General features: G+C 44.4%; 4 protein-coding genes across 11 annotated transcripts; 3 read left to right on the plus strand and 1 right to left on the minus strand.

The window, feature by feature from the left end:
• The first annotated feature begins 21,523 nt into the window (after window positions 1-21,523).
• On the plus strand, window positions 21,524-173,229 carry PLA2G4C (phospholipase A2 group IVC). Of its 8 annotated transcripts, none has more exons than XR_008845643.1 (18): window positions 21,524-21,658; window positions 42,348-42,417; window positions 44,511-44,551; window positions 52,244-52,358; window positions 60,340-60,485; window positions 63,309-63,507; window positions 74,579-74,687; window positions 92,837-92,977; window positions 98,566-98,619; window positions 99,846-99,884; window positions 100,187-100,237; window positions 101,740-101,862; window positions 108,811-108,858; window positions 150,086-150,181; window positions 157,758-157,909; window positions 159,327-159,501; window positions 170,473-171,915; window positions 171,982-173,229. XR_008845643.1 is itself a non-coding variant. In XM_056528570.1 (17 exons), the coding sequence occupies exons 2-17, from the start codon at window positions 42,403-42,405 to the stop codon at window positions 170,634-170,636; spliced, it is 1,668 nt and encodes a 555-aa protein (XP_056384545.1). In that variant the 5' UTR covers window positions 21,524-21,658; window positions 42,348-42,402; the 3' UTR covers window positions 170,637-173,229. The 8 variants fall into 8 exon arrangements, 6 of the variants coding, with proteins under 6 accessions (XP_056384545.1, XP_056384548.1, XP_056384546.1 ...); XR_008845633.1 differs by having other exon boundaries at window positions 170,473-171,112; window positions 171,248-173,229; XM_056528570.1 differs by having other exon boundaries at window positions 170,473-173,229.
• Window positions 173,230-195,397: 22,168 nt separating this feature from the next.
• LOC130267521 (olfactory receptor 6F1-like) lies at window positions 195,398-198,652 on the plus strand. Its single transcript, XM_056517503.1, has 2 exons — window positions 195,398-195,478; window positions 197,642-198,652. The coding sequence occupies exons 1-2, from the start codon at window positions 195,398-195,400 to the stop codon at window positions 198,650-198,652; spliced, it is 1,092 nt and encodes a 363-aa protein (XP_056373478.1).
• A 36,700-nt stretch (window positions 198,653-235,352) lies between these two features.
• LOC130267576 (olfactory receptor 5V1-like) lies at window positions 235,353-236,303 on the plus strand. The gene has a single exon (XM_056517611.1). The coding sequence runs from the start codon at window positions 235,353-235,355 to the stop codon at window positions 236,301-236,303; it is 951 nt and encodes a 316-aa protein (XP_056373586.1).
• A 31,960-nt stretch (window positions 236,304-268,263) lies between these two features.
• Window positions 268,264-287,461, minus strand: SLC39A2 (solute carrier family 39 member 2). The gene is made up of 3 exons (XM_056552262.1): window positions 287,347-287,461; window positions 286,301-286,419; window positions 268,264-268,955 (listed from the first exon to the last, which is right to left on the minus strand). The coding sequence occupies exons 1-3, from the start codon at window positions 287,459-287,461 to the stop codon at window positions 268,269-268,271; spliced, it is 921 nt and encodes a 306-aa protein (XP_056408237.1). The 3' UTR covers window positions 268,264-268,268.
• Window positions 287,462-288,358: the final 897 nt, after the last annotated feature.

Genomic DNA, 288,358 nt, shown 5'->3' on the forward strand with positions numbered 1-288,358 from the left:
TTACATAAAATGCTTGTTTTCCCCAAAATTTTACATTTTTACAAAGGGTTAAAGCAGAAAATACCCCCCCAAAATTTGAAGCCCAATTTCTCCCGATTCAGAAAACACCCCATGTGGGGGTGAAAAGTGCTCTGCTGGCGCACTACAGGTCTTAGAAGAGGAGTAGTCACATTTGGCTTTTTGGAAGCAAATTTTGCTCTGGGGGCATGCCGCATTTAGGAAGCCCCTATGGTGCCAGGAAAGCAAAAAAAACCCACATGGCATTATATTTTGGAAACTAGACCCCTTGGGGAACGTAACAAGGGGTAAAGTGAACCTTAATACCCCACAGGGGTTTCACGACTTTTGCATATGTAAAAAAAAATAAAAAATTTACGAAAATGCTTGGTTTCCCAAAAATTTTACATTTTTACAAAGGGTTAAAGCAGAAAATACCCCCCAAAATTTGAAGCCCAATTTCTCCCGATTCAGAAAACACCCCATGTGGGGGTGAAAAGTGCTCTGCTGGCGCACTTCAGGTCTCAGAAGAGGAGTAGTCACATTTGGCTTTTTGGAAGCAAATTTTGCTCTGGGGGCATGCCGCATTTAGGAAGCCCCTATGGTGCCAGGACAGCAAAAAAAAAACACATGGCATTATATTTTGAAAACTAGACCCCTTGGGGAACATAACAAGGGGTAAAGGGAACCTTAATACCCCACAGGGGTTTCACGACTTTTGCATATGTAAAAAAAAAAAAATTTACAAAAATGCTTGGTTTCCCAAAAATTTTACGTTTTTACAAAGGGTTAAAGCAGAACATACCCCTCCCAAAATTTTAAGCCCAATTTCTCCCGATTCAGAAAACACCCCATGTGGGGGTGAAAAGTTCTCTGCTGGCGCACTACAGGTCTCAGAAAAGGAGTAGTCACATTTGGCTTTTTGGAAGCAAATTTTGCTCTGGGGGCATGCCGCATTTAGAAAGCCCCTATGGTGCCAGGACAGCAAAAAAAAAACCACATGGCATTATATCAAAAATGTGTTTCCCCCCAAATTTTTCATTTTTACAAGGGTTAATAGCAGAAAAGACCCCCCACAATTTGTAAATACATTTCTTTGGAGTAAGGACATACCTTATTTTTTGATGATTTTGGCTTGGCGGGTGCACAGCAGGTCTTGCTTGAGTGGGAGCGCAGTCAGGGACCTTGAGCCTGATATGGAGCCAGGATGTGGGACCCCCCCTCAAGGAGCGCTAATGGGGCGAGCACTGAGCCCTAAAATAGGGGAACACTATGGGGGACAACGGGCCGTAACTGGGTTAGACAGGTGGGGTACAGAGGCCCGTAATATGGGGTACAGTGGGCCAGAAAATTTATAAATTATAATAAAAAAGGATATATTCCCAGAATGATGACCCAGAGCATAGACAAAACTAAAAAATATGCCCGCCCCAAACCCTATGCTCTGAATCATCATTCTGGGAATGTGATGTGTGTGGCCGTCCCTAACCTGTTGCCTCAAATGCGCACCCGCTCAGGTGGAGAGAGAGCGCTGCGCATTTCAGGCAACATAAAAAGTTCCCGATGATAGTGACTCAGTGACCCATGACCCATTTTTGAAAAAACACCCCCAGAGGTCTTATCAGGTTTTTTTTTACAGGTTTTTTTGGGCAATTTAGTGATTTATGGGGGTTATATTTTGGAATGTACTCTGGACTTGGTACATTGGTCAAATTATGGAAAATCCAAATAAAAAGGGAAAATTTAGGGCTCCATGGAAGTGTGATACTCCCTGAAGCAGCCTATGCAGAGGCCCGGATTATCTGGGCAAGTGTCACATTGGTACCTGGTGTCCCTCCGAATCCCCCTCCTGTAACACACTCTGCATCTTTTCTGAGATCGTCCCTTCTTTCCACTCTGGGGGACCTCACCTGGAAAGTGTTGGCCTGGGACGATCCTGGCGCCTATAACTCCAGACCCTTGGGAAGTCCGGCCTTATCTTTCCCGGTCAGCAAAGATCAGGAACCTTAGGACTTCTTCTTGGTACTGGAGGAATGTCCCTGTGTTGCCAGCGTACTGGGATAGTACAAAAGCGTTGTACATGGCAACCTTTACCAAGTAGACCGCAACTTTTTTGTACCATGCCCATGTTTTCCGCATGGCGTTGTATGGCTTGAGGACTTGATCTGAGAGATCAACTCCCCCCATATACCGATTGTAGTCCAGAATACAATCGGGCTTGAGGACCAGTCCCACGGTACCTCGCACAGGGACAGGGGTGCTGTCGTTCCCATGAATAGTGGTGAGTATAAGGACATCCCTCTTATCCTTATACTTCACCAACAACAGGTTATCATGGGCAAGGGCACGGGACTCACCCTTGGGGATAGGCGTCTGGACCAAATTTAGAGGGAGGCCTCTCTGGTTCTTCCGCACGGTCCAACAAGCGGACGTGGATCTGGCGGAAAGGGATGTGAAGAGAGGGATGCTGGTATAAAAGTTGTCCACGTACACGTGGTAACCCTTATCCAGCAATGGGTGCATAAGGTCCCAAACGATTTTCCCGCTAACACCCAGAGTGGGGGAACAATCTGGGGGTTCAATACGGGAATCTCGTCCCTCATAAACTCTAAACTTGCAAGTGTACCCGGAGGTACTCTCGCAAAGTTTAAAGAGCTTCACGCCATACCGCGCCCGCTTTGAGGGAATATACTGGCGGAAGATGAGTCTCCCCTTAAAACTGATGAGAGACTCATCTACCGAGAGGTCCCTGAGGGGTATGTAGGCCTCCAAAAATTTGGCCCCAAAGCGATCGATGACCGGCCTCACTTTGTAAAGCCGGTCATGGGCGGGATCACCTCAGGGCGGACATGCCGCATTATCTGCATAATGCAGGCATTTCCGAATGGCCTCGAACCGCCTCCGTGTCATCGCCATACTGTAAAGTGGGGTCAGGTAGAGGACGTCCCCGCTCCAGTACTGACGAGCACTTGGTTTTTTGACCAGGCCCATATGCAGCGAGAGGCCCCAAAATGTCCTCATTTCCGCTGCATCAACAGCGCGCCATTCATTGGGCCTGGCCAAAAGCGAATCTGGGTGGTGGGCAATGAACTGCTGGGCATACAAGTTCGTTTGCTCCACCATTAGATTGACCAGGCTGTCACTGAAAAAAAACTTTAAAAAGTCCAGATCAGTGAAGCCAGCCATGTCAATCTGGATTCCTGAGTCGCCAACAAACTCAGTAACCCGTGGCTGATAACCCTCTGGGGTGCTCCAGACAGGTTCATCGGAAGGGGGCTCCGGTGCACTTGTCTGGGAAGCCGGACTCCTATTACGAGCGGCATTGCCACTCGTACTAGTGTCGGCCACTGGGTCACTTTCATGGGGGGTGCGTGGCCTCGCCTGGCGGCGTCTCCGCCGCCGTACAGGGGACTCATCATCACTACTGGATGATGAGGAGGACGATGAAGAACACAAAAATGTAGGATCTTCATCGTCCTCACTGACAGATTCGGAGTCGGAGGCTAAAAAAGCCAAAGCCTCCGCTGCCGAAAATGTCCGGCGGGCCATCGCCTTTTTTCTACTGTGACGGGGGGGGGCAGTGGCGGGGGGGGCGGTGAAGTATGTACTGTGTGGTGCTTGGTGTAAAAAGTGTACAACAGTAAAAGAAAAGAAAAAAAGCTGCGGCCAAAAAAAAAAGGGGTGGCAAACGCAGCTCCCTGAACCCCTAATAGGACCCGGGGTAAGGGATCAGACCCTAATAGGACCCTGGGGGACCTATTAGGGGGTCAGGGGGGATTTTTTTTTATAAATAAAAAATAAAAAAAGCTGCGGCCAAAAAAAAAAAAGAGGATGGCACACGCAGCTCTCGAACCCCTAATAGGTACCGGGGTCAGGGATCAGACCCTAATAGGACCCTGGGGACCTATTAGGGGGTCAGAGTGGGGGGGCCCTTTTTTTTTTTTTACTTTTTTTTTTTACTTTTATATAACTTTTTGAAACCTATTAGACTCCTACCTGTCCCTGCACTCAGCTTTCCCTATTCTAAAGGCTCCTGAGGGGGCTCTGGCTCCGAGGGGGGATCAACGTCTTCTTCTCACTGCTGCACCCGCTGACTGAATGAAAGCAGCAGGTCCAGCAGCGGGAAGGAGCCGTTAACCCTGCCTCTGCCGCTCTGCTATTGGCCGGACGATCGCCGGCCAATAACAGCGTTGCTAGGTAGGTGATTGGCGGTGAATTGTACACCACCGATCACCATTTATTACCGGGTCATCGGGTCACAAGTGACCCGAATGACCCGAATCGCCGAAGATCGCTTACGTGATTTCGCAAGCGATCTCCGGCGATCGCCAACATGCGGGGGTCCCGGGACCCCCCTCGGCATTTGCACGGCATGCCTGCTGAAGGATTTCAGCAGGCATGCCGTTCCAATCTCTGCCCGGCGAGCGGCAGGGACCGGAAAAAGCCATGACGTTGTGGAACGTCATTGGTCCTTAAAGCCCAGAGTGCCATAACGTTCCACAACGTCATTGGTCCTTAAGAGGTTAAAGGGGTATTCCAGGCCAAAACTTTTTTATATATATCAACTGGCTCCGGAAAGTTAAACAGATTTGTAAATTACTTCTATTAAAAAATCTTAATCCTTCCAATAGTTATTAGCTTCTGAAGTTGAGTTGCTGTTTTCTGTCTAACTGCTCTCTGATGACTCACGTCCCGGGAGCTGTGCAGTTCCTATGGGGATATTCTCCCATCATGCACAGCTCCCGGGACGTGACATCATCATTGAGCAGTTAGACAGAAAACTTCAGAAGCTAATAACTATTGGAATGATTAAGATTTTTTATTAGAAGTAATTTACAAATCTATTTGACTTTCCGGAGCCAGTTGATATATAAAAAAAAGTTTTTGCCTGGAATACCCCTTTAAAAAAAGTCCCTTATTTCCCCATTTTATAAATAGATCAATAAAACTAATGAGTTTTGAGATGATTTGCTTCTCTTCTTTAAGAACTACAATAATTGGAAATAACATTTAGTGAAATACAAACTAATGTTGTCTGGTTTTCAGCCCCGACAGAATACACTGCAATCTTTAAAAAAGCTGTGGACATTTTACTGCAGTGCTTCACCTTGTATCGTAGTAAGCACGCCTTCTCGTGCCTTGGCAACATTAAAAACAAACTGCCCTGATATTACACTAAAAAGGTAAGCCTTTTTTTCCTATTTTAAATTACAACTGACATACTGTGATGTATTGTGATACTAATAGCTAGAACAACTGGGGAGAAAAGCATGCGGCTGAACGCTTCCCTAACCATTCTCTGGGCACGTGGCCAAGACGATACCGTAGACCTACATTAGGAGTCTTTCTTGGTCATGTGGCAAGAGAACGTGATTATCTGCCACTTAAAGTGATAGTTCCCATTCAAAATAAAAGGAGGAGGAGGAGGAGGAGTTGAAGGCAGAGAGGGACACAGACTTTTTTCAAACCAACCCTGGGGGAGGAGGGTGACACTCCTTTGGCCTGATAACATGATAAAGGTGACGATGATGATGCCAATGACAAACATGATGCTGGCCATGAGGAAGTGTCACAGCAAAGGCTAACTGGGTCCTTAGGCCTTCTTGCGGACATGGGAGGAGATTTTTCTTATGTGTGACATATTTATCATACTATCACATGGGGTTGATAAATTTGGCCCAATTAAGCAAAATACAAAAAAATCACATCAGAACACCACTTTTTTCATCTGAGTTTGTATTTTATTGGTAAATGCATGTATTACTGTATATGTATATATTTTTGAAAATCAATATAAATTGTTATTATAAAAAAACAATAACACCATTTTTTAACACGCAAAAAAACAATAAATGACTTCAGAACACCAACAGGCCCGGAGTATCAAAAAAGGTGCTCCAGGGTCTAGGCAGTAACAGGCTTGCATTATTTAGACCATGAAGGGCCAGTAACAATAATCCTTGCTGTCGGGGATAATAACTCCTTTATGAATGATTAATTATGGTCAACAAAAATATGACAAATATTATGACTTGCCAAAAATATACAAACAATGTAATTCACCATATCTGGGCCTGACTATTTTCCAAGATATGAGTTCTATGAAGTAGTGGTAGAAGTAACTTTTGCTAAATAATAACGCAGTTATTATTAAAAATGATATGTACATTTATTGGTTACAATTGATCAACATTAAAGAGTAATAAACAGACCGGGATAGTAAATGAAATTATAGAAAGAATATCAATGACATAATGTCAGATATAAATCAATGATACATTAGTAATTTATTTAACAATATTAAACTTAGTCACAGAAGTGGGTTAATTCAGATATCAGTTATATTACTTTGCATAGAGATCATCAGATTACATGATATCTAATGGGCATTTTACGTGTATAAAATGGGAGTAAACCCCACCCAGTTCTAACCACAACTATCTCTGGTAAGATTAATTAGGAAGACTTAAATTTAGTTTCCTTATGGAAATTAGCATCTCATGTGTTGGAGCAGAGGAAGATCCCAACAGACTATGCTAATATGCAATATGATCATTGCATTGATCCCCATAAGATACGCCCTGTTCATCTGCAGTAGAAGGGTGTGTGGCTTATAACTGCCCGGAGTCCATGGAAACGCCTGTAGTCATAATTGGTTATCAGAGAAGAAATTACTTATAGACTTAAATTTTCTTCCTGGCTCTTCATGGCTCCGCCCCTTCAGGTAGCCTCTAGGAGCTTCTGTGATGAGCTTCTGAGGATTGGGGTCCTTCCTTGGTATCATTTTCAGTTCCCTTTGCTATCTTTTACCCAAGTTTTAACCTCTTTTCTATACTAAGGATCCACCCATACAAATATTATGTCATCCAATATGACTGGTGGGTGTTAGCTATGTAGGTTCAAAGTCTAGTTACATGACATAACAGCTAAACATTAATTTACTATAATTTTGTTATAGATGCAAAAGATTATTGTGGCCACCTTATCACCTGTATACACATAATCCAAGACAAGACAATGCCATTGATACATCTCAGGCATCTCTAGTAGATGGCCAGAGATATAGAGAAATAGAATGCAAATACAACCCATTGTTAAACACACACACACCTGTACCTAGGTGTACCGAGCAGACCCCCATTGGAGTCAAAAAATGACAGACAATGAGTTTCAATCTTCAGGACTTTTGTTGGAGACTTGTCAAACATCATGGTTATTGTCTCGTCTAATCCACTTTGGTTACTTCACACATTCCACTCTGTCTTTCTCAAACTTCCTGACTTGGTTAAAATTAATTAAATTGAATCATTTTGATTCAATATGGACGCTTTTCCATGTTGAATCTTTCATATATCTTTCATATCATAACATCTGATTATATTGGTACCAAATAGCCTGACATCGCCCACCCTGGTAAGGTCAGGCTGTTGCTGCTTGGTTGGTACCTAATGATGAGCGGCATTGGCCATATTTAAATTTGCGATATTTTGCGAATATATAGATGAATATACGTCCTATATTCACGAATTTTGAGTGCTCGTTATATTAGCATATTTGCATTTGTGAATATTCGCATATTCGCGTATTCGAGGAAGAAAACAGTGAGGGGGTGGGCAACTTTACTATTGGTTGCTAAGGATGTTGTTGATAACCTCTGACAAGTGTATTTGCATCATTCTAATTGGCCCACAAGTGAAAAGAAGGAATATGCGAATATTCACATATGCAAATATGCACATATGCGAATATTCACAAATGCGAATATGCGCATATGCGGAAAAAAGTGAATATTCGTAATTTCGAACATATAGCAATATTCGCAAATTTGCTAATTTGCGATATTCGAGGTAAAAATTTGAAATGCTAATATTCGCGCCCAACACTAACTGACATCAAGAGAAGATACCAATTCATATGGACCTTCTGTTCTTGTGACCTTTATCAACAGGTATTACATGATGGTATTGAAAGAGAGTAGAAAGAAAGGTGACCCCAGTGTCCAAATCATGAGAAGAGTCTGTATTGGAGAGCCATTGCATGTGGCAACTTTCCTATTAAGGGGGTTTTGGCAGCATAGAATGTCTTCTCCTTTTCTTTTCAACAGAATTTTATTAAGGTATTTCAACATGCAGAGAACAGTTTGGCACTTTTATAGGTAACATTGATAGAAAAGGAAGTACATGGGATGGAAAAGCAATTCTAGAAGCTGGTTAATGTGTTGAAATCACATTTCAAAATACAGTATACTCCTTATATCTTATGTTACAAACAATTAAAAGTTATGTCTACAAGATGATGCCTTAAAACAGTATGAATATTCAGGGTAGTTAACTGCTAAAAAGATAGAGGTTATTTCTAAAGTAATTCCTTCTTGAAGTATATCCGAAAGTAGATAGAGCTTCTAGAGTAAATTACAATATAAAAGTGATAAATGAGAAAAAAGGAACATAATTGAACATAAGTAAATTGAGCAAATTGAACATAAGTAAACATTGCCACTTTAGAACATGTGAGAGTAGTGAAAAGGCAAATAAACATTCTCATGTAAGGATTCAGGAGAAGGCATACAAATCAAGAGAAAAAAAAGACAAAAAAATAAGTAAAAATAATGCGTTACTTACGTATAGTACATACCTTTTCCCGAAATGATGAACTCCTCGGACCTCGCCAATCTCCTTCTCAATGCGCAGTGTGGCCAATATTCAGAAAAACAAACAAACAAGGAAAGTATTTGAAGAAGGCTTATGAAGGTAATGAGCTAAAAGAGTATTGAAGGAAAATGGGGGGGGGGAGGGGGGGGGGGGTAGTTAAAATGACAGATCCAAATCTCCCACAACCCCAGAAATGTGTCTGAATTGTGATCTTGTCTAGCAATAACTTCCTCATAATGGAGGTTATAGTTTACCATATGTATTATTTTGGCTATTGATGGAGTATCACAGGATTTCCATATCCTAGCAATGAGAAAGTCTAAAGTTATTGTGATAGCCTGGGGGGAGTAGGGTATATGGGGGTGTAGCTGTGCGGTGACTAAAGGGTGCTTGTTAACCCTTGCTATTCGTGACGCCAGGGTGAGGGCTCCTCAGTAATGCTTGCCCTACCGCCACCCTTCCCAAGAGCGATAGGGAGGTAGATAATAATGGAATGTCCACAACCGGAGAGTTTTCTGAAACAGGTGTAACTTTTACTGAAGATTTTATGCAAACTTCATAACAGGAACATGCAAGCTTTCTTTGGAGATTGACAAAGGTTGGGACTTTAGCAATTTAGAGTCTTTAGAATATTATGCGCTGTTCCACTGGACTTAGGGGATTTAGTTGCGGTCCAGTAGTCACGCTAGCTTTAGCGGGGATTAGTTTAGAACTCACGGTTTAGTTCAGCTGAGGCTGGTAGTGTCTTTGCAAGTTGCGCAGATCCATCCTGCTAGTCTGGCATCCACGAGAGCAGCAACCCAAGAGAGCGATAATCGTCTACAGCTCCCTTATATGTGTGGTGTCACGGTACCGTATTATATACCGTACCTAGTGTAGAGGTCCCCAAAGTCAGAGTAACTACATTCAGGTAGGGTTTCTCAGGTGGGATAGCCCCTAGTCGCCTCTCCTCAAGTCTAATTCTCTAATGTTAATACGTGCATATATTTAATAATAATATATATTTTATAATAATGTATAGTACTTACCTTGTTCAGCGTCGCAGGACCTTCAGTCTTGTGACCATGTTAATAACCTCTATGGTATGTTGGAGGACCTTTGGAGGTCCTTGGGTCACGTGTTACCCACAAACCTTTGTAATGGTGATTGACATCAGTATGGACCTATTAGCACTAGTCCACCCCCTGCCCATATAAGGGAGCTGTGTCCAATTATCGCTTTCTTGAGTTGCTGCTCTCGTGGATGCCGGACTAGCAGGACGGTTCTGAGCAGCTTTCAACCTACCGGCCTCAGCTGAACCAAAACCGTGAGTTCTAATCTAAACCCCCGCTAATGCTAGCGTGACTACTGGACCGCAACTAAATCCCCTAAATCCAGTGGAACAGCGCACAATACTTAAAGACTCTAAATGCTAAAGTCCCAACCTTTGTCAATCTCCAAGGAAAGCAGTTGTTATGCATAGAGACTGTTCTGTTATTGAAGCTTGCAGAAAATCTTCAGTAAAAGTTAATCCTGTTTCAGAAAACTCTCCGGTTGTGGACAATTTATTATTATATACCTCCCTATCGCTCCTGGGAAGGGTGGCGGTAGGACAAGCATTACTGAGGACCCCTCACCCTGGCGTCAGGAATAGCAAGGGTTAACAAGCACCCTTTAATTACCCCACAGCTATGCTCCCCATACCCTACATACCCCAGGCTATCACATATGGGCAGGGGCTGTCCTCCAACATACCATAGAGGATATTAACATGGTCACATGACTGAGGGTCCTTCGACGCTAACCAAGGTTAGTATACTATACATTATATTAAATAGACATTATTACTAAATATATACTTATATCAAAATTATAGAATTTGAGTAGAGGAGAGGCGACTAGGGGCTGTCCAACCTGAGGGACCCTACCTGAGCGTAGTTACTCTGACTTTGGGGACCACCACACTAGATACGGTATGCAGTACGGTACCGGGACACCATATTATGAAATGCCTTCTCCTTTTCACTATGCCATATGATCAATACTTGGCCAAATGTCACCCTCTGCATTAATCCACACTTATTAGAAGCTCTGTGTTTATCAGGCTTTTATTGATAAGTTGGTTGGCCGGTCTATTGAGCTCATCATTGCCTTTACTTATGCTTTCCAAGTTAGTATTGGTCCTAATGAAATCCACCATTTTTCTGTGAGTTTTTGTAGCTTTTTACATTCTGCACAGACACCTCAACACTGTTTACAGACACCTCAATATTTTCTCTTGTTAGTTTAATCCTGTCTGGATATTGTGAGCTACCATGTCTAATACAGTATATGCAGTATTGCATTATACTGAGGTACAAAGTTGTTTAATTGTTATTTTTTTCTGTGCGGCCACCACTGGAGGAATAACTCTGTAAATTTGTATAAGAACTGGCTTACATGACCTTCCCTCAGACAGACTTATGCCTAGAAGCCCCAAGAAAGTTCTGTGGAAGGGGTCCAAAATCCAACCTCCTTTCCCCAGGGGAGTTTGAACAAAGCGGTCTAGTCCTTGCCTACCCAGCAAAAGAGCTCCTGAGAGTTCCTTAGCAAAGCCTGTTTAGCAATAAGCTAATAAACCCTGGCCCTGCCAGTGAATGCTTCATTTGAACTCAAGTCAGGTCATTCATGGCATACAATGGCATCATGTAGAGTTAATAGACACAAGCTGCATCCAGTCCATGCTAAAGGAGTATTAAAGGGGTATTCTGGCCCTAAGACATCTTATCCCCTATCAAAAGGATAGGATTCCTGTACGCGGGGGTCCCGCCGCTGGGGACTCCCACAATCTTTCATGCAGCAACCCGCTATCGTCAGCCTCCGGAGCGAACATCACTCTGGGTCTGATGAATCATGATGATCCCTATCACATTGGAAAGAGCGCCCATAGTGCAATGTCTTCCCAAACAGAGAGCCTACAATTGTTGCAAAACTACAACTCTCAGCATGCCCAGACAGGCTTTGGCACTGGCAGAAGGGTCTGTTCCCATTAAACAAAACATACAATGTAAACAGAACCTCACACTTACCACTCCTGTCTGTAGCTCCGCCCCCTAATAACGTCATCATTAGGGTCGTAGCTACACTGGCCCAGCCAGGACTGGAGCAAGGGAGGTAAGTGGACCTCACTTTCTGTATACAGTATATACAGCTATCTATAGATAGTTGTATATCCTGAATACCGCCCAAAGGGGCTATAGGAGCAGGGAGTCCTGTCAGTCTGGTGACGGGATTCCCGGCTCCTGTATAGTATATACGGGTACACTATGCCCCCTGTATACTATATGGCCGGGGGAGGTAAGTAGTGATGCTGTACATCACTCCTCATCTCCTTACACTCTGTGGACCGGGCGCCCTGCATCCGACAGAGTGGTACCTGAAGACAGTGAAAAAACTTCCACAGGGTACAAAATTGGCTGTTTCCACACACCTGAGAAAAATCCAGAAAAACTGCCAAAACGCAGGAAAAAGCTGTGGCAGTTTTTCTGGCAGTTTTTTTTAGGTGTAAAAAAAAAAAAAAAAAAAGTGGAAACTTAGCCTTAATCCCATCTGGACTGTGTATTCTAAAACATCACTCAAAAGTGCTTCTAGTGTTCCTATAACATACTAGACTAATTACTCCTAATAGGAAAGTTACTAGCGGGATTATACCCACTTCTTATACACTGAAGTCAAAGCTGTGTAAATTTCTTCTGTGATAGACTGTATTCCTGTATTGACTTGCACAGAAGTATTCCGTGAAGTCATGTTCTTGTTTCTTCTCAAGTTTACACCTGTGTGTGGTATAATTCATTTGCACTCAACGCCATGGCTACAACTGCACTCAGATACTGAAACCACTGTGTGTCCCTGGGTTTTGAATAATACCACCACATTTAGACCCTGATTTACAAAGGTTGCCAAGTCCCTCAGGAAGAGTTTCAGGTTTTAGCCAAGGCCCCTAAGGCTAGGTTCACATTGTGGAATCTCCGGGCAGAAAATTTCTGTCCGGAGATTCCGAGTGCGTCCAGCGACGACTGAATCAATCGGCGCTAGGACCGCGCGGACACTGCAGTCTCCAATAGAAATTTCCAAGCGGATTTTCCGTTCACAAATTCCACTTCACAAAATCCGAAGTGTGAATTTGTGAACAGAAACCCATTCACTACACTATACATTTTAGTAAGCGGAATTTCTTCCTGCAATTTCAAGGCCGAATTGCAGGTGGAAATTCCGTAGTGTCAACCAAGCCTAATACTCCCAGCTGGCCCTACACTACAACTGTTATCTTGCCACAGGGAAACCAAAAACATATTAGTGCAAGGAGAGAAATAAATGGGGAAAAACAAAATGTTGTGGTAGTTTTGTCATAAAAATGAAGAAGAGCAGATACTCACCACCACACCTGTTGGTGTCGTACTGACCTTGAGCAACTAATGCAAATGAGGGAACAAAATGTGAGTAAAGCTCACGAGTAGGTGGTAGGCGTAGTGCAGTTTGCAGCTCGATTTCCACAACCCAAAGGTGGCGGAATATAATAACTTGAACAAGTGAAAGAGCAAAAACAGGAAGGGTTCTTCGAAGGCTACTGTAATACGGTTCGATAAAGAAGACTTTGATCAGCCAGCAAATGCACGGGATATTCTTTATTCAGATAAGTTTTGCAAAAGGACAACGTGTTTCACCACGCACTCGCGCCTTCCTCAGGTCCAAAATAACAGTAATTTATGGGGTCCTGTGGAGTAATCCTATTCTTCGGCTGTCAGCTGTCACCGGGCGGTCAGCTGTCATTTGCTGGCTGATCGAAGTCTTCTTTATCAAACCGTATTACAGTAGCGCTCGAAGAACATACCCTTCCTGTTTTTGCTCTTTCACTTGTTCAAGATATTAGTACAAGGAAACACCTGCTACCTTTCATATTCAGTGGTCCCTCAACATACGATGGTAATCCGTTCCAAATGGACCATCGATTGATGAAACCATCGTATGTTGAGGGATCCGTGCAATGTAAAGTATAGGACAGTGGTCTACAACCTGCGGACCTCCAGATGTTGCAAAACTACAACACCCAGCCAATGGCTGTCCGGGCATGCTGGGAGTTGTAGTTTTGCAACATCTGGAGGTCCGCAGGTTGAAGACCACTGGTATTGGAGCTTATACTCACGTGTCCCCGCCGCTCCGGACCGTCACCGCTGCCCTGGATGTCGCCTTCCATCGCTGTTGCCGCGTCCCCTGGGTGTCCCCGACGCTCCGGCAAGGCCTCTGCTTCATCGCCACCATCACGTCGCCACCATCACGTCGCTACGCACGCCGCTCCTATTGGATGACGGGACGGCGTGCACAGCGACGTGATGACGACGATGGAGAGCGCCGACGATGCAGGGGATCCCGAAGAGGACGTGCCGGAGCCCCGAGGACAGGTAAGTGATAGTCAGCGGACCACACGGGGCACCGTAAACGGCTATCCGGTGGCAGCTGAAGCAGTCAGCGCTGCCGGATAGCCGTTTATGCGATGGCCCCGACATACAAAAACATCGTATGTTGATTCTGCCTTCAACATGCGATGGCCTCTGAGAGGCCATCGTATGTTGAAATGATCGTATGTTGGGGCCATCGTAGGTCAGGGGGTCACTGTATCTGTCAGTGCTTCCATAATGTAGGAGAATGCTTTTATTCTCTGGTTCATGTAGGTGTTCCCAAGCCCCTGAAGTGGTGAGAGCAGGAACAACTTCTCGTTCCCTTTCCAATCCAGAAAGCCCTGGACAGGAAAGCATTGTATGGGAGGGGCACATGACAAGGGGGGTCTGTGCAGGGCATGAGGGGTTAAGGTCAGGATCAGATAATGGTCAATGGGAGGAGTTGAGTGGGGGGTATAAAAGAAGGGTCTGAGGGGAGGGCTATCAGTCTGCGGGAAAGAGCCACGGAGAAAGGTTGTCACTTACCTGTGATGAAGAGCTCCATCATGTCGGCGGCGATAGAAGAGGTCTTGGCATGGATGCGGGATGAGGCGGAGCGCCGGGGCCCTGGTTGGCTGGAGGAGCAGTGGAGGAGCCTCATGGGGACAACGGTGGTGGAGCCTGCGGTGGTCCGGCCGGGTGTGGAGAGGGAGTCTACGGTGAGCGGTCGGCGCTCCCGTCTTCCGACCCGGCTGAGTCCAAGCCCTGTCCCGAGGTCCCGACGCCGCTAGCGCAGCCCCAGTGTTCGCCCCTCGGCCTCCGCTGCTGTTGTGGCCAGCGGTAAGCGGTTGGGGAGGTCCGGGGGGTCAGCGAGGGGGCGCGCTGGTGAGGCGGCAAGGGGAAGTGCAGGCGAGGCTTCCTCTGCAGTACGGCGGCCTGGCGTGCTGGAGCGAGCGATGGCCCGTCCCCGGGAGATGACGTCAGGAGGGGGCAGGCCCGGCAGGTGAGGAAGGCGGCCGCAGCGATCCTTGTCTCGAGGAGTGGAGGGCAGCTGCCTGCAGGCTCGGTGGTGGTCACCAGGGCATTGGTCCACAGAAGTGAGGCGGCTGGTGAGGGGAGCCGGGCCTTGCTTGGGGACGGAGCGGAGGGCAGGGAGGTCACCGGAAGTCCCGCCCCTAGGTCGAAGAGCAGTGGTGGTGAGGAAGAAATGGCAGGGGATGCGCTGCCCCTGAGCCCTGCAGACTTGTCAGAGGAGGAGGAGGTCGGAGGGGGTTCCGGGCCCCACAGCACTGTCGGGAGAGATGACGGCCCTTATGCTGCCGGGTCTGCTGATGGTGGAAGGAGGAGCTGTGGCCGGGGGGGCGCTGCCCGCTCCACTACAGAAAGAGCTGTAGAACTGGTGGCTGCTGTGAGAGCTGTGCACCCTGAGGCTGCTGATGCTGCTGCTTCTGTTCGTGATGGCAGGGGGGACCCTGGCCGGAGGCGTGTGGATCAAAGTCGGGCGGTGGACGGAGGAGCTTCTGCGGGAGAGACGGCCGCTGGTCAGGACGGACCAGAGAAGTTGGGTGAGTCTACCACCGTCTCCTGTGCTGTAGGGGGGGGTGGGAATGTACATAATATGCCGGGGTTGCAAATGTTTTTACAAGGTATGCAGGCGTTGCTTTTAGGGGGTGATTTTGGGGCAGGCGGGTCTCCTGTTAATGTATTGGGGGGGTCAAGGTGGGGGACCTGGGCCGGTGAAGGTTGCTGCGGTTGGGGGTAGTGGAGCTGCTGCAGGGGGGCTGTTGGGTGTAGGGCAGGGGTCTGCGGAGGTGGTAGCTGGTCCTGAGGTGGGACAGGTTAGTGGTAGTGGGGTTCCTGTGGCTGGTTCGGGGGTGCTTACTGGCGGGTCCAGTGTGGGAGGAGAGGTGAGATTGGCAGATGCCGCAAAAGGGGAGGTTTATGTGTGTTTTGAGGGGCCATTGGGTGCACACTTGAAGCCGGAGGTGCGGGAGAAGATTTGGAAGGCGGAGTATGTGGAAATATTAACTCTCTTGCCCCTTGAGAAGTTTAATTTAGATAGGGTTAAACCGGAGGATACAAGGAGGAAGGAGGAGGAGCATCGGCGGTATTGCTTGATACTGTGGCCTTTTCTAATTGGCTGCAGGCATTTGCTATCCTTGCAAGTGTGATTGGGGAGAGGGCGCCGGAACATTGTTCTGGGCTATTCTGTTATTTAGATTCGGTAGGGGAGGCATATATGGTGTGTACGGGGGTACTGCTTGGCTGCTCTATGATGAGCAGTTTAGGCAGCGCACGGCAGTCAGGCCGTCATTGAGGTGGGACCACAAGGATATTGGTCTTTGGATGAGGCTCATGGCGGCACCGCGAGGGGGACAGCAGTCCTTTCGGGAGGCTGCCGGCGGGTCCGGATCGGGAGCAGGGAAGTCAGGGACAGCAGCGAAGGGACTGTGTTGGCAGTTTAATGAGGTCACCTGTAAATTTGGGGCGGACTGCCACTTCAAACATGAGTGTTCGGGTTGCGGGGGGTCGCATAGCTTTGCCCGTTGCTTTGAGCGCAGTCGGGGAAAAGGAGGGGAGGCTGAACAGAAGGGGGGCGACGCCGGTCTTGGTGGGAAGGATGGCGCCTTTTCTAGACAGATATCCAAATAGAGGGGCAGCTGCCTTGTTAAGGGACGGGTTTACGGATGGGTTTCGGATTCCGAGTGTTACAGCGGGGCCTGTGGAAGGGGGGGAGCGCAATTTGTCTTCGGCTTTGGCCCAGCCGGGGTTGGTTCTGGAGAAGTTGCTGAAGGAAGTGGCACTGGGTAGGATGGCAGGGCCTTTTAGTTCTCCTCCTTTGCCGGACTTGCGCGTTTCCCCTTTGGGCCTTGTGCCAAAGAAGGAGCCGAACAAGTTTCGCCTCATTCATCACCTTTCTCACCCTGAGGGGGGGTCGGTGAATGACGGAAGTGACCCTGCGCTTTGCGCGGTGTCATACACGTCTTTTGATAGAGCATTGGTTTGAGTTAGGAGATATGGGAGGGGTGCGTTGTTGGCCAAGACGGATGTTGAGGCTGCGTTTAGGCTGTTGCCGGTTCATCCAGAAAGTTTTCCGTTGTTGGGGTGTTGTTGTGGGGGCAGTTTTTTGTGGATTTGTGCCTACCTATGGGGTGTTCCATTTCCTGTGCCTATTTTGAACAGTTTAGCACATTCCTTGAGTGGGTGGTGAGACAGGAGGGCTGGGGTTGCTTCGGTTTTACATTTACCTGGATGACTTTTTATTTTTGTGCCCGACTGGGTCAAGGGTGTGTGCCATACTGCTTCAGGTAATGGAACGGGTGGCTAGCTGGTTTGGGGTTCCTTTAGCGCCGGATAAGAAAGACGGGCCGGGTACGACAGTGCAGTTTTTAGGGATTGTAATTGACACTGTTGCTATGGAATATGCCTGCTGACAAGTTGGGGTTGCTGCGCAGTGAGGTGGAGTGGGCATGTGGAGTGCGGAAGCATAGGTTACGGGAGGTCCAGTCCTTGTTAGGCCGTCTCAATTTCGATTGCCGCATTATACCTATGGGGCGGGTATTTTGTCGCCGGCTGGTGGCTGCTACAGGTGGGGTGCGCAGGTCACACCATTTTGTGAGGCTGACGGGGGAACTGTGAGAGGACTTGAAGGTGTGGAGGGGCTTTCTGGGGCAGTACAATGGGAGGTTGGTGGTGTTGGAGCGGCCGGTGACTTGTCAGGATTTGAATTTGTATACGGATGCGGCTGGTAGCGCGGGTTTTGGATGTTTCTTTCGGGGGCAGTGGTGTGCGGAGGCTTGGCCAGTGGAGTGGACGGCGTTGGGGTTAGTGAGGAATTTGGCGTTGCTGGAGCTGTTTCCCATTTTAGTGGCGGTGGAAATTTGGGGGGTGGAGTTGGGTAATAGGCGAGTTTGTTTCCACTGTGACAACTTGTGGGTGGTTCAGGCCATTAATGCTCAGTCAGCTAGCTCCCCTCCGGTAGTTAAGTTGTTGCGCTGGTTGGTTTTGAAGGGGCTAGAGTTGAATGCGCATTTTGTGGCCCAGGTGTTCAGAACTCCACTGCTGACGCTCTTTCTCGTTTCCAGTGGGACAGGTTTCGGGAACTGGCACCAGAAGCGGAGGAGCGGAGTCTTCCTTGTCCAGACGGGATGTGGCGGCTGGTGTGAACTTGGCTATGGGCTTGGTGCAGAGGTCCGTGAGTGGGGCTACATGGGCGGCTTACAGCCGGTGGTGGGCTGCTTGGGAGGCGTTGCTGAATGGTTTGGTGGGTATTCGGGAGAGTGATGACTGGGTGGCTGCTTTGTTGTATTATGTGGGGTCGGCTTTTGGGGCAGGGGTGTCTCCGTCTGGCATGGGCAGGCGCATGTCTGCCTTGGCCTTTTGGTTTAAGTTCAGGGGTTTGGGAGATTTTACTAAGTCTTTTTTGGTGAAGCAGGCGTTGAAGGGTTTTCGGCGGGGGGCGTCTAGCCGGGATAAGGGTTCAGGTGGGGGTGTTATGTGTTTCTGAGTGTGAGATTGCTTTGTTTCGTGTGGCTTTTTTTCTGGCGTTTTTTGGGGCGTTCAGGATTTCTGAGCTGGTGGCGCCTAGCCGGGTGGTGGCCGGGGGCTTGCGGAGAGCGGATGTGAGAATGGCTGATGGGTGGTTGAATGTTGCATTCGCAGGTCAAAAACGGATCAACTTGGTAGGGGGGTGTTGGTTCGATTGGCTGCACATGGGGTGTCTCTGATGTGTCCGGTGGCGTGTGTTGGTAGTTTCTTATTGGTGCACACGTTGGGGGATGGGCTGTTCCTGGTGCATGCGGATGGCAGTTTTCTCTCGATTTCAGTTTGTTGCGGTGTTTCAGAAGTGCTTGCGGGAGATTGGTTACGAGGGGTCGAAGTATAGTTCCCATTCGTTTAGGATAGGGGCTGCGACGGAGGCGGCTTCGTTGGCGGTTGTCCCCGGATGTTATCAGGCATATTGGGAGGTGGGAATCTGAGCGGTTTAATTTGTATATTCGCCCTCAGTTGTTGTAATTTGTATTGTGCTATTTGTCTGTTTTTCTTTTGCAGGTGCTGGAGTATGCCTGGTGTGGATTTGTGGGCATTCTTTTGTAGCTCGAGGGAGGGCCAGAGCTGCAGTGCGACCGGAGGGTCGACAGTTAGGTTTCCCGCGTGAGGAGGTACAGGTGCGGTGGTTGGGAATAGGGGGGCTTATGTGGGCGGGTTTGTTGCCTCATATCCAGTATTTTGTGGATATGGATCGGGCCCCAGATATCCTAGTTATCCACACGGGGGGAATGACCTTAGTCTGCGGAGGTCTAGGGATGTCACTAGGGATATTAAATTGGACATGTTGAGGTTGTGGGCTACTTTTCCGGGCATCATCCTTGTTTGGTCTGACATGGTGGCGCCGTAAGTGGCAGCAGGCCAGGTCGGTGGCCTCGGTGAACCGGGCACGGGCCAAGACGAATAAGGTTGTCACAAAATTTGTGCAACGGAATGGGGGCCTGGTGGTACGCCACCATGAGTTGGAGGCTGGGGCGCCGGAGTTCATGGATCCTGACGGCATACACTTGAATGCCATGGGTATGGATCTGTGGACTCTGGCAATTAAGGAGGAGGTAGAGCAGGCTGTGGTGTTGTGGCGGACCGGCGGGAAGTGAGGGGGTCACTTCCGCCGTCTTGGCATGTGTGGGGGGGGGGGGGGAAGACTTGGAGGCACTTTTGGATTCAGAGATGATGGAAATTAGGGTGTGGCTGGGTGAGGGTACCCATATTGATGAGGACCTGGCGGGCATGGGGCCCACAGGTATAGTTAGGGGACTCCGAAAAGGGTGCCCCGGGGTCCGGTGACCTACGGCCAGGGGTAAAAGTAGGAGGACCCGTTACAGGTGGAGAAAAGATTTGACATGGAGTGTGGAGAGGTGCCTTCAGGTTTTCCCCCCACTTGATAATGGGGGTTTTGGCGCAGGAAGTTTATATATAATTTTATATATCATGTTCATGTATGATGTTCATACGGTTTTATTTTGGTATTTATAATGTTAGTGTTTAATAAAAGTTGGTCTGCTGTGGTCGTTTTACACCAACAGGTATCCGTGTATTATTTAAGGTAAAAGGTGGGGTGTAATAGGCCAAGCAACTAGACTATCCCTTATTCATGTCCTAGCACCTGTAATGTTGCAGTGCTCTGGACGGTAATATGAAAGAAATCCAGCACTTACTATTGCAGATAAACGTAGGTTGTTTTAATCACATATCCAGAGATAATACAAGCAGCTCTGGACGCAGCATTGCTAGGTTTTGATTGACAGTTAGCAGGAAGCCGAGTCCAATTTCTAAACATCACACCTGAACCCAATTTGTATGCACTATGCAGGAGCGTGATTCAGATTCCAGCGCTCAGATACCAGCTGACTGTATTACAGGGATGTTAGGGGTAGAAGGAGGTGTTCCAGTCCTCAGCACTTCAGGGACCTGGAAAAGCCTCTTGAACTCTTTACACCAGAAAAATTTAAGCATTTTTCTACGTTATGGAACCATGGTACCACATGTCTCCTTGTCCTAACAGATATCTAGCAGTGTCAGCAGTTTGGAACATGAATTACGGCTGACAGATTCCTTATAAAAAGTTTAAAATAAAGGAATTATGGTTTTATTCCCAAAGCTGAACCAAGGCAATGTTTGTACAATACTGGGGACTTAAAGGGGTACTCAACCCCTAGACATCTTATCCCCTATCCAAAGGATAGGGGATAAGATGTCTGATCGCTGGGGACCCCCGCAATATAGCATGCGGCACCCACCTTTTTCTGCTCCGGAAGCGCTGGAGGGTCTGGGTCCCGACCACCGAAACGGTGACTTCACGACTCCGCCCCCGTCTGACGTTACGCCCCATCCCCTCAATACAAGTCTATGGGAGGGGCGGAGTCGGGATGTCACAGACTTCCGTTCCGGTGGTCGGGACCCAGACCCTCCAGCGCTTCCGGAGCAGGAACAGGTGGGTACCTCATGCTATATTGTGGGCGTCACCAGCGGTGGGACCCCCGCGATCAGACATCTTATCCCCTATCCTTTGGATAGGGGATAAGATGTCTAGGGGTGGAGTACCCCTTTAACTATCTTGTACCGGAGCACATCTCTGCCCCTGGCATGGATATGATCAGGTAATATGTTTCTGGTTACATGAAGTGTATTAGATCCCTACATTACAAATGATTGAATTGTGAATGTTACACCCTAATCATACATAAACAACTAGTGAGAAGCAGGATGACCACTCACCCATATTTCAGGACTAAATATGTTGTGCTTTTTCAGTATAGTAAACACCTTATCACAGGATAGATACTGTAACTAAACATAGTCAGGATGCCGCACTTATCCACTAGGAGGCTCCCTTTACACACAGTTAACACTTTCAAATGCCATCATGTTGCCAACAGTCTGCCCAGATATTCAGTTTAGACCATTATTATCAAATTTGGTCACGTGACAGACCACCTGACATCCGAAACAGGAAGTTACATAGACCCACATGGTATTAGCCTTCTGACCGGAGTCATTACCATTGCAGGGGTTGTTGTCATTCCATTGTGTTCCGTTCCACCTGTTTCTCTACAAGATTGCATTCTGGTAAGATTGACCTTTTATTCCAGCATCTAAAATCTGTTAGTCCTTTGGGCCTCGCCTCGCTAACCTCTAGTATTGATCAGACAATTCATTTTATACCTTGGCCTATTTTTCTTTTATCACAAGCAAAATCTTTTACATTTCAGAAGGCATATGTTGTCATGCAATATAGTTTATATGTATAACACCCTTCCGGTGATCCGTAATATACTGGCAATTTTTATATGCTACGCTATTAGTAATACAGATTCAATTACTCTAAAAGCCCACTAGATGGCATTATAATTCAGCATATGCTACATAACTAACACACTGCACATTGTGGTAAGCATAATTTTATACATAAGTGCAGTACATATAGGGATTATTACATGTTGCCATCTCCACATTGGAGATATGTTATATATACTGCTCAAAAAAATAAAGGGTACACTAAGATAACATCCTAGATCTCAATAATTGAACTAATCGTACAAAATACTTTCGTATTTACATAGTTGAATGTGCTGTGGTGTCCCGGTACAGAACACGGTTCTGTACAGTCCTTAAGTCCCCTCAGGTAGAGTTCCTCAGGTCCACAGGGCTCTCCTACAGGGCTCCCCCTTAAGTCATTATGGTATTATATTGTATTCTGTTGTATATTAAGTATGTACATTTCATCTAAGTATTGTACAGTGAATGTAAAATGTATTTGAAGGTTGTTAGGATATTTACCCTGAATAGGACCTTCCTAAGGTCATGTGATAAGTCATGTGATGTGTGATCACATGATATACCCAGACTTCCATGGGTACAGGTAACCACAGGCAACCAGCTACCAATGGGCTTTAGTCCAGCCCCCTGATATATAAAGGGCTGTAGTCTCCACACTACCTCCCTTCTTCTCTCTTGATTCCTGGACACCATAGGCGTGCGCACGGGGTGTGCCGGGTGTGCACAGGCACACCCTAATCACCGTGGCCGCGGCCCGCTGCTGCAGGACTCTTTTTTTTTCGCCGACATCAACAGCCCGACCCCCCACCCACACACCACCCCCCGCACACATTATCCCTACACTGACTGACCTTACATGCCGCCCGGGGCCGCTTTAAGAGCGCGGGGGCTGATGGGTCAGGCGTCAGTGCGCACGGCTGCACATTACGTCATGACGCACGCGCGCACTGTTTCTGGAGAGCCCGCACAGGAGAGGCCCGCTGCCAGGGCAAGGACAGGAGAAGCCCGGGCCCCCAGCTCTGGAGTCTGGGCTGCTGGAGAGGGCAGCTAAGGAGAGAGAGGCCTGCAGCAGCAGCAAGTGCCGGTAAGTGGCTGCTGGCCTGCTGCCATACATGATGGGGATGTAGTCCTGAACTGTGAGCCTACATTATGTAGGCTCACAGCTCAGGACTACATCCCCATCATGTATGATTATGACTGTCTATTATATGTAGGCTCACAGCTCAGGACTATATCCCCATCATGTATGATTGTGACTGTCTATTATATGTAGGCTCACAGCTCAGGACTATATCCCCATCATGTATGATTGTGACTGTCTATTATATGTAGGCTCACAGCTCAGGACTACATCCCCATCATGTGTGATTGTCTATTATATGTAGGCTACATATAATAGACAGTCACAATCATAAATGATGGGAATGTAGTCCTGAGCTGTGAGCCTGGGCATGTGTGGTGTGGTCAGGGCATACTGGGAGTTGCATGCTGGGAGTTGCAGTTACTACTGTAACGCCCAGCATGCCCTGATAGTATCAGGGTATGCTGGGCATTACAGTTAGTATTAACTGCAACTCCCAGCATGCCCTGATACAATCTCGGTCTGCTCTGCAGCTGTCCCAAAATTAGTTTTGGGTCAGCGGCAAAACCATAGGCTGTATCAGCCTGATACAGTCTATGGTTTTGTAGCTGACCCAAAACTACAACTCCCATTATGTTGCACTATACTCCTGAGTCCTGGGGAAGCAATGCATTAATTTTGGGAAAGCTGCAGAGCAGACCAAGATTGTATCAGGGCATGCTGGGAGTTGCAGTTACTATTTGTAATGCCCAGCATGCCCTGATGCAGCTTATGTTTTGCAGCTGACCCAAAACTACAACTCCCATTATGTTGCACTATAGTATAGGTTATATGGTGCTACATGCTGGGGGGAGCTGTAGTTTCAGTTCAGCTGCAGAAATATAGGCTGGAATCTGGATCAAGAAATTTCCGTGATCCAGATTCCAGCCTATATCTCGGCAGCTGAACCGAAACTACAGCTCCCCCCAGCATGTAGCACCATATAACCTATACTATAGTGCAACATAATGGGAGTTGTAGTTTTGGTCACCATATATTGTATCAGGGCATGCTGGGAATTGTAGTTGGTAACTGCAAATCCCAGCATTGCATTCCTTGAAGGAATGCAATGTTGGGAGGTGCAGTTACCAACTACAATTCCCAGCATGCCCTGATACAATCTATGATGACCAAAACTACAACTCCACACATCTAGCACTATATAGTTGTACAATTTAGATTATGGTGCAACATGCTGGGAGTCCTAGTTTTGGGTCAGCTGCAGACCCAAAACTACAACGTGCATGCTGCTCCAAGCTTGCTGGGTGCCGCATCACTTTTTCAACCAATCTGGTGCAAAAAAAAATTCTATTTGGAATATTCCCCCCTCTGTGCCCCCATCTTATAGTAAAATCGTTCTTCTGTTTGCCAAGTAAAGAAAAACATGAGTTTTACCATTCAACTTACAATTTTTTTTTCAAATCCACATCAAATGCCTCCCTATAAACACCAGCAAACATACACACAAGTGGGAGGTCTAGTCAGGGCTGGTGCATGGATTTTTGACACTCTAGGCAAAACCTAATTTTGACAACCCTTTGGCTCCGCCCATTGAACCCCTTGGCAAATATAAGATCAGGGGTAGAATTAGTCCCGTAAGCCTCATGGTAAATTCTAGACTTGTCCTCCTCCCTACAATTATAACTATACTGCACCTAATGTGGGGGAACTATACTGCACCTAATGTGGGGGAACTATACTGCACCTAATGTGGGGGAACTGTACTGCACCTAATGTGGGGGAACTGTACTGCACCTAATGTGGGGAACGGTACTGCACCTAATGTGGAGGAACTATACTGCACCTAATGTGGGGGAACTGTACTGCACCTAATGTGGGGAACTGTACTGCACCTAATGTGGAGGAACTATACTGTACCTAATGTGGGGGAACTATACTGCCAACCTAATGTGGAGGAACTATACTGCCAACCTAATGTGGAGGAACTATACTGCCAACCTAATGTGGGGGGAACTATACTGTACCTAATGTGGGGGAACTATACTGCACCTAATGTGGGGAACTATACTGCACCTAATGGGGGGAACTATATTGCACCTAATGTGGGGGAACTGTACTGCACCTAATGTGGGGGAACTGTACTGCACCTAATGTGGGGGAACTGTACTGCACCTAATGTGGGGGAACTGTACTGCACCTAATGTGGGGGAACTATACTGCACCTAATGTGGGGGAACTATACTGCACCTAATGTGGGGGAACTATACTGCACCTAATGTGGGGGAACTATACTGCACCTAATGTGGGGGAACTATACTGCACCTAATGTGGGGGAACTATACTGCACCTAATGTGGGGGAACTATACTGCACCTAATGTGGGGGAACTATACTGCACCTAATGTGGGGGAACTATACTGCACCTAATGTGGGGGAACTATACTGCACCTAATGTGGGGGAACTATACTGCACCTAATGTGGGGGAACTATACTGCACCTAATGTGGGGGAACTATACAGCACCTAATGTGGGGGAACTGTACTGCACCTAATGTGGGGGAACTGTACTACTAACCTAATGTGGGGGAACTGTACTACGCACCTAATGTGGGGGAACTGTACTACGCACCTAATGTGGGGGAACTGTACTACGCACCTAATGTGGGGGAACTGTACTACGCACCTAATGTGGGGGAACTGTACTACGCACCTAATGTGGGGGAACTGTACTGCACCTAATGTGGGGGAACTATACTGCCAAATTAATGTGGGGGAACTATACTGCCAACCTAATGTGGGGGAACTGTACTACTAACCTAATGTGGGGGAACTATACTGCACCTAATGTGGGGGAACTGTACTGCACCTAATGTGGAGGAACTGTACTACTAACCTAATGTGGGGGAACTATACTGCCAACCTAATGTGGGGGAAATATATTTCCATCCTAATGTGGGAGATTTATACTGCCAACCTAATGTGGGGGAACTATGCTGCCAACCTAATGTGAATACAAAAATATAAAATTGTACAATTCTGATCCCTATAGCACTTTATTTTTCTGTATATGGGGATGTATGAGGGTAATTTTTAGCGCTGTGATTTGTAGTTTTTATCGGTACCATTTTTTTTTTTTTGCTTTTTAGATATTTTTTATGATATTTGAAGTGACCAAAAATGTGCTAATCTGATTAGTGCACTATTACGACATTTGGGACCCCACTTCTGATTTTGCCCAGGGCCACGCTAAGCCTAAAACTGGCCCTGGATCCAATCCTCCTACACTATGCAAGCAGGAGTGTGTGTGTGTGTGTATATGTATGTATGTATACACACACACACACACACGCGTGCGCAGAGTGAGTTTGTGCTTTAGGGTGCACACCCTAATGCAATAGGCTGCGCACGCCTATGCTGGACACTAAAGCACAAGTCCTGTACAAGTCAAGTCCAGCATATCTAGTCCCAAGCCTATAAAGCCTATAAACCACATCAAATCTGTGAGTACAAGTCAAGTCCCTACTGTCCCTACAAAGTGATAACAGTAGGGGCCTGCATTAGCATTATAATAACTACAAGTCCAAGCAAGCCTGGGAGGTTCCATGTGTCCCGGTCATCTCTGTGGAAGTTGGCTTTTTCTAAAGCAAGTTGTCTGCCTTCTTCAAGTAAAAGTTCAAGTTGCATCAAATCTCTGCTTTGGACTCTCATTCATCACATGCCGTTTTGGGTTGGTTGTCGGCGGTACCTTACACCAAAACAATCACATCCTGGCGTCACAAACATTAGGGGTTAACAACATCTTGCCCCAGGGTAACCATCCGACCCCACCACTCACTGGAACACCCCGTGGTCACCACATACTATTTTGGTCCCCTACGAACAGGATACGGGTGTGTGCCTTTAACTATTCAACCACCAGGCCACCCGCAACATGAAAACGGGCGTATAACATTGCTGCAAAAAGCCACTAGTCCTCCCCCTATTCAGAAATGTGCTTAGAAAACTGTGCGGAATTGTCGCAAACTGTGACTGAAATTGCGCCCAAAAGTGTACAGGACATTGTCTGTGAAATTGTGCTTTGCTGGGGTGCTGGAAAAAGTAAGGGGGGAGGTGAAGAATATTGTATTGCTGCCATGTGTAAAATTTGGCCCAAAGCCATGCTACGTGATCCATTACAGATTGTACCTGAAGGGGTTAAGGAGGAACCCAAGAAGCGCACCAAAATGTACCGCGCTGGTCTGCGGCCCGCCCCTGGGCATGGACATCACGTAGCCATCTCTATGCCGAAGTGGAACTGTTGTGATCTGCTTGTTGTTGCCGTGGGACAGGAAGTCAGCGCTGCACCAATGAAGTCCTTCTGGTCGGCCGCTATTTTGTCGAAGCTTCTTATAAAAGAGACCATGCGGCCAGTGCTCTTCAGTCCGGAAAGAGCAGAGAGGAGTACAGAGATGGCGGAGCACACTGGAGCACATGGAGAGAGCACCAAGATGGCGCTGGCAGAACGGAAAGTTGCCGCAGCGCAACTTTTTCAAGACTTGGCTGATCGTTTGCAGCAGTTGTCCCTTGGGGCTGAGGAGGCTTGCAACCTGCTCCCGCTTCCAGAGGACGACGAATGGCCAGCCACCCTGGGAGGGGAATCATCACATTCTTCTGCAGCATCGCAGGTGAGGTTGTCCCCTCACCATAGGACCTGGGGATCCTGGGCAGAAATTGCAACAGAAGAGTCAGAAGTAAGTACCCCGGCCGAGGCCGCATTTTCTACACCCTCTCCTACTTCCAGCCCAGACAGAGAGCCCAAGCCCAGAAGCCTAACGAAGTTAGGGCACGCCCACAGTCACCCCCTTTCCAGGGGTCACATCCCCAAGTCCCTACAGCTCAGGCCGAAAGTGCCCGCAGAGAGGCAGAGGTTGCAGCCATAATAGAGGGACTGAGGGAACAGAAGAAACAGATGTATGGGCCTAAACTGCTGCCATATGAGGTGCATCAAGAACAGCAGCAAGATACAAAACAGCTAGAGGCCCCCTATATCAGGAAGCTGGAGCATCCTCAGGATGGTTAGCCACCCCTGGAGCGCCGCTGCCCTACTGTTGTTAAATTTCCTCGAGTAAGGGGGTTTTGCACCCTTCAAGACTGCCGGCATGGGGGCACCATCCTTGTTAATAGGAGAGCTGTTCAAAGTGACTATCCTCCTCCAGCACTGCATTCCCTGGAAAAGGAAGAGATAGTTGAGTATACGCCGGTGAGGAGCCTGCGAGGAGAATGGGCAGCAGCCATCACAATGCCAAAGAACCCCACTCGGCCCTTCATCTACTTTTCTTGAGACGACTGGGACGCAGATCCTTTTGGGCTGAGACCAATGAAGATCTCAGACAACCCACTTGAGGAGGACACCTAAATGTCAGAGGTGCCTGCTATGGCTCCCAAGTACCTCAAGAGATCCAGCTCTTCATATTCTATCACAGAAAAGGTGCCCAGGCCTATTCCCCCTGAGGAGGTGTGGCCTGATCAGCGGGCATCAACTAATGTGCCTAGGCCTACTCCAGTCACGGAGATGTGGCCTGATCCAGAGGTACCAACAAATGTGCCTCGGCCTACTCAAAATGTCAAAGAGGTTTGGCCAGACCAACAAGCACCTACAATTTCCCCAGTGGCGCAAGTGTAGTAGTCACTGTCAGTCCAACCATTGCTCAGTCAAGCTTGTCTCACGTTGCATGGAACACGCATGTTCACCCCATGGAAGGGGTCCAGTCTTGCGCTCCTAGATTTGTATCACAACCTAGGACGCATACAGATAGGCGAGACTGGGAGAGAAGGTTTCCAGAAGAGAAGGAACCTGTTTAAATTGTGTACAATAAGACACCAAAATTGGTCGTGAGACTAACTGTTTGTTGTGCAGTAGCACTCTTGTTTTTCAGGTTTCCAGCAATGGTTTAACTCATGTACCTGACAAGACTTTGTCAAGAAGTTCTAACATTGGTAACACAACCAATTTCGTAAGTATTGCGCCCGGCTTCGGCCATGAGACTCCTTGCTGTAGGAGATCCTATTAAGAAATGTGCTCGGCTACGGCCGTGATTCTAACTAGAGACTCCATAATGTATTGGGACTACTGAGCCATGCGTGAACTTTATTGTATATGTGGTAAAAGTAATATATTTTGTGCACCAATTTTGCACTCCAGAATACCAGGTGGACCTAACCTGATCATCTCAGTTATCTTGCTGGTAGTAAGATCCCTTATGTCTCTAGGCAATAAAAGTTATGCTTAATAAAATGTAATAAAGTATAAATGGTTTACTGTACACAAGTACAGAGTTGTATAAAGGTGTTCTAGTGACACCACATAGGTGTTGTCCCAGTTCCTCTGGGAGAGATGAGAAAAACCACCTTCACACTAACACCTCACACCTCAAGGTATCAAGACTGACTTAAATAGTGCACACACATACATTCAGTACACATAAACTTAAATAGTGTACACACATAAATCCAGTACACAGAAGTATAAAACCACAATGATGACAATAAAATCACACGTGCTTGTATGAACTCCCTACAATGCCTGGGCTTGCTCCTGTAGATGTGGCGGATGGTCTCCTGAGGGATGTCCTCCCAGATCTGGACTATAGCATCCGCAAACTCCTGGACAGTCTGTGGTGCAACGTGGCGTTGGTGGATGGAGCGAGACATGATGTCCCAGATGTGCTCAATCGGATTCAGGTCTGAGGAACGGGTGGGCCAGTCCATAGCATCAATGTCTTCCTCTTGCAGGAACTTCTGACCCATTCCAGCCACATGAGGTCTAGCATTGTCTTACATTGGGAGGAACACAGGGCCAACCGCACCAGCATATGGTCTCACAAGGGGTCTGAGGATCTCATCTCGGTACCTAATGGCAGTCAGGCTACCTCTGGCAAGCACAGGGAGGGCTGTACGGCCCCCCAAAGAAATGCAACCTCACACCATCACTGACCCACCGCCAAACCGGTCATGCTGGAGAATGTTTCAGGCAGCAGAACGTTCTCCACAGCATCTCCAGACTCTGTCACGTCTGTCACATGTGCTCAGTGTGAACCTGCTTTCATCTGTGAAGAGCACAGGGCGATAGTGGCAAATTTAAGACAGTGGACACATGCACATTTGTGGCCTTCTGGAGGTCATTTTGCAGGGCTCTGGCAGTGCTCCTCCTTGCACAAAGGAGGAGGTAACGGTCCTGCTGCTTGGTTGTTGCCCTCCTACAGCCTCCTCCATGTCTGATGTACTGGCCTGTCTCCTGATAGCGCCTCCATGCTCTGGACACTACGCTGACAAACACAGCAAACCTTCTTGCCACAGCTCGCATTCATTTGCCATCCTGGATGAGCTGCACTACCTGAGCCACTTGTGTGGGTTATAGACTCTGTCTCATGCTACCACTAGAGTGAAAGCACTGTCAGCATTTAAAAGTGACCAAAACATCAACCAGGAAGCATAGGAACTGAAAAGTGGTCTGTGGTCACCACCTGCAGAACCACTCCTTTATTGGGGGTGTCTTGCTAATTGCCTTGTTTGTTCCATTTGCACAACATCATGTGAAATTGATTGTCAATCAGTGTTGCTTCCTGAGTGGACAGTGTGATTTCACAGAAGTGTGATTGACTTGGAGTTACACCGTGTTGTTTTAGTGTAAGGCTGGGCTCCCATTACGTTTTCCCCCATACGGGAGCGTGTACAGCAGGGGAGAGCTAGAAACTTGCGCTCCCGTATGCCTTTCTATGCGCTACCGTATGTAATTAATTTCAATAAGCCGACCGCAGTGAAAAGTTCGGTCCGGTCGGCTCATTTTTGCCCCATATGCGCTTTTTCCCCTCACCTAAAACCGCGGTCGAATACGGTTTTAGGTCCGGTTGTAAAAACGCATACGGACCAAAAATGAGCCGACCGGACCGAATGTTTCACAATGTTTCACATTGATATGAATTACATACGGGAGCACATAGAAAGGCATACGGGAGCACAAGTTTTTAGCTCTCCCCTGCCGTATACGCCCCCGTATGGGGGAAAACGTAATGGGAACCCAGCCTTACCTTGAATTTTTGGAACAGTGTATATTGATACGTATGCTATTCTATCAGAGAAATAATATTTATGGGTTACCATAAGCTAATACATAATAATAGTTTGTGTTCTTCTGTGCCGTTCACTGGATAACAACAAATTTTGAGGTAGACAGTACTTAGGTAGATTGGAGGTGGGGCAACATATACGCATATTTTTGGAAGGTCTTACTGGTCGGCTGCAGTCATAAAGTGGCATCAGGTGAGGTGTTCTGTAAAAATTTATATTAGTTCAAGTTGCTCTGTGTTGCTACTAGACATGTGCACGATGGAAACATTTGGTTCTGTTCGATTTGTTATGTTAAGCGCATGGTTTGGTTGTTTTCGTTTTGTTTTTGTTTTTTACCTCATTTGGTATTCTAAACTTTTCTGTAGTCACACTACGGAAAACGCCCACTCAGCGTGATTGACAACCTGGCCATGGCCCGCATCATTGCTCTGCTCCGTCAGCTTAGGGAGCAGAACAGTGACACAGGTTGTCTATCACACTAAGGGGGCGTGATTACAGCCAGAGCAGTGGGGTACACTTTCAAACTTAATATCCATCACCATCTCTGCGGGCAGGAACGTATCCTGGGGATAGTGAGGAAGAAGAATTTACCTGATGACAGGTTCTCTTTATGTGACACCATATGTGTTCGAACCTATCAAAACGTCATTCCCTTTAATCCCTTTATGACCACGGACGTAAATGTACATCCTGGTTTGGTGTTACTTCGCGCACCAGGACGTACATTTATGTCCTGTGTATGACCGCGAGCATCGGAGCGCATCATACATGGCAAGTTCCCGGCTGCTATCAGCAGCCGGGGACCTGCCGGTAATGGTCGACATCCGCGATCGTGCGGATGTCCGCCATTAACCCCTCAGATGCCATAATCTGTACAGATCACGGCATTTGCGGCAATGCACATGATAAAGTAGATGATCGGATCCCCCGCAGCGCTGCCGCGGCGATCCGATCATCTGTAATGGAGGACGGAGGTCCCCTCACCTGCCTCCGTCCGTCTACCGGCTTCTCCTGCCCTGGTCTGAGATCGAGCAGACCAGAGCAGGAGATAGCCGATAATACTGATCAGTGCTATGTCCTATGTATAGCACTGAACAGTATTAGCAATCAAATGATTGCTACAAATAGTGCCCTATGGGGACCTAAAAAGTGTTTAAAAAAAGTTGAAAAATTGAAAAATAAAAAGTAAAAAAAAAAGTGAAAAATCCCCTCCCCAATAAAAAGGAAAATTCAGTTTTTCCCATTTTACCCCCAAAAAGCTTAGAATTTTTTTTAAATAAACATATTTGGTATCGCCGTGTGCATAAATGTCCGAACTATCAAAATATAATGTTAATGATCCCGTACGGTGAACGGTGTAAGCGTAAAAGTTTTTTTTAAAGTCCAAAAATGCTGCTTTTTTGTCACATTTTATTCCCAAAAAAATTCTAAAAATGATATAAAAGTTTTATATATGCAAATGTGGTATCAATAAAAAGTACAGATGACTGCGCAAAAAATTAGCCCTCATTCCACCCTATATACGGAAAAATTAAAAAGTTATAGGTGGTCAAAATAGATTGTTGATTTTGTACAAAAAGTTTTAGATTTTTTTTAAGTGGTACAAAAATATAAAAGTATCTAGCCATGGCAATCATTTTAATCGTACTGACCCACAGAATAACACATGTCATTTTTACCGTCAATTGTACAGTGTGAAAACGAAACCCTCCAAAATGTGCAAAATTGTGGTTTTCATTTAAATTTCCTCCCTAAAAAAATATTTTTTAGGTTCGCCGTACATTTTATGGTAAAATGAGAGGTGAGGTTTCATTACAAAGTACAATTGTGTATGCAAAAAACAAGCCCTTATATGGGTCTGTAGATGGAAATATAAAAGAGTTATGGATTTTAGAAGGCGAGGAGGAAAAAACGAAAATGCCAAAATAAAATTGGCCTGGTCCTTAAGGTGAAAATGGGCTTGGTCCATAAGGGCTTAAAGGGGTACTCCGGCAAAAACAACTAATCTCCTATCCACAGGATAGGGAATAAGTGTCCGATTGCAGGGGGTCCGACCACTGAGACCTCCCTGTGATTTCCTGTACTGGGCCCAACAACTCACATGTCTTTGGAGTGACAGCCTTCTCAGCAAATCAACGCCTCAAATGGGACCCCTGTCTACTGAGAATCTGAATGGGACAACTTAAGTATAATGTTGTCTAGATCCATGGGTCCTGTTGCTAGTATAAACTCACATATCTCGAAAACAGGAGGGCATATGAAGTAACTGTATAAAAAAAAGTGTTTTATCAGGGCACCATGACCATTTTATTGATAATGCAATCTAATTTTTGGGGATAACAGAGGAGCAGCAAAAAAGTTCTCCTAAATTCTTATTTCATGGGAAATAGAATTATTTAGTAAAACAAGCATCCCAGGATAGGTCACAGGTGCTCATGGACATGGATACTTACAGTTCTCCTTCATCTGCCTATTTTTACCAGGCAGTGTAATAAAGAGTGCACTTGATTTATTTCAGTCTTCTCGGACTGAGTCCTGACCAGGCCGACAAGTTTTGAGAATTCGACGAGGTTCAGATCATGAGACAATGAGCAAACTAGGCAAGCCATTATTGTTATGCTGAGTCTTGCTAGGTGTGTGGAAGTTTGGGATAATTTATGTCAATGACTAATACATTGGTACTTAGAAGCGTCCCTATAATTGCTATGTGCAGCTTGTAAACATTACTGAGTGTATTAACTACAGACCACAGATATCCCAGATATATCCCATGACAGAAGACAGAAATAGCAACTCAGATCCTCCAGCCTTTATATACTGCTCCTAAATATCACTAATTGAATCCCTAAGGTACATCGATATGTTTTGACTATTTACTAAGGTAGTTTGATATGTTTTGACTATTTACTACGGTAGTTTGATATGTTTTGACTATTTACTATGGTAGTTTGTTATGTTTTGACTATTTACTAAGGTAGTTTGATATGTTTTGACTATTTACTATGGTAGTTTGATATATTTTGACTATTTACTATGGTAGTTTGATATATTTTGACTATTTACTAAGGTAGTTTCATATGTTTTACTATTTACCATTTCTTATGTTAGGTTCACATGATGTGGTTTCTTAATTTTTTTTATCTATTACGCTGGGTTCACAGTCAGTGTGCTACATGGTCATTTACCATGTGCCAAAACCATGTACATTTTACCAGGAATTGCCACTGTGTTACAATGTGGTTACGGACCATCTGCTTTTTCACAGGTGAAACATGTTTAAAAGCATTACTGTCACTAAAAAACTATTCGACCTGTCACGCAGACATGTCAAAAGTTTTGCTTGGTTAAGCCCTTTATTTCCTGGTTTGTTGCTGGATTTGACTTGTTGCATGAGACTGGCTCCATTGTAAGGCTATGTTAAAGGGGTACTTTTTTTTTTTATTTTTTTTTTATTTTTTTTATTCAACTGGTGCCAGAAAGTTAAACAGATTTGTAAATTACTTCTATTTAAAAATCTTAATCCTTCCAGTACTTATCAGCTGCTGTATGTTCCAGAGGAAGTTCTTTTCGTTTTAAATTTCCTTTCCTTCTGACCACAGTGCTCTCTGCTGACACCTCTGTCCATTTTAGGATCTGTCCAGTGTAGAAGCAAATCCCCATAGCAAACCTATCCTGTTTCAGACAGTTCCTAAAATAGACAGAGGTGTCAGCAGAGAGTACTGTGGTCAGACAGAAAAAGAAATTCAAAAAGAAAAGAACTTCCTGTGGAGCATTCATCAGCTGATAAATACTGGAAGGATTAAGATTTTTAAATAGAAGTAATTTACAAATCTGTTTAACTTCCTGGCAACAGTTGATTTAAAAACAAATGTTTTCCACATGGCAGAATTTCCACAATTCCGCACAAATTACATACAGCAAGGGTTGCTGAACGACATTGCGTTGCTCTTCTGGAATTTTGCAGGAATTGCATTGGAAGTTTGGCAGAATTCTGTGTTCTCAAAACACAGAATTTCACTGAAATTCAAAGCCTCATTGACTTCAATGGGATTCTGCCACAAACATTCAGCAAAATTAGAGTGTAGCTTCTATCCTTTTTTTTTCTGTCCCTGCCTATTGCCCATCTATCCCTAACCCCCTCCCTGGTTTAAAATTTTTTTTTTACTATATTAAAAATGCTTTTTTGTCTGCCTGGTAGTGTGCTCACTACCAGGCAGACTTCCCCAGCAGGCACGACGTCACTGATGCCTGTTGGGGCCAACTTCCGCCCTTAGTTCATCTACACAGGGTGCCTCCAGTTGTTTCACCACTACAACTCCCAGCTTGCCCTGACATCTATTGGCTGTCAGGGCATGCTGGGAGTTGTAGTAGTGAAACAGCTGGAGGCACCCTGTGTTGAAAACAATAAGTTAGGGCCATGGTCCCGCACCGCCCCCCCCCCCCCCCCCCCTGTTAAAACCCTGAACCCTGCTCTCCCCCAACCCCTGTGTTAAAACCCTGATCCCCCCCTAAACATATCTCCCCTAAACATACTTACATGTCGCAGAGTCCTGCAGCAGCAGCGGCGACATGTGCGGGAGGAGTAGCCTCCCGGCCAGTGGCCAGGGAGCCAATGCGCTCGCTCCAGCCTGTCTGATTGACAGGCAGGAAGTGAGCGCAGGCTGAATCAATTCGGACCGATTGCCCAGCCGGCATCGGTCCGAATTCAGGCGTGACATCACGCCAGCCTGCAGCCGGCCACTAGGAGGGAGACCCCTAGTGGCCAGTTTTCAAACATAAATTAAAAGGTTTTAATAAATAAAAAATAATGAAAATATATTAGAGATATGTTGTAGTACATATGTACTACAACATATTAAAAAAAAAATGTTGATAACAGTGCCCATTTAAAGATCGGTCTATATATCTTGCGAAATTTTCAAGGTGTATTTTCGCCTCGGAAATTCCGCTGTGTGAATGGGACAGTGGAATTCCTGTAATGTCAAAGGCCAGAAAATTTTGGCAGAATTTCCAACTAAATTCTTCTGCACGGAAATTCTGCCATTTGAACATGGCCTAAGTCTATAGAACCTTCTCCAGAAAAAAGTGTGATTAGACAGCGCTGAGCAAGCCAGTTCTGTGTAAGAATCTGTGGGGGTCTCAGTACTGATACTCTGACTGATGACTTTTGGCATGCCTGTGTGTTAAAAAAAAAAAAAAAAAAAAAAGGGTGTATCATATGTAGAAATTGTGTAGCCAAAAAACACCCCAATCCACTGTAAAATGTGTGCAGTTTGTAATGGCTACACTAGCTATCTGTAAGCTCAGCCTTAAAGGGGTACTCCGCCCCTAGACATCTTATCCCCTATCCAAAGGATAGTGGATAAGATGTCAGATCGCCGGGGTCCCGCTGCTGGGGACCCCGGGGATCGCAGCTGCAGCAACCCACTATCATTACTGCGCAGAGCGAGATCGCTCTGCACGTAATGACGGGCAATACAGGGGCTGGAGCATCGTTACGTCACGGCTCCACCCCTCGTGATGTCACGGCCTGCCCCCGTCAATACAAGTCTATGGGAAGGGGGCGTGGCGGTCGTCACGCCCCCTGCCATAGACTTGCATTAAGGGGACAGGCCGTGATGTCACGAGGGGCGGAGCCATGACGCCATGCTGCTCCGGCCCCTTTATCGCCCGTCATTACGCACAGAGCGAACTCACTCTGTGCAGTAATGATGGCGGGGTGCGGCAGCGGGGATCCCCGGGGTCCCCAGCAGCAGGACCGCGGCGATCTGACATCTTATCCCCTATCTTTTGGATAGGGGATAAGATGCCAGGGGCGGAGTACCCCTTTAAAGGGGTACTCCAGTGGTGCCAACTGGTGCCAAAAAGTTAAACAGATTTGTAAATTTCTTCTTTAAAAAATCTTTTTTCAGCTGCTGTTATGATGCACATTTCTTTTTGAATTTCCTTTCTGCCTGACCACAGTGCTCTCTGCTGACACTTCTGTCCATTTTAGGAACTGTCCAGAGCAGGAGAGGTTTTCTATGGGGATTTGCTCCTATTCCGGACAGTTCCTAAAATGGACAAAGGTGTCCACGTAGAGCACTGTGGTCAGGCAGAAAGGAAATTCAAAAAGAAAAGAACTTCCTGTGGATCATATCAGCAGCTGATAAGTACTGGAAGGATTGATATTTTTTAATAGAAGTAATTTACAAATCTGTTTAACTTTCTGGCACCAGTTGAAAAAAATAAATAAAAAAAAATGTTTTCTAGTGGAGTAACCCTTGGATCAAATCACTCAATAAAAGGCATAGGGTGGATTTATAACAATCATATGCCACTGTTCTGATGTGAAAAAGTAACACATTTCTGTAAAAGACTTTTCCACCACCTACATGACCTTTAAAAGTGGGAAAGGCTTAACCCCTTAAGGACCAGAGGGTTTTCCGTTCTTGCACTTTCGTTTTTTCCTCCTTACGTTTAAAAAATCATAACCCTTTCAATTTTGCAGCTAAAATCCATATCATGGCTTATTTTTTGCACCACCAATTCTACTTTGTAATGACATCAGTCATTTTACCCAAAAATCTATGGCGAAACGGAAAAAAAAATCATTGTGAGACAAAAAAAAAAAAAACATTTGGGGGCTTCTGTTTCTACGTAGTAAATTTTTCAGTAAAAATGATACCTTATCTTTATTCTGTAGGTCCATACGATTAAAATGATAGCCTACTTATGTAGGTTGGATTTTGTCGTACTTCTGAAAAAAATCATAACTACATGCAGAAAAATGTTTACGTTTAAAATTGTCATCTTCTGACCCCTATAACTTTTTTTTATTTTACTGCATATGGTGCAGTATGAGGACAAATTTTTTGCGCCGTTATCTGAGGTTTTCAGCTGTACCCTTTTTGTATTAATCGGACTTGTTGATCGCTTTTTATTCATTTTTTCATGATATAAAAAGTGACCAAAAATATGCTATTTTGGACTTTGGAATTTTTTTGCACATACGCCATTGACCGTGCAGTTTAATTAACGATATTTTTTTATAATTTGGACATTTTGCACGCGGCGATACCACATATGTTTATTTTTATTTACACAGTTTTTTTTTTTAAATGGGAAAAGGGGGGTGATTCAAACTTTTATTAGGGGAGGTGTTAAATAATCTTTTTTCACTTTTTTTTTTTGCAGTGTTATAGCTCCCATAGGGACCTATAACACTGCACACACTGATCTTTTACATTGATCAGTGGTTTCTCATAGGAACTCACTGATCAATGATTTTGCCGCTTGACTGCTCATGCCTGGATCTCAGGCACACAGGCACTGAGCAGTCATTCGGCGATCAGACACCAGGAGGCAAGGTAGGAGACCCTCCTCGTGTCCCACAGCTGTTCGGGATCCCGTGATTTCGCCTCGGACATCCCGAACAGACCCCTGAGCTAACCGGCAATGTTTTACTTTCACTTTAGACGCGGCGTTCAACTTTGAACGCCGCGTCTAAAGGATTAATAGCACCGCGATCATTGCCGCACGCTATTAGCCACGGGTCCTGGCCGTTGTGGCCCCGCGTTATAGAAAGGGAAAGGACTCAGGACGTACGGTACATCCTTGGTCCTTAACAGGTTAATGGAAGGGAGTTCCCCCAGTCCAACGAATTTCCCATAATCACTCCAGAAATAGACATAAAGGGGGAGATTTATCAAAACCTGTCCAGAGGAAAAGTTGCCCAGTTGCCAATAGCAACCAATCAGATTGCTTCTTTCATGTTTCAGAGGCCTTGTTAAAGATAAAATAGGCAATCTTATTTGTTGCTATGGGCAACTTTTCATCTGCACTGCTTTGATAAATCTCCCCCAAACTGCTCCATAAATGTAATGCAGCTTTTAAGGGGTTTAGGAGACCCTTACTAAAATGGTCATTGTTGCTGCACGTCTTGTAATTCGAGCCCTCGGGTTATGCTACCTTCTATGACCTGGATTTATCTTTAGAGGCATGTTGCCAAGTGCAACGCAAGCATTATGCACTCTTATAGATGACAGATTTGTGTGTATTGTAGCAAAGTGTGGTCATCGGGGAGAGTTGCACTTCATATCATCCTTCAGTAATGTATATAGTGATAAGGTAGCTTTTGCATTTATATAGCACTGTTTAGCAACGTGTCTTGACAAGCTTTATTTGTAGAACATTGGCACTTTAAATGTAAATGTATATGCTGGGCAGAAAGTGTCTGCAATATGCCAGAAATTCTATTAAAGCTGCAAGTTCATTGGCTGTAAGCTACTGTTCTGCTCCTGTCAGCACTAGTCATGGCACTGGATGAGTTCCTTCCAGGTCATGATCCTGCCTGACCAAGGGGACTCTCTGCTTGGTAAGATGCTAGTGTGCTTGTCTTTTGCCAGGGGAAGGTGCCTTAATATCAGGGCCGGCCCAAGACATTGTGCTGCCTTGGTCCAAGAGTGAAATGCTACCCCCATTAGTAGTTTCCCCACATTAGGTAGCATAGTTTCCCCACATTAGTTAGCATAGTTTCCCCCCATTAGGTAGCAGTTTCCCCACATTGGGTAGCATAGATTCCCCACATTAATTAGCATAGATTCCCCACATTAGGTGGCATAGTTTCCCCACATTAGGTAGCCTAGTTTTCCCACATTAGGTAGCAGTTTCCACACATTAGGAAGCATATTCCACCTTCCACACACACAGACACACTTACCTGTCTTGCGCAGCGCTTCTCCAGTGGCGGCCTGACGAGTGACGTCACTGACGTCCTCCTGCGCGGGTCTGCGGAGGGATGTCACTTGCGCAACTGGCCACAGACTCACTATCTAAAGTGCGTTCTGCACTATTATGCACCACGGCCGCTTTAGAACAGTGAGCAGCAGTGGCAGGGCCAGCCCGACCATGAACCTAGGAGGCAAAGAAAAAAAAAAGGTGCAGCAAAGTGCCGTCCCTGAAAAGTGCCGCATGGGACCAATGGTCCCACTTGATCCCATGGTAGGGCCTGCCCTGCTTAATATAGATTGGTTCAGAACTTAGTAAGAGAGGTTAGTATACTACTAAAATAGAGACAGACTAGGTACATAGTGTGCCACCTTACATGCTCTGTCATGATTATGAGTCTTTATCCAGCTCTCTTAATGTAGCCAGTAGTGTTGGCAATGAGTTATTCTGCTCTGCTTAGGCCTTGTTCACATTATGTTTTGCCTCTACATTTAGTCTGTACATCAGGAAATATCCTGATGTAAATATCAGAAGTGTTCATATGGGTCCATTGTCAGATGGAGGACAAAAGAGTTTGTATCTGGAAGTATCTGGAAGGTACATCTTAGTATATAACAAAAAGCGAAATATGAAATAGCATTGTAAAATGGATACCATATTGGCCCACATTGGTAACAGATGATTATATGTTGCTTAATGAATACCTAGGAAAACTCCTGTGAATTCACCATCCATTAATGCTACTAGGGGGAAAAGACACCAAGGAAACATGCGCACACACCCTAGAATTGGTCATGGCAAAAAAAAAAAAAAATTATACTCATGGTAAATAACACAAAGAAAACAGCACATATATACATACGTAATAGCCCGATATGCTGCAAACCATCCATTGATCGACACTGTTACTGGAGCTATTAGTGGAAAAGACATGAAGGGTCCTACTCATCCTAAGCTGATACTGCAGACAACCACCTGACACATATTTTGTATAAAAATGTGTACCAATTGGCAATACCACCATTCTGGAGAAAGAATTGAGGGTACGCACTCATAGGTATAACCCATACCCCTTACAACTTAATTTTTTTCTACTGACAGGTCCAATTTAAGACCAGTGTGTAAAAGGCTGGTGTTAGTTAATTTTTCCCATGGTGTACATTTTTACAGTACAGTCAATATAGTACCGTTTTTCAGAAGAAAAGGAGATTTACATGTATAGATACACTATAGATTACCATAGGGTAAGGCCTTTCCAGCAGCTAGTCCCTAATGTGTATTGTTCATGCAGATACAGGGGGTATCTATAAGGTGTGCAGAGGTGGCCTGAGGGGCTCAAACTACTATCTAGCCACATAAGAAGACACCAGTATTATACATAATATTTTTTTTTTTTGGGGGGGGGGCTTTGTTAAAGATTTTGGGGGCAACCGACCTTCAAGTTACACCACTGTGTAGGTATTGAAAATTAAGAATATATTACAATTTAAATGGGTACTCATTAAAACTAATTTCCTTAATTAAATAGTTTATGCCTAAATAAATATCTTTGTAATATATGTTAATTTAAAAAAATCTTGTTTTCACTGTTTATTTTACTTTTGAAAACCTGGCCACTAGGTGTCACCCTATGTGGTCCAGGAATCATTTCCTCCCCCCTCACGTTGAGCACGTTCGGACCACTGCTGGCCGGGCAGCGCGGTCCGAAATGCTCGTCCTCAGCTCACTCTCTGCCTGTATATGAAACAGGCAGAGAGCAAGCACAGTGCTCATGCGCGCGCTGTGCACATTATTTAAATATCCCCGCCCCCTGCATCTCCCTCTTCTCCATTGAGCTTGTGCACGCGCGGCGCCTGTAATTTAAATTTCCATGCCCCCTGCATCTCCCTCTTCTCAGTGCAGGAAGACGGGCGGAAGCCGGCCAGCCAGGCTTCAGATGACGTTGCGGCGGCTGGCCACACCCACTTCCTGCCCTCCGGAGAGAGCTCAACTCTGAGCTACCGAAGATGTTATTATAAAGGTATTTTAATGGGGATTTAAATAAAAATGAATACAGGGATAGATCTAGTTAGTGTCAGGGACAGATGGGGAGGGGATTAGGGAAAGTTTAGTTAATGATAGCTACTCTTTAAACCATACAATCTAGACCATATAGCGCGAACAGTATCACAGTAGTAGTATCAATGCTTTATAACAATAATCGTTTATGCTAGTGTTAAACCATGTATAATGTACAGTAATACCTAAGATATCAATGTCATTTCAAGTCTAGGTGTTGCTTCTTTCCACTGAATTTCATAAACAAAACAAAAAATGTTATCACGCCCTCAGATAACTTGAAAGAATTCCATGCTCATAAAGTGAAAGGCAAAACAGGGAGAGGGTGGCAATAAGGAAGACTCGTCTTCTGGAATGGGCTTATAAAAATGAACACCTGTATCACTAGCTACGGAATAAGAAAAGACAAGCATGAGCTGATCAGTTGACATTCATACAGCTCTCCATCATACTCTTGGACATTGAGAATTATCCTACATCAATCTGATCTAATTTTTGTGTCTTTTTTGCCCCATTTCTTCTATAGTTATCTACATTTTTTTTTTACTATTAATTCAAACCTATCTCCAATAAACACCATAATGGACATCAATGAGGTAAGTGACCACTTTATTTATGTAAGTCAAACTTGACATATTGTACGACACAGTGTCTCCTGCCTGCATGTGATTGTGGAAACCGCTATAGTAGGATATGTTCTGTAATCCATAAGAAAATAGTTGTGTGTTTAGAATTTTTATAACATAGAACAGTCTGTTGAGGTTAGTTTACTACAGTCGACAAGACATTTTGTGTGTGTGACACCTAGTGAGTTGGAAAAAGAGCATGTACAGTGACCCCTCGACCTACGATGGCCCCCACATACGATAATTTCAACATGCGATGGCCTCTCAGAGGCCATCGCATGTTGAAGGCAGCATTAGCATACGATGCTTTTGTATGTCGGGGCCATCGCATAAACGGCTATCCGGCAGCGCAGACTGCTTCATCTGCCGCCAGATAGCCGTTTACGGTGCCCCGTGCCCTGTGCTGACGATCACTTACCTGTCCTCGGGGCTCCGGCGCGTCCTCTTTGGGATTCCCTGCATCGTCGGCGCTCTCCATCGTCGTCATCATCACGTCGCGGCACACGCCGTCCCGTCATCCAATAGGAGCGGCGTGCGTAGCGACATGATGGCAGCGACCGAGAGCAAGGATGCCGGAGAAGAAGAGGCCTTGCCGGAGCGTCGGTGACACCTCGGGGACGCGGCGACAGCAATGGACGGCGACATCCCAGGCAGCGGTGACGGTCCGGAGCGGCGGGGACAGGTGAGTACAACTTCCTCTAACAGTGGTCTTCAACCTGGGGACCTCCAGATGTTGCAAAACTACAACACCCAGCATGCCCGGACAGCCAACGGCTGTCCGGGCATGCTGGGTGTTGTAGTTTTGCAACATCTGGAGGTTCGCAGGTTGTAGACCACTGTCCTATACTTTACATTGCACGGATCCCTCAACATGCGATGGTTTCAACAAATGATGGTCCATTTGGAACGGATTGCCATCGTATGTTGAGGGACCACTGTACATATCATTGAGCAGTCAGGTAAGATTATGTTGACATTGCGGTTTACATTAGTAATGGAAACTATGATGTAGTGCCTTACGTGTGGATAGACACCACCACTGCATACAGCGCCATTTTTCCTGTCAAAGGCAAACACATCTGTGACAGCCTGCAATGCAAGTGTGCACTGAGCCTTTCTATTTAGAGAGAGAGAGAGAGAGAGACAGATACCGTACATAGATAGGTACAGAGATAGGTAGGTTAATCAATAGACCTGCCAAACATTTAAACTACTGACAAGTGATGTAAATAATATTAAATATATTGTGTCAATGGCACCTGTCAATGGTTATTTATATATATATATATATATATATATATATATATATATATATATATATATAATCAATTTATGATTGTAAAAAAATTACAAACTTAAAGGGGTACTCTGGTGGCAAACATTATTTTTTTTAATCAACGGGTTCTAGAAAGCTAAACAGATTTGTAAATTACTTCTATTTAAAAATCTTAATCCTTCCAGTAATTATCAGCTGCTGTATGCTCCACGAGAAGTTCTTTTTTAAATTTCCCTTTTTTTAAATTTCTTTTCAGTCTGACCACAGTGCTCTCTGCTGACACCTCTGTCTGTGTCAGGAACTGTCCAGAGCAGGATAGGTTTTCTATGGGGATTTGCTCCCTCTCTGGATAGTTCCTCACATGGACAGAGGTGTCAGCAGAGAGAACTGTGGCCAGACAGAAAAGAACTTCCTGTGGAGCATACAGCAGTTTACTGGAAGGATTAAGATTTTTAAATATAAATAATTTGCAAATCTGTTTAACTTTCTGTCACCAGTTGATCTAAAAAAAAAAAAACATTTCCACCAAAGTACCCCTTTAACTCCTTGTGCTGTGGTGTGAGTCCATATGAAGTGTTGGTTAATAATCAGAAACCGTTTCTTCTTATCAGCATATTTGTTTGCTGTGTCGGGATAACATACATCTTGCAAACATACATCTTGCGTTTATGCACACAGCACAATAAATGCCCCAGATAACATTTACCATCATTTTTTACACATGAACCCCAGTGTCTATACCTATATATACAGTAATTTTGTTCTTTTTTTTTTTTTTTTTATATAGAAAAAAATTGACATTGTCCATTATAGATGTGGTCCTTCAACGTAAGTATTCCATAACTTTCATTATTTATTGGGAAAAATAGTTAACACAGTTTGGATATATGATATAAATTATCCTTGGCAACTCAACATATTTTAAGACTTTAACCCCTTAAGGACGCAGGGTTTTTCAGTTTTTGCGCTTTCGTTTTTTCCTCCTTACCTTTAAAAAATCATACCCCTTTCAATTTTCCACAAAAAAATCCATATTATGGCTTATTTTTTGCATCACCAATTCTACTTTGCAGGGATATTAGTCATTTTACCCAAAAATTCACGGCGAAACGGAAAAAAAATTATTGTGCGACAAAATCAAAGAAAACATGCCATTTTGTAACTTTTGGGGGCTTCCGTTTCTACGCAGTGCATATTTCGGTAAAAATTACACCTTATCATTATTCTGTAGGTCCATATGGTTAAAATGATACCCTACTTATATAGGTTTGATTTTGTCGTACTTCTGGAAAAAATCATAACTACATGCAGGAAAATGTATACGTTTAAAAATTTCCTCTTCTGACCCCTATAACTTTTTTATTTTTCCACGTACAGGGCGGTATGAGGACTAATTTTTTGCGCTGTAATCTGAAGTTTTTATCGGTACCATTTTTGTTTTGATTGGACTTTTTGATCAGTTTTTATTCATTTTTTAATGGTATAAAAAATAAGCCTTTTTGGACTTTGGAATTTTTTTACTTGTACGCCATTGACCGTGCGGTTTAATTAATGATATATTTTTATAGTTCGGACATTTACGCACGCGGCAATACTACATATGTTTATTTTTATTTAAACTGTTATTTTTTTAATGGGAAAAGGGGGGTGATTCAAACTTTTATTAGGGAAGGGGTTAAATGACCTTTATTACCTATTACTTATTTTTTTGCAATGTTATAGCTCCCATAGGGACCTATAACATTACATACACTGATCTTTTACACAGATCACTGGCTTGTATTAACACGCCTGTGATCAGTGTTATCGGCGCTTGACTGCTCCTGCCTGGATCTCGGGCACGGAGCAGTCATTCGTCGATCGGACACCGAGGAGGCAGATAGGGTCCCTCCCGGTGACCTGTAAGCTGTTCGGGATGCCGCGATTTCACCGCGGCAGTCCCGAACAGCCCGACTGAGCAGCCGGGTCACTTTCACTTCAAAAGCGGCGGTCAGCTTTGATCGCCGCGTCTGAAGGGTTAATACAGGGCATCACCGCGACCGGTGATGTCCTGTATTAGCCGCGGGTCCCGGCCGTTGATAGCCACCGTGACCGACCCAATATGCCGTGGGGACACCGCATGACCCCACGGCATATCGCTGGAGCCGGCGCAGGACGTAAATATACGTCCTTTGTCGTTAAGGGGTTAAAGAAGCATCTATTTCGATCTGTCGGTACAGAAATTTTTTCATTTAGTTCAGATTTTTACAAATGTGCTAATGCAATTCTTAAAATGTTTGCGTTTTCAAAATAATAGCACTGTATTAAAAGCGTATTCCCGTAGTTTTTTTTTTTTTTGACTATGCTACAGGGGCTGTAAAGTTAGTGTAGTTCATGATATAGTGTCTGTACCTGTGTGTGATGGTGATTTCGCAATTCTTCTGTGATCTTTGCCACAATGTTTATTTTTAACAGCATACAAAATGAGTGTTCCCAGGTTGCAGTAACATTAGATCACTAGACAGGTGATGACAGGGAGCCTGTCTGCTTCAATGGATGGAGCGACAGCTGGGTGGGGGTGGGGGGGGGGTTGATCGGGATCATTCTGCAGTGAATTTTAGTTTTGCAACAACTGAAGGCACCCTGGATAGAAAACACTGGTCTATTGTTCACAGCAAAGCATGGAAGGCTTCAAATGGGGGGAGTGGCTGATGAGTGCGAGGGAGAAAAATGACCTCACACTTACAAATAAGGTATTATGGGACTTGCAGTTTAAATGAGGGATTTCCAACAGGAAATAGCCATTTCACAAAAGCCACAATATTATGGTAAGCTCACAACATACCCATTTAGCCCCAAGAAAAGCTTGGATCTGTCCTAAGCATGTTCATTACTGTCTGGCAGGTAACTCCTAAATTCACCTTATGGTGGATAACCCCTTAAACATTAAGAAAACCATACATTTTTATTGCCCTTTGTCCATTTTTAGTATTTGGCCATACTTTTCATTGCCATAGTATTTAGGTACATAGAACTTTTCACCTACATCTACAGCTGTGTTTTATATAGTAACAACAAGTCACCGAATTGGACAGATAGTGAGGAAGGATGTTCAATTCTTACTCTATATCCGTCAAGAGATCTACCATAATAAAATCACTGACTTTTAACCTTTGATCAAATGCAAATGACAGAGAGCATAAAACTTTACTTTTATTATGCTTTTAGATACAATGCTAATTCAGTGCCAGACAAAAAACAGAGATTAATAACCCCAAACTGTGTATTAAAACGTATCTTTGGAGTACAATATATCCCCCACCTAAATGTACACAAGGCAAGATGTAATGGGGACTATACAGAGAACGAGAAAAATGGAGAGGGGGGTTAGAGTGCACTCTATGCACCAACTGCCACATCCTTCTGTCCCTATGGACTTTGCAACCGATTAAAGGGGTACTCCATTGTAAAAAAAAAAAAAATAATTTAAATCAACTGGTTCCAGAAAATTAAACAGATTTGTAAATAACATATATTAAAAAAAATCTTAATCCTTCCAGTACTTATCAACTGCTGTATGCTCCACAGGAAGTTGAATTGTTCTTTTCAGTCTGACCACTGTGCTATCTGCTGACACCTCTCTCCATGTTAGGAACTTTCCAGAGAAGGAGCAAATCCACATAGCAAACCTCTCCTGCTCTGGACAGTTCCTGACATGGACAGAGCTGTCAGCAGAGAGCACTGTGGTCAGACTGAAAAGAACTACTCAACTTCCTCTGGAGCATACAACAGCTGACAAATACTGGAAGGTTTAAGATTTTATAGTAGACGTAATTTACAAATCTGTTTAACTTTTTGCCACCAGTTGATTTGAAAAAAAAAAATTTGTTTTCCACTGGAGTACCCCTTCAAGAACATGTGCACTTTAGACATAAGCATGCGAATGTCTGGGTGCACATTTGCAATGTTTTTTTAAGTAGTTTACATGACATATGTGCAGAAAGCTCCTATCTACTCTATCCTGGAAATTTGTTATTTTACCCCTCAATTTATCACAGGTTAGGAATGGGGGCCACCATATTAAAGAGGTGGCACCCCAAAAGGTAGGGTCAGAGGCTTAAGGTAGTCAAAGTATGGAGTGCACCCTAACCACTCTCTTTATTTTTCTCATTCGGTCTTTCTCCATATAGACCCCATTACATCTTGCCTTGTGTACATCTAGGCAGGGCCGTTTGAAGGAATTTGGGGGCCCCAAGCAAAATGAACATGGAGGGCCCCCCCCCTTGATGTTCATGCACGTCACGCTCTAGGGCCGGCGTCAGGACGTAGTAACGTCGGCCCTTGAATTCTGGGAGCGTGATGTGAGCGAACGTTGATACGAGGCCCCCACATTAGGTGCAGCAGAGTTCCCCCCACATTAGGTGCAGCAGAGTACCCCCCACATTAGGTGCAGCAGAGTTTAGGGTCAGCGTCAGAACATAGTAACGCCAGCCCTTGAATTCTGGGAGCGCAACATGAGCGGACGTCGATACGAGGCCCCCACACCGATATGAGGTGCAGCAGAGTTCCCCCCACATTAGGTGCAGCAGAGTTCCCCCCACATTAGGTGCAGCAGAGTTACCCCCACATTAGGTGCAGAAGAGTTCCCCCCACTTTAGGTAGGCAGTGTTCCCCCCACATCAGGTGCAGCATAGTTCTCCCCACATTAGGCTGGCAGTGTTCCCCCCACATTGCTGCACCTAATGTGGGGGGAACTCTGCTGCACCTAGAGGTCCCCCCACATTAGGTTGGCAGTGTTCCCCCCACATTAGGTGCAGCATAGTTCTCCCCACATTAGGTAGGCAGTGTTCCCCCCACATTAGGTGCAGCATAGTTCTCCCCACATTAGGTTAGCAGTGTTCCACCCACATTAGGTGCAGAATAGTTCTCCCCACATTAGGTTGGCAGTGTTCCCCCCACATTAGGTGCAGGATAGTTCTCCCCACATTAGGCTGGCAGTGTCCCCCCCACATTAGGTGCAGCATAGTTCTCCCCACATTAGGTTGGCAGTGTTCCCCCCCACATTAGGTGCAGCATAGTTCTCCCCACATTAGGTTGGAAGTGTTCCCCCCACATTAGGTGCAGCATAGTTCTCCCCACATTAGGTTGGCAGTATTCCCCCCACATTAGGTGCAGCATAGTTCTCCCCACATCAGGCTGGCAGTGTTCCCCCACATTAGGTGCACCATAGTTCTCCCCACATTAGGCTGGCAGTGTCCCCCCCCCCCCCACATTAGGTGCAGCATAGTTCTCCCCACATTAGGCTGGCAGTGTTCCCCCCACATTAGGTGCAGCATAGTTCTCCCCACATTAGGGTTGGCAGTGTTCCCCCCACATTAGGTGCAGCATAGTTCTCCCCACATTAGGCTGGCAGTGTTCCCCCCACACTAGGTGCAGCATAGTTCTCCCCACATTAGGCTGGCAGTGTCCCCCCCACATTAGGTGCAGCATAGTTCTCCCCACATTAGGTGCAGCAGAGTTCCCCCCACATTAGGTGCAGCAGAGTTTTCCCCACATTTGGCTGGCAGTGTTCCCCCCACATTAGGTGCAGCATAGTTCTCCCTCCCCACATTAGGTTGGCAGTGTTCCCCCCACATTAGGTAGGCAGTGTTCCCCACATTAGGCTGGCAGTGTTCCCCCACATTAGGCTGGCAGTGTTCCCCCACATTAGGCTGGCAGTGTTCCCCTACATTAGGCTGGCAGTGTTCCCCCACATTAGGCTGGCAGTGTTCCACTACATTAGGTAGGCAGTGTTCCCCCACATTAGGCTGGCAGTGTTCCCCACAGACATACAGCCTCCAGCCATATACAGTGTATGGCTGGAGGCTGTATGCCAGTGTACTGCCCCACTTCACTGCTCCGACCTTCGCTCCTCCGGTCTGGCCATAGCATTAGTTCCGGGACTGGAGAAGCGGTGGTCGGAACACCGAAGATGACGTGTCGCTGGTCACTTACCAAGCTGGTCAGCGCACGTCTTCCTCCTCCTCGATGCTCCGGTCTTCTGCGCCTCCGTTGCTATGGGCGCATGCATGGGACCTCAGTGACGTCCCGGCGGCCCCTGCGTATTTAAACTTAACGCGGGGCCGCAGAGAGTTAGCGGGGGCATCCCTGTGTCCCGAAAACATCTTTCGGGACACAGGGATGTCCTTAATAGTGATGGGGGGAATTGCCCCGTCGCTACAGGACGGGCAAGCACCGACTCTGCTCGGGGCCCCTGGCCAGCTCGGGGCCCCAAGCAATTGCTTGGTTTGCCTGTCCTATAGCGACAGGCCTGCATCTAGGTACACAGATTGGAGTTATTAGTCTATGTTGTTTGTCTATTCGGCATAATAAGCATAATAAACGTAGCGTTTTGTGCTCTCATTTATATTTAGTGAGAGGTTTAAAGTCAGTGATTTTTGCATGGTAACAAGCAACAAATAAAGATGTGTAGTCTGATCCTGTAGTGATATTTCTTTCCATCTCTCCATTACCACTTGCTTTTCTACATTCAGTAGGTTAGCAAAAAGTAGGAGACAGCATCTATTCCTTCTCTAGGCTAGTGTTTCCCAACCAGAGTGCCTCCAGCTGTTGCAAAACTACAACTCCCAGCATGCCCGGACAGCCAACGGTACAATAGCAAGTGGTAGTGGACAGATGGACCAAAATATTTCTGGACATTTCTGCACAATTTTTTTTATTATTGAGTTTGGAAGAGATAATGAGGTGGCCCAGTACAGGATGGTGTTTCCCCGTACCCTTCTCCTGCCCTGTCAGGCAGTTCCTTTATGTCCCCAGGGCCCCCTGCAGGGTTATCCCCTATGTACATATGTTATATGTTAAAAGTGTACCATGTGCTTGTTACCCAGGAGGCACTAGAGACCAGGTGACCCCTCAAATGACCTATGGGATCCTTGCTAGACACCCCTATAAAAACCAGGGGTGGAGCTACAATCTCTTCTTCCAGCATTCTTGCTCCTGCTGAGGTCCAGTGCAGTCGTCTCAGTGTGTGTATCCAGAGCATTGGAGGCTTCAAGCCTAAAGTCTGCAGCCACAAAGTCTGCTCAAATAAGCTCAAAGTTATCTCCATGTCAATTGTCAAGTCAGTCAATTCAAGTCTTCTATTTAGTCACTGTGGCCTGCACTAAAGTGTCTCTACATACTTCAAGTCCCAGCAAGCCTGCGTGGTCCCCCTGTGTCACTGCATTGTCTGTATCACCTGTCTACCCTCAGTAAAGCTATCGTTGTCCGTAACTTGGCGACGGTATCTTCATGGCCCCGTGCCTAGCCCATAACCAGCGTTATTACCTTCGAGTGGTTAAAGGGGTACTCCGGTGAAAACCTTTTTTCTTTTAAATCAACTGGTGACAGAAAGTTAAACATATTTGTGAATTACTTCTATTAAAAAATCTTAATCCTTCCTGTACTTATTAGCTGCTGAATACTACACAGGAAATTATTTTCTTTTTGGAATGCTCTCTGATGACATCACGAGCACAGTTCTCTCTGCTGACGTTATTATAATAATAATGACGCTTTATTTATTGTTTCCCTTAGTGGGATTTGAACCCAAGGGAAAGGTGTGGGCCCTGCTTGCAGTAGTTCTGTTTTTTTTCAAAATTTAAAGGAAACCAATGAGGGCTTAAAGGGGTTATCCAGCATAAGGTGATTTTAGTACGTACCTGGCAGACAGTAATGGACATGCTTAGGAAGGCTATGTTGTGAGATTACCATAACACTGTGGCTAGCTTTTTGTGAACTAGTATTTTATGCTTGACTTTTCTTTTTTTGACTACAAATCCAACAATTCCACCTTCCTCCCTCCCACACATCAGCCACCCCACCCATTGAAACATAAATGAGCTGCATCCATTCAAATCAGTGTGGTTTTCAATCAGGGTGCCTACAGCTGTTGCAGATTGATCTCTCTCCCACCAAGTGATCGCTCCACCCATTGAAGCAGACAGGCTCCCTGTCATCAGCTGACTAGTGAGTCAGGTCTCAGCCGCATTGCAAGCTGGGAAAATTCTGAGACAACAGTCATTTTGTATGCTGGTAAAAATAAATATTGGAGTGAAAATCCCAGAAGAATTGTGAGAAAACCGTCACACACAGGTACAGACACTATATTATGAACTAGTCAAATAAAAAAAACTCCTGGAATACCCCTTTAAGTCCTGCAGGAATGCATGGGAACGGAGTTCCTTCACATTTCCCACTGCAGAAACACTGTTCCCATTAGTAGGACCAGCACTTGATGGACTTTCATGGGTCAGTTCCCCCATTTTTTTTCCCAGGACTTGACCCCTAGAACCAATCATGAGATTTTGCCATATATAACACATGGCAACACATTATATATAGTGAGGAAGAAGATTTAACCATATAAAATGTCTTGCCACGCATTATATTATTGGTTCCTATAAAAATGGACATTTACACATGTGATATATCTTTTTACTAACTGCAAATTTGTTGGGCTATTCAATTCATGTTTTTTTTTTTTTTTATATTTATTTTTAGCACTACACAAGTTCCTGATGCTCTTATCAGGTCAGAAGGGGAATCCTTATCCATTAAAGCTAGGCAGAAAAAAGTGCGGGAAACCCTTCAAAAATTAAATATTAGTATCCAAAAGGTAAATATGTTTTTTTATATTTATATGAAACTTTTTGTACAGGTGATTTTACATGTGCGTTAGCTGGTGTGGGTAGATTGTAAGCCCCCCACTGGCAGAGTCCTCTCTCCCTTTATATAATTCTGTCATTTACTGTTTCACACTTACTTTTGTTTGTTTAATGATATGTATTTTAACCCCTTACAACACGTACAGCGTCCTGGAACCAAGAACTCTATAAAAATAAACAATTTTAATAACAAATTAAATAATAAATACCCACAGCTTCTAATGCACATGTAAAAGCACGCACATTTTTCTAAATTACCTTAAGCACTGTGTGATTTATGTTGATTTTTTTATAGTATACATTTTGTTTTTTGTTTTCAATCTACTTTAAAAATCAAAAAGAAATTGCAACAACCCAGGGGACATTGGGATTGCAACAACCCATTAAAGAGGTTCACTAACAGAATTTATCACCTAGTCACAGAATTGGCAATAAATGAACAATCACTGAGGAACCATCCGCTGGGATCCCCAGGATCAACAGAACGTTGGTCCCTGAATGCCACCTGAGAATGGAGCGATTTATAAGAGGCTCTTGAGGACCACCGTTCCCTCCATCGCTATGGGTCCCGGTGGACAGACTTTCCCTTATATATCATACATCCATCACCTTTCTTGTGAAGAGACCACGAATGCTGCCAGTTTGCCAACTTTTTTTTTGTTAGACAAGCTCTTTAAGATGCAGTAGATTCATGGAGCAGAACTGAGCAATCTGAGATACATAACAGAATCAGGTTTTAGTATTCTACATACAAGCATAATTAACCAGAAAGGAGATTTTAACACTTACCGTAAAATCTCTTTCTCGAAGGATCCATTGGGGGACACAGACAGTGGGTGTATCTTGCTGTCTCTAGGAGGTATGACACTATGGTGATAAAAAAAAGTCAGCTCCTCCCAGCAGGATACACCCGCCTTCAGGCTCTGAGCTAGTCAGTTTAAGTTCCAGAGCAATAGGAGGAGACCAATAGGTCAAGAAAAAAACCAAAACTGTCCGAGAACCAGAAGAAAAAACATAACTGAACACACCCTCGGACAGAGAACCAAGGAAAAAACCCAAAAGGGCAGGAGCTGTGTCCCCCAATGGATCCTTCGAGAAAGAGATTTTACGGTAAGTGTTAAAAAATCTCCTTTTCTCTATTGGGGGACACAGACAGTGGGACGTACCAAAGCCGTCCCTTGGGTGGGCAGATAAGTAATCAGGCAGACGGCTGATCCACTGCCGCCTGCAACACCCTATGCCCCAGGTTAGCATCAGCCGATGCAAAAGTATGAACCCGGTAAAACCTCGAGAAAGTGTGCAAAGACAACCAGGTAGCTGCCTTGCAAATCTGCAAGGCCGAGGCTCTATTCTGGAGAGCCCAGGATGCCCCAACAGAAGGTGTGGAATGAGCCACAACCCTGAAAGGAGGAATCTTCCCCTTACAGCGATAGGCCTCCGAAATGGCGGACCGAATCCACCTAGAAATGGTGGCCTAGGAAGCAGGTTGTCCCTTGCGATGACCTTCCGTGAGGACGAAAAAGGAATCACACTGATGAAACAAAGAAGTGATGGAGAGATAAGACCGAACAGCCCGAACCACGTCCAGCTTGTGCAGTAAGTGCTCCCTAGGATGAGAAGGAGCCGGGCAAAATGATGGGAGGACAATGTCCTCATTGAGATGAAAGGCCGAAACCACCTTAGGTAAAAAGGAAGGGTCTGGCCGGAAAACAACCTTGTCCTGGTGGATCACCAGAAACGGAGAACGGCAGGAAAGGCTGCCAATTCAGACACCCTCCGGATGGAGGTGATAGCCACCAGAAACGCCACTTTCCAAGAAAGGAGGCAGAGAGACACCTCTCTAAGGGGCTCAAAGGGTGTACCCTGGAGGGCACTCAGAACCAAATTCAAGTCCCAAGGGGGAGAAGGTGACCGATAAGGAGGAACAGCGTGCACCACTCCTTGCAGGAAGGTCCGGACATGAGCATTAGAAGCCAGGGGCTGCTGGAAAAGAACAGTAAGGGCCGAAACCTGACCCTTAAGGGAACTGAGAGACAACCCCAGTTCCAACCCCGACTGCAAAAAGGAGAGAAGACGGGGAAAAGAGAAGGTCACCGGGGAGAAGTCCTGTGCTTCATACCAACGAAAATAAGATCTCCAAGTACGCTGGTAAATTCTTACAGAGGAGGGCTTGTGAGCCTTGAGCATGGTGCGAATGACTTGAGAAGAGAACCAGCGGGCCCTCAAGACCGCGGTCTCAACCGCCACGCTGTCAAATGCAGCGACTGTAAATTGGGGTGGCAAAGAGGACCCTGAGAGAGCAGGTCCGGACAGAGCGGAAGGCGCAGTGGAGCGTCGTCCAGGAGCCTGAATCACTAAGGCGTCCACGGCCAGAGCCTGAGGGTCCCAAGACTTGGACACAAACGGAAGGATCTTCCGATTGTGCCGGGACGCGAAGAGGTCCACGTCCGGAATGCCCCAGAGGTCCCAGAGTTGCACAAAGACCTCTGGATGTAGGGACCACTCGCCGGGGTCGGGTGATTACCGACTGGGGAAGTCTGCTTCCCAGTTGAGCACCCCCGGGATGTGAATCGCCGAAATGGCCGGAACCTTGCTCTCTGCCCAGGAGAGAATCTTGGTCACCTCGGCCATGGGTGCCGAGCTGCGAGTGCCACCCTGACGATTTATGTATGCCACGGCCGTGGCATTGTCCGACTGAACGCGGACAGGACGGGACTGAAGATGGGACTCCCAATGAAGAAGACAAAGAAGAATCGCCCGTAATTCCAATATGTTTATTGGAAGAAGGGTCTCCTGGGGAGACCAGAGTCCCTGAACTGTCCAATCCCTGAACACGCCGCCCCAGCCCGACAGGCTGGCATCCGTTGTAACAACCTGCCAGTGAAGGGGAAGAAACGACCGCCCTTGGAGAAGGGGGGAGCGGAGCCACCAGAGCAGAGACTGATGGACCCTACGAGGGAGAACAATCTGACGATCGAGGGACAGAGGAGACCTGTTCCATCGGGAGAGAATCGCGGTAATGAACCTGGGCAAAAGGTACGGCCTCCATAGTTGCCACCATCCGACCCAGGACTTCCATACAAGTCCGGATGGAGACCGATACCTGGGTCCGAAGGGAGCGGACCCCCAACCGGAGCGCCAGACTTTTGTCCGGCGGAAGACAAATTCGGGCAGAGGCCGTGTCGAAGTGAAGTCCCAGAAAGGTTAGAGACTGGGTAGGACGGAGGACTGACTTGTCCTGGTTGATCATCCACCCGAAGCGAGTCAGAGTGTGGAGAGTGACGTCCAGATTCTCCAGAGTCTGGGTCCTGGTTGGAGCCTTGATGAGAAGGTCGTCCAGATAGGGTATCACCGAGATTCCCCTCGACCGTAGCAGGCCCATCACCGGCGCAGGGACCTTTGTAAAGACCCGAGGAGCCGTGGCTAGACCGAAGTGGAGGGCTACAAATTGAAAGTGCCCCTCCGGGACCGCAAAGCGGAGGTACCAATGATGGCCCGGAAATATTGGCACATGGAGGTTGGCATCCTTGATGTCCACCGATGAAAGGAACTCCCCTTGTTCCAGGGACGCCACCACCGAATGGAGAGATTCCATTTGGAAGTGGTGGATGAGAAGATGATGGTTGAGACGCTTGAGGTCCAAAATTGGACGCACAGAACTGTCCTTCTTGGGGACCACAAAAAGATTTTAATAGAAAACCCGAAACCGTTACCCTGGAGGAACAGGAACAATGACCCCCTGGAGAAGCAGAGACTGGAGAGCCACTCGAAACTGCTTCGCCAGAGGAGGAGACCAGGGGGCCCGGGAGCGAAAAAAGCGATCCCTCGGAAGGGATGCAAATTCGATCCGATAACCATTGGGCACCACGTCCCTGACCCAAGAGTCTTGAATGTGAGAGGTCCAAATGTCTCGAAAAAGCAAGAGACTACCTCCCACCCGAGAAGAAACCGCGGGTGGTGGCCTCACTTCATGCAGAAGTGGGCTTGCAGTTGCCTGATTTGGGCGCAAAACGGCCGGACCGGTTGGAGTCCGGCTTCCAAGACGGGCGAGCCCGGAACGAGGGAGCCTTCTTATCCCGCAAGGGCACCTGCCTGGACCCCCTGTTGGAGCCGGAGGTCCGAAAGGACTGAAAGGAAAAGGACTTCCTATGGGAAGTAGGGCGAGCCTTATTTTGAGGTAACAAGGAACTCTTACCTCCCGTTGCCTCGGAGATAATCTCATCAAGGCGTTTGTCAAAAAGACGGCCACCCGTAAAGGGAAGCTCAGTGAGAGATCTTTTGGAAGCGGCATCTGCATTCCAAGCCTTAAGCCACATAAAGCGGCGGAGAGCCGCTAGATGACCCACAGCATAAGCAGAACAACCGGCTGCCTGCATGGAAGCTGCGCACAGAAAATCCCCTGCTTTAGAGCATTGGAGAGCCAAAGCAGATAGATCCTCCGGGGGGATCCCGCTAAGATATCCTGACGGAGCTTTTGGCACCACTCCGACAGGCGCTTGGACACCCATGTGGAGGCGAAAATGGGAAGAAAAGAAGTGCCAGCAGTTTCAGTTGCAAACTTCGCTAAGCATTCTACCTTCTTGTCTGTGGGATCCTTGAAGGCAGCGGCATCTGCCAGAGGCAGTGTAGTCGCCTTATTGATCCGGGAAACTGGTGGGTCGACTGAGGGAGGAGAAACCACCTTAGTGACAAAGACCTTGTCAAATGGATAACGATCTTGAATTGTCTTGATTCCCGGGAACCTCTTGTCTGGATGTTTCCATGCAGTTTCCAGAATGTCGTCAAAGTCAGCGTGAGAGCTGAACTTCTGAGGTTCTGGCTTAGCACGATGAAAGGATACTCCTGGATTGACATCCGAAGATCCTGGGTCCTCTAAGTGAAAAGTGTCTCTTAGGGCTGTAACCAAAGAGTTCACCATTGCAACTGAGTCCGGGCAGTCCTCTGAGTCAGATGCCAGCTCGGAAGCCTCGTCCACCAGTTCACCAGGGGAATGAGAATGAGTAGAGACAGCCCTGGAGCGGGGCGACTCTGACTGAGTACGCAGCTCTGGCATGGCAGAGCGGCGACTCCGAGAACGTCCTCTGGAGGAGCGACGTTTGTGCCCAGATGACAGGGGGGGGCGGGACCCACGAGGGGAACGCTCGCGTCTACCTGAAGACTCAATGGAAGAGTCAGACGAGGCACCCCTAGGACACTTGTGAGAGTGTGAAGTATGTGGAGACGAGGAGCGTGCCCTTCCAGAGGTCCTGCGCCGGAAAGACCCCTTCAAGGCAGACACCACTTCTCGGGAGGCCTTGGGTCAAGAAACTTGGGTCAAGTCAGCCATATACTGGGTCAGGGAAGAAACCCAGGCTGGGGAAGCGGCTGGATCCACCGGGATCGAAGGGGCATCAGGGGGTACCAGGGGGCCTGGAGGAGCAGTGGAGCAGGCAGGACAAGTGGGCTTGGCAGAGCCAGACATCTTGGTATTAAAGTCTTTACAGAGATAGTAAGTCACTGAAGTTCCAGGTCTCTGTTTAGAGGGAGGAACAGCTCTGGGTACGGACATAATACGGAACTTTCTCACCCTAGTCTTTGTCCCCTGTCAGCTGCAGTGAGGAGACTCGCTCTGTGCAGCTAGAGAGAGAAACAGGCCAGCCAATAGGAAGAGAGGGGCGTGCCTGAGCAAGGCATGAAGTAACTGACCCCTTCCTACTGAAAATAACTCCCACGGAGCTGATTGGAGGCTGCTTCGCGCCTCTGAGCGCTCCCAGCCCTGTGGGCGGAGCTACAGACCGGCCAAAGTGAACTGTCATGCGCCCTTGTCGTGAGCGCATCTGTCGGCCGTTTGTGCGCTCGGGGGAATAGAGCGGGCGGCCAACGCCGGCAGAGACTGCCAGAGAAAAGAAGAAGCGCCCTGCTCATAGCAGCGCCGCGGCTGTCAGCCGCGTATAAGGCGCTGCCGACAAAGTGAAAGTAAGGCGGTGCTGAGAGCGCCCGGCCCGGGACAGCGCCGCGGCTGACAGCCGCATATAAGGCGCTGTGTACAAGTAACACGAATCACACACACAAAGTGAAGTGCCGGAATAAGGCGCTGTAGACGTAGACACCCAAGCACACACACACACACAAGTGAAGTGCCCCATATATGATGTCCCTTCAGGTGCCACTGCTCCCCCAAAAATAAAGTGCAGCCCCTGTAAGCTAGCCCCAAATACTGAAGGTGGGCCAAAACAGGGGGTCTCCAGCTGCTGCGAGTCCGTACCTATGGAGAAAAAAGGGGGAAAGTACTTACCTCAGTCAGAAGAACTTATCTAATGGAGTCTTCAGTGAAGTCTTCGGTCAGCTTTAGTTACCTGCATCATGCCTGGCTGCTATGCACGAGCGAGGCGAGCAGGGAAATAGGCGGACCTGGACCCGTGAGGTACCAACCAAGCGCTGACCGTTGGCGAGGGGGGGTTAACAGCGCATATACGCAATGTCTGCGCCCCCTCACTCGCAATGGGGAAATGGGGGAACCGCAGTCCCTGAGTCCCCACCTGAAAACAGAAAAGAAAAGGAATAAAAAACTAACACGTCCCTAACTAGGAAAACAAAAAAAATCAGAAGACCTGGTCTGGAGCAAACCAGACCACGTCCACCTCCTTTAGACACTAAGCTTAAACTGTCTAGCTCAGAGCCTGAAGGCGGGTGTATCCTGCTGGGAGGAGCTGACTTTTTTTTATCACCATAGTGTCACACCTCCTAGAGACAGCAAGATACACCCACTGTCTGTGTCCCCCAATGGAGCCGATAGAGAAATAGGAATTTTTGAGGATAACCTTCTGGAGGAACCAATAAAACTACCAGAACCTGTCTTCCTCAAGCTAAATGCCCGTGCACTTACCTATGCCAACATTGAGTTAGCACTGTAATTAAGAACATTGGGGGAGATTTATCAAAACCTGTCCAGAGAAGAAGTTGCTAAGTTGCCCATAGCAACCAATCAGATCACTTCTTTCATTTCTGAAAAGTCCTGTGAAAAATGAAAGAAGCAATCTGATTGGTTGCTATGGGAAACTCAGCAACTTTTCCTCTGGACAGGTTTTGATAAATCTCCCCATTAATCTCTGACACTTGAGGCACCATCTTCATCTACCTTTTTTTGGTGACCCAAATTGGCCCCATCTTGCTGAGTTGACTAATTTGCATTATGACGTGCGGAGCTAATGTCCTAAGACATTTACATTATTCTACCTGGAGGGGTACTCCACTGGAAAACATTTTTTTTTAAATCAACTGGTGCCAGAAAGTTAAACAGATTTGTAAATTACTTCTATTTAAAAATCTTAAAGGGGTACTCCCCTGGAAAACATTTGTTTTTATTCAACTGGTGTTAGAAAGTTAAACAGATTTGTAAATTATTCTATTTAAAAATCTTAATCCTTCCAGTACTTAGGATCTGTCCAGAGTAGGAGCAAATCCCCATAGCAAACCTATCCTGCTCTGGACAGTTCCTGACATGGACAGAGGGGTCAGCAGAGAGCACTGTGGTCAGACAGAATGGAAAGAAAAGATCTTCCTCTGTAGGATAAAGCGAAAGGATTAAGATTTTTTTTTATTACAGAAGTAATTTACAAATCTGTTTAACTTTCTGGCACCAGTTGATTTAAAAAAATGTTTTCCAGGGGAGTACCCCTTCAACTTTCACTCCCATCTACGTGAGTCCAACACAGATAATGGTTCACATGAACATTCAGCAGATTAAGAGCATCCTGGGAATGATGAACTTTCTCGGTCAGTGTGCTGCTGACACAATTACGGTTGTGACATCTTTCAGAGAGGCGCAAATTGCCAAAAGTGAATTTACCTGTTGACTAAAGTCACATATCTTAACCAAAACATCAGACCATTTAGATGTCGTCTTTCTCTCTCTTTTTGTGCCATAATCTAAAATTCCTTTTTTTGATTCAGGATGAAGAGCCTCCTGTAATTGCCATTTTAGGATCTGGTGGTGGACTTCGTGCTATGGTTGGTTTTCTTGGTGTGCTTGCTGAACTGGCCAAAGAAGATATTTTAGATGCTATTACATATATTTGTGGCACCTCTGGAGCAACCTGGTAAATCATTTTATATATCTCAGCCTAGGCTTGTGTGAGACTGAGTAGTGCACACTTGTGGACACAGTTTGTTCATGTTTAGGACATTTTAAAGGGAGGTAGAAGATGCCATTCCTTCTCTCCTTTACTGTCTCTTCCTCTCTTTCTTTATGATTTTATGGAACCTGACTTGGTGGTCTCTATACATATTTACTCACTGGAGGTCCCTATGACGTAGCATTAACAATAAAACACACACGCACATGGAGATAGGATTTTAATGGCACTCCCTGTTCTCTTATTTTTTCTTTTTTATAACCTTTGGTATTATTATTTGAGCAACTAGGAAATAGGTTCTTCTTTTTGCCTTTTGGCAATTTTTTTTGTATATGTGTTGTTTATGAACCTTCTTGGTGCTTCTTGTTCAAAAACCTTTTTGATTTACAATATGTATTATGTAGTGACAACTTGGGGTATCAGCTAGCTCCTAGTATCACCATCTGGTTCAAGGTGGTTGGTACAAATAGAAATTCCAGTCTAACACAGTGGATTGAGGCTTTATACTAAACCTCAGCCAGCTGTATTCTTCATACATATTATAACAATGTCACAGTTTAATGTAGAACAGTCTAAAATATACCTTAGGCCATCTAGCCTCTAAGGCTACTTTAACACAAAGCATATGATGCATCCACTTTACATATTTTGCATCCATACATAAAATACAGAGTTAGGCCTTGTTCACACATCCCAAATTTCCGTGCGGAATTCCGCATTGGAATTCCACCAGAGATTCCGCAGCTGCAGAGTCCGATTGTATTAAATGGTATTCTGATGCGCTGTACGTGCCAGATGTTTCTGGGCAGGAAATTTTGATTTCCGTGTCCGCGAAAGAATGAACCTGTCTTTTTGCAGCATCTGCACAGAATGCATAGCCGTCTATGAGATGGCGCATTCCCATGCAGTCCTAGCATGCTATGCCGACACCTGTAGTCTGATTCCGGATGTGTGAACAGGGCCCTAATATTCATTTATGAGCTTATTTGCATTGTATTGTAAAATACACTCATATTTTAAAACACAGCATACGCTACTCTCATAGACACCACCCATTTAACCACTTAAGGACCAAGGATGTCTCCTACCTTGCCTCCTGGTGTCCGATCCCTTTTTATAACGTGGGGCCAATAGCGGGTTGGGCCCGGCCTCTAACAACAGCCGGGACCCGTGGCTTATAGCGCGCGGCAATGATCGCGGTGCTGCGCGCTAATAACCCTTTAGACGCGGCGTTCAAAGTTGAACTCTGCATCTAAAGTGAAAGTAAATCACTGCCGGTTAGCTCAGGGGGCTGTTCTGGATGTTCGCGGCGAAATCGCAACATCCCGAACAGCTGTGGGACACGAGGAGGGTCTCCTACCTTGCCTCCTGGTGTCCGATCGCCGAACAGCCCCCTGAGCTAACCGGCAGTGATTTACTTTCACTTTAGACGCAGCTTTCAACTTTGAGCTATCCCGAACAGCCCTCTGAGCTAACCGGTAGGGATTTACTTTCACTTTAGACGCAGCGTTCAACTTTGAACGCCGCGTCTAAAGTGAAAGTAAATCACTGCCGGTTAGCTCAGGGGGCTGTTCGGGATGTCCGCGGCGAAATCGCAGCATCCCGAACAGCTGTGGGACACGAGGAGGGTCTCCTACCTTGCCTCCTGGTGTCCGATCGCCGAATGACTGCTCAGTGCCTAAGATCCAGGCATGAGCAGTCAAGCGGCAGAATCATCGATCACTGGTTTCCTATGAGAAACCAGTGATCAATTTAAAAGATCAGTGTGTGCAGTGTTATAGGTCCCTATGGGAGCTATAACACTGCAAAAAAAAAAAAGTGAATAAAGATCATTTAACACCTCCCCTAATAAAAGTTCACCCCCCTTTTCCCATTTAAAAAAAAAAAAACTGTGTAAAAAAAAAATAAAATAAACATATGTGGTATCACCACGTGCGGAAAAATATATCATTGATTAAACCGCACATTCAATGGCGTACAGGCAAAAAAAATTCCAAAAAGTCCAAAATAGTGTATTTTTGGTCACTTTTTATATAATGAAAAAATGAATAAAAAGCGATCAACAAGTCCGATCAATACAAAAATGGTACCCTCAATAAAAAATGAGCCCTCATACCGCCCCATATGCAGAAAAATAAAAAAAAGTTATAGGGGTCAGAAAATGACAATTTTAAACGTATACATTTTCCTGCATGTAGTTATGATTTTTTTCAGAAGTACGACAAAATCAAACCTATATAAGTAGGGTAACATTTTAATTGTATGGACCTACAGAATAAAGAGAATGTGTAATTTTTACCAAAAAATTTACTGCGTAGAAACAGAAGCCCCTAAAAGTTACAAAATAGGGTTTTGTTTTTCAATTTTGTCTCACAATGATTTTTTTTTCCGTTTCGCCCTAGATTTTTGGGTAAAATGACTGATGTCATTACAAAGTAGAATTGGTGGCGCAAAAAATAAGCACTGTGGTCATGACATCAGAGGAAATGCATTTCTTTTTTGGATTTCTCTTTAGTATACAACCCCTAAAAAGTACTGGAAGGATTAAGATTTTTTAATAGAAGTGATTTACAAATCTGTTTAACTTTCTGGCACCAGTTGATTTAAAAATAAGTGTTTTCCACGGGAGTACCCCTTTAAGTACTCCGATCCTTCTTCTGAGTCATAGTTACAGTAAAAAGCAAGAGTGTCACAATTTTTTGTATTCAGAAAATATATTTTATATTTACAAAAAGCAATATAACAATATAATACATTAACAATTTCTTCCCTTTATTTTATATTTAGGTGCATGTCATCCCTCTATAATAATGACAAGTGGTCATCATGCATGGAAGAGATGGAGTCTCAGATAGCTGATCGTCTCTTAAATCCCGCAAGGAACTGGAAGAAAGCATGGGAGAAACTAAAACAGACTTTCTCTACTGAAATGTATTCACTGACGAATTTTTGGGCATATGTGTTTATTCATAAAGTCATAAATGAAGTAAGTAACATTGACATTATGCATATTCTACATATATAAAACTCAATGGGGTTTATTTACTAAGTGTGAAGTGTAGTTTTCTTTGTGGGTTTTGATTCCCTATGTATTTTTCCAAAGTATTTACTAATGTTTTCCTACATTTTGCACTTTCCCCTACGTTTTGCTTTTTTTTTACACATGCTCTGTTCTGTCGGGTTTTTCAGAGCTCAAATCTACCACATGTTTCTGTGGGAACATTAGTAAATATGTTGGGATATTTCAAAACTGTTGAGACCACATCTCTCTTGTCGGGGCTGCACCCCCTTTTCCGGATTTTCCATGTATAAAATGTAGAGGATTTTTTTTGTCACAAATTCTGGCGCATAAAAAGTGTGACACAATTTAGGCACAAAACCTGAGAAAAAAGAGTTGGGATCATGTTAGTAAATAACCCCCAATGTGTATGTGTGTGTGTATGTTCCAGCACCACTTCCATAAGGCTGGAGACATTTCAATGAAACTTGGTACACATACTACTGATATGTAAAATAAAAATATCGGATAGTTAAATTAACCCTATCCTACCCCCTTACATGAGAGTGAGTTTCATTGTCTTACGTCCCATGCAAGTCCATGGGACTTCTATTACCTCATGGCCTAAGCTTGGCTCTGCATCTTCGGGTAAGTGCATCAGTTTTGCTTGCAACCACACCCCTCATGTAAGCCATACCATATTGAAAAGCCACACCCCCTTCTGTTTTGTGCATTGGTCCGGCTTGCAAGTCACCCCCACATACAATATGGGACAGGATATGAGAATGTTGTTTTTCCTCCCTCTCTCTAATGGTTCTCACTTTGTCAGTAGATCCTCATCCTCTGTATGAAGAAAATAATCATTATAATTCTGCTAAATACTTTACCCCCTGAATATAAAACTACCATCAACTGTACCCCCTGAATATAATACTGCCATCCACTGTACCCCCTGAATATAATACTGCCACCCACTGTACCCCCTGAATATAATACTGCCACCCACTGTACCCCCTGAATATAATACTGCCACCCACTGTACCTCCTGAATATAATACTGTCTCCTACTGTACCCCCTGAATATAATCCTGTCACCCACTGTATCCCCTGAATATAATCCTGCCACCCACTGTACCTCCTGAATATAAAAATATCATCCACTGTACCTCCTGCATATAATACTGCCACCCACTGTACCCCCTGAATATAATATTGCCACCTACTGTACCCCCTGAATATAATCCTGCAACCCACTGTACCTCCTGAATATAATACTGCCACATACAGTACATACAAACACACCATTCATACATACAGTACATACACACATCATAGACACGCCGCCTCCGCCCCCCATGCATAATACATACATACATACACACACATCATGCATACACATTTCATACATACACCCGCCGACGACAGATCCCCCCCCCCCCGCATAATACATCTCCACACATCATACATACATATTGTTTACACACATCTATCATTCATACATACAGTACATACACATCATACACACACACCATACATACACACGCTTCCTCCGGACCCCAAATTCTATGATCACCTCCCGAACAAGCAGATACTATTATTCAGGATGGCTGAGCATGTGCAGCCCACAAATCCCCCCCCCCCCCTCCCATCCCCCACCCCACAGATTCAATACATTTTCTGCTGCAGATTTGCTATGGTAGATTTTGCTACCAATTGAAGTCAATGGGCAGCAAAGTCTGCTGAAGCAAATCTGCAGCAAAAATACACCAATGCGCCCTTAGGGTAGGGTCACATGTAACAGATCAGTAGTGTATGTTACTCTGCTGATCCGTCAATGACCTGACTCTATAGTGTGCCTCCAGCTGTTTTCCCCCGTGTCCTGCTTATAGCAGCAATCTGCCGTTACACGATGTCTCAGAGTACACTGCATGTGCCCATGTGACTCGCAGGTCCCTGTGTGGCTGCTGGTTAGTGGCAGATTGCTGCTGTGAGCAGCACACAGGGGGGAAAACAGCAGGAGGCACTCTATAGAGTCAAGTCATCGGCGGATCCGCAGCGTAAAATACGCTGCAGATCTGTTACATGTAACCCTACCCTAATGTTAATCTATTCAGGATGATTTATGATAAGAGAGGTTTCCACAATATATTTTTTTCTCTAACTTAAAGAGTACTCCAGGATGCAAAAATTGTCATTCAGACTGCCGGCAGTAAAATAATAAATATACATACCTGCTGTCGCTCCCCAGGTGCCTCCAGTAACCCGCTCTGGTCTCCGCCGCGATACTCTTCCTGGTTGCCGGTGGTCAATGAGTCACATTGCCGCTCAGCCTATCACCGGCCGAGGTTGGACTTTTCTGCAGCCGGTAATTGGCTAAGTGCAGTATTACTCACCGACAACCAGGAAAAGGATCGCGGCGGAGGCTGGAGTGGGTTACTGGAAGCACCTGGGGAGCGACAGCAGGTATGTATATTTATTATTTTACTGCCGGCAGTCTGAATGACAATGTTTGCATCCTGGAGTACTTCTTTAAGACATTTACTGTAAGCCAGTGTTTTCCAAGCATGGCACCTCCAGCTGTTGCAAAACTACAACTCCCAGCATGCCCAGACAGCCTTTGGCTTTCCGGGCATGCTGGGAGTTTTAGTTTTGCAACAGCAGGAGACACAAAACTACAAATCCCAGCATGCCCAAACAACCTTTGGCTGTCCAGGCAAGCTGAGAGTTGTAGTTTTACAACAGCTGAAGGCACCATGGTTGGAAAACACTGGCTTCTGACATCAGAGGATGTCACTATGCGCAACTACTATGAAGTGAGCGCAGGAGTTCCTGCGCTAACTTCATAGCCATGCCATAAATGAACGGCACTGCACGCTGCAGCGCCGTACATTTATAATGCGCAGGGTTTACTCATACCGGGCAGGATAGCGGGGTCCGCTAGCGGGAGGGAAGGGAAGCGTCGTGAGGGCAGCCATGCATAAGGGTCCTGCGGCAGCTGTGCATAAGGGTCCTGCGGCAGTTGTGCATAAGGGTCCTGCGGGCGGGCAGCCGAACATATGGATGATCGGGCAGTCACTGAGGAAGGAGAGAGGCAGGGCTTCCTGTTGGCGCAGTACGTGCCCTGCCCCTCCTCCTCCACTCACTCAATGCGGCAGAAAGGCAGGGGTGGGATAGTCGCTCAGGTCCCACCCCAGGTCCTCCTCATGTTGACTCCGCTGCTGCCAGACGGACAGGTCTGGTAGCAGCGGCTGTCATACTGATTAATTAACATGATGGCAGTGCCGGCCAACATGTGATTGCGGGCCCCCCTGGCTAACGGGCCCGGTCGCCATGGCGACCGTTGCGACCTCTATAGCTACGCACTGGTCCTGGGCCTCCTAACCCCCCCCCCCCCTCCTCCTCCTCCTCCCAGTGGCCTGGCCATAAATCTGCCACTGGAGTGCCCCCCCCCCCCCCTCCATTTATTTTTCAAATTATATATTTCTAATTAGATTACAGCAGAGGGTAGTCGGTAGAACACTGTGCTGTAAAGTATTTTACTGCACCGCACTCTGCAATAATCTAATATCCTCTATTCTGGTTACTGTAAAACTGCCCTAAAAATTTGTGAATATTCCCACATACTGGGGGAGATTTATGAAAACCTGTGAGAGGAAAAGTGGAGACGTTGTCCATAGCAACCAGATCGCTTCTTTCATTTTTAAGAAAGCCTTCACTCCCCCCCACTCTGCAATCCCTGCCCGGCACTGCAGCGTTCATGATGAACATGGAAGCCTGGGGCCACACCCCCTCTATTCATGTCTATGGGAGGAGGCGTGACGGCTAGTTCCCTCCATATACACATACAGCCCCCATACACACATACACTGCCCTTATACTCGCGTAAACAGCCCCCATACACACACAGCCCCCATACACACACAGCCCCCATACACACACAGCCCCTACATACACAGCCCCCATACACACTTACACACACACAGCCCCCAATACACACACACAGCCGCTACATAAACACATACACAGCCCTAGGGGCGTACCTAGAGCATTTGGCACCCGGGGCGGACCCTTTGTTTGGCAGGTTACGGACAAGTTACGGACAATGGTAGCTTTACTGAGGGTAGACAGTTGGTAAAGTCTATACAGTTCAGCCAGGGCCCAAGGAGGTAGGGTTGCCACCCTACCGGTATTTTACCGGCACAGCCGGTATTTTCATTCAGATTCCGGGCTCTGCCGGTAAGTTTGGATGAAAAATACCGGCCATGCAATGGCCGGTATTTTTCATTCACTGTCATCACACACTAACCTAAAAAAGCGGTGCCGCTGAGCGGGGGTGCGGGCCGCACGCCCGCACCAAGCCGCTCAGCACAGAGCACCCTGTCTGACTCTGAGGCTGTCCCAGTCTAAAACCTTACCTGCACTGTGCAATGCTGGGCGGCTGGATCTGCGGAGGTACGTTGCGGAAGTGACGTCACTCCGCAGACCCGCACAGGATGTCACTTCACTCGCCGGCCCGAGACTGAGAGGAGACAGGAGAGGTGCTGCGGTAGTAGGTAAGTGTGTCTGTGTGTGTCTGTTACTATGTGTGTGTCAGTGTTTGTGTGTCTGTCAATCAGTGTTTGTGTGTCTGTCAGTCAGTGTTTGTGTGTCTCTGAATACCTATGGGGAAAAGAGAGAGGGGGGGGGGGGTAACTGCCTATATCTCTGGGGAAGAGGGAGGGGGGGGGTAACTGCCTATACCTATGGGGAAGAGAGAGGAGGGGGGGTAACTGCCTATACCTATGGGGAAGAGAGGGGGGGGGGGTAACTGCCTATACCTATGGGGAAGAGAGAGGGGGGGTAACTGCCTATACCTATGGGGAATAGAGGGGGGGGGGGTAACTGCTTATACCTATGGGGAAGAGAGAGGGGGGGTAACTGCTTATACCTATGGGGAAGAGAGAGGGGGGGTAACTGCCTATACCTATGGGGAAGAGAGAGGGGGGGGGTAACTGCCTATACCTATGGGGAAGAGAGAGGAGGGGGGTAACTGCCTATACCTATGGGGAAGAGAGGGGGGTAACTGCCTATACCTATGGGGAAGAGAGAGAGGGGGGTTAACTGCCTATACCTATGGGGAAGAGAGGGGGGGGTAACTGCCTATACCTATGGGGAAGAGAGGGGGGGTAACTGCCTATACCTATGGGGAAGAGAGAGGGGGGGAACTGCCTATACCTATGGGGAAGAGAGAGAGGGGGGGTAACTGCCTATACCTATGGGGAAGAGAGGGGGGGTAACTGCCTATACCTATGGGGAAGAGAGGGGAGGTAACTGGCTATACCTATGGGGAAGAGAGGGGGTGACTCTGCCTATACCTATGGGGAAGAGAGGGGGTGACTCTGCCTATAGGGAACGGGGGAGGGGGTGTAACTGCCTATACTTATTGGGGGGGCTACTTAACTTATACCTGGATGCCTAACTACTTACCTACATACCAGGCTATCTAACTATGTACCTGGCCTTCATACATGGCTGTCTAACTACCTAGCTAGCCCCCTACCTACCTGGCTTGTCACCTACCTACATATCCGGCTTCCTGATCTACCTACCTGGTTACCTATTTACCTGGCTACCTACCTATCTTCCCTTTTACTGTGCAGGACACCAAGGAGGGCATTATTACAGTTTGTGGGCCTATAGATGGAAAGATTGTGTAGAGGAGGGCACTGAATATATGCAGAGTCTGACATGTTTTTCCTGCAGATGTTAAGAGATCCACATGGCGGTCTTATCCGGACGGAGAAGAAAAGGAAAGAGGACACCGCTGATCAGAAAAGATGTAATTGTGAGTCCCAAAATGTAACTGTAATCACTTATATAGTAAACAGATCCTGTGTACAGCTGTTATCTACCGCCATATGGTCCTGTATATAATCACTTATATTGTGTACAGATCCTTTATAGTATACTGCTCTGTATATAGTGATTTTATTCAGTACAACATTTTCAGTTTTTCACCTACAGAGCTATATGAGGGCTTTATCGGTATCAATTTGGTTTTGATTATTTTTTCATCCTATTTTTTGTTGTTGGTAGTGTGTATACAGAGGAGCTGTTAAAATGTTTGCATTTGCACTATTTGGTGAGGTTGTCAAATGTATTTATATTATATTTGTATTTGCTGGGTAACCCCTTAAATTCATTGCCTGTTCTTAAATAAATGTTATTTACAATTGTAAGTTTTATTCTCTAAATGTTATTTTTTTGTGCGATATAGGAAAGTTCCCCTCGCATATATATTGTATCCATCCCATCCCCTATGCCATTTCTTTACCCCCCCATCCCCCATGCCATTTCTTTACCCCCTCCCATCCCCCATGCCATTTCTTTACCCCCCTCCCATCCCCCATGCCATTTCTTTACCCCCCTCCCATCCCCCATGCCATTTCTTAAACCCCTGATCCCTCGTCCTCTGTGCAATCGGGCCCCTCCCCTTTTTAGCTCCACCCCCACATAGCCACACCCACGACCGGTATTTTTCTGAGGGAAAGGTGGCAACCCTACAAGGAGGTGACCAGTGACGCAGAGACCTTGAGGGCTTCCTGGGACTTGTAGTAGGACTGGACAATTGAATGCAGACCATGCTGACTTGACAGATGAGAGTGACTTGACTTGGCTCATAAAGCTGTGACTTTAGCTCACTTGAATTGATGGTGGCTGCAGGACTTGACTTTGAGATCTCCAACACTCTGGACACACACGCACACTAGGCACGACTGCACTGGACATCAGCAGGAAGCAAGAGCTCAAAGAGAGAGAAGCTAGCTCCACCCAGGGCTTATATGGGGGACTAGCAGGAAGATCATAGGTCACTCTTGGGATCACCTGGTCACTGGTACCTCCTGGGTAACAATCACATGACATAACTCTTAAAGATACAACACATTTTATAATACCATACTCTACATAATACCATACACTGCAGAACATATATACAGGGGGGAAACAGGTGAAAGGGGCCCTGGGGACACTGAAGGAGGCGGCCTGACAGGGCAGCTAGGGTACAAGATAACATCTCCCGTTCGGGGCCACCACACAGACATATATATCCACACACACTCACATATATATATATATATATATATATATATATATGTATATATAGAGAAAAAACAGGGTGGGCTGCACCTCAAAGATGTGTGGAGGTAGGTGCACGCAGCGGCTGGTCCCAGGTCCCAGGTCCGTATCGCTAGAAGAACAAATTTGCTGCAGCACACAGAGTAGTGACATGTGGTTTATTTCATTCCAACTGCTACATTTCAACCGCACTCTTGAAAAAGCTAGATCCAACTAGCGAAACGTTGAGCCAGAGGAGGAGATTTTAGCTCAGTCCCATTGTTATAAAATGGATGGATCACGGTGCGCAGTGACACTATGTCTGTAGACGGTGTCAGAGCAGAGCGCTGCAAACTGAGCTCCGTGATCAAGATCATCCTGCATAAAATGCACTAAAAAAACATTATTAATGGGGACTGTAATTTTAAGCACATATTGCCACCTAGTGGAAATTTTTGAGCACCCTTAATATTAATTTGGAATTATTAAAAGCTAAGTTTTAGACCGTAGAGGGTCTCTATTCAGGGTTTCCCTGAGGGGACATATATCCCTAAGTTCTTAAAATGGACAGCAGAGGTCAGTAGAGAGTACTGTGGTCATGACATCAGAGAAATCTAAAAAGATAAGCATTTCCTCTGTAGTATATAGCCCCTAAAAAGTACTGGAAGGATTAAGATTTTTAAATAGAAGTAATTTACAAATCTGTTTAACTTTCTGGCAGCAGTTGATTTAAAAAAAAAAAAGTTTTCCACGGTAGTACCCCTTTAAGGTTAAAATGGGCTTGGTCCTTAAGGGGTTAAAGAGCATTAAAACAATAAAAGTAAGGAGCATGGCAAGGGCCCCCTAATCTTAGTTTTTAGTGTCAACAAATCAAGTTTACTAAAAAAGGTCAGTTAGCAGTACAAAAACAGGAGTTATCATCAGGATGCAACCCGAGTATAGAAAATGCAAACAACAATAACAACTGAGTAACCAGGCGTGAATTAGAGCAGTACAGTGGCCTTGACAGGAATAAGGGTACTGTATACCAAGTAATAGGTTATGATATAGACAAGGAATATCGAATCTCCCGGCAATATGACGAAGAAAACCATGGAGACCATATCTTGTGAAAACTATCCAACGTGTCAGTGCGCATAGCATTAATCCGTTCAAAAAGCATAATTTGATTAATCCTATCCAAGACTTTGTCTACAGAAAGGGTAGGAGATTTCCAGCTACCTGCTATATGAATCCTGGCCGCCAGCAAGATGAATTGAGCCAGTCTAAACTGACTGTTGGGCATCCTGCACAGTCGCCTGCTAAAGAGACAAAAGGTAGGGAGAAAAGGACAGCGATACCAAAGGACAGAGCGAAGGATAGCAAGAATTGAGGTCCAGTAGGATCTGACCACATCGCATGTCCACCACGTGTGGAGCATGGTACCCATTGAATTGCATCCCCTGAAACAGGTCAGAGGGGAAGAAGGAAACATAGAATGAAGGCTGGTCGGTACATAGTAGGCCCTATGTAGAATTTTCAGTGAGGTCTCGGTGAGGGACACCTGCCAGCTACCCCTACTTAAAGTGTCGCAACAATCCTGCCACACCTCTAGGGGCATTTCAATTTGCAAGTCTGCTTCCCACTGTCTCATAAAAGCCAGTTTGGTGTCGGGCAGGGGCGAGTTCAGAAGACTATATATGATAGCTAATATCCCCCTCCTAGAAGGTGAGTATAAAAGAAGGCGTTCTAATCTAGTCAGCTGGGGGATGACACGTGTAGGGAAGAGGGAGTGAAGGTAGGAGAATACCTGACATGTACAAAGGTGTTCTGAGGGTGGAGGTAAGTATTGTGACCTGAATTCAGTCAGGGCTATAAGTTTGCCGCATTGATGAAATTTATTTATAATAATAAGGAGTGACAGTTCTGACCACCATGAGAAGCTCGATGTGTACAGACCCGGAGGAAAGAAAGTATTGCGAAGAAGAGGGAGCATAGGAGAAGGACAAGACTGGAGAGAGAATCGTATACGGACCAACCGCCAGAGCGACAGGGAATGTAGTGTAAGTAAATCAGAGTAGGGGACATATTTGGCCAACGAGGGGACCGACCACAGCAGAGAAGAGAAAGAGTGTGGGGAGATGAGTGAAGATTCCAGTCCAACCCACAGCGGGACCTTTTCTCCGCCATGAACCAGGCCAGTTGGCTCAATCTAGCAGCGTAATAGTATTTCAGAAAGTTAGGAACCGACAATCCTCCTAGCTGCTTATGATAATGCATTACATTTTGCGCTATTCTTGGACTCTTGGACTTCCAGATAAATCTGAAAATGTCAGATTTGAGTGTCTTGTTGTCCGCTGTTGAGACCGTAACAGGCAGGGTGCGAAACAGATATAACAATCTGGGCAAAACTACCATCTTAATTGCATGCACCCTGCCTATCCAAGACAAGTATGAGAGATCCCTAGAGCGGAGATCCTGTCTGATCGCTCAAAACAATTGAGGGTAGTTAGCGCCATACAGAGAGGCAATTTCAGGGGTGAAACGCACACCAAGGTAACGGTTTTGGTGGGGGGAAGGAAGTCGAAATTTAGGGAGATGAGTTTTTGCGTGTGAGAAGGTGTGTTAAGGTATAGGGACTCCTATTTAGAGGGATTAATCTTCAGGCCGGAAAGGGCAGTATAGTCAGATAAAACAGAAAATAGATTAGGCAGGGAAGAGAGAGGATGAGAAAGTGTTAGCAAAAGATCATCGGCAAAAAGGTTCAATTTAAATGTGGAAGGGCCAATGGTGACTCCCAGAATCGAGCTAGAGTCCCTGATCAGGGTGCCCCGTCCTATTTGGATGGGTTTAGCGGTGGATGTGGGTAATTTCAAAAATGTAGAGGGGACAGAATATAAGAGTTTAAGAATGCGAACAAAGGAGCCCCCAAAGCCCATCACCTCCAATACTCCCCATAGAAAATTCCAAGAAACGCTATCGAAAGCTTTCTCGATATCCAACGATAATAATAGAAGAGGAGATGAGCTAACAGAGGCCCAATGCACAACATCCAAAACCTTCCGGATATTAACAGCGACTGTCGGCCAGTAATGAAACCTACCTGATTGGCATGTATCAACCGCGGCAGAATCGGGTTCAACCTGTGCGCGAGGATGGATGTCAGAATCTTAGTATCAAGGTTAATCAAATAAATGGGTCTATAATTAGAGACAATAGAGGCATCTTTATTGGGTTTGGGGATAACAGTTATAAGTGCGTCTAAGTATTCCGGCGGGAGGGAGGGGGCTCGAGTTAGATAATTAAACAAGGAAACTAAATGGGGAACAAGGAGGGCTAATCTTAGTTTTTGTCCGGGCCCCTGGCGGCAGGTCCTCCAGTCCTACCCTGATGGCGGCCGTGAATGGAGGTAGTTATAGTCAATAGCTGTTTCACCTCTTACATGATGCTTTTTCAAGGCATCTGAGCTCAGCTGAACTCCACCCCTTTAACTATACCATTACCAACATTTACACTTGTACAGAAAACTATTTGCATTACATCAGCATAAAGTACATAAAAGCACTGTACAACATACTGTATATCAGTTTGTATAAAATATTTAGATAAGAAGGAGATAACTAAGTTGGAAACTGGCTTAAATGATTTTAATCATTGAGGCCTATAGGTCCTAGTGTATGCATGCGAAAGATCCACACTGCCTCCTTCTGCAACAACATGTTTTGCCTATTACCCCATGTAATCAGGGGCTTATTAATAAGCTGCAAATTTCTCTGGCAGTTATGTACCTTCCATAGAGCAAGAAATCGGGCATATTGAAATGCCACATGCCCAATTTTTTTCCTTACCCCACAACATTTTAGAACAAGGTCTTTATACAGATTAGATTGCTACAATGAGTACGATTGACACTCTTTATAATGCACAGTCATCTTAAGTGTTGTTACTGCTGCATGCTGACTATACTCCTGTTTTGTTTCTGCAGATTAATGAAAAATCTTTGTCCAACCACAAGGCGTCATGTGAAAGTGGAGAAAATCCTTATCCGGTCTACTCTGCTGTGGAAAAAGACTCTTTAAATTCAAATCAGGCAGGTGAGGTCCACAGAATTGTTAGGTAAAATAGCAGTTTGTTCCTTTTACAGCTCAAAGTGCATATCACCTATTTGCAGCTGCATCACTAGTGTTCACAAGGTCTACAGCATAAATAAAGAATATAATTTATCCACCCTATTATACACTAGATGACCTACCATGAATGAACAATGATGATCAACAGAGATTGTCATTTATGGTTCCCATAATAACAAAAAGAAGCAGAGGGAGTTCAGTCAGCTACACTTTCCACCCATAGCAGCGGCAAAATAAGTAGACCATAGGCCCTGGGGTGTTTCCAAAACCTTTAATACCATCCATCCATTTGATCCATCCATACATCTGTCCAGTGATGGCATTAGGTTAGATTGCGTCCTGTGCAGGATGTCTTTTTTAGAGCCCCTTTCTCAAGCTCCTGCCAGAAAAATAAATATGAGAGCTAGAAATTAGATAGAAGAAGGATAAACATTGTCTCACATATATTCCCAAGAATTGTCTATAGTAACCAACAGATGGAAATTATAGAACACTAAAGGGCAAAAGCATGAAAAATGTCACACCAAACCAGCTCTTTGCTAATGTAGAAACCACAAAAATGCTTGTTGTATTATTATTATTATTTTTTTTTTTATTTTTTTTTTGGGGGGGGGCGGGATTGTTATTTAATCAAAATAAATATTAATTATTGGCAAATGTTTGTTTATGCATTGTTCATGCATTGGGAAAGTTAAAGGGGTTATCAGCCTGTAAAACATTATATACTATCCTCAGGATAGGCCATCAATTTTAGATCAACTGTACTGAATCCATATTATAAAAAGGCCATATAATATCACAACGACCACATATTACCACTACATAGTGAATATTATTATTACCAGTACTAAATATTATCAACATAGTCGTACTTTACAGAAAACCCAGAATATCAAAGCCAATATTACCATTGCTTAATGATTTAAGAATACCATCATACTGTTATTAAATAAAAACCACTGTGCACAGCCAATGTTATTCCCACACAGTTACCACATGGAGGTAAGTAAAGTGCAGCTACGTCCAGTGCATCACAGGGCACAACTTCTCTGATTGGAGTCATTTTCTTTTCCATCCAGTCCAGACTGCTATGATGATTTCTTTTAGTCACAACTCGTCCCTGCAGAATCTGTTGGACAAAAATTTTAGGTGCTGCACCTTTCCAACACCATCCTTACCTTTTCCCAACCTCTAGTGTCCCAAATGCTAATAAAACTATCCTTGTTAGCTAGATGTCCCCAGTAGATAGGACCTCCCTCATCAAGAAAAAAAATATATATATTAGCTTATCTCGGCTCCCCCACAGTCATCTACATATTCTCCTCCCACTTTGGGCTTGTAAGCAGCTTCATACCAGGACACATGGCATATAGTGACATCACTCAAGTGCACTGTATGTGTTTTCCAGTTATAAAAAGCTAATATTATCACTATATATATTATCATCATACTATCATACTGTCACTGACCAAATCAAGTATACCTAGACAGCATTACCGATAATACTTTTATACAAGGGCCAAACAATACTACCACACTATGACCACTACCATTACCAACACCAAAGGACAGAATACTGTTAGTGAGTAAAAAGCCCTACACTTAGACCACCATTACCAATAATACTAGTATAAAAGGGCCAGAGGTCCAATGCTTCCTATGGCTTAGACTGATAATTTTCATCTGTATGCACATGTGCATTTACAGTTTAATCTTCCCCTGCTGGTGCCATGTCCCTTCAATAATAGGTTGCGATGCCTGAGATGGGTTATTCAACTCGCCTCATGGCAGAAGCATCCCTGGCCTCATCCAGTTGTAGCTAATTAGACAGCTTTTCCATTGCAGATTCTGTAGCCTTAAGCAGAAGCCCCAATTCACATGAATGGGATGCATATTTCTAATAGATTTTATGCAGCTTTCAGCACAGAATCCACACCAAAGCCCATGTAAAATCATAAACATGTGAACAAGCCAAATTGTCTGTCAAGTGTTGGAAAATGCCCTACTCTAGGTTGCTCATTGTCCAGGGGTAAGGGAAGGCTGGCACACAACTGCACAGTATGGTGCTAATGTCGCATTCAATTCTGAGCTTACCCACAGTCTCTTTCACTGCCTACTTGACGATCTGTAGGGAGAAGGTCCCTATACTCGATAAGTGTAAGGTTCAACAAAGTAAAAAAATAAAGCAAAACACAGTACAGAGGGAACAGTTCGGGCCTCAAAGGGTTAACCAAAGCACAAAGCAGGGAGTACAAAACAGGTAACAGCAAACTAACAAACAGACAAACAAAGCAAAGTCAGACAGGCCAGTTCAAAACAAAGATAGTGGCAAGGTACTAAATCGTCAGGCAGAGAATAATCAGGTCACTAAGCCAAAAAAGAAAATGTAGGTACACAGGAGTTCAAAGGTACAGAGCCCGAGACAAGTAACCTCTATTGCAGACAAAGCTTAAACAACTGACTGGGGTATAAATAGCCCAGCCAAGGAAGGTGTGGAAGGTGAAGCCGAATACTTTTGGCTCCAGCACCGATAGGGAAGGTCCTACTTCTTTTTTCTGACTTCATGTGAACTTCTGAACCTTCTAGCTGCCTGATCCTCAACCAGTGTTTTCACTGACTTTTTTTCACCTTTCATCTTCCCCCTGATACATACTATCGAATCTGGAGGTATTCCAGGCAGAGATTTGCTAGGAATGCACGGACACTTTCAGTCCCCATAGACAGCAGTTTATTCACTCATTCGATGGAGAAGTTTCAGTGGCGGAAATCTGCTGCCGAAATTCTCACTGTGCATTGTGAATGTGCCCTCTTCTTCTTGTCCATGGCACCTTTTATTTTCTTCTCCATTCTCTTCTCACTTCCACCGCAATACCAAACAGGTTTCATCCCCTCTTTTCCCCACCAATGGTCCCCTGCTCTTTCCAGTAGAAAAGGGGTTCACATTGTAAATCACTGGGTCGCACCTATCACAGGCCTGTATGCTAGGCCCTATACCAGTCAGGGTTGTCACCCTGAAAAAGACATACCTACTCAGAAAACTCATCTTTGGTGCTAGATGTTGGAGTAAGGACTTACTGAATTGAGTCATCTAAGGCTATTCACTATAAAACCAAGAACACACCCTCTCAGTCACCAATTACAGTCAGGTCCCTAAATATTGGGACTTCGACACAATTCTAACATTTTTGGATCTTATACCACCACAATGGATTTGAAATTAAATGAACACGATGGCCCACATTTATCATTGTAGTGTAATTGAAGCATTTTTTTACACCTTTATTTTTGTGTGCTGAAAATGTGTAGGAGCACCAAATTTATTAAATGGTCAAAGAGCATTTGATACATTTTGTGCAGGTCACATTTTCTGAAATTTCACATACACCAAAAAGCTACATCATGTGTAGTTATAGAGACTTTTCAGTGGCTTTCACCTTTTTTGCTCCTTTTCACAAAAACGCGCAGTTGATAAAACCCTTCCATATCAGGTGTATTGCCAAAATCAGTGGATTGCAACTCAAAATCAGCAGAAATGTGCAAACAAAAAGGCGCAAAAAAAAGGAGCAAAAACCCCTGCTTGCTCCTTTTTTTGTCCCTTTTTAGACACAAAAAACAGTCTAAAGACAATGATAAATGTGGGCCGATGTGCTTTAACTGCAGAATATCAGCTTTAATTTGAGGGTATTTACATCCAAATCAGGTGAACGGTGTAGGAATTATAACAGTTTGCATATGTGCCTCCCACTTGTTAAGGGACCAAAAGTAATGGGACAGAATAATAATCATAAATCAGACTTTCACTTTCTAACCTCTTAAGGACGCCCCCTGCACCCAGTAAATAACGCAGGGTCACGCTGTGACCCCGCGTCATACCGGGTCGGTTCCGGCGGCTAATGATATCCCTGAGCTAACAGCATCTACCTCTACCCCTCTATATGGCTGATGAGGGTTAGAACTTCTCTCCACGTCTGACTCCTCACATTCGGAGGAAGATGGATCTGTTTCTTGTACCTGTGAGTGAGATTGTCTCAAGATTTCGTACTCCTGTTTGGTTTTAAAGTCTTGTAAATCCCTTTTAAATTGGGAATGTTTTCTTTCTTTAAGAAATGCTACAAACCTTGAGACACTCTCCTCCAGTAATTTCTCTTTTTTTTCAAAGGTTGGATCACTCTTATAGTTACTGATCTGTTCAATAGCTATATTCAAATTAGATGTTATTGTTTTTAATAGTACTTTTTCCTCCTCTAACAAAATCCTCATCAGTCTGAGAGAGCTTTCAGTTGCCTCCTTCTCCCATCTTTCTTTAATATTTGGAGTCTGGAGACGTGGTGCCGGGGTTACTGGAATTCTAAGGCCACGAGGGACTATATGATTACTAATATAGTTTTCAAGGCTATAAATTTCCCAACTCGATCTTGCATGATTCTTATATAGTTTAGTTACGTTTCTAAATGCCGATTTGATTGACGTAACTTGATTATTAAATGAGACTTCCTTGTCCAAGAACACCTCCTTAATGTCCTCGAACCACCTATTGCCATCTACTCTGCCCGACAACAACTTGGCCATATCCTTAGTCAAGGGGAATAAAGAATTAAACACTGAGATAAGAATATTAAGGTTAGGTCTCCCAATATTACAAAAAAAAAACTGAATAGACTAGAAGGGAACCTCTAAAACATAGCTTTTAATATGCACATCTAAAAATGCACAAAGGTAGTATCAAAAAGTAGAAAAATAGACAATAGAAATTGTAATAATATTAACAGGCCGCCATCAGTATCCTGCCATATATGTATACCTAAGCAAAGCGCTCATCTCTCCAGTCGTAAGGCTAAGTTACTGTTACGCAACCACTAACACCTCACAAAATCACAGGAGAGACAGCCCGCTATGCAGATAACACAGACAAATCATTATTCACAATACAATAACCATTATTAAACAATGCTGCAAGAAACTATATTGCATATTGAACCGCTGATTATCTGGCTATTGAGGATAGTGACCTAAATAACATTCCAGTACTCTGTATCAAAGGATAAATGAATTAGGATGTCTAGTCCACCAATGTATGCGAACTATAGATAACAAGAAGGAGCCGTCAGTCGTCACATACCAGCATGCAGATGTCCGGGTGTGAATCAAGCATCTATGTATACAGCTAAGTGTATTTGCCAGCATATCAGTATGTCTGCATCACTAACTGGGGACATCGGAAACCACCTAGTGTGGGAATAGTCTAAATGCACTCCTAACTATCCATCTGGAGATTAAGTCATTTAATTTACTGCAACCTATATTCATCTACCTAGTATGCTATCACACCTAAATATACTCACAGCACTATCTCCGGAGCTACTGATGGACGGTAACATATGCCTTAGTGTGCAGTCTGTGAGTGAATATACCGCATAGTGTGAATGTACATCTAAGATATCTATGGACTGAATACTGGCATACTAGGAGATCAGGCTTCTGTGCTGCAAATTGCCTATGCTTATGTGGACATAGCCCTATGTTGAGAAATCTACAGACATGCTGAATATAAATCTAAACTGCACAGTGTGAACTGGCTATATTATGCATCTGATGGGGCCATTTAAGAATTTCCACATTACAATACTGTGCATATATACTACTTGAATGCTGTGACAATTATATGTGGACAACATAAGTCCTATCTGGAGTAATCTGCAGACACGCTGAATATATGCTCAAATCGCACAGTGTGAACCGGTTACTTTATTCATCTGATGGGGACATTTAAGAAATTCCACACTATAATACTGTGCATATACAGTATTTGAATGCTGTGACAAAATATATACATCAATACTGTATGCTGGTCAAACGTCCGTGACAATAACCATTTTTTCTGCAAGGACAATTTAATACCGCATTGAGCCGAATATCTTGGAGTGTATGATCTAGTGGACTGTGATCACCGTGAAATTAGTCCAGCAATACTGATATGTATTCTATTTGAAGGATAGCTACCTGTTTGGAGGCGCGGCTGCGCTAAGTGTGAACAGCGGACTTGTTATCTATAGTTCGCATACATTGGTGGACTAGACATCCTGATTCATTTATCCTTTGATACAGAGTACTGGAATCTTATTTAGGTCACTATCCTCAATAGCCAGATAATCAGCGGTTCAATATGCAATATAGTTTCTTGCAGCATTGTTTAATAATGGTTATTGTATTGTGAATAATGATTTGTCTGTGTTATCTGCATAGCGGGCTGTCTCTCCTGTGATTTTGTGAGGTGTTAGTGGTTGCGTAACAGTAACTTAGCCTTACGACTGGAGAGATGATGCGCTTTGCTTAGGTATACATATATGGCAGGATACTGATGGCGGCCTGTTAATATTATTACAATTTCTATTGTCTATTTTTCTACTTTTTGATACTACCTTTGTGCATTTTTAGATGTGCATATTAAAAGCTATGTTTTAGAGGTTCCCTTCTAGTCTATTCAGTTTTTTTTTTGTAATATTGGGAGACCTAACCTTAATATTCTTATCTCAGTGTTTAATCACCCCCGTTTTCCCATTAAAAAAAACGAAAAACTAAAAATAAACATATTTGGTATGGCCGCATGCGGAAATGTCTGAATTATAAAAATATATCGTTAATTAAACCACATGGTCAATGGCGTACGTGCAAAAAAATTAAAAGTTCCAAAATAGCGTATTTTTGAAATAAATTAGCCCTCATAACGGCCCGTATGCGGAAAAATAAAAAAGTTATAGGGGTCAGAAGATGAGAATTTTTAACTTATAAATTTTCCTGCATGTAGTTATGATTTTTTTCAGAAGTACAACAAAATCAAACCTATATAAGTTGGGTATCATTTTAACCGTATGGACCTACAGAATAAAGATAAGGTGTCATTTTTAATTAAAAATGCACTCCGTAGAAACCGAAGCCCCCAAAAGTTACAAAATTGCATTTTTTCTTCAATTTTGTCGCACATTTAATTTTTTTTCTGTTTTGCCGTGGATTTTTTGGTAAAATGACTAATGTCACTGCAAAGTAAAATTGGTGGCACAAATAATAAGCCATAATATGGAATTTTAGGTGCAAAATTGAAAGCGTTATGATTTTTAGAAGGTGATTGGGAAAAAATGAAAATGCAAAAACGGAAAAACCCTGAGTCCTTAATACTTGGTTGCAAATCCTTTGCAGTCAATTACAGCCTGATGTCTGGAACACATAGACATCACTGACATCAAACCCCTGGAGATTCTCTTCCAGGCCTCTACTGCAACTATCTTCAGTTCCTGCTTGTTCTTGGGGCATTTTCCCTTCAGTTTTGTCTTTAGCAAGTGAAGTGCATGCTCAATCGGATTCAGGTCAGGTGATTGACTTGGCCATTGCATAACATTCCACTTCTTTCCTTAAAAAAACTCTTTGGTTGCTTTTGCAGTATGCTTTGGGTCATTGTCCATCTGCACTGTGAAGCGCCGTCCAATGTGTTCTGAAGCATTTTGCTGAATATGAGCAGATAATATTGCCCGAAACACTTCAGAATTCATCCTGCTGATTTTGTCAGCAGTCACATCATCAATAAATACAAGAGAAGCTGTTCCATTGGCAGCTATATATGCCCACTATGCCATGATACTACCACCACCATGTTCACTGATGAGGTGGTATGCTTAGGATTATGAGCAGTTCCTTTCCTTCTCCATAATCCTCTCTTCCCATCACTCTGGTACAAGTTGATCTTGGTCTCATCTGTCCATAGGGTGTTGTTCCAGAACTGGGTAGGCTTTTTTAGATGTTGTTTGACAAACTCTAATCTGGCCTTCCTATTTGTGAGGCTCATTAATGGTTTCCATCTTGTGGTGAACCCTCTGTATTCACTCTGGTGAAGTCTTCTCTTGATTGATGACTTTGACACATACACCTACCTCCTGGAGAGTGTTCTTCATCTGGCCAACTGTTGTGAAGGGGGTTTTCTTCACCCTGTTCCGAAGTTTTTTTTTTTTTATGTTTTAATCTTTAATTTTAACATACAAAAAAAAATCACATAATACATCCCCATTGTATCATCATACCATCACATTTGCCATCCTCCCCCAGCAGAGCAGGTAGAAAAAAAAAATTAAGTGTCAAAAATTTCCCAGTCCTTCCAGATATTTTACCATCCTTTTAGGGGTTGAACAAGCCCGCAAGAATTTTTTTAATTTTAAGCACCAAATTTCCCCACTCCTGAATACTCGAAGAATTAAAAGTCTGGCACAGAATAAGAGCTTGGACATTAATAGCTTATGTTTCCCATACTCCCCGACCATTCCCAGTACCGCCTCCTTAGCTGAAATAGCATGATTCCACCCCCAAAGTCCCCTTAATCCTGTCTATCACCTCTCCCCAAAAGACACAAATTTTCTGGCACCCCGAAATTATATGCAAAAAATCTGATTCTTCAGCCAAACATCTGGGTCAGTGATCTTCATCTTTATAGCCAAATAGTTTCATCTGCTTGGTGGAGATATATGTCCTAGGGATAATTTTCATCTATATAAGCTGAAAGATTAATAGAGATATTTCTAACATTTTTCAACATCTCGTCCCATCTAATTTCACTGATTTCCCCTACTTCGCTTGACCAGCGGTTTCTAAGATTACCATAATACATTGCTGAAGCCTCTCGTATTAAGCTTCTGTGATGCCTTGGGGGGGGTGTATGGCAGTCGGGGTGTTGTTATGCGGTATATCACGGGTGTAATTAACTCTTGTCAGTCGTGACGACAGGGTGAGGGTTAATACTGTATAGCTTGGCCTATCGCCACCCTTCCCAAAAGCGATAGGGAGATGTAGAATAATGGAATGTCCACAACCAGAGCTTTGCTGAAAACTTTTGGAAACTTTACTGAAGATTTTCTGTAACATGGGATAACAGGAACAGTCCTTATAACAAAGTCTATATACAGCTTAGCTGAGATTGACGTATGGTTGGGACTTTTGTAAGTTTCTTTAGCTTAGTAGGATTTTGTAAGCACAGATCTGCTGGATTTAGAGGTTTGTTTAGGTCCAGTGAGTCTGGAAGCATTTGCGGGGAAGTTGTAAGAACTCACTGTTTGATTCAGGCCGAGGTCGGCAGGCTTTGGTCCAGTAATTGCGGATGACAGCTGCGCAGATCTTTTCTCATCAGCAGCCCATGAGGAAAGAGAAAGATTATTGGACGCAGCTCCCTTATATGGACAGGGGCTGGCCGTTTTATGATTGGTCCGTACCATCTGTCATTCAACGCTACAAAGTGTTATGGGTAATCACATGACCCATGAACCACCAAAGGTCCTTTTACCTACCATAGAGTTCTGAAGCCCCGTCACATGACCAGAAGGCCCTGCGACGCTATGCAGGTAATAACATATTATACACAGTATTTACACACTTAATTTAACACCATATTAACTAGATGAGGGGTGACTAGGGGATGACTAGGGAAGCGGACCCCCACAGTTCCTAGGAACTCTGACTCTGGGGACCCCCAACCAAGGTACGGTATGCAATACGGTACCGGGACACCACACATCTATATATAGTAACCATACATTTTTTACACATTATCCCTTTTTGAATCATATCCAACAAATAGTGATCTTGTAAGTGAAAGTATGATTTATTCTGAGTGTTTTTAAATGCATGTGCTACTTGAAAATACTTAAAATATTCATTACTATTGATATCATAAGAGTTTTGCACAACTCCAAAACTATAAAGACTACCCTCAGTCACCTTATGTGATACATATTTTACACCGTGCTCAATCCACCAATTAACATCGGGGATTGTTGCAAATTTTTAGTGTTATTCCCTATGGGAGTGAAAACTGTGCTACCTTTAATTTACATTTTTTTAAATCAATTTCTTTAACAGAACCCAGCCTTTACTCACCATTTTACCATATGAGAACAAGTGGGTAATTTGCTTAGTTTCTAACCCTTCTAACAGTGCCATACTGTCTGTACTAAATGATGTACAATGCAAACCTACTATAGAGTTAAAGGGGTATTCCAGGCAAAAACTTTTTTATATACCGTATATACTCGAGTATAAGCCGACCCGAGTATAAGCCGAGACCCCTAATTTCAACCCAAAATCCCAGGAAAAGTTATTGACTCGAGTATAAGCCTAGGGTGGGAAATACCTCATCCCCCCCTGTCATCATCCAGACCCGTCATTAACATCCTCATCATCATCCCCTTGTCATCATCCCACACATCCCCCCTTCATCATCCTCTTATCATCCCACACATACCCCCTTCATCATCCCCTTATCATCCCACACATCCCCCCTTCATCATCCCCTTGTCATCATCCCACACATCCCCCCTTCATCATCCCCTTATCATCCCGCACATCCCCCCTTCATCATCCCCTTATCATCCCACACATCCCCCCTTCATCATCCCCTTATCATCCCACACATTCCCCCTTCATCATCCCCTTATCATCCCGCACATCCCCCCTTCATCATCCCCTTATCATCCCGCACATCCCCCCTTCATCATCCCCTTATCATCCCACACATCCCCCCTTCATCATCCCCTTATCATCCCGCACATCCCCCCTTCATCATCCCCTTATCATCCCACACCCCCCCCTTCATCATCCCCTTGTCATCATCCCACACATCCCCCCTTCATCATCCCCTTATCATCCCACACATCCCCCCTTCATCATCCCCTTATCATCCCGCACATCCCCCCTTCATCATCCCCTTATCATCCCGCACATCCCCCCTTCATCATCCCCTTATCATCCCACACCCCCCCCCTTCATCATCCCCACCCCCCTTCATCATCCCCACACCCCCCCTTCATCATCCTCTTCTCATCATTCGCCCTCAGTGGTCTTCAACCTGCGGACCTCCAGAGGTTTCAAAACTACAACTCCCAGCAAGCCCGGGCAGCCATCGGCTGTCCGGGCTTGCTGGGAGTTGTAGTTTTGAAACCTCCGGAGGTCCGCAGGTTGAAGACCACTGCGGCCTTCAACATCATCCAGCCCCCTCTCACCCCCTTTAGTTCTGAGTACTCACCTCCGCTCGGCGCTGGTCCGGTCCTGCAGGGCTGTCCGGTGAGGAGGTGGTCCGGTGGGGAGGTGGTCCGGGCTGCTATCTTCACCGGGGGCGCCTCTTCTCCGCGCTTCCGGCCCGGAATAGAGGCGTTGCCTTGACAATGACGCAGAAGCACCTATGCGTCGTTGTCACGGCAACGTGACTATTCTGAGGCCGGGCCCGAAGCGCTTAGAAGAGGCCTCCCCGGTGAAGATAGCAGCCCGGAACCAGTATCCCACCGGACCACCTCCTCACCGGACAGTCCTGCAGGACCGGACCAGCGCCGAGCGGAGGTGAGTACTCAGAACTAAAGGGGGTGAGAGGGGGCTGGATGATGTTGAAGGCCGCAGTGGTCTTCAACCTGCGGACCTCCGGAGGTTTCAAAACTACAACTCCCAGCAAGCCCGGACAGCCGATGGCTGCCCGGGCTTGCTGGGAGTTGTAGTTTTGAAACCTCTGGAGGTCCGCAGGTTGAAGACCACTGCGGGTGGGGGAGTTCACTCGAGTATAAGCCGAGGGGGGTGTTTTCAGCACGAAAAATCGTGCTGAAAAACTCGGCCTATACTCGAGTATATACGGTATATCAACTGGCTCCAGAAAGTTAAACAGATTTGTAAATTACTTCTATTAAAAAATCTTAATCCTTCCAATAGTTATTAGCTTCTGAAGTTTTCTGTCTGACTGCTCTATAATGATGTCACGTCCCGGGAGCTGTGCATGATGGGAAAATTTCCCCATAGGAACTGCACAGCTCCCGGGACGTGAGTCATCATTGAGCAGTTAGACAGAAAACAACAACTTAACTTCAGAAGCTAATAACTATTGGAAGGATTAAGATTTTTTAATAGAAGTAATATACAAATCTGTTAAACTTTCCGGAGCCAGTTGATATATAAAAAAAAAAGTTTTTGCCTGGAATACCCCTTTAATACCTTGAGTAATAATTTTAACAATCCTAGCAAAGTAATATGAGCTGAAATTTGGCAAAGCCAAACCTCCTTCCCCAACAGGAGGGCACCAAGTTTCATATTTCAGCCTAGGGTGTTTCCTCTACCATATGATTCTATGCAGCCTATTGAACCAGATGTCACGATGCCGGCTGGCAGGTAGTGGATCCTCTGTGCCAGAGAGGGATTGGCGTGGACCGTGCTAGTGGACCGGTTCTAAGCCACTACTGGTTTTCACCAGAGCCCGCCGCAAAGCGGGATGGTCTTGCTGCGGCGGTAGTGACCAGGTCGTATCCACTAGCAACGGCTCACCTCTCTGGCTGCTGAAGATAGGCGCGGTACAAGGGAGTAGGCAGAAGCAAGGTCGGACGTAGCAGAAGGTCGGGGCAGGCAGCAAGGATCGTAGTCAGGGGCAACGGCAGAAGGTCTGGAACACAGGCTAGGAACACACAAGGAACGCTTTCACTGGCACAATGGCAACAAGATCCGGCAAGGGAGTGCAGGGGAAGTGAGGTGATATAGGGAAGTGCACAGGTGAACACACTAATTGGAACCACTGCGCCAATCAGCGGCGCAGTGGCCCTTTAAATCGCAGAGACCCGGCGCGCGCGCGCCCTAGGGAGCGGGGCCGCGCGCGCCGGGACAGAACAGACGGGGAGCGAGTCAGGTACGGGAGCCGGGGTGCGCATCGCGAGCGGGCGCTACCCGCATCGCGAATCGCATCCCGGCTGGCAGCGGAATCGCAGCGCCCCGGGTCAGAGGATGTGACCGGAGCGCTGCAGCGGGGAGAGTGAAGCGAGCGCTCCGGGGAGGAGCGGGGACCCGGAGCGCTCGGCGTAACAGTACCCCCCCCCTTGGGTCTCCCCCTCTTCTTAGAGCCTGAGAACCTGAGGAGCAGACTTTTGTCTAGGATGTTGTCCTCAGGTTCCCAGGATCTCTCTTCAGGACCACAACCCTCCCAGTCCACCAAAAAAAAAGTTTTCCCTCTGACCTTCTTGGAAGCCAAGATTTCTCTGACAGAGAAGACGTCCGAGGAGCCGGAAACAGGAGTGGGAGGAACAGATTTGGGAGAAAAACGGTTGAGGATGAGTGGTTTGAGAAGAGAGACGTGAAAGGCATTAGGGATACGAAGAGAAGGAGGAAGAAGAAGTTTATAAGAGACAGGATTAATTTGACACAAAATTTTGAAAGGACCAAGATAGCGTGGTCCCAACTTGTAGCTAGGGACACGGAAGCGGACATATTTAGCGGAGAGCCATACCTTGTCTCCAGGGGAAAAAACGGGAGGAGCTCTTCTTTTCTTATCCGCGAACTTCTTCATGCGTGATGAAGCCTGTAAGAGAGAATTTTGGGTCTCTCTCCATATGATGGAAAGGTCACGAGAAATTTCATCCACAGCGGGCAGACCAGAGGGCAAGGGAGTAGGGAGGGGGGGAAGAGGGTGACGGCCGTACACCACGAAAAATGGGGATTTGGAGGAAGATTCAGAGACCCTGAAGTTATACGAGAATTCGGCCCATGGGAGGAGATCTGCCCAGTCATCCTGGCGGGAGGAAACAAAATGTCGCAAATAATCACCCAAGATCTGGTTAATTCTTTCTACTTGTCCATTGGACTGGGGATGATATGCAGAAGAAAAATTTAATTTAATCTTGAGTTGTTTACAGAGAGCCCTCCAGAATTTAGACACGAATTGGACGCCTCTATCCGAGACAATCTGCGTAGGCAACCCGTGAAGACGAAAAATGTGTACAAAAAATTGTTTAGCCAACTGAGGCGCAGAAGGAAGACCAGGAAGAGGGATGAAATGTGCCATTTTGGAGAATCGATCAACGACCACCCAAATAACAGTGTTGCCACGGGAAGGGGGTAAATCAGTAATAAAATCCATACCAATCAGAGACCAAGGCTGTTCGGGGACAGGCAGGGGATGAAGAAAACCAGCGGGCTTCTGGCGAGGAGTCTTATCCCGGGCACAGATAGTGCAGGCTCGCACAAAGTCCACAACATCCGTCTCCAGAGTCGGCCACCAATAGAAGCGGGAGATGAGTTGCACAGATTTCTTGATGCCCGCATGACCTGCGAGATGGGAGGAGTGACCCCATTTGAGGATTCCGAGGCGTTGGCGTGGAGAAACAAAGGTCTTTCCTGGAGGAGTCTGCCTGATGGAAGCAGGAGAAGTGGAGATCAGGCAGTCAGGAGGAATGATGTGTTGCGGAGAGAGTTCAACTTCTGAGGCATCCGAGGAACGAGAGAGAGCATCGGCCCTAATGTTCTTATCGGCAGGACGAAAGTGAATCTCAAAATTAAATCGGGCAAAGAACAGAGACCACCGGGCCTGGCGAGGATTCAGCCGTTGGGCAGACTGGAGGTAGGAGAGGTTCTTGTGGTCGGTGTAGATAATAACAGGAAAACTTGATCCCTCCAGCAGATGCCTCCATTCCTCAAGTGCTAATTTAATGGCTAGAAGCTCTCGATCCCCGATGGAGTAGTTCCTCTCCGCTGGAGAGAAGGTCCTAGAGAAAAAACCACAAGTGACAGCATGCCCGGAAGAATTTTTTTGTAGAAGAACAGCTCCAGCTCCCACTGAGGAGGCATCAACCTCCAATAGGAAGGGTTTGGAAGGGTCAGGTCTGGAGAGGACGGGAGCCGAAGAAAAGGCAGACTTGAGTCGTTTAAAGGCGTCTTCTGCTTGAGGAGGCCAGGACTTGGGATCAGCATTTTTTTTGGTTAAAGCCACGATAGGAGCCACAATGGTAGAAAAATGTGGAATAAATTGCCTGTAATAATTGGCGAACCCCAAAAAGCGTTGGATAGCACGGAGTCCGGAGGGGCGTGGCCAATCTAAGACGGCAGAGAGTTTGTCTGGATCCATCTGTAGTCCCTGGCCAGAGACCAAATATCCTAGAAAAGGAAGAGATTGGCATTCAAACAGACATTTCTCAATTTTGGCATAGAGTTGATTGTCACGAAGTCTCTGAAGAACCATACGGACATGCTGGCGGTGTTCTTCTAGATTGGCAGAAAAAATTAGGATATCGTCCAGATATACAACAACACAGGAGTATAACAGATCACGAAAAATTTCATTGACAAAGTCTTGGAAGACGGCAGGGGCGTTGCACAGGCCAAAGGGCATGACCAGATACTCAAAGTGTCCATCTCTGGTGTTAAATGCCGTTTTCCACTCATCCCCCTCTCTGATGCGGATGAGGTTATAGGCGCCTCTTAAGTCCAATTTAGTAAAGATGTGGGCACCTTGGAGGCGATCAAAGAGTTCAGAGATGAGGGGTAAGGGGTAGCGGTTCTTAACCGTGATTTTATTAAGACCGCGGTAGTCAATGCAAGGACGTAGGGAGCCATCTTTTTTGGACACAAAGAAAAATCCGGCTCCGGCAGGAGAGGAGGATTTACGGATAAAGCCCTTTTTTAGATTCTCCTGGACGTATTCGGACATGGCAAGAGTCTCTGGGGCGGAGAGAGGATAAATTCTGCCCCGGGGTGGAGTAGTGCCCGGGAGGAGGTCGATAGGACAATCATAAGGCCTGTGAGGAGGTAGAGTCTCAGCTTGTTTTTTGCAGAAAACATCCGCGAAGTCCATATAAGCCTTAGGGAGACCGGTTACTGGAGGAACCACAGAGTTACGGCAAGGGTTACTGGAAACCGGTTTTAGACAGTTTTTGGAACAAGAGGACCCCCAACTCTTGATCTCCCCAGTGGACCAATCCAGGGTTGGGGAATGAAGTTGAAGCCAAGGAAGTCCAAGGAGAATTTCCGAGGTGCAATTGGGGAGGACCAAAAGTTCAATCCTCTCGTGATGAGATCCGATGCTCATAAGAAGGGGCTCCGTGCGGAAACGTATGGTACAGTCCAATCTTTCATTATTTACACAGTTGATGTAGAGGGGTCTGGCGAGACTGGTCACCGGGATGTTGAACCTGTTGACGAGAGAGGCCAAAATAAAATTTCCTGCAGATCCTGAGTCCAAGAAGGCCACAGTAGAGAAGGAGAAGGCAGAGGCAGACATCCGCACAGGCACAGTAAGACGTGGAGAAGCAGAGTAGACATCAAGGACTGTCTCACTTTTGTGCGGAGTCAGCGTACGTCTTTCCAGGCGGGGAGGACGGATAGGACAATCCCTCAGGAAGTGTTCGGTACTAGCACAGTACAGGCAGAGGTTCTCCATACGGCGTCGTGTCCTCTCTTGAGGTGTCAGGATTATTTTAGCCAGTCCTGACAAAGCCTGCATGGGTTTTCCCCCTCCGTACCCTCTGGAAGACCGATCTGATGTTTGAGCGTCTAGAGCGGTCATCCATATCTATGATTTTCTTTTTGAATTAAATGTTCTCCTCCTTAAGAGCATCAATATCTGCTTTAGCAACAGTTACTCTTGAATCAATATCAGGGATAACTGTCTTTAATGCTGACACCGTCTCTCTCTCATTCTTTTCAGGTAATTGCGGATCAATGAGACGTCAGTAGATTAGGCACCAACTTGAGCAGAGAGGTCCCTAAGACCGATATTGCACTGCTGCATCTCTGCCAGGATATGCTGTAATAAATGCTCACTCTGTTCGTGCTCCCCCTCTGCTCCTTCCTCTGCCAGTGCAAGCAGATCAAACCTTGAGCCAGTCTTATATCTCTTAGGGGATTGCCCCTGGTTACCTTGGTTTTTAAACACCCCATTCGGGGAGTCCAAGTATTTCTCAATTCTCCCACCCGAGGGCTTTTGGGGGGCTAACCCCAGACTTCCTCTGATTAGACTTGGGAAGCATTTCCACCAAAAGGAGTGTAGTGAGGTAGAGTAAAGTAGGGTCACAATACTGGAGAGAGAGTTCCAGCTAGGAGAGGAGACAAAAGGAGGAGAACAAAAAAAAGTCTGAAAACGCCTGTACCATGCATACCTTCAGTTTCCAGTAGCAAAACAGCGCATAAAGATGATATAACTTGTGAATGCTACTTACAGCTAGACGAACAATGAAACAAGTAAAAGATTCAATCAGTACTTGAACCAGCTCAGCTGAGGCTGCATTTCAATCCGCGGGTTTCCTAAAAGAACAGGCTGTCCATAAAATTCATAAGCTTGGCCTTACTATTTGCGTAAGATATTGTAATAGAGTAAGTAAGAAGGGGGGGGCTCCTCCTTTGTCCATCATTGCTTCGTTCACTGCACCTCAGCACTCACCCCAAGGTGGAGTGGTCAGCTAGTTCCCCTGGCATTAGAATAGTGGTTCACCCAGCTGGAGACCCTAAGGACAAGTTTTTAAACAGTCATAAAAACAATGATAAGACCCTCTGTGCATGACAGGCAGCTTAAGGCCCAGAGAGGTCCCGGCTCTCACCCGGGTCACCCCTTTTATAAACATCCAAAATATAGGCCTTTATTATAGTTCCGTGGGGTTAATCCAGCTTCTGCAGTCTCCGGAACCGTCCCCTCTCACCGGAGGGCTCCGGGACCTATTGCGCATGCATAAACATTTATTAAAGTCTTCCCTAAAGGGCTTGGACCCGGGTCGGGTAGAAGAGGGGAAAGAATCTGTGGCCACTCCCTCTCACCGAGCAGCTCCGGGGCTACATGTCCAAGTCATCTCTAGCCCCTTACTTCTGCAGCCATCTCAGCTTTCTTTAAAAGAAAATAGGACCCTGTTCAGAAGTTAATGCAGACCCTAGATAAGACCCCTAAATACTGCACACCCCAGTCAGGTACTCTAAATTTAGTGCAGATTAAAGACAGTGATGCAGTAGTAGGTTGTACAGGTTATGAATCCCCAAATACACAGTAAAGGAAATAAATTAAAACAGCGGGCAGTCTGAATGTCAGCCCTGCCTATAGGTGACCTCTTATAAATAAAAAGCAGATGCATTTAAAATTTTGGTGCATCGTTGGTGCATCAGCACCAAAAGCCATTGATGCACTGGGGAAAACTTGGCATACCGGCCAAAAATGGTGGGTGACATTCGGAGAGGTATTTTATGTGTGTGAGTCATCCATTCAGCCCAAAACCAAACTAAAAAAAAAATGTAGGAGACAGTTTTATTTATTCCCTTTGTGACTTTGTTTACTATTGTATTAATTGTGAAATTGATCACAGGTGTCTGGTTCGAGTTCACACCACACCTGACTGGATTTCCGGCATACAAAGCATTTGTCAAAACTGAGCATTTTGGCAGTCAGTTTAGAGAAGGGAAATTGGTGAAGAATCATCCTGAGAGTGACCTCTGTTATCTCCAAGGTAAGTTTTAAAGGAGTATTCCAGGATTTTTTTTTATTTGACTATGCTACAGGGGTTGTAAAGTTAGTGTAGTTCATAATATAGTATCTGTACCTGTGTTTGTCTTTGCCCCAATGTTTATTTATAACAACATACAAAATTAGTGTCTATTCAGGTTTTTCCAAGTTGCAGTGCAGCCCAAGACATTACATCACTAGTCAAGTGTTCACAGAAGCCTGTCTGGTTCAATGGGTGGAGTGACTGCTGGGTGGGGGGGGGGGGGGGACATCATTCTCCACAGGGCTGCAGGAAATTGTAGCTAAGGTGTGCTGCAAAAGATGGGATGACTGATGTGTGGGATGGAGATTATTCTGCAGTGAACTGTATTTTTGCAACAGCTGGAGGCACCCTGGTTATAAAACACTGGTGTGTTGTTTACAGTATAGCATGGGAGCTCAAATATGCTTTAATGGGTGAGGTGGCTGATGTGTGGGAGGGAGAAAAGTGCCCTTTCACTTACAATCAAGGAATCATGGGACTTGTAGTATGAGGGAGGGAACTCCAACAGGAAATAGCCATTTCACAAAAAGAAATCAGCAGAGTTATAATTGACTCGGAACACAGACATTTAGCTACAAGACAAGTGTGAATCCTTCCTAAGCATGTCTGTTACTGTCTGGTAGGTAAGTACTAAAATCATCTTATAGGGGATAACCTCTTTAAGGGAAATGAATGTGAAAATTTCTACAACAACATAGATTTTTATCTTCTTTCTATCTTATATGAATATATTAGTTCAAGTTCAAATTTGAATATCTTGTTTAGTACTTGTAGCGAAACATATCTTTTGTATTTTGCAAGATAATACCTAAAAATGTTGTGTTTTTGGTTTGCTGTCAACATTATAGCTCTAGAGTAGTGGTCTTCAAACTTTGGCCCTCCATATGTTGCAAAACTGCAACTCCCAGCATGCCCAGTGAGTTGTTGGCTGTCCAGGCATGCCAGGAGCCTGGAGGGATGCAGTTTGGAGACCAATGTTCTTTAGGATGTAAAGGTAGCAATCGCCCACAGGTTCTGGTGTCTGACTGGGGCCAGGGGCCTTCCCTTAAAACATAAGACAAACATTTTAGTATACACTGCATATGGTAGCTGAATTGGCATACTCTGGATTTTGCATTGTACCCAAGGAGCCTCAAGTTATACATCTGATTGCTGATCTAGAGTCTTAAAGAGTATTCTGCTTTTAGACATCTTATCCCCTATCCAAAGGATAGGGGATAAGATGTCTGATCACAGGGGGCCCCCCACTGTGGACCCCTGCGATCCCCCATGCAGCAGCCCGGTACCTCAGCAGCCCAGAGCTAAGTTTTCTCTGAGGCTGATGATGGGCTGTACAGGGGACGGGGCATCGTGATGTCACAGCCCGCCCCCTCATGACATCATGCCTCGCCCCCTCAATACAAGTCTATGGGAGGGGGCGTGATGCCCCTTCCATAGACTTGCATTGAGGGGGCGCAGATTTTGTTAACATTGATTTAAATGGATCAGCAGAAAATCTGTAATAATCTGTAAAATCCGTAATCCTTTGGACCGATTGAAGTCAATTGTAGCAAAATCTGCTGTTGATTTTCCGCAGCAAATACACTGCGGAAATTCCGCAGGTAATCTGCCTATCTGAACGTACCCTAAGGGTCTATTCACACAGCAGAATGTCCGCATTCATTTGGATGGTTCATAAGAGTCCTGTAGATCAGTGCTACATTTACCATTCAGTATTCTACAAAAATGAGAAATATAATATTTGGAACCTTGATCACAAAAAGCACATAAGCATCAGTCCCAGAAGGTTATTGGTACAGTTTTCTTCCCAGTACCTTGTATCAGTGAAACAATAAAAATAGTTTGTGGTCAGTGACTAGCCACTTTTCTGTGTGTTTTCTTTGTGGTCATATTTCTGTGTTTTCAAACAAAATGACAATGACAAATACTTGGTGTAACAGGCATATGCACAGCATGTCAACCTAACATACCGCAGGAATTAACAATAAAGCAATGAACAGTTCTCAGGTGAGAAGTCTCCAGTCTCACAAAAGGTCTATTTACCTGTAAGGCTGCATTCACACCACATTTTTGCAAAACCATATGCATTGACTCACCATTGAAAACCGTATGCCAAACGATGCATCCGGTTGTGTATTTTTTGCGTCTTTTTCTCCAGGTGAAAAACCTTATTGAAACCGTATATGATTCTTTTAACATGGGAATCAATGAGAACCCTAGAGAACCATATATGCGTATAGTTCCATCCGGTTTACCTCTTGACAAAGCTGCTTGGGCAGCGAAACATGTTGGGGGGGGGGGGGGCTGTTTACATTTTAATAACAGAAGCCTATGTTCCATACTATCAATAATGCGGGTGTACTGCAGACACCGTGCATTGTGTTCTAATTCAGACAATTGAGTAGACCGGCTGGTCAATTAACGAATACCTCTATACTGGAACATATGGCAGATGGTATTTTAAAGGTGTTGTGCGGAAATTATTAAAGATTGCACTTTTATTATCATTATTTGGGTGTAAGGGAAATAAGGGTATTATTGGGGTGCCCAAGGGCAACCTATAAGTTAGTGGTTAATTCCACCCTCTATACACCAGTCCCTAATTAGGTTTAATAATTCCATCCGTTTTGCACAATAGGCGGCCCGCCCCGGGTGCCACTCTCAAGGGGGGTGCCATGGGCGGACTGACCCGCCGCCGCCGCTGCTGAGGTTCATCCCAGATCCTCAGCTGACAGCGGTACATTCTCCTGTATGCGCGATACACGCACATACAGGAGAAGGCGTCCCCTCTGTGTGAGCCGCATCTGCAGCTACACAGAGGAGACGTGACCTCCGCCCCCGCGCAGCACGCAGTACAGGCGCCGGTGATGTCACTCATCGGCGCCTGTACTGTGGAGGGGAGAAGACACGGCCCCTGCTGCTGAGGAGATCGCTGCGTGGGATATCAGGTGAGCATCCTTTTTTTATTTATTTCTTTGCACCTATAGGGAAGGGGGGGAGGGGGGTGCTCTGCATATACTGTACCTATAGGGAAGGGGGGGAGAGGGGGTGCTCTGCATATACTGTACCTATAGGGAAGGGGGGGAGAGGGGGGTGCTCTGCATATACTGTACCTATAGGGAAGGGGGGGGAGAGGGGGGTGCTCTGCATATACTGTACCTATAGGGAAGGGGGGAGAGGGGGGTGCTCTGCATATACTGTACCTATAGGGAAGGGGGGAGAGGGGGAGGCTCTGTATATACTGTACCTATAGGGAAGGGGGGTGCTCTGCATATACTGTACCTATAGAGAAGGGGGAGAGGGGGGGTGCTCTGCATATACTGTACCTATAGAGAAGGGGGGGATAGGGGGGCTCTGCATATACTGTACCTATAGGGAAGGGGGTGGTGGTCTGCCTATACTGTACCTATAGGGAAGGGGGAGAGGGGGGTACTCTGCATATACTGTACCTATAGGGAAGGGGGAGAGGAGGGCTCTGCATATACTGTACCCATAGGAAAGGGGGGAGAGGGGGGGTGCTCTGCATATACTGTACCTATAGGGAAGGGGGGGGGAGAGGGGGTGTCTGCATATACTGTACCTATAGGGAAGGGGGGGAGGGGGGGCTCTGCATATACTGTACCTATAGGGAAGGGGGGGAGAGGGAGGACTCTGCATATACTGTACCTATTGGGAAGGGGGGAGAGGGGGGGCTCTGCATATACTGTACCTATAGGGAAGGGGGGAGAGGGGGGTGCTCTGCATATACTGTACCTATAGGGAAGGGGGAGAGGGGGGGGCTCTGCATATACTGTACCTATAGGGAAGGGGGTGCTCAGCATATACTGTACCTATAGGGAAGGGGGAGAGGGGGGGAGCTCTGCATATACTGTACCTATAGGGAAGGGGGGGAGGGGGGAGGGGGGGTGCTCTGCATATACTGTACCTATAGGGAAGGGGGAGAGGGGGGGGTGCTCTGCATATACTGTACCTATAGGGAAGGGGGGAGAGGGGGGTACTCTGCATATACCTATGGGAAAGGGAGGGAGAGGGGGGTGTAGTTCTGCATATACCTATGGGGAAGGGGGGTGTAGCTCTGCATATACCTATGGGAAAGGGGGGTGTAGCTCTGCATATACCTATGGGGAAGAGGGGGGGTGTAGCTCTGCATATACCTATGGGGAAGGGGGGGGTGTAGCTCTGCATATACCTATGGGAAAGAGGGGGGGTGTAGCTCTGCACATACCTATGGGGAAAGAGGGGGGTGTAACTCTGCATATACCTATGGGAAAGAGTTAGTGTAGCTCTGCATATACCTATGGGAAAGAGAGGGGGGTGTAACTCTGCATATACCTATGGGAAAGAGGGGGGGATGTAACTCTGCATAAACCTATGGGAAAGAGGGGGTTACCTGGCTACCTACCTACCTGCCCTTTTACTGTGCAGGACACCAAGGAGGGCATTATTACAGTTTGTGGGCCTATAGATGGGAAGATTGTGTAGAGGAGGGGAGGGCACTGAAAAAATGAGTCTGACATGTTTTTCCTTCAGATGTTAAGAGATCCACATGGCGGTCTTATCCGGACGGAGAAGAAAAGGAAAGAGGACGCTGCTGATCAGAAAAGACGTAATTGTGAGTCCCAAAATGTAACTGTAATCACTTATATGGTATACGCATCCTGTGTACAGCTGATATCTACCTCCATATGGTCCTGTATATAATCACTTATTTGGTATACAGATTCTGTATAATATACTGGTCTGTGTATAGTGGTTTTATTCAGTACAGTATGGCGGTATTATCCAGTTATTGTGTGGTGGTATATATTTACTCCTTGTATACCAGTATTATTGGTCATGGAAATTTACCTACCTTAAAGTGTTTCTTACATATATACATTTTAATTTATTGTGTGTGGGATTTGGGTGGAATAGGAGCGTGGCAGAAGATTGACGAGCTGCAGAGCCTAGCAGGGGCCCTTGCCTTTTTTGGTCCGGGGGCCCCGAGTGTTGTCAGTCCGCCCCTGGGGGGAGGGGAGGGAGGGGGTGTATTTAAGGGGTGTGTGTGTGGGGGGGGTGCCAAACAAAGGGTCCGCCCTGGGTGCCAAAGGCTCTAGGTTCGCCCCCTGGTCCTTCCTTTATATGTCCTAGTCCTTCTGAATGCACTTCTGGCTTTGGCTCAAAAACTGCAATGGCAGATGTCCAAAAAATGCCCCCAAAAAACCTGTATGGAAACCTATTCTTAGGGGGACACATGACCAGCCCTTTAGAACTGATTAGCAGAACACCAGTTACTAAGAAATGTATGTGCAATGCTGATAAATCTGGAATATATTTAATGTGTATTTTAAATAAAAGAACAAAAGAAAGGCAATGGAATAAAGGTTTTATATATATATATATATATATATATATATATATATATATATATATATATATATATCTATACACACATATATATATATATATATATATATATATATATATATATATATATTGGATGTTTTGCTAGGTTTGCTATAATCCTGCTTATTATTGCTCTATATAATTATTCACTCTATTACCTATAGGACTGTGGGGCAGTGCACTGGCAACTGATAATATAATCAAAGATATCATCAAAGGCAAGTTTTATCAAAATGAATAAAGCTTTATATGTGGAATATTTTTAAAATGTGGAATGTTTTTAAAGGGAATCTGTCAGTTCTTTTTTTTAAATCAACTGTTGCCAGAAAGTTAAACAAATTTGTAAATTACTTACCAAAGTAGAATGAAGATGCACTCACCCCGTTATTTGCAAGCAGAGAGTTTGTTTATTTTCTCGTGATGAAATACAGACAAGACCCTTGCAGCTCGTGTGGGGAGAGTGTGCAGGACGCTGCAGACAATCAAGGTGTGACAGCTGTTTCACCTGCGCATGCGGGCTTCGTCAGACCAGTGGTCTGACGAAGCCCGCATGCGAGGGTGAAACAGCTGTCACACCTTGATTGTCTGCAGTGTCCTGCACACTCTCCCCACACGAGCTGCAAGGGTCTTGTCTGTTTGTCTGTATTTCATCACGAGAAAATAAACAATGTGCATTATTGGATAGCACCCCCCCCCCCCCCCCCCCCCAGCACATATCAGCATGCACCTTGTTTAAGTCTGTCTATACTCAGCTACCGACGAACTGCTACACAATACCGCTGGTGCTCAGCAACACTATATCTGCTCCATCCTTAAATTAGTAAATTACTTCTATTAAAAAATCTTAATCCTTCCAGTACTTATCAGCTGCTGTATACTACAGAGGAAGTTCTTTTCTTTTTGAATGTCTGTCCACACTGCCTTCTGCTGACACCTCTGTTCATGTCAGGAACTGTCCAGACAGGAGAGGTTTGCTATGGGGAATTGTACCTGCTCTGGACAGTTCCTGACATGGACAGAGGTGTCAGCAGAGGGCACTGGAGTACTCCTTTAATTAGAAATAATAGCCATAGTTGCAGTAGGGGGATGCAGACATAGCAGTCGCACTAAATGGTACATGGTAAATAGGGGCCCTGGTACACATTTTGCAGCAGACACTAGGAGCCTTGTTATAACTCAGTATGGCAGTAATCTCCTGCTTAGAACCTACTAGGACCTACACAGTTGGAAGAAGAGATATAATTGTAAACAATATGACATGGGTCATTGCTTTAACTTCTATAAATTTATGTTGTAATACTATATACCATAAATGCAAATGTTGACAAGTTGAATCTGATCTCTGTAATTTATTGTTATATGGTAGGCAGCATCTTGATAGGTGATATCTAGTCTCTATGCAATTTTAATGTAATATTTAATAAAATACTTATTTTTTTAACAGACAAAATTCTAAAACTTTTCCCAAATATTAAAGATAATGGTAAGTAACACCAGAATTATTCACATATATTACATTCAATCTATATTACATTCAATCTACTCTCTTTGAGAAGCACACCAGGAATCGCTCCAGGTCAAGACTATAATGTATTTTAGAACATATTTAAGAATAAATTAGCCTGGATGGTGAGGTCTATTATTTTTAGATGCTAAAGAATTAATTTTCTCCAAGAAATTAGATATGCCTTACTTTTTATATTTTGTCCTGTAAATGTGCCTTTAACATTACATTTTTTCTGTGACTTTAATATTTACATACACTGTTTTGTTCAATTTCTTCAGAGTCCTTCAATGAAGCTTCTCTACAAGGTATTGGAGAATTACTGGATCCAGGTATATAAAGCAAGCGACTTTGTGACAAAATTTCTGACAAGTTTGGAAATGTTGCACCAATCACAGTCATGTAATTTTAAGAAATAACTGTTATTGTATAAGATACCCCTGCAACATTGAGGCTATGTTCACTCAAAGATTTTCGATTCATTCCCACTTAGATTCATTTTAGGCCGGTAATTGTTACAAATGTAAAATTGAGTGCCTGGAGGACTTTGGATTATAATCATCTCAAAAAGTCTGCTTTACAGTAAGACAGTTTTTGGGCTATAGCTTTTGCTTATGGTCTGTTAGGGTGATCCAGAGCATGTTCAATATGTGTGTACCCTAGTAAACTTTGCTCCAAATACCTTTTAACAGCTTGGTCAAAATAACCTAGATTAGGGGTCAGCGACCCCTGGCACGCATGGCACTCATGGCACGAGGGGTGCATTTGAGTGTCAACCAAGGGAGTTCTGACCGGAATGCACAGTTACTAACTTTAAAACAGCACTGGCTGCTAGTATCAGACATACCTGTGCCTGGCACATCAGTTACCAGCAGCTTCTGCTGGAAGATGACGGCAAGTGATGTTGCCGATATGTCCCGCCATCTCCCTGCTCTGCGCCTGCCATTGAAGAGCAGAGTAGCTGGCAGCACTCAGCACTGGAGGAGAACTATGGTATGTGTGGGGGATGTATGTGTTTATGGGGGCTGTGTGTACATATGAGGGCTGTTTGTGTATGTGGGGGCTTTGCGTATGTATGAGGGGGCTGTGTGTGTATGGGGGTCTGTGTGTGTATGGGGGCTGTGTATGTGTATTTGGGAGCTGTATATGTGTGTGTATGGGGGCTGTGTATTTGTATGGGGGCTGTATGTGTATATGGGGCTGTATGTTTATATGGGAGCTGTGTGTATGTATGGGGGCTGTGTATAGGGGGCTTTGTATGTGCATATGGGGGCTATATGGGTGTATATGAAGGCTGTGTGTGTTTAAGAGGGCTGTGTATGGGGACTATGTATGTGTATTGGGGTTGTATGTGTATATGGGGGCTGTATGTGTGTATATGGGGACACAAAGTGGGCACTATTACTATGTGAGGCAATATTGATAAGGAGTTTGTATACAGGTGGGGATGGTGCTGGAGAAAGGAGCTTAAAATATGTGTCTGTCAGATTCTGCAGAGGCAACTCATAGCTGGGAGAAGCCTTCATAAAAATCAGGGCCAGAAAGAGAGAGAGAAAAAAAGGAAAGATTAAGGACTTTGGTCAGAGAAGACATCATTCTGGGGTCTGTATTATTCAGTGGGTGTGATTCTGTGGTGGGTGTTATGCAGGGGGAGGGTGATACAGGGGTCTGTATAATGCGGGAGGGGGTAATTCTAGTTACAGTAGATTGCTGTCAGGAGCTTGTACATGTATGTCTATCACATAACTATAAACATATTTTCACATCTTTTTATTTGAACAGACATAACATATTTCTAGACATGTCATTTACATATTTTGTTCTTACATTATAGAGGGAATCTGCTTCTGCGATGGATGCAAAAAATTGGGGGCCTTCCTCTCAAGCCATGATCTAGTTGAGATGACTGATGCAGACATGGAAACGCTGTTTAAGGACTTTGAAAACATCTTACATGGTAACTGATTTGTTTTTAGTATTTTGTATTTGTCATGGGGAGTAAAAACAAAACCCCTGTGAGATACATATCAATTCATCTTCATATTAAGAGGAGAAAGTCTTCTGACTCTAATGTGATCAGACTTTATGTAAATTTGTGATGTAACACTACAAATTTTTAAAACATTTGCTTTATTTTTTTAATATTTATTGTTTGGGTCAGTATACGCATTTTATAATGACTTCTGCATTTTGACTATTTCTGCTCCTGCGCCAAAGTGCCTATACACATTAGGTATGTAGTATATGGTGCATAAGTCAGTCAAACCCCAGTGATTTTGGCAGGATCAGCCAACAAACTAAATTGTGGGTCAACGGAAAAGAGGGATCGGGCTTGATAAATTTCATGTATTTTTTGTAATGGGTTGTTGGAACTCTGAAGGGATAGCTTTTGGCCAAATAAGAATTCATGCTAAAGCTATGCAAAAGGGGCTATGAAGGACATTTATCATCGTTTCTTTGGTAAGCGAGTTCTGTAGGCATTTTTCTTTTGCTATGGTTTTGCTTATGTGTGACATATTTATCATACTATCATAGGGGGTTAATAAATTTGGCTCACATAAGCAAAAAAAAAACAATAAATCACTTTGGAATACCATTTTTTTAGCACACATAAGCAAAAACCAATAAATGACTTCAGAACACCAATTTGTAACCCCACCTCAAGTCACAGCTGTGAAAAAAAAAGAGCGACGTATATATATATATACATATATATATATATATATATATATATATATATATATGTGTGTGTGTGTACTGTTTATATATGTGTATGTTTATTTCATTTTTTTACCACTTTTTCCCCCTAAATGTACTAACCCATTTTTTTTTGTTTGATTGTTTTTTTCTTCTCATTTCAGATCTGTGTATCCTGTGGACTACTTCAGATTTGGTGGACTACAATGACCAGCATTTTATTTATTTATTTATTTATTTTTTGGTTTAATATTAATAAAATGGTTACCGAGGGCTTTTGGGGGGAGTGTTTTTTAAAATAAAAGTTTTATATACGTGTTGTTTTTGTTTTTTTATTTACTTTAAAGGCTTAGTAGTGGAAGCCGTCTTATAGACGGAATCCATTACTAAGCCAGGGCTTAGCGTCAGCCCCAAACACAGCTAGAGCTAACCCCCAACTATTACCCCTGTACCCACCGCCGGGGGTGCCAGGAAGAGCCGGTACCAACAGGCCCAGAGCGTCAAAAATGGCGCTCCTGGGCCTAGGTGGTAACAGGCTGGCATTATTTAGGCTGGGGAGGGCCAGTAACAATGGTCCTCGCCCACCCTGGTAACATCAGGCTGTTGCTGCTTGGTTGGTATCTGGCTGAGAATGAAAATACAAGGAACCCTATGCATTTTTTTTGCATAAATAATTAAATATAAAAAAAATGCATAGGTTTTCCCCTATTTTCCCCTATATACCGACCAAGCAGCAACAGCCTGACATTACGAGGGTAGGTGAGGACCATTGTTACTGGCCCTCCTCAGCCTAAATAATGCCAGCCTGTTACCACCTAGGCACAGGAGCGCTATTTTTTGACGCTCCGGGCCTGTTGGTACCGGCTCGTCCCAACACCCCTGTGGCAGTGGGTACCGGGGTAATAATTGGGGATTAGTGCTAGCTGTTTTGGGGGGCTAACGCTAAGCCCCGGCTTAGTAATGGATTCCGTCTATAAGACAGCTTCCAATACTAAGCTTGCAATGAAAATAAAAATAAAAAAAAACAACACGTTTAAAACAACTTTTATTTAAAAAAAAACACTCCCCCACAAGCCCTCGTTAACCATTTTATTAACGTTGAACAAAAAAGAAACGCTGGTCATCATAGCAGTCCACAGGATACATGGATCTGAAATTCAGAAGAAAAAAAACACGGAAAATATGTTAGTACATTTATTGTCACCTGCCTGCACTGCACGACTACAACTTCCAGCATGTCCTCACTGTAAAGGCAAGCTGGGAGTTGTAGTCATGCGATGGCAGGCTGGTGGGAGATGTGCAGGTGGGTGACAAGCAAGTCAGGGAAACTTGTCACCCGCCCGCACATCTCCCGCCCGTGCTGCACCACTACAACTCCCAGCATGCCCTTACAATAAGGGCATGCTGGGAGTTGTAGTAGTGGGGTGTGGGCAGGTGACAAGGAAGCCAGGGAAGCGGGGGGCTTGTGCTCCACTCCGTGGCTTCCCAGTGGGGAAAATTAAGTTATGGCACTGTAACTTTATGTTTCCCTCTGGCAGCTATGATTGGGCAGAAGGTCTGGACCAATCACAGGTCTGCCAGGGAAATGTGAAATTACAGTACTGTAATTTCATATACCTGTCGGCCTTCGCAGGTTTTTTTTTTATATTAACAACATTTTATAACGAGGGCTTGTGGGGGAGTGTTTTTTGGAATAAAAGTTTTTTAAATGTGTTTATTTTTATTTTTTTCTATTTACTTTACAGGCTTAGTAGTGGAAGCCGTCTTATATACGTAGTCCATTACTAAGCCGGGGCTTAGCCTTAGCCCCAAAACCAGCTAGTGCTAACCTCCGAATATTACCCCAGCACCCACCACCACAGGGGTGTCAGAAAGGGTACCAAAAACAGAGCGTCAAAAATGGCTCTCCTGGGCCAAGGCCGTAACAGGCTGAGGAAGGCCAATAACAATGGTCCTCACCCACCCTGGTAACATCAGGCTGTTGCTGTTTGGTTGGTTTCTGGCTGAGAATAAAAATACAGGGAACCCTATGCCTTTTTTTTTTTTTTATTTAACCCCTTAAGGACGCAGGACGTAAATGTACGTCCTGGTGAGGTGGTACTTAACGCACCAGGACGTACATTTACGTCCTAAGCATAACCGCGGGCATCGGAGCGATGCCCGTGTCATGCGCGGCTGATCCCGGCTGCTAATCGCAGCCAGGGACCCGCCGGCAATGGCCGACGCCCGCGATCTCGCGGGCGTCCGCCATAAACCCCTCAGGTGCCGGGATCAATACAGATCCCGGCATCTGCGGCGGTTCGCGATTTAAATGAACGATCGGATCGCCCGCAGCGCTGCTGCGGGGATCCGATCATTCATAACGCCGCACGGAGGTCCCCTCTCCTTCCTCCGTGCGGCTCCCGACGTCTCCTGCTCTGGTCTGTGATCGAGCAGACCAGAGCAGGAGATGACCGATAATACTGATCTGTTCTATGTCCTATACATAGAACAGATCAGTATTAGCAATCATGGTATTGCTATGAATAGTCCCCTATGGGGACTATTCAAGTGTAAAAAAAAAATGTAAAAAAATGTAAAAGTAAAAGTAAAAAAAAGTGAAAAATCCCCTCCCCCAATAAAAAAGTAAAACGTCCGTTTTTTCCTATTTTACCCCCAAAAAGCGTAAAAAACATTTTTTATAGACATATTTGGTATCGCCGCGTGCGTAAATGTCCGAACTATTAAAATAAAATGTTAATGATCCCGTACGGTGAACGGCGTGAACGAAAAAAAATAAAAAAAAAGTCTTTAATACATTTTATAAAAAAAAAAATAATAAAAAATGTATTAAAAGTTTTTTATATGCAAATGTGGTATAAAAAAAAGTACAGATCATGGCGCAAAAAATGAGCCCCCATACCGCCGCTTATACGGAAAAATAAAAAAGTTAGAGGTCATCAAAATAAAGGGATTATAAACGTACTAATTTGGTTAAAAAGTTTGTGATTTTTTTTAAGCGCAACAATAATATAAAAGTATGTAATAATGGGTATCATTTTACTCGTATTGACCCTCAGAATAAAGAACACATGTCACTTTGACCATAAATTGTACGGCGTGAAAACAAAACCTTCCAAAATTAGCAAAATTGCGTTTTTCGTTTTAATTTCCCCACAAAAATAGTGTTTTTTGGTTGCACCATACATTGTATGATATAATGAGTTATGTCATTACAAAGGACAACTGGTCGCGCAAAAAACAAGCCCTCATACTAGTCTGTGGATGAAAATATAAAAGAGTTATGATTTTTAGAAGGCGAGGAGGAAAAAATGAAAACGTAAAAATTAAATTGTCTGAGTCCTTAAGGCCAAAATGGGCTGAGTCCTTAAGGGGTTAAAGGGGTACTCCGGTGGAAAACTTTTTTTTTTTTCTTAAATCAACTGGCTCCAGAAAGTTAAACAGATTTGTAAATTACTTCTATTAAAAAATCTTAATCCTTTCAGTACTTATTAGCTGCTGAATACTACAGAGGAAATTATTTTCTTTTTGGAACACAGAGCTCTCTGCTGACATCATGACCACAGTGCTCTCTGCTGACACCTCTGCCCATTTTAAGAACTGTCCAGAGTAGCTGAAAATCCCCATAGAAAACATATGCTGCTCTGGACAGTTCCTAAAATGGACAGAGATGCCAGCAGAGAGCACTGTGGTCATGATGTCAGCAGAGAGCTCTGTGTTCCAAAAAGAAAATAATTTCCTCTGTAGTATTCAGCAGCTAATAAGTACTAGAAGGATTAAGATTTTTTAATGGAAGTAATTTACAAATCTGTTTAACTTTCTGGCACCAGTTGATAAAAAAAAAAAAGTTTTCCACCGGAGTACCCCTTTAATTATTTATGGAAAAAAAATGCATAGGGTTCCCCATATTTTCATTCTCAGCCAAATACCAACCAAGCAGCAACAGCCTGATGTTACCAGGGTGGATGAGGACCATTGTTACTGGCCCTCCCCAGCCTAAATAATGTCAACCTGTTACTGCCTAGGCCCAGGAGCGCCATATTTGACACTCCGGGCCTGTTGTAGCGGCTCTTCCTGACAGCCCTGTGGTAGTGGGTACTGGGGTAATAATCGTGGGTTAGCACTAGCTGTTGTTGGTGCTAACGCTAAGCCTTGGCTTAGTATTGGATTCTGTCTATAAGACGGCTTCCACTACTAAGCCTGTAAAGTAAATAAATAAAAACAAGTTTAAAAAACTTTTATTCCAAAAAACACTCCCCCACAAGCCCTCGTTAACCGTTTTATTAACATTAAATAAACACTGGTTATTGTCGTAGTCCACAGGAAAATAAGTTAGTATATTTATTGCAACCCAGCGGCACATTTCCCGCTCGCACCGCACCACATGACTAAAACTCCCAGCATTCCCTTACGGTAAGGACATAATGGGAGTTGTAGTCATGCAGCAGGGCTGGGGGGAGATGTGTAAGCAGGTGACAAGCTTGTCACCTGCCCCCACTGCATGACTACAACTCCCAGCATTCCCTTGCAGTAAGGACATGCTGGGAGTTGTAGTCATTAGGCACGGCTGGGTGACAAGCTTGTCATACGCCTGCCCATCTAACACACTCCCCCTGTGCTGCACAACTACAATTCCCAGCATGTCCTTACACTAAGGACATGCTGAGAGTTTTAGTAGTGTTGCATGGGCGGGAGATGTGCGGACACCCTCCTTAACATCTCCTACCTGCTCGTCCCACCCTGCCTGTGAAAATGAAAGTTCAAAAAAAGTGACTTTTTGTGCGACTTTTGCATGGCTTCTCTCCCCAACCACAGTGAGGACATAATGGGAGTTGTAGTCCCAACACCTTGCAGGGAGCTGGGAAAAAAAGTTGCAAAAAAAGTCTCACGTGGGACTTTATGTGCGACTTTTTGAAAATGCTGTCATATTCAAGTTTGTAAGCCAGGTCTGCCCTTGCTTCCACTTGAGACTTTTTGAAGGGGGTTTGCAACTTTTATTTGATTACGTGCGACTTTCGCAATGATAAATCCTGGACCACTGCCAAGTAAAAACTGAAAATTGCTTAGGTAGAGCAGATTGGTATTTTTTGCTTACCCACAAAAGTCGCACAAAAATTTGCTTAGGTGCACGTGCAACTTTTGTAAGCAAAAAAAGCTGCTTAAAACCCATGATAAATCTTCCTCTATGATTTTACAGTACAGTGGTCCCTCAACATACGATGGTAATTCGTTTCAAATGAGCCATCGTTTGTCGAATCCATCCATCCATGAGGGATTCGTGCAATGTAAAGTATAGGAAGCTGTACTCACCTGTCCCCGCCTCTCCCGATGGTGACCCCGGGCCTCCGCTGGGCTCTCCTGGTCATCTCCGGTCCTCCGCTGTCTTCTCCGGTCCTCTGCTGTCTTCTCCGGTCCTCCCCTGTCTTCCGCAAGGCCTTACTGGGCCTGCGTAGCGACGTCATTACGCCGCTGCGTACGCCATTCCTATTGGATGACGTGCGCAGCAGCGTATTGACGTCATCGGAGAGGGCCAAGAAGACACCGGAAGACCAGTGATGGACCCGGAGGGCACCCCGTAGCATCGTGGAGGGGTAAGTAATACTTACCGCATCACACGGGGAACATTAAGCTGCTATCCGGCAGCAGCTTAAGCATTTTGCGCTGACGGATAGCACTTTATGTGATGGCCCCGACATAAAAAAGCATCGTATGTCGATGCTGACAACGACATGTGATGGCCTCTGAGAGGCCATCGTATGTCGATTTGATCATATGTCGGGGCCATCGTAGGTCGGGGGGTCACTGTATGTTCAGGCTGTGTATATGTGTATGCATCTATATATTTTTGTGCCCGTGAGCAAGTGTTTGTGTTTGTGTGTGTGTGTGTGTGTGTGTGTGTGTAAAGTGAGGTGGGAGACAAGGTGCTTTTGTTGTCCATTAGACAAGCCAAATTTCAATTATAAAGATAAATTGTACATTGTGAAGTTAACCTATTGATTTCTGCCAACAACTGCCTAATTGATATCTAGAAGGCAGGAGCATAGCTAAGGTGGCTAGTAAGGCATATGCTGTGTGCCAGGAGGAGCATCAGTAGGCAGTAGGCCTTTCAATCTACTTATTGTATTATATTAATCATCTCATTTATTAAATGTATTGAAAGTTTGTATATGTGACTGATACTAATTTTATGATGTTTCAATTCAACCAGTAGCCAAGGCAAATGAGTCTGATCAAACAACAATGAACAAGCTTGTTGGTAGGTTACGAAATCAGGTATTCATTGTACACAGGAAACTGCTCTTTCTAAAGCCTCAAATGCTCTCTCGGTGGCTAAATCTCATGGCTACTACTCTCTATTAGTTCTTCTGGATCTCTATGAACCATTTGTAAATCAGCGTCTCCTACTCACTATGCTCTGCTCTTTTAGCCTTAAGGATTTTGCTTTCTCTTGTTTTTTTTCCTACCTCTCAAACTGCTCCTTCAGTGCATCATTTGCTGGCTCTATTTCTTCTCCGCTTGCTGTTTTTTAAGTATTTTTTGGGAATCAATCCTTTTCTCTCTTTACATTTTTGAATAAATTATCAGATTTTACTTCCAATATCATCTCTATGCTGATGAAACTCAATTATTATACCTCTTCCTATTACATCACCCTGCACCAAACACAAAATGGTATATTTTTAGAAGTGTGTTAGAGGTACATACCCTATAGAAATAAGAGTCAATAGATAACTGGCAGGATAGAGGAGGAGGACACAGCACTGATGAGGACAGAGAATGTGCTGCCTGTGGATAAGGCCTTACTGCTAGACAGCTGAGAGGGATCCGGAGGAGCAGCAGCGGCAGGGGCATGGTATTCCTCACATTGTGGTGCGTCTCTACTGTCCCACGCTGCCTTGTGATATCCTCCATGTATCTACGTGGAGACCTAGTTTTTATACTCGTACCCTGGTCACGGCTTACTTTATCTTTGCGGAGACGGCACAGTACCACATTTTCCTTATCTGGTTTGGTAGAAAAAAATTCCACATAGCAGATAACTGGACAGGTACGCCAAGACCTGACTGTGCCCCTCCTTTCCTCCTCACCTGGTTCTCACGTCCTGTCCAACACTACATTGTCATCATCCAACTCCTCCTCTTTGTCCCCAGCACTTCTATCTCCATGAACTTCTGATGTCTGATTACAGGCTCCTTGCTCCCCCTCAGCATGCCCAGCCATGACTAAGACCGTGTGTCACAGTTGAAACTGTGCTGTTTTTATTTTCATGTCCAAATAAATCTCCTGTGTTAATTGCTCTTCGCTGGGCTACATCATTTTGTTCTTGCGATTACAAGGGTTAAAGCTGGAGCCCAAGGTCTGTGCTTGAGGTAAATCAGGATAGTCTGAGGTTGGAGTGCTATGTTAATCCCTGTGTATATCCACAATGATGCCTTATAGTATCCCCATCACGCATGCCACCATCAGTCCAACTAGTGCTATGTTCAGCCACTGCTTCCATCTCCTCTGTAATACACACCAAAGACTGACTATCCTTACGCAACTTCTCATGGCTAATGCTAACCTTCTGCTTAGCACAAGACAGCAAAGACAGAGGTGATGGAACAAACAGTACAGAATGGACATTTCCACCTGGCCATGTAACTGTAAACAATGAGAAATCCTTTGACACATAACTCAACTGGACACAGGATCTGTGATGTCTGTGCTTTGCTGTCCTCAGCAGAAAGAGATTGTAATGGCTGCCCCTCTTATAAAATGGGGCTGAGCCAGAAGCCCATAGGTCAAGCTGCAGGTCATGTGTTTCACTGGTGCTCTCTGGGTAATCATGTGATAACATCATGTGAACATATCATGTGACCACCACAGGTCCTTAACACCTTATACACAAAATACATAGCTATATACTGACTATACATTAGTATACTGACTACAATTCTATGGCAATAAATGACAGTATAGTAACAGCAGGGGAGACACTGCAGGAGAGCCCCCAGGTCACTGAGGGACTCAACTTGACAGGGCCTAAGGGTAGTGCAGGATCAGGTCCTGTACTGGGATATTACATATGTCTAACTACCCCCCTACTCTGTACATCCTTGTCTTGGCGGTTATTTCTCTAATGTAAAAATTCTTCATATGTATTTAAGGGTTCACCGACATACCACATACTGTATGTACTCGTATTTATACTTACATTGCGTGAGGGGGTATGCATGGATTCTGAATACCTTTTATATTATATTCCATGTGATGGGTAGATCTGTACAAAAATCTATCCTTCACATAGGATATAGTACAAAAAAAACTATATACACATACAAAAACAAGCAGGAGGTCAGGTTTTTACTTTATTACATCTAATAGGTTCATTGTGATAGAATTTTTATCAGTGGCAAGCACTCCTTGATTGTGTTTATATGTATATACAGTATAGTATAAAACTCTTTAGTACCATCACACTACTTCTGGTGGATTTTATAATTATCAATAAAGGAAGATTTTCACAGCACCTCTATATCTTTTGATTTTCCTACTATGATCTATTTATATCTAGAAACTGTATCTATTACAACGGGGAATCCTCTGTGTCTACACCAGCACAGGCAAGGGTTCTTTACTGTAAGAGCAGTGAGACTATGGACCAGAGGAAGTGGTCATGTGAACTCAATAAAAGAGTTCAAAAGGAGCCTGGATACATTTTTAGAGAGCAATAATATTACAGGTTTTAGTCACTAGATTCTGGATGTGGGACATTGATCCAGGGATTTATACTGATTACCAGATTTGGAGTCAGGAAAGAATTGGATATTACCTTATGTTTTTTTTTTTTTTTTTTTGCCTTCTTCTGGATCAGCGATATAGGATAATCGGCTGAACTGGATGGACTTATCTCTTTTTTCAGCCTTAGAAACTGTGTACAGTATCTATATGTAACTATTTTTTTTAACCTATAAGGCCAGTTTTACACGAGTGTATAATATGTGTATTTTTATGTGGTGTCCCGGTACCGTATTGTATACGCTACCTATATAGAGGTCCCCATAGTCAGAGTCCCTAGGACGTCGGGGTCACTCTTTTGTAGTCACCTTGTCACCTCTCACTTAGTCGATGACTATATAGCAGTTCTTATTAATATTAATATAAGTATAAGTATAAATATGTATATATTTAGTTATCTACCTGTTCGGAGCGTAGCAGGACCTGCGGTTCACGTGATTAGGTTGGAACTCTATGGTTTTGCTACAGGACCTTTGGAGGTTCCCGTGACGTGTTCACCCACAATGCACTGTAACGGTGAGTGACAGTCGTTACGGACCAATCCAAAACGGCCGGCCCCTGCCCATATAAGGGACCCGCGCCATCTTGATCGCTCTCTTGGGTTGCTGACTCTGGAAGAGGTAGGACCTCCGCAGCATACAAGACGAGTTACTAGGCCAAAACCTTGCGGCCTAGGCCTCTAACATAGCGGATAGACTAAGCAATTCCCCGCTACTCATCGCAAGATCACTGGACCTAATTACTCCCCTAAATCCAGCGGATCTCTGCTATACAATTCTTCAGAAGCTAAATTGGGCTTATCTGATCCCAACCGACTGTCACGGTTACTATTACTACATGTACAGAAATTCCTCAGTAAAGGTTCCTGCAAGTTTTCAGTTAACAGCGGTTGTGGACAATCCTTTATTTCTGCATCACCTATTGCTCTTGGGAAGGTTGGCAATAGGCCTATGAAGAAACCCAGCATTTAACCATCACCCTGGCGTCACGAGTGACAAGGGTTAACAGCGCCCTTAACTATTCTGAACAGCAACACCCTAAATTCCCTACACCCCAACCAGACAGTATCCTCTCATCCGCCACCACATTTACATCTGTATTATGGACACATGCCCTAGCCTGACCTCATTGCCGCTGTCAGTTCAGGTCATCAGACCTGCAGTCAGGCTACGCAAACTTTCTGTGGAAACTGCAAAAACTCTTAGGCTAGGTTCACTCTTTGGAATTTCCAAATGGAATTCCGCTTTCAGAGGAATCTGCCTTGAAACATTGTCATCTATGGGGACGGCAATGTATGCACAGTCCTATCATTTTTCTGGCCAGAGATTCTGTAGTGTGAACCTAGCCTTATTATCACCCTGATCCATTCCCCTCTTGACCACTATTAGGGTAGGGTCTCACATAATGGATCTGCAGTGTATTTTACACAGTGGATATGCCGGTGACCGACCCTAGAGTGTGCCTCCTACTGTGCTTGTGTTGTCTGCTCGTAGCAGCAATCCACCACTACAAGCAGACACATTGATACAGACGCAGTGTACTTAGACATCGCAGCCGCTCTCGGCCTAGCCCAGGGAGCGACTGCAATGTCTGTGAGTACTTTGCGTGCGTGCGGCATCTCGCAGGTCAATGTGTGTCTGCTTGTCACAGCAGGAGGCACACTATAGAGTTGCTCATTGGCGGATCCGCAGCAAAAAATTTGCTGCGAATCCATTACATGTGACCCTGCCCTTAGGCTGGGTTCACTAGTATGAAAGTAAAAAAATATAGAAGTGCTGTAAAAATCTTCATTTTTCTTTTCCGTAAATAGTTTTTATTAAATTTTAATCACAAAAACAGCAGATAATATTGACAAGGGAGTATTATTTGATACAAAAGTAGGCCAATGGAAAGGTGTTGAAGAACACCTTGGTAGGTATCCAGAAAACACTCATAAAACAATAAACTTGAACAGGTAACCAATAATGGCGAAGTGGAGAGTAGTAGAATGAAGCTGGTCAGAAGTCCCATTTGAAAAATTAGAGAAACTCGGGCATACTTTACAATGTTAAATGACAAATAGTGGGTATATAGAAAGAATATGACATAAGGAACAGAAATGGTGAGTGGATGTGGTCCCGTGTGACATGAATAAATTACAGCAGTAATTGGAACCCAATGACTATTGAGATTTAAATCGAAGTAGATCAAATGTCCTTGCAATGTGGAGAAGTAGACCAACAGTGCTATCTTTTGGTGAAAGACGGAAATCTACCAGATCCCAAAGCTATAATTTTCTTATAGGAAAAAGTCAAGTTTATTTTGTTGATAAAAGAATCTAGGGTAGGAATCGTTCGCTGATTTTCAATTGCTCACAATAGCAATCTTGGCTAGGATACAAATGATACAGAATAAATCTTGTAGGTCACGTGATAAATATTGCAATTCAAGAAACAACATCACATCCTGGGATGTCCAAGGCACATGACTCCCTATGATGTCTCCTAATAATAATTTGCAGGATGTCAAGAAGGGTCTGATCATTGGGCAAATCCATAGGATATGGTTAAGTGTGTCGCGGGAGCCACAACCGCGCCAACATAAATGCGACACCCCGGGGTATATTCTAGATAGACAATCAGGAGTGTAATACAACCATAAAAGAGTTTTGAAGGCAGATTCAGTATGAGGAGAGCATTGAAAAGCTGCATGGATAGATTTAAACACTCGTTGCCAGATTTCATTAGAGAAGGAAGGACCAATTTCTCTCTCCCAAAACCGTAATGGATACGGCTTAGAAAAGTTATCGGTGTGTAGAAGGTTATTGTAAAGTGGTTTTAAGCCCTTAAGGGGCAAGGATAAGTAACAAAGAGCGGACCCATCTAACACTATCTTAGAAGACGACAAGCCTTGTAAAAATTTGCGAATCTGTAAATACATGCTGAAGATGGTAAGTATCCTTTAACGTGTGAAAGGAAATTATAGGGGTGTCAGCATTGAGATGGTGAGTATTAGGGATGAGCGAACCGAATCTGGTGAATCCGAATTCATTTCGGATTTCAGGAAAAATTTGATTCACAATGAATCCAAATATCGCCGCGATTCAATTGCACGAATCGCTTCATTAAACTCCATTTAGTGTGGTCCAGGCTCCAGGGCATCTAAAATGGGGTATCCACATGTGAGGACATGGGGCAAGGAACTTTGGGAAGGCGGGAAAGCGGGATGACCCTGAATCAAATGTAGCATGCAGCTTATCAGCAGCCAGCCACCCCTGTGATATCACAGCCCTATGTAATCGGCAGCCATCTTGCGGCCAGGCATTCCAGCGTCTTATTTCCGAGAGAGCGTTTCATTGCAGGGAGAGATAGAGCAGTGTGTTTGTTGCACAAAAAAACTGCTGACAGTAGAGATTCAGCACAAGCCAAAATCACTGCAGGAAAGCACTGACAGGGAAGGGAGAGAGAGAGAGAGAGAGAGAGAGAGAGAGAGAGAGAGAGAGAAAGTACACTTTTGGGTGTAATACACACTGATTCTACTGCTGCAGTGGTGTACCTCAACTCTAAAGCTCATAGGGGCCAGTTAGGCTGAGCACTAAAAGCCATTGTCACCTGCTATTAGTGCATAATAATACTGTACTGGGCTCTACTACATGCAATTCTGTAGTGCTGCAGTTGGCTGTACAACAACTGTAAAGCTAACAGGGGCCAGTTAGGGTGAGCACGAAAAGCCATAGTCACCTGATTACAGTGCCTAATACAGGTTGCGTAGCAGAGCTTATTGTCCTCTCAGAAGTGTAACCTGTGCATACATAGGTGATGTACGTATTTTTTTTTCCTGTAAAACAAATGTGGGCCTAGTCACTGTGAAAGGCCAGCCAAAGCTACACCCTTGTTTTTGTAGCCTAATACAGTTTTAAGTGGAGCATATTGTCCACCTCTCATAAGTGTAACCTGTGCCTACATAGGTGGTGTACGCTTTTTTTTTTTCCTGTCAAACTAATTTTGGCCTAGTTTTTTTTTTTATTCCTGTCAAACCAATTTTGGCCTAGTTACTGTGAAAGGCCAGCCAAAGCTACACACTTGTTTTTTGTAGCCTAATACAGTTTTAAGCGTAGTGTATTGTCCACCTCTCATAAGTGTAAACTGTACGTACACCTACGTGGTGTAAATTTTTTTCCTGAAAAACTGATTTTGGCCTAATTACTGTGAAAGGCCAGCCAAAGCTACCCACTTGTTTCTGTAGCCTTATACAGTTTGTAGTGGAGCGCATAGTTCTCCTCTCATAAGTTTAAACTGTACGTACACCTTTTATATATTTTACTGTTAAGCTAATTTGGCCTACTTACTGCGAAAGGCCACCCAAAGCTACCCACTTGTTTCTGTAGCCTTATACAGTTTTAAGCATAGCATATGTCCACCTCTCATAAGTTGAAACTGTACGTACACCTACGTCGTGTAAGTTTTTTTTTTACTGAAAAACTAATTTTGGAGTAGTTACTGGGAAAGGCCAGCCAAAGCTACCCACTTGTTTCTGTAGCCTTATACAGTTTGTTGTGGAGCACATTGTCCTCCTCTCATAAGTTTAAACTGTACGTGCACCTATTTGATGTCCTTTATATATTTTCCTGTTAAACTAATTTGGGCCTAGTTACTGTGAAAGGCCAGACAAAGCTACACATTGGTTTCTGTAGTCTAATACAGTTTTAACCGTAGTGGAGCGCATTGTCCTTCTCTCATAAGTGTAACATACACGCACTCAGCTGGTGTATAAGTACGTCAGGCAGAGAAGTGCCAGGACTTACCCAGAGGAGTGGCCGAGGCCTAAGTTCATCAGGCCCAGGCAGAGTACGCAGCAGAGTAGGGGTGTGTGGCAGCAGCAGTCACACCAAGGGGTCTGAGCTCCAGGTGTCAGCTAGCCGTCGTGTCTCACCCAGCAGCCGTGATTGATTGGTTCACTTGGTCATCCGCTTCATCCCAAGTGACGTCCGACACCCTCAGTCAACAGTTGTTGAGTTCCTCAGACTCAACCCTCAGTTGGCATGGCCCTCATGCTGCTGCTGCTACCTCCAGGCTGTGTCATTGTGCCACCATATGGTCTCCTCATGCCATTGGCACATTAAATGAAACTAAAAATTTTTTAAATCTATATAAAATCTTCAATTTAAATTTTACTAAATATCTTTAATCTTTTCAATTGTGAGGCCCTATGGTCTCATCAGGCTGTTTCCACCTCCAGGCTGGGTTATTCTGCCACATTATAGTCTCCTCGTGCTGCTGCCACTTCCAGACTGTGTCATTGTGCCACCGTATGGTCTCCTCATGCTGTTGGCACATTAAATTACACTTTAAAAATTTAAATCTATATAAAATCTTCAATTTAAATTTTACAAAATATCTTCAATCTTTTCAATTGTGAGGCCCTATGGTCTCGTCAGGCTACTGAAACCTCTAGGCTCTGTCATTGTGCCACCATGTGACTCCTTGTTATATTGGGTTTTGTGGTCATACAGTATTAGATCAAAGTAATTGCTTCCGGCACCCGGTACATTAAACTTGTGAATCTATTCAAAATCTTCAATTTAAATTAAAAAAAATCTCTTCAATCTTTTCAATTGTGAGGCCCTATGGTCGTCGTTATATATTACCTGTGGAATTACCACAAGAATCCAATGAAACAGGTTGGAGCGATAACAATGAACCATAACTGATTAAATGAAACATTCTGTCAGGATTCGAACCCGTGACCAGCCACATCCCAGGCAGTAGCCCTGCTTACTAGGCTACCGTCTTCTCTGGACATTCCTTCCTAAAACCTTTTATGTAACCTTAGTCTTGCCAAGTCTTGCTCATCACCCTTGATTCCCCACACCTGGTACTTCCCTATATAAGTCCAGCCCCTTGCACTCTAGCTTGCTGATTATTGAGCTCCTGAGCCTTGATCAAGCTTCTCCTCATCTGCTGCTCTTGCTACTACTGAAGTCCACTGCTGACCAGGAATTGCCTACCGACTACTCTTCTGCTTTGTCCCTACTTACTGAACTGCTACCACCGTTGCCATCTGGATTGTCTGACCACGCTTATTGCTGCCTGCCCTGACCCACCGCCTGCCTACTGACTACGCCTCTGCCAGACTTCCTGCACTTACTACCTGCCTGCGGTCATTGCCACTGGGCTCCACTCCTACCTCCAGCCAGCGGTCCTCTAACTCAGGTGAGCCCGTAGGATTGTTACAGAATAATCAGCCGCACTATGGAGTCCGCAATGGCCACTCTGCGTAAGCAGGTCTCCGAACTTCAAGAATTTGGCACTACATTTCAGGAGAAATTTGCCCAGCTCCAAGGCGTAGTCCAAAGCCAACAGAGGGAGATTATTGAACTACAGAGGCAACTCCTGGACGTCCGCGGCGCGTCCGCAGACACCCGCATGCCACTCCCATCAAGATTCAGTGGCGACAGATGCCAGTATCGGGGGTTTCTAAACCAATGTCGCATCTATTTTCAAATGTACCCGGCCCCCTTCACCACCGAGAAAAAGAAGGTGCTATTTGTGGTCAATCTCCTGACGGATGAAGCATTAGCATGAGCATCACCATACGTGGAGACTAACAGTCACCTCCTGGACAACCTTAACAACTTCATCACCGCCATGAGTCAAGTCTTCGATGACCCCAACCGCTGTGCGACAGCCGAGGCGCGACTACATGGTCTGCGGCAAGGGAGACGCTCCGTCGCCGAATACACCGCCGAGTTTCGCCGTTGGGTCACGGACACCACCTGGAACCCAGCAGCACAGAGAAGCCAATTCCGGCGAGGCCTGTCCGAATTAATAAAGGACGAACTCGCCAGAGTTGAGGCCCCGGACGATCTGGATGACTTCATTCAGTTATGCATCCGGATAGATCAAAGACTCTCCGAGAGGAAAAAAGAAAGACTCTGGTCCTCGGACCACAGACCCACTTACTCCTTCTCTTCCACCACCCAGCGCGACCCCCAGTCAGTAACTGAACCTATGCAGGTCGACGCTCTACGTAGGTCTCTATCCACAGCTGAGAAGGAGAGAAGGCTGGCCGAAAACCTCTGCCTCTACTGTGGGGAGCCAGGTCATTTTGCCATCAAATGTCCTCATAAGATCCGAAAGACTATTGCCGTCACGGAGCTAAAGGAGCGATTACAGACTCCAACTCCGCCTGCAGCCCCCGAAAATAACAACACGGCGGCTCATGGATCCCACTTCATCGTCCCCATCCTCATCGACATTGAGGGGCGACAACTTTCCTGTTCAGCGATGTTAGACTCCGGGGCGGGAGGCAACTTCATGGATTTAACCTTCGCCCGCGAAAAGAACATTCCACTGACAATCAAGGCAGCCCCCGTTGACCTGGAAACCGTTGACGGATCCCCACTCTCCTCGGGGCCGGTCACTCACGAGACCACTGAACTACAACTCCTCATAGAACCAGATCACTGTGAAAAGATCCACTTCTCTCTGATCGCCTCCCCGAAGTTCCCAGTGATCTTGGGCATCCCATGGTTGGCCACCCACAACCCCTCGGTGGACTGGGAAACCCGCTGCATACGATTCCCGTCCGAGTTCTGCTCGCTAAATTGCTCCCACAAACCCGTCCTTCCACCCGAAGACACCAACATCTCAAAACTATCGGTCAAGGATCTGCTACCCCCTCAATACCGCGAGTTCCAGGATGTCTGCGAAAAGAAAAACGCAGACAAGCTGCCACCACACCGACCCTACGACTGCCCTATAGAACTGTTGCCCGGGGCCGAAATACCCTTTTGCAGTATCTACTCCCTCTCAGAGCCTGAACTCAAGGCTCTGAAAGAGTACCTGGACGAGGACCTGAGGAAGGGGTTCATCCGGCCCTCCACCTCCCCTGCGGGAGCCCCCTTTTTCTTCGTAGAGAAAAAAGACTCCTCCCTGCGTCCCTGCATAGACTACAGAAAGCTTAACGACATAACCGTAAAAAATCGGTACCCGCTCCCACTGATTTCAGAACTCCTTGAGAGACTCCGGGCAGCGAAGATCTTCACTAAACTCGACCTTCGAGGGGCCTACAACCTCGTCCGAATCCGCCCTGGGGACGAATGGAAGACAGCTTTCCGGACACGCTATGGTCATTTCGAGTACCTGGTCATGCCTTTCGGACTCTGCAATGCTCCCGCCACATTCCAGCACTTCATTAACGACGTCCTCAGGGACATGCTGGATCTGTTTGTAGTCGTTTACCTGGACGACATCTTGATCTTCTCTGAAGACCTCGAGCAGCACCGCGAACACGTCTGCAGGGTACTGCAGAGACTCCGACAGAACTCTCTCTACATCAAGCTAGAGAAATGCGAGTTTGAGCGAACCACCACTCAGTTCCTCGGATACATCATCTCCCCAGAGGGCATAAGTATGGACCCTGGGAAGGTCCAAGCTGTGATGAACTGGCCCGTTCCGAAAAACGAGAAGGAGATACAAAGATTCATTGGCTTCGCCAACTTCTATCGGAAGTTTATCCGGAACTTCTCCAAGGTCATAGCACCAATCACCCAACTCACCAAGAAGGCAGTCCCCTTCTCCTGGACACCCGAGGCCCAGGAGGCCTTCACCAAGCTGAAACTCCTCTTCACTTCTGCCCCAATCTTAATCCACCCGAACCCCGAGCTCCCATTTACAGTCGAAGTGGATGCATCAGACTCTGCGGTGGGGGCAGTTTTGTCACAACGGACAGGGGAGAGAATGCTATTACACCCGTGTGCATTTTTCTCCCGCCAGATGTCCCCCTCCGAGAAGAACTATGACATTGGGAACAAAGAACTATTGGCGATCAAGGATGCCTTCTCCGAGTGGAGACACCTGCTGGAGGGAGCCACCAACCCCATAATCGTACTAACTGACCACAAGAACCTCGAGTTCATCCGCAGCGCTAAGAGACTCTCGGCCAGACAGGCCAGATGGAGCCTATTCTTTTCCCGCTTCAACTTTCTCATCACCTATCGCCCCGGATCAAAAAACGGCAAGGCTGACGCCCTCTCCAGAATGTTTTCCGAGCCCTCACAGAGTAACAAGGGCCAAGATAACATCTTACCCGAGAGAAGGGTCGTAGGGGCCACCTATTCTAAAGAACTCCTGGGCACAATCAAAGAAGGATATGAAAATGACCCCTTCCTCGCCCACCCCACAGGGAATATCAGCCTTACGTTTAAGAACGGCCATTGGTTTCATCAGGACCTACAACTATATGTACCAGAAATCGCACGGCTCGAAGTGCTCAAACTCAACCATGACTCCAAGCTGGCCGGCCATTTTGGCACAAGAAAGACCCAGGAGCTTCTCTCCCGCTCCTTCTGGTGGCCAACATACAAGGAGGACGTCAAGAGGTACATCTCCTCATGCGCGGTCTGTGCCCGCAATAAGACTCCTCGTTCCTCTCCCGTGGGTCTGTTACAACCCCTCCCTATTCCCTCCCGCCCCTGGGGCTCGATCTCCATGGACTTTGTGGTAGACCTTCCTCCTTCAAAAGGGATGAACACCATCCTGGTCGTGGTCGACCGTCTCACCAAGATGGCTCATTTCATCCCCTACAAAGGCATACCCACCGCCAAACAGACAGCCGATCTAATTCTCAGAGAGGTCTTCAGGCTGCATGGGATCCCGGACGAAGTGGTCTCTGACCGAGGCGTACAATTTGCCTCAAAGTTCTGGAAGAACTTCTGCCTGGCGCTCGGGGTTAAAGTAAACCTGTCCTCCGCTTTCCACCCTCAGTCAAACGGGCAGACTGAGAGAACTAATCAGACCCTAGAGCAGTACCTACGCTGTTTCAGCTCCCACCTGCAGGATGACTGGCTTGACCATCTCCCCACGGCCGAGTTCGCCTACAACAATGCTGAGCACAGCTCAACCAAGCACAGCCCCTTCTTTGCTAACACAGGCTCGCACCCGGTATTCATTCCCCACCTGCCCGTCGCCTCCACCCTCCCAGCAGTGGCCGAACGCGTAACAACCCTACAGGAGGCACAAAAGAACATTATAGACAACCTCCAGCTCGCCCAGAGGCGTTTTAAACAGGGAGCAGACAGACGTCGCAAACCCACCCCGGGATTCCATGTGGGAGACAAGGTGTGGCTGTCCACCAGGAACCTCAGATTGAAGGTCCCCTCCAAAAAGTTGGCCCAAAGATACATGGGTCCGTTCCGGATCACCGCACAAATCAACGAGGTCACGTTCCGGATTGACCTTCCGGACTCCATTAGGGTGCATCCTGTCTTCCATTGCTCACTCCTCAAGCCATACGTGGAGAACACCTTCACAGGCCGCCACTCGCCCCCTCCACCACCCGTGAGGGTACAGGGTGAAGAAGAATACGTGGTCGCAAAGATCCTCGACTCCAGGATCCACAGGGGAAGACTACAATACCTAATTGGGTGGGAGGGTTACCCTCCCGAGGATAACTCCTGGGAGCCAGAAGAAAATATCCACGCCTCCAGACTGGTAAAAGAGTTCCACCAACGGCACCCCGGTAAGCCTGCCCCTGCGGTGCCCGGAGGTCACCTTGGAAGAGGGGGAGTACTGTCAGGATTCGAACCCGTGACCAGCCACATCCCAGGCAGTAGCCCTGCTTACTAGGCTACCGTCTTCTCTGGACATTCCTTCCTAAAACCTTTTATGTAACCTTAGTCTTGCCAAGTCTTGCTCATCACCCTTGATTCCCCACACCTGGTACTTCCCTATATAAGTCCAGCCCCTTGCACTCTAGCTTGCTGATTATTGAGCTCCTGAGCCTTGATCAAGCTTCTCCTCATCTGCTGCTCTTGCTACTACTGAAGTCCACTGCTGACCAGGAATTGCCTACCGACTACTCTTCTGCTTTGTCCCTACTTACTGAACTGCTACCACCGTTGCCATCTGGATTGTCTGACCACGCTTATTGCTGCCTGCCCTGACCCACCGCCTGCCTACTGACTACGCCTCTGCCAGACTTCCTGCACTTACTACCTGCCTGCGGTCATTGCCACTGGGCTCCACTCCTACCTCCAGCCAGCGGTCCTCTAACTCAGGTGAGCCCGTAGGATTGTTACACATTCGCACTTTCACAGTTGGGTGCTGAGAGGCAGGGACTGGAACAGGTGGTAGCTTGCCTCGTGGCAGACCGCCAGCTCGATGCTCACTAGAATGGGTCCTCAAAAAGAATTAAAATTTTTTTTAATAAATTCTAATTATATGAAACAAAAATTACATTAAAAAATATCTTTAATCTCTTCAATTGTGACGCCATATGGCACATTCAGAAACTCTGCAGCAGTGATTCTAATAGCGATGCCTGTAATCTGCATGTCATACTGAATAACAGTATTATTTCACTAACACAGCACACTCCCTATGTGTGTTACAACAAGGCAAAGTGTTCTACACCCCTATTGAGGCTCTCTAAATTTTTACCGAACTGAATTTTTTCGGACTAAAGGTAAGTAGCAGTTCACCTCTATGAGTCATTATAGAGGAGGAGGAATGGGAAACATAACTGACCCATGCATTATAAGATGCTCTGACTATAGTGATGTGAATAGTGGGGGCGGGCACATTCCATATGGCAGATGCAAAAGATCTCCAATCCTATAGGGAAAAACAGAGGGATCTTTTATCTCCACCCACGGAAGATCCGTCGGGCTGCGCCACCAATGCCGTAACATAGAGAACAAAGTAGAAGTGATGGTGCATTAGATCAAGTTAACCTGCGAGTTTTCGTGAGTATGTTCGTGGATAGTCTCGGACACCTCCCCGCCCATATATAAGAAGAAAGAGGCTTCTGGGCTTTACAATAAAAGGAAGAAGAAAGAGATATAGGTAAAGTAGGAAACAATTCGAGAAATCTAGGAAGGAGAAACATCTTAAAGGTAGCAATCCTCCCAACCCAGAACATTTCAGATTTCGCCAACCTATCTGCCTCTGAGGCTATAGATGTCAGAAGGGGAACATAATTCTCATTGTACAGTGTTTTGTGTGGGTAGGAAAGATGAATGCCCAGATACTGAAAGAAGTTGGCTGCCAGTCAAAGGGGAATGAGATTTTGAGTGAATCTAAAAGAGGAGAAGGAAGGTTAATAGGGAGAGCCTGGGTTTTGGATTAATTAAAGTGATAATAGGAGAGAATGCCAAACGAAGACACAATGGGGGGCATTTACTAAGGGGTTTAGTCATTTTTTTCTGACTATTTTTGGCGCAAAATTGTCGCAATTGCGCCTACCCTATAAATTGTGCGACTTTCCCTAGCAAGAGCTAGAAAGTCAAATTTTTTTTTCCCGCTTAATTTACGCAAGTTTTCAGTTTTGACTTGCAGTGGTCAGGAATTTATTAACTGAGACAGTCGCAGTTGCGCAATAAACTGTCGCAACGGCCGTAAAAAATGACTAAATTTACTCCAGCTCCAACATGGAGCAGGAAAAGCTACTGCCGCCCGGGCTCCGACATACTTTCTCCCCGCTACCCTCACTGCGCTATCGGGACACTACAGTCACTACAGTGATTTACATCCCCCCCCTCTCACCTGCCAGCGCCACACAACTCCCATCTGTCTGCTGTTGCAAGACTACAAGTCCCAGCATGGCCTTACAGTGAGGACACGCTGGGAGTTGTAGTCTTGGAGCAGCGGGAGCTGAGCGGCGCGGGCGGGAGACAAGGGGGGGGGGGGGTAGCGGGGAGGCCGTATGAGGAGCCCGGGCGGGAGACAAGGGGGGTAGCGGGGAGACCGTATGAGGAGCCCGGGCGGCTGCACTGTAATGTCAGCCCGGGCTCCTGCCCTGAGAGCCATAGGCTTTGGCTGTCAGGGCATGCTGGGTGTTGTAGTTTTGCAACAGCTGGAGGGCCACAGTTTGCAGACCACTGGTGTGTGGTCTGTAAACTGTAGTCCTCCAGCTGTTGCAAAACTAAACAGCTGAAGGGGACCGGCGAAGAAGTTCACTTACCCTTCCGAGGCTCCAGCGACGATCGCTGACGGAGATCGTCGCGCGGCACTGTCGCGCGGCAGTGTCGTGCAGCGCTGGATCCTACGGAAGCCGGTAAGTTGCGCAGGCTTCCCAACCAGGGTGCCTCCAGTTGTTGCAAGACTACAACTCCCAGCATGCCTGGACAGCCTTTGACTGTCCAGGCATGCTGGGGCTTGTAGTTTTGCAACATCTGGAGGCACCCTGGTTGGGAAACACTGTTTTAGGCCAGTGTTTCCCAGCCAGGTTGCCTCCAGATGTTGCAAAACTACAACTCCCAGCATGCCTAGACAGCCTTTGACTGTCCAGGCATGCTGGGACTTGTAGTTTTGCAACATCTGGAGGCACCCTGGTTGGGAAACACTGTTTTAGGCCAGTGTTTCCCAGCCAGGTTGCCTCCAGATGTTGCAAAACTACAACTCCCAGCATGCCTAGACAGCCTTTGACTGTCCAGGCATGCTGGGACTTGTAGTTTTGCAACATCTGGAGGCACCTTGGTTGGGAAACACTGTTTTATTCCAGTGTTTCCCAGCCAGGTTGCCTCCAGATGTTGCAAAACTACAACTCCCAGCATGCCTAGACAGCCTTTGACTGTCCAGGCATGCTGGGACTTGTAGTTTTGCAACATCTGGAGGCACCCTGGTTGGGAAACACTGTTTTAGGCCAGTGTTTCCCAGCCAGGTTGCCTCCAGATGTTGCAAAACTACAACTCCCAGCATGCCTAGACAGCCTTTGACTGTCCAGGCATGCTGGGACTTGTAGTTTTGCAACATCTGGAGGCACCCTGGTTGGGAAACACTGTTTTAGGCCAGTGTTTCCCAGCCAGGTTGCCTCCAGATGTTGCAAAACTACAACTCCCAGCATGCCTAGACAGCCTTTGACTGTCCAGGCATGCTGGGACTTGTAGTTTTGCAACATCTGGAGGCACCTTGGTTGGGAAACACTGTTTTATTCCAGTGTTTCCCAGCCAGGTTGCCTCCAGATGTTGCAAAACTACAACTCCCAGCATGCCTAGACAGCCTTTGACTGTCCAGGCATGCTGGGACTTGTAGTTTTGCAACATCTGGAGGCACCCTGGTTGGGAAACACTGTTTTAGGCCAGTGTTTCCCAGCCAGGTTGCCTCCAGATGTTGCAAAACTACAACTCCCAGCATGCCTAGACAGCCTTTGACTGTCCAGGCATGCTGGGACTTGTAGTTTTGCAACATCTGGAGGCACCCTGGTTGGGAAACACTGTTTTAGGCCAGTGTTTCCCAGCCAGGTTGCCTCCAGATGTTGCAAAACTACAACTCCCAGCATGCCTAGACAGCCTTTGACTGTCCAGGCATGCTGGGACTTGTAGTTTTGCAACATCTGGAGGCACCTTGGTTGGGAAACACTGTTTTATTCCAGTGTTTCCCAGCCAGGTTGCCTCCAGATGTTGCAAAACTACAACTCCCAGCATGCCTAGACAGCCTTTGACTGTCCAGGCATGCTGGGACTTGTAGTTTTGCAACATCTGGAGGCACCCTGGTTGGGAAACACTGTTTTAGGCCAGTGTTTCCCAGCCAGGTTGCCTCCAGATGTTGCAAAACTACAACTCCCAGCATGCCTAGACAGCCTTTGACTGTCCAGGCATGCTGGGACTTGTAGTTTTGCAACATCTGGAGGCACCCTGGTTGGGAAACACTGTTTTAGGCCAGTGTTTCCCAGCCAGGTTGCCTCCAGATGTTGCAAAACTACAACTCCCAGCATGCCTAGACAGCCTTTGACTGTCCAGGCATGCTGGGACTTGTAGTTTTGCAACATCTGGAGGCACCTTGGTTGGGAAACACTGTTTTATTCCAGTGTTTCCCAGCCAGGTTGCCTCCAGATGTTGCAAAACTACAACTCCCAGCATGCCTAGACAGCCTTTGACTGTCCAGGCATGCTGGGACTTGTAGTTTTGCAACATCTGGAGGCACCCTGGTTGGGAAACACTGTTTTAGGCCAGTGTTTCCCAGCCAGGTTGCCTCCAGATGTTGCAAAACTACAACTCCCAGCATGCCTAGACAGCCTTTGACTGTCCAGGCATGCTGGGACTTGTAGTTTTGCAACATCTGGAGGCACCCTGGTTGGGAAACACTGTTTTAGGCCAGTGTTTCCCAGCCAGGTTGCCTCCAGATGTTGCAAAACTACAACTCCCAGCATGCCTAGACAGCCTTTGACTGTCCAGGCATGCTGGGGCTTGTAGTTTTGCAACATCTGGAGGCACCCTGGTTGGGAAACACTGGCCTAAAACAGTGTTTCCCAACCAGGGTGCCTCCAGATGTTGCAAAACTACAAGTCCCAGGTTGGGAAACACTGTGCCCGGCCTCCGCCCCACCTTACTGTAAGGGCATGCTGGGAGTTGTAGTCCTGCAGCTGGGGGCAGGGGACAAGCTTGTCACATTTATTATCACCTGCTCACACATCTCCTGCACCACACAACTACAACTCCCAGCATGTCCTTACTGTAAGGGCATGCTGGCAGTTGTAGTCGTGCGGGGCGGGAGATGTGTGAGCAGGTGATAATAAATGTACTAACCCATTTTTTTTGTTTTCTTCTCATTTCAGATCCGTTTATCCTGTGGACTCCTTCGGATTCGGTGGACTACTTCGATGACCAGCGTTTTTCTTTGTTTGATTTTAATAAAATGGTTAACGAGGGCTTGTGGGGGAGTGTTTTTTGTAATAAAAATTTTTTAAAACCTGTTGTGTTTTTTTCTTACTTTACTAGACAGGCTTAGTAGTGGAAGCTGTCTTATAGACAGAGTCCATTACTAACCTGGGCTTAGCGCTAGCCACAAAAACAGCTAGCGCTAACCCCCTATTATTACCCCGGTACCCAACGCCACAGGGGTGCCGGGAAGAGCCGGTACCAACAGGCCTGGAGCGTCAAAAATGGCGCTCCTGGGCCTAGGCGGTAACAGGCTGGCGTTATTTAGGCTGGGGAGGGCCAGTAACAATGGTCCTCGCCCACCCTGGGAACGTCAGGCTGTTACTGTTTGGTTGGTATTTGGCTGAGAATGAAAATAGGGGGGACCCTATGCGTTTTTTTTTTTAAATAAATAATTAAATATATAAAAAAAAAGCATAGGGTCCCCCTATTTTTATTCTCAACCAAATACCAACCAAACAGTAAGAGCCTGACGTTACCAGGGTGGGCGAGGACCATTGTTACTGGCCCTCCCCAACCTAAATAACGCCAGCCTGTTACCGCCTAGGCCCAGGAGCGCCATTTTTGACGCTCCGGGCCTGTTGGTACCGGCTCTTCCCGGCACCCCTGTGGTGTTGGGTACCGGGGTAATAATTGGGGGTTAGCGCTAGCTGTTTTTGTGGCTAACGCTAAGCCCGGTTTAGTAATGGACTCAGTCTATAAGACAGCTTCCACTACTAAGCCTGTCTAGTAAAGTAAAATAAAAATAAAACACAACAGGTTTTAAAAAAAAATTTATTACAAAAAACACTCCCCCACAAGCCCTCGTTAACCATTTTATTAACATCAAGCAAAGAAAAACGCTGGTCATCGAAGTAGTCCACCGAATCCGAAGGAGTCCACAGGATACACAGATCTGTAGAAGAAGTAACCAAAAAAAAAAAAAGTGTAAGTACATTTAGGGAGAAAAAAACTGTGTTAAAAAAATGTAATAAACACACACACACACACACACACACTAAACGCCGTTTACCACTTCTGAGCCATGACTACAATTTACAGTGATCCCTCAACTTACAATGGCCTCAACATACAATAGTTTCAACATACAATGGTCTTTTCTGGACCATCGTAAGTTGAAACCAGACTCAACATACAATGCTACAGACAGTCCAGATCTGTAAAACGTGTCAATGGCTGGAAGAACCAACCAATCAAAATGGGCATTCACTGGTAAAACCCCTGTATTACTGAAGTGTATGCACTGACTGGTATTACATGTTCTGTACACTTTACCTGTATCAGGGTTAGCTGCTCTTTTGGACACCAGGTGAGGGCAACTCCATTACTTGTTTTGGACATTGCCTGTACTGTACAGGACCCCTGAAGAAGCTCCTGTCCTCTACATAGACCAGTGTTTGCCAAGCAGGGTGGCCCCATTTTTTGCAAAACTACAACTCCCAGCATGCCCGGACAGCCTTTGGCTGTCCAGGCATGCTGGGAGTTATAGTTTTGCAACAGCTGGAGGCTCCCTGCTTGGGAAACACTGACATAGACAGTGAGTTACAGCTCCCAGCAGATCTTTCTTACTTTTATATGTAAGGATTTGCTTTATCTATATCAGTTATCTACTTATTTTTCTTTGTCACTTTTTCCTATTTTTGGATGACATTTTGGTGCCTTTAGAACCAATTACCCTGTTTCCATAGAGTTATGGTCTCAACATACAATGGTTTCAACTTACAATGGTTTTCCTGGAACCAATTAATATTGTAACTTGAGGGACCACTGTAGTTATTGAATTATTTAGATGTGGTGAAAAAGCTAAAAAAAAAACTCAAAAACAAAAGATCCAGAAGGAAACCAGCAGCCAAACCTATTAAGACAGCAGGAAAAAGGAACAGACTATTTTTTCTACTACATGAAGTAAATTTCCCACTTTTGCCTATGTGTGCCAAATTTATTAATGCCGTGCAGCAATTTAGTAAATTTGTCGCACATAGTCAAAAATGAAGTAGAAAAAAACAGGGTAAAAACCAGACTACATAGTAAAAGATTAGTAAATGCCCCCCAATGTCCATGACAGCCGGAAGAGAGACACCAGGGTCAGTAAGGGATAGAATCATGTCATCAGCATAGAGAGATATAGGGTGAGATTTATCAAAACCTGTGCAGAGGAAAAGTTGCCCATAGCAACCAATCAGCTTGCTTCTTTCATTTTTAACAAGGCCTCTGCAAAAGGAAAGAAGCAATCTGATCGGTTGCTATGGGCAACTGGGCAACTTCTCCTTTGCACAGCACACATTTGTTAAATCTCACCCATAGTGTGTGCTCTACATCCAATAGTGACTCCCATAATAGCGGGATTCAGTCTGTCCATGAAGCCTGCGCCAAGAGCTTCATGGACAGTATATAACTGAGTGACAAGAAAGAGGACAACCTTGGCGGGAGCCATTGGTGATAAAGAAAACTTCAGAGAAACAACTATTAGCCAGAACCCTAGCAGGTGGGCAAGAATATAGGGGGGCATTTACTAAGGGGTTTAGTCAGTTTTTTCTGACTATTTTTGGCGCAAAATTGTCGCAATTGCGCCTACCCTATAAATTGTGCGACTTTCCCTAGCAAGAGCTAGAAAGTCAAAAAATTTTTTCCCGCTTAATTTACGCAAGTTTTCACTTTTTACTTGCAGTGGTCAGGAATTTATTAACTGAGACAGTCGCAGTTGCGCAATAAACTGTCGCAACGGCCATAAAAATTGACTAAATTTACTCCAGCTCCAACATGGAGCAGGAAAAGCTGCTGCCGCCCGGGCTCCGACATACTTTCTCCCCGCTGCCCTCACTGCGCTACCGGGACACTACAGTGATTTACATCCCCCCCTCTCACCTGCCAGCGCCACACAACTCCCATCTGTCTACTGTTGCAAGACTACAAGTCCCAGCATGGCCTTACAGTGAGGACACGCTGGGAGTTGTAGTCTTGTAGCAGCGGGAGCTGAGCGGCGCGGGCGGGAGACAAGGGGGGGGGGGGTAGCGGGGAGGCCGTATGAGGAGCCCGGGCGGGAGACAAGGGGGGTAGCGGGGAGACCGTATGAGGAGCCCGGGCGGCTGCACTGTAATGTCAGCCCGAGCTCCTGCCCTGAGAGCCATAGGCTTTGGCTGTCAGGGCATGCTGGGTGTTGTAGTTTTGCAACAGCTGGAGGGCCACAGTTTGCAGACCACTGGTGTGTGGTCTGTAAACTGTAGTCCTCCAGCTGTTGCAAAACTAAACAGCTGAAGGGGACCGGCGAAGAAGTTCACTTACCCTTCCGAGGCTCCAGCGACGATCGCTGACGGAGATCGTCGCGCGGCAGTGTCGTGCAGCGCTGGATCCTACGGAAGCCGGTAAGTTGCGCAGGCTTCCCAACCAGGGTGCCTCCAAATGTTGCAAGACTACAACTCCCAGCATGCCTGGACACCCTTTGGCTGTCCGGGCATGCTGGGAGTTGTAGTTTTGCAACAGCTGGAGGCACCCTTGCTGGGAAACACTGGCTTAAAACAGTGTTTCCCAACCAGGGTGCCTCCAGATGTTGCAAGACTACAACTCCCAGCATGCCTGGACAGCCATTGGCTGTCCGGGCATGCTGGGAGTTGTAGTTTTGCAACAGCTGGAGGCACCCTTGTTGGGAAACACTGGCCTAAAACAGTGTTTCCCAACCAGGGTGCCTCCAGATGTTGCAAGACTACAACTCCCAGCATGCCTGGACAGCCATTGGCTGTCCGGGCATGCTGGGAGTTGTAGTTTTGCAACAGCTGGAGGCACCCTTGTTGGGAAACACTGTCCTAAAACAGTGTTTCCCAACCAGGGTGCCTCCAGATGTTGCAAGACTACAACTCCCAGCATGCCTGGACAGCCATTGGCTGTCCGGGCATGCTGGGAGTTGTAGTTTTGCAACAGCTGGAGGCACCCTTGTTGGGAAACACTGACCTAAAACAGTGTTTCCCAACCAGGGTGCCTCCAGATGTTGCAAGACTACAACTCCCAGCATGCCTGGACAGCCATTGGCTGTCCGGGCATGCTGGGAGTTGTAGTTTTGCAACAGCTGGAGGCACCCTTGTTGGGAAACACTGACCTAAAACAGTGTTTCCCAACCAGGGTGCCTCCAGATGTTGCAAGACTACAACTCCCAGCATGCCTGGACAGCCATTGGCTGTCCGGGCATGCTGGGAGTTGTAGTTTTGCAACAGCTGGAGGCACCCTTGTTGGGAAACACTGTCCTAAAACAGTGTTTCCCAACCAGGGTGCCTCCAGATGTTGCAAGACTACAACTCCCAGCATGCCTGGACAGCCATTGGCTGTCCAGGCATGCTGGGAGTTGTAGTTTTGCAACAGCTGGAGGGCCACAGTTTGCAGACCCCTGGTTTGTGGTCTGTAAACTGTAGTCCTCCAGCTGTTGCAAAACTAAACAGCTGAAGGGGACCGGCGAAGAGGTTCACTTACCCTTCCGAGGCTCCAGCGACGATCGCTGTCGGAGATCGTCGCGCGGCACTGTCGCGCGGCAGTGTCGCGCGGCAGTGTCGTGCAGCGCTGGATCCTACGGAAGCCGGTAAGTTGCGCAGGCTTCCCAACCAGGGTGCCTCCAGTTGTTGCAAGACTACAACTCCCAGCATGCCTGGACAGCCTTTGACTGTCCAGGCATGCTGGGGCTTGTAGTTTTGCAACATCTGGAGGCACCCTGGTTGGGAAACACTGTTTTAGGCCAGTGTTTCCCAGCCAGGTTGCCTCCAGATGTTGCAAAACTACAACTCCCAGCATGCCTAGACAGCCTTTGAATGTCCAGGCATGCTGGGACTTGTAGTTTTGCAACATCTGGAGGCACCCTGGTTGGGAAACACTGTTTTAGGCCAGTGTTTCCCAGCCAGGTTGCCTCCAGATGTTGCAAAACTACAACTCCCAGCATGCCTAGACAGCCTTTGACTGTCCAGGCATGCTGGGGCTTGTAGTTTTGCAACATCTGGAGGCACCCTGGTTGGGAAACACTGGCCTAAAACAGTGTTTCCCAACCAGGGTGCCTCCAGATGTTGCAAAACTACAAGTCCCAGGTTGGGAAACACTGTGCCCGGCCTCCGCCCCACCTTACTGTAAGGTCATGCTGGGAGTTGTAGTCCTGCAGCTGGGGGCAGGGGACAAGCTTGTCACATTTATTATCACCTGCTCACACATCTCCTGCACCACACAACTACAACTCCCAGCATGTCCTTACTGTAAGGGCATGCTGGCAGTTGTAGTCGTGCGGGGCGGGAGATGTGTGAGCAGGTGATAATAAATGTACTAACCCATTTTTTTGTTTTCTTCTCATTTCAGATCCGTTTATCCTGTGGACTCCTTCGGATTCGGTGGACTACTTCGATGACCAGCGTTTTTCTTTGTTTGATTTTAATAAAATGGTTAACGAGGGCTTGTGGGGGAGTGTTTTTTGTAATAAAAATTTTTTAAAACCTGTTGTGTTTTTTTCTTACTTTACTAGACAGGCTTAGTAGTGGAAGCTGTCTTATAGACAGAGTCCATTACTAACCTGGGCTTAGCGCTAGCCACAAAAACAGCTAGTGCTAACCCCCTATTATTACCCCGGTACCCAACGCCACAGGGGTGCCGGGAAGAGCCGGTACCAACAGGCCTGGAGCGTCAAAAATGGCGCTCCTGGGCCTAGGCGGTAACAGGCTGGCGTTATTTAGGCTGGGGAGGGCCAGTAACAATGGTCCTCGCCCACCCTGGGAACGTCAGGCTGTTACTGTTTGGTTGGTATTTGGCTGAGAATGAAAATAGGGGGGACCCTATGCGTTTTTTTTTTTAAATAAATAATTAATTATATTAAAAAAACGCATAGGGTCCCCCTATTTTTATTCTCAACCAAATACCAACCAAACAGTAACAGCCTGACGTTACCAGGGTGGGCAAGGACCATTGTTACTGGCCCTTCCCAACCTAAATAACGCCAGCCTGTTACCGCCTAGGCCCAGGAGCGCCATTTTTGACGCTCCGGGCCTGTTGGTACCGGCTCTTCCCGGCACCCCTGTGGTGTTGGGTACCGGGGTAATAATTGGGGGTTAGCGCTAGCTGTTTTTGTGGCTAACGCTAAGCCCGGCTTAGTAATGGACTCAGTCTATAAGACAGCTTCCACTACTAAGCCTGTCTAGTAAAGTAAAATAAAAATAAAACACAACAGGTTTTAAAAAAAAATTATTACAAAAAACACTCCCCCACAAGCCCTCATTAACCATTTTATTAACATCAAGCAAAGAAAAACGCTGGTCATCGAAGTAGTCCACCGAATCCGAAGGAGTCCACAGGATACACAGATCTGTAGAAGAAGTAACCAAAAAAAAAAAAAAGTGTAAGTACATTTAGGGAGAAAAAAACTGTGTTAAAAAAATGTAATAAACACACACACACACTAAACGCCGTTTACCACTTCTGAGCCATGACTACAATTTACAGTGATCCCTCAACTTACAATGGCCTCAACATACAATAGTTTCAACAAACAATGGTCTTTTCTGGACCATCGTAAGTTGAAACCAGACTCAACATACAATGCTACAGACAGTCCAGATCTGTAAAACGTGTCAATGGCTGGAAGAACCAACCAATCAAAATGGGCATTCACTGGTAAAACCCCTGTATTACTGAAGTGTATGCACTGACTGGTGTCTGGTATTACATGTTCTGTACTCTTTACCTGTATCAGGGTTAGCTGCTCTTTTGGACACCAGGTGAGGGCAACTCCATTACTTGTTTTGGACATTGCCTGTACTGTACAGGACCCCTGAAGAAGCTCCTGTCCTCTACATAGACCAGTGTTTGCCAAGCAGGGTGGCCCCATTTTTTGCAAAACTACAACTCCCAGCATGCCCGGACAGCCTTTGGCTGTCCAGGCATGCTGGGAGTTATAGTTTTGCAACAGCTGGAGGCTCCCTGCTTGGGAAACACTGACATAGACAGTGATTTACAGCTCCCAGCAGATCTTTATTACTTTTATATGTAAGGATTTGCTTTATCTATATCAGTTATCTACTTATTTTTCTTTGTCACTTTTTCCTATTTTTGGATGACATTTTGGTGCCTTTAGAACCAATTACCACGTTTCCATAGAGTTATGGTCTCAACATACAATGGTTTCAACTTACAATGGTTTTCCTGGAACCAATTAATATTGTAACTTGAGGGACCACTGTAGTTATTGAATTATTTAGATGTGGTGAAAAAGCTAAAAAAAAAAACTCAAAAACAAAAGATCCAGAAGGAAACCAGCAGCCAAACCTATTCAGACAGCAGGAAAAAGGAACAGACTATTTTTTCTACTACATGAAGTAAATTTCCCACTTTTGCCTATGTGTGCCAAATTTATTAATGCCGTGCAACAATTTAGTAAATTTGTCGCACATAGTCAAAAATGAAGTAGAAAAAAACAGGGTAAAAACCAGACTACATAGTAAAAGATTAGTAAATGCCCCCCATGGAGAAGAAAGAGCAGAGAATATCAGCCCTGTGAACCCCATGTGGTTAAGGACAGAAAAGGCATTTGACCTTTGAAGATGGTCGAATGCTTTCTTGGCATCCAAAGCAAGAATCAAAGCAGGAACCCGGGAACAATCCAGATGAGTGAAGATATTCAGCAAGTGTCTAGTGTTGTCAGAGGCCTGTCAGCTAGCCACAAAGCCAGTCTGTTAGCCAGAAGCTTGCCTGCCTTATTATTCTTCCTGTAATTTGCGGAATGATTTTTCATACGCAGATAATAAGCTAAATCACGTCAGAGAGCAGCGACTTTAGTAGCCAAGTTAGTAGAAGGAACGACTTTGTTAGCTTGCTCAGCGAGACGTAATTGTGGAAGCGTGTCATCAAGCTGCTTCTCTCGTTGTTTCTTTAAAAGGGCCCATACTTAATGCAAAATCTTTGAATGACTGCTTTATGGCAGTTCCAGAGGGTTATGGGATTAGCAACAGAATTTACATTATTAGAAGTAATCAGCAATGTCCGGCTGCAAACAACCAGCATAGTGGGTTTGAGACTAGAGGAATGGGTTACTTTTCCAGGTGTAGGCAGGAGGAGAGGAAACACTGTCCTGCAGCTGTAACGTAACAGCCACATGATCTGTCCATTTCATAGTTTCTGCAGTGGTGTGGAGAGAAGAGGTAAGGAGTGTCCTACCAAGGAGAAACATATCTATCAGGGGGTAAGAATTATGCACTCTGGACAGAAAAGTATACAGTAGTTCCTTTTGAAGAAAGGTGTATGCACCATATATCATAAAGATCTACCTCATATGGCAAAGAGGACAGAGTAGTAGAAGGGAAATGAGAGGAAAATATAGTGTCCAGAACAGAGTCAGAGATAGTATTAAAGTTTCTGCAGAGTACCAGAGAACCCCAAGGCAATCCACAAACAACTCTTAAAGGGGTACTCCAGTGAAAACCTTTTTTCTTTTAAATCAACTGGTGGCAGAAAGTTAAGCATATTTGTAAATTACTTCTATTAAAAAATCTTAATCCTTCCTGTACTTATTAGCTGCTGAATACTACAGAGGAAATTATTTTCTTTTTGGAATGCTCTCTGGTGACATCCCGAGCACAGTTCTCTCTGCTGACGTTATTATAATAATAATAATAACGCTTTCTTTATTGTTGTCCTTAGTGGGATTTGAACCCAAGTCCCCAGCACTGCGAGGCAGCAGTGCTAACCACTGAGCCACCATGCTGCCCTTAGCATACATCTGCTATGCATGGTTGCTAAAATGGACAGAGACATCAGCAGAGAGCACTGTGCTCGTGATGTCATCAGTGTTCCAAAAAGAAAGGAATTTCCTCTGTAGCATTCAGCAGCTAATAAGTACTGGAAGGATTAAGATTTTTTAATAGAAGTAATTTACAAATATGTTTAACTTTCTGCCACCAGTTGATTTAAAAGAAAAAAGGTTTTCACCGGAGTACCCCTTTAATAGGCGTTTTAAAAACCTAAGTGGGCCCGAGTTTGGAGCATACACTGACGCAATGGTCAAAGGAGTGGTGTTGATGGTGCAGCGAAGGATCACTTTACCTCCCATGCCGATCCGTGATTGCTTCTTTTAAAGTGAAAACGACTGTATTCTTTACGCCGATCATAAACCCTCTGGACTTCGAGCTATAATGGGAATGAAAAAAATGTGAGAAGGCAGGGTGACACAACAAGATGCGTCTTTGGATAGTAGGTGCTTCTCTTGGGTACAAAGAATGTCGCACTTCAGAGGCCGTGCCTCCCTCCAAAGGTGAGACCGCTCATGAGGAGCATTTAATCCATTCACATTTATGCTAGCACTAATGATAAGTGGTTGAGCCTGCAGGGCCGTGTTTGTGGGAGTGGCTTGGGCCTCTATAATGCCCACAATCCCCTTCCTCGGGGCATGTCTTGCATTTGTTATGTTCTCTATTACAAGAAGCACTGCTACTAGCTCAGAGGACAGGACGTCTATGTGTTCGTTGTCTGGTACAAAATTGTCCAGGATACGTCCAGGATACATGAGTGCCGGTACCACGTTAAAAACGGTAACGACTTGGTTTATTTCAGCCTGCCATGGCTTTTGTCTGCCCGCCGTGGCATTTCTGTATACGGTCATGTTTAAGTGCAGTGATTGGTGGGGTTAATACTGCTTACACGGGCAATTCAGCGCTGGCTAGCCACTGCACCGGCAAACGTTACATCATCGTTCATACTTCTGTTATGTTTGTTGCCATATTACTTTCTACTGTGGCACTGGTTCCGCCCTCTTTAAGCTCTGCTCCAGTCTGGGTTGCAGCAGACCGGACCTGCAGTCGGATTGGAGCTTGGTGTGCGCTGGAGGCTGTGGGCGGAGGTTTCACTGCCTCTGTCGTGCACCTGCACATCGGGGGGTCTGGCCGCAGGTACGCTGTGAGCGCAAGTCAGCCTGCTCTTGCTGCGTACCTGAGGCATAATATATCACAGTTTTATGTATTCCCTTTTGCTTATGCAGTGGCAGAGCAGAGGGAATTTCAAACAGATTGTTAGCCAGAGCTGGCTGTGTGCAGAGCTTTGCTGGGCAGAGTTGAAATATTCATCCCAGTGGATATGGCTCATCAAAATGCAGCACTGGGTCGGCATGCAGAAAACAACTGAGTAATTGGTGCTAGTTGGGAAACACAGGTGTCGGGCATACAGTACAGACCAAAAGTTTGGACACGTCTTCTCATTCAAAGAGTTTTCTTTATTTTCATGACTATGAAAATTGTAGATTCACACTGAAGGCATCAAAACTATGAATTAACACATGGGGAATTATAGACATATAAACAACTGTGAAACAACTGAAAATATGTCATTTTCTAGGTGGAAAGTGTCCCCAAGTGCAGTCACAAAAACCATCAAGAGCTACAAAGAAACTGGCTCACATGCGGACCGCCCCAGGAAAGGAAGACCGAGTCATCTCTGCTGCGGAGGATAAGTTCATCCGAGTCACCAGCCTCAGAAATCGCAGGTTAACAGCAGCTCAGATTAGAGACCAGGTCAATGCCACACAGAGTTCTAGCAGCAGACACATTTCTAGAACAACTGTTAAGAGGAGACTGTGTGAATCAGGCCTTCATGGTAGAATATCTGCTAGGAAACCACTGCTAAGGACAGGCAACAAGCAGAAGAGACTTGTTTGGGCTAAAGAACACAAGGAATTGACATTAGACCAGTGCAAATTTGAGATCTTTGGTTCCAACCACTGTCTTTGTGTGATGCAGAAAAGGTGAACGGATGGACTCTACATGCCTGGTTCCACCGTGAAGCATGGAGGAGGAGGTGTGATGGTGTGGGGGTGCTTTGCTGGTGACACTGTTGGGGATTTATTCAAAATTGAAGGCATACTGAACCAGCATGGCTACCACAGCATCTTGCAGCAGCATGCTATTCCATCCGGTTTGCGTTTAGTTGGACCATCATTTATTTTTCAACAGGACAATGACCCCAAACACACCTCCAGGCTGTGTAAGGGCTATTTGACCAAGAAGGAGAGTGATGGGGTGCTGCGCCAGATGACCTGGCCTCCACAGTCACCAGACCTGAACCCAAAGAAGGCAAAAGTGCCAACAAGTGCTAAGCATCTCTGGGAACTCCTTCAAGACTGTTGGAAGACCATTTCAGGTGACTACCTCTTAAAGCTCATCAAGAGAATGCCAAGAGTGTGCAAAGCAGTAATCAGAGCAAAAGGTGGCTACTTTGAAGAACCTAGAATATGACATATTTTCAGTTGTTTCACAGCTCCAGCAGACGATGAGCTCCATACTGTCTTCTATGGCAGGATTTCAGAGCAGATTTGAATCTCTGGAAAGGGTTACGTCTGCCCCTCATACAGTGCCTGTGGTGCTTGAAAAAAAAATCTGTGTTTTCTGTGCCAGCAGTCCAGGAGATTGTGAGCCCACCCTGTGTGCCTGTAGCTTCCACTTTAAGTTCTCCAATCACAGGTACGGTTGCTGAGGATTTGAGCATTGCACCTGCATTCTTTGTTCCTTCTAGTATACAGAAGGATATTATAGATGGCAAGATCAATTTGGCAATATTGCTGATAGCATCTCATGACATTACGTATACAAAAACTGTTAGCACAAGTTTCATTACATTTTTACTATAGAGCATGTAATGATTGTTCCATAGTGTCTTCATGCATGCGTGACTGGCATGTATTCCAGGCATACTTTACTATAGCATCTATACTAGGGCTGTACGGTTGAGGAAAATTTGCAATTGTGGAAGCAGATATTGCGATTAAGACATACTATTGCAAAAAAAGAAATAAATAATAAAAAGAAAAAATATTAAAAAAAAAATATATATATATATATATATATATATATATATATATACACACACAATTAGTGTGTTGTTGGTATGCAAAAAGTCCATAAAAAAAAAATACATTGCAAATTGGACATAATGTCACACCAAACTCCAAAAATGGGCTGGACAAAATTATTGGCACCCTTAACTTAATATTTGGTTGCACACCCTTTTGAAAAAATAACTGAAATCAGTTGTTTCCTATAACCATCAATAAGCTTCTTACACCTCTCAGCTGGAATGTTGGACGACTCTTCCTTTCCAAACTGCTCCAGGTCTCTCTTTTCAGAAGGGTGCCTTTCCCCAATAGCAATTTTAGGATCTCTCCCCAGGTGTTCAATGGGATTTAGATCTGGACTCATTGCTGGCCACTTCAGAACTCTCCAGCGCTTTGTTGCCATCCATTTCTGGGGGCTTTTTGATGTATGTTTGGGGTCATTTTCCTGCTGAAAGACCCAAGATCTCGGACGCAAACCCTGCTTTCTGACACTGGGCTGTACAGCGCGCCCCAAAATCCGTTGGTAATCGTCAGATTTCATGATGCCTTGCACACATTCAAGGCACCCAGTGCTAGAGGCAGCAAAACCACCCCAAAACATCATTGAACCTCCACCATATTTTACTGTAGGTACTGTGTTCTTTTCTTTGTATGGCTCATTCAGTTTTCGCTAAACAGTAGAATGATGTGCTTTACCAAAAAACTTTATCTTGGTCTCATCTGTCCACAAGGACTAAAAAAAGACAAAGAAGGAGCGCTCCATAGTGTAATATCGCCAAATCATGCAAGACGCTTAATGTAAATTAGCGCTTACCAAATTAGGTTGTGCATAGGCCAGCACAACATGGATAAGGGTGTATGATAATGATCCACTGCTGCTGTTCCACGAAATAGGCACAAGAAAAAACAGTCACCTCCAAAAGGAGTGGAACTCAGGCGCTTAAGGACCAGGCAAATCTCAGGAAAAAAAGGTATTTATTCCCAGTATGCAACGTGTTTCGCGCATGTGTGCTTCATCAGTAGTGTTGAGCGGCATAGGCCATATTCGAATTCGCGAATATTCGTGAATATACGGACGATTATTCGTCATATATTCGCGAATATTCGCATATTCGTAATATTCTCTTTATTTTCGCATATGTAAAAATTTGCGTATGCGAAAATTAACATATGCGAAAATTTGCATATACAAAAATTAGCATAAGCAAAATTTTGCAAATGTGAAAATTAGCATATGCAAATTTTTGCATATGCGAAAATTCGCACACCAGTCTCACACAGTAGTATTAGAGCCTTCTTTACACCACACAAGCTGGAAGCAGAGAGGGGTGATCACTGTGATGTGTACTGTGAAAACACAACGAATATATAGTGCTATATTTGCGAATATTCGCGAATTCGCGAATATGCGATATTCGCAAATAAAATTCGCATTGCGAACATTCGCGAGCAACACTATTCATCAGGCATCACCCAGTGCCAGAGGTAGCAAAACCACCCCAAAACACAATTGAACCTCCACCATATTTTACTCTAGGTACTGTGTTCTTTTCTTTGTATGCCTCATTCCGTTTTCGCTAAACAGTAGAAGGATGTGCTTTACCAAAAAACTCTATCTTGGTCTCATCTGTCCACAAGACATTTTCCCAGAAGGATTTTGGCCTACTCTAGTTCATTCTGGCAAAATATAGTCTTGCTTTTTTAACTCTGTGTCAGCAGTGTGCTTCTCCTGGGTCTCCTGGAGTTCTCTTCTCTTTCTGTTATTCATGCTTAGTGTGGCACACACAGACACACAATGCAAAGACTAAGTGAACTTCTCTCCTTTTTACCTGCTTTCAGGTGTGATTTTTATATTGCTCACACCTGTTACTTGCCCCAGGTGAGTTTAAAGGAGCATCTGATGCTTGAAACAATCTTATTTTTCCACAATTTTGAAAGGGTGCCAATCATTTTGTCCAGCCCATTTTTGGAGTTTTGTGCAACACTATGCTTTTTTTCCTCCCTTTTTTGGTTTAGTTCCAATACACACCAAGGGAATAAACATGTTCATAGCTACTGCAATTCTTTTCTGTGAGAAATACTTCATTTTCTAGATACATTTCAGGTGTGCCAACATTTACGGTCATGACTGTATATATATATATATATATATATAGATATAGATATAGATATATATATATATATATACACACACACAATTAGTGTGTTGTTGCTATGCAAAAAGTCCATAATTTATATATATATATATATATATATATATATATATATATATATATATATATTAGAGATGAGCGAATTTACAGTAAATTCGATTCGTCACGAACTTCTCGGCTCGGCAGTTGATGACTTTTCCTGCATAAAACAGCTTTAGCTCAGTGAGGTTGGATAGAGAGCGTTTGTGAACAGCAGTTTTCAGTTCTTTCCACAGATTCTCGATTGGATTCAGGTCTGGACTTTGACTTGGCCATTCTAACACCTGGATATGTTTATTTGTGAACCATTCCATTGTAGATTTTGCTTTATGTTTTGGATCATTGTCTTGTTGGAAGACAAATCTCCGTCCCAGTCTCAGGTCTTTTGCAGACTCCATCATGTTTTCTTCCAGAATGGACCTGTGTTTGGCTCCATCCATCTTCCCTGTCCCTGATGAAGAAAAGCAGGCCCAAACCATGATGCTGCCACCACCATGTTTGACAGTGGGGATGGTGTGTTCAGGGTGATGAGCTGTGTTGCTTTTACGCCAAACATAACGTTTTGCATTGTTGCCAAAAATTCAATTTTGGTTTCATCTGACCAGAGCACCTTCTTCCACATGTTTGGTGTGTCTCCCAAGTGGCTTGTGGCAAACTTTAAACAACACTTTTTATGGATATCTTTAACCCCTTAAGGACCGGAGGTTTTTCCGTTTTTGCATTTTCGTTTTTTGCTCCTTGCCTTTAAAAAATCATAACTCTTTCAAATTTACACCTAAAAATCCATATGATGGCTTATTTTTTGCGCCACCAATTCTACTTTGTAATGACGTCAGTCATTTTGCCCAAAAATCTATGGTGAAGCGGGAAAAAAAATCATTGTGCGACAAAATTGAAAAAAAAACGCTGTTTTGTAACTTTTGGGGGCTTCCGTTTCTACGTAGTACATTTTTCGGTAAAAATGACACCTGATATGTATTCTGTAGGTCCATACGATTAAAATGATACCCTACTTATATAGGTTTGATTTTGTCGGACTTTTGGAAAAAATCATAACTACATGCAGGAAAATTAATACGTTTAAAATTGTCATCTTCTGACCCCTATAACTTTTTTATTTTTCCGTGTATGGGGTGGTATGAGGGCTCATTTTTTGCGCCGTGATCTGAAGTTTTTAACGGTACCATTTTTGCATTGATAGGACTTATTGATCACTTTTTATTCATTTTTAAATGATATAAAAAGTGACCAAAAATGCACTATTTTGGACTTTGGAATTTTTTTGCGCGCACGCCATTGACCGAGCGGTTTAATTAATGATATATTTTTATAATTCGGACATTTCCGCACGCGGTGATACCACATATGTTTATTTTTATTTTTATTTACACTGTGTTTTTTTTTTTATTGGAAAAGGGGGGTGATTCAAACTTTTAATAGGGGAGGAGTTAAATGATCTTTATTCACTTTTTTTTTTCACTTTTTTTTTGCAGTGTTATAGGTCCCATAGGGACCTATAACACTGCACACACTGATCTTCTATGTTGATCACTGGTTTCTCATAAGAAACCAGTGATCAACGATTCTGCCGCATGACTGCTCAGGCCTGGATCTCAGGCACTGAGCAGTCATTCGGCGATCGGACAGCGAGGAGGCAGGAAGGGGCCCTCCCGCTGTCCTTTCAGCTGTTCGGGATGCCGCGATTAGCTGCGGCTATCCCGAACAGCGCGACTGAGCTAGCCGGGAACTTTCACTTTCACTTTTAGCCGCGCGGCTCAGCTTTGAGCGCGCGGCTAAAGGGTTAATAGCGCGCGGCGCCGCGATCGGCGCTGCGCGCTATTAGAGGCGGGTCCCGGCTTCACTATGACGCCAGGCCCGCCATGATATGACGCGGGGTTACTGTGTAACCCCGCGTTATATCAGAAGAGCAGGACCAATGACGTACCGGTACGTCATTGGTCCTTAAGGGGTTAAGAAATGGCTTTCTTCTGCCACTCTTCCATAAAGGCCAGATTTGTGCAGCTTACGACTGATTGTTGTCCTATGGACAGAGTCTCCCACCTCAGCTGTAGATCTCTGCAGTTCATCCAGAGTGATCATGGGCCTCTTGGCTGCATCTCTGATCAGTCTTCTCCTTGTATGAGAAAGTTTTGAGGGACGGCCAGGTCTTCGTAGATTTGCAGTGGTCTGATACTCCTTCCATTTCAATATTATCGCTTGCACAGTGCTCCTTGGGATGTTTAAAGCTTGGGAAATCTTTTTGTATCCAAATCCAGCTTTAAACTTCTCCACAACAGTATCTCGGACCTGCCTGGTGTGTTCCTTGTTCTTCATGATGCTCTCTGCGCTTTAAATGAACCTCTGAGACTATCACAGTGCAGGTGCATTGATATGGTGACTCCATTACACACAGGTGGATTCTATTTCTCATTAGTCATTTAGGTCCACATTGGATCATTCGGAGATCCTCACTGAACTTCTGGAGAGAGTTTGCAGCACTGAAAGTAAAGGGGCTAAATAATTTAGCATGCCCAATTTTTCAGTTTTTTATTTGTTAACAAAGTTTGAAATATCCAATAAATTTTGTTCCACTTCATGATTGTGTCCCACTTGTTGTTGATTCTAAACAAAAAATTACAGTTTTATATCTTTATGTTTGAAGCAGTGGCAAAAGGTCGAAAAGTTCAAGGGGGCCAAATACTTTCACTATGCACTGTATATATATATAAATATATATATATATATATATATATATATATATATATATATATATATATATATATATATATATAAATTAATAAATATATATATATAAATATAAACTATTAGTTTGTTGGGGCTATGCACCAAGTGCATCACGGTAGCTGTCATCAGGCATCATCACATTTATCAATGTTCACCGCAGTCAATCAATATCTATCGTTCTATCGGTAGCGTTAATATCTTTTATCATATCAGACATGCATCCATGTGGTTGTTTTCACGTCACATGGTTACTGACAAGTTTCAGAGCAATAACACATACTCATTGGCGGTATAAGTTAATAAAACTTTCATACCAAAGATGCATTCAGGTGGGAGTCATTTGCACCATTTTGTTACTGACACGCCTTCAGAGCAATATCATTCACGCAATTGTAGTTTCAGTGACTTGCCCATCATACCTGACACATCTTCAAGTGGAACTTACTTGAATCATATTGTTACTGACACCTCTTCAGAGCAATATCGCTTACGCAGTTGTAGTATAAGTGACTTGCCCATCATACCTGACACGTCTTCAGGTGGAAGTTACTTGCATCATATTGTTACTGACACGTCTTCAGAGCAATATCGCTTTTGCAGTTGTAGTTTTAGTGACTTGCCCATAATACTTGACTCATCTTCAGGTGGAAGTTACTTGAACCATATTGTTACTGACACGTCGTAAGAGCAATATCTCATATGTTTCAACACATTCATTGCTTTTGCATAGTCATTAAAAATGTATAAATTATTAATAATAATAATTAAAAAAAAACATATTTCTACTCAACACTCGTTCCAGGCAAACATTACTTGTTTCACTCATACGTTCCTAGGATGGCACTCTTAACTTCAGTCACAGCACCGTTTTAATCTCATTACTGACAAGGGCTTTGGACAGAGGCAGTGTCTCTTCATATAGCAGCACAGTGCAGGTGGCAATGATACCTTTCATATGTTTAGGTTGCCACATTTTAGGCTGTCGTCATTACTACAGTTATGTTTCCTCATGTATTCAGTGTTGTCATGTTTTCTTAGGCTGTCACGATACTGGTACTATCACGTTTCGTGCACTCTGGTTTGGTGGGGTCTGCTAGGGTTAGGGTCAGCCATGTTTTTCAGGTTGCTACGGTAGTATGTCCACTATTTTTCATGTACTCAGGTTTTGTTTTCAGATACACATGAAGATAATCTCTAGTAAGTTCTTGCACGCTTTAGGTCTGTCACGCCTTTCACCATAGTCAGTTCGGTTCACTGCTCATTATCAGGTAATGTCTTTTAGCTGTCACAATAGCTGTTATATGTTCCAAATACACACACTTGGCATGCATAGAGTTGTCACTATATGACTGCTGTAAATAGGAATGTTACATAAAATGTAGGCAACCTATGATGACTACGGGTATATTTACAAAGTCCTGTGATGACTACAGGTGCAATGGATATGTCCTGTCATGACTACAGGCACGATGGTTACGCAAGACCTTTCACGACTACAGGCATGATGGTTATGCAATGTCCTGTCACAACTACAGGCATGATGGTTAAGCAATGTCCTGTCACGACAACAGGCACGATGGTTACCCAATGTCCTGTCATGACTATGGGCATGATGGTTTAGCAGTGTCTTGTCATGACTACAGGCACGATGAATACGGTAGACCTGTCACGACTACAGGCACGATGATTACGCAATGTCCTGTCACAACTACAGGCATGGTGGATGCGTACAACTTGTCGCATTTGTGGGTACAATGGTTTTACAAGTTATGTTGGGTCTACAGCTGCCATTGGTCATGTTAGCATAGTTAAGTATACAGGTATACAGGCTAGATGGCTTCACAGGGTTTGAGTAGTGCTACTATCGAGTAGTGTAAGAATTCTTTCCTCAAGGATAAACTGAACTAATTAATCCCATTATATCTGTTTCATTCTGTCACTCTTCTCAATTAGGGTATGTAAGGATGGCATTGGGTGTTCATGGAAGCCTTTATATTACCTACCTACTAAATTGTATTTTGCCACTTAGATTGCATGCTATTGAGGTGAAGGAGTCATCTACTTCTAGAGAAGTTATTCGGATCATCTTGGTTCAACACTATGTCATAAGGAATGTAAGGACCAGGTATCTGTAAGCAAATAGCATGTTGTTTATGTAGGTTTCATGCGTGTGCTCTTTGTACACAGAGTAAACCATGGTCACCCCTTTCTAGGACCCCAGTCCGGTTATTGCAGTAACACATTGTACTATGTCTGTCTAATCACAATAGTCTCCTGATCATATGGTTACACAAACACCGTCACATCTACAGGCACGATGATTACGCAAAGTCCTGTCACGTCTACAGGTCATTAGATTCCTTCTGTAGTCATGTTGCTACTAGGGACCAGCTGCAATCCTCTGAGTTTCGTATTACGGAATGTGTTCAGAATGCACGGGTGATGTAATACTTTTGGCTCCCGCTGCATTTTGATTCACATGGGAGCATGTCAGTATCACTTAAGAACTTGTCATAGGTAGATAAGGGTTCATGGTGCAGGTTCTAATCTTTCTTTTTACAATGCATCTTTGCGAGGTCCCACCTCAGTGGTAGATAAGATGTTCCAGGATTTTAGCAAGGATTCTCCTTCAACTAGCGATCGTACAACATACACTGTATTTTCATGTCGGATGAATAAGTGGATGGTGAAGCCCCAACATACAGCACTTTTGCAGACCGGAGAGCTGAGTTGATAGGTGCCATGGCATGACGTGTCTGCATAAATGGATACACAATGGTATGGAGCAGGTAGACTGTTATTACGCCTGGCAACCTCCATCAACCATTATTTGACACAGAAAAAAAAGGACACAGGCTGGAAAGTCACGAGGGACAGTGTCCTCAAGATGTATCGGACGTGGGACCCAGTGGGCTCAGTCGATGACTAAGTCCTTAGGGGAGCTATCAGGTAGGGCCATTTGTATGACAGAGCACGGTATGCACGGTATGTCTGCAGGAGCCACGTTTTAGGAACTCCAAACAATTTTACATTATTTTGGCGGCTCCGGTCCTCAAGGTCTGTCACCTTAGCTTTCAAGGCAGGAATCTCATCCTCCGCATCATAGTGAAAATTAATAAGAGTGTTATGTGAAGTGGCAAATTCCCTAAACTTACGCTCTATATGATCCCCTCTACCCCTTAAGGCTTGCACTGTGGTTTGTATCAGGTGCACCATCTTTTGCATATCTTGCAGAAAAGTGGTACATAGCAAGAGCAGCATGTCTCTCATGGCAGTATCAGTGAGGGACTGATTTGCCATGGGGATGGTCGCTAGCGGGTTATCCTCTGCATTATGCTCATGATTGAATAAGTGTAAAGAGCATACCTCTGTATCAGAAGCCACCGAAGAAAGTCGCAACCGTTGATTTTCCGGGCTCAGAGGATGTGATCCAGTGTATCGGGAGAGAAGCAGGAGCTATGAGGAGCATTGTGACCATCATGGCTGCAGCAAGAAGGTGTCAAAGCTCCTTTACCCACTGCCAGTTAGCAGCTTCAGGATGAACATGCAGAGCGGGGTCTGTGGAAGATCTGTGCTGAAGTGGAGGGTTGAGTGCACCGCTGTTTCTATTATCGGCAGTAGTTGAGAAGAGTCTGCAGCACAGGCCTTGGCAGCAACATCTTGAATACAGGCCTCACGAGGTGTAAAGCTGAATTTAGCAAACGATCCGTGGCGTACTGTCTTCTTTCGCCTCCTGGGCATCATAAGGCAACTTTAGGTACCGATTAGGAGTGAAAGTAGGTGTCAGTGAGCTATGAAATAGTCGATGTAGCAGGCTGAAGTACGGAGCTCTCTTAGAGTGTGACCATGCCCCTCAGTAGCCAGGCCATGCCCCCCAAATCTTCATTAATTATAAAATCCACCAGAAGAAGTAGTATCATAACGGTACTAGGTATTTTTTTATACATACAAAAACAAGCAAGCAGTACTTGCCACTGGGAAAAATTCAAACACGATGAACATATTAGATGCAAAGTAAGGACTGGACCTAGTAATATACCAAAGTTTAGCAAATGGTATTAACTTTAGTCATAATACAAATATATCAGGTACAAGGGCTCTCAGCTGGTTTGACATTCTCCTGAAGTCCTGTGCGCTGCACTCACTGAGAGCTGTGAGCAGCGACAGCTGCGGTCAATGACAAGTGACGCTCCTGACATCACTTGTCATTGCACGCAGCCGCCACTGCTGCTCTCAGTAGGGGACATTTATCAAAACCTGTCCAGAGGAAAAGTCGCTGAGTTGCCCATAGCAGCCAATCAGATCGCTTCTTTCATTTTTAAAAACGGCCTCTGAAAAATGAAAGAAGCGATCTAATTGGTTGCTATGGGCAACATAGTGACTTTTCCACCGGACAGGTTCTAATAAATCTCCCCCAGTAAGTGCAGTGCAGAGAACATCAGAATGGCAAACCTGCTGAGAGCCCCTGCACCATAGCCTGCTGGCCAGGTATGAACAACAACAGGGGGCAGGAGGGAAGGGGGAAAGTGATGTGGCACAAGGGGTAAGGGAGGGATGATGTGGCTCAGGGCACATACAGTGGCACAGAGGAATAAAGGGGAAATTAAATGGCACAGGGGTTGGTAAAGAGGGGGTGATGAATTTGCACAGAGGGGTGATGGATTTGCACATGATGTGGCACAGGGGGTAAGGGGAGATGATTTGCCCCTGGGCACAGGGGGGAATAAAGTGGCACATGGTATAAAAGGGGAATCAAATGGCACAGAAGGGTTCAAATAGGGAAGAATGAAGTGGCATTGGAGGGATCAAGAGGGGGAATAAAATGACACTGGGGGAATGAAATGATACAGGGGGGTGATGAAACATCACAGAGATTCTACTGTAATATCACTTTTATCATGTGTTTACACTCTGGAGTGAGTAAAGTACAGTATTCGGTCATTTAGAAGGATATTTGACCATTTTTTCCCAATAGGGGACATATCTTAATAGCGGACACTGAACCCCAATGTCGAATTGAAAAAAATATGACTGAAATAGTTTTTCCTAATGTCAATGTGTGGAAACAGGACATGTTCATTTTATTCTGTTGGTCAGTACAATTACAAAGGGTCAGTATAATTTCAACGATGGCCAATTTATATATGTTTTTAACAATATTCTCACTGCTATTTTCATTTATTTAGTTAGTTAGGTATTTCCACTGCAATACATACTGTCAAACTGCCATACTCCTGTTACAGTTTGCCTATAGCAGGCTTCAATAGGAATCTTATCATGGCAGCCACAAAGATCTACAGAAGACCCTTGTCTGCCATAGCAACTTATCGGCACACCTTGATTGCAATGCAGGGGCAGATCAGACCCTGGATGTTGACGTTGCATTGACTGCATACACTCAGAAAGAATGCACACGTACAACCAAATTCATGCTCTTAATTCTAAATACTTTACATCTCTTTCCATTTGTTTCTTTACAAAAACTTTCAAATAACAGAGGCAGTATAAAAGAACATAACATAATCACCCAAGTGCTAGTCACTGTTCAGGGAAGCGGCATCTTAGCAAAAGTCTCTTGCTACAGCCAGAGCTTCCTTGTAAGCCATACTCCCAGCTTTCCTTGAAGACTAACAGCAAACACTCTCACATGCCTGTGGGCGGAACTGGCCACCTTTCAGGATTTCTCCCTTTCTCAAGCCACAAGAGAAAGGGAGAAATCCTGAAACATTGCCAGTTCCGCCCATAGGTGTATGAGCGTGTTTGCTGTTAGTCCGGAAGGAAAGCTGGGAGTATGGCATACAAGGAAGCTCCAGCTGGAACAAGAGACTTTTGCTAAGATGCCGCATCCCTGAACATCAACAAGCACTTGGGCGATTATGTTATGTTCTTTTATACTGCCTCCGTTATTTGAAAGTTTTTGTAAAAAACAAACAAACGGAAAGAGAAGTAAAGTATATGAAATTAAGAGCATGAATTCATTTGTACGTGTACATTCTTTATGAGTATATGGACATTGTACTGAGAGCAAGTGGAGTCTCAGCTGCACAACGTTACACCCAAGCTGCATATACCCGGCAGATTTACTATATTGTTGCATTGACTGCTGAATCTAGATGGTTAAATAGCTGGCATCAGAGCTGACCATGGTTGCCAGTGGTTGAAAGGACTAGTTCTTTGTAAGGTAAAAGCTCAGACAATAAGATTGATTCCCAACATTTTAAGCGTTCTTGAAAATCAATAATTTGTTCATAGTCACCTTCTTTTCCCAATTATCCTTTGATTTTATTTTTATCCTTTGTAGGTAGTTGTGAGAAGGTGAATTTGATGCTGACTATACTAAATTGTCTCGTCCATTGGCAATGGGGGACCACTAATAACTTTCTCTATGAATTGAACAGTGAGTATCTCATTATTTTTGATATTTACTTTCATAAATAGTATTCATAAAATTATGACAAAGTTTCAAGCACATTTGCTGTCACCAGCATATTGCTGTGGGCTAGCATTCTAAATATGATCCTGTCACAAGTCTCTGTTTTAGAACTATGTATACCGTAATATGTCATTATACAGTACAGTGTGCGCTATATGCAAATTAACTATTTTGGATAACTAGCATGGAAAGTGTGATAATGTTCGGACAACTATGTAAGACTGGGTTTCCACTAGAGGGTTTCTTTGAAGACTGCCACTGCAGTTTTTGAGCCAAAGCCAGAAGTGGATTCCAAAGGAATAGGACATATAAAGGAAGGACTTATACTTCTCTTTCCTGCTGGATCATTCCTGCCAAGTGAAAACCAAAGTTACTGGCAGACCTATGCAGCTGCTTTTGTCAAATGCATACACAGAAAGTAGGCAGTAAAGTAGACTTTCCTTCCAATACACCATTAGTAACTTAACTATGTAATTGAATTATTGTGTTGTGTTTTTTTTATACTTCTGTTAAATGTATACATGTGTTTTATCATGCCCTTAAAAAAAAATTCTGAGCTTTAAAAAGCCCTGTATCATACCCTTCCCCTTGCTCACATTGTGTGAGCTCCCAGCAGGAGAAAGTGGGCATTCCCCAGCAGGAGCGACATCTCTGAAGCCTGCGAGAGGTGTGTCTCGCCATGCCCTGCATGTATTTCTTGAGTTTGGTCTCCTGCCAGGTTGGGAGGAGACCAAACTAAATGTTTGACTTGCGACAGGGAACAGAACAGAGCCACCTAGCGGCCGTTTTTTCAATCACATTAAAAATATATAAGAGGTTGCGAATTTTAACAGCAAATACATAGCAAAGTGTCTTATAATTACATAAGAAACACTATATTACATCTTGACTCTTCATCAAGATGTACATCACAATGGATAACACATGATATATACATGATAGTCACCAGGTGAGACTAGGTGTAAGAGGGAGTAACTCCCCCCACCCTGTCATGAATCAATGAATTATGAATTATGGCCATAAAAATTATTAATTCTGATTAAAAAAAAAGAAAATACTAAAATTTATGATCTGGTAAATTGCAGTCAGATATAATCGCTCCTATTCCCTAATCGCTCCTATTCACATCTGAGCCGACTATTTCCTCATATATTAATTTATTTTTTACAACATAACGTTAATGCTAATGGGGTAGTTTTGCAATATTTACAGTTATAAATCTATTAGATAAGCCAAAATTGCATGAAAATAAAAAGTTCTTTCAGCTTACCTCCTCAACGGTCTGCGCGGACTTCAAGCCTGGCCTGGCTTCATACGTGTCAGCAATTCTTCAATTGCTGACAAGCCAAAATTGCAGACTCTCTTCATGGGACAAAATCAGGCCATCAAATTACATACATGCTAAAATTATAGGTGCATGAAAAACTAAATAGGTTACAAATGGTATACTGACCACATAACCTAAACATACTACTACTACTACTAATAATAATGATAGATAATGCATATCTAACTACTATCAAGAACAAATGGTTTATATAAACAAAAACAAAGGGATGTTTCACACTTGCAGGCTATATGTAAAATCTGGGAATTTGAGACTGAAAATCAACTCTACAAAAATTAGAGCTTGTAGCTTGAACAACTAAGATGGACACCATACGTTATGATTGTCCAAAGTAATTCTGGCCCATGTACTTCTCCCGAGTACAGCGATACCCCATATGTGACCCTAAACTGTTGCCCTGAAATACGACAGGGCTCCAAAGTGAGAGCGCCATGTGCATTTGAGGCCTAAATTAGGGATTTGCATAGGGGTATTCTACGCCAGTGATTCCCAAACAGGGTGCCTCCAGCTGTTGCAAAACTCCCAGCATGCGTGGACAGTCAATGGCTGTCCGGCAATACTGGGAGTTGTTGTTTTTCAACAGCTGGTGGCTCTGCTTTGGAAACAGTGGTGTACCGGACGTTCTTATTGGGGGAGGGGGGCTGTGTAGGGGTATGTGTATATGTAGTGTTTTTAACTTTTTATTTTATTTTGTGTTAGTATAGTGTAGTGTTTTTAGGGTACAGTCACATGGACGGGGGGTTACAGCGAGTTTCCCAGCGCAAAATTTGCTGCATCTCAAGATGTGAGAAACCCACTGTAAAAGCCTCGCCCATGTGAATGTACCCTGTACATTCACAGGGGGGGGGGGGGGGTGCACCAGCTGTTGCAAAACCTCAACTCCCAGCATGCATGGTCTGTTAGTGCATGCTGGGAGTTATAGTTTTGCAACAGCTGGAGGCACACAGGTTAGGAAACACTGAGTTAGAAACAATGTTTCCCAACCAGTGTGTCTCCAGTTGTTGCAAAACTACAACTCCCAGCATGCCCAGACAGCTGAAGGGCATGCTGGGAGTTGTAGTTCGGCAACATCTGAAGGGCCAGATGTTGCTGAACTAAAACTCCCAGCATGCCTGGACAGTCAGTGCATGCTGGGAGTTGTAGTTTTGCAACAGCTGGAAGAGCACAGATTGGAGACCATTATACAATGGTCTCCAAACTGGGGCCCTCCAGATGTTGCAAAACTACAACTCCCAGCATGCCCAGACAGCCAAAGGCTGTCTAGGCATGCTGCGAGTTGTAGTTTTCAGACTCCTAGAAGCACCAGTGAAGATCTTCACTGCTGCCTCTGAGGACTACATACTTACCTGCCGGTCCCGTCGCTGATCGTCCATGGGGCCGGTCCTGCCGCTGCTCCAGGTAAGGCTGCCGGTCCCCTCGTTATCCCCCCCTATGCCCCAGGTCCCCGCGAGCCCCTGCAGCCATCGTCCCCCGTTCTGCCCGACTTCCAGGGGCGGGCAGTGCGGGGGATCTGAACTTTCACCCCAGATCACTGTGATTGGTCCACAGGGACCAATCACAGTGATCGCTGACCAGGACCATCAATGGATGGTCCTGGGGGGTGAAGCAGAAGTTGTCCCCTGCTGGAAACAGCGGGACTTCTGCCAGTTAACCCGTGTGATGCTGCGCATCGCCGGGTTAACTGAATGGCATATATAAACGCCGGGATGCGCGAACGCACTGCACAACCTGGCGTTTATACATGCCATTCTGCGGGAAGGGGTTAATGCTGGCTTTTTACCTGTTTGTTAAATACTCTTATGCTTAATTCTAAATTGAGGAATGGTATATAATGTTGCAGATTTTTTGTAGAGTATATCCGTAACAGCAAATCCACACCACATTGGGCAGATTTGCAACTGTGGATATCTAGTAAATTATTTTGTGTTTTTATTCTTTTTCCTATAGATCCGAAGCCTTTATGCAGCAAAATCTGCAACAATAGTACTCTGTTGGGCATTTTTACTTCGCGTTAAAGTCAATGGGGAAAATCCACAACAAGTCTTTAGTATATCTGTAACTCGTCAACATGCTGAGGACTTCAAACCTACACTACAGGCCAACTTTTAGGCTAGGTTTCCACGCAGTTTTTTTTTTTTTTTTGTGTTTTTTGGAAAATTGCCACTGCAGTTTCTGAGCCAAAGCCATAAGTGTATGTAAAAGGAATGGGAAATACACTGCTCAACATGAAGGGAACACTAAGATAACACATCCTAGATCTGAATGAATGAACTAATCTTATGAAATACTTTCATCTTTACATAGTTGAATGTTCTGACAACTAAATCACACAAAAATGATCAATGGAAATCAAATTTATCAACCTATGGAGGTCTGGATATGGAGTCACACTCAAAATCAAAGTGGAAAACCACACTACAAGCTGGTCCAACTTTATGTAATGTCCTTAAAACAAGTCAAAATGAGGCTCAGTAGTGTGTGTGGCCTCCACGTGCCCATATGACCACCCTACAATGCCTGGGCATGCTCCTGATGAGGGGGCGGATGGTCTCCTGAGGGATGTCCTCCCAGACCTGGACTAAAGCATCTGCCAACTCCTGGACAGTCTGTGGTGCAATGTGGTATTGGTGGATGGAGCGAGACATGATGTCCCAGATGTGCTCAATCGGATTCAGGTCTGGGGAACAGGCGGGCCAGTCCATAGCATCAATTCCTTCCTCTTGCAGGAACTGCTGACACACTCCAGCCACATGAGGTCTAGCATTGTCTTGAATTAGGAGGAACCCAGAGCCTACTGCACCAGCATATGGTCTCACAAGGGGTCTGAGGATCTCATCTCGGTACCTAATGGCAGTCAGGCTACCTTTGGCAAGCACATGGAGGGCTGAGCAGCCCCCCAAAGAAATGCCACCCCACACCATTACTGACCCACTGCCAAACCGGTCATGCTGGAGGATGTTGAAGGCAGCAGAACATTCTCCACGGCGTCTCCAGACTCTGTCACGTCTGTCACATGTGCTCAGTGTGAACCTGCTTTCATCTGTGAAGAGCACAGGGCGCCAGTGGTGAATTTTTCAATCTTGGTGTACTCTGGCAAATGCCAAACGTCCTGCACTGTGTTTGGCTGTAAGCACAACCCCCAACTGGGAACATCAGGCCCTCATAACACCCTCATGGAGTCTGTGTTTGACCGTTTGAGTGGACACATGCACATTTGTGGCCTGCTGGAGGTCATTTTGCAGGGCTCTGGCAGTACTACTCCTGCTCCTCCTTGCACAAAGGTGGAGGTAGCAGTCCTGCTGCTGGGTTGTTGCCCTCCTACGGCCTCCTCCATGTATCCTGGTGTACTAGCCTGTCTCCTGGTAGCGCCTCCATGCTTTGGACACTACAGTGACAGACAAAGCAAACCTTCTTGCCACAGCTCGCATTGATGTGCCATCCTGGATGAGCTGCACTGCACTGAGCCAATGTGAGTTGTAGACTCCGTATCATGCTACCACCAGAGTGAAAGCACCGCCAGCATTCAAAAGTGACCAAAACATCAGCCAGGAAGCATAGGAACTGAGAAATGGTCTGTGGTCACCACCTACAGAACCACTCCTTTATTGGGGGTGTCTTGCTAACTGCCTATAATTTCCACCTGTTGTCTGTTCCATTTGCACAACAGCATGTGAAATTGATTGTCAATCAGTGTTGCTTCCTGAGTGGACAGTGTGATTTCACAGAAGTGTGATTGACTTGGAATTACATTGTGTTGTTTAAGTGTTCCCTTTATTTTTTTGAGCAGTGTATAAAGAAAGTACTTATACTACTCCTTCCTACTGGATCCACTTCTGACTTTGGCTCAAAAACTGCAGTAGCAGTTTTCCAAATAATAAAAACACCAGAAAAAAAACATGTGGAAACCTAGTCTTATGCAGATCTTGAGAGGATTCTTTCAGCAGTGTGTGAATGAGATTTCTTAAAATCCCATTCATATTTCCGCTGCTGTAAACACTACAGAATTAAACACAAGATCTGCAACATTTACACCACGTGTGACCATATCCTTTCACCATCTTTTGTCTAGCATGCTGTAAATATCTCATATAATTACCATACTTACCACTTACTACTCCCTTCTTCCCCATCAACCAAATACTAGCTCTTTCCATTATGATATCTTATCTGGTTACTAGAATGCCACTGCTGTCTATTAACAAACCAAGTAGAACATATTCAATCTATCGTTAACTCTAGTTCTCTAAGTCTCTTCTCATTCTCCTCTTCCACTCTTCTTTGTCAACATTCGGCTGTCAGTCATTAATTGAATTAAGACACTAAGGCTGGATTCACATATACATTTTGTGGTTCTTATTTTGGCCAAAACAAGGACTGGGTCCAAAACACAGAAAAAGGTGAAAATAATTATATTATAATTTTTCTTAGGGTCAGTTACAGTCCTGGTTTTGGTTAAGACCAGTTCAAATGAGTACAAAATTATGACCAAAATACTACGTATGAACCCAACATTACATCCTCAAAGCCCAGTCTCCGTCTGCAACCAGATTCCTTATCACTTTGCTTATTAACAGTCCAGATTAAAGCCAAACACAGCGTTTACTCTGCATCACATGACTTTCTACCATCTTGTATATCTGTTTTCATGGTCTTATCTCCTCTAAACTTCCGTACCAGAGGCCATTAGACAATATTACTCTTTAACCCTTTAACGACGCAGGACGTATATTTACGTCCTGCGCCGGCTCCCGCTATATGAAGGGGGGTCGCGCTGCGACCCCGCATCACATCGCGTCGGTCCCGGCGCTCATCAACAGCCGGGACCCGCGGCTAATACCACACATCACCGATCGTGGCGATGTGCGGTATTAACCCTTTAGAAGCGGCGGTCAAAGTTGACCACCGCTTCTAAAGCGAAAGTGAAAGTATCCCAGCTAGTCAGTCGGGCTGTTCGGGGCCGCCGCGGTGAAATCGCGGTGTCCCGAACAGCTTGCAGGACACCGGGAGGGCCCTTACCTGCCTCCTCTGTGTCCGATCGACGAATGACTGCTCCGTGCCTGAGATCCAGGCAGGAGCAGTCAAGCGCCAATAACGCTGATCACAGGTGTGTTAATACACGCCAGGGATCAGCATAGGAGATCAGTGTGTGCAGTGTTATAGGTCCCTATGGGACCTATAACACTGCAAAAAAAAAGTTTGAAAAAAGTGTTAATAAAGGTCATTTAACCCCTTCCCTAATGAAAGTTTGAATCACCCCCCTTTTCCCATAAAAAAAATAAAACAGTGTAAATAAAAATAAACATGTGTGGTATCGCCAAGTGCGTAAATGTCCGAACTATAAAAATATATTGTTAATTAAACCGCACAGTCAATGGCGTACGCGCAAAAAAATTCCAACGTCCAAAAAAGCGTATTTTGGTATTTTTATACCATTAAAAAATGAATAAAAAGTGATCAAAAAGTCTGATCAAATCAAAAATTATAGCAATAAAAACTTCAGATGACAGTGCAAAAAATGAGCCCTCATACCGCCCTGTATGTGGAAAAATAAAAAAGTTATAGGGGTCAGAAGAGGACATTTTTAAACGTATACATTTTCCTGCATGTAGTTATGATTTTTTCCAGAAGTACGACAAAATCAAACCTATATAAGTAGGGTATCATTTTAACCATATGGACCTACAGAATAATGATAAGGTGTCATTTTTGCCGAAATATGCTCTGCGTGGAAACGGAAGCCCCCAAAAGTTACAAAATGGCGTTTTTTCTTCGATTTTGTCGCACAATGATTTTTTTCCCGTTTTGTCGTGAATTTTTGGGTAAAATGACTGATGTCACTGCAAAGTAGAATTGGTGACGCAAAAAATAAGCCATAATATGGATTTTTAGGTGGAAAGTTGAAAGGGTTATGATTTTTAAAAGGTAAGGAGGAAAAAACGAAAGTGCAAAAACGGAAAAACCCTGAGTCCTTAAGGGGTTAAACACAATGTAAACCCTTACCATTCCAAAACTGTGTTTATTCTTAGGTATTGTCCCTTTCCACTCTAGCCTAGCACCACCACCTCCAATGTCTAATCAGGCTTTATACTACCACCAATCCTAAGCTTGTTATTTATGTTTGAAATTGTTTTGCTTTACCATTTGTAACATTTCTATTTTGTGTTGTACATTTTTAATTATAATCAATGTCAGGTGATATCCCTGAAGACATCTGCAAGAAAGAGTTCTTATCTCTAGTGGATGCTGGACTTGAAATAAATACTGCATACCCGTTAATGTTACCACCGAATCGCAAAGTGGATCTTATTTTGTCTTTTGACTACAGCGAATGCGATCCATTTATGGTAAAATTTACAATCAATATGTGATAAATCTTACAAAAATGTCATGTGTAACTAAACGTGTAGTAGGTTACGGTTGTACCATAGTCATACACAGTTCAGAATTACTGGTAAAATCACGGCTAGATTAAGTGTGGCAGGTGCTGGAAGTGGACTGCAGCGTCTATGATCCGGCATAAAAAGTGGATGCAAATCTGGGCGCCTGGGTACAATGGTCCTAAGTCCCAAAGTCGGGATGCTGGAATGAGGGTTCAGAGGACATTATATTTCAAAAAAACTTCCTTTTTTATTGGACTAAAAATGACTTCGCGTTTCGCGAAATGCGTAGTCATTTTTAGTCCAATAAAAAAGGAATTTTTCTGTATAAAACATCCTCCGAACCCTTATTCCAGCATCCCGACTTTGGGAAATAGGACCATTGTACCCAGGCGCACAGATTTGCATCAACTTTTTATGCCGGATCAGAGACGCTGCAGTCCACTTCTAGCACCGGCCACACTGACCAGACCGACATCGCTGATGATCGGAAATGATGCACGGCAGCCCGGGAGAATCATTTAGTGTTTCAATACACTTCCTTGCGAATACCAGTGTTGTGCCTGATGTGCAACAAAAGAAGGCGTGCTTATCCCACCTTGTCCTTCTCCTGTTCCATTACCTTGGCAGACCACAGTAACGGCACCTTTATAGCGCCCCCTTTTTTCCTCTTTTTTCTCTTTTTATGTCCCAATCACGGCTAGACTAAGGCACATGAATCAAATGATCTCAATGTTCTAACTCATGAAAATTACAGCATTTTCTAAGTGCTGGAATAAATGTTTAGCAACAATGCAGTCGCTGCGGCAGATTCTCTTAAATAAAGTAAAACTTTTTTTTGTTTCCATAGATTCTTTAAGAAAAGAACAATTTTTGTACAATTTTTCCTGTAATATTCTGCATGTAACATAACTTTTTTTTATTGCTCACTTTTACGCATCTCCATGGTAAACGACTGCAAACAGGCCCTGAATAGTCTAATACTGAAGTCAGAAAAAGAGGGGACTCCAAACGGACCAGGCATACACACAAATGCAAAACATAGGATTTTAGCATCAGGAATTAAGCAACCTATCTGTCAACGAAACTATTTACTAAGAAAGCAATAGTGAAAAGGAAGAATTTTAGACACACAGGAGCAGTACAGAGAAAAGTCTGTGAATGTAAACCTACCCTTACTTGGGTCTCACAGTTGTGTTATCATTTTTTCAACAGATTGATAAGCTTATTGGTTTCAATTTAAAAATGCAATTCATCTAAAATAATCCATTCTAGTATGATTTTACCAGAAGAGGTAAAATAAATTCTTCCTATATGTTATGTAACTTATGTCGATGTATGTATAATCATTTGAAAATCCAATCTATTTTGTTCTCACTTTCAGACATTGCAACTCACAGAGAAATATTGCAAAACGAATGGAATCGCCTTTCCCCAAATGAACATAGATGTCTCAGAAACTGAGGCGCCATCTCAAAGTTGCTATGTGTTTGAAGGAAATGACCAAGGGGCTCCTGTTGTGATGCATTTTCCTCTTTTCAACAACCAGAGCTGTGAAGGTTGGTTTACAGCTATATCTGTCATTGGCTCTTTGTGGTGTCTGCCTAGGTTTCATTGCCTTATCAATATCTATTATAATAGCAAATAATTCTAGAGGAATTCCTACAATAATTACCACATAAATAAATAAGTACAGGGTTTTATTAGGTGTACCGAATTTTTCGCCGTATAAGACGCACTTTTTCTTCCCCAAAACTGGGGGGAAAAAGTCGGTGCATCTTATACGGCGAATACACCCCTATCGCGGCGGTCCCTGCGGCTATCGACGGCCGGGACCCGCGGCTAATACAGGACATCACCGATCGCGGTGATGCCCTGTATTAACCCTTCAGATGCGGCGATCAAAGCTGACCGCCGCGTCTGAAGGGAAAGTGACACTAACCCGGCTGTTCAGTCGGGCTGTTCAGGACTGCCGCGATTTCACCGCGGCGGTCCCGAACAGCCCGACTGAATAGCCGGGTTAGTGCTTACAGGACACCGGGGGGACCTTACCTGCCTCCTCTGTGTCTTCTCCGTTCAGGGATCCCCTGTATGGCCGTCGCTCTCCTTCCTCGTCATCACGTCGTCGCGTACGTGTGTCGGCGTGCGTAACGACGGGATGACGGCGACGGAGAGCGAGGATACCCGGCCGGCAGCAGAGACGTTCCGGAGTGACGGGGACACGGCGACAGCGATGGAGCGACATCCAGGGCAGCGGTGACGGGTCCGGAGCGGCGGGGACACGTGAGTATTATCTCCTATGCAGTGGTCTTCAATCTGCAGACCTCCAGATATTGCAAAACTACAACAAAACTACAACTCCCAGCATGCCCGGACAGCCAAACATAAAAACATAAGGGAAGAAACTCCCACAGGGGGGGGAACTGTAACAAAAGGGCGTCACTACCTGCTATCACATGTAAACATAATACACAATGTGCAAATCAGGGGTAAAGCCATGCATTGCGTATAAAGTAAATAGACACTAGTCTCCAGTTATATATAAATGCAAGCATAAGGTACATATAGAGGATTACAAAGGTACAAAGTAGTGGAGCACTTCTCCAGGGGGTGGCGTCACTCCTGCTCCACTTCTTTGTACCTTTGTAGTCCTCTATTGTTGGGTTTGTACCTTATGCTTGCATTTATATATAATTGGAGACTATTGTCCATTTACTTTATACGCAATGCATGGCTTTACCCCTGATTTGCACATTGTGTATTATGTTTACATGTGATAGCAGGTAGTGACGCCCTTTTGTTCCAGTTCCCCCTGTGAGAGTTTCTTCCCTCACGTTTTTATGTTTCACTTTGTTTTTAATGGATATAATAAAAATGGTATTTTAAATCTCAGTAAATGACTCCATAGTCTTTTGATTATACACCTTATCAACATCTGTAGATAATACTGCTGGGGGCTTACATAAGGGAGCAATGTGGCAGGTACTCGGGCATTGTGGCTAATACTAATGGATGCATTGTTGCTAGAACTTTTGGGAGACATGGTAGCAAGGACTTCTGCAAGTATTGTGACATTGATAATGATTGCTGCTGTGATCATTTTTTTTTATCACATTTGCTGTCATAGGCACTGTAGCTGTAGGAGAATTGTGATTGTCCATATGGTGATATTATGGGGTTGTTATTTTGAATTTTTTTGCCTTGGGTGCCTGTAGTGTTTGTCCCATCTTTAATGACCCAAACTTATCTCAGGCCCTCAAAATTGTTTTACCCTCCTATGTTTGCCAGTGTAGCAGCGAGAGTTGGTAAAACTGCAGATTTGCACAGCTTAGTTGATTCCAGCATCATCCTTTTGATCACCTTTAAACATCAACATTACATGGTTACATAGTTTGTAAGGCTGAAAAAAGACAATCGAGTTCAACCTAAATCCCTACTGTGTTCTTCTAGAGGAAGGAAAAAAAAAACATGAGGCTGATGCCAGTTGCCCCACGAGAGAGGAAAAGTTCTTCCCGACCACAATAGGGCGATCAGAAAAAATCCCTGGATCAACGTTTTATCTTCATAAATCTAGTATCCATTTGTTTATGGAGTCAGACATCACAACATCATGTTGGAGAGAGTTCCATAGTCTCACTGCTCTTACAGTAAAGAATCTCTGTCTGTGATGATGGTGAAACCTTCTTTCCTCTAGACGTAGAGGATGCCCCCTTGTCATGGTTACCGGCCTAGGTATAAAAAGATCACTAGAAAGATCTCTGTATTGTCCCTTCATATATTTGTACATTGTGATCAATTTGCCTCTAAGATGTCTTCTCTCGAAACTAAATAACCCCAAGCTTGATAACCTGTCTTGGTCCTGTAATTCTCCCATACCATCAATTATCTTTGTCGCCCTCCCCTGCACCGTCTCCAGTTCAGCCATGTCCTTCTTCTCCTCCTCTGTGGTGATCACCTTACCCAGTTTAGTGTTATCTGCAAATATTAAAATTCTACTGTGCAAATATAGAATATATTGAAAAGCAGTGGACCCAGTAACTGCCACCCAACCAGACTTAAAGGGGTACTCTGCCCCTATACATCTTTTCCCCATCCAAGGATAGGGGATACAATGTCTGATCGTGGTGGTCCCGCCGCTGGGGAGCCCTGCGATCTCTCCTGCAGCCCCCTAGTCATCTGCAGCATGGAGCCAAAGTTTGCTCCGTGCCTGATGACTCACGATACAAGGGCAGGCGGTTTGTGACATCACGGCCCCACCCCCTTGTGAGGTCACACCCCGCCCCCTTAATGCAAGTCTATGGGAGAGGCCCCGACCCCTCCCATAGACTTGCATCCCATAGATAATGATAAAAACTTCAGATCACGACGCAAAAAATTTGCCCTCATGCATCCCTGCATATGGAAAAATAAAAAAGTTATAGGGGTCAGAAGATGACAATTTTACACATACTAATTTTGGTGCATGTAGTTGAATTTTTTTTAAAGTAGTAAAATAAAACCTATATAAATTACGTATCCTTGTAACCGCATAGACCTACAGAATAAAGATATGGTGTCATTTTTACAGAAAAGTGCACTGCATAGAATCGGAAGTTTTTTTTTCAATTTTTCCCCACAAATATTTTTTTTCTGGTTTCGCCGTAAATGTTGTGGTGAACTGATTGCTGTCATTATAAAGTACAATTGGTGGCACGAAAAATAAGCCCTCATATGGATCTGTAGGTGCAAATTTTAAAGTGTTATGATTTTTAGAAGGTGATGAGGAAAAAACGAAAATGCAAAAACGGAAAAACCCTGCGTCCTTAAAGGGTACCTCTCATCAAATAAACTTTTGATATATTTTAGATTAATGAATGTTGAATAACTTTCCAATAGCATGCTAATGAAAAATATGCTTCTTTCTATTGTATTTTTCCCGATCAGTCCTGTCAGCAAGCATTTCTGACTCATGCTGGAGTCCTAAACACTCAGAGCTGCCAGCCTGCTTTGTTCACAGCCAAACAGGCTGTGAACAAAGCAGGCTGGCAGCTCTGAGTGTTCTCCTTTGTGAACAAAGTAGACTGGCAGCTCGTAGTGTTTAGGACTCCAGCATGAGTCTGAAATGCTTGCTGCTAGGACTGCTGACCTCTGCTGTCTGCTGACCTCTGCTGTCCATTTTAGGAACTGTCCAGAGCAGCATATGTTTATTATGGGGATTTTCTCCTGCGCTGGACAGTTCCTAAAATGGACAGCAGAGGTAAGCAGAGAGCACTGTGGTCATGACATCGGAGGAAATGCATTTCTTTTTTGGATTTCTCTTTAGTATACAGCCCCTAAAAAGTACTGGAAGGATTAAGATTTTTTAATAGAAGTGATTTACAAATCTGTTTAACTTTCTGGCACCAGTTGATTTAAAAAATAAAAAATAAAAAAGTTTTTCGCGGGAGTACACCTTTAACCTCTTCAGGACATAGGGCGTATGGATACGCCCTGCATCCCGAGTCCTTAAGGACCGAGGGCGTATCCATACGCCCGTGGGAATTCCGGCCCCCACCGCTAGCCGGTTGGGGACAGGAGCCGGATGCCTGCTGAAATCGTTCAGCAGGCATCCCGGCATATCGCCCAGGGGGGTCATTATGCCCGTTGGCGATCGCCGCAGATCGCTGGACAATTCAGTCCAGCGATCTGCGGCGATTCCGGGTCAATCGGGTCTCCAGTGACCCGGTGACCCGGAATTACTGGCTGAGCCTGAGCCTGCAGGGGTGAGGTGGCACTGGTGCCACCTCACGATCGCCCTGATTCGTCGGCCGGATTACCGGCCGACCAATCAGGGCGCCTGCTGCGGGTGTCACTCCCGCACCCGCTCCGCCCCTCTTCCGGAGGGCGTGAGCGGGTGCGGGAAGACGACCCCGGGTGCTGGGGACCCCGATCCCCGGCGTCCATGTTGGGATCGGGGCCCCAGGAGCAGCGGCGGCGGCGATGACGACGAGGGACTGACTCTCCGGCTTGGATCGTTGGAGGTGAGTGACAGCCTCCTGCTGTTGCTTAGCAACAGCTCCCAGCATGCAAAAAGGGCATGCTGGGAGCTGTAGTTATGCAACAGCAGGAGGCAGACCACCACAACTCCCAGCATTCCCTTATGGGCATGCTGGGACTTATGGTTTTGCAACAGCTGGAGGCACATTTTTTCTATGGAAAAGTGTACCTTCAGCTGTTGTATAACTACAACTCCCAGCTTGCACAAACAGCTAAAGTGCATGCTGGGAGTTGTAGTGGTGCATCTGGTGGTTGCATAACTACAACTCCCAGCATGCCCGTTGGCTGTCGGTGACTGCTGAGAGTTGTAGAGTTGTAGTGACAGCTGAAGGCACACTGGTTGTGAAACTCAGAGTTTTTTTTTACCTAACTCAGTGTTTCACGACCGGTGTGCCTCCAGCTGTTGCAAACTACAACTCTCAGCAGTCACCGTACACCATGCACCGTACATGCTGGGAGTTGTAGTTTTGCAACAGCTGGAGGCACACTGGTTGTGAAACACTGAGTTAGGTCACAAACTCAGTGATACATAACCAGTGTGCCTACAGTTGTTGCAAAACTACAACTCTCAGCAGTCACCGACAGCCACCAGGCATGCTGGGAGTTGTAGTTATGCAACAGCTGAATGTCCCCCCCCCACCCAATGTGAACGTACAGGGTACACTCACATGGGCGGAGGATTACAGTAAGTATCTGGCTACAAGTTTGAGCTGCCGCAAACTTTCTGCTGCAGCTCAAACTGCCAGCGAGAAACTACTGTGAACCCCCGCCTGTGCGACTGTACCCTAAAAACACTACACTACACTAACACAAAAAATAAAATAAAAAGTAAAAAACACTACATATACACATACCCCTAAACAGCCCCCCCCCTCCCTCCCCAATAAAAATGAAAAACGTCTGGTACGCCACTGTTTCCAGAACGGAGCCTCCAGCTGTTGCAAAACAACTCCCAGTATTGACGGACAGCCGTTGACTGTCCAGGCATGCTGGGAGTTTTGCAACAGCTGGAGGCACCCTGTTTGGGAATCAATGGCGTAGAATTCCCCTATGTCCACCCCTATGCAAGTCCCTAATTTAGGCCTCAAATGCGCATGGCGCTCTCACTTTGGAGCCCTGTCGTATTTCAAGGCAACAGTTTAGGGCCACATATGGGGTATCACCGTACTCGGGAGAAATTGTGTTACAAATTTTGGGGGGTATTTTCTGCTTTTACCCTTTTTAAAAATGTTAAATTTTTGGGAAAACAAGCATTTTAGGTAAAAAAAATTTTTTTTTTTACATATGCAAAAGTCGTGAAACACCTGTGGGGTATTAAGGTTCACTTAACCCCTTGTTACGTTCCCCGAGGGGTCTAGTTTCCAAAATGGTATGCCATGTGGGTTTTTTTTTGCTGTCCTGGCACCATAGGGGCTTCCTAAATGCGGCATGCCCCCAGAGCAAAATTTGCTTTGCAAAAAGCCAAATGTGACTCCTTCTCTTCCGAGACCTGTAGTGCGCCAGCAGAGCACTTTTCACCCCCATATTGGGTGTTTTCTGAATCAGGAGAAATTGGGCTTCAAATTTTTAGGGGTATTTTCTGCTATTACCCTTTTTAAAAATTAAAACATTTTGGGAAAACAAGCATTTTAGGTAAAAATTTTATTTTTTTTACATTTGCAAAAGTCGTGAAACACCTGTGGGGTATTAAGGTTCACTTTATCCCATGTTACATTCCCCGAGGGGTCTAGTTTCCAAAATGGTATGCCATGTGTTTTTTTTTTTGCTGTTCTGGCACCATAAGGGCTTCCTAAAGGTGACATGCCCCCCAAAAACCATTTCAGAAAAACGTACTCTCCAAAATCCCCTTGTCGCTCCTTCCCTTCTGAGCCCTCTACTGCGCCCGCCGGACACTTTACATAGATATTTGAGGTATGTGCTTACTCAAGAGAAATTGGGCTACAAATATAAGTAAAAATTTTGTCCTTTTACCCCTTGTAAAAATTCAAAAATTGGGTCTACAAGAACATGTAAGTGTAAAAAATGAAGATTGTGAATTTTCTCCTTCACTTTGCTGCTATTCGTGTGAAACACCTAAAGGGTTAAAACACTTACTGAATGTCATTTTGAATACTTTGGGGGGTGCAGTTTTTATAATGGGGTCATTTATGGGGTATTTCTAATATGAAGACCCTTCAAATCCACTTCAAACCTGAACTGGTCCCTGAAAAATACTGAGTTTGAAAATTTTGTGAAAAATCGGAAAATTGCTGCTGACCATTGAAGCCCTCTGGTGTCTTCCAAAAGTAAAAACTCATCAATTTTATGATGCAAACATAAAGTAGACATATTGTATATGTGAACCAAAAAAAAATGTATTCGTAATATCCCTTTTCCTTACAAGCAGAGAGCTTCAAAGTTAGAAAAATCCGTAAATTTGATGCAAAATTTTCAAATTTTTCATCAAATTTACGGATTTTTCACCAAGAAAGGATGCAAGTATCGACAAAAATTTACCACTATGTTAAAGTAGAATATGTCACGAAAAAACAATCTCGGAATCAGAATGATAACTAAAAGCATCCCAGAGTTATTAATGTTTAAAGTGACAGTGGTCAGATGTGCAAAAAACGCTCCGGTCCTTAAGGCCAAAATGGGCTCCGTCCTGAAGGGGTTAAGCGTCATCAACTTACATATCACATTTTGCTCAAAACTGACTACCTCAGAGTATCATGGCCTTCTAATACAGGTTTTGTATCCTGGAAGCCTGACTTATGTCTAGATGACCATTGTCTGTACATCCAACACGGAACCCCTCTCCAAATCAACATAGCGCTAACTAAAACAGAGAGGAAAGTAATGAGCTAAAGCATAATAACTTCACAGTGATCCACTCTGAAAAGGAATGTATAAACTTACCCTATCTAAGAGAGTTTCTAAAGTAGCAAAAGAGAGAGATCTGAGAAATAACAGAAAAAAATGTGTGAAGAAAGGATAACGACAGAAAAGGAAAGAAAGAAAGAAAAAGAGGGCCGCCACGCCACGCCAAACCATTGCCGCAAATTAAAAGACATCCAACTTTATCGTCTACTCGCAGTTTTCCCAGTGTCCCCGCCAAACCTGCTCTGCAGTACAGGAAGTGTCATCAGACATTAAAGTAGTAAGCTCTTGAGGAGGATAGGCATGTTCAATAAACCATCTCCAATTACGAAAGAATGTATCCGCCCCTTGTTCTGTGTTACGCAAGGTGTCCAGTCTATCTATAAAAAGTAAACCCTTTAGAGTGTCAACTACCTGGTTTAAGGTGGGTGTGTTTTTGCAACCATTGTCTAAGTAGACATTATACAGTAGCTAGTAAGATAAAATGTACCCCCTTTAATTGCTACTATGATATCAGTGATATCCTGGGAATCCCTAGGAAAAATCATGCCTAGTGGGGTAAAAGGAACATCTACCTTCCACACTTGTTTCATGTAGGAGCTTACTTCTTTCCAGAAGGATAAAAATGTCCAGATTACATTTTGAGCAGTTTCTCAAGTAATGTGCTGGGGCATCTTTAAGTGACAAATTGTATGCATAGGTAGCTTTATGTAGAATGCAAAAGTGGGTTTTCCTCTAAGTTTCAACTGCTTTCCTGACTTGTTGTAACCCTAGCAATAACTTAGATTGAATGTCCTGGAGAGCTGCACACATCAGGTTCAAATAAATATCAGACAGAGACTGGCTTTTCAGACACAGACTGGGTTTTCCGCCCTCCATATAAAGCCATAAAAGTTCTGACACGGTGGCAAGTGTAGGTAAGTTTTAATCTGCATATACAGGTGTGGTGAGCCACTGGTGTTATGGCGGGACCATGGGGTGTAGCGGTGTAGGTAGCAGGGCCAGATGGTATTAACCCCTGGGGCCAGATGTTGTTAACCCCTAGTGTTCATGACGCCAGGATGTGTTTGTTTGGTGTAGAGTACCACAGACAACCAACCCAAAATGGCATATTGTAAAGGAGAGTCCAAAGCAGAGTTTTGATGCAACTGGAACTTTACTGAAGAAGGCAGTATAACAGTCTTTACAAACAGGCAACTTCCACAGAGGTGACCAGGACACAGGGAACCGCTCAGGCTTGCTTGGACTTGTAGTTGCAATAATGATGATGCAGGCCACTGTTCTACTGTTATGACTTTGGTAGGGACAGTAGGGACTTGACTTGTACTCACAGATTTGATGTGGCTGCAGACTTTTATAGGCTTGGGCCTAGATATGCTGGACTTGACTTGTACAGGACTTGTGCTTTAGTGTCCAGGAATCAAGAGCAGGAACTAAGAGAGAGAATGTGGAGACTACAGTCCCTTATATGTCAGGGGGCTGGACTAAAGCCCATTGGTAGCTGGTTTCCTGTGCCTCTGAAACTCTGGGTATATCATGTGATCACATGCCATATCACATGACCTTAGGAAGGTCCTATACAGGGTAAATATCCTAAAAACCTTTGTATATAGCTTATATCCACTGTACAATACATATAATAGATGTAAATACTTAATATACAAGACAATACCATATAATGACTTAGCGGGGAACCTGCAGGAGAGCCCTGTGGACCTGAGGGACTCTACCTGAGGGGACTTTAGGACTGAACAGAACCATGTTCTGTACCGGGACACCACACGGGAACGACAGACGTATTGGGAGGCCATATTTTTCAGCTACAACCTCCCAGGGCCAGAGCGACCTGTCAATCTCTGAAAGAACATGCAGTTTTGTTTGTATATCCTTTTATTTCTATATTAAAAAGTTTATTGTCCCTTTCTTGGGGGAAAGATGGTGAGTTCCAGAGGGTAATTTCCTGTGACATAATATACGGAAGCCCAGGTATCTTCCTTGGACAAATAGGAATAAATCACGTAGCACTCACCATCCTTCTTTTCTTCTTGCTTTGTTGTATTATCAACTGTACAAACACTGGATACAAGGCTGGGAAAGGCAGGGAGGGAGACAGGGTGCGGGGGAGAGCAAGACAGACAGAACTGTTTTGCATCAAATGACGCTTCTTCCGGCCTCAACAGGTAACAGGTGAAGTATGATTAAATAGGCTCTAGGGCGAAGCACTGTGAAGATAGGTAATGTGAACATACACCAATGATAAAAAATTTTCACACATAGAATCAGCTTAAAACCAATGACAAGCAAGTCATACAGTATGAAGGGGGATAGATCGTGTCTATCATTAAGTCCCAGTGCACCAAGTGCATTAAGATGGCTAATCCAAGTGATTTCTTTCTTCATTAGTATGTTGTCACCATCGATCCCCTGTCCATATGACTCTCTCGATGCCTGCAAACTTTATTTTGGACAAATCATTATTGTGTATACTTCGCATATGGTCTATAAATTTAGGGTCTCCCTTGCCTGTTCACAAGCTATAAAAATGTTCTCGTATACGCTTGAACAGGTTCCTCTTCGTTTTCCCTATATAATAAAAGCCACAAGTACAGACTATGCAATAAACAGCATGTGTACTGAGGCAAGTGATTAACTAGCAAACTGGAATGTCAGTACCACCTAAATTATAACCACAGAAGGAACAATTCCTACACAGAAAATTTCCCATTGGAGCTGTCTTGTTTAACCAATTGGTACCTCTCCTTTCATTTTTTCGAGTGCAGCTCTTGATATAGCTGCCAATTGTTGTGTTCCTTCTGTAAGTGATAATGGGGCGATTTTTCGCTATGTCTGCTATATCTGGGCCAGATTCCAAGATGTACCAATTTTTCTGTATAGCATTTCTCCCTGCTTGATTCATAGGGGAATTATGGAAGCTGAAAATAAATCTGTCAGACTGAACTCTAGCTTTTTTCTTTTTTCTCAGTTCTTCTTGTGTTTTACTCTGCACTCGCTGATAGGCTGAATTAATTATTTCAATTGGATATGCTCTCAAGTAAACGTTCTTTCAGTTCCTCCGGAGGAACTGCCTGTACGGGATGCCTCGTTGTACATGCTTGGGATGTGAGCTCTCATAGTGTAGACGGGAGTTCTGCATAATCTACTTCCTATAGCCTGTTGTTTTTATTATACCGCTCTCTATCCAAATCCTAACATCAAGAAAATCAAGTGTCTCGCTCTCCCCCGCACCCTGTCTCCCTTCCAGCATTGTATCCAGTGTTTGTACATTTAATAATACAAGAAAGCAAGAAGAAAAGAAGGATGGTGAGTGCTACATGATTTATTCCTATTCGTCCATGGTTATTGCATATCTTGTTCCGCACGTCTAGCACCCCATACCACAGCACTGGGATCATCGCACCATACCATTAAAGCTACTATATATGTATGCCGAGGCACTGCTTGTTTTCCCTCCATGTATCTTCCTAATCGCCTTCCATGTTGCGATCGTATCTTTTAAACTTTTTGCTTTTATCTATTATCAAAAGAAAAACAAATGTCCCATTAGTTAAAATAACAGCAGCAATAATAAAGTGGAGTTTAAAAATATAAAAAATAGACATAATGTTGAACTTTAATTTTGTTTCTTTCATTTCCAGGTAAAGTCCAAGAACTTAGGAAGACGTATCGCACCTTCAATCTTTCCTATGAGGAATCAGAGCTCAGAGAGCTTTTGAAGATATCAAAACTAAATGTGAAGCTGAATAAAGATCGGATACTTCAACAAGTTCAGAAAATTTTGAAGTGTAAATCATCCATCTGAAATCCATCTGTTTCTTTAAAGTGTAACAACAATGTTGTTGCGGCAGCAGGATACACTTTTAGGGTCTATTCACAAGTAGAGTATCCTGGACATATTTCATCTGTAGCATTTGAAGCTACAGATTTAATGCTGCAGAGTTTAATGTAAACTAAATGATTAACCACAAATTCAAATCTGCAGTTTCAAATCCTGTGCATCAAATATGTACAGGATACTGTACGTGTGAATATACCCTTAAAACTCACAGCAACTCCATAGCCAGTGAAGTCCTATGTAAGTCTATCTGTGATGTCTTGCTTTGGTAGCACGCGTTGTAGTTGCAGGGAGTTTCAAAAATGTATCCTGCCGCCGCAACATTGCTGTTACACTTTGTTTGCTCCTTTCCTTTATATTGTTATAACTACCAAATTTAGTAAAGTAAACTAAACATGGGATCTGTATACCATATAAGTGATTATATACAGGACCATATAGAGGTAGATACCAGCTGTGCATGGGATCTGTATACCACATAAGTGATTATATACAGGACTATATAGAGGTAGATACCAGCTGTAAACAGGATCGATCTGTACACCATATTAGTGATTTATAAACAGGACTATATAGAGGTAGATACCAGCTGTACACAAGATTTGTATACCATATAGGTGATTATATACAGGACCATATAGAGGTAGATACCAGCTGTGCATGGGATCTGTATACCACATAAGTGATTATATACAGGACTATATAGAGGTAGATACCAGCTGTAAACAGGATCGATCTGTACACCATATTAGTGATTTATAAACAGGACTATATAGAGGTAGATACCAGCTGTACACAAGATTTGTATACCATATAGGTGATTATATACAGGACCATATAGAGGTAGATACCAGCTGTGCATGGGATCTGTATACCACATAAGTGATTATATACAGGACTATATAGAGGTAGATACCAGCTGTATACAGGATCGATCTGTACACCATATTAGTGATTTATAAACAGGACTATATAGAGGTAGATACCAGCTGTACACAAGATTTGTATACCATATAGGTGATTATATACAGGACCATATAGAGGTAGATACCAGCTGTGCATGGGATCTGTATACCACATAAGTGATTATATACAGGACTATATAGAGGTAGATACCAACTGTATACAGTATCGATCTGTATACCATATTAGTGATTATATACATGACAATATAGAGGTAGATACCAGCTGTATACAGGATTGATCTGTATACCATATTAGTGATTATATACAGGACCATATAGAGGTAGATACCAGCTGTACACAAGATTTGTATACCATATGAGTGATTTATATACAGGACCCTATAGAGGATGATGCCCACTGAACATGGGTTCTGTATAGCATAAAAGTTATTATATACAGGACAGTATAGAGGTAGATACCAGCTGTACACAGGATCACTATGGCATACATTACAGTTACATCAAAGGTCTTTTCTGATTGGTGGCGTCCTCCTTCCTTGTCTTCTCCCTCTGCATCAGACGCCACATCGACTTCTTCCAGCCAAAACTCATCTCTTAAAATCTGCACAACAAAATGTTACAATCTGCATTTTTCCAGTGCCCTTCCAACCTCTACACAATCTCCCTATCTATAGGCCCTAGACTGTAATAATGCCCTCCAAGGTGTTCTGCACAGAAAAAAGGCAGGAAGAGAGGTAGCCAGGTATGTGGCTAAAAAACTAGTTAGGTAGATAGATAAGTAAATAGCCAGGTAGGTAGGTAGCTAGATAGGTAGCTAAATATGTAGGCAGGTAAGTAATTAGGTTTTTAGGTAGCCATATGTGTCGGTATACAGGTAGCTAGCTAGGTAGTTAGATGTAGGTCAGGTATGAAAGCAGTTAGTAATCCAGGTATGTAGGTAGGAGGGCAGGTATGACAGTAGGTAGTTAGGCAGCCAGGTATGTTGGTCATATATGAGATAGTTAGATAGCCAAATATGTAGGTGAGTAGAACCCCTCCCCCTTTATTTCAGGTTTAAAAAAAAGTTTTAAAAAAAAAAGAGACACTCACTTGACCCGGGTCACGGGTCTCAACTCGAGTGTTGGCAACAGATGTAGCTCACACAGAAAGGATGCTTTCAGATATATAGGAATGAGCCATGCAGACAGCTGAAAGCAGCGCTCGTCTGCCTGGGGATTCGGGACAAGTCTGAACAGACTGGCAGGTCACTCCACACATGCATCTAAAACACCCTCCGTAAACATTCCATTGATTTTAGTGGTGTATATGAATTGTATTTCACTTTGTAAACTGCAGTAAGAATTTTTTCTGTGCAGAAAATGCATCGGGAAAAAAGGCTTGGGTTGGCCCTATTGAATGGGGCTAATTCACATCCAAAACCACAACAAAATGCAAGGCAAAATAATTAAATACATGGTAATAAAGAAAATAATCAAATAGGGACATTGCCTAATGCTGAACAAATGGTGGAATACATTTTTGCCTAGCGTTTCTTTATAATTTCAACTCTTGTGGCAACATCATTTTTTAAACCAAGAAAGTATTTCAATAATTGTCATTTTATCTTATGGCTTAATAAAAGTTTATCAACTTCAGCAGCCTCAAGAATTATTATATACACTGCATGCATGATGAGTATGCAACCTTGCAAACGTCAGTTCAAATACCAAAGATACAGCAGAATACAAATGGAAGCAGGAGTGACTTTCAAACACAGATAATGTAAATCAGCAAAAAACTAAGTTTTATACCCCATCAAAAACCCAAACAGGGCAGGAAGGAACACAAGACAAAGGGAGAAAAGAGGGGGTAAGAGAAAGGTAGCTACTTTAGATTATGGAGGTAATAAAATTAGTCAGAACAAGATGGGACTGCACCTGTAGACAACCATATCCAGAGAGCATTGCGTACTCTGAATAAACAGACCATATAGCATAGAAGAAGAATATCTATCAGAATCTGTAGAACAGAGCTCTTCTATCTTCTGCAAGTGACCCAATGTCTTAACTCATACTGCACAGGAGGGATTGGTTGTTTAATTTCAAAGCCTATTAAGGATTTGTCTGGTGGCTATAAGAAAATGTTGTAGAAGACCTTGCTTGATATGGACCATAGAGCCAAGTAAGTTCTTTAAGAGAGCAGATGCGGTTGTGGGTAAGATATCAGTAGCACATGTACCAGTAGTACATGGGATCATATACTGTAGGGCAAAGACCTCTCGCCAGTGACCAGACACGACACCAGATGGTGCCAGGTGAAGCCACGCAATGTCAAAAAACCAAAGACACAGATGGGTTTAAGAGAGTGGAGGTTTAAGAGAGTATGGTACCATTGTGAAAGTATTTTATAACTGAGCTCCTGAATCTTACATGACACTCGGTGCTTTTGAGTCAGCAGGAAAGACTTGTGCCATTGTTCTGTCCAGAGGCCTCTACCCAAATCCTTTTCACATACGTAGGCTTAAAGGGGGAGATTTATCAAAACCTGTCCAGAGGAAAAGTTGCCCAGTTGCCCATAGCAACCAATCAGATTGCTTCTTTCATTTTAATCAAGGCCTCTGCAGAACGAAAGAAGTGATCTGATTGGTTGCTATGGGCAACTTTTCCTTTGCACAGGTTTTGATAAATCTCCCCCTTTAAATTCCTCACTCTCACTCTGCAGGGAGCCTCAGGAGCTATACAGATTTTTTCAAAAAAAGGAAAGTTGAGCCAGGAGATTTCACTCAGGAGTTAGGGAATCTACATAACTATGTCATTGAAGATATCACATCCAGGAACCACTGGGTAACAGAAATACCTCGGCTATACATCCCTATACACAGTGGACAAATTACATCCCTGATATGAGGATTCGGTGCCAGAGATAAAGATAGCAAAAATTGACTACACAAGGTTGCAGGTAGGCCACCAGAGGAGTCAACTGGCTTGAAGATGAAACTTCTAGCCATTTCAAACAACCTGCACAATGTTTCCAGGATTTTTAAGGAGTGGGGAGGAGGGCTGCAGGTCCTCACTTTGTAGCACATTGGGCACCCATAAGGGCCCTGAGCTAAAGGCAAAGAGAAGGAGCCTTTAATTCCTATGGTGCATCAGATCTACTACACAGTTACAAATCAAGGCATCATAATACATGAAGAAATCAGGTAGACCAGCTCCCTCTAATGGTTTCGATTTAGTAAGACAGTGGAAACTAAGGCAAGACCTGAAGTCCTGCCGTACAAAGTCCTCCATGATCATGTGTAACCTAAGAAACAATGATTTGAGAACATCCTAAGGAATAGTCTAAAACGAAAGAGTTTAGGTAGGGTATCCATTTAAACTGTGAATGCTTCCAAACAATGAAAGACAGTTATGTCCACTTTTGCAAGTCTGATTCAATAGTAAATCACAGGGGCTTATCAGTGGCATAGCTATAGAGGCTGCAAGGTTCACAATCGCGACCGGGCCTCATAATTATGGAACAGAGGAGTCGGGAGAAATACTTAGGGGTCTGGGGGGACAGAAGAGCCTGGAGGAGGACAGAGGGGTCTGGAGGAGGACAGTGCAGGGGTGAGATTCAGCTAAAGAAGAAACAGTGTGGGTCAATATGATTATTATGGGCACAGTTTGAAGGGTACAGTGTATGGCAGGGTTATATTCAGAGATTACAGTATCAGTGTGTTGCAGGGCTATATTCAGAGGGTATAGTGTCAGTGTGTGGCAGGGCTATATTCAGAGGGTACAGTGTCAGTTTTTGTGGCAGGGTTATATTCAGGGGGCAAATTATTTGGCAGTATTATAAGGATTATTGTCGTCATACAGAGTATGAGAATCCACTGACAAAGTGAGGAACCAATAATGTCCGGACTTCAGACTCTGCCGAGAACATGTATTTTCTAAGAAGTCCAGGTGCATGGACAAGTTGAAGACAAAAAAAAAAAAAGCAACTACAACGTAGAAGACATCACTGATATCATGACCCATCAGAGTCCCATCAGAACTGTAGTCACTTGTAAGTTCTACAGTTATGATGGGGGAAACTGTACCCCAATCTGTGGCGCTCCAGTTATTGTAAAACTACAGCTCCCAAAATGCCTAAGGCTCTCCAATGAGATATGTAACTTTGCAATAGCTGGAAAACCACTTGAACTGGGGTGATTGGTGCTGCTTATTTTAAAATGTCTGGGTCTATTTTTGGTCCCAGTCTGGCCCTTACATGGGGGTACGGGGGCCCAAGGTAATTTTTTGCATCAGGGCCCTGTGGTTTTCAGCTACGCCCCTGGAAATTAATGCCCAAGTACTTCATGGAAGAGGTCAACATCCATGCTAAGTCCCCCACTTTGGAGATTATTCCACCTATGGTGTTTTTTTGTGTCTTCGAGGTGGGTCAGGATACCAGCTATCTGACGAGAGTGTGTTTTGATAAAATGCTTGTGAGAGTCTAATTGCTAAATGACTGGTTCCTGAGCTGATTCAGCTTCAGTATGATGAATTCAGGCAGTGTAGCATGTCTTCTAAGTCCTGCTTACTTGCTATGGCGCTAAATCGAGCTTTTCAATTCTAGTCATTACCTGGAGATGGGTACACAGGATTTGGACTCATGGGTGTCCCTGAGGAATGTGAGGCATTGCTACCTTTAGGTATCAAATATATTTAATGCCACCAATATGGATACACAAGAAACATTGAATATGAAAATCGCTCTTAAAGAATTAGAGGAGGCTCTGTTGGCTGAGACGAAGATCTGGTGGGACATGTCCTCGCTTAAAAATGATGTGGAACAAGCGATGATACCGAGGGGACTCAGGATTAAAAAGTTCCCGACCATTTTCAGCCAAGAGTTTAAAAAGGACTGGGAACTTCTGATGGCAGATTCATCGCTACGATTTATAAAGTTAATTATACAATACGAAGAAAAAGCATTAGCAGAAGTAACAGAGAAAATTACAACTCTCCGTACTTCCCTAGTCCAATATGAAAACCATTCTGTTAATGTGGACAATAATAAGAAAATTACAAAAAATATTCAAAAACTGGAAACATCCATCGATACTGTCAAGCAGCAAAAGTTTCTACGCGATCTGGAGGACTACAAGACCAACAAGGTCTTTATATGGCCTAATGATGGTAAAAACATGACCCCAAGATCAATCCTCAAAAAGCGTAAAAACTCATACAAATGCTACAACAACACACAGACCAGAAAAGATCATAAAGTTCGTTTTTCTTCAGTAGAATCTGGTGATGTGGAGGATACTAGAGACTCTGACCTGCAGTCCGGTCCAGCTGCTTCATCTGCCGCATCTTCGCCCTTGCCGGCAACACCAAGAGGAAAGCCGCAAAGCAAGTCGTCAAAAAACGCTGTGCAGGCAGAAAACATTGTTCCCGGCAAAAGAACGAGACGCGACTACAAGAGGCAAATGCCACAATTCCCATATTTAATCTTTCGGCTACAATACTGTCAGAGACTCAACTAAATGTACTGTCAGGAGGACTGTCCTTTGCCCCCACTTGTAGATTCGATCTATTTCGGATATTGTTAGATCTAAAACGTTTTGTTAGACACATCACTTTACGCAAGCATTTTTTTTCCATTGATAATGCAAATGTTGCTTCAAATTTTGATAATGATGTGGGAGAGGTTGGTGACATAAATGTTTTGCAGCAGATATCCGACTCTGAATTGTCTGTTTTACCTCAGGTTAATGAGTCAGGCTCCACTGCTGGCTTCAGTTTCCTTGAACTGGCATTGCCGTCCAATTTACAGGACTTATGTGATAGTGAATTTACTACCGATATTCCCAAATTCACTGGTACTAATAAAGGGTTTTACCCAATCATGTCACGTACTCCTGTATTTGATACTTTTCAGGAACCAGTTGAGTCTGAATTAACTATGTTGTCCAGAAACCCAGGTCCAAAATGGAATAATTTTACCTATATGGAAAGGAAGGCCCTCAAAGACCTGGCAGAATTGGACAACATTGTTATTAGACAAGCTGATAAAGGTGGGGCGGTGATAATCTTAGACAGTGAGTTATATAAGAAATTGAATATGGAGATGCTTAATGATACATGTACATGTATAGACCCCTGTCCTGTGATCCCACCCCTTCCTTCAAAAAGTCTCTCAATTCCCTTGTGCACCTTGGAATACAGGACAATTATATTTCTGATAAATTAATAGAATATCTTATTATCGACTGTCCTGTAGTGCCAATATTTCATTCACTACCCAAGGTACACAAGGGCATATTTCCTCCTCCCCTCAGACCAATAGTAGCCGGTATTTTATCACTTAACGAACATTTATGTGAATGGGTTGACTCCTATCTTCAACCACTCATCCCCCTTATACCTGGATGCCTCAGTGACACTGGGCATGTACTGGAAATGATGAGCTATGTGGGTAACAGCTGATGTTACCTCACTTTACTCCGTGATACCCCACGATCTGGCTAGTGTAGCTCTCCAGTGGTTTTTCATACCTACTCCTGTTACCCTTCTGGGTTGCGGGACTATTTATGTACAGTGGTAGACTACCTCCTTAAACATAACTATTTTATGTTTAATGGAAAATTCTTTTTACAGGTTACAGGAGCTTCGATGGGGGCGAGGTTCTCCCCCTCTCTCGCCAACATTTATATGTGTTGGTGGGAGAGGGAGATTCTCTTCGCCCCCATCAACCCTTTCAGACAGAACATCATCTGGTATGGCCACTACATAGACGACCTCCTATTTATTTGGGGGTCGGGTGTTGCGGCCATACAGGGTTTGACCTCCTATTTGAACCACAACAACTTAAATTTACAATTCATTGTCACCACTGAACCTAAAGCCATTAATTTTCTTGATTTGCATCTCTGAGGTGACGCAACTGGCGGAGCAATCCATACCCGAACATATCCGAAAAATACAGCTGCAAATTCGATATTGCATGCCAAGTCCTGCCACCCCAGACATGTAATTGAAAATTTGCCTACTGGGGAAATGATACGGGCATGGAGAAATTGCTCACAAATATTGGAGTTTAGAGAGGAAGCTGTTGCCGTAGGCAACAGATTAAAAGCTAGAGGGTATCCACAATGGACGATTGATCGTGCCATCAAACTAGCCATGGAGAGAGACAGAGATACCCTTATAGGACGTGACACTATTTCCAACAAGCGTGTTAGCAAAACCGATAAATCTCCTTCCCCCATAGTCTTTTCCACCCAATACAGTTCGGATTATGCATCTGTCAAGAGAATTATTGATAGGTACATGCCGATTGTCACTGCTGACCCAGATTTCAAACAATCTTTGTCAGGAGGATACAAATGTGTTTCTAAAATGGCCCCGTCCATAGGACAGCGGGTATCACCAAGTCTGTTCTTGGAGGGTCCACAGAGGAAGCCAACGTGGCTTACATGTCCTGACTCTTATAAATGTGGAGCCGGCAGATGCATATGCTGCAGGTTTATGTCACGTTCTACCACCTTAACTTCCTCTGTTAATAAACTCAGTTTCCCCATTCGGCAATATATAAATTGCAATACGACCAGGGTAATTTATTTGTTCACGTGCCGTATTTGCAATTTGCAGTATGTGGGTTGTACCACCAATTCAGTTAAAACACGTATCCGCAAGCATATCTCAGATGTGCCCCACTTTTTATCCCGCAATGTGTCCACTGTTTCCAAGCATTGTGCTGAGTATCATGCTGGTGACACATCTGGTTTATGCTTGCAAGGTATTGAAAGGGTTAACATGCCTACTAGAATAGGTAATCTAAAACAAAAAATATTAGACCGAGAAATTTATTGGATTCTAAAGTTGGAAACACGTTCTCCAACAGGTCTGAATAGGAGGATAGATACTATCCTGCACTATTGACAGCACTTTAAAGTAGGCTTTGAGGTTAATTCCATGATCCACCTATAAATTTAGAGGTCTGTTCACATGGCAATTTTTCTTCTCCTCCTTTCTTTCTTTTTGCAGCGGTTCTCAAGTTCCCAATCACTTTCAAGTATCTCTTTTTAGACTTTTTGTTACATTTTTAAAGTAATATTGATAGTGCCGACTGTTTGTTTTTTTATCACAGTCGGTATTTTACATTGATATATATTTTTGTTTGTATAATGTACGGTCTACGGACCCGATTAAAATGGTATCTATATGACAGCTTAGCAATTTATAGACATATATGTTCTTGTTTATTTATTCCATGCATAATGTGGTTTATGGCATATTATATCGTGCTGGTTTAGTTGCCACGGGTTTCTACATGTGGGAGGTACGGACTTGCTCATACAGGTGTGTGTGATGTCAGTTCCGTCCTCCCTTATATAAGTGATTTCTCAAGGTACTTTCATTGTATGACTAAGGCCTCTGCTTAACCCCTTAAGGACTCAGGATTTTTCAGTTTTTGCACTTTCGTTTTTTCCTCCTTACCTTTTAAAAATCATAACCCTTTCAATTTTCCACCTAAAAATCCATATTATGGCTTAATTTTTGCGTCGCCAATTCTACTTTGCAGTGACATTAGTCATTTTACCCAAAAATGCACGGCGAAACGGAAAAAAAAATCATTGTGCGACAAAATAAAATAAAAAAACGCCATTTTGTAACTTTTGGGGGCTTCTGTTTCTACGCAGTGCATATTTAGGTAAAAATTACGCCTTATCTTTATTCTGTAGGTCCATACAGTTAAAATGATACCCTACTTATATAGGTTTGATTTTGTCGCACTTCTGGAAAAAATCATAACTACATGCAGGAAAATTTATACGTTTAAAAATGTCATCTTCTGACCCCTATAACTTTTTTATTTTTCCACGTACAGGGCAGTATGAGGACTAATTTTTTGCGCCGTGATCTGAAGTTTTTATCGGTATGATTTTTGTTTTGATCGGACTTTTTGATCACTTTTTATTCATTTTTTAATGTTATAAAAAGTGACCAAAATACGCTTTTTTGGACTTTGGAATTTTTTTGCGCGTACGCCATTGACCGTACGGCTTAATTAATGATATATTTTTATAGTTCGGACATTTACACACGCGGCGATACCACATATGTTTATTTATTTATTTTTTTACACTGTTTTATTTTTTTTATGGGAAAAGGGGGGTGATTCAAACTTTTATTAGGGAAGGGGTTAAATGACCTTTATTAACACTTTTCTTTTACTTTTTTTTTGCAGTGTTATAGGTCCCATAGGGACCTATAACACTGCGCACACTGATCTCTCATCCTGATCACAGGCGTGTATTAACACACCTGTGATCAGTGTTATCGGCGCTTGACTGCTCCTGCCTGGATCTCCGGCACGGAGCAGTCATTCGTCGATCGGACACCGAGGAGACAGGTAAGAGCCCTCCCGGTGTCCGATCAGCTGTTCGGGACGCCGCGATTTCACCGCGGCGGTCCCGAACAGCCCGACTGAGCAGCCGGGATACTTTCAGTTTCACTTTAGAAGCGGCGGTCAGCTTTGACCGCCGCTTCTAAAGGGTTAATACCGCACATCGCCGCGATCGGCGATGTGAGGTATTAGCCGCGGGTCCCGGCCGTTGATTAGCGCCGGGACCGACGCGATATGATGCGGGATCGCGGCGCGATCCCGCTTCATATCGCGAGAGCCGGCGCAGGACGTAAATATACGTCCTGCGTCGTTAAGGGGTTAAGGCCGAAACGCGTCACTTGTACCATGTTTCTTTGTTTTGTTCCATATGGCATGTGAATAAATCACCATATTCCTCGAGCTTCTGTGCTGGACCTCCCTTTTCTTCTCCATATATATATATATATATATATATATATGTGTGTGTGTGTGTGAACTTTGGAATGTGCACTGCTTGATAATGACTTGGTGATGACTTGCTGTGAAAACACTTTTTTCTATAGAATAAATCAAGTTTTTTTTTACTGGATTATGTGTGCTGCAGTGAAATCTTTCATATATATATATATATATATATATATGTGTGGTAGGCCTCTGGGGTAGGGGTAGTGTAGTCAGGGTTTTGCTTCAGTATATCAGGGGTTAAGGTTAACCCTATTGTTTGTGACGCCAGGCTGGGGGCTAGTATGCTGAGGTAATTCTCCGGCCTATAGCCGCCCTTCCCAGTAACGATAGGTGCATGCATTAAATGACTGAAGGTCCACAAGGTAGCTGAACTTGAACTTGGATAAACTTTACTTAAAGTCTTGCGGTACATCCAATGAACAGTAACAGTCTCATTCAAACAGTCAGTTGTTGCAGACCTTGACTTTTGTTATAAGTCTCAGAATTTAGGGTAATTTGGGAAGATCCGTCCGGATTTAGGGGATAGATATGGTCCGGAGATCGACAGCCCACGAGGAAAAAAGAGAGAGCTATGGCCGCCGCTCCCTTATATGGGCAGGGGCAGGGCCGTTTTGATTGGTCCGAGTAACTGTCACTCACCGTTACAAGGAATGATGGGTGAAATACGTCATAGGGACCTCCAAAGGTCCTTAAGCAAAAAACCATAGAGTTTACCTGATCACGTGACCCGCAGGTCCAGCTACGCTCCGTACAGTTAATTAACCAATTATATACATTTGTACAATTATATTTAAATAAATCCTGAATAAACTGTTAGATAACTAATTCCTAGATGAGAGGTGACAAGGGGCGGACTAGATAAGAAGGACCCGACATCCTAGGGACTCTGGCTATGGGGACCTCTATACAAAGACAGTGCAGCACTCCATAGTAGTGAAAAAAATGTGGGTTTCTCAAGCTAACAACATTAGGACTAAAGTGCTATTTATACAGAGCAAGCTCAATTCAATAAAAAGTGCAATCAGTGCAATTAAGGTACAGTATATGCATAATCAGTACAGTATAGTGCTCATCTATACAAAAAAAAATACTATCCTAGTGACATTAGACACTATTTCAATACATACAGAGTGCAAAATAAGTGAATAATACATAATAGTGACGTTAAAAACAATAACAGCCAGAGGAATAGAATAATTGAAAACTGTAAAAAAGGACATTACTTGTAAATGAAGAAACCAGCGTGATCGGACATTCCGGCGTCCCGGAAGCTTGTTCCGTGCAAGCCCCACCTACTGTGTGCCAGTGCACCTATCCTAGCTCACAAGGACTGGTCACATGGTGTACGCGGCGCGAATTGGGTATGCGCATGCGCTCTAAACTCCGGGATGCAAGACATCGCCATCTTGGTATAGGGCATAGGCGATCATAGTGCAGTCCTATGAATGACAGGGAGGCCATTGTATTCTTCCTTTTCTACACATATAATCTGTTTGTTTCTAAAATAAGAGCAGACACATATCAGCTCTTATTTTAGAAACAAACAGATTAATTTTCAATGAATACATATGGGATTTGTGGTGTATCCCCAAGCTCGCCCTTCTGGCATAATTGGGCCTCCAAACGTTTAAAGCCGTCAGAGATAAGATAATAGACTGGAAATGTGAGTATTTAAATGAAACCTCTGTTTCTCTCTCTGCAGATAAATATAGTGACACACCTAACATCAAAAATATATTTTATCCTAAGTCAGTGACTCAGGCAAAGTGAGGTAAAGCTTATCTTCCCAGCTACTCCATGGAACTACAGTACTATAATGCCAAGGTAATGTTAGATGTCTAAAAGTATGAAAGCCTTTATTGAGAAAAGCATTTAAAGCTTTGTTCACATAGACATGTGCATCCGCTTGGAGCCTCCATCACAATGGCACTGTTTTGTCTGGTAAAATGACTCCATTTTATTTAGTGGGGTCTAATGGGTGGCATTGGGTTCTCTTGCATGATGGGTCTGTGGTGCTGGGTGTCATTTTGGTATTTTGTTTTGATGACAAAGCAAAACAGTTGTGAATGTAGCCTAACCATAAACTGTAGAATTCATGTATTCTACAGAAGGACACTGCATAACTTTTCAGATTTAGAGCTCCTTCGCACAATTTATTTGAACACCTAGAACAGTGTTTCCTAACCATTGTGCCTCCAGCTGTTGCAAAACTACAACTTGCAACATTCTGGAAGTTGTAGTTTTGCAACAGCGGGAGACACATTGGATGGAAAACACTGACTTAGAGAGTAAAAGAGGCAAATTTTCACACAGGTCAGGTGTAAACAGAAGAGGGATATTTCTCAGCGCTGTTCCCGAGCCAGGTAGGTAAAATACTTTTATTTAGTACATATAACGCGTTTCAAGGACGCTCCGTCCTTTTCCTCAGACATGCTCAATATAACTAAAAACAGAAAATATATACTCATTTGGTCATGACCATGAGAACCGGAAATGACCTCACAATTGATTTGCATAAAATGACGTCTTTCCATATAATATGATATAATATAAATTAAAATAAAAACACTTGATTATTAGTAGCTAAATAGTATTAGATAGATGAATAATGCTCCGGACCTGTTATTGGATTGTTTTGTCTATTGTCTCATTTAATCCCCTTTGCCACAAAGAGTTAAGAGAGTAAATCCAAAAGGATTCCCTGTTCACTAGCTTTTGGAAGCGATCATTATGTTCTAAAGAGATGCTTTCCAGGATAGTTAGTTTCAAACACTTATGGTTACTGTTATGTACAACCATAGTGTGTCTTGATACACTATGTAATACAAAATTATTTTTAATATTATATCTATGTTTATTTATGCGGGCACGTACAGTTTGTACCGTACGGCCCACATACTGGAGACCACAGTCACATGTGAGGAGAAAAATAACAAAGGAATCGGAGCAGTTTAGTTTTTCTTTCAAAGACAAAACTTCACCTGTGGAAAAAGATGTTACCGAAACACATGGGGGAAACGCAATCCATTCACAGCACAGACAGTGTATTTTGCCGCAACGGAATGTGCCGATCACGGTAGGTTTACAAATATTTAGTTTATTAATTTTACTTTTTAATTTACTTGGGGATAAATGATTTCTTAGTGTTTTAGCTCGCCTGAATGTTAAAATAGGATGTTTTGGAATTAATTATTTTAAAATAGGATCCATCATAATAATTGGCCAATGTTTATTTAATATATTTCTTATTTTATTTGTAGCATTATTAAAAGTGGTAATGAAATTAAATTTTGGTGCATTATTTTGCTTTTGTTTTTCATCATATTTGATTTAATCAAATATGATGAAAAACAAAAGCAAAACAATGATTTTTAAAGAATTTATTTGCAAATTATGGTTGAAAATAAGTATTTGGGATGACATGTATCAATCATTTTGGTTGGTCTAGATTTGGTGCAATTGCACCAAATTTACCATACTTGTGCAAGGCACATGATAAATTTCGTGCAAAGTTCTAATTTTCCACACAGTTCTATTTGTACACCTGATCTACACCTCACAGGAAAAGTGGACTCAGGCATTTTGTTCTATTGCTTTGAGTCTCGGATTCAATTGAGGTTTTTTGTCCACCAGCAAAAACGCCTGATGCGTTTTTTCGTGCATTTTTGCTGGTGTGTGGAAGCAATCATTTTTTTTTACCCTGTGGCGATTTTTTTCACTGCCTTCAGGTACCACTCTGTGGATCAGATGCAGAGCGCCCGGCCCACAGAGTGTAAGGAGGTAATGCATAGTACATACATATACAGGATGCAGAGCATCACTACTCACCTCTGCCGGCTGTATAGTATACAGAGGTGCATAGTGTACCCATGTATACTATACAGGAGCCCAGCAAGGAAAGCGTTAATCCACACTGCTGCTGAGCAGTTCTGGGTTAAGTCTTTGTGCGCTATCCTGTATATACACCCATCTACAGATGACTGTATATACAGGATACAGTAGGCAGACGTCAACAATTGGAGGCTCCCTGTTACACTGCAGTATACCAAAAATTTCATAACTAGTGTTGAGCGGCATAGGCCATATTCAAATTCGCGAATATTGGCGAATATATGGACGAATATTCGTCATATTCGCGAATATTCGCATATTCGTAATGTTTTATTTTCGCATATGCGAATATTCGCGTGTGCGAAAATTAACATATGCGAAAATTTGCATATACAAGAATTAGTATACGCGCAAATTCGCATATACGAAAATTAGCATATGCAAATATTCGCATATGCGAAAATTCGCACACCAGTCTCACACAGTAGTATTAGAGCCTTTTTACACCACATAAGCTGGAAGCAGAGAGGGATGATCACTGATGTGTACTGTGAAAAAAAAAACACGAATATTCATAATTACGAATATATAGCGCTATATTCGCCAATATTCGCGAATTCACGAATATGTAATATTCGCGAATAAAATTCGAATTGCGAATATTCGCGAGCAACACTATTCATAACTAGCGTTGAGCGGCATAGGCCATATTCGAATTCGCAAATATTCGCGAATATATGGACGAATATTTCGTCATATTCGCGAATATTCGCATATTCATAATATTCTCGCTTATTTTTCGCATATGGGAATATTCGCGCGTGCGAAAATTAACATATGCGAAAATTTGCATACACAAAATTTACATAAGCGAAAATTCGCATATGCCAAAATTTGCACACCAGTCTCACACAGTAGTATTAGAGCCTTCTTACACCACATAAGCTGGAAGCAGAGAAGGATGATCACTGTGATGTGTACTGTGAAAAAAAAAAAAAAAAAAACGAATATTCGTAATTACGAATATATAGCGCTATATTCGTGAATATTCGCGAATTCACGAATATGCGATATTCGCGAATAAAATTCGAATTGCGAATATTCGCGAGCAACACTGTTCATAACCTTTTTTTTTTTTCTTCTCATTTCAGATAGGTGAATGTGGAGGACTACGTCAGATTTGGTAGATTGCAACAATGAACAGCGTTTTTTTATGTCAATAGAAGGGTTAAAGGAGTAGTCCAGAGGTGACTCAGTGGTGAACAACTTATCCCCTATCTTAAGGATAGGGGATAAGTTTGAGATCGCGGGGGGTCTGACCGCTGGGGCCCCCTGCGATCTCTCTGTACAGGGCCCCGGCTCTCCAGACAGGCCCGGAGCTTTAACAATAGCGCTCCTGGGCCTAGGCGGTCACAGGCTGGCATTATTTAGGCTGGGGAGGGCCAGTAACAATGGTCCTTGCCCACTCTAATAAGGTCAGGCTGTTGCTGCTTGGTTGGTTAAAAAAAAATGCATAGGGTTCCCCATATTTTCAGTATCAGCCAAATACCAACCAAGCAGCAACAGCCTGACCTTACCAGGGTGGGCGAGGACCATTGTTACAGGCCCTCCCAGCCTAAATAACTCCAGCATGTTACCACCAGGCCTGTTGGTACTGGCTCTTCCCGGCACCCCTGTGGCGGTTTGTACCGGGGTAGTAATTGGGGGTTAGCGCTAGCTGTTTTTGGTGCTAACGCTAAGCCCAGGCTTAGTAATGGATTCCGTCTACAAGATGGCTTCCACTACTAAGCCTGAAAATTCAAGGATAAAAAAGACGATACATTGAAAAAAACATTTTATTTAAAAAAGCACTCCCCCACAGCCCTCATTAACCCTTTTATTTACATTTAAAAAACGCTGGTCATCGTCGCACTCCACCGAATCTGACGTAGTTCTCGCATTCAAGTATCTGAAATGAGGAAAACGAACCCACAAAAAATGGGTTAGTACATTTTTTGCACTCTGCTCTCCCCTGGGGAGAGCGCACATAATGCAGTGTGTTCCTATACAGGGAGCCTCCAATTGTTGCTAAACTACAACTCCTCGTGGGGGCTGTAGTTAAACAACAGCTGAAGTCTCCCTGTTTGGGAACACTCTGCCAGAAAGGCTCTGTTCCCATTATGCAAAAGGCATAATGAGAATAGAGCCATACTTACCACCCTGGCTTCAGGCCTGGACTCTGTAGCCTCGCCCCCTAATGATGTCATCACTAGGGGGTGGAGTAGTAAAGGTCGCAGGGGGTCTCAGGAGTGAGACCCAGTGCGATCAGTCCCTCTGCCCTTGAACTACTACTCCCATCATGGGACATTCTGTGTCCCATGATGGGAGTAGTTGTAGTACCGCAGTGCTGAAGGACTCTATTGGGACTATTAGGACTACTACTCCCACCATGGACAGACTCCGTCCATGATGGGATTTGTAGTCCTGGGACTGAAGGACAGATCCACATTTATTAACTTAAAAACCGGCGGTACATGCGGCTCCACTGCGCTGCTGCCGGCACTGTGTACAGCTGTCATAATTCATAAACCCTGCCGCCGTGAGACGGAATCTGATTGGTGAATAAGCTTTTTACCAATCAGAGCAACCGTGTTCCGGCAGGGATTATAAATTATGACAGCTGTATATAGGAGCCAGCGGCAGCGCAGTGGAGCCGCATGTACCGCCGGCTTTTTAAGTTAATAAATGCGGATCACAGTGGGTCTCTGGAGAATGACCTGCTACGATCAGTACTTCAGTCCCAGGACTACAATCCCAGTTTCATGGACTCCGTCCATGATGGGAGTGGTAGTCCTAACAGTCCCAATAGAGTCCCACAGCCGGGGGATATGCAAGAGCAATCCCTCAGCACTACGGTACTACAATTACTCCCATCATGGGACAGATTCTGTCCCATGATGGGAGTAGTTGTAGTATTGTAGTGCTGAGGGCTGGCTCCTACATCGTCCAGCATCTGACACTTTCTATGTGTCCTTACTAGTACTCTTAAATTTTTTCAAAAAAACACCTATACATTTTTTTTCGCAATTAATACATACCAGTCCACTGGATAAAGTGGTGTACAGTACACAAAACAGGTGACAACTTTAGAAAATCATCCACCCCAAAAAAATGCAGCACAAATGCAAAGAAAAGGGCAACTGCGAAAAAATTGGTAGACGGGAAAACTGGTGTAAAGGCAATAATACATGCCCCCCTTGGTCACTTACAAACAAGCAAGATTTCTGGCTCTCACAGAACTGTAGCTTCTTCTTTAAGAGTCTCCTCTATCCACTCGTTACCTGTATTAATGGCACTTGTTTGAACTTATCAGTATAAAAGACATCTGTCCACAACCTCAAATAGTCACACTCCAAACTCCACTATGGCCAAGACTAATGAGCTGTCGAAGGACACCAGAAACAAAATTGTAGACCTGCAACAGGCTGGGAAGACTGAATCTGCAATAGGCAAGGAGCTTGGTGTGAAGAAATCAACTGTGGGAGCAATTATTAGAAAATGGAAGACATACAAGACCACTGATAATCTCCCTCGATCTAGAGCTCCATGCAATATCTCACCCCCTGGTGTCAAAATCCCAGAACCACATGGGGGGGGGGCCTAGTGAATGACCTGCAGAGAGCTGGGACCAAAGTAACAAAGGCTACCAACAGTAACACACTACGCTGCCAGAATCTCAAATCATGCAGTGCCAGACGTGTCCCCCTGCTTAAGCCAGTACATGTCCGGGCCCGTCTGAAGTTTGCTAGAGAGCATTGGATGATCCAGAAGAGTATTTGGAGAATGTTATATGGTCAGATGAAACCAAAATAGAACTTTTTGGTAAAAAGTCAACTCGTCGTGTTTGGCGGACAAAGAATGCTGAGTTACATCCAAAGAACACCATACCTACTGTGAAGCATGGGGGTAAAAACATCATGCTTTGGGGCTGTTTTCCGCAAGGGGACCAGGACAACTGATCTGTGTAAAGGAAAGAATGAATGGGGCCATGTATTGTGAGATTTTGACTGAAAACCTCCTTCCATCAGCAAGGGCATTGAAGATGAAACGTGGCTGGGTCTTTCAGCTTCACAATGATCCCAAACACACCACCTGGGCAATGAAGGAGTGGCTTCGTTAGAAGCATTTCAAGGTATCGGAGTGGTGGCCTAGCCAGTCTCCAGATCACAACCCCATAAAACATTTTTGGAGGGAGTTGAAAGTCTGTGTTGCCCAGCAACAGCCCCAAAACATCACTTCTCTAGAGGAAATCTGCATGGAGGAATGGGCCAAAATACCAGCAACAGTTTGTGAAAACCTTGTGAAGACTTACAGAAAACGTTTGACCTCTGTCAAACAAAATGTATATAACAAAGTATTGAGATTAACTTTTGTTATTGACCAAATACTTATTTTCCACCATAATTTGCAAATAAATTCTTTAAAAATCAGACAATGTGATTCTATGGATTTGTTTTCTTATTATGTGTCTCATAGTTGAGATATAGATATGATGAAAATTACACATCTTTTACCACATCTTTTTAAGTGGTAAAACTTGAACTATTGGTGGCTGACTAAATACTTTTTTGCCCCACTGTATAGTGGTTAAAATATGTGTATATTTTTGAGTGAAAAGATTCTGTCCCCTTGTTAGGTTCAACCCCAATGGTTGAGTCGTCTTCTGCCGGTGGATACCCAATAGTGCTTCCCAATAAAGATACAACACACACAGGTTGTAACTGAAATGAAAGCAGAAGCTGGACTGACTTCTCTTTCTCAGTGTATTGCTTATATACATGATATTCAATTGGACTTGCGTAGTAGATTTTAACAATGAAAGGAAGAAGGAAGCAATAAATCTCTACATTAGACTAATCATTAGACTTAGTAAAAAAACAAAATACGTTTGTTGGTTGAAGGTTCCCCTAAATTGTCTTCTGCTACAGATGTGAAGGAAAAGATAAGAAGTCTCTTGCTCAGCATTCTCTCCAGGATCTTGAATATATAAATCACTGAGTGTCTCTTTAGTCAAAGTTCAGAAGAAGGACACAAGTCAAAATTAAAGTCTTATATAGAATGGAGATGAAGTCTATAAAGAATCAAAATTGATTCTCCTCTGGCTTGGACCTATCATTTCCCCCTTTGACATCATCATCTGAAAGAACTGGATCCTCCAGGTCAGGTGTATAGCGGGTCTTTCCTCAGGTACTATCCCAGACCGCGAGTTGTCTGAGGGAACCAAGTCTTCTTAAATTGGCTCCGTCCCCTGAGTAATGGACCGGCATCCTCACCTAGGAAGAGTGTTTCAGGTGTGATGTCAATCTAAAAACAAACGAAAAAGAGAGGAGACATGAGAACCTGGAAACAAATGCCGATCATTATTCCTTCTACATCCTGGGAAAACAACATAAAATGTTTATGTTAACCCATTCATTTGAAGTAAACAATACTCAGTATTTACCGATTCTATATTTGCAGCGACTTATGCATATCATCAAAAGCTTAATAACTAAATAAGATAAAAGAATAACTACTGCAACTTGTAATATAAAATGTATGGCACCTCCTACCCATCCCCCAATACCTTTCAACCAGGTAGCTGGGTTCATTATGGAGAAAGTATCCCCCCACCATTTATCTTTATTTTGGTCATTGTCTTTAGCGTACTGTTCCCTTAGTTTTTGTACGTTCTCAAGTTGGTGGTGCATCTGGATGGTACTTGTGGTGTCTATGTAATGACAGCAAGTGGGGCCTATAATCTGGCACATTCCCCCTTGAGCAGCTGTGAGGTAATCAAGAACTATCGTGTGCTGGTTAGTCACTATCATCAACTGATTTTGTACAGACACAGAGGTGTTAGTGATTTCCAGAATGTCATATATTTGGTCGTCAAGGTAGTCAGTGGCCTCAACTAATTTGTCCCACATTTGCATCATCATGGCGTATACAAAGAGAGTGCTGAAGAGTTTATTGGCTGTTCCCATCTGAACTACGTGTGGTCTTCCATTCTCTCTTTCCTTGTTGTCAGCTGCTCTCTGGTATAGCATGTGTCTTGGGACTGCTCTCATGTCAACGTCTTTGTTGGGTATCACAAAAGTCGAGGGAGTGAGTCTGGCTAGGGTACATGTACCATTAACCCCTACTGGTAACCACTTGTAGGCCCCCCCTTCCGCATACCCAATATGTGCCTCTTGGGAGTTCCCAATACAAGGAATGTTGATTTATCAGTTTGTTAACTAGTCTTGAGGCGTTAGTCATGTAGCACCATCCAGGTTTCTGTCCCAATGTACCACAGTAACCAATATCTGGGTTATTACATGTCGGGTCATAGGGCTGGTAATATGAGGATTCATTACATTTTTGGTGTCCTGTCATGTTATGACTCTTCTTCGGTACCTTGAGGAAAAAGTATATTATTCAGCCAGTTTTTGTCATGTAAGCACCTCTCTATTTGACTAGGCTTAAATGTATCAGTACTTACAGATGTTCTGCTAAAACTGACCTTTATCCCCTGTGTGGGTATTCGTCCTAGGTCTAGTATTTGTGTGACTTCACGTGCTACCCAGGAGCCCCCCTTAAAGGTCAGTATCTGCTGTGGTCCTTGTCCATAACTGCTCAAGTTTCCCTGCCACCAGGGTTGCCCAATCCACCCCACTATTGGAATCCCCACTGAAGTGTTCCAATTTTTTGTATACCGTGGCTTGTTGCTTGCTAATGTGTCGAAGCAATTCCCCTGGAACATCTCATGTGGTGGCACAGGGATAGCCAAATAAGGCATACTCTGGGCAGATGTAAGAGCATGTGTGCATATCCAGCAATCTGTCACTGTGAGATTTTTTGCCAACATTAAGTGGTGTTTCAAGAATTTGTTATCTAGATGCTTTTCTAGCTCATCATGTAAGGTTGTGATGTAACATATTAGACAGTTGTCATGTTGTCATGGTCAGATACCGTCCTTTTGCAGTGTGATGCATGAATCCAGTTGGCTTTTCCTTGCAGCTTGACTGATGTTGCTGTAGTCAAGAGAACTTGATATGGTCCTTCAAATCGGGGCTCGAGGGACTTCCCGGTATATTTCTTTACATACACGTAGTCTCCAGGCAGTAGTGTGTTGGTTCCTTCAATGCTGTCCGGATCTGGGAAGGAAAGACAACACTTGCCCACATGTTAGTTTCAGATCCTTTCACAAGAACTGCACATATGAGGACAGATTCTCATACTAATGTTATAACTGTAATACATCCTCCCCATGGGGTAGGCCTCAGGTCAGCCTAAAGAGATCAACACACACCAAGACAAAACACATAGCCTGAACAAGGGGTCAAGCTTATGTAATCTACCTGGACTCTCTAGAGCAGACAGAGTGGCTTTGGGTATACTTTCAGGGGGCTGGTATAGCCCTCCCTGGATTGTATAAAGCACAGGTCATACAGGCTTGAAGAAAAGCTACTACGGTAGTGGAGATACCAGGGGCTATCCAGGATTTGTCTATGACTTGCAGCATGGCCCCTTTAGACAAATGTGTTTTACCATGTGTAACTTGGACTATCATTGGGAAGCAGAGTTCTAGGCAGGCAGACTTTTGCAGAAGTCCCCCATATGCCGTCTTTCCTCCTCTGTCCCTTAACATCCTCCAAGATTCTTTTTACAGCAACATTTGCCTGTTGTGAAGGGTTTTTTTCCACGCTCACCTTCACGTCTCTGACAGATATTACTGGCAGTGCGGCGACTGCCTCTGTAGTGGTGTCAGACAACTCATTATTTTTGGCTTCTAAGGTACCAGTCTTCATATGGGCCCTAATTCTGACAATTCCCACCTCCTCTGACATTAGCAGCCCCTCCATGAGTGCTCCAACTCTCTGCATATTTTATTGGTCTGCCTGAAGAGGTGAGAAAGGTCTTCCAGATAAGTCTGTTAGCGGTTTTACCCCAGCCAAGTCTGTAAGCTCCAGTTAGTGCAGCCAACTCATTACCTTATTGCCCTGGGCAAGCAGGTAGAGAGTTTGTTCTTTTGACTACTTGGTGTCATGCAGAATACATACCCCATCATGTGAGAACCCTGCTGTCTCCTGTAATATTAACTCCATACAGGCATTCATCATCATTATTATTATACACAGAGTTTGTAATAAATTAGGCCCCTCTCCCATCATTTCTTCCCCTCTCCCATCATCTCTCCCCCCCTCTGAATCCAGTCATTCTCCACCAGAGAGCAATGAAGCTGGATTCCAGGGCACAGTTATCTAGTGCAGAGAGGAGTGTAATGGATTGGAAAGAAGTCCAGACTACCAAACCGCTACAAGTCAGTGAATGGAATTAACAGGTTGACTCCCTCTCACAAACCAAAATGTAATTCTGAAATTATCTCAATCTTTCACAAGAACAGAATTTTAACCCAATAAGACAACAAGGTTTCAGCACTATGGCAAAATTACGCAAAATAAAAGGTGACTTAATATTTTTATCATAAGAGATAAACTACATTTAAATAATCACAAGAAAAACAAATGAAAACAAACTAGGAATGCCGCTCTCACACAGAAAGTCTTGAGAGATAAAGACAGGAAGGGGGGGCTGCCCCCCTCTGCAGCGTCGAGATGTTCACACACAGGTTAGAATGCTGTGTCAGCTTTTACACGGACGGACCATAAAGACTCAAAAAATACAAACACAAAAAGGAATTCACATAGCAATAAATCACAGATTGCATGACAACTAGTCACCAGCCTATTCCTGAACTACAATACAAGGGTGTTAAACAGAACAGCATAAACAAGAAGAGGCAAGGGTTAAAGAACTAATCCAAGAATGATCTGAGACATACAATTAGATAGGGAAAAATTAAATATTAAACAGATATCAAGACACAGGATCAGGATTAGTAAACAAAAAAGTCACAAAGACCTAGTGTTAAAACACAAACATTGAATATTATCTTTGGAGATCAGAAATCACAACCAAACAAACCTAATAGTGACAAAAAGACATATATATATATATATATATATATATATATATATATATATATACACTTGGACGCAAAAAGCTTATCAGTAGCCTTCTAAAACAGTCTCACTGAGAGAATATTTCCACTTCATTCAACTAAAACATTGCATATTCCAGAATTTCCACTAATCCGGCAACTTTCACATGTACTAAAAAGTATTCACAAACTATCCCATAAGGTAAACACTTATTTCTTTGTCTACAGTATGTGACGTACAAGCTTCTCCTCTTGGAATTTTTGGCGCTGCTGGCTAGTCCCTAGACGCCATATTTAGACCATAAAGGTATCATACCTCACATAAGAGAAAAAAAAGTTCTCTACCATCACAAGACTCACGTAAAAATGTAGCATGTTAAACATCCCATGTCCTGCATACACAGTAGACAACACAACTTGACTAAACAATTTGTATGGAAATAACAAACATACACAGTAGACAACACAACTTGACTAAACAATTTGTATGGCAATAACAAACATACACATAGATTTCACAGAAAGCTTCTATTTCCTTCACTTCGCTTTAGTCAACTCAACTTGTCAACATTCCCATAACCTGCTATCTCTCCAAACGCTGATTACTCAGTATTCCATCACTGTCACATTCTGATTTCATTCTTAACTCCGTACATCCCTTTAGTCCTGCTTGTCACTCCCCTCGTCAGCAATACGTTTTCTGCAGTTCTTTTTTATGTGTCCTGACTTGTCACAATAATAACAAATTGGGGGTTTCCGGGGTCTGTCTCCTTTGTTATTCTGACCCCCACCTTTGGGATTTTTCAGAGACATATGCTATTGTAGTCTTTTTAGGGGCTCCCCGTAGGTCAGGTCCTATCCCCTGGGCTTTCAGTTGTTCCCTTCTCTGGGGTCTTAAACCGTCCACAAAAGCACGTACAAACAGTCTCTGTATTACGTCACTGTCCATGTCTAATCCTTCGTCTAAGTAATGTTGCTCTAGACCAAGGTAATAGTCAGATACAGTCTGGGTCGGGGTTTGAGTGCCCACTACTACCGTCCCCCTCTCTCTCTGTCTTTGCGTGCAAAAGGTTCTAAGAGAGTTAGTAAACGTCTGTCTGGAGGTCTCTCCCCTGGGTTCATTGGGTCTAGCTGCATGAGTGACAGTTATAAATTGAGAGAACATGGTGGGTGGCATTTTTAACCTGCAAAGGTTTTTCCTCATCCTGCCATGTGGCATTATGAGATTCCATGACCTGAGTCAGGTACCTACAAAAACCCAAAGGCTTAGTAAGTGGGTCAGGGGCATTTTGCACAAGAGCCATACATTCCGCAGGACTCCATGGTTTATACAGGTGCCTATTTAAAGGTACTGTCTGATACTGGTTATCTCCTATCATCTCTCTAACCTCATCCCTCAGTAGGTGTACAGGGGCTAGGTTGACAACCTGTCCTTGCCGTGTAATTCTTCAAGGATTGTTTTAAGAGCTTGTATCTGGGGTTCTCCGTCTGCATTCTTGGACTTTTGCTGACCCATCTCTAGCCGACCGGTCCTAAGTAGCTTATTGGGGGGAACTTCGGAAAGTATGTCCCCCTCGTTGCCTTCTCCTTAGGCGGCTAGTAGGTTAAAAGGGCTCTTTTGGCCTTTTTACCTGATTAAAAGGCTCTCCTGGCCTTTACCTGTGATGCATGACAATTCTGTATTAGATATTAGCTAACTCATACTAGCCGTCCGTTCCTAGGTAGCTTATTGGGGAAACCCTCGTAAGGTGTCTTTCCCTCGTTGCCGTCCTCCTAGGCGACTAATGTGCTAAAAGGCTCACCTGGCCTTTTCACTGTCATCCACATCACTCTTATAGGGTCAGTGTCCGTCTAGGTGTGTTTTTTTTGTTTTTTTCCACACCTTATTCCCCCAGAATACACGGGCCTATCACACGACACCTGTCCTGGACTTATGATGTATTCCAGGCTCATGCTAGCAACCAGATAATGGTTTATGTGATAATACGGGATTTAAGCATAATCTGTGACCCCGTTAGGCGCTTTCACAGATCAGTTCGGCAATACCCTCATAAAATCACATACCATCCTCTCTTGGCTCATACATTCATTCCATGTCTCCCTGCGGAGTAACACTGTACTTATCCAACCGACAGAAGGTATATGGGTTCATTGTCTATTCAAATAGACCCACTATCACAGGAGTTTAGCTATTCTAAAACCCAGTCTAAGTGCAGGACCCACAGCCACAGATCTCAGGAGGGCACAGATATAAGAAAAATAAATATTTTTCTTACCTGGCCAGGTTTTGTGTAGTCTGTGGTCTCCGGAGGCCCGAGCCATAGTGGTCCCGCACTATATCTAAGATGCTCCTTGTGATTCGGCAGTGGGTCCCTGTTCGGGCGCCAAATAATGTTAGGTTCAACCCCAATGGTTGAGTCGTCTTCTGCCGGTGGATACCCAATAGTGCTTCCCAATAAAGATACAACACACACAGGTTGTAACTGAAATGAAAGCAGAAGCTGGACTGACTTCTCTTTCTCAGTGTATTGCTTATATACATGATATTCAATTGGACTTGCGTAGTAGATTTTAACAATGAAAGGAAGAAGGAAGCAATAAATCTCTACATTAGACTAATCATTAGACTTAGTAAAAAAACAAAATACGTTTGTTGGTTGAAGGTTCCCCTAAATTGTCTTCTGCTACAGATGTGAAGGAAAAGATAAGAAGTCTCTTGCTCAGCATTCTCTCCAGGATCTTGAATATATAAATCACTGAGTGTCTCTTTAGTCAAAGTTCAGAAGAAGGACACAAGTCAAAATTAAAGTCTTATATAGAATGGAGATGAAGTCTATAAAGAATCAAAATTGATTCTCCTCTGGCTTGGACCTATCACCCCTCCATAAAGTTTTGCTGAAATTAGTCAAGCAGAAGCAGAAGACTACCCCTTCATAGGTTCTAAATAGTACACATTCGAAAGAGTAATGCAGTTTAAGTCTGTTTTACAATACAGTATAGGGATGTGCAACTGTTTCATGCGACATCTGCCACCGCTTTTGCATGCCATGTGTGAGATAGAACTTGACTATGAAGCAAGAGTCTGGTTTATACCCTGTTGTGGATGTTGTGTATCTTGTTGCGGATGTATAGATATGTGACATGTGCATGTACCTGTCTATTCATGTTTATTTTCTTTAATGGTTATTAAATGTTTTTTTACACACTGGAATTTGTGGGGCACAGTACAGTGATCTACTGTACACTGAACTACTAGTGTTTAATAAGTCAAAGTAAAAACCTGAAAACTAAAATTGTATGTTTTCCACCCAAAAGCAAAACTGGCAAGTAAGGTGCAAATGCATAATAAAGTGAAGTGCTGAAATTCAGCATTTAGCATTAATTCTTATTTTGTGTTCTCCTCACAGATAGAAAAGGCTCTCTTGCACTGTAATGAAACTAAAGTCACATTCTTCATATTTCTGGGATTTCCTGGCACTTACCAGCTGCAGCTATTTTACTTTTGTATTCTTTTAGTCATTTACATCCTAACAGTGCTGGCCAACCTTCTCATAATCACAATGGTCATCCTAAATGTTCATCTTCATATCCCTATGTATTTCTTTCTCAGTAACTTTGCAGTACTGGACACCTGGTGTTCAACTGCTGTCATTCCTAAAACACTTAGTTATCTGGTCACCCAAAACAAGGTTATTTCACATTCTGGATGTCTCGCTCAACTCTGCTTTGTATTTTCTGTGGGACCTACAGAATTCTTTTTGTTAACCGTAATGGCCTATGATCGATATCTTGCTATCTGTTTTCCTTTACAATATGTAACAATGATGAGCAGGCAGATCTGTCTTTACTTAGCCATTGGTTCCTGGATGAGTGGGTTCTTTACCGGTTGGACATTGACAATCCCAACAGCCTTGTTGAATTTCTGTGGACCCAATCTCATTGATCATTTTTTCTGTGATTATGTCCCTGTGGTAAAACTGTCCTGTTCTGACACATCCATCAGTGAGACTGTTTTCTTTTCATTTGCCTGGGTAGTTGTGCTTACTTCCCTTATATTTATAACTGTCTCTTATTACAGTATAATTAAAACTATCCTCCAAATTCCATCCAGTCTTGGTCGCCAGAAGGCCTTCTCCACCTGTGCAGCCCACTTAACAGTGGTGATAATATTCTATGGAACTGTTGTTTTCATGTACATACGACCCAGAGCTTCCTTCTTCTCAGACAAAGATAAAATCATATCTTTGTTTTATACAGTAATAACTCCACTTCTTAATCCCCTGATATATAGTCTTAGAAACAGAGAATTCAAAAAGGCCATGAAGGCTGCATACAAAACATTTTGCAAATCTATTAACAATGCAAATCATGAAAAAGCAATCAAACCTATAAGACCCCAATTTACCAAAACTGTCTAAAACAAAAACAGGCCATGTAAGGCTGCATTCACATTATGTTTGGTTGCTACGGCTGCTGGTCGGCTCATTTTTGCCCCGTATCCAGTTTTGTATCCAGACCTAAACCGTAGTATGCTACGGTTTTAGGTACGGTCACAAAACCGGATATGGTGCAACAATGAGACGACAAGAGTCACTATTTGACTCCAGTCGGCTCATTAAAGTGAATGGGTTTCTGCACCGGTCCAGCTGGAATATCGGAGCCGAAATTTATCAGTCGGATATGGCAGCCGTAGCAACCAAATGTAATATGAATGCAGTCTAACAGATGGCAAGGAAACAGAGAGAAGCTTTCATTTTTTATAAGCAATTCATGGCGTTACAGCCGAGTTCTGATTGGTGGTTATGGGCAACAAGGCCAGTTCTGATTACTTTCTCCTAATATGCCTCACTGTTCTATAAAACAACGATATTTATGGGTTGCCGAAACAATGCGATGGCCAGTAGTCTATGCTGCAATGCTAAGATCACTAGCATGTTAGGAGCAGAAAAGATGTGTACAGAAAAAGTTGTAAAAGTATCTCTAATTGCTACAACTATGTAACATACCACACAAAATATAATATGTATTAGTTCATTTAATTTAGGCTTTGAAATCAATATTCCATTCTCATCTATCTAGGACTCTGTACAATGGTTCTGTACAACCTCCAAGCTGTAGGAAACTGTAAAAGGACACCAACAGGCTTCATTAGGACACTTCGTAAACTCTGTATGCATACATTTCAAGATCAGTGGGAGTCCATACGCTGAGAACGGGACTGAGAGCTGTACCCATTTGTTTTTGCTTGCCACTACTCGGCTTAGTTTGCAGAATAGAGCAAGCAGTGTACAGATTCTAATTGTGGGGGTTAACCGTATTGTGTCTCCAGAAACAATATTCTTTCACAGGCAAAGTGCACTAGCCACTGAAGACTTAAAGGGGTACTCCAGTGGAAAACAAATTATTTCCAATCAACTGGTGTCAGAAAGTTAAACAGATTTATAAATTGCTTCTATTTAAAAATCTTAGTCATTTTAGTACTTATCAGCTGCTGTATGCTCCACAGGAAGTTGTATTTATTTTTGGAGTTCTTTCCAATCTGACCACAGTGCACCCTGCTGACACCTCTGTCCATGTCAGGAACTGTCCAGAGTACAAGCAAATCCCCATAGCAAACCTTTCCTGCTTTGGACAGTTCCTGATATGTACACAGCTGTCAGCAGAGAGCACTGTGGTCAGACTGAAAGGAATTCCAGTAAGAAATACAATTTCCTCTGGAGCATACAGCAGTTCATAAGTACTGGAAGGATTAATATTTTTAAATAGAAGTAATTTACAAATCTGTTTAACTTTCTGGCACGCGTTGATTTGAAAAAAATTGTTTTCCACTGGAGTATACCTTTAAATATCCAGCTGAACAGAAGTGGTCATACAAGGTATCTGAATTGCTAAAGAAACAGACCCACGGATAGGTCAGGGTGTAACCACAGCAACACAAGCTTAGCCAGAGCCTAAAAAGTTAACCCTTCAGACCAAAACTGGGACACTGACGTTTTACTTTTAGGCTAAGTTTCGATTTGTTTTTTTTTCTTCTGGCAAGAATAAACGCCAAAAAAAAATGCTACGGCATTTTCCTGCTTTTGCCATTTTTTTCTTTCGTTTGTTCTGGCGTTCCATGCTGGGAGTAGTAGTACTACCTAAAAAATTTAACATTTTTTAAAAAAGTTAAAAACACACATACACTTTACTAAACACATTATTAAAATACCCAATGTCCATAGAGGCAAAGCTACCTGTCACTGGTAGTGTAACAAGCTATCAATCAATTGGAAGTGGATAGCCAAATGCGTGGTGCTTCACAGATAGAAATTGTAAACTTCTGACACAAAATGTGAATACAGGAGAAAATGGAATCTGGAGCACTCACCCAATTCTAGATGATAGGTACTTTATTGATGACAATCCACAGAGATAAAATCTGTTAAAAGTACATGCTGGGGAGTGGAGGCAGTGGCGTACATCAGGCGAAGGAATCTGTTTCACGCACAGGGGTGTGTCATCAGGCCCATCGATGGGCCTGATGACACGCCCCTGTGCATGAAACGAATTCCGTCGCCTGGTGTACGCCACTGCCTCCGCTCCCCAGCATGTACTTTTAACAGATTTTATCTCTGTGGATTTTCATCAATAAAGTACCTATCATCTAGAATTGGGTGAGTGCTCCAGATTCCATCTTCTCCTGTATTCACATTATTAAAATACATTACTAATGAAAAGTTTAACAAAATTATTTTAAAAAAATATATTATTTTTACATTGAAATGGCCCCTTTCTACATTTTTATTATTGTCGGCTACATTTTTAGTTTCCTGCCCGCCCACATAAATTGATCCCTGTTTAACCCCTTCATGACCCAGCCCATTTTCACCTTCAGGACCTGGGCATTTTTTGAAAATCTGACCACTGTCACTTTAAACATTAATAACTCTGGAATGCTTTTACTTATCATTCTGATTCCGAGAATGTTTTTTCGTGACATATTCTACTTTATGTTATTGGTAAAATTTCACTGATATTTGCATCCTTTCTTGGTAAAAAATCTAAAAATTTCGTGAAAATTTTGAAAATTTAGCATTTTTCTAACTTTGAAAGTCTCTGCTTGAAAGGAAAATGTATATTCCAATTAAATTACTTATTGATTCACATATACAATATGTCTACTTTATGTTTGCATAAAAAATTGACAGGTTTTTACTTTTGGAAGACATTAGAGGGCTTCAAAGCTCCGCAGCAATTTTCCAATTTTTCTCAAGATTTTCAAAATCGTAATTTTTCAGGGCCCAGTTCAGGTTGGAAGTGGATTTTAAGGGTCTTCATATTAGAAATACCCCATAAATGACCCCATTATAAAAACTGCACCCCCAAAGTATTCAAAATGACATTCAGTAAGTGTTTTAACCCTTTAGGTGTTTCACAGGAATAGCAGCAAAGTGAAGGAGAAAATTCTAAATCTTCATTTTTTACACTCGCATGTTCTTGTAGACCCGATTTTTGAATTTTTACAAGGGATAAAAGGAGAGAAATCACCCTAAAATTTGTAACCCAATTTCTCTCGAGTAAGGAAATACCTCATATGCGTATGTAAAGTGTTCGGTGGGCGCAGTAGAGGGCTCAGAAGGGAAGGAGCGACAATGGGATTTTGGAGAGTGAGTTTTTCTGAAAGGGTTTTTGGGGGGCATGTCCCATTTAGGAAGCCCCTATGGTGCCAGAACAGTGGACCCCCCCACATGTGACCCCATTTTGGAAACTATACCCCTCATGGAATTTAATAAGGGGTGCAGTGAGCATTTTATTTTTCATTTTCACAGACCACTGTTCCAAAAATCTGTCATACACCAGTGGGGTGTAAATGCTCACTGCACCCCTTATTACATTCCGTGAGGGGTGTAGTTTCCAAAATGGGGTCACATATGGATATTTATTGTTTTGCGTTTGTCAGAACTGCTGTAACAATCAGCCACACCTGTGCAAATCGCCTCAAATGTACATGGTGCACTCTCCCTTCTGGGCCTTGTTGTGCGCCCCCAGAGCACTTTGCGCCCACATATGGGATATCTCCGTACTCGGGAGAAATTGCATTACAAATTTAGAGGGTCTTTTTTCCCTTTTACCTCTTGTGAAAATGAAAAGTATAGGGCAACACCAGCATGTCAGTGTAAAAAAATTTTTTTTTTACACTAACATGCTGGTGTAGACCCCAACTTCACCTTTTCATAAGGGGTTAAAGAAGAAAAAGCCCCCCCAAAATTTGTAAGGCAATTTCTCCCGAGTACGGCGATACCCCATATGTGTCCCAAAACTGTTGCCCTGAAATACGACAGGGCTCCAAAGTGAGAGAGCGCCATGCGCATTTGAGGCCTGAATTAGGGATTTGCATAGGGGTGGACATAGGGGTATTCTATGCCAATGATTCCCAAACAGGGTGCCTCCAGCTGTTGCAAAACTCCCAGCATGCCTGGACAGTCAATGGCTGTCGGGTAATACTGGGAGTTATTATTTTGCAACAGCTGGAGGCTCTGTTTTGGAAACAGTAGCGTACCAGACGTTTTTCATTTTTTGGGGGAGGGGGGCTGTGTAGGGGGTATGTGTATATGTAGTGTTTTTTACTTTTTATTTTAGGTTAGTGTTTGTGTAGTGTAGTGTTTTTAGGGTACAGTCACATGGGCAGAGGTTCACAGCAAGTTTGCCGCTGGGAGTTTGAGCTGCAGCGCAAAATTTGCGCCATCTCAAACTTGCAGCACTCACTGTAAACCTCCGCCCATGTGAGTGTACCCTGTACATTCACATAGGGGGGAGGGGGCAAACATCCAGCTGTTGCAAACTTTGAGCATGCCCTTTGGCTGTCCGTGCATGCTGGGAGTTGTAGTTTTGCAACAGCTGGAGGCACACTGGTTTGGAAACACTAAGTTAAGTAATAAACTTTCAAGTGTTTTGCAACCAAACTTAGTGTTTCCAAACCAGTGTGCCTCCAGCTGTTGCAAAACTACAACTCCCAGCATGCATGGTCTGTCAGTGCATGCTGGGAGTTATAGTTTTGCAACAATTGCAACAGCTGGAGGCACTGAGGTAGGAAACGGACAATGTTTCCCAACTAGTGTGCCTCCAGTTGTTGCAAAACTACAACTCCCAGCATGTCCAGACTGCCCAGGCATGCTGGAAGTTGTAGTTCGGCAATATCTGAAGGATCAGATGTTGCCGAACTACAACTTCCAGCATGCTTGGGCAGTCTGGGCATGCTGGGAGTTGTAGTTTTGCAACATCTGGAGGTCCACAGTTTGGAGACCACTGTATAATGGTCTCCAATCTGTGCTCTTCCAGATGTTAGAGAACTACAACTCCCAGCATGCCTGGACAGACTGAGCATGCTGGGAGTTGTAGTTTTGCAACATCTGGAAGAGCACATATTGGAGACCATTATACAGTGGTCTCCAAACTGTGGACCTCCAGATGTTGCAAAACTACAACTCCCAGCATGCCCAGAAAGCCAAAGGCTGTCTGGGCATGCTGGGAGTTGCAGTTTTGAAACTCCCAGAGGCAGCAGTGAGATCGCTTTACGGCGATCTCACTGCTGCCAATGAAGATGCCGCCCTGCTGCTGCAAACTCACCTCCGGGACGCAGCGCCGCCGGGACCGCCTGGAGGACGTCGCTCGGGCCGGGACCGCTCGGGACTTCGCATGGCCGGGTAAGTGACGACGGGGGACGGGTCAGGGACACTTAGCAGAGCGGTGTGTGTCCCGATTCCCGTGATCCGGACTCACACACCGCGCTGCTAAGTATTCTGATAGCGAAACGCTGCTATTAGCTAGTCAGATTTGACCAGCTGATAGCAGCGATCGCTGGGGGGGGGGGGGGTGGGGGATGAAACCCCCCGTGGTCGCATGGTAAGATGGCTGGCTATCAGTGATAGCCACCATCTTACCGGGCGCTGCGGGATTCCGCGAGTAGCGGCAAAAATGTTCATGACGTACCTGTATGTCATGGGTTGGGAACACCTTGCCACCCATGACGTACAGGTATGTCATAGGTCGGGAAGGGGTTAAAAATTAATAAAAATGTAGTTATAAAAAATATAAATTTTGTTAAATACAATTTTGCCATCGCTACTGTATCTTTTTTTTTGCACATTGTGATTCTAGGAAGAGACTTTCCACCATTTATGATAAATGCCGAGATCCATTTACTCATTCTACAGTTATTCTATCCACCGGCACAGCAATCCACAGCGCCAACCTCATCCTTTTCACTTTCCACTATTTATGGACCATCAGTCACTCTTGTGCCTTCCAGCTGTATTAAGCTGCCAGTCACAAGAGGCCAAACTATTCCTCTGTTCTCTGGCACACAAGAGACATTATCATAAACCAAAGCGCAGAAAAGGGCGGAAGAGAAGAGGCCATGCTGTCCAGCCATAGGTGACAAACTAGGGGGGGGGGGAGAACGATCTACAGGGTAAAAACTATCTAGAGGGGCAGCTATTTACAAAGGAGGGCAGCTACCTACAGGGAGAAATTATCTACAGCGGGACTGTAATCACCTGTTGTGGCAATGATTGCAGTTGTCTGTCTAGGAGGTCTTCCTAAACTCAGGTGACAGCATTATTACTGTTAAAAAGGTATTATGACAATTTTAAATTATATAACTAGATGATTGGTGGAGGTCTGAAAACAATGGGTTTAAACGTTTAAGGGTGCGTTAGGGTGCCAAATATTGAATCCCTCCTGGGTGCCATATACTCTAGGTACACCCTAATTTCCAGGTGCTGACAAAGAGTTCCCCCATGTGGCTGTTAACGAGGAGAAAACAAAATACACAGGGAAATTGTTGATCAGTTCATGGTACCCCAACCATAAATGTGCTAGGTGGACACCTGGGGGGTGAAAAGACCAGAGAGCGTTTCTAGAAGCATTTTTACTTGCCAGGGGTGCATAATGAAGTGGCGAGGTACTGTGAGGTAAGTGCGAGGTACTGTGAGACCTTTACTATTACTTAGTATCATCATACAGGTAACTTTTGAGAGGGTGGTGATCTATTTGGTAGGCCCAGTGGGGAAGTCTGCAGGAGGACATCAGTATATAGTGTTAGATTATGCCAAACATTATCCAAAAGGCTTTACCTTTGTCTTGTCTCCCCACCTAGCCTCATTGTGAGTTTTTTTATACCACTGTTTAATAAAGGATGTTTTTTGGATATCTATAACCTGTGTCCTCTGTTCCCTTCTCGTTATTGCCTTACTTGTTATGCAGTTGTACCATGTGAATTTACTTAAAGGGGTACTCATCTGCCAGACATGTTATCCCCTTATCCAAAGGATAGGGGATAACATGTCTGATTGCGGGGATCTGGCCACTGGGGACCCCCATGATCTCCGCCGCGGCACCCAAGTCATCTGGTGCACAGAGCGAAGTCCCCTTCATGCCGGATGACTGGCGATCACAGCCGCCATGCCCCCTCCATTCATGTCTATGGGAGGATGTATGACGGCTGTGTCCTAGCTGTCAAGTCCCCTCCCATAGACATGAATGCCCCAGGCTTCCGTGTCCATAGCGCCGTAGTGCTGTCAAGGAGTTTGTGGGAGGTCCTGCCAGCCGAGCCCCCCGCGATCAGACATCCTTTGGATAGGGAATAACATGTCTACGGTCGGAGTACCTCTTTAAGCCATGAAAGGACAGAGAGTCTCTGTTTAATTCAGAAACACCTGAGTAAGTGGGAAGCACCTTGTGTAAGAGTATTCCTGAAGTACATATATCAGAGACACTATACTGGGCCCAAAAGCAAGAGGCAAAAAAGTTTGTCCTAAGAAAAACTGACCTCTTTTTCAGAACTGCCTACGTGTGCCTCAATGATCAAACATGACAAATACGAGTTTGTTTGAAACTATACATGGTACCAGAAGCTCCTAGACATCATTGGCATTGTCTATGCGCCATTGTCACAGCAAGTCTTGCTAGGGAATTGGGTAAATCCTGTTATCAGGTCTAGATTTTTTATGGGATGAAAGGCAGGTTTGGTGTAGGGCCTTTTATCGCTCTTCCTGTACCAGTCCAGATTTTCTTGTTGGTCTCAAACCAGCACAGGGCCAATTTATACTGGGCCTCCAAAAGGTCTGCACTGAGCGGTTGTGAGAAACCTTCATCACTAATGAAGGTTTGAATCTGGAGGTTTGCAGCCTCATAAAGGGGACATTATATCCTGTGTGAGTAACATATTTATCAAATGGGCACTTTATAAAAACTTTTGATATGTTATAAAGCATTGCAAAACAATGGGGGAGATTTATCAAAACCTGTCCAGAGGAAAAGTTGCCCAGTTGCCCATAGCAACCAATCAGATCACTTATTTCATTTTTAACAAGGCCTCTGCAAAATGAAAGAAGCGATCTGTTGCTATGGGCAACTGGGCAACTTTTCCTCTGCACAGGTTTTGATAAATCTCTCCCATTGGGGGTGGGGGGGATACCCACAGAGGGGGTCGTTGATGTGTGGGGGCTTTGGGGCACTTTCCCATGCTTTCTCTGGGGTGCTGGAGGTAGAGGCGCCCCTCACAGGAGCTGCCGACCCCCGGGCATCGCAGCCCGACTAATGAGAGCCCGGAGAAGGAGGAGCGGGGCGGGCATGGCAGGCACATATTTCGGGTACAGTATATGTACAACTAATTATGTGTATAATGAGTACCTGTTCCATATTTGTATATGTTCTCTCCCTAACCTGTCTCTCTCTGAAACTACAACTCCCATCATGCCCTGACAGATATACAGGCTGTCAGGGCATGATAGGAGTTATAGTTTTAGAGTGGCTGCAGAATGACTGGTTGTGGAGGGAACATATAAAACTACAACTCCCAGGATGACCTGACATTGAGGACATGCTGGGAGTTGTAGTTTTGCTAAAGAAAAGAGAGATGAACTGACAGCAGACTGAGGGAAGAGGCTGAGGCCTGCACAGTCAGGCCACGCCCCCTCCATTTGAGAGAAATTAAAGCAAGTGAGCAACAATAAAAGTGTAATAAAAAAAATGTGCTAGACACATAATAATTATATATATAATGTTCAGGATTAGGTACTGAGTAACATATAAAAAAAAATGTTGTTGGATCTGTTAGCTACTCTTTAACTGTTGTGTTGTGTGGCTGGTAGTAGGCCACCTATATAGACAAGAAGGTTTTCTATATGGACAGTGCACAATGGACAATCAGGATTTATTTTGTGTTTTGTTTACCTGAGTGTGGAAGTTGTATTTTTGTTTGCTGGAAAATAAAACCAATAGAAGCCCCTTTTTAATCTCCCACAAATTATTTTATTTTGGCCAGAAACTTGAATGAATCTTGCATGATTGTAGATATGTGCCTTAGATTCTGGCAATATAACTGGGCAGGGCCTTTTCTGCCACTGGGCAGAGTTGTTCTTGGTGGGAAACACATAAAGCGCACAAGTGGTGGTTAGCCTGCATAGGCTAATCTAATTTATGGGAGGAGTCTGGAGGCGTATTTATACTTACTCCCAGGGTCAGGGGAAGATCCGACTGCTCTGATTCCCTCTGGTTCCTGGACGACTCTGCGTTTCCGGTCAGCTGATTCGCTTCTTCCGGCGGCGGTCAGGTAGGAGCGCAGTCTATCTGCGCCATGGTTTCCTTTTCCCCCTCTCCTCACCCCGTACGTCGCGTGGCTGGCTGGGGCCGGGACTCTCAGCACCACCACGGACCTCGCTCCTATACGGGGGAGGAGAGGATGTCGGAGCCGGCAGCTCGGTCAGCAGACGGGAGCGTCCTGCACAAGGTCTGTTGCTTGGCAACCACAAGCTCGGCCGCACGACACACAGGGCCCCACGTGGCACAATTTGGTAGTGTAACTCATTGAGGAGCATCTGGCAGGGTCACCCAGGGATCCAAATTTGTGTGTGTGTGGGGGGGGGGGGGGGGTTAGAATTACGGGGGGGGGGGGGGAGGGGTCCAGTGAGGTTAGATGGTTGCAGAGGCAGCATTATTGTCAGGGGGCATGCTGCCACTGCTTATCTTGGGGCACCCCCTTGTCATCCGGGGGATTCTCAGAAACTGGAGGGGTCATGGCAGCCAGTTATTAAAGAAGTATCCATATATTTACTATCATTTTGCTCTGGATCAGGTTGTAAGTTATATATATGGTTGCTGGTATGTACATTCTTCCCTCTCTTCCTCCTGCAGGTCCTTATCTCCTCCCTTTACGTCTGGGGGTCATTATTCTTACCCACAATTCCATCCATTATGTATGTATTTGTTCAAGTATATGCTTCAGGTTATGTTTTCTTGAGGTTATGTTTGCTTTATTTTCTGTGTTATATCAATTTGGTGTCCACTACCTTCATGTCATTTCAGCGGGAATTACGTTGTATTTATTACCCATTATCCTTTGCGATACTACTTCCTCTTGTCAGTTGCGTACGTATTTATTTTATTCAGGGGATTTTGGTTCTGGTTCGTTACGCTTTGTGATTCATGGTTTTCCTCAGACAGATTATCTTCTGGTTCCATCTCGCCACCTTCCGTTCTGAATCAGGTATTTTTTCTGGGAGCTTATAGGATGGTTGTGGTTCACCTCGTGTTGGGTTAGTTCTTCAGGGTGATTCCTCATTTCCATATATCACCCCGGTGGTGTCAAATTCTCCTACCGTTCTCTGAGAGGTTGGTTTGCCGGGTCAAACCTCGATGCCTCATGTTATTTGGGTAGTATATACTAAGGCTAGTGGGTGGGACTAGGGGGAGGAGCCAGTAGAGGTGGGTTGCCCTCGTCAATCCTCGTGCCTCGTACTCTGGCTTAGCTAGTTCACTTGTCTTGTCTGGGCACCCTCTAGAGGCAGATTGCTTGTCAATCCTCGCGCCTCACGTTTGTCTCTTACGTCTTCTTTTGTAGACAGGTAGGCTTATGGGTGTTATTGTTTTTCAGGAGATGTCTGTGTGCTCAGAAACCATGGAAGGAACTGCTGTGCCTCCTTCACCAGCTAGATCTTCTTCGCAAGGGAGTGCCATGTCCCTCAGGACTTGGACAGTCCCAAAAATTATTGCGGAGCTTTGCCGCAAAGGGATCCCATTCCCAGCCACGGCTAGGAAGGCAGAACTTTACAGGACCCTGTGCTCACATAGCACCCCGGAGGCCGGTGAACAGTCAGATAGGGATACTGTGACTTTGGCTCAAATTCATACTATCCTTGGCACCTTAACCACTTCCATGCGTGATATGCAAAACAGAATGGCCAACCTCGAGGCAAGATCCAGCCCAGGCACTACCACGGTGATCGCAGGATCATCAGGTTCTACCGGGCCTGGTGAGACCTCTCAGGTGGCAAGCACGTCAAGCGTGGCAGTCTCAGTAGGGGCAGTCCCAGCCCCGGCCCCTGAGTCGCAAGCTGTATCCTCAGTCCCCGTGGTCCCAGCCTTAGTGGCCCCCTCAAGCTACATGCCAGGTATGTTCTCTCCTTTAGTCAGCCTGAGCCCAGCACACTTTATTCCAGAAGCTATCAGGAGAGATATCTTGGATGGGAGAGATGTAAATTTGGCATCTCTCCTGATTGCTTCGCAGGATATTCTCGACAACAAAACATTTGCTTGCAGGGAGGTTTCAGTCACAGTGAAAGCCAGGGACCCCAGGCTGAGCAGGAAGCTGAACATTCCGGAATTTGTTCTAGCCTTCGGGCTGTTCAGGGATGTTCTGTGCTCTGCTCATCCTGGCAGGAGAGACGAGCTAGATCAATATCTCCACAAGCTGGTCGACCTTGGTTAGAAGTATGGTGGTTTTTCTTTTTATGATTATCACCGTTCTTTTTCTGCCAAGGCAGCGGCTACTCTTTCACAGTTCAAGCAGGGCACCAATTGGGCAATCTTAGACACTGAATTGTTTTGTAGACATTTTGCGGGGCTCAGGGCGCCGCTGTGCGGGGTATGCCAATCTTCTACCCACGCCACCAATTGGTGTTCTGCTTCCACTGAGGGCGCATCCGCTTCTGAAGGAGCGGCAGTCAGGGGCCAAGCAGGTCCTACGGTCGATAAATTGGGTAGGCCAGTTCACTATCTTGGGAACGCCCAGATATACAATAATTTCAATTTATCAGCCTGCCGCTTCAGTCAGTGTAGGCTCTTGCACATCTGCTCCATCTGCCATAGGGCCCATCCAAAAAGTCAGTGTCCTAAAAGATCCGGGGCGGACGCATGACTAAGCGGGGTTAATCACCAAGTGCTACGATCCTACTTAGGTGATCATCCGTCTCCGGGCTTTGTTGACTTCCTTTGCGAGGGATTTCGGCATGGCTTTGACACGGGCATGATTTGTGTACCCCATGACACGTATGAGTGCAGGAACCTGCAGTCTGCAGAGAATCATCCAGTAATAGTGACAGAGCTTCTCAACCAAGAGGTTCTTAAAAAATTAGTGATCGGCCCTTTTGATAGAACGCCATTCAGTCAATGGAGGATTAATCCGATAGGAGTTGCGTGCAGAAAATTTTCAAATAAATACCGATTAATATATGACTTGTCGGCACCTCATTCTTGCAGCACACCTAGCGTTAATTCCCTCATACCATCGGAGGAAGTCACATTAAAGTACACATCAGTTGACGCGGCTATACAGAGAATTTTACAGTTAGGGACTGGCACATGGCTGTCTAAAGCCGACATTTCTGACGCTTTTAAGCTACTGCCAATACGACCTGACCTCTGGCCTTGGCATGGCATTAAATGGAACGGTCTATATTACTTTGCGACTCGTTTGACCTTCGGGGCCAAAAGCAGCCCGTGGTTGTTCGACTCATTCGCCTCAGCCTCGAATGGATCCTCATTAACCACTGGTCATGTGAGTACGTGTTGCATTATCTAGACAATTTTCTGCTGTTGGAAGCCCCTGCCAGTGAGCCTAAGGATTTAAGAACTCTTCTTTCAGTGTTCCGGAACCTCAATGTTCCTGTGGCGGATAGGAAGGTTGAAGGGCCGTCAACCTCAATCACCTTTCTGGGCATCATCCTTGACACCATGAGGTTAGAGGCCAGACTGCCTCAAGACAAATTGGATAGAATTCGTTCAGTCCTTCATAGGTTCTCTCAGACCATGGTGACCAATCGTCAACAGCTCCAGAGTCTGTTGGGAATGCTAAATTTCGCCGTAAGAATCATTCCCCAAGGGCGAGCATTCGTCTCCAGACTGCTGGCCCTGTTGCCATCTGCCCCTGATCCTGACTCCCCAGTTATGCTTGATCAAGCGGCCCGGGCAGACCTAATCATGTGGGACAATTATTTGGCAAATTGGAACGGGGTTGCCATGTTCGTTCCAAAGGCTGACGAATTCTCTCCAATTGTTATATCTGATGCCGCAGCTTCAGGTGGATATGCAGCCATTTTCAAGTCCCACTGGTTGTGGGAGGCTTGGCCTCCAGAAACCCTCCAATGGCCGGAGTTCTCTACCACCTCAGCCCTGCTAGAAATAATACCCATAGTTGCGGCAGCACTAACCTGGGGTCATCTCTGGCGAGGTCAAACAGTCGTTTTCTTCACGGACAATACAGCTACTAGGGATATCATCTGTAAGGGTAGATCCAAGCTACTCAGTATCATGTCTTTCCTGAGGAAACTGACTCACACCGCTTTAATGGATAATTTTCACATTGAATGTGTGCATATCGAGGGAAAAAAGAATCTAGCAGCTGATGCCTTATCACGCTTTGACTTCCAGGCGTTCCGGCAACTCATGCCAGAAGCGGACCAGACGGCTACCACGCCACCTCCTTTCAACACTCTGACGCTGGATTGAATATTCTGCATGCAGGAGCAATTAATCTGATCAATCAGTCCCTCGCAAAGACCACGGCTAGCTTACAGAACAGCCTGGAGGGCTTTCCTCAGTTTCCAGCAGTTACACCCTTCACCCTCACCTTTCAGCATACAGTATATCCTATCCTTCGTATACTTTTGCCACATTTCCAAAAAATTATCACATAATTCCATCCGTTTGTATTTGGCTGGGGTTCAGCATTTCCATTCACTTAGTCATCCCAGTTCCCCGTCTATTATCAGTTCTCATGCCATCAAAGCGGCCTTGAAGGGCATTCTGAAGTCTGAGAAGCCCAAACCTGCAGCTAGAGCACCACTGTCAGTAACTACCTTCCAGCAGATTAGCATTACTCTTGACAATAACCCATTTGGTCTGGGGGGAAGCCTTGTAATCAAGGCTGCAATGTATTTAAGCTTTTATGGGTTCCTCCGGCCAGGAGAATTTACACGAACCAATTATGGGTCAGATTTCCTCCTGATCAGACATCTGGTCCCCACCGACTCAGGATACCAGCTTTTGTTAGACCACACCAAAACCCAACAGATCACACAAGCCCGGGTAGAATATTTCCCCACTAATAACCCTTGGTGCCCGGTGAGAGTGCTACGTCTATTACTAGAATCCCTCCGGGGACAATCACCCGAGTCGCCTTTACTCCTGTTTCCGATTCTGGCACTTACTACCAAAGACTTCGTCAAACACATTAGAATCTTGGTGTGCAGTACGGGAATCAACCCAGAAACCATTACTGGTCATTCATTTAGGATAGGGGCGGCTTCATCGGCTTCCAGGCATGGTGTTCCTGCTCACATTATTAAAAGACTGGGGCGGTGGAATTCGCCTTGTTTCCAACTGTATGTCCCTAACCCACGAACTGAAATTGAAGGAGCTTTCAATGTATTGGCTAACGTGTAAAATGCATTATTACCTTCATTAAATTACTTTCCCTACAAGTTGGTGTTTTGCCCACTTCTTACTTCAGGCTTACCTATACGGCCGGACGGGCACACATCAGGCTTATGTTTGTTAGGGTAAGCCGCACACACTTCTTGGTAAGAATCCGACCATAAGTGGTGGTTAGCCTGCATAGGCTAATCTAATTTATGGGAGGAGTCTGGAGGCGTATTTATACTTACTCCCAGGGTCAGGGGAAGATCCGACTGCTCCGGTTCCCCCACCCTCCACTCCCTCTTTTTATTCAGTATACATAGATATTTTCTTAGGGGTAGCCCACTTCTTACTTCAGGCTTACCTATACGGCCGGACGGGCACACATCAGGCTTATGTTTGTTAGGGTAAGCCGCACACACTTCTTGGTAAGAATCCGACCATAATTACTTTTAACTGTAAGCCCCTATGAGCTTACAGTTAAAAGCTGAGCTCAGTTAGGCATACAGGCCACAGACAGCTTCCTGCCTGCAGCCACTAGAGGCTGAGAACACCTCCTTCCTCTGCACTCGGCAACCCCAAGACAGTCCTCCAAGGGAATTGAGAGAAGATGAGTATGTGAGTATGTTTTTTTTATTAATTAGTCTTTGCAAGGCATGGACATTACTAATGGGGAAAACTACCTGCTGGGAGGACTTACTTAATAGGCTAAACTATTTAAAGGGGGGGGGAGGGAGAATTAACTTATTGAGGAGACTACCTAATGGTTGATATGATCTACAGGGACCACTTACCTAATGGGGAATATTATCTACAGGGACCACCTATCTGTGATGTTTTGGTGCGTGTTACGCCGAGCGCTCCGGGTCCCCGCTCCTCCCCGGAGCGCTCGCTACACTCTCTCCGCTGCAGCGCTCCGGTCAGATCCACTGACCCGGGGCGCTGCGATTCTGCTTCCAGCCGGGATGCGATTCGCGATGCGGGTAGCGCCCGCTCGCGATGCGCACCCCGGCTCCCGTACCTGACTCGCTCTCCCTCGGTCCTGTCCCGGCGCGCGCGGCCCCGCTCCCTAGGGCGCGCGCGCGCCGGGTCTTTGCGATTTAAAGGGCCACTGCGCCGCTGATTGGCGCAGTGATTCCAATTAGTGTCTTCACCTGTGCACTTCCCTATATCACCTCACTTCCCCTGCACTTCCCTGCCGGATCTTGTTGCCATTGTGCCAGTGAAAGCGTTCCTTGTATGTTCCTAGCCTGTGTTCCAGACCTCCTGCCGTTGCCCCTGACTACGATCCTTGCTGCCTGCCCCGACCTTCTGCTACGTCCGACCTCGCTTCTGTCTACTCCCTTGTACCGAGCCTATCTTCAGCAGCCAGAGAGGTTGAGCCGTTGCTAGTGGATACGACCTGGTCACTACCGCCGCAGCAAGACCATCCCGCTTTGCGGCGGGCTCTGGTGAAAACCAGTAGTGACTTAGAACCGATCCACTAGCACGGTCCACGCCAATCCCTCTCTGGCACAGAGGATCCACTACCCGCCAGCCGGCATCGTGACAGTAGATCCGGCCATGGATCCCGCTGAAGTTCCTCTGCCAGTTGTCGCTGACCTCACCACGGTGGTCGCCCAGCAGTCACAACAGATAGCGCAACAAGGCCAACAGCTGTCTCAACTGACCGTTATGCTACAACAGTTACTACCACAGCTTCAGCAGTCATCTCCTCCGCCAGCTCCTGCACCTCCTCCGCAGCGAGTGGCTGCTCCTGGGCTACGCCTATCCTTGCCGGATAAATTTGATGGGGACTCTAAGTTTTGCCGTGGCTTTCTTTCCCAATGTTCCCTGCATCTGGAGATGATGTCGGACCTGTTTCCCACTGAAAGGTCTAAGGTGGCTTTCGTAGTCAGCCTTCTGTCCGGAAAAGCCCTGTCATGGGCCACACCGCTCTGGGACCGCAATGACCCCGTCACTGCCTCTGTACACTCCTTCTTCTCGGAAATCCGAAGTGTCTTTGAGGAACCTGCCCGAGCCTCTTCTGCTGAGACTGCCCTGTTGAACCTGGTCCAGGGTAATTCTTCCGTTGGCGAGTATGCCGTACAATTCCGTACTCTTGCTTCAGAATTGTCCTGGAATAATGAGGCCCTCTGCGCGACCTTTAAAAAAGGCCTATCCAGCAACATTAAAGATGTTCTGGCCGCACGAGAAATTCCTGCTAATCTACATGAACTTATTCACCTAGCCACTCGCATTGACATGCGTTTTTCCGAAAGGCGTCAGGAGCTCCGCCAAGATATGGACTCTGTTCGCACGAGGCGTTTCTTCTCCTCGGCTCCTCTCTCCTCTGGTCCCCTGCAATCTGTTCCTGTGCCTCCCGCCGTGGAGGCTATGCAGGTCGACCGGTCTCGCCTGACACCTCAAGAGAGGACACGACGCCGCATGGAGAACCTCTGCCTGTACTGTGCTAGTACCGAACACTTCCTGAGGGATTGTCCTATCCGTCCTCCCCGCCTGGAAAGACGTACGCTGACTCCGCACAAAGGTGAGACAGTCCTTGATGTCTACTCTGCTTCTCCACGTCTTACTGTGCCTGTGCGGATGTCTGCCTCTGCCTTCTCCTTCTCTACCGTGGCCTTCTTGGACTCTGGATCTGCAGGAAATTTTATTTTGGCCTCTCTCGTCAACAGGTTCAACATCCCAGTGACCAGTCTCGCCAGACCCCTTTACATCAATTGTGTAAACAATGAAAGATTGGACTGTACCATACGCTTCCGCACGGAGCCCCTTCTAATGAGTATCGGATCTCATCACGAGAGGATTGAACTTTTGGTCCTCCCCAATTGCACCTCGGAAATTCTCCTTGGACTTCCCTGGCTTCAACTCCATTCCCCAACCCTGGATTGGTCCACTGGGGAGATCAAGAGTTGGGGGCCCTCTTGTTCCAAGGACTGTCTAAGACCGGTTCCCAGTAACCCTTGCCGTGACTCTGTGGTTCCCTCAGTAACCGGCCTCCCTAAGGCCTATATGGACTTCGCGGATGTTTTCTGCAAAAAACAAGCTGAGACTCTACCTCCTCACAGGCCTTATGATTGCCCTATCGACCTCCTCCCGGGTACTACTCCACCCCGGGGCAGAATTTATCCTCTCTCTGCCCCAGAGACTCTTGCCATGTCTGAGTATGTCCAGGAAAATTTAAAAAAGGGCTTTATCCGTAAATCCTCCTCTCCTGCCGGAGCTGGATTTTTCTTTGTGTCCAAAAAAGATGGCTCCCTACGTCCTTGCATTGACTACCGCGGTCTTAATAAAATCACGGTTAAGAACCGCTACCCCCTACCCCTCATCTCTGAACTCTTTGATCGCCTCCAAGGTGCCCACATCTTTACTAAATTGGACTTAAGAGGCGCCTATAACCTCATCCGCATCAGAGAGGGGGATGAGTGGAAAACGGCGTTTAACACCAGAGATGGACACTTTGAGTATCTGGTCATGCCCTTTGGCCTGTGCAACGCCCCTGCTGTCTTCCAAGACTTTGTCAATGAAATTTTTCGTGATCTGCTATACTCCTGTGTTGTTGTATATCTGGACGATATCCTAATTTTCTCTGCCAATCTAGAAGAACACCGCCAGCATGTCCGTATGGTTCTTCAGAGACTTCGTGACAATCAACTCTATGCCAAAATTGAGAAATGTCTGTTTGAATGCCAATCTCTTCCTTTTCTAGGATATTTGGTCTCTGGCCAGGGACTACAAATGGATCCAGACAAACTCTCTGCCATCTTAGATTGGCCACGCCCCTCCGGACTCCGTTCTATCCAACGCTTTTTGGGGTTCGCCAATTATTACAGGCAATTTATTCCACATTTTTCTACCGTTGTGGCTCCTATCGTGGCTTTAACCAAAAAAAATGCCGATCCCAAGTCGTGGCCTCCTCAAGCGGAAGACGCCTTTAAACGACTCAAGTCTGCCTTTTCTTCGGCTCCCGTGCTCTCCAGACCTGACCCTTCCAAACCCTTCCTATTGGAGGTTGATGCCTCCTCAGTGGGAGCTGGAGCTGTTCTTTTACAAAAAAATTCTTCCGGGCATGCTGTCACTTGTGGTTTTTTTTCTAGGACCTTCTCTCCGGCGGAGAGGAACTACTCCATCGGGGATCGAGAGCTTCTAGCCATTAAATTAGCACTTGAGGAATGGAGGCATCTGCTGGAGGGATCAAGATTTCCAGTTATTATTTACACCGACCACAAGAACCTCTCCTACCTCCAGTCTGCCCAACGGCTGAATCCTCGCCAGGCCCGGTGGTCTCTGTTCTTTGCCCGATTTAATTTTGAGATTCACTTTCGTCCTGCCGATAAGAACATTAGGGCCGATGCTCTCTCTCGTTCCTCGGATGCCTCAGAAGTTGAACTCTCTCCGCAACACATCATTCCACCTGACTGCCTGATCTCCACTTCTCCAGCCTCCATCAGGCAAACTCCTCCAGGAAAGACCTTTGTTTCTCCACGCCAACGCCTCGGAATCCTCAAATGGGGTCACTCCTCCCATCTCGCTGGTCATGTGGGCATCAAGAAATCTGTGCAACTCATCTCCCGCTTCTATTGGTGGCCGACTCTGGAGACGGATGTTGTGGACTTTGTGCGAGCCTGCACTATCTGTGCCCGGGATAAGACTCCTCGCCAGAAGCCCGCTGGTTTTCTTCATCCCCTGCCTGTCCCCGAACAGCCTTGGTCTCTGATTGGTATGGATTTTATTACTGATTTACCCCCTTCCCGGGGCAACACTGTTATTTGGGTGGTCGTTGATCGATTCTCCAAAATGGCACATTTCATCCCTCTTCCTGGTCTTCCTTCAGCGCCTCAGTTGGCTAAACAATTTTTTGTACACATTTTTCGTCTTCACGGATTGCCTACGCAGATCGTCTCGGATAGAGGCGTCCAATTCGTGTCTAAATTCTGGAGGGCTCTCTGTAAACAACTCAAGATTAAATTAAATTTTTCTTCTGCATATCATCCCCAGTCCAATGGACAAGTAGAAAGAATTAACCAAGTCTTGGGTGATTATTTGCGACATTTTGTTTCCTCCCGCCAGGATGACTGGGCAGATCTCCTTCCATGGGCCGAATTCTCGTATAACTTCAGAGTCTCTGAATCTTCCTCCAAATCCCCATTTTTCGTGGTGTACGGCCGTCACCCTCTTCCCCCCCTCCCTACCCCCTTGCCCTCTGGTCTGCCCGCTGTGGATGAAATTTCTCGTGACCTTTCCATTATATGGAGAGAGACCCAAAATTCTCTCCTACAGGCTTCATCACGCATGAAGAGGTTCGCGGATAAGAAAAGAAGAGCTCCTCCCGTTTTTTCCCCTGGAGACAAGGTATGGCTCTCCGCTAAATATGTCCGCTTCCGTGTCCCTAGCTACAAGTTGGGACCACGCTATCTTGGTCCTTTCAAAATTTTGTGTCAAATTAATCCTGTCTCTTACAAACTTCTTCTTCCTCCTTCTCTTCGTATCCCTAATGCCTTTCACGTCTCTCTTCTTAAACCACTCATCCTCAACCGTTTTTCTCCCAAATCTGTTCCTCCCACTCCTGTTTCCGGCTCCTCGGACATCTTCTCTGTCAAAGAGATCTTAGCCTCTAAAAAGGTCAGGGGGAAAACTTTTTTTCTAGTGGACTGGGAGGGTTGTGGTCCTGAAGAGAGATCCTGGGAACCTGAGGACAACATCCTAGATAAAAGTCTGCTCCTCAGGTTCTCAGGCCCTAAAAAGAGGGGGAGACCCAAGGGGGGGGGGTACTGTTACGCCGAGCGCTCCGGGTCCCCGCTCCTCCCCGGAGCGCTCGCTACACTCTCTCCGCTGCAGCGCTCCGGTCAGATCCACTGACCCGGGGCGCTGCGATTCTGCTTCCAGCCGGGATGCGATTCGCGATGCGGGTAGCGCCCGCTCGCGATGCGCACCCCGGCTCCCGTACCTGACTCGCTCTCCCTCGGTCCTGTCCCGGCGCGCGCGGCCCCGCTCCCTAGGGCGCGCGCGCGCCGGGTCTTTGCGATTTAAAGGGCCACTGCGCCGCTGATTGGCGCAGTGATTCCAATTAGTGTCTTCACCTGTGCACTTCCCTATATCACCTCACTTCCCCTGCACTTCCCTGCCGGATCTTGTTGCCATTGTGCCAGTGAAAGCGTTCCTTGTATGTTCCTAGCCTGTGTTCCAGACCTCCTGCCGTTGCCCCTGACTACGATCCTTGCTGCCTGCCCCGACCTTCTGCTACGTCCGACCTCGCTTCTGTCTACTCCCTTGTACCGAGCCTATCTTCAGCAGCCAGAGAGGTTGAGCCGTTGCTAGTGGATACGACCTGGTCACTACCGCCGCAGCAAGACCATCCCGCTTTGCGGCGGGCTCTGGTGAAAACCAGTAGTGACTTAGAACCGATCCACTAGCACGGTCCACGCCAATCCCTCTCTGGCACAGAGGATCCACTACCCGCCAGCCGGCATCGTGACAGTGCGTAACATGCTTATCAACCTGCCTTGTCAGGTGGATGTCACTTTACCATGTCTGCTCAGGCCCACTCTTCAGGTTTACATGTTGTCCGCGTCATAATGTATTCTGATATATTGTTACTAGAGATGAGCGAATCGAAGCTGACAAATCCAAATTCGTTACGAATTTCATGAAAAATTCAATTTGCAACGAATGCGCATTTCGCCAGATTTCTATCATGCGAATTGCTTCAGTTAACTCCATTTTGTGCGGTCCAGGCTCCAGGGCATCTAAAATGGCGGATCCACATGTCAGGACATGGGGCAAGGAACTCTGGGAAGGCGGGAACAAGGGTAGTTGGGGATGACCCTGAATCACGTGCAGGATGCAGCCTATAAGCAGCCAGTCACCCCCTGTGATGTCACAGCCCTATATAATCGTCAGCCATATTGCGGCCAGTCACTTAATTCATTACACTGCAGAGAGATAGGACGGACGTCCTGTGTGTGTGTGTGTGTGTGTTACACAGAAAAGCTTTTTCCAGCAGCATTTCATCTCCTAGTCCCATCAGTGTTCTGGTGAACAGAGAGCAGTGCGTTTTTGCACAGAAAAGATTTTTTAATGCATAAATTAACCTCCCAGTCACTTTCTACAGCATTGTATTACAGAGAGGGGCAGAGAGCTGTGTGTTGCCTCCTACATTTCAACAAGCTGGCTCATCTTGAGATCTGAAGAGGATGGAGGAATAATTTTTCAGCACAATTCTGTGTCTTTTTTTTCCACAATAAATGGTCTGCTGGTTATACTAGACTGTAGACGGTATAATACCCAGCAGTCCTTTGCTAATAGTCTTTGAGAGAGTGCAATTTTGGGTTTAGTACACAGCGACTGTGTACTGATGGTGTTGTGCAAAAATACTTTTTTTTAAGCGTACTGTAGCGCATTTTTCTGCCCTCATAAGGGCATACCACATAAGTACATCCATGTAGTGTAAACTTTTGTACCTGTTAAACTGTCAAGGACCTACATACTGTGAAAGTCCAGGCAAAAGTACTCACCTGCTGCTGTTCAAGACAAATACTGTTTTAAGCGTAGTGAAGCGTATTGTACTTCCCTCATATACGCACTAAGTATGTCAGGCAGAGAAGTTCCAGGACGTGCTCACAGGAGTGGCAGAGGCCTAAATTCATCAGGCGCAGGCAGAGGTCGTAGCAGACTAGGGGCGAGTGGCAGCAGGTGTTACAGCGAGAGGCCTGAGCTCCCGGTATCGGCTAGCGATCGTGTCTCGACCAGCAACCCATCTGCCATCATCGATTTGTTTTAACACGGTCATCCACTACATCAAAAGTGACATCTGATACCCCCAGTCAACAGTCGGTGGGTCCCTCAGAAACAACTCTCAGTTGGCATGGCCCGGGATCAATCCATGTCCTCCCATTGCCTCTGCCCTATGCTGTTCCCTGCCCTAAAAAAGTATCTTATGCTTTGGGTTCATCTCCACTATTCAGTGAGGACGATCTAATAGACGACAGTCAGCAGCTACTGCCCAGCTAAGAAGTGGAGGAGACATCCGCCGCTTCCTCCACTAGGTGGGCAAGTAGGGATGAGGAGAGTGACATGGGAGGCGGTGTTGCCAGCGTTCAGGGTCTTGAAGCAAACACTGTTGAGGAACCTGAGGAAGACATCAGTGACGTGCAGACACTTGTTGATGATTATGAAGCCGATCACAATTGGGAGCTGGGTGCAAAAGGGGCTTCTTCATCATCAGGAGAAGAGCATTGCAGGTTGCCCATGAGGCAGCAGCTGAGGCAGCAAGGTGGTAGCATGGTTGACAGTCAGCATGGTGGCAGAAGTGGAAATTCTGGAGCCAAACCTGCCCGGGGGAGACCACCTGCTTCGCGGCAGCCTGCCTTCCCGCGAGGTAGTGTAACAGGGTTTCCTGAAGACGCCGGCAGTAGCAGTCAATTGGTGCAGACTGTTGGTAGGAAAATCAGCTACTCGGTGGTGTGGCAGTTTTTCATAAAGCATCCGGAGGAGGTTCACATAGCCACATGCAGGATATGTCGGCAGAAGGTGAAGCGTGGCCAGGGTCCCAATTTTGGCACCACAGCCTTGCGTCAACATATGCTGCGCCACCATGAAGTGACCTTGGAGAACCATGGGTCCGATGTAGTGGTCCAGCCTGTTGCATCACCCAGTGACACGCCGCTCCCTCTTTCAGCCAGCCAAGGCTCCACCACCTCAGCCGAAGGGAGCTGTGTGCCATACCCTCCTTCTGTCGCTCCAGATGCTCCTGCTCCTCCTACTTTTAGTCAGTCATGAGACAACAGTATGTGCCCACTCATCCAACGGCACAGAAGCTAAAAGTGCTCCTGTCCAAGTTGCTGGTACTGCAGTCCCTCCCTTTTCAATTGATGGACTCTGCACCTTTCAGAGAACCGATGGCTTGTGCAGAGCCGAGGTGGAGAGTGCCAAGCCGTCATTCCTTTGTGAAGAAGACAGTACCAGCCCAGCACAATTTTGTGGAAGAGAAGGTCCTTGAGCCTGTCATTATTTACCAAAGTGCACGGCAGCGCCGACATCTGGAGCTGTAACTACGGGCAGGGACAATACTTGTCTTTTACGGCTCACTGGGTAAATGTGGTTCCTGCACAGCCCCAACAGCAACTTGGACAGGTCACGCCGCTTCCTCCTCCACGCTCTCAGCCCGTTGGTCCTGTGACAATGTGTGACTCCGCCTCCTCATCCTTCACTGCCCAGACAATGTCACACTGTTCTTCAGATGGTTTTCGAGTCACACAGGGGAGGAACTGCTAAAAGTCATTCATAAAGAAATCAGAACATGGCTTACTCCACGAAAACTGGTATTGGGAACCATGCTGACTGACACAGGGAAGGCTGAGCCATGCGCCTTGCATTGCACACATGTTCAATCTGATTGTCAAGCGGTTCCTGAAGTGTTCCCCCCCATTTGCAAGACATCCTAACAATGAGAAGGAAACTTTGCATGCACTTCAGCCACTCGTACACCTCAAAGCACACCCTCCTTGAGCTGCAGCGTCAGAACGGTATCCCCCAACATAGTCTGATTTGTGACATTGCCACACGTTGGAATTCCACCCTCCATATGTTGGACCGACTATACGAACAGAGAAAAGCCGTCAACGATTTCTTGATGATCCAAGCGCATTGGGGTACTTCCATGTGTAACTTCAATGTGAACCATTGACAGCTCATACGTGACACCTGCCTTTTGCTCAGGCTCTTTGAGGAAGCTACATTATTAGTAATTTGCCAGGATTACAGAATGAATGAGGTCATTCCACTGCTTCATTTCCTACAACACGTGTTGGAAACGATGGCTGGTCAGGGCATTGGAGACGTGGTGCCTACATCTAAGGGCCACATGAGCCCTGTCGGGGCTGAACTGGAGGAGGAGGAGCACAGTGGAGCACAGTTTAGGTTTCGCCAAATGGTCAGTTTTTCTAGTCATCTGACAGGAGAGGAGGAGCAGGAGCAATCAGAGGAGCTAGAGGGTTATGAGGATGGTGAGACAGAGAACCCAGACACACCATGGCAGTATGCAGTGGAGATTATGGCAGGGAGCCCCTCCAAGTCACTTGCACAATTGGCACGATGCATGCTCGCTTGCGTAGTGACCGCCGAATTGTCACTATTCGACAGCGGGATGACTTCTGGCTCTCTACCTTATTGGACCCTCGCTACCAGTACAAAATGGGTGACATGAAACACAAAGCGCTTCCTTGTGCGGGATCACCGGGAGAATTTCTACAGCTGAAAACGTGGATTCGCTCACCTGGTGGGGTTGTGCAGAATCCAGGCACAACACTTACAATAGCGTGGATATAATGTAGCTGCTGCGGCTTCCCAAAGCCGAAGGACTTGGTGTGGTAGATCAATGGATCAAGGATAGGAGAAGACGGGAAGCAGGAGTCGCGCTGCTAGATGGTCAAATGCACAAGGCAATAGGATGTCCTATTGCCTTGTGCATTTGACCATCTAGCAGCGTGACTCCAGCTTCCCGTCCTCTCCTATTCTTGCTCCATTGAGTACAAAATGGGGGCCCTTTTTTACACCCACTTAGAGGGAGGACAAACTGACCTACTACAGAGACATCCTATGAAGTCAGTTGGCCGATGCCTATCGGTGCCATCGTCCATACTCTCGCAGGTCTGACTCGGGGGGCCCCTCTGCACTCACCTTTTAACTGCCATGGCTGCTGGGGAGGTGTGGGGTGGCAGGAGCAGTACCAGCTCCATCAGCAGCAGCCTGAGTCTACAGTCGATGATGAGTTGCTTTCTTCACCCGCATAGTGAAGCAACTCATCAGCAGCAGGTAGACCTGGAGCAGGACCTGAACCAGCAGGTGGTGGCATACCTTGACATGACCATCACAACACACTGTAACGCCGAGCGCTCCGGGTCCCATGGCTTACTGTTCTGGCTTGCAGCGTCCCGGTCAGATTCGCTGACTGGGAGCGCTGCTCTGTGTCCCCCGGCGGAGATGCGATCCGCACGGCGGGACGTGCCTGCCTGCGAGTCGCATCCCGTGCCCCTCACCTGCCCCGTCCTCCTGCTCAGTCCCGGCAAACGCGGCCCCGATCCCTAGTGCGCGCAAGCGCAACGGGTCTCTCAGATTTAAAGGGCCAGTGCACCATTAATTGGTGACTGGCCCAATCTGTTCCAATCACTTCCCACACTATTTAAACCCACTTCCCCTTCCTGTCCTTGCCGGATCTTGTTGCCTAGTGCCCTGAGAAAGCGTTTCTGTGTGTTCCCAAGCCTGTGTTTCCAGACCCCTTGCCGTTGCCCCTGACTATGAACCTTGCCGCCTGCCTTGACCTTCTGCTACGTCTGACATCGCCTTGCCTAGTCCTTGTGTACCGTGCCTGTCTCAGCTGTCAGTGAGTTTGAGTCGTTATCGGGTGGAACGACCTGGCGGCGGGCTCTGGTGAAAACCAGTAACCCCTTAGATTCCGTTCCCCTGGTACGGCCCATGCCATCGCCTCACTGACACAGAGGATCCACTCCCGTGTCCTTCCAGTACACCAGTCCGGACCCTGACAGTAGATCCGGCCATGGATCCCGCGGAGGTGCCGCTGCCCAGTATCACTGACTTCACCGTGGTCTCCCTGCAATCGCATCAGATTGCCCAACAAGGACAACAGCTGTCACAGTTGACTGCCATGCTTCAGCAGCTTCTGCCTTCACTGCAGCACACAGCGCGCTGCCGCCTCCACGTTCAGAGTCCGCCTCTCTCTGCTTGACAAGTTCCTGACCCAGTGCTCTCTGCATCTGGAGATGTTGTCGGACCAATTCCCTACAGAACGGTCTAAGGTCGCATTCGTGGTCAGCCTCCTATCTGGAAAGGCCTTGTCCTGGGCCACACCGCTTTGGGACCGCAGCGGTCCTGCCACTGCTTCCATCCAGTCCTTCTTCTCCTCAGCCAAGACGGCTCTATTGAATCTCGTCCAAGGGAGTTCTTCAGTGGGCGAATACGCCATACAGTTTCATACCCTCGCCTCTGAGCTAGCTTGGAACAAGGAGGCCCTCTGCGCGACCTTCAAGAAAGGTTTATCCAGCCACATCAAAGATGTTCTGGCCGCACAAGAGATTCCTGCTACCCTGTCTGAACTCCATTTGGCCACCCGTATTGACATGCGTTTTTCAGAAAGACGCCAGGAGCTTCGCCAGGAAAAGGATCTTGTTCACACAGGGCGGTTTCCTCGCTCGGCACCTCTCTTCCAATCTCCTTTGCAACCAGTTCCTGTGCCTTCCGCCGAGGAGGCTATGCAAGAGGATCGGTCTCGCCTGACCCAACAAGAGAGGACTCGCCGCAGGAACGAAGGTTTGTGCCTGTACTGTGCTAGTACCGAACATTTCCTGAAGGTCTGTCCTATCCGTCCTCCCCGTCAGGGAAAACGCATGCACCTGGTTAACGTGGGAGAGGCGTTACCAGGTGTGAATCCTTCCTCTCCACGACTGACTTTACCTGTGCGGATTTCTCTAACCGCAAATATGAATTCTTCCTTCTCCACTGTGGCCTTCCTGGATTCAGGTTCAGCAGGAAAGTTCATTGAAGCCTCACTCATCAACAGATTCAATATTCCTGTTACCCGTCTCATCAAACCTCTCTTCATCTCTTCTGTGAACGGAGAAAGACTGGTCTGCACCGTGCGTTACCGCACTGAACCTCTGCTCATGAGCATCGGAGTTCTCCACCATGAAAATATAGAATTTTTGGTTTTGCCCAACTGTACCTCTGAAATTCTCCTTGTCTTACCTTGGCTCCAGCGTCACGCACCTATCCTCGACTGGACCACTGGGGACATTAAAAGTTGGGGATCTTCCTGCCACAAGCATTGTCTCAAGTCTGCTTCCTCCTGCCAAGTGTCCACCGCTACACCACTGCCAGGTCTTCCTAAGGCCTATCAGGACTTTTCTGATGTGTTTTGTAAAAAGCATGCAGAGGTCTTACCTCCTCACAGACCCTACGACTGCCCTATTGACTTGCTTCCAGGAACCTCACCGCCCCATGGCAGGATCTACCCACTCTCTGCTACAGAGACTCAAGCCATGACCGAGTACATACAAGAAAATCTTAAAAGAGGATTTATCCGGAAGTCTTCTTCCCCCGCCGGGGCAGGATTCTTTTTTGTTGCCAAAAAAGACGGATCTCTGCGCCCATGCATTGACTACCGCGGTCTTAATAAAATCACTGTGAAAAACCGCTATCCTCTCCCACTTATCTCAGAATTCTTTGACCTGTTGCGCAGAGCAAAAATTTTCACCAAACTAGATCTAAGGGGCGCATATAACCTCATTCGAATTCGTGAGGGCGATGAGTGGAAAACCGCATTCAACACTAGAGATGGACACTTTGAATATCTCGTCATGCCCTTTGGGCTGTGCAATGCCCCTGCTGTTTTTCAAGATTTTGTTAATGAAATCTTTCGGGATTTGCTGTATATCTGCGTGGTAGTCTACTTGGATGACATCCTAATTTATTCTTCCAACCTGGAAGAACATCGTCTCCATGTTCGTCAAGTGCTGCAGCGCCTATGTCAAAATCATCTTTACGCCAAAATTGAGAAATGTATTTTTGAGCGCAGCAGTCTACCCTTCCTGGGATACATTGTGTCCGGTCAAGGCCTTCAAATGGACCCTGATAAACTATCTGCGGCAATAGATTGGCCACGTCCCACTGGCCTGCGAGCCATCCAAAGATTTCTCGGATTTGCAAATTATTACCGTCAATTCATTCCCCACTTCTCCACCATCATTGCTCCTATTGTAGCACTGACCAAGAAAAATGCTAATCCGAAATCCTGGCCACCACAGGCGGAGGAAGCCTTTTACCACCTCAAAGCCGCCTTCTCCTCTGCTCCAGTCTTGTCCAGTCCAGATCCTCTGAAGCCCTTCTTCCTCGAGGTTGACGCTTCCTCAGTCGGAGCCGGAGCTGTTCTTGTACAAAAAAACGCTAAAGGAAAAAATATCACTTGCGGATTTTTCTCCAAAACCTTCTCTCCTCCTGAAAAAAAACTATTCCATAGGAGAGCGTGAACTATTGGCTATTAAATTGGCACTTGAAGAGTGGAGACATCTTCTGGAAGGATCCCTTCATCCCATCACCATTTATACAGATCACAAAAATTTGTCCTATCTTCAAACCGCCCAGCGGTTAAATCCTCGCCAGGCTAGATGGTCGTTGTTTTTTGCCCGTTTCAACTTTCAAATCCATTTTCGTCCTGCAGACAAGAATGTCAGGGCTGATGCTCTATCACGTTCCACCGATGCCTCAGAAGCCGAGACCCTTCCTCAGCACATCATACCTCCTGAGTGTTTGATCTCTTCTGCTCCCGCTTCTCTGGTGCCAGTTCATCCTGGTAAAACTTATGTCCCACCACGTCTTTGCCTCCGAATCCTCAAATGGGGCCATTCCTCCCATCTGACTGGTCACGCTGGAATCAAAAAATCTATACAGTTGATTGCCAGATCCTATTGGTGGTCCACCCTGGAAAAAGATGTAACCGATTTCGTACGAGCCTGTACAGTGTGTGCCTGCAGGTCTTCTCTTTCCTCTGCCGGTGCCTGAACAGCCTTGGTCCCACATAGCCATGGACTTCATCACTGACCTACCTTTATCTCATGGCAACACTGTCATCTGGGTGGTCGTTGATCGTTTTTCCAAAATGGCTCATTTTGTCCTGCTTCCTGGCCTACCTTCTGCGCCACAGTTGGCGAAGCACTTTTTTCTGCAGATTTTTCGTCTTCACGGGCTTCCCACCCATATCGTCTCGGATAGAGGCGTTCAATTTGTGTCAAAATTTTGGAGAGCACTCTGCAATCAATTAAAGATCAAATTAAATTTCTCTTCCTCCTATCACCCCCAATCCAATGGACAAGGGGAAAGAGTTAACCAGATTCTTGGTGAATACTTGCGACATTTTGTCTCCTCCCGTCAAGATGATTGGGTCGACCTTCTGCCCTGGGCTGAATTCTCGTACAATTTCAAAAATTCTGAATCTTCCTCCAAATCTCCATTCTTTGTGGTGTACAGCCGTCACCTGCTACCCCCCCCCCCCCCCTCCCCATTCCCACTTCTTCTGGAGTTCCTGCTGTAGATGTGTTGACACAAGACTTCTCCTCTATCTGGAAGGAAACTCAAAAAGTCGCTCTTACTGGTCTCATCCCGCATGAAGAGACATGCTGATAAAAAGAGAAGAATTCCGTTCCCCTGGTACGGCCCACGTCATCGCCTCACTGACACAGAGGATCCACTCCCGTGTCCTTCCAGTACACCAGTCCGGACCCTGACACACACCTTGAAGATTTGCTGGACTTCTGAGCAGCCAAACTTGATTTGTGGCCGCAACTAGCAGAGTTTGCCCTGGAAAAGCTGTCCTGCCCGGCCAGAAGTGTGCCATCAGAGCGGGTGTTAAGTGCGGCGGGGGCCATAGTCAACCCAAGGAGAACTCGTCTGTCCACAAAAAAAAATGTGGAGAGACGGACCTTTGTGAAGATGAATCAGGCAAGGATCAGCCAGGATTTCGACCCACCAATGCCTGATGCATCAGAGTAGATTGACCATGGTGCCACACTAACACTTCACAAATATGGATAGTGCCAAACAGATTTAAGGCACTGCTCCCCAGTTACAAACATTCCTCTGCATCAGACCTTTTTTCACCCACCTTTGTTACCTGGTACTGGTATTGCCACCCACCGCACCACTCTGCCACCGGGTCACTTTCAGGACTCCTGATGCTGCTGCTGCAACCTCCAGGCTGTGCCATTCAGCCACTAAATGGTCTCCTCATGCTTCAGCCAATTCCAGGCTGTTTCATTCAGCCACTATATGGTCTTCTCATGCTTCAGCCACCTCCAGGCTGGGCCATTAAGCCACTATATGGTCTCCTCATGCTTCAGCCACCTCCAGGCTGTGCCATAAGCCACTATTTGGTCTCTTCATGCTTCAGCCAATTCCAGACTGTGGCATTAAGCCACTCTATGGTCTCCTCATGCTTCAGCCAATTCCAGTCTGTGCCATTCAGCCACTATATGGTCTCCTCATGCTTCAGACACTATGTGGTCTCCTCATGCTTCAGCCAATTCCAGGCTGTGCCATTCAGCCACTATATGGTCTCCTCATGCTTCAGCCACCTCCAGGCTGTGCCATTAAGCCACTATATGGTCTCCTCATGCTTCAGGCACCTCCAGGCTGTTCCATCAGCCACTATGTGGTCTCTTCATGCTTCAGCCAATTCCAGGCTTTGCCATTAAGCCACTATATTGTCTCCTCATGCTTCAGCCAATTCCAGTCTGTGCCATTCAGCTACTATATGGTCTCCTCATGCTTCAGCCAATTCCAGGCTGTCCAATTCAGCCACTATATGGTCTCCTCATGCTTCAGCCAACTGCAGGCCTGGGCTATTACCTAAAAATATTTCATGGTAGCACTAGCTACCATAAATCTTCAATTAAAATTTTGAAATTCAACTTTTAATCTTGGGGATTGTGAAGCCCTATTGTCTATTCATGCTGCCGCCAGCTCCAATATTGTGAGGCCCTATGGTCTTGTTAGGCTGTTGCCACCGTCACACTGGGTCGTTCTGCCACTATATGGTCTCCTCATGCTGCCAGTAATTCCAGGCTGTGTCATTCTGACAGATTATGGTCTCCTCATGCTGCTGCCACCTCTAGTCTCTGTCATTGCGCCGCCATGTGTCTCCTTGTTACATAGGGATTTGTGGTTATACAGTTTTAGTTCAAAGTGCGCACTGACGGTGACGTCGCGTTGGGGACGTCACTCGTCATTGCGCGACGCAGTGCACAGCAACAGCGCCGGAGCCAGAAGGATCGCGGACCCCGGGAACATGTAATTATAACAACGGGTATGGGGGAGGCAATGGGGGAGCTGTGGTGTTTGTACTCAGGAGGATTGTGTATAGAAGCGAAGTGGGACCCGATAACGCTATATGTCTGGTCCCCACTTCGCTTCTATACACATATGCCTCTGAAGCGCTATCAATGACAAGCATTAGTCATTGATAGCGCTTCAGAGGCATATGTGTATAGATGTGCTGTGTATATGTATATATCTACATGCGCTGTGTATATGATAGTGCTGTGCGGGGGGCATATTCCTGTATATATATATACACATGCGCTGCGGTGGATATATGATAGCACTGTGCGGGGGTGTATATATATATATATATATATATATATATATATATATAAAAGCATGCACTGCGGGGGTATATGATTGCGCTGTGCGGGGGGCATATATACAATTTACCGTGCAACACAATTTCCAACCTGTGTGACACCAATTTTTTTCCCGTGCGACACATTAGTAAATCAGGGAGAAAAATACACGGAGTAAATCAAGAAACAGTCAGAGATAAACCCGACACTCTTAGTAAATGAGGGCTATTGTGTATAAACTGTCCTGCAATGGGGTACAGGTCGAATAAATTAATGCAGAATTTCAGATCTTTAAAATTTATATAATTCTGTGCTTTTAGTTGGCCTGGATAGAAGCCTAGTGTGTCTTTCTGTAATAACTAATAAAAAAAAGTTTTAAACTTTTTTTCTTTTCATCAGATAACTAAAGTCCCTAGGGTGTCTCTAACACATTTCCCATTAGTAATACAAGACTATAGGGAGGCAGAATTTTAAATAAATACCTCAGAAAAATATTATTTGTCACACACATCATGCACTTTTATACCACACATTACCTGCTTTTACCTGCTATAAAATACATTATCTTTTATTTATAGACATTACATTTATTTACATACAATACATTATTATCTTTTATTTAAGGGGTACTCTGGCAAAATAATTTTTCCATATACCCGTGATAGGCTTAGCTGCAGTGTGATGTATTGAGCCCTGTCGCTGACTTCTTTATGGTGCTGGGGCCCAATACGTCACACTGTGGTGATTAGCTGAGCTGCAGTGTTACGTGTCGGATCCCAGAAACAGTAAGAAAACCGCACTGGAGGACAGGAGAGCAAAACCAGGGGAACCAGAGGAGCTGTGGGAGGTAAGACAAAGTTCATTATATTAACTGCGGCAGAATTTTAAAAAATTCCGGTTAACTCCTTTAACTGTTCCTGAGGGGTTTAGAAAACATGTGTGAGTGGTTTTCATCATGACCTATCAATATGGATTTTTATTTGTATGAAATAAAGATTACTGGACTTTACCCTTTGATGCTAGGTTGTGTCTGTCTCGACTTTAAATGGGAAAAACAGCAATTCTGTCATAAATTATTTTTTTATTTAAATTTTAACACCAATTTTACCCTGCCAATAAACTAACATTCTGTTATTCTGCAGGCTAGTTCAATTATGATGACATCAAAGTTTGGGTTTTATTTTGTTTTTGTTTTTTTTTACTATTTTTGTACAATAAAAACACTTTCTTACAAAAAATCTTTTGTTTTTATGTTGCCTCATTCTGAGAACCGTAATTTTTAAAAATTTTCTGTCAAGCTGTGTAAGGAATTGCTTTTTGTCAGATAAGATTCGGTTTTAATGGTACCATTTTGGGAAACATAAGACTTTTAAAAAAAATTTACTCCACTTATTCTGAAATTGGGGTGGGATATGGGTTTGTTTGTTTTTTGTGTTTACTGTGCAGGGTAAATGTTAAAATAATTATAGACAGCAAGTTATTATAAATACGGCAATACCAATTTAGTGCAGTTTTTGTTTAGCTAGTTTTGTCGTTTTTTACTAGAATATGACATTTTTTATTATTACAAGTATGATTTTGGTGTTTTCTTTTTAACATTTTGATTATTTTAGAATATTTATTGGTTCACAAAGAGGACTGTGATAACTTACATGATGCATGGTGCTACTTATGTAGTACAGTGCACTACACCTGCCTGTCATGTTGTGTCACAGTTGCTGTTGACTTGCATCTAATGGGCTAAATGGATAAAATCAGAGTTATCTCCAATCCCAGGCAGATCACTTTGACAATTGTATAATACAGCTGGCACCTGTATTATGGCCTAGGTGCAGGTCTTGTGTTCCTGTTATTACTGTGACATATTAGTACATCAATTTGAGAAATCCAAACAATTTCCTTAACATAATAATACATTGTGGGTCAGAAAGGGGTTAAAACTATTGTCTGGGGAGTATGTCCCATATATGGTTGGATTGCCCAATCCTTCTCCCCTTCTGGTCAGGGGTCTTGGACATCATTTGCAGTTAACTGGTGTTCCCAATCCTCATACCTCCAAGGCACTCTTGCTCTCTATACTCCCGTGAAAGCCCTGAAAATAGGCCTGGTGTGTATCTTGCTGGCGGCTGCACATACACTGATCCCCAGACGGTGGAAGTCGATGCTTCCCCCCCCCCCTGACAGTTACGAATTGGCTCAGGGAGGTGCACTCTATTCATAGCATGGAGGAATGTATGGCTGATGGCTCTGAGCGGTTCCTTTTTTCTGGTGGTTGCCATGGTTGGTGTTTACCGACTCTCCGGAATACCGTGCACTCTCCCTGTCCCCTTAGTTCTGGGGCTCCTGGTGTTTGCTCCTTTTCCCTTTTTAATTTAGAATGGACCCTCATCCTCCCGTTTTGTGGGGCTGTGCTGATGGTGGTCCCAACCCTGTGTCTCCCCCCCCCCCCCCCTCCTTCCCCCCTCCAATGTTTGTTGTCTCCTCTTTGGTTCCGTTTTTCGCTACTCTGTTGTTTGTGTTACCTCTTGATTCTCTCTTTTTCGTTTTGCTTTTTGAGGCATCCCTATTGTTTCTCTGGGTTGGCACCACTGGGGTTCCTCTCTCCCCGGAAGTCCTCCTCGGGGCCTGGAACGGGCTCCGTATGTTTGTGCTTAATGATTCTAATATCTTCCTGCCATGTTTTGCAGAGTGTATTCCAGCGATGTATGCCTATTGTTTTTCAGCTTTGATCCATGTACCCATCCAGCATTTTGTTTTCTGTACCCTTTTCCCTCAATAAAGCTTGTTTTGAATAAAAAAGGTGACTTTATGAATATATAAATGTTAATGCAGATCCATTAAAAATACACAGCCAAAAATGCATGGGGTACATATGGGTTTTGTTGCAGACTCAAAGCGGATCAATCCACTATACACAGCAAGTGATAAAATCAATCACAAATCCACAACATAGTGAGCATGCTGCAGCTGTAAATCGGCACATTTTGCAGCTTTTTTGATCCACGTGGATTTACCCAAAGAGGAAAATGGATTTATTTTATAAAAGTATGTCCTTTGTTTTTTGTTTTTGTTTTTTACTCACTTAAAGGGATACTCCACTGGAAAACATTTTTTTAAATCACATGGTGCCAGAAAGTTAAACAGATTTGTAAATGAATTCTATTTAAAAATCTTCACCCTTCCAGTACTTCACAGCTGCTGTATGTTCCAGAGGAAGTTCTTTTCTTTTTGAATTTCCTTTCTGTCTGACCACAGTGCTCTCTGCTGACACCTCTGTCCATTTTAGGACCTGTCCAAAGCAGGAACAAATCCCCATATCCTGCTCCAAACAGCTCCTAAAATGGACAGATGTGTATGGAGAGAGCACTGTGGTCAGTCTAAAAGCAAATTCGAAAAGAACTTCCTGTGGATTATACAGCAGCTGATAAGTACAGGAAGTATTAAGATTTTTAAATAGAAGTCATTTACAAATCTGTTCAACTTTCTGGCACATGTTGACTAAAAAAAAAAAAAGATTTTCCAGGGGAGTTCCCCTTTAAGTGCTGCTCCTCAACATTGCCATCCAATGCACAGGCCCTCAGGTGCCTAATGACGCATACAGCCCTGTGCGCCTGTTTCTTTTTATGCGCTTGCATTACAATGATAGCTCTACCTTCTGTCTAGGTACCATAATGTTATGCAGTTCTTATTTTCAACAAGGTGTACTGTGAAGATATTGCTAATGTTATTAATACTGTATCCAGTAAACATTTAGGAATTTGCCTGTTATCTTTTTTTTTTTTTCATATTTATAGATTGATCTGGGAAACAAGGAGAAACATTAGGCTATATGACACATCCAAAGACACTTTAATGCAATGTTGTATTTTACAGTAAGGCTGCACATTGTGTCTTATGCGACACATTTTAATTTATACCAAAGCATATTTCTTATATAATCCTCACATACAGGTGAGTTTTATCTTCTTTATTACGGAATAATAAACCTGTTATTAAATACCTTACAATGAGCCAACAGGACTGTGATATATCTTGACCTATAGAATGCCATTGTAACTAAAGGGAAACTGTAGGTGAAGTTAGCCTGTGGTTATTCTATTCAGACTATTCAGTCAGACTGTTTGTGAGCTGATCTACATGTCGGAATTTCCGTCCCATTAAATTCAACGAGATTCTGCTGCACTGTGCACTTGCCAGAATTTCCATGTTCGCAGAAAGAATGAACCTGTTCATTCTTTCTGCGAATTCCCTATGGAATGCATTGCTGTCTATGAGATGGTGCATTCCCGTGTGGTCCGCAGTCTCCTGAATGTCCGCACGGAGATTTCTGTGCGGACATTCCGGAATGTGAACATAGCCTTAACCTGACTTTGTGTCCTGACTTTGTGTCCATAGCTTTGTGTCCTGGATTTTACTCTCTCTCTCTCTCTCTCTCTCTCTCTCACTTTCTCCTTAATGGACCCTAACGTACCCTCACTACTTGTCAAATTGCTAATTTATTCTGCAGCACGAGTTTGTTTGTTTTTTGTTTTTTTAAATCTCACCCAATTTGTTTGTACTGGGGCTATTCCGGCTCAATACAACTCATTGCTGCTTAGACACTGGCTGAGGAGGGACACCACTGCTGCCAGCACTTCGCTGAGCTACACTGTGACCCATCAACCCTTGACACTGGGAAGAGGATCGCACCGGAGACCAAAGCAGCGATATCCGAGTGACCAGTGGAGGGAGGGAGTTAAGTAAAGCTTTATTTTTTTATTTTATTTTTTTTAATTGCAGACAGCCTAGGCATATTTTATTGCAACATATTTCCTTGCTGTAGGTACAGAAATAAACTCCCTTTGGTTTTACAAATAAAACTGTCCAGATAAACATTAGATTGTTGTTGGACGATTCTGCCAAAAGAGGAAGAATCCACTGACAGAAGTTTAATGTCCCTATGACATGACCCTATGACATGAGGCAATGCGGTGTAAATGAGTGTTCGTCTTGTAGATCGGTGCTCGAATACAAAGCCTATTAAAAGGTTAGACCACTACATGGGAAGCGCCGAACAAACCATCACTAGATTGCTCGGCCTCATGTCCTCTATTATATGAGAGACATGATTGTTCACTGGTCACCTGATCACTGATAATCACCCGGTGTATATGACTAGAGGAATAATGAAAACAATAGAAATATTTACAACCTCAACCTAATATTAAGTGTATATAAAATTTTTCTGAACGTTATTTTCCCTCAGGAAGTTTTTACAATGAACAACTTAAACTGGACTTCGGAGGCAGATTTTACTCTGGCTGGCTTATCTAGCGATAAAAGAGTTCGGTCCCTTCTTTTTGTTGTATTCTTGCTCTTTTACCTTATGTCACTGTGTGGAAACCTCTCTACAGCAATATGGGTGGCAGGCAAACTTCACACACCTATGTATTTCTTTTTGGGTAACCTGTCCTTTCTGGACATCTGCTACTCATCGGTGACTGTGCCCAAGTTGCTCGTGAGTCTTATAGGAGGGAGTTCAGAGATCTCATACAGGGGGTGCATGACTCAACTCTACTTTTATGTCTCCTGCTGTAGCACAGAGTGTTTGCTTCTCGCAGTAATGGGATTTGACAGATACGTGGCTATCTGCAATCCCATGCACTACATAACAATTATGAACAGACAAAAGTGTATCCAGTTCGCCATCGGTCTCTGGCTCACTGGCTTTCTAACTTCAATAATACATACTATTTTTACTGCCCGGTTGCCATACTGTAAGTCACATCGAATTTCACATTTCTTTTGTGACATCCCACCAATGCTTAAACTTGCATGTGCTGACACTTTCTTAAACAAGATACTCATTCTAACTGCTGGAGGATTTTTAGGCCTCAGCTCTTTTTTTCTCATCCTGGTATCCTATATCCAAATCATCTCAGCTATTCTAAAAATTCACACTAAATTGGGTAGAAGCAAAGCATTTTCCACGTGTGCATCTCATCTCCTTGTTGTCCTCATCTTCTTCGGAAGTATAAGCTTCATGTACATGAGGCCAACATCAATGTATGTATTGGAACAAGACCAGCTTGTCTCTCTTCTCTATGCTGTCGTGACTCCTGCCCTGAATCCACTTATCTATAGTCTAAGAAATAAAGAGGTGAAAAGTGCCATGAAAAGGACTATAAATAAAATATTTAATTTAAAAATGTATGTATCGAACATGTAGCATTTTGTTTATTGAGAGAAATCCAATGTGTTCATCTTGTCGTGTCCATAATTCTGTTGTTGTTTATTACACGTTTTGTTTGCAAATAAGTAATTCCTTGTGACCTAAAGGTTTTCCAAATCTAGGAAATTAAAAAAAATACCAGCATGCACCATAAACCCCTTCCCAGCCCATGCTGCATATTTTACTGGAACTATGCAGCTTCCACTAACGGTCCTTGACTTGTGACATAGTGATGGAACAGGCATTAAAGATGTGACCTTGCCATTTGTATTATATAGCCATCACACACTTAACCCCTTAAGGACTCAGGGTTTTTCCGTTTTTGCACTTTTGTTTTTTCCTCTTTACTTTAAAAAAATCATAATTCTTAAAATTTTGCACCTAAAAATCCATATGATGGCTTATTTTTTGCGCCACCAATTCTACTTTGTAATGACATCAGTCATTTTACCCCAAAATGTACAGCAAAGCGGAAAAAAAATTTGTGCGATAAAATTGAAGAAAAAACTCAATTTTGTAACTTTTGGGGGCTTCCGTTTCTACACAGTTAATTTTTCGGTACACATTACACCTTCTCTTTATTCTGTAGGTCTATACAATTAAATGATACCCTACTTATATAGGTTTGATTTTGTCGTACTTCTGAAAAAAATCATAACTACATGCAGGAAAATGTATACGTTTAAAATTGTCATCGTCTGACCCTTATAACTTTTTTATTTTGTCGTATATGGGGCGGTGTATTTTTGCGCCGTGATCTGAAGTTTTTAGCGGTGTAATTTTTGTATTAATCAAACTTATTGATCACTTTTTATTCATTTTTTCATTATATAAAAAGTGACCAAAAATACACTATTTTGGATTTGGAATTTTTTTGCGCATACGCCATTGACCATGCAGTTTAATTATTGATAGATTTTTATAATTCAAACATTTCCACACGTGGTGATACCACCTATGTTTATTTTAATTTACATTTATTTTTTATTTTTTTTATGGGAAAACGGAGGTGATTAAAACTTTTATTAGGGAAGGGGTTAAATGATCTTTATTAACTTTTGTTTTTAACTTTTCTTTTGCAATGTTATAGCTTCCATAGGTGGCTATAACACTGCACACACTGATCTTTTACATTGATCAATGGTTTCTCATAGGAAACCAGTGATCAATGATTCTGCCGCTTGACTGCTCATGCCTGGATCTCAGGCACTAAGCAGTCATTCGGCCATCAGACACCAAAAAGCAGGTAAGGGTACCCTCCTGCTGTTCGGGATGCCGGGCTTTCGCCACGGCGATCCCGAACAGCCCCCTGAGCTAACCGGCATTAGTTTACTTTCACTTTAGAAGCGGCAATCAACTTTGAATGCCGCTTCTAAAGGGTTAATAACGCACGGCACTGCAATCAGTGCCAATCACTGTAAGCCATGGGTCCCAGCCATTGTTAGAGGCCGGGCCCGACCAGCTGTGGCCCCGTGTTATAGAATGGGAGCGGACTCAGGACGTACAGGTACGCCCTGAGTCCTTAAGGGGTTAAAGGGTCAGGAGCCTGGCATTCAACTGATAGGCATAATACACCGCAATATGGAAGTATGTTATATCTGTACAGTCAGGTGATTGCATGATAAAGGCCCTAGTGAGACTAAAAAAATAAATGAGAAAAAAAGTTCAATACAAAATTGATTCCTAACTAAGTAATAATTTATGACCTGAACTAAAAAAAATTAGCATGTTATCTACCGTATATACTCGAGTATAAGCCAACCCGAAAAGAAGCCGAGGCCCCTAATTTCACCCCAAAATCCCAGGAAAAAAAATAAATAAAATAAAAATAAGTTATTGACTCGAGTATAAGCCTAGGGTGGGAAATACATGATCCCCCCCTGTCATCATCCAGACCCTCATCATCATCACCCTGTCATCATCCCCCTTTCATCATCACCGCCTGTCATCATCCCCCCTTCATCATCCCCTTGTCATCATCCCACACACCCACTTCATCATCCCCTTGTCATCATCCCCTTGTCATCATCCCCACCCCCCTTCATCATCCCCTTGTCAACATCCCATTGTCATCATCCCACACCCCCCCTTCATCATCCCCTTGTCATCATCCCCTTGTCATCATCCCCACCCCCTTCATCATCCCCTTGTCATCATCCCCACCCCCCTTCATCATCCCCTTGTCATCATCCTCTTGTCATCATCCTCTTGTGAACTATCCGCCCTCAGTGGTCTTCAACCTGCGGACCTCCAGAGGTTTCAAAACTACAACTCCCAGCAAGCCCGGGCAGCCATCGGCTGTGTGGGCTTGCTGGGAGTTGTAGTTTTGAAACCTCTGGAGGTCCGCAGGTTGAAGACCACTGCGGCCTTCGACATCATCCAGCCCCCCTCACCCCCTTTAGTTCTGTACAGTACTTGACTCCGCTCGGCGCTGGTACGGTGCTGCAGGACTGTCCGGTGAGGAAGTCGTCCGGTGGGATAGTGGTTCCGGGCTGCTATCTTCACCGGGGGCGCCTCTTCTCCGCGCTGCGGGCCCGGAATAGAGGCATTGCCTTGACGATGACGCTGAAGGACGTTGGTAATGAACGTACCTCTGCGTCGTCGTCAAGGCAACGTGACTATTCTGGGGCCGGGCCCGAAGCGCGGAGAAGAGGCCCCCCGGTGAAGATAGCAGCCAGGAACCACTATCCCACCGGACGACCTCCCCACCGGACAGTCCTGCAGCACCGGACCAGCGCCGAGCGGAGGCGAGTACTGTACAGAACTAAAGGGGGTGAGAGGGGGCTGGATGATGTCGAAGGCCGCAGTGGTCTTCAACCTGCGGACCTCCAGAGGTTTCAAAACTACAACTCCCAGCAAGCCCGGACAGCCGATGGCTGCCCGGGCTTGCTGGGAGTTGTAGTTTTGAAACCTCTGGAGGTCCGCAGGTTGAAGACCACTGAGGGCAGAGAGTTCACTCGAGTATAAGCCGAAGGGGGTGTTTTCAGCACGAAAAATCGTGCTGAAAAACTCGGCTTATATTTGAGTATATACGGTAACCTGTAAACAATGTAAAAATGTGAATTAAAAGGGTATTCCCAACCAGGTAAAAGGTCTTCCAGGCCCTCTCTGGCCTGCTTGAGGTTGCCTAACGTGGTCGGGAGGCAAAAAAATAGCAAGTTTTACAAAACTTGCGTAACTTTATATAAACAGTGTAGCCTGTAGTGGGGCCTAGGGCGCCTTTTGGCCAGTTAAGAACATCAAACTAATATATGACTTTTAAAACCTATTTACTTCTGAGTAAAATACTTCAACAAAAATGCTGACCGGTCACAGCATGTAAATTTGGTCCCCACCTCCTCAATTCTCCGCTATGTAGCTGTTGTAATAGGTATCAGTCAGTGCATTTGAAGTCATTTTGGAGATGTTTCTTTGTATGTATGTCTTGAGTATTAGTAAGATTACCCCAGGCCATAAAATTTTTTGGGGATATATGCCTTTGTATTCATCTTTGCATGCAACCCATTCATGTGGAATACCCAATTTAGTTTCTCCAGAAGGAGGCCTAACCCTCATCTAATTATGTAAAATAATTTTTTATGATACTGCCTATGTTACGGCTCTGATTGTCTTATCAATGCCACTTTGTATTTCTTCTACATGGATGTTATGTCTCTAGTATCTATAGAAGATTGAGCACCTTGAAAGCAATGAATGTTTATTCTGGTACTACAAGTCCCAGTGTGATTGAGGGTGGTGCCAGCCCGCTAATTGTCTCTTTTGTGTGTCAGAAAAAAATATAGATAATACCATTTATATGTATATTTGTAATATACATTGGTTAAAAAATGTGTACAGGGCTTATCCATGCAGCTATTGCCCATGCAGAGACAAAATACAGGAAGTGTGGTTGGGACAAGCAGGGCTCTGTGCACTGAGGCTCTGTGACATGCCCCCGGCTCACACAGCAGGCTGATTGACAAGTCAGGAGCCTACACAGATCCCTGTTTGTCCTGTCCTCACTTCCTTTATTTTGTCCCAGCGGAGGCACATAAGCAATAGCTGCAGGTACAGCAGTTTTTCACCGAAAAATATACAAATGTTTCAACCAATGTATATTACAAATAAACAGATATTGTTATTATATACATTATTTAAAAGGTTTTTGCAAATGACAGGAACACTTTAAAGCATTGTCTATGTTTCTTTGTACCTTCAGGCACACACACATTGTGCACTATTCATTTTGGGGATGGAAGATGTTTGACGAACTCACTGGGTTGGTGTTTGTCCATGCTCTTCAGGGTAAGGGATGATATAGCAGCCTGTGTGCTAACCTAGGCTCTTCTACTTTTTCTGTAGGGATGGTAATACCTTTGGCTCTTGTCTCTGCTACTAGAAAGCAGCTAGAAATCTGCTTGGCCATCACACCCTGAAGAGCGAGTCCCACTCTTTCATCACTTGTTAGAGGCCATGGACAGCAAGCATCATGCCCCAGTGGCTGTATATGGAAGCAGTGGGGGATAAGGCAATTACATCGCCTTCCCGGGCAGCAAGCCTGGGGCTGAACTCTGTTAAATTTTGGTCACACAAGTAGTTGCAGCATCATCTTTGGCTATTCAAGAACAAAATTAAAGTGATGCACAATGGATATAGCTGCTGCAGAAACTCTTCTTTGTTGATAAAAAAAAATCAGTGCAGATCCATACAACATAACAAAGGAGAGAATTTGATGCATTTCAGCAAACAAGCCTTGGTCCTAAACCATACTCTCTACACAACTGAATTCCACGGCAAGATATTCATGATCAAATGACTTAAATTGCCCTCAATGCCTTGTAGGTAGAGTCATCTATGGATTGCAATACAGTTGGTACCCCTTTTCATGTTAGCAACCCTGGTTTCTATCCAGTGTCCTTCCATCCTGAGCTGGATAGATTCCAGGAGTTGGTTAAATGGGCACTGTCATTAAACATGATTTTTTTATATTTGATTCCTTATGCAAAATAAATAACTTTTGTTATTGGCTTCCATTAAAAAAAAGAAAAATATTTTATGTTTGTTTTTCTGCTGTATACTTCTGGCCACCAGGGGTCTACTTTCTTGGCCAGAACACATTCCGACTGGTCTAAATCTCCGATTTTGTTCTCCTGCTTGTAATAGGAGACCAAACTCAGGAAATGTTTCTCTGCACTAAGCTTGATTGACAGCTGCAAGGAAAACTGAAAGCTGCTGCACAGAGCATGAGGTCTCCTATTAATCACAGCACTGCAACCATGTGAGGGCGGAAGTTGTCCCCCCGCAGGTGATGTCATGCTTTCTGGGAAATGCCCACGTTCTCCTGCTGAGAGATTTCTCCTCCTAATGTGAGTAAGAAGAAAGATATGATACACAGCTTTTTAACCCCTTAAAGACCAAGGACGTAAATGTATGTCCTGGTGCAGCGGTACTTTTACGTCCTGTACATGACCGCGAGCATGACCGGAGCGATGCTCGGATCATGTGTGGCTGGTCCTGGCTGCTGATCGGCCGGCCGGTAATGGCCGACATCCACGATCGCCCGGATGTCTGCCATTAACCCCTCCGATGCCGTGATCAATACAGATCACAGCATCTGCAGGAGTGCGGTCAGAAAAATGGATGATCGGATCGCCCGCAGTGCTGCCGGGAGGATCCGATCATCCAGAACAGCGCACGGAGGTCCCCTCACCTGCATCCGCAGCCTTCCATGGGTCTTCTGCTCTGGTCTGATCGAGCAGACCAGAGCAGAAGATGACCGATAACACTGATCAGTGCTATGCCCTATGCATAGAACTGAACAGTATTAGCAATCAAATGATAGCTATAAATAGTCCCCTATGGGGTATATAAAAGTGTAAAAATAAAAGTAAAAATGTTATTAAAAAAGTAAAAAAAATTTGAAAAATCCCCTCCCCCCAACAAAAATGTAAAATGGCCTAAACATATTTGGTATTGCCGCGTGCATAAATGTCCGAACTATTAAAATATGTTATATATTTTTTTGTCACATTTTATTAAAAAAAGTTAATAAAAAAATGTATTAAAGTTTTATATACACAAATGTGGTATCAATATAAAGTACAGATCATAGTGCAAAAAATTAGCCCTCATACCGCTGCTTATACGGAAAAATTTAAAAGTTATAGGTCGTCAAAATAGTGGTATTTTAAGCATACTAATTTGGTTAAAAAGTTTGCAATATTTCTTAAGCGCAACAATAATAGAAAAGTATGTAATAATGAGTATCATTTAGTATGATTTTAGTATGTACCTGGCAGGCAGTAATGGACATGCTTAGGAAGGATCTGTGCTTGTCTTGGGGCTAAATGGCTATGTCATGAGATTACCATAACACTGTGGCTAGCTTTTTGTGAACTTGTATTTCCTGTTTGACTTTTCTTTTTTTCACTACAAATCCCACAATTCCATTTTCCTCCCTCCCACACATCAGCCACCCCACCCATTGAAACATAAATGAGCTGCATCCATCAGAAGACCTGTGGTTTTCAATTAGGGTACAGCTGTTGCATTAGTTGCAGATTGATCCCTCAACCCATTGAAGCAGACAGGCTCCCTGTCATCAGCTGACTAGTGAGTCAGGTCTCGGCAGCATTGCAAGCTGGGAAAAATCCAAGACAGCAGTAATTTTGTATGCTAGTAAAAATAAATATTGGGGCGAAAATCACAGAATTGTGAGAAAACCGTCACACACAGGTACAGACACTATATTAAAAACTACACTAACTATACAGCCCCTGTAGCATAGTCAAATAAAAATAATTCCTGGAATACCCCCTTTAAGGTCAAAATGGCCTTGGTCCTTAAGGGGTTAAAGCGCTGAATTTTTTTTTTTCGAAGGCTAGGAGGGGTGTAAGGAGTAGTTAGGGAACATAGGCTGGATTAGTTTAGAAAAGTTTATTTAGTGAAAGGTACTCTTTAAGAGCTGTGTCAGCTACACGGCAGGTCAGCTCCAAAAAATTTAATTACAAATCTATTCTGAGCAAGTGGAACAAACAGCATTCGGTGAGTTAAAAGAGAAGAGAGATATGGTTATAGGAAAAGCTGATATGGGGGGGGGGCAATAGTGGTACCTTATGCTGTTTTGTACAGGGAACGTAATCTTAATTTATTTAAGATGAGTCTACATACCACAGATTGTCTGGTAACCCCCCCCCCCCCCCCCCCCCCCATGTATCTCAAGCATATGACCAAACTGGTTGAAGAAGGTCTAGCCTTAGGTGTTATAGATAACATAACTTTTAACTACCACCTTGTATGTGATCTGGTCGGGCCAGTGCTCCTCCACTTCATGCCCAAGGTGCACAAAAATGTGTGTGTGTGTGCCCCCCCCCCCCCCCCATTTGAGAGATTGTCCCTGGCACTGTCTCCTTCGGTGAAAGATTAGGAGCCCTACTTGATTACCTTCTCTAGGCATCCCAATATTTAGCAAAACACCAAACAGTTCATCGATATGGTGTCAGGCATGGAGTGGAACGACACATATGCCTGGGTCACATGCGATGTGGTAGATCTTTATTATGGGTACAGAATGTTCGAAGTGGTATCTATAACATATATAGCATATATTGTAGCACACTACAAGAGTTTCTCATAATGGTCTATCAGTCTTTATTGTTCACAACTAGTTGTTTGAGTACAAACAATGGCTGGGTCATTATATAGAAACCCTAATCATTGTATGGAAAAAATTATGGGTTTACTTCAATGCTTTCCTTGCCTATGTGAATATCAAACCATTGAACCTTATACATATGGGTAAATTTGAAGAGGATTCCATTGAATTATTGGACATTGTCCTCGGACACAATGGTGGAAAATTCACTGTGGTTTCTTTTCACAAAAACTGCACTGGCAATATGTTTCTCCTTGCCACCTGTTGCCAGCCCACTCACGTTACTACGAACATCCTGTACAGAGAGTGGAGACGACTGCAGAGGAACTGCAGTGATGACTCTAGCTTTGTGTCTTAGTCTGCCAGGCCACACTGTAGACTGTCGGAATTAAAAAATATCTTCCTTCAGTCTTAAAAGATGAGGAGCAAAAGGTCAAAAGGATAAATGGCAGGCTACTTTTGGAGGAAAAATAAAAGAGACTCTATGGGATTTGTTACGTCTTATAGCTTCCAGTTTAATCAAATATGTTCCATCTTTTTATGTAACTTACCTATCATTAAACATGATTCAGAAAGTCACCAACAATAGGCTCTATTCTGTTACCTAGTCATTTTCATTTTCAACATGATCATGTTCCTATGTGGCTTGCACACACAGGTGACTACAAATGTAGCCATTCCAGATGCACTACATGTGTATTTATGGAGGACACCAACAAAGTACACATCCTGTGTTACCCAGTATGATAAAGGTTACATAAATTGTCAAACAAAGAAATCTAATTTATTTGGCTACATGTTCGACCTGTTTTAACAGTATGTCTGACATATTAGCAGGGCCGGATCATCATTGGCGCTCATGGAGCGCCTGCTCCGGGCCCCGGACATCCCTGTGTCCCGAAAAATCTTTTCAGGACACAAGGATGTCCCGGCGGTTACCTCTCTGCGGCGGCCCCCGCATTAACTTTAAAAACGCAGGGGCCGCCGGGAGGTGGTGCATGCAGGGACGTCACTGACGTCCCGTGCGTGCACCCATAGATGAAAAGCAGAGGGGAGCATCGAGGAGGACACGCATGCATGAGAGTGGTAACCGCCGGGACATCCTTGTGTCCTGAAAAGATTTTTCGGGACACAGGGATGTCCGGGGCCCGGAGCAGGCGCTCCATGAGCGCCAATGATGATCCGGCCCTGCTAATATGTCAGACATACTGTTAAAACAGGTCGAACATGTAGCCAAATAAATTAGATTTCTTTGTTTGACAATTTATGTAACCTTTATCATACTGGGTAACACAGGATGTGTACTTTGTTGGTGTCCTCCAGCGGCATCGGCACGTAATCAGCACGGACCAGCGGCACGTAATCTTCAGTGTTCCAACCTCCGCTCCTACGGTCCCGGAACCTACTGCTATGGCCATAGCAGTAGATCATGACCCCGGTCCCCGGACCAGTGGGGTGTTGGTCGGAACACTGAAGTGGGGCAGTAAACAGCCATACAGCCTCCAGCCATACACTGTATATGACTGAAGGCTGTATGTCTGTGGGGGAACTGTACTGCACCTAATGTGGGGGAACTGTACTGCACCTAATGTGGGGGAACTATACTGCACTTAATGTGGGGAACTATACTACACCTAATGTGGGGGGACTATACTGCACCTAATGTGGGGGAACTATACTGCACCTAATGTGGGGAACTGTACTACACCTAATGTGGGGGAACTGTACTGCACCTAATGTGGGGGAACTATACTGCACCTAATGTGGGGGGAACTATACTGCACCTAGTGTGGGGGAACTATACTGCACCTAATGTGGGGGAACTATACTGCACCTAATGTGGGGAACTATACTACACCTAATATGGGGAACTATACTGCACCTAATGTGGGGGAACTATACTGCACCTAATGTGGGGGAACTATACTGCACCTAATGTGGGGAACTATACTGCACCTAATGTGGAGAACTATACTACACCTAATGTGGGGAACTATACTGCACCTAATGTGGGGGAACTATACTGCACCTAACGTGGGGCGCTATACTGCACCTAATGTGGGGAGCTGTACTGCACCTAATGTGGGGAACTATGCTGCACCTAATGTGGGGGAACTGTGCTTCACCTAATGTGGGGGAACTGTACTGCACCTAATGTGGGGGAACTGTACTCCACCTAATGTGGGGGAACTGTACTGCACCTAATGTGGGGGAACTATACTGCACCTAATGTTGGGGAGCTGTACTGCACCTAATGGTGGGGAACTATACAGCACCTAATGTGGGGGAACTGTCGGGAGGCCCATCATAATGAAGTGCTCCGTCTTCCAGACAGCCTTAATCTGTCCCTGCATATTAGTAATAAGAAAAACCATGGGGGGCTCAAGCAAAATCACCATAAGTACAGAGGGGTGCTGCCTAGCATAATCCACAATTCAATGAACAACACAAAATAGCTAGATGCTATAACAGATGCACACCCAATATCAAATGTGATAAATCAAAGACAATGTTTATTAAGCAAACTACAATTACAAATACATCAGAAAAAAGACACACAAAGGTAAAAAAAAACACTTAAAAAACTCCGCAGGGGCCCCTGAGAAAGTCACATCCAGTGAGGGAACGTGTGGGGTCTCTTCTATGGACATGGGCTGATCAGGGTTATTTTCCCTTCCTCCCTTCTTCTGTCTGTGGTCCCTGTTTACTGTGGTAATATTTCAGCAGCTCTTGTGTTTACATTACAATCATGATTGTCATTTATATTGTATGTATTAACATTGTTTTGGGCTGACTTCACTAAGTTTGGGATCTTTTGTGCCATATAGGTTCTCCTTCTCTGGTATAACCACTTTGCATTGAATGTATATTTTTTCTTTTTATATTTACTCCTTGCTTGTTTATTTATTCACTGTATACTATCATTGTTTACCAGCTAGGGTCCCCTTAATTCACAGGGTTTTTTGCACAGGCACTTTTGTTGGATAGGGAGGTACCACTATATCTTCACCCATGCTCTTGGGCAATCATTACTTGGTCCCCGTGTTGTAGTCAGTGGCGTCTCCAGCATTCATATTTAGGGGGGGCACATGGGGGGCCAGTGACAAAAGTGGGGGGGGCAATTTTAAAACGTGTGTGTGTGTGTATGTGTGTATATATATATATATATATATATATATATATTTATATCATAAATAAATACACACACACTGTGCAGAACTGTGTAGAATTGGTGGCACAAAAAATAAGCCATCATATGGATTTTTAGGTGCAAAATTGAAAGGGTTATGATTTTTAAAAGGTGAGGAGGAAAAAACAAAAGTGCATAAACGGAAAAATGCTATGTCCTTAAGGCGTTAAAACTTTTGGACACTACCATCAACTTTGCTGTGTACAGGAACGGTGCTTGTGGTGCACTATACAAGGGGGCCAAGAGAAAAGTAAGGGGGGAGGCGAAAATTCTGTTACAACTAAGATGTGTAAACTGCGCAATGAGTTCATGCTGCGATCCGTTGGTCTGGTCGGCACAGGCGGAGCCGAACTGCTGCCGGAAAAGCGTGCGAAGAAAGCCTGTGCCATGCCACGCCCCTGGGCGTGGCCACCAAGTTGCTATATCGCAGCCAAAAGGGAACTCAGAGATACAGGAGTCATTTCTGGAGGGACCGGAAGTCGGGGCTGCACCGACAGTGTCCTTCCTGCCCAGCGCCATTTTGAAGAAGCCCACTATAAAAGACACCACGCAGAGCAACCTCTTCAGTCTGCACGGAGAGCCGGAGAGTACAGACATGGCAGAGAGCAGCGTTCCACGTGATGAAGTTGGCAAAATAGCGCCGGAAACACGGAAAGTTGTGGCAGTCGCAGACCAACTTTTTCAAGAGCTTGCTGACCGTCTGCAGCGGTTGTCATTAGACGAAGAGGGGGCCAGCAATCTTCCCCCACTGCCTGATGATGACGACGATTGGCCAGAGACACCTCCAGCGAACAGCGCAGGGACACCTGGAGGTGCATCACCGGTGAGATTGTCCCCTCACCACAGGACCTGGGGCTCGTGGGCCGAGATCCCATCGGAGGAGTCTGCAGTGAGTACCCCGCCAGAGGCGGCCTATTCTTCCTCCTCCAGCCCTGAGGTCATTCCTCGATCAAGCTTGCCAAGTGCACGACCGTGCTCACCAAAATTGCCGCAATGGGTGTTCGGAGAGGAGCCGGAGCTGATCGAGTACATGCACAGAGTACTTCAACCTTTACCTGGGAAACCACTCCCACCAATCCCAACTGCAGAAAGGGAAAGGGCCCGTCAAGAAGCCGAGCTGGCCGAATTGATGGAAAAGCTAAAGGCCCGATACAAAGAACTCTATGCCCCCAAGCACATGCATTTGCCTTATGAAGAAAGAGTGCGGTATCAAGAAAATACCAAAGAAATGGAGGCATTGTACATCCGTAAATGGGATCACCCCCGAGAAGGGGAGGAGCCATTAGAAAGAAGAAGAGCAACTGTGGCCAAGTTCGACAAGGTCAGAGGTTATGGGACACTCCTTGACTGCCACACTGGCCAGACCATCCTCGTAAACTGGCGAGCAGTGCAAAGGCCATATCTCCATAAGAAGTTCTACACTTTGGAGGTGGGTGAAATTGTGGAGTACACCCCTGTCCAGAGTCTTCGTGGAGAATGGGCTGCAGCGGTCACCAGCCCAACAGCCCCAACACAGCTTCCATTCAAGTATTTTCTGTCAACTGATTGGGAGTCCGATCCCTTCAACTTGAGGCCGAAAAGGTCTGCTCCTAAAGCCTCCCCCAGCGTACTCAAGGAGGAGGAGCTTCAACAGTCAAGTTCATCATCTTCTATGTATAGCAAAGAGCCAAGTTCTTCATTTTCTACAGATCGCCGAGAGTCAAGTCGTGCTCAAGTTCAAGAAAGCAAGCCCAAATTGCGGGCACCAAAGACCGTACCTAGGCCCTCTCGGAGAAATGAGAGTTTGCCTCCTGCACAGGTTCCAACGTATGTACCAAGGCCCTCTTCTGACATGGAGAGTTTGCCTGCTTCCAGGGTACCAACGAAAGAGTCATGGGTCCATCCTGGTTTGGAGATGTACTCAAGCCCTATTGCCCCACTTTTATCCCGGATAGTAAGCCTATAACCCCTGCTAATGCTGCTTTTCACCACTCCATCCTCACCAATGTGGTGTGGTAAAGCTATGTCAATTCTAATCCTGCCCCTGATGTTGGCAGATACAAAGGAACCCAGAGAGACTCTAAAGTAATGTCAGATTGTCTCTTATGTTAACCACTTTTATTTTACAGCAACCAAGTTCAAGAATTGTGCCTAGCAGGACTGGGCTAAGATTGTTCCAGTTCAAAGTTCAGCAACGTAACCACTAAGCTTTTGCCTGACTATTAAGTCAAGAGACTCCTAGCCTGTAGGAGATTCATTAAGGACTGTACCTGGCTGATTTGTGGTAAAGCCGTGTTTACCTTTCCCTTCCATGAACTCCTAGTGTAGGTGGACTGCTGATCCTTACACGCCAATTTGTATATTTTCTTTGGACTCCTAGTGTAGGTGGACTGCTGATCCTTACACGTCTGCTTTATGTATATACCAGCAGCTTCATAAGAACTCTTATGCTAAATGTTGCACTTATTGGGTGAATGCACCTGAAACATGTTGGAGTGTTGATAAATGTATAGTAAATATGTATATGGTTCTGTACACTGGAAGGTATCCTCGTGTCTGTGTACATAAATAATAGGTAAGGTTTGTACATAGAGAAAATAGTCTAATGTCTATGTACATAAAAAGTAAGGTAGAGTTGTACACAGAAAATATCGACGTACTGCACGTGTACACTCAACACTAAAAACATAACTAATTCTTGTACAGATAAATGTATAAAATGCTAAAGGTGTTTAGTAGGTAACTCAACAGGGGACACCTCGGCTCCTCCGAGGGTAGTATTATTCGCCCATCGCTAGCACCTGTCTCAACAAAAATAGTAGGGAGGATTTCCCTTAAAATAGTACTTGCACACATAGTACTCTAGATTGCTAACTTAAATGTACTACCTCAAGTTTCTCTAGTACATACATCAAAACAAATATCTCACTTAAGAAAACACTTAGGAATTGTAGCATATTAATACCCAATTCCTGCCATTGTTAGGTACACTTCTTCTTCTCCTTCATTGCATGTGTGAGATGCTCTGCCTGGCCAGTAGGTTATCTTGCTAATTTAGAATTAAACACGTAATTCTAAGAATAACCTAGTTAGGTTGTTTTGAAAGTGCTCTAGAGATAAGTAGCGTGTAGCCGATAGACCCTAGCAGCCTCCCTTACTGTGACCTAGCTTCCGGCTAGCCAGTATAACCTTATGTGTACTTACAGGTAACTTATTGTTGGCAAAGAAATAAAATGTGTGAGATAATAAAATTGTCTAGTCAGCTTGATGCTAAAGGTATATAGAGCTGAACTAATGTCTAGATAGTCTCATGTATAGAGAGTTATATTAATGTTCAGTTTAGCCTCCAAGAATGTGTAGAGAGCTAATAAAATGTTTAGGAGCTAGCAACTATATGTCAGATAGCTGCCTAATTGTCTAGTAAGCTTAGAATGTATAGTAAGCTTAATGAAAATATCTAAGAAGCTAGAAACTAAAGGATAGATAGCTTTGTTAATGTCTAGATAGCATTTATGTCTAGATAGCACCAATGTCTAGATAGATTTCTATTGTCTAGTCCAGATACTAGTAAGAGTATCAAAAGAATGTAAATGTGTTCAAGGTTTACTTAGGATGTATAGCAAATTATAGATCATCCTGTTCTAGTCCTAGTCCCTCTGTCTTAGGGGACAGACGTCGAGGTCGACTTATCTTAATTAAGGGGGTTTGTGGTGTCCCGGTACCGTATCCTATCCGGTACCTGCGTGGGTAGGTCCCCTTAGCCAGAGTCCCTAGGACGTTGGGGTCCCTATTGTCTAGTTCACCCCTAGTCACCTCTCATCATGATAGTTATTGCTCCAATAGCTTACTTGGGAAGCATGTAAATATTATGTAAATGCCCTATAAATAGTTATTTACCTGTCTATAGCATAGCAGGACCTGCGGGTCACGTGGTTAAGTGAACTCTATGGTATTTCTGCTTGAGGACCTTTGGAGTTCCTTGTGACGTAGTCAATCCCATCGCTCATTGTAACAGTGAGTGACAGATGTTCGGACCAATCAGATTAACCCCACCCCCTGCCCATATAAGGGAGCGGTGGCCATGTTCTCGCTCTCTTGTTCCTGTGCAAGCAAGCAAGAAGCATCTGCGCTGCTGAGATCAGTGAGTCTAGGCCTGAACCTTGCGGCGACGGCCTATAACTTCTAAATTCTGAGTGTATCAATCCCCACGCACTCTGCAAGATCACCAGACCTTATCTATACCCTAAATCCGGACAGATTTGCAATAATTACCCTCAATCCAGAGACTTTAATTTATTCAAAGGTCTGCAACAATTGTCAGTCATTGAGCTACATAAAGACTGTATTCCTGAGACTGTCATTGTTCATTGGATGTACAGCAAGCACTTAAGTAAAGTTACCCAAGTTCAAGTACATTGTGGACCTTCAGTCATTTCATTACATGCACCTGTCGTTTCTGGGAAGGGCGGCGATAGGCTGGAGGATTACCTCAGCATACTAGCCCTCAGCCTGGCGTCACAAACTAAAGGGTTAACATTAACCCCTCATCTACTGAAACAATACCCCCACTACCAAAACCCCCCAAGGGCTACCACACTAGCAACCTCAAACTGATAGGGAAACCTTCTGAATTTTTTGTTTGGTCTAGACATGATGTGATCCACACTTACTAATGTAGAATGCATTTATTTTCCACATAATACAGTTTTGTGTAGAGATTACACAAAGGAGGGGGGGTATATATCACACACAGCATAGCAGTCTTTGTGCGGTTCTCACTGTATTTTTGGTGCTTAGCCCACGAAGCATAAGATATACTGTGTACATTCATGTTCTAGACTGTATCGCATAGAAACTTATATGCCATTTTTAAATACTGCTTACATACGTTTTATATTTTAGAGTGGTGTTTATTTGTTTGTTTCTTTAAATATATATTTCAAAGGGGTGTGTTCTGCTGCATATTTTGCTTACTATTTTCTGCTTTTGACTTCAATAGGAAAAATATGCAGCAAAATATGCAGCAGATCCTGTGTATGTGACCATACCCTTAGGATTATTTCAGCTATTCTCTATACTATTTTCCATATTTTTATATCTAAGAGTGGTTTCTTGTATATTCACAATATGCCTTTTTATAAATAATCTATATGTAATAACTTTATTACATTTATTTTCAGTGGTCGTGTTCACACATAAAAATCCTAAGTAGTGCGGTGTGTGTCCCGATCATGGGGATCAGGATACACACACACTGCTCTGCTAGAAGACACCCTAGTGTCGTTTACCTGTCCCCCTTCCCCCGGTGTCCCTTACCTGTCCCTTATATATATTTTCATATACATATATATATATATATATATATATATATATGTGTGTGTGTGTGTGTGTGTGTGTGTATATGTATTCAAAATGTTATTCCCCCCCCCCCCCCCCAAATGTGATTTTGAACTTTTATAGAAAATTTGAAAAAATGCTCATAATAATATAAGCCTTCTAATGTCGTAAAAAAGTAAAAGAATGTTTTACAAATTATGCCAGCATAAAGTAGACCTGTTGTGGATGTGAATTAATAACTAAATTTTAGTATAGAGTTTCAAACATAGAGAAATGAACATTTTTCAAACTCTTCAAAAAAACCATCTCTGAATCACTTTGCCAGGTAAAAGCAGTTCAAAGTTATTACCACTTAATGAGACACATGTCAGATTTGAAAAAAACTAACTGGGTCATGAAAGCCAAAACTAGCAGGGTCATGAAGGGGTGAAAGCGTTATTGTCCTTAGAAATATTTTTTTTCCCATTTAATACATCCTTTAAAACTAAGCATTTTCCTAATATACTTCATTAGAAAATGTCATTGCTAAACTTGTGAAAAAATTGTTAAAAAATGGCCACTAGGGGTCTCTGTTTCTTAAATTTTGCAAACAAACCCTGGAATCAAGCCTTTTTGGTCCATAAACAAAAGGACCATTTTCTCTGAGAGGAGGGAGGTGTGGTTATCCCCCTATGTGTCTCAGTGCAGTGTATAATCCAGCTTTCACCAACATGAGCTGAACAACTGTAAGATCCAGACAGCTTGCAGTCTTTTTTAGAAGAGAGCATTTCCTTACACACAGACAAGCAAAACAAGGTGCTCAATTATTATTTATAAGCAAAATGATTTCTCTTTTATCATTATGAACATATTTCTTGTGTATTTGCACCATATAGGTTCCACATGGGTTATAAAAAGCATGCACTTTGGGCAACAAGGTGCGCAAGTGTAAAAATGTTTATTTTTGGCACAAAATGCATTTCTTGTGTACTTGCACGATATAGAATGGCAAGTATGAACACTGCATATGGTTACACAGAAACAGAACTGAGTGATTATATGCCCACTCTAGAATACTTTGGTGTTGTTTAATGTATAAGAACTAATTATAGCTTTCTTTCTTTTTTCCTGATATATCATTTCATAATCATAAGCAAATGTAAAGAGATTTAAGTCTGGCATATCACACAATGCATTCAGTGTTCTTTGCAACTAATAGTTTTTTTACCTTTAACCTTTGCCTGCAAGATTATGTGTTAAGATGATTAATGGAATGACCCGCGTATTTATTCTTCTATTTGTAGCAGCTATTTGTGCATGAGTTTGCATTTAACATTATTCTCTTATCTAACCTTTATCTATTGTTTATACATTTAGACGCACTTCTAAGAACCGAAGTGACACGACATTGAATTGGCACATGGACTTGTATATGCTTTAAAGGGAACCTGTCACTAGTTTTTACCATATATAATTGGTGGCGACACATGATATATCATACAATAAGGCTTCTTGCCATGTCTGATTGTCCTTCTGCCCATCTGAGATAGTGTAAAAAAAAGTGTCCTGCGCAATATGCTACTTAGGTTCAGGTAGTAATATAGGCATGCAGCATCCCAAAGTAGTCACCATCCTCCAGGCTGTATTCACACCTATTCAGGCATGATTCACAACCCATATATCAAAGAAAGACAAAAATGCTGTAACAGATGCACACCCAATTACAAAATATAAAGAATCAAGATAATGTTTTATTAGACAAAAATAAAGTACATAAATATCAAAAAAGACACACAAGTTAAAAACACTTAAAAAGCCACATTACAACAGGGAGACCAAATAATGATCCCTCAAGGACATGGGTGAAAATGATATAGTGTCACTCCCTATCTAGTACAGAGTGCCTGTCACGATCCGGGCTGGTATGCAGAGAGGACACTGGAGGTGGATCCTCTGTGTCAGTGAGGTGATGGCGTGGGCCGTACCAGGGGAACGGAATCTAAAGGGTTACTGGTTTTCACCAGAGCCCGCCGCAAAGCGGGATGGACTTGCAGCGGCAGGTAACCCCCAGGTCGTTCCACCCGATAGCGACTCAACCTCACTGACAGCTGAGTCAAGCGCGGTACACAAGGACAAGGCCAGAGCAAGGTCGGACATGGCAGAAGGTCAGGGCAGGCAGCGAGGTTCGTAGTCAGGGGCAACAGCAGAAGGTATGGGTACACAGGCTTGGGAAAACACTATAACGCTTTTACAGGGCACAAGGCAACAAGATCCGGCAGGGACAGGAAGGGGAAGTGGGTTTATATGGAGTGAAAGTGCTTAGGAACTAATTGGGCCAGGCACCAATTAATGGTGCACTGGCCCTTTAAATCTGAGAGAACAGGCGCGCGCGCGCCCTATAGCGCGGTCGCATCCCCGCCGAGGGACATAGAGCAGCGCTCCCGGTCAGACTCGCAGACCGGAGCTCTGCAAGCAGAGGAGTAACGCCGCGAGCGCTCCGGAGGGGAAGTACCCCGCCTTTGGTCTCCCCCTCTTTTTGGAGCCTAGGAACCTAAGGATGAGTTCCTTGTCGAGGATATTGTCCTCGGGCTCTCAAGACCTCTCTTCGGGGCCACAATTCTCCCAATCAACGAGAATTTTTTTTTTACCTCTGACGACCTTGGAGGCGAGGATTTCTTTTACCGAGAAGACGTCAGAGGACCCAGTGACAGGAGCAGGAACGGTGACCTTGGGGGAAAAGCGGTTAAGAATTAGAGATTTGAGAAGGGATACATGAAAGGAGTTAGGAATACGAAGAGAAGGAGGAAGATGGAGCTTGTAGGAGACGGAGTTGATTTGGCTTTTGACTCTATATGGTCCGAGGTAGCGAGGACCCAACTTGTAGCTAGGGACACGAAACCGAATATATTTGGCAGAGAGCCACACTTTGTCACCAGGGGCAAAGACAGGAGGAGATCTTCTCTTCTTATCCGCGTGTTTCTTCAAGCGAGAAGAGGCCAGTGAGAGCGACTTTTGAGTTTCCTTCCAGATAGAAGAGAAGTCACGGGTCAAATCATCTACGGCAGAAACTCCAGATGAAGTGGGGATGGGGAGGGGGGAAGAGGGTGAAGGCCATACACCACAAAGAACAGAGACTTGGCGGATGATTCAGAGTTTTTGAAATTGTACGAGAATTCAGCCCAGGGTAACAGGTCGACTCAATCATCATGACGGTAGGAAACAAAATGTTGCAGATAGTCGCCAAGGATCTGGTTCACTCTCTCCACTTGTCCATTGGACTGCGGGTGGTAGGAGGATGAGAAATGTAATTTGATCTTTAATTGATTGCAGAGAGCTCTCCAAAATTTAGACACAAATTGAACGTCTCTATCCGAGACGATATGCGTGGGAAGCCCGTGAAGACCAAAGATCTGCAAAAAAAATTGCTTCGCCAACTGTGGTGCAGAAGGAAGGCCTGGAAGCGGAGTAAAGAGAACCATTTTGGAAAAATGATCAACGACCACCCAGATGAACGTGTTGTCATGGGATACAGGAAGATCAGTGATGAAGTCCATGGCTATGTGGGACCAAGGCTGTTCAGGCATCGGCAGCGGATGGAGAAGGCCTGAAGGTTTCCGACGAGGGGTCTTGTCACGTGCACATATTGTACAGGCTTGTACGAAATCGGTCACATCCTTTTCAAAGGAGGACCACCAATAGTGTCTGGCAATCAACTGTAAAGTCTTTTTTATTCCAGCGTGACCAACCAGAAGGGAGGAATGGCCCCATTTGAGGATCCTGAGGCGAAGACGGGGATGAACATACGTTTTTCCTGGAGGGACAGGTACCAGAGAAGCAGAAGCAGAAGAGATCAGGCACTCAGGGGGAATGATGTGCTGAGGAAGGGTCTTGGCTTCAGAGGCATCAGTGGTACGAGATAGAGCATCAGCTCTGGCATTCTTGTCTGCGGGACGAAAATAATTTTTCTCTGGAGGTGAAAAGGTTTTTGAGAAAAATCCCAAGTGACATTTGTTCCTTTAGCGGATTTTTGTAGGAGAACAGCTCCGGCTCCAACGGAGGAGGCGTCAACCTCGAGGAAGAAGGGCTTCTGAGGATCAGGTCTGGACAAGACTGGAGCAGAGGAGAAGGCGGCTTTGAGGTGGTTAAAGGCTTCCTCTGCCTGAGGCATCCAGGATTTTGGATTAGCATTTTTCTTAGTCAGTGCTACAATAGGAGCAACGATGGTGGAGAAGTGGGGAATGAATTGACGGTAGTAATTTGCGAATCCGAGAAATCTTTGGATTGCTCGCAGGCCAGTGGGACGAGGCCAATCCATTACTGCAGAAAGTTTATCAGGGTCCATTTGAAGACCATGTCCGGAAACAATGTAACCCAAGAAGGGAAGACTGCTGCGTTCGAATAGGCACTTCTCGATTTTGGCGTAGTCGCTGGAGCACTTGACGAACATGAAGGCGATGTTCCTCTAGGTTGGAGGAGAAAATGAGGATGTCGTCAAGATAGACTACCACACAAGAGTACAGCATATCCCAAAAAATGTCATTAACAAAGTCCTGAAAGACTGCTGGGGCGTTGCAAAGACCAAATGGCATAACTAGGTATTCAAAGTGTCCATCTCTGGTATTGAAGGCGGTCTTCCATTCATCGCCTGCTCGAATACAGATGAGGTTATATGCGCCCCTTAGATCTAGTTTGGTAAAAATCTTGGCACCTCACAGACGGTCGAAGAGTTCGGAGATGAGTGGCAGAGTATAGCGATTTTTTACGGTAATTTTATTGGGACTGCGGTAATCAATACAAGGGCGGAGAGATCCATCTTTTTTAGTGACAAAGAAAAATCCAGCTCCAGCCGGGGAAGAAGATTTCCGGATAAAACCTCTTTTGAGGTTTTCCTGTATGTACTCGGACATAGCTTTGGTTTGCGGGGCAGAAAGTGGGTAAATCCTACCACGGGGCGGTGTGGTACCAGGGAGCAGGTCGATAGGACAGTCATAGGCTCTATGTGGTGGTAAGACCTCTGCCTGCTTTTTTCAAAAGACGTCCGAAAAGTCCTGATAGGCCTTAGGAAGACCTGGCAAAGGAGTAGCCATGGAGACTTGGCAGGAAGAAACTGGGTGAAGACATCGCTTGTGGCAAGAAGATCCCCAGCTCTTAATGTCCCCGGTGACCCAGTTGAGGCTCGGCAAATGACGTTGGAGCCAGGGCATGCCCAGAAGAATTTCAGAAGTGCAGTTGGGTAGCACAAAAAATTCAATATGTTCAGGAAGGTGAACTCCTACAGTCATGAGTAGCGGTTGAGTGCGGTAGCTCACGGTACAGACCAGTCTCTCTCCATTGACGGATGAAATGAAGAGAGGCTTTACGAGACGGGTAACTGAAATGTTGAATCTGTTTACTGAGCAGAAGGACGGGGCCGATAAGAGACACGGGATGCGACCCGTGGGCGGGCACGTCCCGCCGCGGGGGTCGCATCCCCGCCGAGGGACATAGAGCAGCGCTCCCGGTCAGACTCGCAGACCAGAGCGCTACAAGCAAAGGAGTAACACCGCAAGCGCTCCAGAGGGGAAGCGGGGCGAGGCTGAGAACTGTTGATAAATTTCAGGTACTGTCACGATCACACCTTATCGGTCCAGCCAAGACACTAGAGAGAAAGTGATGGTGCAAGGGTTAAAGCCGCCAGACCTCTGGGTATCCACTACTAGTCCCAGCAAGTCACCAAATTAACCCTTAGATAAACGTGTTTCACCCGAGCTGCCTTCAGAAAGTTGAGCTCATATATTTAGAGATCAAAGACCAGAGCTGATTAATTAAACATTTAATCTGATAAAAGGTATCACAGTGCTATGCATAAAAATAAACAAATGACATACAGTTACAAAAATGTATAAAAGAGTTTAGCAAGGCAAGTTCAGAAAGCAAAAATGAAGTTCTTACAGCACGATGATATTAGCAGTCCATGAGAGAGAGTGAGGTTCCAGCTGTTCTTAGGATGGTCTTGTCAGCTTGTCCCCTGACCAGTATCTCAGTTCTTATAATGGCCTATCTGGAGGGGAAAACCTTCATCCTTCCACCCCCCCTCCCCTATGATCCCACCAGGTGGGGGCATCTCTTATCTCAAAAATGGGACCAGAGACCCCTTACATCCTGCTGCTTCAAAGGGCCTTTGACTTCAAAAGAGGAAAACAGCAGACAGGCCCCAATTGACTGCAATACACAAAAACATAGGATACACCGTCTGAATGACCCCTCACCCCCCAGGTCTTAGTTTATACATAGATCAAATTATAAAACACATGTATGTTTCCATAATCAGGCCTTGGGCCTGACACCTCCCCCTTAAGATGGAGACAGAGAGATCTGGCCCTCCAGGCCGATAGATCTGTCTCCCTTAACCATCTATTTCTCTTCTTGATGCATTCCCAGGCAAAGATGGCACTGAAGGGGCCTATTTCCTCATTTAGCTGCCTTTTCTTTGCAGCTAAGAGCTGTGGATTGATCTCCACATCCTGAAGGGATCCCTGGCTCTTAGCTTCCTCCACTAGGTCCAGTAGGGGATCACTACCCAGCCCTTCCTCTGGTGCACTACATACACTGAGTACCACCTTCTCAGGGTCATAGTATGCCTTTAGCATATTAATGTGGCACTGTCTCTGCCTCTGACCTTTCTCATCAAGGGCAACTATATATGTGGTGGGTTCTAGGCACTGCAAAATGGGGAAGGGACCCTCCCAGGCAACCTGCAATTTATTCTGCCTGATGGGGTTCAGAACCATTACCTTCTGTCCCACTTCATAGACCCGATCCCTTGCATTGTGATCATACCAGTACTTCTGCCTGGACTGTGCTGCTGTGAGGTTGCCATGTACCAGCCCAGTCAGTGCCTGCCCCTTGTCTCTGAATCTCAGAACATACTCCACCACAGAAGCTACCAAGTGCTGTACATTCACCTTCTTACAGAGACATTGCATGAGATTGGACATGAACTGTGTGCCCCTATCAGTGACCATTTCTTTGGGGAACCCCACCCTGCAGAATAATCTGATCAGTACATCTGCCACCTTATCTGCCCGGACAGAGGATAAGGCAACAGCTTCAGGGTACCTAGTTGCATAATCTACAACAGTAAGAATAAATTGTTTCCCTGTGCTGCTGGGTATAGCTAGAGGTCCCACAATATCCACTGCCACGCGTTCAAAGGGTACAGATATGACTGGTAGGGGAACTAGAGGAACACGAGTAACATCCCCAGACTTACCCACCCTCTGGCAGACCCGACAAGATCTACAATAATTGGCAACAGCAGTACCCATACCTGGCCAGTAGAAATTGTGTGCCAACCTGGACTTTGTCTTGGCCACTCCCAAATGTCCTGCCAGGGGGGTCTCATGGGCCAACCTCAGCAGCTCTTTCCTGTACGGCCTAGGAACCACTAACTGCCTTTCTCTCTCCTGGGCCCCTAGCATGCCTTTGGAAAGGGACTCCCAGTACAAGATATCATTTTCCCAATATACCCGATGTCAACACCTGTATGTTCAGCACGTTGTCTCAGCCCTTCAAGGGAAGGGTCACTGCGCAGAGCTTCCCGGAAATGCTCATTTCCCTCCCCCCATCTTGTGGCATCAGGGAGCACATTTCCCCCAGGTGAACTAGCATCCCCACCTTCCTCTGCTGGGGCTTGCAAGTCACACAGCTTGCCCCTTGCATCACCATCTTCCCTTCCTTTTAAAGCTGCTGCCCTGGCATGCTGCTGACGCGTTACCACTGCTACCATTGGTATGCCTCCCTGGGGTTTACCTTCCTCCCCCTCAGTTCCAGACATAACAATACAGGCATCATACACAGGGCTATCACTCCTTCCCTCCTCCTCCTTAGGCTCACAGGATTGGGACATATCACTCACTGCTGGTCCCTCATCCCTACATGTCACCAGGGGCACACCAACCCCTCCCCCTAGCCCATCTCCACTAGGTTTTGGCATTGGCAACGCATTGTCACCACATTTTACAATACACCCCATTCCACTTTTGGAAAACATTACTGGTTCAGTCACAGGTAAATAATTATCAAGCCCCTGCACTCCCTCCCAGTTACCACATTTCGCAGTGTCTCCCAAAGTCTCGCACAGTAACTCAGAATGAACAGGGCTCTCTCCTAGCCCATCCGGTGTGCAGGTAGTGTCCTCTGGAGCATAATGACAGAGCATCCGACCCAAATCATTCCCCAGCAGAACATTAACAGGGATGTCCTGAGAGACCCCCACCTCCCGCAAACCTTTGCCTGTACCCCAATCCAGGTACACACGGGCCATGGGAACAGCAGGCCGCACACCTCCAATTCCTTTTAAGGCCATGGTTCTTCCAGGGATGATGTCCTCTGCATCCACCACTTCAGGCCGCACCAAGGTAAAGTAGGCTCCAGAATCTCGCAAACCCACTGTCACCCGGTCACCCACAGTTACACTCTGCAGGTTATCCGCTCTTTTCTCCACCGCTCCGAACACCAGAAGAACGGCTGTGTGTCCTCCAGCTCCTGGTGGAGAATTCTTTTTGTTGGGGCAAGTGGCACTCAGGTGCCCAATATTGTTGCATCTGTAACATCGGCGGGTGTCCCCCTGACCCAATGTGGCTCCTGTTGCTTTTGGGAATGATGGCAAGAATTTCCCGGCTGACCTGGTGGTGCTTTGTGGTTGTGTGGCTCCCCTCCAGGTACTTTCTCCAGCCTGTGCGGATCCACGCTTTGCTGCTGGCGCCCGGTTGTTGGCAAAGTCATCTCCCAGTTCTGCTGCTTCCATGGCTGTCTTGGGCTTGCGGTCCAAAATCCACTCTCTGGCTTCAAAGCTCCGTGTTTGGAGAAAATGATCCAGGACCATCAAGTCCCCCAGGGCCTCATAGGTAGTGACTTGTAGTCCCCCAGTCCATAGCCTGAATGCAGTCCTTAGCTGACCTGCATGTTGAGTGCAGTTTTCTGTGGCACTTTGTTGCAAAGTCCAAAACTTTTTCCGATAAGCCTCTGGAGTCAGATTAAAACTTTTTAGCAGGGCAGATTTTATTGCCTCATAGTCCTGGTCACTCTCAGAAGGAAGCGAAGCAAACACATCCAGAGCTTTCCCTCGCAACCGTGGGGTTAGATATCGTCCCCACTGTTCCGTAGGTAGATGGAACTGCCGGCAAACCTTTTCAAATCCCCTCAGGAACACATCCAGATCACCATCTTTCTCCAACATGGGGAAATGTTCCAAGCGGGGTTTGTGGTCTCCTTGATCCTGCACATCACTCCGTGCGGATGAAGCATCCCCTCTCAGCCTCAGAACCTCCAGTTCATGCCTTCACTGGGCCTCTCTTTCTGCTGGCTTTTGCCTCTCTCTCTGCAGTTTGGTACTGGAGAAGCAGTTGGAGTTTCATATTGGCATCCACATTCCCAAGGTGTTGCAAGGCAGTCCGCATATAAGAGTCCAAGGCCTCATGTGGAGTACTGTCCTGATGGGGAGTAATGTTGCTGCCTTCCCCAGGAGATATCAGTCTTTGGATGGCAGTTCCAGCTGTAGGATTTTGTCTCATGTCACTCAGCTCTTCTGTACGGGCATCATACTACACAAGATCAGCAATAAGTTGTTCCTTGTTTTTTCCTGCAGTAGGGATGTCCTTTTCTTGGCACATTAGCTCCAGTGCAGGCTTGGACTGCTTGCGATATGCCTCCATATTTCCGAGATGAGACAGAAGAGGTAAAACAGGAAATGGGAAGGACAGAACTGTCTTGCACTCTTTTTGTATGTCTTTTAAACCAGCACTGAGCTCTGTCTTTGGAATTTACACACAAGAAGATGTATGCAATTTCTTTTTTAGTGCCAAGATTTCCTTACAGGTAAAATCCAGCAAGCACTAAAAATCTCTAAATATGTCCCGACGCTGCCACCAGTTGTCACAATCACACCCTATCGGTCCAGCCAAGACGCTAGAGAGAGTGTGATGGTGCAAGGGTTAAAGCCGCCAGACCTCTGGGTATCCACTACTAGTCCCAGCAAGTCACCAAATTAACCCTTAGATAAACGTGTTTCACCCGAGCTGCCTTCAGAAAGGTGAGCTCATATATTTAGAGATCAAAGACCAGAGCTGATTAATTAAACATTTAATCAGATAAAAGGTATCACAGTGCTATGCATAAAAATAAACAAATGACATACAGTTACAAAAATGTATAAAAGAGTTTAGCAAAGCAAGTTCAGAAAGCAAAAATGAGGTTCTTACAGCATGATGATATTAGCAGTCCATGAGAGAGAGTGAGGTTCCAGCTGTTCTTAGGATGGTTTTGTCAGATTGTCCCGTGAGCAGTATCTCAGTTCTTATAATGGCCTATCTGGAGGGGAAAACCCTCATCCTTACACCCCACCCCCCCTCCCCTATGATCCCACCAGGTGGGGGCATCTCTTATCTCATATATGGGACCAGAGACCTCTTACATCCTGCTGCTTCAAAGGGCCTTTGACTTCAAAAGAGGAAAACAGCAGATAGGCCCCAATTGACTGCAACACACAAAAGCAAAGGATACACCGTCTGAATGACCCCTCACCCCCCAGATCTTAGTTTGTACATAGATGCAATTATAAAACACATGTATGTTTCCATAATCAGGCCTTGGGCCTGTCAGGTACTAAAGCAAAAAAAAAGTAAGAAAAAAATGACTAAAAAAAGGAATACATAAGCAAATATTGATAAATGTCCCCCAACATGTTTTGTCGGTGTGTGCGCCAGAAATTCTGTCTGCACCAGATTTTGCGCCATAATTTGCACCAGAATTGAAAAAACCCAGACTAACTCTCCATTTTGCTAAGAAAAACTGAGAAGGGGCGTGGCTGCTGGAAAAAGGGGTCGTGGTCACCAAAAAGGGGGGTGTTCCCGACATTTTCACAAAAACCCAACATATTTACTAAAATGTGTTGGATTTGTGGTGGATTTGAGCTGAGGAAAACCCTACAGATCAGAACATGTGTTAAGATAGAAAAGTCTAGGAAAAGTGTAAAATGTAGGGAAACCTTAGTAAAAACCATGGAAAATAAATTGTAGGGAAATAAAAACCCCAAAGAAACCTACACTCCACTCTTAGGGTACGTTCACATGAGCAGATTTACAGCGTAGATCAGAACATGTGTTAAGATAGAAAAGTCTAGGAAAAGTGGAAAATGTAGAGAAACCTTAGTAAAAAACCGTGGAAAATAAATTGTAGGGAAATAAAACCCACAAAGAAACCTACACTCCCACCGTGGCCCCTGACGAGACTGCCGCAGGGGGGACTCATAGCTGAGTCCCCCACACTAATGGAGATGCAGCTGGAGGTACCTACTATCTTACTGAACACAAGCCCTGCCATCTCTTGTCTCTACAGTTATAGAGTCTAGTAATAGTTGAAATTCATTGACATAGTTTCGCTAAGTCAATTTAAGTGGAACATAACTGAATATAGCGTCTGTTATGATATTGACTCCTGACACATGCAAAATTGTATTATATTGTACTGTACTGTATTGTATTGTCTGCTATCTTGTTTATTTTACCTTGCAAACTTCAATAAACACCTTTAATACAAAAAAGAAACCTACACTCCACTTTTAGGGTACGTTCACATGAGCGGATTTACAGCGTATTTCGCTGCAGATCTGCTGGTGAAGGCCCGCTCTATGCTGTCTTTCCATGTGCCTGCTCGTAGCGGCAATACGCCGCAACGAGCAGACACACTGCAGCGATGTGCACGGCGTACTCGCTCATCACGGCCACTCTCCCTGCTCTGAGCTAGGCAGAGAGCTTCTGCAATGTGCGAGTACACTGCGACTCGCACATCACAGTGTGTCTGCTCATAGCGGCGTAATGCTGCTACAAGCAGGCACATGTAAAGACAGCATAGAGCGGGCCTTCACCAGCGGATCCGCAGCAAAATCCGCTGCGAAAATCCGCTTATGTGAACATACCTTTAGTAAATAAGAGCCAGTGTGTACTTACTAGGGTTGTCCACAGACAGAGGGTTGCACTGGCACTTTGTACTAGATAGGGGGTGACACTATATCATTCTCCCCCATATCCTTAGGTCATTATTTGGTTTTCCTGTTGTAGTGTGGCTCTATGGAGCCTTTTTAAGTGTTTTTAACTTGTGTGTCTTTTTTTTATATTTATGTACTTTATTTGTGTCTAATAACACATTATCTTGATTCTTTATGTTTTGTTATTGGGTGTGCATCTGTTATAGCATTTTTGTCTTTCTTTGATATATTGGTTCATCTTTATGCTAGGTAACACCCTAGGTTATATGGTATTTACATATGCTTGAGCCCCCCGTCATGATGATTGACAACCCATACATGGCCCAACAGCACCCCCACTGCTCCCTAAAGTCTTGCGCTAGCCCAAAAGCCATGACATGCCCAGAGATATTGCTGCTGCAGGGCCTGCACAAGATAAGAGTGACAAGAAAAGTGATGAGAGCATTTAGCTGGGATCTGAGACCACCACTTTTCCTGACATAGGTTGTATTTCTGCAAAAAATGTGAAAATCTAGCAACACCATTCCGGAGAATTCCACATGAAATATTTATAGATAACGTGTTATTGCGCAGCAGAAAGGCAATGAATAATGGTGCACCAAAATGTAATGCATGTACGTTTCCTAGTTCTAGGTTATTCTCTTCATTCCCCAAAGTACCTCTGAAATTTTTTTTTTACTTTCTCAGTTATTGGTTGTGTAAAGAGTATTTTGATCTCAGTATAAGGCTACGTTCACATCACTATTCACTCTACAAATTTTTCCATTGTTCTGCTTCATCACCCCTTGGCCTTTATTGGGACCAGAGCCAGAGAGGTTTTTTTGCCAGTGCATTTAGTTTTAGTTCTCCTTTTCCAAATGATAAATTAAAATCTATCTTGTTTTTAGACATATTTTATGACTAACTTAACTATTATTTAATATTCTCACTACAAACAATACTATTTATTGTCACTTTCACATATTGCAAAAATATAACATTTAATTTTTATCTATAAAATGTTTCAATCAAAAATTGTTGAAGCTGCTCAGTATAAAAAAAAAAAATGTGGGTTTAGGCCTAACTCCTCGACCCAAAACAAGAAAAGAACTTTGCCAAAAATATTCTGGAAAGCTAAGGTCTATGAAGATGTTTAGTTGGTGTTTCTCGCTATACATGTAAAACAAAAGCAGTTAGTAAAGGAAAAAAATAGAACAAAACTCACCACTTCTTCCATTTAACAAACAATGATAATGCTAGGTTTAAAAGGCTTTAAAGGAAACTGACAGCCAGTTTACCCGCACTAAACCCATTACATGGGATTAAAGTGGCGGCAAATTATATTACAACGAGGTATCACTTACCCAGATGTGTAAGTCTGGGTAAGTGATGCCTCATTGCAACCTGATTTACCTCCACTAAAACCAAATGTATTGGGTTTAGTGTGGGTAAACCGGCTGTCAGTTTCCCGTTAAAGGTGAGGACCTTGCCAACCAAAACCATTTCATGAAGGATGACTGGAGAGGTATAGGTGGTTGGGTTGAATCACCATTAAAAGCCTGCATATTAAAGTTTGGATAGAGATAAGCCTTTAACAAGTACTGTGTTAAAATAGACATGATTGTGTCTATGCCAAAAATCGAAAGGACACCAAAGAAGGTATCCCTGTACCATGCCCCATCTACTAGGTCCTACTTTTGCAATAACATAGTGCATCAATTTAGCCTGGATTGTTCTTTGAAGAAGTGACATTAAAGGGGTTTTCCCATTAAGAAAAATATGGCTAAACTGATTCATATTGTGAAAACATATTACAAATATACAAGAATTTTTTTCATGCGTGTGCGATGAGTGTGTGATAAAGCGTGTCTTGCTCACGTGCAACGGCAGTCACCCAGTGATGTTCTGACTTGCAGCGTCTTTTACTATGTCCCGTCCGTGTATGTTGCACCGAAGATAATAAAGATAGCATCTCTGCACGAAGATCCGGTGAGTGTGACCCTTTATTCCTCCATGCTGATTTTTAAAACCTATTGTTTGAGAGAGGTATGCTGCTCACCGGTCTGAGTCCGGCGCCCCGCCGAACACGTCTGTACAGTATATGGGCCAATAAAGAATAAAGAAGCCATTGAGCTGAGCATCTAAACGTGAGTGTTTAATAGAGGTATACTTACCAATGTGCTTGCTTTGTCTAGAGCAGTGTTTCCCAATGAGCAAGCAATACCGCCACTTTGGTAGTGCAGAAATCCAGGGGGCTGAAGTAGTTTTGGGTGCCGTTGGTAGGTATTGAATAAAAATAAGGGGGCAGTGAAAGCATAAAAAGAAGAGAAGACAATTTTGAAAAAAATTTCAAACTTTATTAATCTGTTGTATAACAGTGTAAAAGTCAAAATGATTATTTTCTTTTTCAGATAAACACACAAAATGCAAGTTATAACATCTGCAGGACCTTTATTGTCACAGGCATAGGATCAGTCACATACCTGGGAGGAATCAAAAAAATAACAGGACTAAAGAATAGGTACTACACATGTGCAGGGACTTGTGTTTATTTGAATCAATGGCCCTCATTTACTAAGAAAATCGGGTTGTAAGTCTATCTTGCTTTCTTACCCGACTGCTTATTTCCCCTGATATTTATTATTATGTCGCATCCTGTTTGTCGCACGTGGGTTTTGTTGGTTTTGGTTTCCAACTCCTCTGAGCTCTCGGGAAAAAATCCACAACAATACAACAAATTTGGGTTGGAAACCTTTATAAATACGTGGGAAAGCTCAGAAATGTCGGGTTACGCCCCTTTTTCGGGTTTGGGAGAATCCACATCGGGTCCGTCGGGAAAAAATTTTGCATCCTGTCGCAGACTGGCGCACGATGTCTGCGACATGGCGCAGATAAATATGGGACAAAATAACCCGACAAAAGAGGTCGGGTTTAGAATAGTAAATGAGGGCCTATGTGTGTGTGCTTGTGTGCATGTGTGTGTGTGCGCAGCAGAACTGTGAATATAGGTAGGTGAAGCAGAACTATGTATGTATGTGTAGAGCTGTGAGCTTATGCGCAGCTGAGCTGTGTGTATGCAGCAGAGCTGTGTGTGTGCAGCAGAGCTGTATGTCAACAATTTATCTGCAGAAGTGTACTGTGTGTATAATATGCATACTGCAGAGCTGTATATGTGTTGGTATATAATGTCAGGGAAAGAAAATATGGACCTCAAAATAGTAAAAAAATAAAAATTTAAAAAATAGTGCAGGGCGGGCATTACAGAGCGATCTTTGAATAGTCCCTTGCCCTATCTTATATGAAGGATCGCCTTATGCCTATCCTATGCATGCCTAAACTACTTCACTCCTTCATTCTTTCTCATGAGCATAATGCAGGCTTATTTCTGCATCTGTATTACAGTTGCTAGTCCCAGCCTGGCCCCAGGTCTAATGACCTGAACTCAAAGCATTATATGGCTCTATCATAAGGATTTATCATAGGGATCTATGATGCAGTCAGTTCAGGTGATCAGAGCGGCAGTCAGAATGAAACCTTAGGGTCATATTATATTCAGATTTTCTTTTTACTTGCTTTGGACTTGATAAAGGGAGGAATCTCGAAAGCTTGTCTCTTCAAAATGCTGTTAGTCCAATTAAAAAGGTATTACAAGATACTGCAACATTTTATGATTTGCATCTATATATATATATATATATATATATATATATATATATATATAATCTTATTTGAGGTAGGGTACAATAAATTCTGAAGTAGGGTACTAAGGTATAATGGTAATACATCTTGTTTGGTCAGCAGAGGACCATAACATTACATGGCAATCCCCCAAGATTCTCATCAAGCCCAAATAGCTATGACTGCCATTATGGTAAAACCAATAACAATGAAAAAAAGCCTAAGAATTGGTCTTGTCCCTGAATTGAGTTCAGATGGAAGAATTTCCAGAAAGGTAACATACACAAATGTTCCTGATGAAATGCCTTCTAGGACGGCCTGCACTACAGTTACAATAGCACTCTTCTTCAATGTAACAACAATGCCAATTGTAATTCCAATGGGAGACATCAGTGAGAAGATCACTATATAAATACTGAGCCAGACTTTTGTGGTCCTGCTCTGTATTAGCTTCAATGAAAGGCTGAAGACAATGATGCCCTTGTGGATGAGCACAGCAATTGCAATTTGAAGAGCGCTGGCATATTTTGATTGAAGACCAATAGCTAACCCTTCAAACACGGAGTGGACAGAAAGGGAGCAGAAGAGAATCAAGGAGCGGAAAGAGGAAAGAGAATACATATTAGGGTGGATATGATTATGGGGCTCTTCAGGCAGTATTGCTATCTCACTTGGAGGTTCTCCTTTTTCTGGGAAATTAGCATCAGGGGATGTTGGAATAGATGGCAATGGAAGGTCATCTTGATTTGACCTCTGAAAAGACATAGAAATCTGCAGAACAACACGTTCAATGAAAACGACTAAGAAGAAGCCCAAAGACAAGATCAGCTCTCCCATAGGATAATCGATCTGTGGAAAGGAAAGAATATGAATTTCAAGATTATGTCATTTGTAATTTTGAGATGCTTGGTCTTTATATATTGTTAGACACATTCCAGTTTTATGGCTGCTTTCACATTGTGTCAGCAGTGTCCATCAGATGTATACCAAGAGAGGGAGCCCCTGACGTATAGATCTATGATGGATGACTTTTTTTTACAAGACCTGGCTGAATGGAAATAGTGAGAAGATCTGTGCTATTCCATCCAACCTCGCAAAACAGGGACCAGAGTTACACACTTTACACATAGATTTAGCTAAACAAATGTTTCACACTGTGTGAAACCATCTCAGTTAATAAGATATAATATTAGTCTATTGTTGGTTTCGGCCTAAATGGAATTTACTGAATTTTTGGTTTTATTACAACCTTTCTATTCACTTTCTTTACTTATATTATTATTTCCCTTATTTTACTTTACTTACCTTTACTATGTCAATGTTAAATTGGTATGCTTGAATACTTATATACATTGTATTTAAAACCAATAAAAAAAATTTGAAAGATAATTGATACTTAAAGGGCAGCGCATAAAGGGCATATAAAAAAGTATCTGCATGACTAAGTATGTTAAACATGTTGCTTTAAATTCCCTATTGCTATCATACTTTTTATTTATTCTAAGGGGATTATCCTGGTTTATTATTTTTTTTTTCCTTTTCTTTTATTCATAAAATAGAAAATCATACAGTTTTCTATAATCCCTGGAATTCATTTACCACAGTTCTTCTAGATCAGCCCCCAAGATACCGAGCTGGTATTGGGTGGGCAGGGCCACACAAATAATCACTGGATCATTGGTGCAGTCCTTTACTTCTGTCAGCCACACATGCTCTATTACAAAGGGCAATGTGCTGTCAGCAAACAGCGGGGGAGATTGATCAAAACCTGTCCAGAGGAAAAGTTGCTGAGTTGCTCATAGCAACCAATCAGATCGCTTCTTTCATATTTTTTATTTTTTTTAACCCGATAACGACCATGGACGAGTATAGACGTCCAGGTTGGCGGGCGTTCCCGCACCTGGACGTCTATACTCGTCCATTCTTCTCGTGGGTGCATGTACTGTGACATCACACTGTATATTATCTCTGTACTGTGACATCACTGTGTATATTATCCCTGTACTGTGACATCACTGTGTGTATTATCCCTGTACTGTGACATCACTGTGTGTATTATCCCTGCACTGTGACATCACTGTGTATTATTCCTGTACTGTGACATCACTGTGTGTATTATCCCTGTACTGTGACATCACTGTGTGTATTATCCCTGTACTGTGACATCACTGTGTGTATTATCCCTGGACATCACTGTGTGTATTATCCTTGTACTGTGACATCATTGTGTGTTTTATCCCTGTACTGTGACATCACTGTGTGTATTATCCCTGTATTGTGATATCACTGTGTGTATTATCCCTGTACTGTTACATCACTGTGTATTATCCCTGTACTGTGACATCACTGTGTATTATCCATGTACTGTGACATCACAGTGTATATTATCTCTGTACTGTGACATCACTGTGTATATTATCCCTGTACTGTGACATCACTGTGTGTATTATCCTTGTACTGTGACATCACTGTGTGTATTATCCCTGTACTGTGACATCACTGTGTGTATTATCCCTGTATTGTGGCATCACTGTATATAATCTCTGTACTGTGACATCACTGTATATAATCCCTCTACTGCAGTTCTTCTCAAATAGTGGGGCGTGCCCCCCAGGGGGGGCGCGAGGCTCCGTAAAGGGGGGCTCGTTTGACCTCGGCAAATACTGTCATATTGGATGTCTAGATTGGATTATCCGACTCACTCGCAAGCGGCGTCCCACACGGCGTCGGTTGCCAAGCAACTCTACGGCTGGATCTTACTTACTGCCCTGGGTTGTCAGTGTGGCTGCCTGGGGGAGGTGCTTTGAACTCCGGCGTGGCGCGCTGCTACGTTCAGACCTGAGGTCACGTCACCGGGGATAATATACACAGTTGCCACTGGGCAACTTTTCCTTTGGACAGGTTTTGATAAATCTCCCCTATTATCCTTGTACTATGACATTCCTATGCTTATTAACCATGTACTGTACTGAGATAATACGAACATTGACATTGAAGTAAACAGTTCATATGCATACTGACATCACAGTACAGGGTTATTATGCACAAAAAAGAAATGAATGACAGGCTGGCACTGTAAAAATTACTTATAGTCACAAATGGGTGCTCAGCTTTAATTGGTTCAGACTCCAAAACTTTCCATCCACAAAACTTCAATAAAAAGCGGCACTCCAAAAAATGCAGAAAAATCTGTGTCTTTTATTCACCCATTAAGTACATTGTGACGTTTCAGCCTCACCATGAGGCCTTTCTCAAGCCTTGGCTTTAGAAAGGCATTTGCATTTTTTGGAGTGCCGCTTTTTATTGAAGTTCTGGGGTAATTATGCACAGTGTTGTCACAGTACACAGATAATACACACAGTGATGTCACAGTACAGGCATAATACACACAGTGATGTCACAGTACAGGCATAATACACACAGTGATGTCACAGTACAGAGATAGTACACACAGTGATGTCACAGTACAGGGATAATACACATAGTGATGTCACAGTACAGGGATAATACACACAGTGATGTCACAGTACAGGGATAATACACACAGTGATGTCACAGTACAGGGATAATATACACAGTGATGTCACAGTACAGGGATAATATACACAGTGATATCACAGTACAGGGATAATACACACAGTTATGTCACAGTACAGGGATAATATATACAGTGATGTCACAGTACAGGAATATTATACACTGTGATGTCACAGTACAGGGATAATACACACAGTGATGTCACAGTACAGGGATAATACACACAGTGATGTCACAGTACAGGGATAATATATACAGTGATGTCACAGTACAGAGATAATACACACAGTGATGTCACAGTACAGGGATAATACACACAGTGATGTAACAGTACAGAGATAATACACATAGTGATGTCACAGTACAGGGATAATATACACAGTGATGTCACAGTACAGGGATAATACACAGTGATGTCACAGTACAGGCATAATACACACAGTGATGTCACAGTACAGGCATAATACACACAGTGATGTCCCAGTGCAAGGATAATGCACACAGTGATGTCACAGTACAGAGATAATACACACAGTGATGTCACAGTACAGGGATAATACGCACAGTGTTGTCACAGTACACAGATAATACACACAGTGATGTCACAGTACAGGCATAATACACAGTGATGTCACATTACAAGGATAATGCACACAGTGATGTCACAGTACACAGATAATACACATAGTGATGTCACAGTACAGGGATAATACACACAGTGATGTCACAGTGCAGGGATAATACACACAGTGATGTCACAGTACAGGGATAATACACAGTAATGTCACAGTACAGGCATAATACACACAGTGATGTCACAGTACAGGCATAATACACACAGTGATGTCACAGTACAGAGATAATACACACAGTGATGTCACAGTACAGGGATAATACACACAGTGTTGTCACAGTACACAGATAATACACACAGTGATGTCACAGTACAGGCATAATACACAGTGATGTCACATTACAAGGATAATGCACACAGTGATATCATAGTACAGAGATAATACACATAGTGATGTCACAGTACAGGGATAATACACACAGTGATGTCACAGTACAGGGATAATACACAGTGATGTCACAGTACAGGCATAATACACACATTGATGTCACAGTACAGGTATAATACACACAGTGATGTCCCAGTACAAGGATAATGCACACAGTGATGTCACAGTACAGAGATAATACACACAGTGATGTCATAGTACAGGGATAATACACACAGTGTTGTCACAGTACAGGGATAATACACACAGTGATGTCACAGTACAGAGATAATACACACAGTGATGTCACAGTACAGGCATAATACACAGTGATGTCACAGTACAGGGATAATACACACAGTGATGTCACAGTACAGAGATAATACACATAGTGATGTCACAGTACAGGGATAATACACACAGTGATGTCACAGTACAGGGATAATACACACAGTGATGTCACAGTACAGGGATAATACACACAGTGATGTCACAGTACAGGCATAATACACAGTGATGTCACAGTACAGGGATAATACACACAGTGATGTCACAGTACAGAGATAATACACATAGTGATGTCACAGTACAGGGATAATCATTTTCAGGACCTGATGATATAATCACAGGTCTTAAAAGGTACTTAAAAGGTCCTGTAATGGTGTTTGTGCTGTTCAAACAACTATATGACAATGTTTATATTATTGCAATCTGGTGTTTTCGCCGTAATTGTACTGTGATTTTGCACCAATCACATCAAAATGCAATAATATGCCTGTCATTTGGGCATCAAAGGGCAGGTGCAGAAAAACGGCAAGGGCTCAAGCCCCTCTTTATGTCTATGTGTGCACGTCCCTGGTTATTTCCACGTGCCCCATTCAACTTGCTACAGAGGCTGTGCTGTTATCGCCTGTCCGAAGTCAAGGTGGGATGTTGGTGGATGATTGACAAGTCAGGCATGTGGCACCCAGCCCACCACAGCTTGTATAGATCAGCATTGGATGTGCAATGGGACTTCTCCCTGGCTAGTGGACTAACAAGCCTTGGAGCTGTGAGAGCAGGAGTACTGTGTGTTCTCTGCCCAGGTACTTTTATCAGTATTTTAGATAGCAATCACTATCTGTTGTCCCCTGGCAGCTAAAGTAAACACTGTGCTTGTCTGATATCTTCATTGTTATCTGCACATGCCAGTACTGAGAACACACAGCAGTACTCTGTACTTCTGCGCTTACAGCTTCAGTACTTACTAGTGCACAGGCCCGGGAGCAGTAACATTGAAGAGGGCCACAAGCCGAGAGTTACTGCGCATATGTTAGAATGCGTGCTTCCAAGAACCTTGCCATTCTATTACAAAAGAAGGCAGTGCAATGCACAAGCGCAGCAATCACTGCAAGATGGCAGTGGTGGTTATAACCAGGGGTCAAGTCCTGTAAGAACGCATGTGGGAACTGTGTTCCTGCACTTTTTTCACAGCAGGAACACCATTCCCATTAGCAGGAGTCCTGCAGGACCTGTCCTTGAGTGGAAATTTTGAGTGAGTTCCCACACTTTTTCCCAGGACTTGACTCCTGGTCATAACCATTGGAAACCAGCAATCAACAATAAACAGGACCAATAGTAAACATCTGCAGAAAAATAGCATTTATGGAAAAAATATGCTTTTAGTAAGTTTAATATATATATTTTTTCATTTGCTGGCTTATTGCATCAATTTATTGGGAAAAGAATACCCCTTTAACCCCTTAACGATGCAGGACGTATATTTACGTCCTGCGCCGCCTCCCGCGATATGAAGCGCATCACATCGCGTCGGTCCCGGCGCTCATCAACGGCCGGGACCCGCGGCTAATACCACACATCGCCGATCACGGCAATGTGCGGTATTAACCCTTTAGAAGCGACGGTCAAAGCTGACCGCCGCTTCTAAGGTGAAAGTGAAACTATCCCGGCTAGTCAGTTGGGCTGTTCGGGACCGCCGCGGTGAAATCGCGGCGTCCCAAACAGCTTACAAGACACCGAGAGGGCCCTTACCTGCCTCCTCGGTGTCCGATCGCCGAATGACTGCTCCGTGCCTGAGATCCAGGCAGGAGCAGTCAAGCGCCGATAACACTGATCACAGGGGTGTTAATACACACCAGTGATCAGCATGAGAGATCAGTGTGTGCAGTGTTATAGGTCCCTATGGGACCTATAACACTGCAAAAACATATTTTTTTAAAAGTGTTAATAAAGGTCATTTAACCCCTTCCCTAATAATAATAGTAATTTGAATCACCCCCCTTTTCCCATAAAAAAAAACCAGTGTAAATAAAAATAAAAATAAACATATGTGGTATTGCCGCGTGAGTAAATGTCAGAACTATAAAAATATATCATTAATTAAACCACACGGTCAATGGCGTACACGTAGCGTATTTTGGTCACTTTTTATACCATTAAAAATAAATTAAAAGTGATCAAAAAGTCAGATCAAAACAAAAATCATACCGACAAAAACTTCAGATCACGGCGCAAAAAATGAGTCCACATACCGCCCTGTAAGTGGAAAAATAAAAAAGTTATAGGGGTCAGAAGATAAAAATTTTAAACGTATAAATTTTCCTGCATGTAGTTATGATTTTTTCCAGAAGTGCGACAAAATCTAACCTATATAAGTAGGGTATAATTTTAACCGTTTGGACCTACAGAATAATGATAAGGTGTCATTTTTACCGAAATATGCACTGCGTAGAAACGGAAGCCCCCAAAAGTTATAAAATGGCTTTTTTCTTCGATTTTGTCGCACAATGATTTTTTTTTTCCGTTTCGCCGTGAATTTTTGGGTAAAATTACTAATGTCACTGCAAAGTAGAATTGGTGACGCAAAAAATAAGCCATAATATGGATTTTTAGATGGAAAATTGAAAGGGTTATGATTTTTAAAAGGTTAGGAGGAAAAAACGAAAATGCAAAAACTGAAAAACCCTGAGTCCTTAAAGGGTAGCTCCCACCATCCTATTTTTTTTCTGTCCCTGCCTATTACCAATCTATCCCTAACCCCCTCCCTGCTTTTAATTTTTACTTTTACTTTATTAAAAATGCCTTTTGTCTGCCTGGCAGTGTGCTCACTACCAGGCAGACTTCCCCAGCAGGCACCACGTCACTGATGCCTGCTGGGGATGGGACTTCTGCCCTTAGTTCATCTACACAGGGTGCCTCCAGCTGTTTTACCACTACAACTCCCAGCTTGCCCTGACATCTATTGGCTGTCAGGGCATGCTGGGAGTTGTAGTATTGAAACAGCTGGGGGCACCCTGTGTAGATAAACTATTAGTTAGTTACATGCGGCGCTAGCCCGTCCCCTCCGTCTCCCTCCCTCCCCCCCCCCCCGCATACCCCGTTCCCTCCATCACAAACCCCCCTCCCGCATACCCCATTCCCTCATTACACTTACTGCAGAGTCCGGCAGCGGGCGTGCAGGGACAGCGGTGGCGACGAGGCGGCGGCGGTGATGTGCGGGAGGAGTGGCCTCCCAGCCAGTGGCCGGGGAGCCAATGCGCTCGCTCCCTGCCTGTCTGATTGACAGGCAGGGAGCGAGCGCAGGCTGAATGAAAAAGGACCGATGCCCGGCCGCATCAGTCCTTTTTCAGGCGTGACGTCACGCCAGGCTGCAGCCGGCCACTAGGAGAGAGACCCCTAGTGGCCAGTTTTCAAATGTAAATTAAAGCATTTTAATTAAAAAAATAAATAATAAAAGTATATTAGAGATATGTTGTAGTACATAAGTACTACAACATATCAAAAAATAAAGTTGGTGACAGTGCCCATTTAAGGGGTTAAGGAGACAACCTATTTTGGCTTTGAGGACACAGCTTATTATATTTTTGTAATTTAGTTTTTCCTCCTCACCTTTTAGGAGCTATAACTCTATTTTCCCCCCTCCAGACCCATGTAAGGGCTTGTATTTTGCAGACAAATTGTACTTTGTAATAACACCTTTCATTTTACCATAAAATATATGGCAAAACCAAAAACATATTATTTGTAGGGCAAAATTCTAAAGAAAAACAAAATTTTGCTATTTTTGAGGGGTTTCATTTTTAAGCAATGCACTTATTGCAGTGCTTTACATTTTTATATACAGGCTTTATAAAGGCTGATCTTTTGCTCCATGATCTGTAGTTTTTGTACTATTGTGCGTGACTTTTTCTGCGATTGGATGTGACCAAAAATCAGCAATTTTGGTCTTTGATATTTTTTATATACATTTACGCCATTAACCGTACAGGATCTGTAACATTATATTTTGATAGTTTGGACATGTAAGTATGCAGCCATATTAAATGTATTTATTTATTTTTTACATTATTCTAATTTTGAAATAGGAATATTGGAGGGGCTTAGTCTCTCTTTTTTAAGAACATTTTTTTACAATTTTAAAGGGGTACTCCAGTGGAAAACAATGTTTTTTTTTTAAAATCAACTGGTGCCAGAAAGTTAAACAGATTTGTAAATTACTTCTATTTAAAAACTCTAATCCTTCCAGCCACTGTATGCTACAGAGGAAGTTCTTTTCTTTTTGAATTTCTTTTCAGTCTGACCACAGTGCTCTCTGCTGACACCTCTGTCCATGTCAGGAACTGTCCTGAGCAGGATAGGTTTGCTATGGGGATTTGCTCCTACTCTGGACAGTTCCTGACATGAACAGAGATGTCAGCAGAGAACACTGTGGTCAGACAGAAAAGAACAACTCAACTTCCTCTGTAGTATACAACAGCTAATACATACTGGAAGGATTAAGATTTTTAAATAGAAGTAATTTACAAATCTGTTTAACTTTCTGGCACCATTTGATTTAAAAAAAAATAATAAAATAAAAAAAAACACAACAGGTCATGTTTTCTGGATTTCCTTAGTCTTTCACAGGTGATATAATTGTGGTGATGCTTGATTCACTGACCATATATATATCACCTGTGAAAGACTAAGGAAATCCTGAAAACATGACCTGTTGGGGGTGCTTGAGGACCGCACTTAAGAAACACTGGCTTAGATGAACCTTTTTTTATTTTATTTTTATTATTTTATAAGAGACTAGCTGAATACCCGGCGTTGCATGGTTTTTCCTCCCTAATCCTTGTTGGGGAGGAAAATAAACAAAGGAGGAAGCTTTTGACTTCATATCCCATCCTCAGATATTGTTGTCATATCTCAGCCCCATATCCCGACCTCCTTTCCCGACCTTCTTTCCCAATCTCCTTTCCCGACCTCCTATCCCGACCTCCTATCCCGACCTCCTATCCCGTCCTCCTATCCCATCCTCCTATCCCGACCTCCTATCCTGACCTCCTATCTCAACCTCCTATCCCGACCTCCTATCCCGACCTCCTATCCCGACCTCCTATCCCGACCTTCTATCCCAACCTCCTTTCCTGCCATCTATCCCGACCTCCTATCCCGACCTCCTATCCCGACCTCCTATCCCGACCTCCTATCCCGACCTCCTTTCCTGCCATCTATCCCGACCTCCTATCCCGACCTTCTATCCCGACCTCCTTTCCTGCCATCTATCCCGACCTCCTATCCTGACCTCCTATCCTGACCTCCTATCCCATCCTCCTATCCCGTCCTCATATCCTGGCCTCCTATCCCGACCTCATATCCCGTCCTCATATCCTGGCCTCCTATCCCGACCTCCTATCCCGACCTCCTATCTCGACCTCCTATCCCGACCTCCCATCCCGTCCTCATATCCCGACCTGTAATATGTGTACCAGGTATTGAAATATCTCCAGCTGTATGGAAGTTATGTGGGAACATACATTTCCCACTGATTTGCATGGGACTTTAAACAAAAAACCCGACCCTCACAAATGGGGGTAGTTAAGGGTTAAATTAACTATCCTATATTTTAAGTGGACATATAAGTAACGTGACCAAATATTATGGAAATATCTCCAGCCGTTTGGAAGTCAGTAACATATATTTCCCATAGACTTGTATGGGACTTTAAACATAAACCCCGCCCCTGGCAAATGGGGGTGAGAAAGGGTTAAATGGGCACTGTCACTGTCATGAAGTAAAAAAATTGATACGTTGTAGTACTTAAGTACTACAACATATCTCTAATATACTTTAATTAAAAAAAGTGATTTTAAACAAGTTTAAAATCACTTTAAAATTCGGCCACTAGGGGTCGCCCTCCTAGTGGCCGAATGCATTCAGCAGTGACGTCACCACTGAATTTCGACTCATTTCAGCCTGGCAATGAGTCGAAATTCAGGCACTGCTGTGCTCGCTCCCATCTGTCAATCAAACAGGCAAGAGCGAGCACGCTGATAGCTGGGGCTGCGCGCATTGGCCAGCTCCACTGGCCTCGCACGCGGCCCCGTCCGCCCCCGTTACCCTGTCCGGAGGCAGCGCGCGCACTCATCCGGATGGGTAAGTCTGATCTGAGGTCTTATATTAGTCGGGTCTCGGCTGTAATATCGTGCACGGCTGGCCGGCGATGCTCCTCTACTCCTCCTCCCTGGATAGCACATGCACAGGTAAACAGGGAGGAGGAGACCCCGGAGCTGCCTGCCGTGCTATTGGCAGACCATCTATGCGCGCTTCCGACAGGAGCGCTCCATAGACGATCTGAGGGTGGAAGCAAGCGCCCAGCAAGGCATCAGTGACGTCGTGCCTGCTGGGAAGCGCTGCTTCCTGCCCTGCTTTATAGAGCAGATTTAGAAGCACTAAATCTGCTCTATTAAAGCGATTTAAAAATGTTTTAAAGCCAGGTAGGGGGTTAGGGCTAGATTACTAATAGGTAGGGACATATTAGATTATATATTACTTGGTGGGAGCTACACTTTAAATCACCTATACCATGTTTGTTGTTGACATATAAGTAACACGTGTGCCAAGTTTCATGTTAATATCTTTAGCCGTTTGGACGTGATGCTGGAACATACACACATACATACATACATACATACATACACACACACATTGAGTTTTATATATATATAGATATATCATGTAATGTGTTGATTGTTGTGATTTCTTGATTTTTTTTTCTGTGTTTTCTTGCCTTTGTTTACTACTTCTACTGTAAGGTAATTAATAATGTTACCTTTTTATATACCAAATAAATGTATTTTAATTTTTATTCAATTAATGGGAACAGGGGGTGATTTGAAATTTTATTGGTTGGGAGTCACTTTTTTTATATTTTATTTCAACTTTTTAAGTCCCTCTTGGAGACTTTTATAAGCAATGCTTGGAATCCTTATTCTGATCAGTGCCATGCTATTGCATATTCTATTATAAGATCACCCTGTGGCAGGCACAGAGACCTAGTGAAGGCCTCTGGCTGCCATAAAAACCAATTGACAACCCGCAAATATGTTGCTGGAATGTTGACTGGGCACCTGACCTGTTAGTCAAGCTCTTAAGTGCTATGATAACTATTGATCAGGGCACTTAAAGGGTTAAATGATACACATTGGCATTATTGACTGAAAGTGTTGACTGCTATTTGTAGCGTCATTCACCATCTATTGAGCGATTGCAGCTCCTGCACTCGCTTCATAGACTAACACACACCCCTTTAGACCCGCAGAAGGAATTCCCAGAGCCCTACAGAAGACCAGCGGTAAGCACCAAACACAAGAAGAACAGAAGCTGTGGAAGGTAGGTCAAGGAAGTCCTAAGGCTGCAGCGTGTTCTATGGATATAGCAATTTCAGATAAATGCACTTTTCTTGGGGGGGGGGAAGAGGACCAAGCCTATTTTCTCCTTAAGGACCAGAGAGTTTTTTGCACATTTGACCACTGTCAATTTAAGCATTGATAACTCTGGGATGCTTTTACTTTTCATTCTGATTCCGAAATTATTTTTCGTGACATATTCTACATTATGTTAGTGGTAAATTTTTGTCGATGCTTGCATCATTTCTTGGTGAAAAATTCTAAACTTTTATGAAAAATTTGAAAATTTAGCATTTTTCTAACTTTAAAGCTCTCTGCTTGTAAGGAAAATAGACATTTCAAATAAATTATATATTGATTCACATATAAAATATGTCTACTTTATGTTTGCATCATAAAGTTGACATGTTTTTACTTTTCAAAGACATCAGAGGGCTTCAAAGTACAGCAGCAATTTTCAAATTTTTCACAAAATTTTAAAAATCAGAATTTTTCAGGGACCAGTTCAGTTTCAACGTGGATTTGAAGGGCCTTCATATTAGAAATACCCCACAAATGACCCCATTATAAAAACTGCACCCCTCAAAGTATTCAAAAAGACATTCAGTAAGTGTGTTAACCCTTTAGGTGTTTCACAGTAATAGCAGCAAAGTGAAGGAGAAAATTCAAAATCTTCATTTTTTACACTCGCATGTTCTTGTAGACCCAGTTTTTAAATTTTTACAAGTTGTAATAGGAGAAAAAGCCCCCCAAAATTTGTAACCCAATTTCTCTCGAGTAAGGAAATACCTCATATGTGTATGTCAAGTGTTCGGCGGGTACTGTAGAGGGCTCAGAATGGATGGAGCAACAATGGGATTTTGGAGAGTGAATTTTGCTGAAATGGTTTTTGGGGGACATGTCGCATTTAGGAAGAAAAACATTTGTAACCCCATGTAAGGACGTTAAATGCTCTGTGGGCGAACTACAATGCTCAGAAGAGAAGGAGTCACATTTGGCTTTTGGAAAGCAAATTTTGCTGAAATTGTTTTTGGGGGGGGATTTCACATTTAGGAAGCCCCTATGGTGCCAGAACAGCGAGAAAAAAAATACATGGCATACAATTTTGGAAACTACACCACTCAAGGAATGTAACAAGGGGTACAGTGAGCCTTAACACCTCATAGGTGTTTGACGACTTTTTGTTAAAGTTAGATGTGTAAATGAAAAAAAAAAATTTTTTTTTACTAAAATGCTTTTTTTCCCCAAATTTTAAGGGGTAATAGGAGAAAATGGCCCCCAAAATTTGTAACCCCATTTCTTCTGAGTATGGAAATACCCCATGTGTGGACATCAAGTGCTCTGCTGGCGAACTACAATGCTTAGAAGAGGAGGAGCGCCATTGAGCTTTTGGAGAGAGAATTAGTTTGGAATGGAAATCAGGGGCCATGTGCGTTTACAAAGCCCCCCATGGTGCCAGAACAGTGGACCCCCCACGTGACCTCATTTTGGAAACTACACCCCTCACAGAATTTAATAAGGGGTGCAGTGAGCATTTACGCCTCACTGGCATTTGACAGATCTTTGGAACAGTGGGCTGTGCAAATGAAAAATTTAATTTTTCATATTCACGGACCCCTGTTCCAAAGATCTGTCAAACGTCAGTGGGGCATAAATGCTCACTGTACCCCATATTACATTACATGAGGGGTGTCGTTTCCAAAATGGGGTCACATGTGGGGGGGTCCATTGTTCTGGCACTATGGGGGCGTTGTAAACACACGTGGCCTTCAATTCCGGACAAATTTTCTCTTCACAAGCCCAATGGCGCTCCTTCTCTTCTGAGCATTGTAGTGCGCCCGCAGAGCACTTTACATCCACATATGGGGTATGTTCTTACTCAGAAGAAATGGTGTTCCAAATTTTGGGGGCTTTTTTCCTATTTTCCCTTCTGAAAAATTTAGAGTAACATCAGCATTATAAAAATATATTTTTTTTCATTTTCCCATCCAACTTTAATGAAAATTCTTCAAAAACCTGTGCGATGTTAAGGCTCACTATACCTCTTGTTACATTCCGTGAGGGGTGTAGTTTCCAAAATGGGGTCACATGTGGGTATTAATTTTTTTGCATTTATGTCAGAACCGTTGTAAAATCAGCCACCCCTGTGCAAATGACCAATTTAGGCCTCACATGTACATAGTGCGCTCTCACTCCTGAGCCTTGTTGTGGGTCTGCAAAGCATTTCACGTCCACATAGGGGATATTTTCGTACTCAGGAGAAATTGCGTTACAAATTTTGGGGGTCTTTTTTTCCTTTTACTGCTTGTGAAAATAAAAAGTATGGGGCAACATCTGCATGCTAGTGTAAAATTTTTACAGAAAGGAGAAAAAGCCCCCCAAAATTTGTAGTGCAATTTCTCCCGAGTACGGAAATACCCCATATGGGGCCCTAAACTGTTTCCTTAAACTACAACAGGGCTCCGAAGTGAAAGAGCGAGAGTTGAGGACTAGATTAGGGATTGCATAGGGGTGGACATTCTATGCCAGTGATTCAAAAACAGGGTGCATCCAGCTGTTGCTAAACTCCCAGCATGCCTGGATAGTCAGTGGCTGTCCGGGAATGCTGGGAGTTGTTGTTTTGCAACAGCTGGAGGATCAGTTTTGGAAACACTGCCGTACGATACGTTTTTCATTTTTATTGGGGAGGGGACAGTGTAAGGGGGTGTAAATGAAGTGTTTTACCCTTTATTATGTGTTAGTGTAGTGTAGTGTTTTCAGGGTACATTCGCACTGGCGGGGGTTTACAGTGAGCTAGAAGTTTGCGCTATGGCGAAAAATTTGCAGCAGCTCAAACTTGAAGCAGGAAACTCACTGTAAACCCGCCCGTGTGAATGTACCCTGTACATTCACATGGGGGGGAAACCTCCAGCTGTTTCAAAAGTACAACTCCCAGCATGCACTGACAGACCGTGCATGCTAGGAGTTGTACTTTTGCAAAAGCTGGAGGCACACTGGTTGGAAAACCTTTAGTTAGGTTCTGTTACCTAACTCAGTATTTTCCAACCAGTGTGCCTCCAGCTGTTGCAAAACTACAGCTCCCAGCACCTACTAATCGCTGAAGGGCATGCTGGGAGATGTAGTTATGCAACAGCTGGAGGTACGCAACTACAACTCCCAGCATGCCGAGACAGCTGTTTGCTGTTTGGGCATGCTGGGAGTTGTAGTTTTGCAACATTTGGAGGGCTACAGTTTTAGAGACCACTGTATAGTGGTCTCCAAACTGTAGCCCTCCAAATGTTACTAGGCAACTCACCAGCTTCCGTAGGATTTAGGGAGCCCCATCGCCATCCTCTGCTGCCGCCGATCGCTGCCGCCATCGATCGCCGCTGCTGATGGTAAGTGGACCTTCGGGTTGGTCCCCGTCAGTTCCCCTGCTCTGTCCAGACTACAGTGGGTGGGCAGAGCGAGGGAACCGAACATTAACCCCCCTGCCCCCGATCTGCTATTGGTCGTCGCTTCTGAACGACCAATAGCAGGGATAGGGGGTTTGCCCCCTGCCACCTTACTCCTATCCCTTCAGGGAGATCGTAGGTGTCTTGGACAACCCCGAACCCCCTTATATTCCAGGTCACCGGAGACCCGTATGACCCGGAATCGCCGCAAATAACCGATGTAAATTCACCGCCGATTTGCGGTGACCGACATGGGGGGGGGGGGTCTCAGGACCCCCCTGGGCATTTGCACGGGTGCCTGCTAATAGATATCAGCAGTCACCACAGTCCGGTCCCCGCCTGGTGCACGGCAGGGACTGAAATTCCCACGGGCGTACAGGTACGCCCTTGGTCCTTAAGTACCAGGGTGTCAGAGCGTAACTGTACGCCCGTGGTCCCGAAGTGGTTAATGTATACAAATACAGTTAGATAGCTGTTATGCCACCGGTAATCCTATCTAGTTAGCTCAGGAATTCCGTGGTCACATGACAGTGTAGGACCAAGGACGTACAGGTACGTCCTTGGTCCTGCTTTCGTGATATAACGCGGGGTTACACAGTAACCCCGCATCATATCACGGCGGGCCCGGCGTCATTGTGAAGCCGGGACCCGCCACTAATAGCGTGCAGCGCCGATCGCGGCGCCGCGCGCTATTAACCCTTTAGCCACATGCTCAGAGCTGAGCCGCGCGGCTAAAAGTGAAAGTAAAAGCTGCCGGTTAACTCAGTGGGCTGTTCGGGATAGCCGCGGTGAAATCGCGGCATCCCGAACAGCTTACAGGACAGCGGGAGGGCCCCTACCTGCTTCCTTGCTGTCCAATCGCCGAATGACTGCTCAGTGCCTGAGATCCAGGCATGAGCAGTCACGCGGCAGAATCATCGATCACTGGTTTCCTATGAGAAACCAGTGATCAATGATAAAGATCAGTGTGTGCAGTGTTATAGGTCCCTATGGGAGCTATAACACTGCAAAAAAAAAGTGAAAAAAAAGTGAATGAATATCATTTAACCCCTCCCCTATTAAAAGTTTGAATCACCCCCCTTTTCCCATAAAAAAAAACACAGTGTAAATAAAAATTAAAATAAACATATATGGTATCACCGTGTGCGGAAATGTCCGAATTATTAAAATATATAATTAATTAAACCGCTCGGTCAATTGGTGTACGCGCAAAAAAATTCCAAAGTCCAAAATAGTGCATTTTTGGTCACTTTTTATATCATTTAAAAATGAATAAAAAGCAATCAATAAGTCCTATCAATGCAAAAATGGTACCGTTAAAAACTTAAGATCACGGCGCAAAAAATGAGCCCTCATATCGCCCCATACACGGAAAAATAAAAAGTTATATGGGTCAGAAGATGACAATTTTAAACGTATTAATTTTCCTGCATGTAGTTACGATTTTTTCCAGAAGTACGACAAAATCAAACCTATATAAGTAGGGTATAATTTTAATCGTATGGACCTACAGAATAAAGATAAGGTGTCATTTTTACCGAAAAATGTACTACGTAGAAACGGAAGCCCCCAAAATTTACAAAACTGCGTTTTTTTTTTTTCAATTTTGTCGCACAATGATTTTTTTTCATTTCACCGTCAATTTTTGGGCAAAATGACTGACGTCATTACAAAGTAGAATTGGTGGCGCAAAAAATAAGCAATCATATGGATTTTTAGGTGCAAAATTGAAAGAGTTATGATTTTTTAAAGGCAAGGAGCAAAAAACGAAAATGCAAAAACGGAAAAACCCCCGGTCCTTAAGGGGTTAAGTACCAGGGTGTCAGAGCGTACCTGTACGCCCGTGGTCCCTAAGTGGTTAATGTATACAAATACAGTTAGATAGCTGTTATGCCACCGGTAATCCTATCTAGTTAGCTCAGGAATTCTGTGGTCACATGACAGTGTGTTAAGGGTGATATGAGTGACTTCATATTTATTTAAAATACCTGAAAAATTCTGCCATGATCCTTGAAGTGTGATATCACTGGAATCTCCTACACTTATAATGGGCTAATGCATAATAAAATAAAAATAGGACCATGGAACAAAAATAAAATTTTTACTGAAAAGTAAGGTTAAAAAAAAAAGTCTAGGAAATGAACGTTTTTTTTTTTTTTAGAAACTAGCATAACAAAATGTTAAACTTTGTTCTGGAAATCAAGGCCCAAATAGTCCAATTCATTAAAGGGTTAAGAGAAGTGTCACTATCTGCTATTGCAGGAGTTTATGGTGATGTATATCGCCAGAATACAGTAAGGGTGCCTATATACATTGCAGTAAGCATGTGTAGTTACCCTCTGCTTTCTCTGTATTTTCCAAGAGCTTTGGCAATTTGTACTCAATGGATTTACCATTAGTTTCCGCAGTTTACCGCAAATTGTAGATGATTCATGGGAAGTACAAAGAACAGAAAAAACACAGGGTAACGGAATGCGGCTACTGCAACGTGTATGAATACCCTTAGATCAACTGTTGTTTTTAAGATAAGTTAGTATACTTATACTTACATATGACAGTTCTGTAGCAATATCTGTGAGTGCATCTGCCACAACATGAAGCAAGCAGGCACCCAGGAAGATGCCAGCGGCAAATGAACTGATCAAGCAAATGACCAATTCATAGGTACCTATAAAAATAATGAGTCAAATGAGGATCAAAGCCAAAGCACAGCTTTCTCGAATATAATGGCTGATATGTTGTTTAATCTAAAAATATGTGGTACTGTCCTTTTGCCAGTACGTTACTAAAACATATCAAGAACTGACTTCTATTGCTTTATTAAATGATAACTGATGTCCTATGATATCAAAATTAATGTAAGACTCAATATTATCTTCACCATGTCACAGTGCCAGTATTTTTGATTGTCTAAATTGGATTTTTGCTACTTATTTAAAACTTGCCCACTGCTTGGGAATGTGTTACAGAATGAAGCTATACTCACCCGTATAATCCTCAGTGCTTCCAGCACCGCCATTCCAGTCCTCCCCGTTGGCTTTTCTACATGGCTTCAGCAGTGATATGCACGTAAACCCACATCACTGGCCTCTAAGGTCCACAGGGAAGAATGGAAACTGGTGTTGGATGCCAAAAGAATAGCTTGTTCTTTTTTTTTTGTTGTTGTTTTCATTTTCCTTTTAATTGAATCCCAAGCAGTATGAAGATTTTTAAATAAGTCAGAAAAACGATTTCATGATATTCCATGTTAACAAGGCAAAGGACATTTATTGAAAGTTTTCATTTAGGTTATTGAGAAATAGCCCTCCGACCTCCCCCCCCCCCCCCCCCCCTTTGGTTATCATTGCTGTCACTCTGTTACTTGCATGTCACAGTTTAAAGTCAAAATTGGTAAATTTGGGAAGAATGGCATAAAAAGTCTGAATTGAATTCCATTCACGTTATTACCCACTGACTATAAAGGGCTCTACTTATTTAAAATCTACTTTCAAACACATCTAAATTCAAGGAAACTTTCTTGAACATTTCACTGGTAGAGAATAAATAATATATTAAGTTTTATGCTTTGACATATAAATAGATTTTTACTCAGTACCTGAGATTCTGCTTTTCATAAACCAATTGAGAAAGGGAGGTGCAAAACCACAAATCAAAGTCAGGAACAGAAGAGCCACTAGACATCCAACCTTCACATCCAGAAGCTGATCCATGATGCAACTAGTATGGTCTTAACACATGTACTGCCGTCTTATCTTCTAAAAAAAAGTTGTTCAAATGATGTATTGGTCACCCGCTTTCAAACTTTTCCTGATCCCTACTTGTTGCACATAAAAATTGTTCACTTTATAATTTCCAGTTTTCCATTTTCACCCTTCTCAACCTTCTTCTTTGATCTATGATGTTCCAGTATGATGTGCTTGTTCTATAATTTCCTTCCTCCTCTTCCTCCTCCTCCTCCTCCTCCTCCGTCTCCACTGCTTTCGAATACTTTTAATTCTTTAAATACTGTTACCAAGTCTACCACTCCTTATGTCAAACCTGTCTGTTGGGTTTTCCCAATATGCCGTGACTCACTGAAGGACTTGGAAAACTAGAGAATGCCAAGTAGTTCTCCAGTATCAATAATCTTGTTTGCGAAAGTCATTATCAAATACTCATTATAGACAAACTGGCCTTTCTCTGCTGCTGATGGAGATAGATAAGATGCTGAAGTGCATATGTATGGTCAAAGGTACAGTGACACTTTTACTTAATATTTTCATCTGTCATATTCTTTTCTTTACATTCTATATACTGTGTAAGACATTTTGCAAATTGATTTAACATCAGTATCAAGTCAAAAAAATTTATTAATAAAGCTATATAACTTAAAGTGGTAATCCAGCACAAACAAAAAAAACAAAAAAAAAAACAATGTGCCCAAACTGTCTAATGAAATAAAAAAGCCTTTACTTGCCTTGCTGGCTCCTCCACAGCCTCCGTTATCACGCCGCCCAGTTTCTGCCACACTGCGCTTCCCACAGCTGGGCTAAATAGGTGGACTAACCCATTATTGAGTAGGTGTTTATAATGTAGAGATCAATCTTGTTATTAGAAAAAGATTGAGG

This window comes from Hyla sarda, chromosome 1 (genome assembly GCF_029499605.1).
Source record: "Hyla sarda isolate aHylSar1 chromosome 1, aHylSar1.hap1, whole genome shotgun sequence".
Taxonomy (NCBI): domain Eukaryota; kingdom Metazoa; phylum Chordata; class Amphibia; order Anura; family Hylidae; genus Hyla; species Hyla sarda.

Coding starts and splice junctions, on each gene's coding strand:
- PLA2G4C (XM_056528570.1), top strand. Junction 52,359..60,339: donor TAAATATTAGTATCCAAAAG/GTAAATATGTTT, acceptor TTTTTGATTCAG/GATGAAGAGCCTCCTGTAAT. Junction 74,688..92,836: donor TTTAAATTCAAATCAGGCAG/GTGAGGTCCACA, acceptor AATTGATCACAG/GTGTCTGGTTCGAGTTCACA.
- LOC130267521 (XM_056517503.1), top strand. CDS start 195,398: ATGGTGGGTGGCATTTTTAACCTGCAAAGGTTTTTCCTCATCCTGCCA. Junction 195,479..197,641: donor GATTCCATGACCTGAGTCAG/GTACCTACAAAA, acceptor TTCTCCTCACAG/ATAGAAAAGGCTCTCTTGCA.
- LOC130267576 (XM_056517611.1), top strand. CDS start 235,353: ATGAACAACTTAAACTGGACTTCGGAGGCAGATTTTACTCTGGCTGGC.
- SLC39A2 (XM_056552262.1), bottom strand. CDS start 287,461: ATGGATCAGCTTCTGGATGTGAAGGTTGGATGTCTAGTGGCTCTTCTG. Junction 286,420..287,346: donor TATGAAAAGCAGAATCTCAG/GTACTGAGTAAA, acceptor TTATTTTTATAG/GTACCTATGAATTGGTCATT. Junction 268,956..286,300: donor TTGCTACAGAACTGTCATAT/GTAAGTATAAGT, acceptor TCCTTTCCACAG/ATCGATTATCCTATGGGAGA.